General features: G+C 41.4%; 1 protein-coding gene and 3 long non-coding RNA genes across 6 annotated transcripts; 1 reads left to right on the forward strand and 3 right to left on the reverse strand.

Annotated features, from left to right (window-relative positions):
• The first annotated feature begins 1,594 nt into the window (after positions 1 to 1,594).
• ATP10B (ATPase phospholipid transporting 10B (putative)) lies at positions 1,595 to 236,765 on the forward strand. Of its 2 annotated transcripts, XM_045028481.1 has the most exons (23): positions 1,596 to 2,097; positions 164,297 to 164,590; positions 165,630 to 165,824; positions 182,967 to 183,171; positions 188,099 to 188,184; positions 191,623 to 191,729; positions 195,749 to 195,880; positions 197,788 to 197,915; positions 199,465 to 199,717; positions 203,264 to 203,499; positions 212,513 to 212,701; positions 214,335 to 214,956; positions 215,472 to 215,578; positions 216,804 to 216,930; positions 218,822 to 219,006; positions 223,484 to 223,799; positions 225,469 to 225,545; positions 226,078 to 226,203; positions 227,577 to 227,777; positions 229,516 to 229,596; positions 229,915 to 230,019; positions 230,569 to 230,756; positions 234,218 to 236,765. In XM_045028481.1, exons 2-23 carry the CDS (start codon positions 164,316 to 164,318, stop codon positions 234,717 to 234,719), a joined length of 4,443 nt encoding a protein of 1,480 aa, XP_044884416.1. In that variant the 5' UTR covers positions 1,596 to 2,097; positions 164,297 to 164,315; the 3' UTR covers positions 234,720 to 236,765. The 2 variants fall into 2 exon arrangements, with proteins under 2 accessions (XP_044884417.1, XP_044884416.1); XM_045028482.1 differs by lacking the exons at positions 212,513 to 212,701; positions 214,335 to 214,956; positions 215,472 to 215,578; ... (8 more) ...; positions 230,569 to 230,756; positions 234,218 to 236,765 and having other exon boundaries at positions 1,595 to 2,097; positions 203,264 to 204,517.
• LOC123376478 lies at positions 16,266 to 127,714 on the reverse strand. 2 transcript variants are annotated; one of them, XR_006581802.1, is made up of 3 exons: positions 127,597 to 127,714; positions 50,105 to 50,255; positions 16,266 to 17,042 (listed from the first exon to the last, which is right to left on the reverse strand). It is a non-coding gene; the product is annotated as an uncharacterized LOC123376478 (long non-coding RNA). The 2 variants fall into 2 exon arrangements; XR_006581803.1 differs by lacking the exon at positions 127,597 to 127,714 and adding an exon at positions 50,493 to 50,596.
• LOC123376477 lies at positions 168,382 to 193,294 on the reverse strand. The gene is made up of 4 exons (XR_006581801.1): positions 193,216 to 193,294; positions 190,933 to 191,044; positions 183,414 to 183,537; positions 168,382 to 168,923 (listed from the first exon to the last, which is right to left on the reverse strand). It is a non-coding gene; the product is annotated as an uncharacterized LOC123376477 (long non-coding RNA).
• On the reverse strand, positions 208,457 to 227,999 carry LOC123376476. Its single transcript, XR_006581800.1, has 4 exons — positions 227,487 to 227,999; positions 214,286 to 214,457; positions 212,494 to 212,684; positions 208,457 to 209,166 (listed from the first exon to the last, which is right to left on the reverse strand). It is a non-coding gene; the product is annotated as an uncharacterized LOC123376476 (long non-coding RNA).
• Positions 236,766 to 288,358: the final 51,593 nt, after the last annotated feature.

A 288,358-nucleotide genomic window follows, 5' to 3' on the forward strand; every position in this document is an offset into this window, starting at 1 on the left:
AAGAAAAGCGCTTTTCAAAATGGTCCTATGTTTTATTTCACGTACATCCACTACTAGCTAAAAACTGTGAGCTCCACTGAAGTATCATTGAAAGTTCCAGACACAGCTTAAGGAAAGTATGTGGCTCTTAATTTGGGGGGTGGGATAATAGATTTTGAAGTTCCCCAATTCTCTCCACCTGCACAAACCTTATTTTTTTTAGACCTAAGCCCTCCTTTACAGTTCCAAAATGTCCAGATAAATGTGGGAAGAAGTTGGATGGTCATGGGGGAGTTCCCTTAATTCCAGTCCCACTCCAGCTGGGTGAGGCTGGGACCAGAAATCTGTGGATCTTACGAAAAAGCCTGTTCTTTGTGAGGTTTTTAACCCAATTTTTACAAACTCCTAAAGCTTGCATACAAATTTTGGTTACTGAACCAAATTCCAAAATTGTTGAAGTTCTCTCAATCAGGAAATAGTATCTAGTATCCATTGACAGATAAATTCATGTCTTCAAGGATATTAGGACACTCTCTACCCAGGAAAAACATTATTAAATTTTCTATACTGAGTTCTGTTTAATTGTTTTACTTGAATATGAACTTTTCTAACTGTTCTCGTGAGTAGGAAATAAATTGTGCACAGGGCAACAGAAAATCTCATGTAGATCTCTTTAGGTACCTATCCTTCCTTAAACCATCTTTCTTTAAAGGGGTTCACAGTCCTGCCATCTCAAGGCTCTTTATAAAACAGTGAATACTATAACCCAGATTTTAAAGATGGAGAAACTGAGGCCCAAATCCTTAAAGCTATTTAGGTGCCTAACTCCCCTTGATTTTAATGGGAGTCAGGCATCTAAATACCTTTGAGGATCTGGGCCAGAAAGCCGAGCCAGAAAGAAAAGCCAAATCTGCTAGCCACTAGATTCCAACTGCATTGTGCCATGCACAGCTTCTAATGCTGGGGCTAGCACCATGGTGTAATTGAGAGTTCTGGCTGAAGAAGTGAAAAATGGCATGAACATCTGAAAGCTACACAGCAATGTAACTAACAGCTGGTGGCATGTTTAGCATATGCTCATGCAAACTACAGCAGTGGGGGGAAGAAAATACCTTCCCTGTCTCTTAAGTTATTGAACATTCATAGAAAATGATGGAGGGAAGGGGCTTTTCCCCATTACATATACATCTCAGGTATTTCTGCAGTATGTGGTTGCTCAGAACACACAGTGTAGATGAACATACACGGAGAAAAGATTTCCCTGCTAGTTCAAGTGATATGACATGGTAAATATTAGCCGAGATTAACTGGTTAAATGTTAATAATGTTGTACTACAAAGGATTGTTTCCACCTTGAGAGGACAAGAGCTTAATTTAATAATATAATAATACCTCAGTTCCTCAGAGCTCTGCACATACACTAGCCAGTTAATCCCCCCAGGCTAGCACTTGCTAAGCTGTTTGCTTCCTTCCAGCCACAAACTTTTGACTGCAAAATCTGCAGCCAGGTTCAAAATCCCACTTTAGTGCAACGCCAGCACATTAGCAGCGCCCTCTCCAGCTGCGTGGAGCTGCACCCTGGGTGCCTTGCTACTAGGCTTTCTGGAATAGCCACCCACCTTGCTACACCCTTCTGTAATCACAATGCCCCACGAGCCTTGGGAGGGAGGGGAACTGGCCCAGGGAAGTCTTGTCTGCCGGGCGTTGGGCTGTGGGGAGGTGAGCGGTTGTTTGCAAATAACAAACAGCGGTTTCAGTTCAGTGAGCAGGTTTTGACTTACTCGCTACCAAGTAAAGCGAGACAGGAGTTTAAAGCAATCCAGCAGCTGCCTCCAGCCTACAACCGGGGACCTTTTGCAGAGTGCCTACCTCTCCTCTGCACTTGGCAGCTCCTTATCCCGGCAGGGAAACAATAGGCAGCTGCCCCACTCCCACCTGGGGGCTGCCTGCGAGCCCTTCCAGAGGAATTAGGGAAAGTCGCCCCTCATCCAGCCAACAAGAGAAGAGCTAAGGAGACATTCTGCCCCCCGGCACCTGCCTCCCCCCGCTCGGAAAGCCGGGAGAATCCACTTCCCTCTCCTACACTAAGCCTCCCCCTGGATGAGTTGCTCCTAGGAGGTAAGCAAGTGCCCTTTGCTGAAGTTCTGTTCCTCCCTTTCCCACAGCTGAGTGGCCAGGTGGGTGTGAACGTTACCAGCGATCATCAGAACCAAGAGGGGGCGCAGGAGGTGGGGATGTGAAACGCTGGGGCAGGCTGCGACTAGAGCAGGGGAGAGGGGCAGGCTCCTTGTAATTGGAAAGGGGAGTGGGAGTCTTTCTCCCTTGTTGTTGTCTGCCCCTGCTGCGCCCACACCCTGAAGCCGGAAGGCTGAGAAGCCCTTGTTTGTATTTGTCAAACTGTGTCTTGGACATTATTTGTCTGTATCCCCTAGTTATTGCTTGCTGCAGCTTAATTATTTCCTACATCTGAGAAGCCACACATCATAAGCGCAGCAGGGATCGTGTTAACATTAATCCTTGCAGTGATGAAAGGCAGACAGGCAGCATTTAACTGCAAACCAGTTCTTCCAGTACAGAGGGATGTGCCTTGTTCTTACTGCTATTAGGAGAGCTGGCCTAACAGAGAGTTTGTGTTCTGGTGTTGGGGAGGTTTTTTTTGTTTGTTTGTGGGGGTTTTTTTTTCCAAAACCTTCACCAAAAGATTGATCCTTGTGGTGTTGGGGAAAAATTGAAAATTTTCAAGCAGCTCCAATTTACTACAGCAGCAAACTAGATGACATAGGCCCTGTCTCAAGGGGATTACAATGGGAGGCCCCAATCCAGCAATTGGCTCTTTGTGGTTGGCCCCCCTGGAGTTTCTGTGCTGGTGTGGGTGTGTAGCTGGGCTGTAAAGGCCCAATTCTGCAAACACTTAAGCATGGGCTCAACTCTATGACTTCAAAATCTATTTTACAATTTGGGGATGGGGGAAAGACACCCATATCAACAAGTCTCTAAATTAAGACTAAAAATACAAAATGGGGAATGGCGAGAGAACTGCACTTTTTTTTTTAATCCAAACAAAATACAGTACTAGTGGGCAACCTCAAGCACACCAGACAAAATTGTGAATGTTTCATTTTCTCTCTCATATCAGGTCTGCAAGGCTCTGTATATTTGTGGGAGGATTCAGGAAAATATATTTTTAAGATTCATTTCAAAGAGTTATATGTACAGGAGAAAGGAGTATGGTAGAGAGGATCAGGCCCTGTTCCCAGTAAATCTGTACTCTGGGGCAATCCCACCACTTGGGATTTTAAAATTGCCAGCTATTCAGTTATAGTGCTAACACAGAACTGTATCAGTGTTCCGCAATTTTAAAATATGTGATGTTCTAGCTAAGATCTGTGCAGTATTTGGTATTGCATGGGAAGATGATTTGTACCAATAGGTAGGGGGCTTGTCTTCACAACAGGGGTAAGTAGACCTAAGTTATGTTACTCCAGCTAACGTGAATAACGTAGCTGGAGTTGACGTAGCTTAGGTCGACTCTACCCTGGTGTCTTCACTGCGCTGTGTCCACGGAGGCTCTCTCCAGTCAATTTCTCTTACTCTTCTTGGGGAGCAGGAATACCAGGGTTGACTGGGGAGCTCTCTGCAGTTGATTTAGTGGGGCTTCACTAGACCCACTATATTGACCCCTGCTGCATCGATTGCAGCAGTGTCGATCTCCCTGTAGAGCCCAGAGTCACAAACTGTTGTCTTATTCCAAAACTTGTATTATTTTCTTCATTAGTATCATGTGTATCCCATAGATACTTTGATGTATGGAACTTGTTTTCTAAGTAAAATAAAATAATTTAACAGTCTACCACCATACAAAATTCTTCTAAAAAACAAGAGTTGAAAATGTGCTAACTAGTTTTTTGTGTACCAAGATGTCATTACTGCCAAAACAATGAACTTGTAAAATTCACATGTTCTGTGCAGAAGCTGATAGGTCTTTCCATGCCAGAGTAATACGACAGTGGGCCCAATCCTGGACTCCTTACTCAATAAAAATTTGGACTGAGTTCTGCTTGCATAAGGTAGACAGGATTGGGACATGAATGTGATACTGATTTCTCATTGATCCATAGATGAGCTGGGAAGGGTGGGCAAATGCTGCTCTTTGGAACTGTGAGGAAAAACTATATTCCTGGTAGGTAAATTTTGGAACCTAATAAGGTTGAAGCAATGTAGCATATGTTCCCATGGCATGTGTGGTAAAAAAACAAGTGTCTACTATAAAAATGTTGTTTATTAATTTATGGTTCCGTAAATGTATTTGGGACTATATGCCAGGTAGAGTGTGCCAAACAAAATACAGAGGTTTCTGCCTCCAAGGCATGAGGTGCAATATAAAAATGGCTTCCAGTTACTGAGCCAAACCCTTCTGCTTGGTCTGATGCCATTCCAATTTGCAACACAAAACTAGCCTGTCACAGAATATCCTCAAAAGGTCCTTTTAGAGCACTAATGCCTTGTAGAAATTTGGGAGGAATAAGCAAATATCCAAGCTGCCCCATTTGATACATCTTTTAAAGGGTAAATTATTTCTACTCAGAGTTTACCATTCTCAGACTTTCACATGTCATAGGATGATGAAATATTTTCCTGGATTTGCTCCTGAATATTCTCTGCAAATGACAAGGATGTGTGGTATGCTTCAACCCGCAACTGCAGAGAGCTAGATTCAAATTGTTTCTTGCTCAGTCCTGCAAAAGGGTCCCCCAAAAGCAGAGCTTTTCTTCCACCCAGAATTTAGTTGATTTCAGTCAAATGCTATTTGGGATTGAGAATATTTCTTTATGGTAGGGTGACCAGGCAGCAAATGTGAAAAATTGGGACGGGGTTGGGGGGTAATAGGAACCTATTTAAGAAAAAGACCCAAAAATCGGGACTGTCCCTATAAAATCAGGACATCTGGTCACCCTACTTTATGGGACTGATGAAACTGTGGCAGATAGTGTAAGTACTGCCCATGCCGGACAACTTCATCATTGGAGACTCTCACATGGCTGTGTACCTCAGTTCAAATCACTAGATACTACTGACTGAGAGTTATGGAAGTGATAGTTCCCTGTATGCTTGCATATGCTGTTAAATGTTCTGCAGTGTTCCATATCTTTCCCCCGCAGTGAGATCTGAGTCTGATAGCTTGTTTCAGCGGGTATTTGCAACCATGTGCATTGACAGCTAATACAAACATAGGTGCTAGAACTGGGGTGGCTTGAAGTGGTTTCCATCACATACAGGGTTTATAGTTTGGTTCAATGGCTCTCAGCAGCATCGTTATAAAAATTATTCCTGCACGACTGAATAAAAAGATCATGTAATCAGAAGAGGAACAAATCCTATCGCTAACTTGTGGAGGCCATTTTTGTAGTAGATTTTTGTAGCTCTTTCTACGTTGTAATAGAATAATAAGAAGGAATAATAAGGCCTATTGTCCCTTTAAGCAACACAAATCTGAATTTCATCACCCAGGGTGAATTTGCCTACATTCCACATTCCCTAACTCCTACCTTTTAGGTTCAATGGAAGCTGTGAGCGTGTATCAAGATAGTACATATCTTCTTCATTTGAGAAGATCAACAGTGCTGAGAAATAAAAATCAGGTGGCACAAGTTTTCTGGTTCCACTTTTTAGTACTGCCACACATACATATACCTTTAGTATTTCCACTACAAAAGATGGTAAATACGGGATTAGATGGTAACTCACCCACTATCCATAGATTAAAGGCTTGGTACTGAAAATGCACCCTGTTACAACCCAATCATGTAGCTGGACATCTATTCTTCATGGGAGATATACCTTTGAGATGGGCTTCCAGGCCTCCTAACTTTCAATAGTGTGTGTTTGAAGCAGCCTCTGAAAACAAATGTATGACTGATGGCATGCATGACATTTCACCATGGCGTGTTAGCATAAACTGTAGTTGCTAAGCAACTTTATAATAAATTCAGATTAATCAATGACAGGTTAACTTGAACGGCAGCTGGAGTGGCTCAGCACTGCTGAAAATCAGGACACTTCTGTTTAGGTGACTTGAAAACTTTGACCACTGTCTCCAGGTGAACTGGATGACTTATTACATGTTAATTATTTTCTTTAATAACTGTTTGGGGTTTTTTGTAGTAAAATAATAAATAAATTGCATTTGGCCATAGGGTACTTGGCTGCTATGATCTACTATTTGCCAACCTTTTTGCCTTAGACTTTGGTGATATTTTTGTGTTGTGTTTTTTTTCACACTTGCTTGCTTCAACCTGCATTGATGTGATACTTTGGATCATTTTATCCTATACCTTGCTGAGGACTGCTAGTTGTTCCATAGGTGTGATTACTTCTTAAGTGGTGCTTTTGATGCCTGATCAGGAACCATCCAACTCAAAACACTTGTTTGGAATATCTGCCTTTGCCCCTGCTTTGGGTTAAACACCATCACCTTGTTTTGTATCACTGTTCTCCTGTGGCAATTGGACGATAATCCTGGGAGTTCTTTGTTTCTTTGCTGTGAGACTCAGAGGAGTGTCATTTCAGTGCTGCTACACATTGGTCAGGGGAGCATGAACAGATCTTTGATTTGTACTTGATTGCCTCTAAGCCCAGTGTTGATATCACCTTTTCTGAACCCTTCTGGCCAGTTGTCTCAGTTCTCATTTACAGTTCTTTAAATTGCTGTTACTGGCACTATATTTATGCTCGTAACTTTTGAGTGTCACTCATCACAAATTGTTTCATCTTCCATTTTGCTCATGGCAAGAAATTACTTGGAAAATTGTAAGCCGTTTTTTACCAAATTGGGTAAAGAGGTTACAACTTCTGTGTGTCCACAACAATAGATACTATGGGCAAAGTTTTAAAAGCTGCCTAAATCACAAAATTGTTGAAAGTGGCTTAGGCACCTAGCTCTTATTCATTTCAAATCTGATCATAAGTCACTTGAAAATGGAACTTGGAGTCCTAGTAATTTAGGAACTTTTAGAAATGTTACCCCAGCTCTTGTAAATGTTTGGTTTTGTTTTTCACCCTGTGGGAAGCTGCATAAAGGCCTGATGCTGCATAACAAGACAAATTATGAGTGAGAATCTTTATAAGCAGGTGATGATGTGAACCACATAAAATATATCTGGGAGAGAGAAACAAAAAGATTCTTAGGCTGCTGAGTTACAGAGAATAAATGAAGGATAAAAGAGATGGAATATCTTTGGTTGCTTTTCTTCCTAAACACCATCTACAAATAAACCACTAATGGGAACTTTTATTCTAATATAAGTTGAGGCTATCTAAGTATTCCTATGGCATAAATGTTAAAACATTTGGAATGTTATAGTTCATGAAAGAACAACCCTATTTAAGATTTCCTCTTCTCTTACGACTTTTCTTCCTATGTCTGCCTTGTCCATCTGTCCTAGGGCCTGATCCAATTCCCAGGGAAGTCAATGGAAAGGTTGCTTTTTTCTTCAGTGTGGGATCAGGCCTCCACTTGGAAAAAAGTCGTTTTTTCTAGTGGTGAGAACACAAGTCTGTTTATATCTTGGTTTTATTCCTGACTCACCCTGTGGCCTTGGGCTAATGGTTTCCTCTCTCTGCCGCCCTTTACAGTCCATAAAATGGGAATATCTATAGCCACCATCCTGGGATGTTTTGATATCAGATTGCGACCCTGGGACCTGTTGGTACCAACTGGCAGAGAACACGAGGAGGATAGTGTTTTACAGGGATCCCCTGGGTCAGATATCTGCATAATAGTTCAATCAGTTCATAATAGTTGAAATGTATGTACGGATAATATTTAAGGACTTATATAGCTATACTAAAAATATGTTCTAAAGGTCTTGGAGCTATAGCAGGTCAACAGGAGATGACATAGCTCCTGCCTTAAAGGAACATTTCCAAGGTAACAGAGACTCTTCTCTGGTCATTTGTGAACTGTATGCCTCACAATGTAGACCTATTTGCATATGAAGTCAGGGGCCAAATGAAAGAGTTACGGGATGAAACAAACAGCGGGAGGATGTCCTGTTTCTGAATACAGACAAATAATTGTTGTATATTGGGGGTGCTAAGAAATATGTGGGATTCTTCACTGAGGATGCAAACTGACCATGTGTTTTATGAAAGAAGGGTCACAGAGTAAAGCGTTGAAAGGGTTTTGGGTGAGCAATACACTGTAAGACATGAGCGTATCTAGTTAATTAAGTCTAGGTCTAGAACGCATGTTATGATTTTATTTTATATGTGACCATTTGTTTCCAAGACCTTGACTTGCTATCGCTTGAATCGCTGTGCTTTGTTAAATGAAGTTACATTTATAGTATAAGTATATCTGTGTGCTAAGCAGAGACATGATCTGGGGTGTACTGTTTGTTTGTTTTTGGAAGCAGTGAATCAGTGAATATTGCAAGAGGCTGGGTCTGACGCTGCAGGGAGAAACTCAGAGGGCTCAAGGGTTGGGGTCCATGTGCCAATCACTAACCTGTAGAGCAGTGTTTCCCAAACTTGTTCCGCCGCTTGTTCAGGGAAAGGCCCTGGCGGGCCGGGCCGGTTTGTTTACCTGCCCCATCCGCAGGTTCCACCGATCACAGCTCCCACTGGCCACGGTTTGCTGCTCCAGGCCAATGGGAGATGCTGGAAGTGGAGGCTCGGCCCTACACAAGCGGCATCCCATGTTTGAGAAACACTGCTGTAGAGTAACAGCAAGGCCTCTGAGGCCTAGAAGGGAGGGCTTGTGTTGCCCATAGTCGGCAGAGTTGCGGAGCTGGCCCACGTTTTTTTCAGACAAGGCTTCCTCATGGTGAACCTCTATGAAAGTGCTATTGTATGATAGGAAAGAGTCAGTTCAATATAACTTGACACCAGTTAGACTGTCATCAGGCACAGCAGCATGCAGAAATCAGAAAACAGATTTAAAGACTGGGATAGTCTGTCTGTAGCAAAGATTAGCTAGTGGTTTATGCTGCATAATGCTTATGCGAGGCTAGTTATGAGTGTTAGAGCCTCCCTTGTGTCATGTAAGTATCCTCAGTACTTATGTCATAAGACCTAAACAGTGTGGGACAGTATCATTATCCCCATTTTACAGATGAGGAAACTGAAACACAGACATCAAAGTGACTTGCCCAGGAGATCTCTGGCAGAGCCCAGATTTGCTGAGTCCAATCCAGTGCCCAATTCCAATTACTCTAAAAACCTAGAGAGTTGAATAGACAATAACACCCTCTCAATAGGTTTCTTAAATCATCTGATAGAACTCTGAGTTTGGGAGAGGATATAACTGTCTATAAAATATTACAGGTTGGCTCATTAAATTGTGTGGCAAGGTTACAACTTTCTATTCATTTCCCTATGATTGTTTTCATCAGTGTTCAGTGGGGTGATTCCAGCTGTGTAATCATGCAAATGAGAGCAACATTTGGTTTAGCAGCTTTGCAGGGATAAGCTGAATCTGTTGGCTAAGAGTCATGTTTTTATTTTAACTTTTGTTGTTGTAATTACTTTTCTGGAGAACTTGCGGGAAAAAGCTGCTATATAATTGGGTTCAGGGTTGTGTTCCTGAGTACATACAATTTTAAACTTTTTATAGATTCAGTGCCCACTGAAGTCAATCTGGAAGACTTCTCTTTACTTCAATGGACCTAAAGGGCTAAATTCATTCCTGGGGTTACTCCACTGCAGTCAATGTAGTTACATCAAGGATGAATTTAGTCCTGACGCATTTGACCTTCACATGTGTTCAGGGAACAGAATAACCTGTTCACTACCCTCCTTTAAACATGTAAGATTTCTTGAGCTGTAAAATGATACCCCTGTAGGCAGTTATTTCATTCTCAGTCCCTTTCCTAGCCTGCTTCTCCCTGAGTAGTTCTTGCATATTTCATAAAGTGAATAATAACCACTCAAACTCAAACGATGATGTATTTATCTCACATTATGCCCTTAAAATACAGACAGCCCCTTTTAATATTTCTTTAAATTACTTGATGGTTGTGTACAGCTGACACATTATTACATGGATGAATGCTTTCTTCTAACTTATTTTGGTGCCTACATTTATATCAATGTTTGTTACAGAAATAGTCAGGACCCTTTCACCGTGAAGGCTTTGTGGAAAGCAACTCAGTATAGTGAGAGAGAACCTATTTGTTTGCATTTTAGACAATGGCACCAGCAAACTGGAACTTTTCTTTCCTTATGCACATGGCATATAGATACATGACTACTGAAGCAACATAGAAAATGTGTGGTGCCAGACTGAAGCACTGACAAGTGAAACGTTGTGCTTTTATCAAGTGACTGGGTGTGTGCTTCTAAGACACACCTATAGGTAAGCAGGAAATGAAGTTTTTGTATCCATTCAATCCTTGACCTCTGCTCAAGCTGCCAAAAGTTATGATAAAGGGTTTTAAGAGTCTGTACGGGGCTGAAGCACTCTTGTATCTTTAACCCAACAGAACTGTTTCCAGAGGGTTCTTCTGCTAGTGCAACTTCCAAATTAAAAGAGGAAAGGAAAATGAGAAGATAACTAGCAAAGTTTAAGGAGAGATATCCAAACATATTGCAGTGAACACTTAATCTTGTAAAAGCACTTCCTGCTTCTGAGAGATTAGACTGGAGATTTTGAGTCCTATAGATATGTAGCATGAAGTATTTTCCCCTTTTGTTCTCCTGAAACCTGTTTAGTGATAGTGAAAAAGGTTAAGATGAAAGAGGTGCATTTTACAATCAGTATTTGCTTTGAATATATAGATCAGTGTTTGAATATTTTCTTTTCCTGAAATGTAGCCAGAGCCTTCAAGGTGCTTAAACACAAGCATTATTAACAGCCAAGATTCAGGGTGCTGGATTCTAAATCTGTGTGATGTGCACCTCCTACAAACCAAGTACACTGGGCAAGTGACTTGCCTAAAATAATACTGGTCAGTTAAAAAGCCATGAATGGAACCCAGTGTGCTGAACTCTTTTGCAAAAAATATAATTTAACTATATTATGATCGTGCTTAGCTGCCCCTTTATGTTAGGCACTATACAGACACACAGTAAGACAGTCTGTGCCCCAAAGAGCTTACAGTCTAAGCAAACTGGATAGACAAAAGATAGGAGGGGAAATAGAGGTTCAGTATTTTGAAGTGATTTGCTGAATATTGCTCAGCAGCTCAGTGGCAGAAGTGGGAATGGAACCTTCCAAGTCTCAGTCCAGCCCCCTATTTGCCAGACTGCATTGTCTGTCATCAGAAAGATGTGTCAGATTGTGGGAGCTAAAATATATTGAAAAGTCTTCCAAAGAGGACTGTAGTTAGAAGAGGAGGCTGGGCATCTGGATTAGAGGGTTCTATCCAAAGCACTTTTCCCAAGTGAATTAACTTCTCTATTAACTCAGCTATCCTTCTATAAAATAATTTTTTCAACCCATAGCTGTTTTAGGAGAACTATTTTTAAGCATCATGAGCTCAGTGTGAATTTACACAGTTCCTTCTACACACAGCATTCAGATACTAAACAAAATACTTTATTCTCTCTATATAAAATGCCTTGTATCCAAAGTTTTCAACATGAAGCCTAGAATATTTTTTCCTATTTCATATTGGTGTGGAAATAATCCTTGCTTTTAGAAAGAAGAGGGCTGTATTTGGTGTTGTCAATTATGTGTTTTTAAGAGGATAGAATAAAGGTAAAGCTCATCAGTGTAGGAGACAACTTTCTTGGGGACTGATCTGAGACTGTGGACCTAAGGAACACAAACTTCACCACCTTCTACTCCCAGTGCACGCTACATTACTTGTATTTTCTAACATAAATACATAGCAACAGGTATATTTATACACCCATCTACCCCCAAAAGACCCCTACCAAAACAAGACACTCCATTGCACATGCTTCTCCCCTGAGCAAAAGATGAAAAGACCAAACAACATATGGCATGTTAGTCATGTTGCCGAATGTGCTGCAGGAAGGTGCTCAAACACTCGGGTGATGACCGCTGTACCAGAACCTCAATATAATTGAGAACTAATATGGAAGTGAGGTGAATACTGGAGACAGAAGCAGAAATGGAGCTGAATTTTATACAGTGTGGTCACGGTGCTTTTTGGTTTTCTCATAAAAAGTCAATGTGAAGTAGCATTCTCTGCTTTCTGCATCTGTTGTTGTAAAACCATTGGATGGGACATCTCATTTGCCCTCTGTATCTTCAGACAAAAATTAATTGTATGTCAAACCATATTTTGTGGTGGTGTTCAGACAAAATTATTCTTTGGATTTCTTTCTTTCTCTTCCTCCTACCCTTTGGCAGCATTGGCAAGCCTTCTGTGAAGGTGGTAAGCTCTAAAGACCTAATTCCTCCTCATCTACGCAAGTGTGAAAATCAGGAGTAATTTGCAGGGAGTCAGTGTAGTTACACAATTGCTACGTGGAGTGTAAGCAGGAACAGAATAAGGCCAGTGTTTTGTACAATATTTAGGTAATGACTTATACCAACTTACTGACAAACACCTGTATTTGTAGTGATCTCCATCTTTCTTATTAAAGCATATTTGCCTATATGGATTGGAGAACTGTACAAACAAAAAGTGAAACGTTGTTGTGAAGTTATTTAGCGAGTTTCAAAATTACTGGACCAAATGCAAAGAAAATCGAAGCTGCTATATTTACATCTTTTCTTGGGGCCCTTAGTTTATAAATTACATTGGTAAGTGAGCATGAATTTAAGTTCATGTGTATCTTCAGTCTCTCTACTAGAACACCAGATTGAGCGTTCAGAGACTTGACTTCTATTCCTTTCTGTCACTAGCTTGCTGTGTGGACCATGGGCAAGCCATTTCCACTCTGTGTGTCTGTTTTCCTTACTATCCTTTACCATTTTATCTGTTTAGACTGCAAACCCTTTAGGGCAGGGACTTTCTCTATGTGTTTGTACTGTGCCTTGCCTAGTGCAGCCCCAACTTCAATTTTGGCCTTTAGGCGACAAAGTAATACAAATAATCTCTGATTTTGGCTGCCTGAATCTGCGTCCCTAAACTGATACATTTTGCATGCCAAGGAACCTGAAGAAGCTGTAAACTAAAGAAAGGACTGGTCTGTTTTTATTTGCTTCCTGCTGTTGGTTACTTTTTGCCCTATGCTCTTCTACTACAGCCCTGGGCATACCAGTCACACCATTGTAGAGTGTATGGACTCAGGCCAAATTCAGATGAAAGAGGGAGATTGTTAGATGTTGGTAAACCGATGGTAATTTACATAAGAACATAAGAATGGCCGTACTGGGTCAGACCAAAGGTCCATCTAGCCTAGTATCTGTCTACCGACAGTGGCCAATGCCAGGTGCCCCAGAGGGAGTGAACCTAACAGGCAATGATCAAGTGATCTCTCTCCTGCCATCCATCTCCATCCTCTGACGAACAGAGGCTGGGGACACCATTCTTACCCATCCTGGCTAATAGCCATTTATGGACTTAGCCACCATGAATTTATCCAGTTCCCTTTTAAACATTTTAAACATTGTTATAGTCCTAAATACTGTAAGTCTGTTTAGAGGATTTTTTTTAAATTGGTGCAATACATTCACTGATGAGACGTGAAGGTGAAAATTACATCAGGGTAAACTTTCTAGACTGAATTATGTTCTCTTCTAAATTTGGCCCCTTAGCATCATTTTCGTTATCACAACTAATTCCATTAATCTTAAAATGGGTTTGTAGCATGTTGCTGAGCCTTTAAAATGGCAGTGTGTTCAACTGAAGAAAACAAACAAACAAATCCCCAAACTTGCTGCTAGAGCTGGTCAAAATTTGGTGGAAAAATGTGGACAAGTTTGAGATGAAATTTTCCCAACCATTTCCCCTTGTTTGTTAAAAATCTAGACCTGCTAGTCATATTAAAAAATCTCCAGAAAATATCTAAATCCGCCCAGTATTTCCAGTTGTGATTTTTGTTGTTTATTAATCTAATTGGGACACTAAAATGACCCACCCCATATTTTAAAAACACTGGGATGTGCTTCTTCTGTCACTTTGGCTTTTGGTGGGTGTATGTAAATAAAAGTGCATTGTTAGTTTGAAGTAATGGTTCGTTGGTTGGTTGTTTAATCCCTTCTTAGGCTAGAAATGATTTTCACCCTACTAATTTGGTTCTGTCCTATTAATAGACGTTCTTTCTCTGCCGTGTTTGGCAGACTGCTGAAATTAGCCTGGCTATTTTCTGTTGAACAACAGCCATATCTTCAAGTTGTCAAACGCCTGGTCTTGCCAAAATGTTTTTGTATCTGCCCTAGTTTCATCTCATTGATAATGTCAGCACAGCTCTGAGAAGTGTTTGTTACTTAACTGCAGCTTTCAGACCAGGAGGGTTAGGTACACAATGTGTCATTTGTAACAGCCTGTTAAAATACAGGCTATCGTTTCTTTTGATTTAAAAAAAAAATCTTGTTGATGGAGGCATAGATTAAAAAGATTGAAAGGCAGGAAAGAAGTGGAAGGCTTCCCTCATCAGATCAAATCAAATTGGAGGAGAATTATATTTAGTCTAGTGACTTTAGGATAGGATATGGTTTGAATCTAGAATATAATGTTGGTGTATACTCAGAATCTAAGCCCTGATTCAGCATTTAAGGAAGTCTGGAACTTGAAGCATGGGAGTAATGATCCCATCCTTATTCAGCAAATCATTGAAGTGAATATTTAGTCCTTTGAAAATCGATGTGTAAGCTTTTGCTTAAGTGCATTGCTGACCCAGGGTCCTAAGAGGGAGTGAAAAGTCATTACAGTCTTAGTTGTTCAGCAGGTTCTGTAAGAGATGGTGGTGGTCATAGTCTGGTTCCTAGTAGAGAGTTGTTGTCACCATCAGAACTGGTGCTAATTCATATTCTTGTTGACAGTCTCAGTAGATACTGCAGCACAGAGTGGAACACTTCCTTATGCACCGCAAGGCGGATGATTCAGGGTTGAGGCATGCTGGCAGGGTGTGATGTGGGGAAGCTTACTGAGCTGCTGTGCATGCTAGACCAGTTCTGTAGATCAGCAGAAAACTTCAGTCTCTCTTGTTGTAAATTTGAGACCTTTATTAAGTGCAAAGATATATTTCAGTATGAATGTATGGGATTAACACTAATGAATCATCAGTTAGCAGCCCACTTTCAGTATCTGTAATGGATGTCCTCAACTTCTCTATGGAGCTTGCTGACTACACTGGATGGAAAATTGCTTTCCATCCCCATGAGGATTTTGAAATTTTTTCCTAACCCCAAATTGGGACGAAGAAAATATTTTGCAAACTAAAAAGCCCCTTTCATTTGGGCAACTGAATTTTTTTTTCCAATTTTTACACCCTTCCTCTCCATCCAACCACCACCACTTTAATTTATATTTTAACAAAAAGTTAAAGTTAATTTTTGAAACAAAACGTAATTTTGATAAAAAAAAATCATTTTGAAAATGTCAAACTGTGACACTTCAAAACTTTTTCAAGTTGGGAAATTTGTCAAAAGTGACTCTTTCCCTCAAACAGTTTTAGTTTTGACAAATTGGCATTTTGAGGTGGGAGGGGGCGGGAAACAAAAGTTTAACTGAAAAATTCCTGACCAGTTGCACTAGCAAGAACCTTAAATCCTGTTCACTGTTATATCTATATGCATAAATTCATAACTTGTTTTGTTTGTTATAACTCTGCCATTGTTCCATGTATTTTATGTTTTGTTATAATATTGCTATCTATTAGTCTTCTTTTTAAATGTTATCATTCACTTAACTAACAAATTTTGGTTTGTAATGAGGGGAGAACTATTTCTTTGTGAATTACGGAATACAAAATTTCTCCTTCTGGACAGAAATGACTAGTTCTGAGACCCAGAGCACATGGAAATCTGCTCTAGGTTCTGGAGCTCATGGGGTCATTGTGCATCATACTGTTTCCAATCTAACACGAGAGTGGGAGACTCCTGTGCGTTACTGCAGGCATGTGTTAGACACAATGATAAAGTCTTCCTGCTGTGTAGTTTTTAATATGCTGATATGGCAGACAAGTTTTAATGAGTATTCTGGTAATTAATTCAGACTAATCTGTTGAACAATGAACAATCTGGTAATTAACTGAACTTGATATATGATAACTAATTAGTTGATATAACAAATAGCCAAAGTACAGCTAATTTTTTAAACAAATATTTTAATGGTATTACAGAACATCTTTCAAACATGTTATAAATAGTTTGTTCCACAGGGATCTTTTATTTTAGGACTCAATTTTTTTTAAGACTAGCCAGGCAGATAGAAAGGTAGTAAATTTAGCTTTTAGCACAACCCAATAACAGAGACCACCAATCCTTAATCACTGACTTGCTGTTAGACCTTGGGAAAGTCAGCTGACCTCTCTGTTTCAGTTTAGCCATTTACAAAGTGTGTAATAACAAAGTATTTGTTTACCCTGCAGAAGTCCTAGAAGAATTAATGTTTACAAACAGCTTTGCAATGCTTGCCTGACGCAAGCTTCCATAGTATCCACTAAGAAGCCCCAATATGTGCCTCACATTTATCACAGATTTCTTTAAATTTAGAAGGAAACCACATATCTGGAGTCTGAGATTAACACAGTAACTATTGCAAATGTGGTGTTGTTTTTTTTTTTAATTGCAGTCACTGTGTATAAGTAGAAAGTGTTGCTAGAACTGTTCAGGCCACTGGTTATAAATAATATTCACTGAAAATGTAGCCCACTCTTTTCATGAGTAACTAATTATAAAGCAACCTGATTTATGCAAATCCAGGCCAGTTTAGATATGTGTAAACTAGTCATGGTTCAAGCACTTCTTCAGCACCTGAGCCAATGGATGTTGGGAGTAGGTGGTGGATGGAAGGGAGAGGTGTAGTGAGCTGCTATTTTTCGTCTTGGTCAAGACTCCTGCTGGATCCTGATGACCTTGGGTTTTGCAGGTCTCAAGCTGCTTTGTGCAACTCAGCTGGTACTCTCTCACGACCTACTTTTGGGTCCTGTCCCACCATTTGAAAACTGCTTATCCAAGCCATCCATCCTTTTGCTGAACAGAGCTATGAAGTGGGGGAAAACATTAACTTATTTATTTATTTATTTCATTTGCTTTAATCCTCTGGGGATAGGTAGAGACCCTGGGGTGGGATTTTCAGAAGTGCCATGGGTTGGCTTAATTTTGTTCCCATTGAAGTCAAATCCCATTGACTTCATTAGGGATAGTGTTAGGCCACCACTGAGCACTTTTAAAAATCCCACTTTCCAAGCCCACGGTTTTGTCCAGATTTTCCCATGCTGAAGAGAAAAAATAGAAACTGTTTTCTCAGGACACTTAAACTGAGATACAAAGAGAAGTCTCAACTTCTTATCTTAAGAAGTCCTTCCTCCTGGAGTATTTCTTAACCCTTTTACCTCCTCCCCCACTACAACCTGACACACAAGTGTTTACAAGGTTGATGAGATATTTTATCTTGGGCTGCATGTCTGGCATGAAACTTGTATAAATTCACTGCCGATGCCCATTTGAATAACAAATGCATATTTAAAATCCCCATCCTTTAACACAGGAGACTTCATTTCAATTCTGAGGGAGCTTACCTAGATATTGAACCATGGTGAAATTTTCAACTCCTAATAATCAAGGTTGAACCTGGGATGACCCTTATGTGTATCCTGAATGGGTTAAATTATCCTGACATAAAGGACATTGGTAACTTCTGAGATCATAGACCTTTGAGGATTGCCTTTCCAAGAGCATATGGTGTATGTTTCAACTCCTAATTCTCTAGCAGGAGTTGCGTCCAACTGTTTGAACAGTTGCTCTTAGCAAATTATATAAGAGAAGAGGGTTTTGCCTGCCTTCCTTTTGAAGAGATAGAAATGATTTAGAAATAAAAGAGGAAGGGAGCCGAAGAAAAGCTTTTTAATTAACAGTCTTGGTTGTTATGTTGTTTCCTGGGGTGTGAACTACCCATTTCATCATTCCCTTTCTTTATTGCTCCAGTCACACGGGAACCCTCTGCACAGTGTTCTTCATTGTCTTGTTAGTTGATTAGATTAAGACAAGTTTTAGTGGAGTTAATGGTGTTAATTAAAAGGGTGATTCTGTTGAAATCTGGAAAATGGCCCTATTTATGAGAAGATAGGGGTTGGTGTAGCAGAACAGACCAATGATCCGACTAGTGAAATATCTTGTTTCGTGCTGTGACCAGTACTGCATGCAGTCGGGACCCAAAATCTACATGAAGCACCTCATTGTCTAATGCTATACAATAGGAGGACACTCTTTTTTTACTTCAACTACTGATCAACTTATGTTCTAAAGCATTTCCCACTTTAATTATTCAAATGTAATATAGCCAAATATCAGAAGCTTGTATTATAGATACATGGTCATAAAGTAGGGTTTTTTGGGGGGGGGAAGGGGGGGGTTGTGGGCAGGACAAACAAAACCGCAAGAAAATATTTCAGTGAACTTTGGGAGCAGTCCTGCCCTCACTGAAGTCGGTGTTGATGTCAGTGGTACGGGGTTGTCTTAGTAAGTAGAGGAGCCTCAAAAGCCATATTGAATATTTTTTCAAATTTACCTCTGTGAAGTTCTTCCCCTTAAAATTCCTGCTTCTCTTTAGATTTTTTTGCTGACTTGCTAACATGAATCATCTGGCTTGCATAGACTATCCTTTTTTTCCCATTTTGCTTCGTTTAATTTCTCTCTGATGTGACATAAATCCCCCACAGTCAATTCTGCATATTAAAAATGTGATAAGAGAAGCCTAGAGGAAAGTTAAAGGCAACAATCACTCTCTCTTTGTTCCTCTCTATCACTTTTCCAACGTGCATTCTGCATCTACGTTAGGAAAGCTGCTCTGTGGGTCAGGAAGGTTCAGTGGGCCAGTTCTGTAGACCAGCGGTTCTCAACTCGGGGATCTGGGGGCCATAAGTAGGTTTCGGGAGTCTGCCAAAATAAATTGGGCTTCAGCCCGGGTGGCAGGGCTAAGGGAGAGAGCTCTACCTCCACCTTCTGACTCACCTCAGCAGGTCACCCAGCAACAAGTTTCACACTGATTAAGTAAAACACAAATAATGTTCAGTTTTTTCATTCGTACCTATATTATCCTTTTCTTTTTTATATATTGTGTGTTTGTTTAACTGTATTGCTATCACTTTGCTATCTGCTGTAGACAGTCTCACGCTCTAGTCCTGCAGTGTGATGTCTGAGTTCTGGCACTGTTGTTGAGATTTAGTTACAGTCTTGAGCTCTACGATGAAGCAGCTGCCAGATTCCTCTTGTTGTCTGAGTGGCTCTTGGGCCCAGTGCAGTCCCCTCCAGATTCTTGCACTTGGAACAGCCCTTTCCACCAGTAGGTGTTACTACACTATAGTCCAGAGATTGGCTACCTTTGGCACGTAGCCCGACAGGGAAATCCGCTGGCGGGCTAGGACGGTGTGTTTACCTGCAGCGTCCACAGGTTCAGCCAATCGCAGCTCCAACTGGCCACAGTTCACCGTTCCAGGCCAATGGGGGCTGCGGGAAGCGGTGCGGGCCGAGGGAAGTGCTGGCCACCGCTTCCTGCAGTCCCCATTGGCCTGGAACGGTGAATTGCCACCAGTGGGAACTGTGATCGGCCGAACCTGTGGACATTGCAGGTAAACAAAACGTCCCGGCCCACAAGCGGTTTTCCCTGACAGGCAGCATGCCAAAGGTTGCTGGTCCCTACTATAGTCATTGCCAGATGTAATGTCAGAAATTAGAAAAGTTAATTATCTGGGGGAAAGGTCAGAGCATGGTATGAAAAGACATTTCACAGATGTGGTCTCTGTCTGAAAAAGAATTTCTTCTGAATAAGATTTATCACTAGAGAGAGAGGTTTAAGAAACATCTTGAAGAAGAAAGATGAATTTCTTAGAACCCCAAAAGAGTCTTTCCCTCTCATTACTGTATTTCTCTGTAATTAACAACCTCATTTTAAAATTTCATTGATTGCAGGTGGACAGAACGTGGTGGTCAGGAGGTGTTCAGGGAATGCAAGTTCAAACGTGAGGCCAGTGCCAAATGCAAATAGAGTATAATTACAGTGGTTAGATATTGTCTTGACAGTAGCTCAAGTTCTGCTTCACGTTGAGTCCCGCTGAAAGAGAACCCTACATGCTCTTATTCTCACTTTTCACTCTAGTTACTTGCAGTGTGATGTCAGTTCTGCAGTGAGCTTCATATAGGTATTGGGATCATTGCAGGATCTCATTGCAAATTCAGGGCCTTATGATCCCATCACAAACCCATTCAAGTCAATGGGCTGACTCCCATTGACTTTGACTCCTATTGACTTACCTGGGATTTTGATGATGCCTTTAATATCAAATAGTTTGTCTGTCATGTGTATATCTATATTTAAGTTAAGGAAAGGAAGCTCTTAAAAGCTGTCAGTCAAGCATTTAGCCGATAGAAAAAGGAAAAAGATGTACATGTTAATAGTTTAAAATACAGCATTTTAAGAGTGCCCTGTAACAGGAAAATCCAATTCTTTCCTTCACAGGTTCTTGCTGTATCAGATTTTTTAAAAAGTGGTAAATAAAGTTTTAATGTTCATTACATGTGGCATGCACACTGAATTTGATATCTACTGTGAAATGCAATTGGTTTTAGCTCTGTAGCTGAAAAGAAACATTTTTAGCTGTCTTAGTCAATTTCCGCCTTTCTATTATTTATGGGACTTTGTCAACTCCCTCTGGTGGCAAATGTCTGAAATTTACTTATGTATGCAGTGTAGTTGTAGCCCTGTCAGTCCCAGGATATTAGAGACAAGGTGAGTGAGGTAATATCTTTTTTGGGCCAACTTCTGTTGGTGAGAGAGAGAAGTTTTTGAGCCACACAGAACTCTTCTTCAGGTCTGGGAAAGGTACTCCCAGGGTCACAGCTAAATACAGGTTGGAAAAGACTGTTTAGCATAAGTAGTTAACACATATTCTAAGGGAGCATTCAAGGTAGAGTGGCCTATTAATACCTCTGCAGACATAAGACAAAAAGAGGGGGCTTGTGGGTTGCAGATTGTTGTAATAAGCCATAAATCCAGTACGTCTATTCAGCCCATGGTTTTTAGTGTCTGGCAGAGTTATGAATCAGCATTTTCTGATTCAGAAAGTTGAAGAAACAACTATTTTGGATCTGTTTTTGATCAACAGGGATTAATTAGTTGCAAAAGTGAAGGTGGTCGAGAATTTGGGAGGAAGTGATCATGAGCTCATAGAATTCAAGATCCTGTGGAAAGGAGAATATAAGAACAGCAAAACAAGGACACTGGACTTCAGAAAGGCAGACTTCAACCAGCTCAGAGAAACAGCAGGCAAGATTCCATGGAAAGACCAACTAGGAAGAAAAGTAGTCAAAGGGAGCTGGCAATTCCTAAAAGATGTATTACTAGAGGCTTAACATCAAACTATTCTGACACTGAGGGAAGATAAGAAGAGCCACAGGAGACTGATGGAGAAGAGCACAAGGAGCTTTTTAGCTATGTAAAAACCAAAAGGGAAACGTACAGGAAATGGAAGGAGGGGGTATGTCACCAAGAAAGTATACCTGTTAATAGTGTGAGCGTGCAGGGACAAAATCAGGAAAGCCAAGGCAAAGAATGAATTACATCTGGCAAGGAATGTTAAAGATAAAAAGACAGAGTTCTTCAAATACATCAGACAAAAAAGAAAGATCGACGATGCTGTGGGTCCACTTCTCAGTAGAGAAGGTGAGCTGGTAATGAAAAATATGATAGCAAGGCAGAGCTGCTCAATGCCTATTTTGCTTCAGTCTTCTCACCAAAAATAACATGTGACCGGACAACTAGCAAAGTTATCATGGACAATAAAGAGGATGGAACGCACATCAGGGTAAGTGAAGATCTTCTCACCAATTTGAATGAATTCAAATCAGAAGGGCCTATTTGCTCAAGGGTACTGAAGGAATTGGCTGAAGAAATCTTGGAGCCACTGGCAATAATATTTGCAAACTCATGCATCACAGGAGAGGTGCTGGAAGACTGGAGAAGGTCTAATGTATTACCCATTTTTAAAGGGGGCGGGAGGAGGAGCTGGGGAACTATAGACCAGTCAGCCTGACTTCGATACCTGGGAAGCTACCAGAGCAATGTATAAAACATTCAGTTTGTGAATATCTGGAGGATGAAGGGTTAATCACTAGCAGCCAGCATGGATTTACTAAGACCAAATCATGACAAACCAGCTTGATTTCCTTCTTTGACAGGGTAACTGGTTTGGTGGATAGGGGGAATGCAGTGGACATAATATACCTGGACTTCAGCAAGGCTTTTGACATAGTCCCACATGACATTCTGATAAGTAAGCTGGAGAAACACAGTCTCGGCAGAACTACCATTAAGTAGATACATAATTGGTTAAACAACCCCAAACAAAGAATAACTATTAATGGAATGATGTCAGATTGGAGGGAGGTCTCAAGTGTGGTTCCACAGGGATCTGTTCTGGGTCTGGTGTTGTTTAACATCTTTATTAATGATTTAGATGAAGGTATAGAGAGCGTACTGATCAAATTTTCTGATGACACAAAGCTTGGGGACAGGAGGTTATCAGTACTTTGGAGCAAAGAGCTAAAATTCAGAGGGATCTTGATAAATTGGAGAACTGGTCTGTAGACAACAACATGCAATTCAACAAAGACAAATGTAAGGTGCTACACCTAGGGAAGAAAAAACAAATGCACAAATACAGAATGAGGGATAACTGGCTTGGCAGCAGCTTTACTGAGAAAGATCTGGGAATTATGGTGGATCACAACCTCAACATGAGTCAGCAGTGTGGTGCAAAAAAAGCAAATGCAATTTTAGGTTGCATCAATAAAGGCATAGTATGCAAGTCATGGGAGGTGATAGTTCTGCTCTACTTGGTGCTGGTTAGACCTCAGCTGGAATACTCTTTGGTCACCAATGTATAGAAAGGATGTAGAGAAACTGGAAAGGATCCAGAAACAAGTGACAAAGATGATCAAGCGGGTGGAATGCAAACCATATGAGCAAAGGCTGAAGGAACTGGGTATGTTTAGTTTGGAAAAGAGGGGATTATGTGGGACATGATAGCAGTCTTCAAATATTTGAAAGGCTGTCATAAAAGAGATGGAGAAAAGTTGTTTCTCTTGCCACTGAAGGCAGGACAAGATTCAGTGGGTTCAAACTACAGCATAGCAGATTTAGATTAAATCTCAGGAAAAGCTTCCTAAGTGTAAGAATAGTAGGACAATGGACCAGACTGCCTAGGGAGGTTGTGGAAGCTTCTTCACTGGAAGTTTGAAAAGGAGGCTGGATAGTCCTTTGTCTTGGATGGTTTAGACATTAACAAATCCCGCATCTTGGCAGAGGGTTAGACTAGATGACCATTGTGGTCCCTTCCAAATCTATGATTCTATGAATTTAAGCTCTCAGGCTCATCCTTTGAAAGTGTTGTGCAGGTTTCTTTCGAGGATAGGGATGATTGATCAGATATAGAGTGATAGATATCAGATATAGAGTGTGAAAAGTGTTTGCCCACAGGTGACAGGGAGTTTTTTGTCTTATGTCATTTTCCTGTGTGAGTTCATTTGAGAGCATAGTGATGGTCTGGTTTCACCCACATAGTTGTTGTTGTTGGGGCATTTAGGGCACTATATGAAGTACACCCCATGTTGTGATAGGCATGTGTAGGATCCATGGATCTTGAAAAGGGTGTTGTGCGGGGTGTTGATCAATGCAAATATGGGTTTTGCATCTGTCGTTCTGGCTTGTCTCTCTGAAATTAACTTTTTTTTTTTAACAGTAGTGTAGTGCGATGGATAAAAAGTCCCAACTATCCTCCAAGGTGCATATGTAGAATCAATGTATCTTACACTTCATAATGGAAAGTAGAATTGAACTCCTTATTCTGTGGAGGAGGTACAACTTTAGTATGATGGAGAAAGAAGTTTACCTTCGCGTGAGATCTGGGATTTGTTCTATTTAGTCTGAAACTGTCTCTCCTCCCCTCTAAAAAAGCCTTGCTGGATGGAGTAACCTTTACCAAGTTTTGAAGGATGTGATTCCAAACTTCCAGATGGCATAAAGAATGGTACTGGGGAGCTGCATGCTTTTCAATTATTGCTACAAAATTAATGTCAGGCTTTCTTTTTCCATGTTATGATCTGAGGGCAAAGAAAGTAGATGCTTAAGAGAGTTTCAAAGCAGTAAGTTTTCTCTGTCTTGGGTTGAGCCCAAGTACTGGAATAGACTCAGAGAGTGGGGTTACAAATGTTGCAGACCCTAGGACTAGCATCTGCATTAATGTGCTGTGTAGGCTGCTGAAAATGTAAATACTGCCCACTCTGTGTGCTCACACTCTATGTGTTGACCATGTGGTCAGTTTTAATATCTGATGGCTAATCTTGCCCTATGTGGAATTTAAATAGACTTCCTACATAGAAAGTGTGTGAAGCCTCAGTGATTAGAAAGCTGCTGGAGATACAGAACTCTGTGCCTGCAAGTCCTGGTGCCGTGCTCAGTTTAGTTAGTGAGCTGCCCACAGACTATGGAAATGTTTTGCATGTAACGTTTGTCCTCTCTGCAAGTGAATTTTAGTGGGAGTTCATCCTGGTTTGAATTCAGTGATTTAAGGAACACTTTCCTAGCTTAACAGAAAAGCTTCAAAAACAGACTCCAGTGAGAAACTGCTGAGCTTGAATTAATATGCAAATTAGATATTATTAACTTGGGTTTGAATAGAGACTGGGAGTGGATTCTATTGAATCTATTTCCCCATGTTAAGTATCCTCACACCTTCTTGTCAACTGTCTAAAATGGGCCATCTTGATTATCACTACAAAAGTTTGTTTTCTGCTGATAACAGCTCATCTTAATTAATTAGCCTCTTACAGTTGGTATGGCTACTTCCACCTTTTCATGTTCTCTGTATGTGTGTGTGTGTGTGTGTGTGTGTGTATATATATATATATATATATATATATTCATATTCTTACTATATGTTCCAGTCTATGCATCTGATGAAGTGGGCTGTAGCCCACGAAAGCTTATGCTCAAATAAATTTGTTAGTCTCTAAGGTGGCACAAGTACTCCTGTTCTTTTTGCGGACTAACATGGCTGCTACTCTGAAACCTTTACTAGCATTGTTTTGTCTCTGGTCATTACTGACCATCAGTCACTCAAACAACCAGTGGATCTAATAATGGGTTAATTCTTTGCATCCATGCTATCTTTCCCCTTTCAAGTGACTGTACTGCAGGTAGACAAGTGCCAGGTTGATAGCCATAAAATCTGAAATCTTCTATTTGTAGGACAGAAATAGCATATGTAACGGAAGTGCAGACTCCAGCCTTTTTCTTTTCAGCACACTTCCCTTTCAGCATGCTTCAGCCTGGTGTGAAGGGACCATCTCTAGTGACAGAGTAAAGCAATTTAATCTCCGACCTTTCTGCAGATATGCTTAACTAAGGTCCCGGTTGCAATGGTGATCTAAGTCATGTGGCCATATCCACCAGGAACTGGATTGAGGACACTAATTCCTTTCACACAGGCTAGCACAGATCCATCAGATGGTAATGACTTTTGGTGACTATTGACCTAGTTGAAATTGGATCTTGTCCTCTAGAGACAAGTCTCAATGTGTTTAACAGCATTTTCTGGAGAATGGCATCTCCAGCCGATTGAATTCTGCAAACTGTGGACCTGATCACATGAGTCATGATTTGCAGGAAAATTCAATCCCACAAACTCTCATGAGTGAAGATTTTTTTCAGGCCCTAATTTAGCATAATTCCAAGCAAATAGTGAGTCATATTTATGTATGTTGAGAATCCTCTTAATCAATTGTGCTTTTGATTTACACTCCAGTTGGTCTTGAACTTGCTGTTTGTCTAGACAAGCCATAAATTATTCCAGATTATGTACTGGTGATGTGGTCGCAAATGACAAAAACCCACCAAACGGATCTTTTGTGATTTAAGCTAAGGCCGCATTCCAAGCCAAGTGCTGCTGAAATGCTGGCAGATAGTTACATGAATGGCATCATTTCACCACTTTATTGTCTTTGTTAATTGATTGACATTTTGTGCAATTTCTTCTGAACAAAATGTGAGTAATTTGCCATGCCAGAAAAACCAAAGCTACTTCCAAATTCACAATAACTTGCTCGCAGTGCACTGATTTCTCATTAGGAATTGTTGTTGTTTATTATATAATATGAACCAGCAAACTTTTGATAATATGCACACTTCCCCCGCACCACCACCACAGCCATTGAGGTGTATAACTTAATTCAAGGCTCTGCGTCTCCTCTCTGTGCTGAGAGACAATATAAGGCTATGCTGATCTCTTTACTTTGCAGAGATTATTGAACGCTTTTCTGCTTCTTGTGGGTTCACAAGCCATAAATTTCACATTAAATTATGGGTTTCCATGCACCTAAAGTCTTAAAGCAAAATTCACCCAGACTCAAGGGGCTTCTATTGAAAAGTAACACTGGGATTTTCAAAGAACCCTATGGGAAGTAGCTGCGCCAAATCTCTTTGAAATTCAATGGAGTTTGGACACACAACTCCTTTTAGGTACCTTTGAAAATCATATTTTAAATTGGCCTGTAAACATGACTTGGTTTCTCAGTTTATAACACAACTGGGTAGATTTCACTTTGGTCTGGTCTACACTAGGACTTTAAATCGAATTTAGCAGCGTTAATTCGAACTAACCGCTCAACCGTCCACACCAGGAAGCCATTTAATTCGAACTAGAGGGCTCTTTAGTTCGAATTCGGTACTCCACCCCGACAGGTGGAGTAACGTTAAATTCGACATGGCTAGCTCGAATTAGGCTAGGTGTGGATGCAAATCGAACTTACTAGCTCCGGGAGCTATCCCACAGTGCACCACTCTGTTGACGCTCTGGACAGCAGTCCGAGCTTGGATTCTCTGACCAGCCACACAGGAAATGACCTGGGAAAATTTGAATTCCTTTTCCTGTCTGGGCACTTTGAATCTGACGTCCTGGCTGGACATCGGGGCGAGCTCCGCAGCACCTGCAACGATGCAGAGCTCTCCAGCAGAGGAGTCCGGCCAATCCAAGAATAGAAAGAGGTCCCCAGCATGGACAGACCGGGAAGTTCTGGATCTGATCGGTGTGTGGGGCGAGGAGTCTGTGCTGTCGGAGCTGCGCTCCAACAAGCGGAATTCAAAGACCTTCGAGAAGGTCTCCAAAGCAATGATAGAGAAAGGATACAGCCGGGATGCAATGCAGTGCCGCGTGAAAATCAAGGACCTGAGACAAGGCTACCAAAAAGTCAGAGCGGCAAACGGACGCTCCGGAGCCCAGCCCCAGACATGCCGCTTCTACGAGGCACTGCATGCCATTCTAGGTGGGTCTGCCACCACTGCCCCACCAGTGACCGTGGACTCAGTGGACGGCATAGTGAACCTGGACAGTTCCTCCTCGATGTTCGCCGATGGGGAAGATGAGGAAGGGTCTGTGGAGGACGGCGCAGGCGACAGCGAACACAATACCGCTTTCCCTGACAGCCAGGATCTCTTCATCACCCTCACAGAGATCCCCTACCAACCCTCCCCGGCCGTTAACCCGGACTCTGAATCAGGGGAAGGATCAGGCGGTAAGTGCTATAAACATGTAAACATTTATTTTTTATAAAACACGTATAAAAAAATAGAAATACTATATATAAAATTTTCAATGAAAAACTATATGAAAAGTAGGTCCACACATATAGGGATTGAACAATAATCCTCCAGGGACAATTCAACAAAGGTCTCATAGAGGTCCTCGAAAAGCCTCCGCAGGAGGTTCCTGGGGAGAGGTGCCTTGTTGGGTGCTCCGTGGAAGCACACTCTTCCGCGCCAGGACATCCTTATGTAGATGGGAATCATCGCCTCCACAAGCATGGCCGCATATGGTTCTGGTCTCTGCAGGGCTTCCCTTAGCATCCGCTCTTTGTGACTCCGAGGGACCCGCCTCAGGGTGATCTCGTTCATGAAATGCTGCATCTAATTAGGGCAATTAGTGTATTGTTACTGTTGTGAATGGTTGACTTTTACTTTGCATAACAATGACCCTCGCTTAACAGCCACGTGTTGTAGGCCACATAGGAAAAGCATACATTGATCTTTCCCGTGCACTGGCGGGAGTGGCTGGAAAAGGGTCAGAGTATATGATTTCCAGATTGCCTTTAGCGGGAGGGCACAGCTATCCATTAACTGATAAGCAGAATGTACTGTAAGGCTTACCAGGACTGTCTGCTAGACGGATTCAGCTGTCTCTCCCCACTTGTCCGCTCTCCTGTGCAATGCCGCAGCCAATGAGAGCGTATTCCAAAATCTCGAACTTGTCCTGAGATCTCGTGAGACTTGTTGCCCTGTATGGTCTTGTTCAGAGAAACTGACTAGACTGTGTTCACTGTTCGCAAACATGTATCTGTTCAAGGAAATCAGTTACTTTTCCCATCACACAGCTTCGGCTCTTTCCCGGACTGCCCCGGCATCCCCCTCGCAGAGGCTGGCGCAGATTAGGCGGCGAAAGAAAAAGACTAGGGACGAGATGTTCGCGGAACTGATGGCCTGCTCCAGAGCCGAGGCGGCAGAGCAGAGACAGTGGAGGGAGACCCTATGTCAACAGCATCGCACACACATCGAACGGGAGGATAGGTGGCGGCAGGAAGACCAGCAGGCGACTCAAACGCTGCTTGGGCTAATGAGGGAGCAAACGGACACGCTCCGGCGCCTTGTTGATGTTCTGCAGGACCGCAGGCAGGAGGACAGAGCCCCCCTGCAGTGTATCTGCAACCGCCCTCCCCCGCCAAGAAGTCCTGCCCCCCCCCTCACCCAAAAGTACAAGACGGAGGGGCGGTAGGGGCCGTGAGAACTGTCACTGCACCACTGCATAGCGCTAATGTACCACACACCTCTCACGCTATAAATTTGTAGAAGTGCTTCCCTTACAGGCTCACCCAATCCCAAATCCAAGTTTCATCCCCCCACTGTGTATTAGATTATTAAAAGCTGTTTGCTGTTTGCTGTTATTCACTGTTTCGGTCACGTCTTTCGTGCCCTTACCATGCACTTCCACCGTAGCAACAAGCCTCTCCGCTGCCCTGAGCCCCAACAAGAGCCCTCATCCACGGACAGATACTCACCCTTCCCCCACACCCCTCACCCCTTCCTACGCCCAAACCCGCAGCCCACTGCCGTCATCCAAACCCCTATCCAAAGAAGGCACCACTCGCCCCTTCCTGCAAACCCACCCCTTCCTGCAAACCCTCCCCTTCATGCACAACCACTTGCAACCGTCCCCCACCCCAGAGACTTATGTAGGAGCAGGAGGATGTCATTCCTCTATGGAACAAGTGGTCTGTACATCAGTGCACACCGTGCCCAGCACAGTATGCGTCCATGTTTCAACACCTGAACAGAAATGCAAAGTAAAACAAAGATTTATTAATAATGAGTGTTACAATTAATTTGCTTTAAAATGTGCTTTGGAAGTGGGGGAAACTTGGAGAACGGGGTATGTAACCGCAGATCGAAATCGACACATACAGACACAGGCCCAGGGTCAGTTTCTCTTGAAAGCAAGTGGAGAGTCATAGGTTACCCTGCTCTCCGAGGAAACTTGCTTTCAAAGCCTCCCGGATACACAGCGCTTCCCGCTGGGATATTCTCTCGGCACGGGTGTCTGGCTGAGTGTAAACTGCAGCCAGGCGATTTGCCTCAACCTCCCATCCGGACAAAAAGGTCTCGCCCTTGCTCTCACAGAGATTGTGTAGCACACAGCAAGCAGCAATAACTACGGGGATATTCTTTTCGCTGATGTCCGAGCGAGTCAGTAAGCTCCGCCATCTCCCTTTGAGACGTCCGAAAGCACACTCCACCACCATTCTGCACTTGCTCAGCCGGTAGTTGAAGAGTTCCTTCTCTCTGTCCAAGGCGCCTGAATAGGGCTTCATGAGCCAGGGCATTAGCGGGTAGGCTGGGTCCCCGAGGATCACTGTAGGCATCTGCACATCCCCAACCGTTATTTTGTGGTCCGGGAAGAAAGTACCTGCCTGGAGGCGTTTAAACAGACCAGAGTTCATGAACCTTGCCCGCCCACCCAACGAAGATGTTGGTAAAACGTCCCCTATGGTCTACCAGTGCTTGCAGCACCATTGAAAAGTAGCCCTTTCGGTTAATGTACTCGCTGGCCTGGTGGGCTGGTGCCAGGATAGGGATGTGAGTCCCATCTATAGCCCCACCGCAGTTTGGGAATCCCATCGCGGCGAAGCCATCTATGATGTCCTGGACGTTTCCGAGAGTCACTACCTTTGAGAGAAGTTGCTCAACGATTGCGTGGGCTACTTCAATCACAGCAACCCCCACGGTAGATTTGCCCACGCCAAAGTGGTTCGCTACTGACCGGTAGCTGTCTGGCGTTTCAAGTTTCCAGAGGGCTATGGCCACTCGCTTCTGCACACTCAGGGCTGCTCGCATCCGGGTGTCCTGGCGCTTCAGGGCAGGGGACAGCAAGTCACAGAGTTCAAGGAAAGTGCCCTTACGCATCCTGAAGTTTCGCAGCCACTGTGATTCATCCCAGACCTGCAGCACTATGCGGTCCCACCAGTCCGTGCTTGTTTCCCGGGCCCAGAATCGCCGTTCCACACCATGAACTTGACCCATTGCCACCATGATCTCCACGGCGCGGCGTACGCTGCTTTGTGAGAGGTCTGCGCCACTCTGTGAATTCCTGTCCTCACCGCGCTGCCGGAGCCTCCTCGCCCGATTTCTCAGCAGCTGACTGTGGAAGAGGTGGACGATAAGGTGCGAGGAGTTGACAACGGCCATAAGTGCAGCGATGATCGCAGCGGGCTCTATGCTCGCAGTGCTGTGGCGTACGCGCTGTAACCGACCAGAGAAGGGCGCGAACAGATTTCCCGCCGGAGCTTTCAGGGAGGGAGGGCGTGATTGACGGTTCAATGACAACAGTTACCCAAAAGCACCCTCGACACATTTTTCCCCCAGGAGGCATTGGGAGCTCTACCCAGCATTCCAATGGGCAGCGGGGACTGCGGGAACTGTGGGATAGCTTCCCACAGTGCACCGCTTCCAAAGTCGACGCCAGCCCCGTTACTGTGGACTCAGAAATTCGAATTAGTGTATTTACTGTGGATACACAAATTCGACTTCATAAGGTCGAATCCACAAATTCGACTTAAGTAGATTCGAAATAGTCTTGTAGTGTAGACAAGGCCTTAGTGTTTGACTTCATGATTTAAGTACTCCATTCATAAGAGATCTTATTCTAGTAAGCAGCTCCTCCTGTTTCCTGGGCACCCTTACTAGATTTGAAATTGACAATCTAACATAATTATCTATTATAATCCATTTCATCACAGGTCAACAAACAGCTAATTTTTCAAACCATCCCTTCCCAAACATGGACCTTGTGACAAAAGATGAAAGTTGAAGTTTGACCAGAAGGTTTGAAACCTACAAGTTTCATTTACCTCTTAGTCATATATGAAAAACTTACTGTCTGGCCAACACAGAAATTTCTGTTTCTGATTCTTTTCACAAAATTTGTCCTCGTGTCACAGATAGTGTTAATTTAATTAAATTTCCTCTGCTTGGAAATTTATTGGGACACTGTAACAATTGATTATTTGAATGATTACCAATATTGTCAGTTACTGCTACTTATTCAGTAAACGTCAGTGTTTCCTTTACTTTTCAGAACTTGGTTGACCATAAGTAACCCACTGCTCTAAGGAAAGAGTGTAGTACTGCTCTAGGGGCTAGCATGGATATGATTAAACTTGCGTAAACCCATGCTGTTAATAAGGAGTAACATTTATTACATTATGTACTGAGTTCTCTATATGACTGTACTTAAGAGATGATTGCTGCAACAGGGTAAGAGTTTCCTACTGTTATATAAAAGCCTCGGCATTTATGGAAAATTTGGAGGCAAAGCTAAGATTTTAAAAGCAGAACCACACTGAATCCTTGACAAACTTCTGTTGTACCATTATTTTGGTTATACCAAATGGTTGAGGAACTGTCCTTCATTGATCTGATGGCAAGGACAGGTGAGTCCCTATTTTGCTGGCCGCCTAAAGCCAGCATGAGGTCTAGGAGCTAGAATGGGTGTCTGGAGAGAGAAGGCTCAGGTTCCCTCACTGTGCTACAGATGCAATGTGTGACTTTGGGCAAGTCAGTTAACATTTCTGTGCTTCCGTTTATCCATCTGTGAAATAAGGATAATGATACATACTCATCTATTAAAAGTGCAAATCAGAACCTACCTACTTTAGACAATCTGAAATAAATATGGGGAAAAGTGCACTGTGCCTCGAGGAATAAGCTAGTTGATGACTGCCTTAAGTATTGTCACCCTTTTTTTTTTTAGGCTTTTATTTGTGAATAATGGTCAGCCATCCACAACTGTGACTTAGTTGCCCTGCTTCCTTTTGGGGTCTTGTAATATTTATTCCACAGTGAGTCATAACTGAGAACTCGTTTTTAATTACAAGCAGAAATGCCTTAAAATAAATGCAAAAAGAACAGGAGTACTTGTGGCACCTTAGATACTAGGTGCCACAAGTACTCCTGTTCTTTTTGCAGATACAGACTAACACGGATGCTACTCTGAAACCTATCTTAAAATAAATGCTCTGTTTAGTGCACTAGTATTTCTTATATCCATTTATAGATATATTATTATATGCTATAAGTCATCATCTTACAACACATGATTATAGCTGGTTAATTTCATGTGTAATCGTCAAATGAGTGACATCAATGTAACAACTGGGCACCAGTTTGCAACTTCAAGGACTGGCAGACAGTCTAGGTTCCTGACAGGATGCAGGTACTAGTTGCAGAAAATCTGTTTGCTCCTCTTATTACATATAGTAGGTACCCGTCACCAGAATCCCAGTGTAAGCATCCCACACGCTTACTGTATCTGCATATATTTAAGGTGATTCCACTTACAAGTATAAAAAACACATGTTCCTGCTACATGGGTTAGGAGTTTATTTTGTAAGGCTTGTGTACTTGGATACTACATCACATTCAGTGATTCTTTCAGTGGTTAAGAACCTTTAAAAGGTAATGGGTCTGGTCCCTGTACTGCAACTGGCAGATCCAGAACCTAGCTTCACGTACTTTTTGTATTTGTGCTCAGTGTCTTAGTGTCTTTCTCTCTTGCTCTCCATGCTAGCGCAGGAGCCATCACATACTGTCTTTTTTCATTTATTTATGAATGGCACCTGCAAAGCAGTCTAATGCTGTGACACACTTGAAAGAGGTTTCTTTGAATTAGGAACTTGTTTTGCTATCACGATTAACATGGCACAAAACAAATTGTATCAAACACTTCTGTAATATTTCATTTCCAACAGACCATACAATATGTAGATATTTAGCAGAAAACATCAAATTAATATTATTGAATGGATCCATTTACATAATAAAAGTCCCATTGCTTTTTGTTACATCACAACTCTGTAAAATCTATCGCAAATGCACTCTGGTTGACTGAATCCAGATTTAATGCTGGCAATAGCTGTTTAAAAAAATCTGTTTGCTATGGTAAATAATGAGATAACATTTGAAAGTTCACAGGGGAGAATATACAGTTTAATCCACAGCAAAATGTTAAAAAGAAACTACCCCTGGAAAAATAAGCACTGTGTACAGTATGTGGATTTAAAATATTTTCCAAACATTTACAAGAGGCTAAATTTATTATGTTGGGTCAGGTGTAGTTTTGTTGTTAAGTTACACTTTGCAATATGGTGGCTGTCATTATCCCATGCAGTTACAGTGTTACATTTACTCTTCATATCTTTTAATTTTATTAATCCATATAACTGGAGGGCCTACATCGATGAATTACTTATTATTACTCATTTGGAAACATAATGAATGCATTTGAAGATTAAAAATGCATTTACTACATTGTGTCCATGATTGTGGATTTATTTTTAATGTAACTACTACAAAAAGTGTAACTTCAGCAAAGTCCCTGGGTGACATTCACTCTGGTGCAAAAGACCAGCAAAAGGTTCATGTACCACTTAAGACACATCGGCTTAAGCAGCACTTGAGTGGTTCATAGGCCTTGAACTGGTCCTCCATAGAGGAGTTCATCTGGTCATTTTTCTACGTCTGTACCTAGTGTGGGATGTATGCATGTCAGACACTAATTTCATTATTTTAACTACTGTGAATTTACTGTACCTGGAATCTAAAATATGTGAAGGAAGGAAGATCCAGTGGTTAAGGCACTGGACTGGGACATGTGTTGTTCTGCCACAGCCTTCCTTTTGACCTTGGACAAGTCACTCATTATCTCTGTTCACTAACTGTTCAGTGAAGATGCTTCCTTTCTCCCACTCTTTGTATTCTCTTTAGTTCATTTACTTCATTACTGTTCAGTAGTGCAAGGTACTCATGTCACATGGCTGAGTGCAACTTTCTGCATTGCTCCCAGCCCATGAATCAAGGACTGGAAAACTTAAGCCTGGGTTTTTGTATAGCGTTAATTTGCATTGCTAGCAGCCTGGACAACAAAATGCATACGATAATAGAGGTAAGAGTACGTGGGAAAGAAAATCAAGACTTGCTTGAGTCCATGGCAATATTTCAAATTGAAGCAAGCTCTGAGATATACTGTTTCATTTGGCTGTTTTAACTCTGAATACCTCTCTGCACTAGTTTAATCATGAAGAAAATTGTTAGTGCCAGCATACACTGGAAAAGCCTCTTGCAAGATTCCTATCCTAGCTTTGAAGGCCTCAAAGATTCAGATAAACAAAAGATTTTTGTGCTTCCAATCCAAGAAAAACTTGAGGTTTACCCATCAGAAATTTAAATTCAGCAATATCTGGCTCATTCATTCCAGCTGTCCCCATTATAACTTTGTGGCTAGTGTTAAACAAATTGCCTTTCTCACGTTCCGTTAGATGACCGAGTGATTTAGGAATACCTCAAGTAATAACATTTCAAAAATAAAGCCCTTTCCATGTGCCCTTCACCGAGCTGCCTATTATTTTGTTGAAGAAGACTCCTTCTAAAAGGTGCCTGTCTTTGCTTCTGCAAAGTAATAGAGTTATGCAGTAATTTCTTCACCAGCTAGTGTAGCAAAGCCTTCAGCCTTAATGAGAAGCAGTGAAAGGCATTCAGGGACTGAAACAATATTTTCCAATGCAGAGCTTTGATTTGAATGGGGGCAGTGAAGGTTATGGATACAGAATTAACCTAAGTGTATATGTAAGGAATGGCAAAATAGCTTGAACTTTTGAGAGGCCTTTTGTTTTTATTTTTTAAAGGATGGCTTAAAAATTCTATTAAAATCTTAAATTTAGATAGGCGTAAGACTGGAAATTGCAGTTGTCCCCTCTTGTAACCTTTGATATTTTCCCCCCAACCATTCTTCTTTGTCATTAATTTTTCTGTGCTAATACATTTTCCTTATCTTCTAATTAGTTGTTACTCCTAGCATATTTATGATGGTGTGTTAACATCTACTCAGATTTCTTGCTCTTCTTTCTCATGCTGGTCCCCAGCTGTAATCAACACAGTTGATGCTTTGACCCTGTTGAACCATTCTGAATCTCAGAGGAGTTCAGATTTAAATTTCTGGATCATAGCCTTTCCCCATTGTTTTGGTTCTGGGTACGATACAAAGTTAGGAGGGAGGCCTATTTTCTGGCTTAGCTATCCCTAAAATGTCACGTCTTCTACTATAATCTTGTGAACCCAGCTTCTTTTGAGATTTCTGCTATTTTGAATGAAAGTAATCTTGCAAGGTCTGGTTTCAGAGTAGCAGCCGTGTTAGTCTGTATCCGCAAAAAGAACAGGAATACTTGTGGCACCTTAGAGACTAACAAATTTATTTGAGCATAAGCTTTCATGGGCTACAGCCCACTTCTTTGGATGCATAGAATGGAACATATATTGAGGAAATATATATACACATACAGAGAGCATGAAAAGGTGGGAGTTGTCTTACCAACTCTGAGAGGCCAATTAAGTAAGAGAAAAAACTTTTGAAGTGATAATCAAGATAGCCCAGTACGGACAGTTTGATAAGAAGTGTGAGAATACTTACATGGGGAGATAGATTAATTGTTTGTAATGGCTCAGCCATTCCCAGTCTCTATTCAAGCCTAAGTTGATTGTACCTAGTTTGCATATCAATTCGAGTTCAGCAGTTTCTCGTTGGAGTCTGTTTTTGAAGCTTTTCTGTTGCAAAATTGCCACCCTCAGGTCTGTTACTGAGTGACCAGACAGGTTAAAGTGTTCTCCTACTGGTTTTTGAATGTTATGATTCCTGATGTCAGATTTGTGTCCATTTATTCCTTTGCTTAGAGACTGTCCAGTTTGGCCAATGTACATGGCAGAGGGGCATTGCTGGCACATGATGGCATATATCACATGGTAGATGTGCAGGTGAATGAGCCCCTGATGGCATGGCTGATGTGATTAGGTCCTATGATGGTGTCACTTGAATAGATATGTGGACAGAGTTGGCATCGGGCTTTGTTGCAAGGATAGGTTCCTGGGTCAGTGCTTTTGTTCAGTGGTGTGTGGTTGCTGGTGAGTATTTGCTTCAGGTTGGGAGGTTGTCTGTAAGCGAGGACAGGTCTGTCTCCCAAGATCTGAGAGAGTGAGGGATCATCTTTAAGGATAGGTTGTAGATCTTTGATGATGTGCTGGAGAGATTTTAGTTGGGGGCTGAAGGTGACAGCTAGTGGTGTTCTGTTATTTTCTTTGTTGGGCCTGTCTTGGAGTAGGTGACTTCTGGGTATTCGTCTGGCTCTGTCAATCTGTTTTTTCACTTCAGCAGGTGGGTATTGTAGTTTTAAGAATGATTGATAGAGATCTTGTAGGTGCTTGTCTCTGTCTGAGGGATGGTTCTCTTGATATTTCAGCTCAGAAGAACAGGCGCCTTGCAAGGAAAGATTTGCCAAATTTCAATACTGTCAAATCTTACTCTAACCCTGTGTCTTCATGTCACGGATAGTGTAATTTAAGTGTAAAAAATAATTTAATCTCATTTGACCAGTGCCACGTCCAACACTGCTCTAATAAATGGTTCCCTGTGCTAATAATCCACCTATGGTACCTTAGTGGTATCAATGGCACTCTTTGCATTACAATTTTCCTATATCTTTCAACTCTATTTAAAACTGTATTGTTAGAATTTTGATTCCTTTGGCCTGTTTTGTGTATCTTGTGTTGTGAAATTGCGTTGCTTGGCATGGTGCTCTGTGAAAAACTCAGAACTTGCAACTAAAATGGTAGGTGAGAATAAATAGTGTTTAATATAGGCAACTGACTAGATTAGAAAAATATCTGTTAAAATGACACCTTCGTTGTCTTGTGTTTCTAGGTAAATCTTCTACATGATTCATCAATAGTTTTTATTATCTTACAGTGCAAATGGCAGTAGTGATTTTACTCTCCTGTTTTTCCAGACTCTTCTAAATTAATATTCTTGCACAACTGAATAAGGTACAATACCTGGCCAGTTGTGCTGCGGTTCATGGCCTTGAATGCTTCATGGATTAGAGAGGTCTTCGGAAGTTTTTTAAAGGACGATGGTGTATATTGTGGAGAAAATGTGTATGGAATTTGGAAGCCATTCAAAGTCCTAGTAACACTGTTGCACATTCATTTCAAAACTCCAGTCCTCAGATCCTTTCCCCTTTTGGGGAAAAATAATTTAATGGGAAGCAGACAGTGCTGCAAAAGGAAAATATTAATAGGAAAGAATGATTTGGATGCAGTTTTCACTGTATTTAATCTGCTTTCATTTTCTGGAACAATTTGGCCTTTCAGATTTCCAGGCCTTGATGGCAGGCTTATGCTTTTCAGCTTCACACATTAGAAATAAAGAAATGTATTGCAGCTGTGAAAAGAGTGTTGCAAAAGATTTTTTTTGGCATATTTCACAGTAAAGGTGTAAATTAAATCAGGGATAAATGTTGAGGGTGGTGATGAAGTGTTAAGACCATAAGCAATACTGCATAGCGTATGTACATTTAATTATACAACATATATAGTTACGTAGGTTCAGCTGCCCTATTCCGTATATCAGTCTCCTATTCACACAAGTTACTAAGGGCTTGGCTACACTGGAGAGTTGCAGCGCTGGTGGAGGCTTTACAGCGCTGCAACTTAGTAACTGTCCACACCTGCAAGGCACATCCAGCGCTGCAACTCCCTGGCTGCAGCGCTGGCTGTATACCTGGTCTGCTTGGGGTATAACGAGTGCAGTGCTGGTGATGCAGCGCTGCTCGTCAAGTGTGGCCATACACCAGCACTGTTATTGGCCTCCAGGATATTAGGAGATATCCCAGAATGCTTTTAACTAAATTACTCTCTTTGTTTTGTTATGATGCCTCTCTTTGTTTTGTTGTGAACTCGGGGCTCCGGGAGCTGCTTATCTAAAAAACAAACACAGCTCTTGTTTGCTGTGATCAATCTGTAACTGACTGTGAACAATCAATTGAGATAACCCACTACCTTGCTGTGAATGAGGCAGGCAGGGGGATGAGTGTTTGCTTGAGGAGAGAAACAGCAGGGGGGGGGAAGCGGGAGAAAGGGAGTCCGTTGGAGCAGCTGCTTATCTTGCCTGCAGGCTATTTGCAGTTAAGAGTAAATGAGGGGTCGAGGAAATTTTCAGATTTTGCAAGGCAGGGAGCTGACACAGAATTTGCAAGGCAGGGAGCTGACACACAGTGTCGGCTCCAAAAATCCACTCTCTCTCTCTCCCCCGCTCCCTGTCACACTCCACTCCACCCCCCTCTTTTGAAAAGCACGTTGCTGCCACTTGAATGCTGGGATAGCTGCCCATAATGCACTGCTCCCAACAGCGCTGCAAATGCTGCAAATGTGGCCACACTGCAGCGCTGGTAGCTGTGAGTGTGGCCACACACCAGCGCTTTCCCTACACAGCTGTACAAACACAGCTGTAACTCCCAGCGCTGCACATCTGCAAGTGTAGCCAAGCCCTAAAACTGAAAATTATTTTGCTGCTGTTTATCTACTGGTACAAGGTAACTTCTTGGCAAAAGAAAATCTTATTAAAATCAGATTTTCAAGTTACCTGTCTGGGAAGCACATGTAACTTTAATACTGCCCATAAACGGCTATCTGTTAAATCACAGAATTCCTTATTTGCTTCAGGAAATGTAATTGACTACATCTCTGTGTGTAATTTGGTTTAGGAAGCTAATCTTTTTTTAGTGGTGGTGAAAGAAACATGGCTCTATCTCCAAATCCCAGATTAATTCTGGTTGGTAGGAAAATCTTGTTGTGATTACTAAAATGAGCAAATATAATACTGAATTTGCTGTCTGAGGAAGAAAAATAGAACTCCAAGATGCCACATTTGAACAGTTATTTTTCTAGCCATAATTATGGTCTAAAAGGAAACATTTGTAACTAATATTACGCAGAACAGGTAGTTTGACCAGCTCTGCACAGAAGTATCAGCTATTGCAGAATGTAGCTACCTGCCTTTTGAGTATGGTAGTCTTTCCAGATCATATTACAGTGTGTTCCCATCCTCTGCCAGGTAACTTCCAAAATGAAATGTAAAGTGTATATGTTAACATACTGGCTAGATGGGTGTGATCGTGTCTTGCCAACCTGTCCCAAGGATAAGAGTCCATTGCTACCATGAGCAGGGGAAGTTCTTTTCACTACCTGTTTCACAGTTTTCTGATGTTACAGCGCTGATGAGGTTTCCCCATTTCTAAAGCTAGCTAGCATACAGCCCAACACTCATGAGCATACAATTATGAACCAGGTTGTCAATGTTCAGTAAAAGCAACAAAAGCCAATAAAAAAGTTGATTCCATTGCAGTCTTTTTAAGGGGGTTATTAAATGGAGATAGAGTCCAAATGCAAAAGCCCAGGCTTTGACACCCTCAAGTCAGTTTATATGACTTAACTGTTTTTGGCTTTATGTAAAACTTTTTTCTCACATTCTCATAGAAATTGATACAGAACGCAGTGTCCTGCTCCAGGTATCTGTAAGGAATGTTAAGAACAACTTATAAAGTTTGTCATTCTTTCTTACATTCCGTAGAATATTTCTGTACAGATGGGGAAATCTGTAGTTTAGCTCTGTGACTTGACCCATTCGTATTTACAAACAGTAGCTCTTTTTAAAATGCTGAAGCCTATTTTGATATTGTCCTTTTAAATGTCCTTTCACACTTTGCTTCTTGAACAGATATTTCCCCCATTCACTAAAGAAATCTCCCATTGTAAAGGGTTAAAGGAACTTTCTGTTGTCAGCGTTTCAGTTTACGGACTCTATCAACTGAAGACTTTTTCTAAGTAAATCCACCTTTTGAGTTGCTGAAATATGATATAAATCTTGCAGTTTTAAACTATATTTTTGTTTATCTCTCATTAATTTAGACCATGTTTCGTTCCCTGAAAGCATTTTCAAGAACCTTTAGCTATGCTGGCAGGAATTTTATGTTAGTGTGATATAAATTAGGAATCAATATGTTTCTGTCTGGAGTTTATCTAAGGTGACTTTATACTACAAGAACCTATAATTGCTTGCAAAGTAATTTCTAGTACAATTGTTTACTTGAGGGTATCAGCTGGACCTCTGAATGCATACAAAAAGCTAAGCAAGCATTCAGACAACTCAAGACTCCAGTTTGAGCCACTTTTCCTCTAGTCTTCCTCAAAAATAAAATAATAATATGTGTTACAGTGTCTGTCAGTAATGAAGTTTGTAGTTTTATCTGAGGAGTGGAAGGACTCCACATGTGTTACTTGTGTAATTTCTTACCTCTCACCATTGTCTCCCTCACTGAGGCCAACTACCCTCCATGTGCACAGTTTGATCCAGGTTCTCACTAGACATGGCTCCATGCAATGATCTCCCACCCTCCTTCCCCGCAACACACACACTCTCCTCCTCCCTTGCGGAGTATTCCTCCCAGAAGGATAAGGATTCTCTGCTGGGGATATGCGTGCCGAATCGGTTGGGTTGGGTTCTGTGTGTCTTGAAATATGAACTACTTCCTCTTATGCCTAAGCCTGACCTGGAGTGCCCTTTCATTGCTATTGCCTGGAGGGTGTATGGAGTGGAGTATGTAGGTTTGGAGAGGGATGAATTAATTCCACAGTCAACTCTTTCATCTGCAGCTTTCCATTTTTTATATATTGTCCCTTCACCTTTGTAGAGAGATGTTTTTGGAAGATTATAATTTAGAGAGGCTCCCTCAAAAGTGGAAGTATAATATTGTGAATATAGGTATTTAGAGATGTGCCCTGGAAGCTGGGATTGAGAAAACAGTGTAGCTGTGTACAGAGAAGCATTATAGTTTGTTTCATTAAAAGTTTTATTCCTTTCTCATTCACTCGTTTGTTGTTTGATGAACCCCAAGACCATTACAACCTTCACCTGTTTAATGCTAATGTTAAAGTGTGTGTTACTTGGAGGTGGGTAGTATCTCAAATTGTCAGGATGGCACCTGGGCAACTCTGAAAGAGCACAAGTTTGAGCTCAGGGGCATGGTTGACCTTTTCTATGTCAAGGTAAATGGGTGGGGGAAGCTGCTGGCTCATGTCAGTACTTAACTTCATATTTCACTTAGTCAAATGTTTGAAGGAGGTAAATCACTTTCCTGTATCATCAGTACAATGCAAAAGCCACACTGTTAACATTGTCCAGTATTAGTACATGGCCTTATCTCTTTCAAAATCCCTGTACTCTTAATAAAAATATGCCAGTGATGAGTGAGGTTTGAGACCAGTTATCTTTCTAGAAATTCCAGTTTCACCTGTTGCTGCAGCAGATCCATTACAGCTGTTCAAACTTTTGCAAGTGAAATAAGATGAGGCTTCTTTACTCCAATATCCCTTTTTTTTTCAAAAGGGCTGAAGGACTGAGAGAGGATTGTTTCGTTTTCACCACCAACCCCTCATCCTATCAGAGCTAGTACTGTGTGACAGCATACATAAATTCATTGTTGGGAAGCTTCAGGCAAATGAGTTGGGAGGAGAGGCAAGGAATCTGTTCAGTAAGTAATACCCCCCCAAAGGGGTTGTAGGAAATATGCTTTATTACATTATTCCAGATAATCAATCATTGTTGTTCAGAGTACCTACTACATGTCAAACACATTGCAGAAAGGTTGTGAGAAATAGCCCCTTCTTCAAAGAATTTACAATTCTAGTCAGGCTGTCTTATTTGCTTGTACATGTTTGTATTCTGCATTTTTTATTTCCTTTTGTCATGGAGTGCATACTCCCAAAAGTTAATTTTCACATTTGAAATGGAGAGAAATAAGTGGATCTTTGAGAGAGGGAGAACTGCAATTGAGTAGAGAGTAATATTTTATTTGATTTTTTGAGGGGAAAGTTCAGATAATTATCTAGAATATGCAGTGCTTTTCTGTCAGCCTTGATACATAATGAGAAACTGCTGGTAGATATCCATAGGGAAAGTTACCTTGAATTATCACATTGAATTTTATGCTGTACAGTTTCTGTTTGAATGAATAAATAAAAATAGATAAAGATAGAATAGTTGAACATGTGCATATGGTGAGTCACAACCAAGACTGAGAAAAGATGAGAGAGACACTATCTTGGATACTGATCTCCAGAGAGAGATAAAGAGACTGACCCATTGCAATGGTAATGCAGCACCAGGCAGTCTCTTCAGTGTTGCTCTGAACACAAATGGATTGTTCTCGGAAAGCTATGATCAGGGAGTTTCCCGGTGGAGAAAAGGAGCTTCATTTGTCTTTCCAAAAGAATGGAAACATGTCGGGGAAGAAGGGCAAATAATGGATGACATCAAGAAAGCTGAGGTGTTTAATGCCTGTTTTGTTTGTTTTCTCTAAAAAGACGAATGGTGACAGGTACTCAACATAATTAATATTAACAACAAGAGGGAAGGAATGCAAGCCAAAATAGGGAAAGAGCAGGTTAAAGATTATTTAGATTAGTTAGATATAATCAAGTCAGCAGGGCCTGATGAAATTCATCCTTGGGTACTTAAGTAACTAACTTAAGTAATCTGGGAGCCATTAGCACTTATCTTTGAGAACTCCTGGAGTACAAGTGAGGGTCTAGAAGACAGGAGAAGGACAAACACAGAACTTATCTTTAAAAGGGGGAACAAAGAAGACCTGAGGAATTATAGACCAGTCAGCCTAACCTGAATACCTTGAAAGACACTGGAACAAATTATTAAACAATCAGTTTGTAAGCAGCTGGAGGGTAATAGGGTTATAAAGAATAGCCCGCAGGGATTTGCCAAACCAACCTAATTTCCTTCTTTGACAGGATACCTGGCCTAGTGGATATGGGGAAGCAATAAATGTGATATATCTTGATTTTTTAGTAAGGCTTTAGTAAGGTGATAGGTACACAACTGGTTGAAAGAGCATACTCAAAGAGTAGTTATAAATAGCTTGCTGTCAAACTGAGGGCTTGTCTACACTACAGGACTATTTCGAATCTACTTAAGTCGAATTTGTGGATTCGACCTTAATAAGTCGAATTTGTGTATCCATACTAAATACACAAATTCGAACTTCTTAGTCCACATTCACGGGGCCAGCTTCGACTTTGGAAGCGGTGCACTGTGGGAACCTATCCCACAGTTCCCGCACTCCCCGCTGCCCATTTGAATTGTGGGATTTCCCCCCAATGCATGCTGGGGGGAAAAATGTGTCGTCATTGAACCGTCAATCCCGCCCTCCCTGTCTTCCTTGAAAGCGCCGGCGGGAAATCTGTTCGCGCCCTTCTCTGGTCGGTTACAGCGTGGACGCCACTGGAGCCCGCTGCGATCATCGCTGCACTTATGGCCGTTGTCAACTCCTCGCACATTATCGTCCACCTCTTCCACAGTCAGATGCTGAGAAACCGGGCGAGGAGGCTCCGGCAGCACGGTGAGGAGAGTGGCGCAGACCTCTCACAAAGCAGGGTACGCCGGGCAGTGGAGATCATGGTGGCAATGGGTCAAGTTCATGGTGTGGAACGGCGATTCTGGGCCCGGGAAACAAGCACAGACTGGTGGGACCGCATAGTGCTGCAGGTCTGGGATGACACAGAGTGGCTGCGAAACTTCAGGATGCGTAAGGGCACTTTCCTTGAACTGTGTGACTTGCTGTCCCCTGCCCTGAAGCGCCAGGACACAAGGATGCGAGCAGCCCTGACTGTGCAGAAGCGAGTGGCCATAGCCCTCTGGAAACTTGCCACGCCAGACAGCTACCGGTCAGTAGCGAACCACTTTGGCGTGGGCAAATCTACCGTGGGGATTGCTGTCATTCAAGTAGCCCACGCAATCGTTGAGCAACTGCTCTCAAAGGTAGTGACTGTCGGAAATGTCCAGGCCATCATAGATGGCTTCGCCGCGATGGGATTCCCAAACTGCGGTGGGGCTATAGATGGGACTCACATCCCTATCCTGGCACCAGCCCACCAGGCCAGCGAGTACATTAACCGAAAGGGCTACTTTTCAATGGTGCTGCAAGCTGTGGTGGACCATAGGGGACGTTTTACAACATCAACGTCGGGTGGCGGGCAAGGTTCATGATGCGCGTGTGTTCAGGAACTCTGGTCTGTTTAGACGCCTCCAGGCAGGCACTTTCTTCCCGGACCACAAAATAACGGTTGGGGATGTGCAGATGCCTACAGTGATCCTCGGGGACCCGGCCTACCCGCTAATGCCCTGGCTCATGAAGCCCTATACAGGCGCCTTGGACACTGAAAAGGAACTCTTCAACTACCGGCTGAGCAAGTGCAGAATGGTGGTGGAGTGTGCTTTCGGACGTCTCAAGGGGAGATGGCGGACCTTACTGACTCGCTCGGACATCAGCGAAAAGAATATCCCCGTAGTTATTGCTGCTTGCTGTGTGCTCCACAATCTCTGTGAGAGCAAGGGCGAGACCTTTTTGGCCGCTTGGGAGGTTGAGGCAAATCGCCTGGCTGCTGTTTACGATCAGCCAGACACCCGTGCTGAGAGAATATCCCAGCGGGAAGCGATATGCATCAGGGAGGCTTTGAAAGCGAGTTTCCTCGCAGAGCAGGGTAACCTGTGACTGTCCACTTGATTTTAAGAGAGCCTGATCATAAACCAAGTTTTCCCCACTTCCCAAGGACGTTTTAAAACTAAGGACATGTTTTAGTAATTAATAATAAATCTTTCGTTGACTTTGCATTTCTGTTTATTCGTTGAAACATGGAAGCATTCTGTGCTGGTTAAGGTGTGCACTGATGGGTGGGTTTGCAGGAAGGGGCGAGGGGTGCTGTCCTTGGATAGGGGTTACCATGACGGCTGTGGGTTTGGGCGTTGGAAGGGGGAGGGGTGTGGGGGAAGGGTGAGTATCTGCCCCTGGATGAGGTCTCTTTTTGGGGCTCGTGGCACCGGGGAGGATCGTGACTACGGTCCAAATGCATGTGAAGGGAAGCCTGCCTTTACATTCGGGGATGTCAGGCACCAGGACCCTGCACAAGCATACACATCAAGGAAAGACCCGGGGCAGCATACACCACACAGACTGTCCCTGGTGCCTAGTGACTGCAGTCTGTGTGTGCCCTGCAGTTGACCCTGCAGCCAAGTCTGTAGCATGGCACTGTGGGCTATGCAGTGACATTACAATTCCCCCCCCCCCCCCACAGAACAACAGACAGTCTTCTGACACCAGAAACGTGACGGAAACAGTCAGTAACACCAAACCGCTTTTAATAATGTAATACACAGTGGGGGGTTTGAACTTGGAGTTGGGACTGGTTGATGCTGTAAAGAAAGAGCTTGTACAAATTTACAGCGCGACAGTTGTCTCTAACATTATCGGTGTGCTGCGGTGCAGGGACAGTTCTCACGGCCCCTACCGCCCCTCCGTCTTGTCACTTTGGGTGAGGGGGGACAGGACTTCTTGGCGTTGGAGGGCGGTTGCAGATGCACTGCAGGGGGGCTCTCTCCTCCTGACTGCGGTCTTGCAGAACATCTACAAGGCGCCGGAGCGTCTCCGTTTGCTCCCTCATTAGACCAAGCAGCGTTTGAGTCGCCTGCTGGTCTTCCTGCCGCCACCTATCCTCCCGTTCCAGGTGTGTGCGATGCTGCTGACACAGGCTCTCCCTCGACTGTCTCTGCTCTGCCGCCTCCGCTCTGGAGCTGGCCATCAGTTCCTGGAACATGTCGTCCCTTGTCTTTTTCTTTCGGCGTCTAATCCGAGCCAGCCTCTGCGAGGGGGATGGCGGGGCAGTCCGGGAAGGAGCCGAAGCTGTGTGATGTGAAAAAGTAGGTGATTTCCTTGAACACATACATGTTTGCCAACAGTAAACACAGTCTAGTCAGTTTCAGTTAACAAGACCAAAGAGGGAACCAAGTCTCAGGAGATCTCAGAACTAGTCCGAGATTTCGGAATACGCTCTCATTGGCGGCGCCATTGCACTGGAGAGCGCACAAGCGAGGAAAGATAGCTGCATCCCTCTTGCACAAAGTCCTGGTAAGCCTTACAGTACATACTGCTTATCAGTTACTGGTTAGCTGTGCTCTCCTGCTAAAGGCAATGTGCAAAGCAGAAAGGATAAGCCTTTAGCAGCCCCTCCCGCCAGCGCACGGGAACGATCAATGCATGCTTGTTCTCTGTGGACTCTCGCACGTGGCTGTTAGGCGAGGGTCATTGTTATGCAACCTAATTGTAAACCATTAACAATAGTAACACTACACTAATTGCCCTACTTAGATGCAGTATTTGCAGACCGAGATCACCCTGAGGCGGGTCACTCGTGCCCAGAAAGACCGCATGTTACGGGACGCACTGCACAGACCAGGACCATATGCAGCAATGCTAGTAGAGGCGATGGTTCCACTCTATATTCGGATGTCCTGGCGTGGAAGAGTCTGCTTCCACGGAGCGCCCAACAAGCGACCTCTTCCGACGAACCTCATGCGGAGGCTTTGCGAGGAACTGAATGACACCTTCGTAGAAATGTCGCTAGAGGACTATTTTTCTATCCCCATTTGTGTGGACCTTCTCTTTATATAGTTTAATATATATTATAGTTTAATATTTAGAATGTTTTAATTTGTAAATATTTAGAATTTCTTAAAGTCCATTTGTGTGGACCTTCTCTTCATATACTTTAATATACATTATAGTTTAATATTTAGAATTTTGTAAATACTGTTTCTATTTTTTCTATAACAATGTTATAAAAAATAAATGTTTATACGTGTGTTGCACTTACCGCCTGATCCTTCCCCTGATTCCGAGTCCTGGTTAACGGCGGGGAGGGTTGGTAGGGGATCTCTGTGAGGGTGATGAAGAGATCCTGGCTGTCAGGGAAAGCGGGAGTGGGTTCCATGTCGCCTGCGCCGTCCTCTAAAGACCCTTCCTCATCTTCCCCATCGGCGAACAGGGAGGGGGAACTGTCCCGGTACACTATTCCGTCCTCGGAGTCCACCGTCACTGGTGGGGCACTGGTGGCAGACCCACCTAGAATGGCATGCAGTGCCTCGTAGAAGCGGCATGTCTGGGGCTGGGCTCCGGAGCGTCCGTTTGCCGCTCTGACTTTTTGATACCCTTGTCTTAGGTCCTTCACTTTCACGCGGCACTGCATCGCATCCCGGCTGTATCCTTTGTCTTTCATGGCTTTAGAGACCTTCTCGAAGGTCTTCGCGTTCCGCTTGTTGGAGCGCAGCTCCGAGAGCACAGACTCCTCGCCCCACACAGCGATCAGATCCTGGACTTCCCGGTCAGTCCATGCTGGGGACCTCTTTCTAGTCTGGGATTGCCCGGACTCCTCTGCTGGAGAGCTCTGCATCGTTGCAGGTGCTGCGGAGCTCGCCCCGATGTGCAACCAGAACGTCAGATTCAAACCGCCCAGACAGGAAAATGAATTCAAATTTTCGCGGGTCATTTCCTGTGTGGCTGGCCAGAGAATCCAAGCTCGGACTGCTGTCCAGAGCGTCAACAGAGTGGTGCACTGTGGGATAGCTCCCGGAGCTGCTAAGTTCGATTAGCATCCACACCAAGCCTAATTCGAGCTAGCAAGTGCGAATTTAGCGTTACTCCACCTGCCGGGGTGGAGTACCAAATTCGAACTAAAGAGCCCTCTAGTTCGAATTAAATGGCTTCCTGGTGTGGACGGTTGAGCGGTTAGTTCGAATTAACGCTGATAAATTCGAATTAAAGTCCTAGTGTAGACCAGGCCTGAGAGGGCATATCTAATGGGGTCAGTCCTGGGTCTGGTACTAGTCAATATTTTCAATAATTACTTGGATAATAGAGTAGAGAGTATGCTTATTAAATTTGCAGGTGACATTAAAATGGGAGAGGTTACAAGCCCTTTAGAGGACAGGATTAGAATTCAAAACAATCTTGACAAATTGGAGAATTGGTGTGAAAGCAAGATAAATAAAGACAAGTACAAAGTATTTCACTTCAGAAGGAACAATCAAATGCAGAACTACAAAATGGACAGTAACTGGTCGGGGCAGTACAGCTGAAAAGGATCTGGAACTTATAGTGGATCATATATTGAATATGATGCAGCTGTGAAAAAAGCTAATATCAATCTCGGCTGTATTAACAGGAGTGTTGTCTGTAAGACAAGGGAGGCAATTGTCCCACTCTCCTCGGCACTGGTGAGGCCTCAGCTGGAGTACTGTGTCTAATTCTGGATGCCACACTTTATGGAAGATTTGGAGAAGTTGGAGAGAGTCCAGATGAGAGCCACAGAAATGATAAAAGGTTTAGAAAATCTGACTTACGAGGAAAGGTTAAAAAATGGGACACGTTTAGTCTTGAGAAAAGAAGACCCGAAGGGAACCTGACAACTATCTTCAAATATGTTAGGGGCTGTTCTAAAGAGAACAATCAATTGTTCTCCACATCCACTGAAGCTAGGACACGCAGCAGTGGGCTTTATCTGCAGCAAGGGAGAATTAGGTTAAATATTAGAAAAAAATCTTTCTAATTATAAGGGTAGTTAAGACCTGGGCTAGGCTTCCAAGGGTGCTTGTGGAATCCCCATCACTGGAAGATTTTTAAAAACAGGTTGGACAACAACTGTCAGGAGTGATCTCAGTTTCCTTGGTCCCGCTACAGTGCTGGGAGCTGAACTTGATGACTTCTTGATGTCCCTTCCAGAAATGTCCCTACTTTTCTATGATCCTATGATTCAGATGGAAATCTTGTCTGTGTCACCTTGAAACTAGTGTGTTCTATATGGGGCTACCTTAAATCTATTCAGAAACAGAGGCTTGTTAAGGGCATTTTTCTACAGGCACACTAGATCTGTGCTCTGGGATGTTCATTGGTTGCATATTGGCTTCTGAATTGAGTTTAAGGTGTTGGTATATTGACCTATAAAGCTCTGAATGGCTGGAGGACTCTCTCTCTCTCTCTCTCTCCTCCTTCCCCCCTCCCTTCCTCAGTGACACTACTGCAGCTGTGCTCTGTGGAACCACTCAAAGTTAAACAATGTTGGTTTAAAAAGAGGAGATGCTGCAAATGCTTTCTCCATGGGCCAGTTGACTTTGGAACATACTCCCTTGATTGGATCTGAAATTTTTATATATAATTTTTTTTAAAAATGTCTCATCTTGAGTTGCATCAGAGCCCATCTATTTTCACAGCCTTTGCAGAGGGTGGGGTATTATTTTTGTGTGATTGAGTTTTTGGTTGATTAATGCTGGTTATAAAGGATAGGGACAGATTTTTGATTTGTGTGTATTTCTTTGTGGATGGGATTTTCAAAAACACCAAAAGGAGTTAGAAACACAAATCCCATTGACTTTCAATGGGATTTGAGTTCCTAAGTCACTTAGGGCAGGATTTTCAAAAGTACATGTGTTTTTATTTTTGATAAAAAGCATGGGGAATAGGTTTTTTTTACATGGGGGAAAAAATCACGTACACATACTAATAAAATATCCTAATGCAGTAATTCTGCAAAGAGTACCACAAGTTTTGTCTTTGCCTCCCAGCTGTAGCAGTTGGACAAATGAATCATACATTCAAGCAGTTCTTAAGCTCTCATATCTTATTTCTGCAGTACTGGGGATCTCTAGAGTATATTCAAATGTTTACCTCTAATGTTGTTTTGCTACGGATTGTGTCTCAAATGTTCTTGTAAAGTTCTCCGGATGCAGACTTTAGAAATGGTAACCCCACCACGAAACTCTAGTCTTGTTCAGATGTTGTGTAACTCTTGCTAGAACTCATTAACTTTTTAAGGAGGCTGCAATGAAAACACACAGATTTCAGGAATCCACCATCTTAAGAGCCAAAAATACCAGTCAGATGTTTATTACAAATCACAGTAATTGCATTATCTTTTTTTGCCTGTATTCCTTACTGAAGGTTCTTTGGCACTATGTTAAAAAAGAAAATGGGCTACTTGGATCTGAATCTTAATTCTAGCCTTACTGATCACACAGCAGGACACAATTTGTTAAAAATATAAATTAGTTCTCACTGTGTAAATTTCACCACTTTCTAATCTTTCCCTCTAATTTCTATATTGATTTGAAGTAATTGTTATTCAAGGAGTCACAAGCTCTTCCCTATGACCTTCTCATGATTTGCACTGATGCTCTATCATACTTGATTTGCATTTTAACTGTCAACGGTTTTTCAGCATCAATTACTGGCTAGAAAGGAGATTTTTGTTTGAGTAGTTCAGCTCAGCACTCTTTAAAAGTCTCATATTTCAAAGATCTGGAGTAATCTATTTTTAAAGTATATTTAATGTTTTGATAGAGCTGAATTTAAAACAGTGTGACGCTGTAGTCTCTTGATTCTGGGATGGCCAGGTGCGGAAGGTTAGCCTTGTGCTTAAGGCACTAAACTAAGACTCAGGGTTCCATTCCAAGCACTGCCATAGACTTCCTATGGGATGCTGGCTAAATCTGTGAATTTGTCCATGCCTCAGTACCCAATTTTCTGTGGGTAGATTATTTCTCTGCCCCTCTTGATTATATAAATTGTAAAGCAGGGATCGGCAACCTTTGGCACGTGGCCCGCAGGCCAGGCTGGCTTGTTTACCTGCTGTGTCTGCAGGTCTGGTCAATCACGGCTCCCACTAGCCACCGTTCGCCGCTCCAGACCAATGCGGACTGCGGAAGCTGCTCAGGCCAAGGGATGGAGCGGCAAACTGCTGCCAGTAGGAGCCGCGATCGGCCGAACCTGCAGATGCGGCAGGTAAACAAACCTCTCGGGCCTTGTGCCAAAGGTTGCTGATCCCTGGTGTCAAGTCTTACAGAGCAGGGAATATTTTAGTATTGCTGTGTGTACATGGCTTTCCACAATGGGGCCCTGTAACTGGTTTAGGTCTCTAATATGTAATGTAATAAATCTCTTAATAGCAGAGACAAGCAGGCTAGGGATGGTCTTATTACTAGATTTCTAATAATTGACTAACTTTCAGTGATGTCACACAGTCTCATCTAGTGGGTAGAGCAGAAGACTAGCTGTGTAATAAGTCACTTAGCCCATCTGTGCCTAAGGGCTTATCTACGCAGAGACTTAGGCCTGGTCTACACTAGGACTTTAATTCGAATTTAGCAGCGTTAATTCGAAATAACCGTGCACCCGTCCACACCAGGAAGCCATTTAGTTCGACCTAGAGGGCTCTTTAGTTCGAATTCGGTACTCCACCCCGACGAGGGGAGTAGCGCTAAATTCGACATGGCTATGTCGAATTAGGCTAGGTGTGGATGCAAATCGAACTTACTAGCTCCGGGAGCTATCCCACACTGCACCACTCTGTTGACGCTCTGGACAGCAGTCCGAGCTCGGATGCTCTGACCAGCCACACAGGAAAAGTCCCGGGAAAATTTGAATTCCTTTTCCTGTCTGGACAGTTAGAATCTCATTTCGTGGTTGGACATCGGGGCGAGCTCAGCAGCACCGGCAGCGATGCAGAGCTCTCCAGCAGAGGAGTTCATGTAATCTCTGAATAGAAAGAGGGACCCAGCATGGACTGACCGGGAACTCTTGGATCTGATCGGAGTGAGGGGCGAGGAGTCTCTGCTTTCGGAGCTGCGCTCCAAATAACGGAATGCAAAGACCTACGAGAAGGTCTCCAAAGCCATGAGAGACAGAGGATACAGCCGGGATGCAACGCTGCGCCGCGTGAAAATCAAGGACCCCAGACAAGGCTACCAAAAAAACAAAGCGGCAAACGGACGCTACAGAGCCTGCCACCAGTGCCCCACCAGTGACCATGGACTCTGACAATGGGACAGTGTCGATGGACAGTTCCTCGGCGATGTTCGCGGACGGGGAAGATGAAGAAGAGTTTCTGGAGGACGAGGCAGGCGACAGCGCTTACAACGCTGGTTTCCCCGACAGCCAGGATCTCTTCATTACCGTCACGGAGATCCCCTGCCAACCGTCCCCGGCCATTAACCCGGATCCTGAATCAGGGGAAGGAGCAGTCGGTAAGTGCTTTAACCATGTAAACTTTTATTCTTAATATAACAGGAATCTGAAGTATGTGAAAAGGAGGTCTCTCTATATATGGGGATAGAACAGAAATCCTCCTGGGAGATCTCCACGAACCTCTCCTGGAGGTAATCGAAAAGCCTCCGCAGGAGGTTCCTGGGGAGAGCTGCCTTATTGGGTGCTCCGTGGTAGCACACTTTTCCGCGCCAGGCTTTCATGAGGTACTCAGGGAGCATTGCCTCCCCGAGCACGGCTGCGTAGGGCCCTGGTTTGTGCTGGCTTTCACGCAGCATGCGCTCTCTATCTCCTTCAGTGACCGTCCTCAGGGTGATCTTGCTCGGAGACTCCTGCATGTAATTAGGGGAATTAGTGTAATGTTACGCCTGGTCCAAAGTATTTGTAAAAAATCTCCGGACAGACGGCATAGCAGAGACTCAGCATGCTGCTGCGTGACGAGTGTAATGGAAAGCCAAAGAATCAAATGGACGCTCATGGAGGGAGGGGGGACTGAGGACGCAAGGTATCCCAAAGTTCCTGCTGTCTCCGAAAAGGATTTGCATTCTTGGCTGAGCTCCAAATGCTTCTAGGGTCAAAAACCGTGTCCGCGGTGGGTCAGGGCATAGCTCGGCAATTTATGCAGCCCCCCAACCACCCCCAGAAGTGAAAGGGAAAACTATCCTCTCTTGACTCTTTTACATGTCACCCTATCTTTACTGAATGTTGCAGATAGACGCGATGGTGCAGCACTCAACACCAACATCCTTGCTCCCCCCACGCTATGGATGGCTGATGGTGCAATACGACTGGTATCCGTCGTCGTCATCATCAGCCTATTGGCACATGGGGCAGTGCAAAAGGACTGGTAACCATGCAGACTACCATCCGTTAGGTCGATCAAGGGCGCCTGGCCCTAATTTTTCCTGGAAGATGGTACAATATGGCTGATAACCATCATCATCATCGCCACAGGGGGCTGAGCTCCTTCAGCCCCCACCCTTCATGTGTAAAGAACAGATTCAGTTGCCCCTGGACTAGCAGCAGGATGCTGGGCTCCTCTCCTCCACACTCCTTAATGTCCTATCTGGACTATCATAGCAGCTGGAGGCTGCCTTCCACTCATTTCTCACTAACAAGTCACTGTGTCTTATTCCTGCATTCTTTATTACTTCATCACACAAGTGGGGGGACAATGCTATGGTAGCCCAGGAAGGCTGGGGAAGAATGGAATGAACAGGTGGGGTTGTTGCAGGAGCACCCCCTGTGAATAGCATACAGCTCATAATCTATGCAGGATCTGACACAGAGCAGCTGTGCTCTCTGGTTCTCTGATACAGTGGTTCTCTAGTACACTTGCCCATATTCTAGGCAGGACTGATTCTATTGTTAGATACCAAAAAGGAGGGATTGACTCAGGGAGTCATTCCCAATTTTGGCTTTTGCGCCCCTGGCTAAGAGCAGCCAGGGGCACTTATGACAGCAGCAAATGGTGCAGTGCAAAAGGACTGCTAACCATGCCCATCTTATTACCAATTTATGGTGTGGTAGATGGTACAATATGGCTGGTAACCATCTCTGCTGTCATGCAAAAGCAGAAGCATGCTGCTGTGTAGCGCTGCTGGACCGTCTCTGTCAGCGGCATCTAGTACACATACGGTGACAGGCACAAAAGGCAAAACAGGCTCCATGGTTTACACGCTGTGGCGTCTGCCAGGGCAATCCAGGGAAAACGGGATTGAAATGATTGTCTGCTGTAGCTTTCCCGGAGGAAGGGATGACTGACGATTTTTACCCAGAACCACCCCGAAAATGGTTTTTGCCCCATCAGGCACTGGGATATCAACCCAGAATTCACAGAGACAGATTAGACTGTGTTCATTCTTCGCAAAAATTTATCTTGGCAAGGAATTCACTCCCTTTTTCCCATCACACAGCTTGGACTGTCTCCAGACCCGCCACAGCATCCCCCTCACAGAGGCTGGCAAAGATTAGGCGGCGAAATAAAAAGACACGGGACGAGATGTTCGCTGAACTTATGGGGTGCTCCCGAGACGACGCGGACCAGCAGAGCCAGTGGAGGGAGATCCTCTCTCTGTACCAGCGCTCACACAGCGAACGGGAGGAGAGGTGGCGTGAGGAAGACAAGCAGGCGACTCAAACGCTGCTTGGACTAATGAGAGAGCAAACGGACATGCTCCTGCGCCTTGTGCATGTTCTGCAGGACCTCCGGCAGGAGGACAGAGCCCCCCTGCAGTGTATCTGCAACCGCCCTCCCCCGCCACAAAGTCCCATACCCCCCTCACCCAAAATAACCAGAAGGAGGGGCGCCAGAGGCCGTGTAAACTGTCACTGCACCCCAGCAGAGTGCTCAAGTACCCAAAAGCTCTCATAGCCTACATTTTGAAAAGTCCTTTCCTTCCCGCCTCACCCAAGCCCCCATCCCAGTTTCATCCCCTAACTGTCTAGTTGATAATAAAAAATACTTTTCTGTTAAGTACTGTTTCCGTCATGTTCTTTTAGAGGAGACTGTGTTTGAAGGGGGGGAAGGGGGTTGGTAATTTGACAGGACAATCACCTTTACCAGGGTACAGACATGGGGGCAGGATCAGCAGCAGGTCACACACACACTGCAGTCAGTACGCACCCTGGTCGGTATGGGAGGTGGTTTGCAGGTTCTGTGTGGGTGGGGGGGTACGTGACTTTGTAGCGGGGGGAGGGGGGGTTACAGATCTCATGCAACGGTCCCTGTCCTGGACCACAGAGCCACGCAGCAGAGGAATCTGTATCCGTCCTCCCCCGCCAAAAGGCCACATAGCCCCTGCACACAGAGTCCCAAAAAGGAGGGATGGCAGGCTCCGCTGAAACATCCAGTCCGGCACTGCAGACCGCTCTGGGAGCAGGAGCCTGTCATTCCTCGAGTTTACAGGCGGTCTTTACATCACTGCACACCCTACCCAGCACAGTCCCTGTCCCAGTTTCAACCCTGTAACGCAAAGTCATCAATAAAGAAACCTTTGTAAAGTTACAGTGGAACATGTATTTTATTTTTAAACGTGTGTTGGAAGTTGGGGAAGCGGGGTGGGCGGGGTATGTAACTGCAGATGCTAGTCAACAGTCACTTGGTAAAGAAACAGGGGCAGGTTCAGCTTCTCTGTAAAGAAACTGAACAGTCACAGGTCACGCTGCTCACTGCTTGCTGGTACTTAAAGAGTTCCTTGTCGCTGTGCAAGGCGCCTGCACAGAGCTTCACGAGCCAGGGCATTAGCGGGTAGGCTGGGTCCCCGACGATCACTATAGGCATCTGCACATCCCCAAGACTTATTTTGTGGTCCGGGAAGAAACTACCTTCCTGCAGGCGTCTAAACAGACCAGAGTTCCTGAAAACAAGCACGTCATGAACTTTGCCTGGCCACCCGACGTTGATGTTGGTAAAACGTCCCCCATGGTCCACCAGTGCTCGCAGCACCATTGAAAAGTAGCCCTATTTCTCAGCAGCTGACTGTGGAAGAGGTGGACGATAAGGTGCGAGGAGTTGACAACGGCCATAACTGCAGCGGGATCCGTGCTCAAAGTGCTGTGGCGCCCGCGCTGTCACTGAGCAGAAAAGTGCATGAACAGATTTCCCGCAGGCGCTTTCAGGGAGGGAGGGAGGGAGGGCGTGATTGACGGTTCAATGATGACAGTTACCCAAAACCACCCTCGACACATTTTTTCCCCCAGCAGGCATTGGGGGCTCTACCCAGCATTCCAATGGGCAGCGGGGAGTGCGGGAACTGTGGGATAGCTTCCCACAGTGCACCGCTTCCAAAGTCGACGCTGGCCCCGTTACTGTGGACTCAGACAGTCGAATTAGTGTATTTAGTGTGGATACACAAATTCGACTTCATAAGGTCGATTCCACAAATTCGAATTAAGTAGATTCGAAATAGTCTTGTAGTGTAGACGTACCCTTAGTGTGCAACAAGCTGGGGTGTGAATATATAGCAATTAGCCTGCTGCTTGCTAAGTTGCTGTGTGGATCCTGCTACTGTGCACTAAAAGTTCTTCAGTGCACTTTGACGTGCACAACATAGTGTGAAGTTCCTAAATGGTTATAGATCTGTTTATAAGTATCTGAAAGAGTACTTGAGAGTATCGTGCCAGAGTGATTTTTCAAAGCTAGGGTATCCTAGAGACCATCTAGAACAGGCATATGGAAATTAGTTCTTTATATGGAGCTGCAAACACCTGATTGGTGGGTTAGAGTATCTAATTGAAATATAGTGAGACTGTCAATGAGACTTATTCATCTTTATCTACCCAGGTGGTACATTCAGATGCTTTAAGCTTGCTATTAACTGTGAAACAAATAAATAGGTGAACAAACCAGCATGCTCTAGTACCATTGCAATGTCAGAGTTCAGAGAGTTACCAAAAGGCAACTGTTGGGAGCCCACAAATTAACTTGACCATTGTCTGTTTTTCAGGTATGCAAACTTCCAGTTAGAATAACTTACTTCGCTGATTTTCTGCAGCCTGTTGATTAAGAGACAGTTTAACCCTATGATTTTAGGATCAGTACATAGGTGATCTGTATGTTTGTATCTCCAGAGACTACTGGACTGCCAGTTTGCTTGTGAGATGGATGACTGATCTTTTGACATGACTGTCTGAAAGTGTTTCTTTCAATTATCTGAGTGACTGACAACTCAAAAGATTACACATGGAAGCATCCTTGGTTATGTATAAATCAGTTTGATCAGCAAACATGGAAGTGCATCTGATTATCTGTATTTGCTAATGATGTACACACAGATAAGAATGATTGGTTATTTCGACTAGCCTTATCTCACATGATCAAACTATAATCAATAGCCAGTATGGCAGGCTATCTCAAACAGCAGATTTATGGACCTTGGGCATGGTATAATAGCCAGCATACAAATTAAAGGCACTTTGTACTGTTTTTACTTTTATTCTCAAGTGTCCTTGAGATGCATTAGCTGAACTGGATAACATAACATAACAAAATAGAGATAAACAGGTCTGTAATAAATCTAAATGAAACAAATTGGAAATAATTAATGGATAGGATAATCTAGACATTAGGTTGAAATGGAAGGCAATAGATTTCTCTTTCCCTCTGCAAAGTGAAGCTTTTTAGCAATGTAAATATAGCCAGTCTGTGTATTCATAATACTGAAAACAAAGTGCAGCTTTCTGTATTTCCTTACATAGAACCCTTTAGTGTTGTTACTTCTGTCGCTTCTAATTTGAGACTCTAAGATGGAAAGCAAGAATAGAGGTCGAATACAGTCTGTTTAGTACAAGCTGTAAAAGTGAAACATTGCATGCTTAATGTTTGTTTGCATTGTAGTGATATGTACAATATATAATACCAAATGGCAGTTCCACAGCTTCATTAGATAGTAGTTTAAAAAAAAACTTACATATTTCTTTAAAATATATTTGCAGCACATTTTTATTAACCTTTTGAAATTAGTACAAAACCTGTACATTCCAGAATTATGTTTTGTGCATTGCAAAGATGAGAAAATCACTGTAAGTTCAGAGAGCTTTTAGAACATTAGTTAAATTATCACAATACTTATGTATATTTATGTGCATACATTTCACTTTAACAGTTTTTAGTGTAACATACTTTTGACTCCATGTTCCTTTTCTTAAATAAATGGCAGTAGGGGAGTCCTGTATTTAGATTGTGCCTCTTCCCAGTATAATGAACAGGTTATTTTCCTTCCCTCCCTCCCCCCGATTTGGAAGCTACCATTTTGTGGTCCAGAATTTAGGCTTTTTTTAAATAAAAGAGTCACTAGCTCTTTCAATTGAGAATGTAAATTGAGACAGAATGAAGGGTAAATGGAGAGTCTGCAGACAGTTGAAACAATTGCTTTGAGAATTATGGACTTTCCTCATTCATCTCACAGTGGTGCTAACTCTGAAGTCAAATGACAGATTAAATATTTCACAGCTGACCAAAAGGAGAGGAAGGAAAAGACAGTCATACAGACCTGTTGCCTCTCTCATTATGGCTGGGAGGCTCCATTTTATAGCTACTTCCCAGACGGCTCTGACTAGGCACTTCATTCTCCTGGTCTGGAGAACTGAAGTGATATCCTGTGCTGTTTCTACATGAGTGGGGCCACTCTAGATGGACTCTAACAGTAGGAACTAGCTGCGAGGACTGTCTACACAGATATATAGGCTAGAGCACAGCCCACTACCCAGCCATAGCCATAGACTTGGAACTGGGACTAGAGCAATGCTGGATAGCGCTTTAGCCATCTCTCTTGGGCTGCAGAGGCTTACTATCAATTACCAGTAAACAGCAGGCAGAACACTCCAGCAGGGGAACAAAGCACAGCCAGAGCTGTGCATTTGTTTATGGCAGGAAGCATTTGACCCCTCACCCATGCTGGGACAAGAAATAACCAGCAACCCAGCTCCAGCCCTCTACTGCTCCAGGACAAGGAACAAATGGGGCAGAATCTCAAGGAGCTGCTGGAGTCACCCAGGGTGATTCCAGAGCCAGCTCGGAACAGAGCAATTCCTGTGTTCCTGCAGCCATATCACACTTAAGTTCTGGTAATTATTGTCATTTATGTAAATAAGGCAAGGTATAGTCTCCAAATATGCAAATGTGGGCTCAGGTAACTTAAATAGAATTGCCACATTTCCTAACCTTCAGCCTTAATAAGATATGTTGGTATTATGAAGGTGAAATGAGACTTAAGTCATAGTTTAACTCCGAGTTGGAGAACATTGCTTTTTGGGCTGAATTTAGGTGAATACTACTAATTTTTCCTTCTTTTTTTTTTTTTAACCCCTTCTGATTGACTGTTGACCAATGCTGTTACACTAATCCTTCAGGCTGCACTATGTATATTTCTGGTTATAGTTAAATCTTCATTGTGAGGAAGCAGATGCAGTCTATGCCATTTTAAACGTTCCAATTTTTAAGGACTTGATAAACTTGTTTCATGGCATTATGTGGTTGGGCAGCATGGAAACTTAAAGGTTTTAGTTGGATAATTGCTATGGCCTTAAAGTTAGGATTTCCCTCTGTAAAACAGTGGATGTGAACTTTTTTGATGTACAAAAATGAAATTTTTCTAAGATGAAAGCTTAATGATTAGTTCAGTGCCTAACCTTGTACCATTTTCAAGTTCTGAATTATTGCAGTCCGGATTACCAGGGAATTCCAGATCGTTAAAAAAATGAAGTCACTAATCAAGCAAATCAGATACGTTGTTTTCTTTTTAGATACTACTATAATTACCCTTAATAACATCTACTGAATGTTTCATTTCATTTCATTTGAACTTTTTTTTCTTACCATAAATATATGAAATTATTTCAGTTCTGTTTACCTCCTAAATTGCAAATATTTTTCTTATTTTGATACTTGTTACTATGTTAGAAGTGCAATTTTTAAATTCTTTAGTTTAAACTGATCAAATATACCTAAAATGTTTTTTTGACAGTGATTAAAATATACCGTATTTATCGGCGTATAACACGCACAGGCGTATAACACGCACCTTCATTTTAAGGGGGAAATTTCAGGAAAAAAACTTAAATTTCAAATAAAGGACTTTGAAGCAAAATAAGGGTAGCTCAGAACTTGTTTTATTAATATTATTACCACTTATAAGGTAAATAAGGTTCGCGGGGAGGGGGGCTCGGGCCGGGCCGCTCGGGAGGGATGGGCTCGGGTACCTAATTTAACTGCAAGATGTGACTAAGAACATATTAAGTGTCACAGTCAGGGACCCGTTGGGTTCAGATTAGGTATTACTTCACTTATACTAGGGTTAAAATGGGAAGGAAAAGAAGTGGTGACTTTTTTTTACATTCTGGGTCTTATTCACATGAGATGCCACTAAACAGACTGTGCAGATCTTCATAAATGAAAGTCTTTCTCTGCTTTTTCATGCTTGGATTATCTATAAAATACAGTAGTTATCAATGTTGACATCATCGGGCTTTGGCACCAATAACCTACTGAGATGAATAGGTGTCGATCACAGCTCTCAGGATTGCTGTTTTAAGTACTGTTTTAAGAGTCTGTGCACTCTGGCAGACATTACTGCACCTGTTTATAATGTGAATTTTTAAGACCTACAGATATAATACTGTGTAAATGAGAGATTAGATTCTAGAGCACAAAATGGATGACTTCAGAAAAGGCTTGCTGAGCTAAAGCAAACTAGTCTAATTCAACCTCTACTTGTGCTTCCTGATAATGAGTTTTAAATGATAACTCTTATGCACTAAGGTTTGCAGTCTCTCAAAAGTGTTTGTGTCTCCAGCTAATCCCCTCCATTATCCGAAAAAGAGAGATATCCATTCTCGTTGCTGACTTTATGGAGAATGTGCTAAAATTGACATGTTCTAATGACTGAGTTAGGCAACATCATGTCTGGGATGTCTGTCTGGGATGTTTATCTTCTAAAATGTTTGTGGGTTGTTTTTGAGAGTTAAATTTTGTGGTAATTTTTAGGTGTCAGAAATGCTCCTGAATGATAACATTTTATATTGGACGAAACACTGGCACAGGTTGGAGGTGATGACCGTGTTGGAGACTATCAGTTGCTTCCCAATGAATGGGCTGTAAGTTAGGTGGAAAGGTACCACTTCATACTGTGGCTGCAAATATAAAATGCACCAGGGAAGCAGGAAGGAAACTACAAGGTGGGCAAATGCCTCAGAAGATAAGAACTTTGCCACAACTACTTTGTTGTATAGTAACAGCCATTCCTAAAATGACTTCTCAGTTTGGCTATGCCTGTTCTAGTTCAGACTTGGCAGAGTTTGTCACACACCAAAGAGGAGTATGAAAAGAGCAGTTTTCAACTGAATGCCAAGAAATCCCATCAGACATGCGGGACTGTATCCGATGGACAAAGTTAATGTGTCTGATGGTCTTTCTGATAAGGAAGAGCACAATTCTGAAAGCAGGCCTGGAGATTAAACCCAGAGTGACAACTGCATTAATGGACAGGTCCCTGCAAAGATAATTCATATTTCCAATTGCTAGTGTATATTTTCCAAATGGTATGATACCCTAGTCTTGAAGGGTCTGCTATCCACTACAGATCCCAAAGGCTTGTTTCTATTAATTCTTCTGGCAATGTGTGTTATAACAAATTCTGTCATCTACTGTACTAAATCCTTTGGAGTATGGTAAAAGAGAAGATGTGTTTGGATTCTGTGAATACAGCTGATTTCTTGAGACACTCCAGGGGATGGGGGAAAGACATTTCACCTTAAGCATCTGTCTGTTGTTGTTGGCATCTGGCAGTCCACGTGCCCACTGCTGGTAAGAAATGAGATGAAAATATACAGTTTCATTTGTAATATTCTCTCCCTAGCTAGCTTCTAGTACCAGCTGTTACTGAATTAAGTAGTAATGATTTGTCCTAAATGGTCTGGTGATTGCTACCTGCCAGAGAAGCATCTGGAAGAAGCTGTACATATTCCTCATTGCCTTTGATTTGATTTGTTTATCTTTCTCTGCTCTCTGTGTGGTCAAATCTCTTGTTCTTTGGTGGGTTACATAGTGACTCTAACACAATCTTCATAAGGGCAGTTTGGCTCTACATCAACCCAGGTTGCATACTAGAGAGACCGTCTGCCTGAGACACTCTCTCCTGGCATTGCTCCTTGCACATGGGAAGTGCGCATCCACTAGGATGGAGCAGATTACTTCCTCTGGTGTGCAGGCTCTGCTTTGCAGGCTGGGACATGGCCGTGCCTCCTTACTACCCCTTTTTCAACATCCTGCTTACTGGGGGAGTAGAAGCGCATGGTGCCTGTGCTCCCCAGAGTGCAGGGATTTCAGGGCACTACTGTTGTGAGCAGCCTTCAAATATCCAATCAAGAGGTTGGCTTCTTGCTTTCACCCCTGCCCCTGCACAGCTGCAGAAGGGCAGCTTACTACGAGGCCATAGATTTTTTTGATACAGTGAGTTATCAAATGTGAATTCTCCACTCCCCTTCCCCTCTTAACCGATGAGTCAAGGTTTTGATGTCTTGGGAGGACATTCAATCTTAGTCAAATTTTATAATACTAGAGTAGATGTAAAGCAGGGCTTTCACAGACCTCTTGTGCTGGATAGTTATTTTTAGGGAGAAGATGAGGTGGTAGGCGCTCCCTATCAAAATGGCTATGGTTTTTTCAGTGCCAAAGAAAGAGGGTTTTCTCAACTTGCTTCCTAATTCCCCCCGCAAAAAAGGGCAGCTGGAAGCTCATCCACAGTCTCTGCCCTCACAGCCACTGTATTTACATTTGCCAGACTCCACTTTTGTTGCCTGCAAGTGTGGCTTGGAACAGTGTACTCACCATGCAAACCGCCCATGAATGCCATAGTAACTGTGCCCACCAAAGGAGCCTCATCTCTACTATGGTGGAAGAATCCCCATCATGTATAAATGGATATTCCCTTCCTTTCCCCTTCACCAGATAAGGTGATTATTACAGATGCTTCCTTTTCAGGCTGCGGGTGGGACTCACATGGATAACCACACAGTGCAGGGCACTTGGACTTTCAGAGAGACCAGCATGAACATCAACATTCTGGAATTGCAGGCAGTCCAGGAAGTTTGCAAAGCCTTTCTCCCATTCATTCAAGGTCACCATGTCCTCATCATGTCAGACACTATAATGACAGTTTTTTTATATCAACAAGGAAGGAAGGGCAAAATCCATTCCCCTGTGTGCAGAAGCAGTCACCCTATGGAACTGGTGCATCGGCAGTCAAATCACACTTTCAGCAACTCATCTTCCAGGGGATCATAATGTGCTGGTGGACTCCCTTGGCAGACGCTTTGCTATCGACCATGAGTCAGAGTTACTCCACTTTAGTAGATAGCATTTTTGCTCCATGGGGATCCCCAGCAAGAGACCTGTTTGCCTCTCAAATGATCAGAAATGTTCCAGAGGGGCCATGGAACTTCAATCTCAGAGCTACGCTCTCCTCCTTCTGTGATCAGGCCATCTGAGCTATGCCTTCCCTCCTTTACCACTCCTACCTTGGGTCCTGTGGAAAATTCATCAAGAAAAGGCGCAAGTCATCCTCATCACCCCCAACTGGCCCAGACAATTTTGGTGGCCATTGAACTATGTACAAACTACATATCAATAATTTTATGCAATAGGGGAGCATTGTTTAACTGTTTCTAATGCTGCCATATGCATGGGACAAAATACATCTCCTATGTTGCCCTATGCACTGTATTTGGCATGTCCTCATTGAAAAACAATATGTCAGTGGATCATTTGTACTTAAACGAATACTGTAGCTCAAGGCTAAAGTAATATCTTTCAGCTGTACATTTTCACTGTCAGTGGGAATCTGGGATGGTGACCCAGGTGCTGTCTCCTGTCTTCCTAAAATGTAAAACTCATGGCTGAGAAACACTATGCGTATATATGCTGTGTTGAAAAGGTCAATATGAATTTGGAAACTGATGTATGCTTTGGGGCTTTTTCATGTCATTACACTGAGCTCAGAGGTAAATTCATTGTATTTTAGTATAATCCTTCAAACTTAAGGCTATTCTGATTCTATTAAATAGTGTGTCACTGAAAGTTTCTTGAGGACAATGTTTTCTAATACTCAGTGTAAATAAATTCAACAGACCTGGTCTTGTTTAATCTTTCTTTTTCTCTTGAATTGCTGGCACATTACCTTATATCATGTGAAAGGCATTTTGTCCTCTACTGTCAAGCAAGCTTGATATAATAATGGAGCATTTTGAAAAAATCAATCAAATACTATGGCATCCTCGGGGAATATCTAGTTTAAGTGTGAGAATGTGAGTGTGAGAGATTTATGCAGCTTGAAAACCAGCCTGTTTTTTTAACAGCTTGTAATATACACCTCTACCCCAATATAACGCGACCTGATATAACACAAATTCGGATATAACACGGTAAAGCAGCACTCGGGGGGGGGGGGTGAGGTTTTGCGTGCTCCAGCGGATCAAAGCAAGTTCGATATAACACGGTTTTAGCTATAACGTGGTAAGATTTTTTGGCTCCTGAGGACAGCGTTATATCGGGGTAGAGGTGTAATAGGGTCTACCTTTCTGCATTGGGTAGTGTGCAAATATTTAACTTATTACACATTGATCATTGTGCGTTGAAAGATTTTAAACAGTAAACACTTCCACAATTATTTTACCAATTACTGTGGTACTTTTGAAAGTAATTCATTTGAGTTTTATATGTTTACATTTTTTTTCATGTTGTGTTAGTGGTTTGAAGTTTTTTATATTCAATTAATCAATGTCACTTACACTCTTGTAAAGAAGATTTATTTGGCTGTAGTGATGCAAACACCTGTGTAGTTGCTTCACTGCAACTTTCTAACAATAAATTGTAAGTTGATTTGTAATATTCCTATTGTTTGGAGGGATCACCTAAAGGTGAAATCAGAGCTACCTATGTGTGAACTCCTGTTTATCATACATTTGTCAGCCAGCTTCTCTTCTTCCTTTCTTTTCCCAAATATACACACACATTCATAACTATGATGTGTACTTATTTGGTGGCATCTTCACATAAACAAGATGATTTCTCATAACAACTTTTAGAATTGGTCTTGGAGATCCAGGGACTGGGTAAACTACATGACAGAGTATTTCAACTATTTAATAAATATTCCATGTGTTCTGCTAGAACACTTAATGTGAAGTGTATTAGAACTTTGGATTTGATCGTTATCCATGTAAGTAGTAGAAAAGAAATCCAGTCACAAACTTAACTTCTTAGCTTGTTATCCTGCAATATCCTGTCAGAGACTAGAATTGCAGCCGTTGCCCCTGTTGTGTGTTTGTGATGTCCAGTAAAGAAGTTCTTCTAGTGTAGTGGAGGATGTATGCTGATTCACTAATGATTTGTGACTATTTGCAATAACTGTTTCTAGACCTGCACTGGGAAGGAGAATGAATCGTATGAATCTGGGTTTAAGAACAGTGCTTGTAGGCCAAGGGATGGGTTTTGTGATGTCCAATTATAAGCAATATTTGCAGAGTTGATGCGACTCTGAATGAGCACTGAATGAAGGTCAATGGTTATATTGACCATAGAATGGTCTCTTTCAGAAACCATGATTGTTCCATATGCAGTATTATACAACGAGAATATTTTATGAGCTAACATAAAAAATAAGTTATTCAAATTGTTGCACAAAGGAGAATTGTTCTATTAAGCATTTTAAAGAGTTTTTTGTATTACAGTTTTTTAAAATGTAAAGTGTATTTTCATGCTGTACATCTGTTCTACCAAGACAAAGCAGGTTGGCATATCTCAAGAAACTTTCCTATAAGCCAGAACAGAAAAATATCTTTTTAAGAACTGTATATTTGGCGGGGGGAGAGTCCAGGCTCTGCTTGCTTCACACTGATGGGGCAGCTTGCATCAATTCTCTGGAAATAAGCTCCAACAGGTATTCCTCCTTGATGGTCCATAAATCACTGAGAGGAAAGCATGTTTGACTGATGGGAGTAGTACATGAAAGAGTAGGAATTACAGAGCTGGTTTTTGCTCAAAAACACTTACACTTCTCAAGGGTGAAGAGGATAGAAGCTATCATCACACTCTCTGGAACTGACTGGTTGGTTAAGCAGCAGTAGATTCATCTGGGAAAGGATACTGGACACTCTTAAATCTTTAGTCACAAAAGCCCATCATGTATGGATCTGTGTATCACTAAGGAAAACTGGAAAGTTAAGGTTTGCTCTCACAGGTAACCATAATAGGAAGCGGTAATGAGAGGCGACGTTCACATTTTTCCTGACTTTGCTGGTTCAAAAGGTGTAACAAGACTTAGGTCAGTTTAGGCCTTTGTGAGTCATGATGTTGTGCTGTGCAGCTCTAGTAAGTATAAAAATTGATTATGACTCTAATTCAGAGGGGGAGGGGGCTCTCGTGAAGTGATGCCTCCAATATGGTGGTTAACCACCACTTAGTCTTTAGCAGTCACCGTAGTTATAAGGTTTCCAATCCTTTGGATACCAGTCCATCTGACATAGCTGGCTCTCCTACCTTTTCCTAGTTTGCTTGTGATCATACCTGACAATATGCGATCGGCAAGCAATGTGTCTGCAGAAGATGTTATTCTGTTACCTATGGTCTCCAATTGTACTGTTTTTCAAAATTCATCCTTATTGCCACCTCATCGTTTGCAGTTTTGGTTATCCAGCCAATTTTTAACATTCTTCTGTGACACCAGAACTTGAACCTCTGAGTTGTCTCTATGTCCTTTGTAAGATTCCGGCTCTCACATCCGTGCAGGAAGGTTGATGTAGCGATGTGGTCACCCGCTCCTGCCCTGAAGGGCTTAAAACAGCCCTTGGAGAGGGCTATGGTAGGGGAAACCTGGGCTGATTGGGGAAGTAGCCACAGCTGGGCCATGCCCCAATCAGGCCACAGCTGGCCCTATAAAAAGGCTGTGATACTCTCTCTCTAGCCTTTGAGGAGGGGTGGCCTGGCTGCTGGGGAGCATACCTGAGGTGGAGCAGGGCTGGGGGAAGGCCAGAGGAGCTGGGGAGCTCCGGCCTGGAAACCCCCCAGGCTGCAGGCCTAGTATAAGGCCGAATAGGTATTGGGTTTGCAGGGGGCAGCCCAAGGGCAGAGGAAGGCAGCAGGCCCAAACCCTCCTTGCCAGTGATGAGTGGCTTATACTGCAGTCTGCCCCAGGGAACGGGGGCTAGTTGGTGACTGGCAGTAGCCTACGACTGAGGCGAGGTGGGGATAGGAGGTGGGGGTTCCCCGGGGAGGGGAGACCCTGAGACTGAGGAGTGTCCGGCCAGGGGGCAGCACCCCAGATAACAGGGCACTGGAGTCCAGGGAGGGACACGGGCCAAGCGACAGTGGGACACCGGCCTGCAGAGGGCGCTCCGGAGGCTGGAAAGCTAATTCCCTGAGACAACCAGCAGGAGGCTCCGCCGGGTGAGTCTACACACCTTACAGTTGACACTATGTAGCACTTCAGCAATCTAGTGTGGATGTGCAGTTTTAACTTTCAACAAAACAGAGGTCTTTGAAAGTCAGTGAAAATTTTTTTGCAAGCTTTATCCTTCTCCTGATTTTTGTCGCATCTCCTGTCTGATGATGTTATTCTTCTTAAGTAGGGGAAAGTAATTAATTCAAAAGATATTAAGCTAAAAATCAGTATATTACAACAATCCTGAAAGTGGGTGAGAAAGAAAATCCTTGAAATCTCTTCCCTGGAAGAATAGATGGATAGTTAACATGTATCTCAAGGGACCATTCCAAGTTAAATGACCCATTAACACCCTTCCAGTCATGAGAAGGAAGGGAAGTGGAGGAGCAATTGGCGGGATATGTTAGTCGATTGTCATAAGTCATGAACCCAATGTCTGTTGTTCAGTCCATGATTTAAAAAACAAAAAAAAGTGGGTTATGACAACTATCTGTAACCCACTAAACTCTCCCTGCCCTCTCCTGCTGCTTCCCTCCCCGTCCTTTCCTTCCTATCACTGGAAAGGTGTTAACAGGTCACTTCACCTTGAGTGGTCCCTTGAAATGTGTGTTAACTACTTATGCTAAACAGTCAGTTCCACTTTGTATTTAGCTGTGACTCTTTGAGTAAATTTCTCAGATCAGAAGAGTTCTGTGTAGGCTCGAAAGCTTGTCTCTCTCACCAACAGAAATTGGTTCAATAAAAGATATTACCTCACCCAATTTATCTCTCTCATATCATGGGATAGACATATTACAGCAACACTGCATGCAGTATTGGCTCAGAAAGACATTTTGAGGTTTGCTTTCTGAAAAAAATGCTCTGGTATGTAAAATTATTTTGGTGTGTACCTGTTTTCTTTGTTACTTGAGAACATGGAATGAGGCAAGTTACCTGGATATGAGCAAATGTGGGTAAAGGTGGCAGCTAAAACAGAAGACGATTGAATAGGAGTAGGGAAGGATGAATCACCTGTACATATGGCATTGGTGAGAACTGCTGAAATGCTGTGTACAGTTTTGGTGTTCACGCTTTGAATGTTGGCAAAGTAGGACAGCTGCCAGAATGATTTGAGGTCTGCAAAATGCATCACAATTGCTTAGTGTCTCAGAGAAGATTAAGTGGAGACTTGGTCAAAATGCAGAAGTACCTACTCAGGCAAAAGAGTATCTGATCCTAGAGGGTTCTTTAGTCTATCAGACAAAGTGATAACAAGATCCAATACTTGGAAACTGAAATTGGAAATAAGGTACAATTGTAACTTTAACCATTGGAACAGTCTATCATGGGATGTAGTATAATTTGTATCATTCACAGTATTTAAATCAAGCATCCAGTGACATGCTGTAGTCCCCCTTAAATTACTGGGCTTGATGAAGTAATTACTGGGTAACGTTCTATGATCTATGTTTTATGCAGGAGGTCAGACAAGATCACAGTGATCCGTTCTGGCATCAAATATAGGAGCTAATGAAAAAGGCAGCTATTAGCCCACTTGATGATTTGTGGTGCAAGTGAAATGATAGAAGAGAGATGTAGAAAAAGAGAAAGTGTGGCTTTGTGATTTAAGCAGGGCTTTGGAGCAGAGCCCGGAGCTGGAGCCCGGAGCAGTGGAGCTGCAGGTTTTTGCTTTGAGCTGGAGCGAAGCTGGAGCATAGCTCCAAAGCCCTGGATTTAAGGCAGTGGAATGGCACTTGGAAAACCTGTGTTCTTCTGTGTTCTTGGGCAAGTCACTTAATTTCTCTGCCTCAGTTCCCCATCTGTAGAATGGGGGTAATAGTTGTCTATTTTGATGGTAAGATCTTTGCAAAAAAGATTTTCTCTGTGTGTCTGTATGATGCTTTGCACAGCAGGGCCCTGATATTGGCTGGGGCCTTTATGCACTACTATGGTAAAAACACACAGAAATATTATGTATCAGTCAGACTAACATGAAACTTAGTAAAACATGAGCATGTCATATAATAGAGATGGCCAGAAACTAGAATTCCCTTCCTCTGGGAAATTCTGAAATCTCAGAAACAAAAAGTCATTCCAAAATGGAACAAAAATGAAATTTCCCACAGAATGGGAATTCTGAATTTGTGGGGGGAGTATTGAGGGGAGGCGGAGGGGAATCCGACATCTTTGTTTTGACCTTTCTGAAATGTCTCCAAGGCTACCCAAGCTCCTGAAGTTCCAGCGGCTTGCCAGGTGGGCTGCCTCTGAGTCCAGGATCTGAGGCATTCAGCCTGATGGCTCTCCCAGAGCTAGGAACCCTGGGAACTCCAGCGAACCCGGCTGCAAGGGGTTCCAGTGTTCCCCGTATCATGGCATCCTGTCAGGCAGACTCCCTGGGTATTAGAGCTCCTAGTGACTCCAGGGAAGTCTTTCAGCCCCAGGAGGGACATTTGTGTGTCATGACCCCCTGGGTCTTGAGTCTGGGTCCACTGGGTTCCTAGTTGACTGTTGTCTCTCTGCTCCCATCTAGTGGTTTGTTATTAACTAACTGAGCAGAAGAGACCATGAAACCTGAACTTACATCCTGGAGGGCTTCCCTGTGCCTGACTGGAGCAACACCGTGAATTCTGATGCATCAGGGCTTCCTGTTTAAACTCAAAGAGGCACAGGGAGTTGTTTGCACAACTGGATTCTCTCTGGCTGCTACTTTGGACCCTGCCTTCTTGCCTGAGTCCTGAATGCTGGTTCCCTCTTTGTTCCACCTTCCTGCCTTGTTCCTGATCCTTGCCCCTTGTTTCTGATTCCGACTCTGACCACTAGACCCAGCTGCCTACATCCTGACCCCCACACTGCATTGTCATTTCATATTAGCCAAAGGCGCGTCCTCACTGAGCTAGGGATTTAGGATAGGAGGCTGATCCAAGAGCCTTCTCCACTCTTTTCAGGGGCCTCCAATTTCCCCCTCTTTTTCCATTCTCCCTCCTCACTCCTTTTATCACAGCTATGGTGCAACATGCACCTTCAGCCTGTTCTGAAGGGGATTCCTCTTGTGAGGACTGTGCTCAGGAGGTTGGGGGCCGGGGGTATTCCTGACCATTAAGCAAATCCTGGAACTATAGTGCAGCAAGTCTGAACCTGACTTGCCTCTTCCCTTGCTAGGATCCTCTCCTGTGGTCGGAGTTGTCAGTATGACCTATCTTACAACCAGTTCTTGCCTTATCCCTCAGGTTGGGAACAAGTGAAGGAAGGTGTGAAGTACAGTAGGAGGCAGGGAAGAATTAGCATGGAATTGAGAGGAGGAGCGAGGAGAAAGTGGAGCCACAAGGAGTGATGGGGAGCGTAAGGCTACTACATCCCAGTGTATCTGCAGATGGATGTTGCAGGTCCCAGCTGAGAGGGAGATGGCTGGGGAGGGGCAGGAGATGGGATTTGGAGCACATGTGGTATCTTGTTCTCTTTATGGGGGCATGGAGAGAACACATGATAAGGAGAATGTCGAGGACACATTTACTAACATTTTGGCCCTTGGCGTGTTAAATATTAATGCCTCCCTAACTGTTGGTGTCCCTCTGGGATACTTGCAAGAAACTATCAATATTTGTTTGCAGCCCTGTTGTTAAGCTGCCCAAAATGAGGACTGAGCTAAGTCCTTTGTACTTTTCAGAACAATCTTCAGTATATTTGCAGGCACACTTAGGCTCTGTATTCACAGAGGATCAGGATGCGTACTGAGACTGTAGGAGAGAGATGTGCAACTGAACAAGAGGTGGCAGATGCTATGGTTACAAATCAGAAGCAAGTCCTTGTGGAGACTTTAAATAGGTATAAAGGTTAACTGGATGCAGACTTACTAAAAATCTAACTGTCCTATGCTTACATTGATGATAGCAGGAGCTGGATGCATGGATTAAAGGGCTGGCCCTTAAGGCAAATATCTCCTCTTCACCTTGAACTCTTATGTGCAGTACAGATCTGAGGCATATTCTGTCCTTGTTCCCTGTGCAGAACTTGCAAGGATTTCAGTGTCTACCTTTGGAGTCTCTCCAGTGCAGAATGCCAAAAAGGGTGGAGAGGAGAACTGTACTCTTGAAATACAAACACAATCAGATTAATGCATGAGGGGGGAGAAGCACTTTGATGTATATTAGTTGGTGACTGTACTAAATGCTAGGAATATGTTACACCAGATGTAGAGATTAGACATGTTTCCCTGAGAGAGAGGAAGGAAGAGAGAGACAAAACCTCTGAAGTCCGTGAAGTTAATCTGGTTTTGCACTGGTGTAACTGAGAACAGAATCTACCCCAGTGTTATAGCATGAGATGCACTTAAACATTTGCATTTTCTGTTCACCTAGTAAGAAATGGCCAGTATGGGTACAAAAGAGAAAATTCTTATTCATTCAAACTCTTGCCCAAGTCTTTTAAGGCTAGATTTCTGTTTTTCATAATGAAGTGCATGTGGCTGAATTTATGGATTTTGAGGAAGGTCTTTGCTAAAGTTCCACTTCACGGGCTCCTGCGTCAGCTGAAAGCTGCAGCTAGCCAACGGAGGATGTCAGAGTGGATGCAGAGGATAAAGACTGGCTATAAAATGGGAACAAGCAACTGCTTGTCAGAAAAGCTCTTCGAAATTGGAAAGTAGTACTAAATAGGGTCCCAAAGAGGGTAGTCCTTAGGCATCAACAGTGTCTAATCTATGTACATGACTGACAGGGAGAGTGAACTAGTTAGTTGCTGATAAAACTAAATTTGGAACAGCAGAGGCTGTGGAACAAACAATAAGGGAGACTTGAAAGGATTCCAACCTGAAGTATAACTTACCCACGGTGCATTAAAAGAGCTTTAACACAGACAGATGAGTACGCAGCTATCACAAAAGTAAAATAAAGTGTTCCAAAGAGGAAAAAGTCAACTTGAATGGTGAGGGGGTAAAGCGTGAGGCCTGTAACTTCCAAAATACATGGAGAAACAAAAACTATACCTAGGGCAGAAATCCACATAGTACACTTCCACTCTAATATTCTGCCCACCATAATAACACAAGGTTCCCACTGACATATTATGTCATGCATGAAGATTTTACATGGTGTGAAGTGTATAGAAAAAGAAGAGTTTTGTAATAAACATCCACTTCATAGATCCAAGATCTGAATTTTTCTCACAGAGGAACAGATTCACATGGGCTTTACACTGTTTTATGCAGTATCAATCTTGGTCGAGGTCTCTGGTGTAAATGATGTGCTGAGGATTCAGGTTGTCAGGGTGGTGATCTCAATCATATCACTCTTGGGCTCAGTGCAACCCAAGCAGCATTGACTGGAAAGTGGGCATGGCTAGAGTGGCCATGGAAAGAGTTGATTGGTGTGCCCCTCTGCAGGTCCCAATGGCTACCCAACCCCTGGAACAAGCCCCAGGTGAATCCGCCCTCTGTCTTGGAAGGCTTAATTGACACAGGCAGGATTACTCTCTAGCATTTTTCTCTGAAATTGGTTCAAAGTATCTACCATGAGTAGCAGAGTATTCTGAGAACAGAGAAAAAGGGGATTCTGCAGTTACTGGGTATTTAAAAACTGCCCTAAAATTTGTTTGCCCTTCCTGTTTTCTGTGTACCATAGGCCTATTAAAAGAAACCAGGCTACACTTAGGACTAATGGCTCTAAAACATCTCAGCAAGATTTTTTTCAAATTATGTTCCTGTAAATTTTTAGATATGCTAGGAAAATATGGTGAGCCAAAGCATTCCTCTAATAAACATTAATGCTTTTGAAAGGTGTCCAGCAGCCCTATTTGTTTAACACACACAGTGGGCAGAGGTGGGGTATGTTTCCTCGTGCAGTACTGTTGATGTGCCTCCATGCTATTCTGGAGCCGTCCTTTCTAGTTCACTTTTTCCTCACCCCATTTGAGCTATGTCTAGCCTGAGCTCTTCCTGTCTCCCCTTTGTACAGTAGCTCTGCCAAGGCTGGCAATGATGTTGACACTAGTGTCAATGGGATTGCAGGTGTTTTTACCACTGGGTTGTCTATCTCCATTCAGAGCAGATCTAGAAGATGCCAATGGCCAGATTGTTCAGAGTGCTACACTGGTGCTTGATATTAAAGAAAAGTTTGGTGTGCAGAAGTCTGATGTCCCCAGCTTTTGTATTTACAAGGTTATACTGTAAGTGACAGACAAGCATATGACCCATGAGTCCTGACTCCTAATCCTCTTTTTCTAACTACTAACCTATGAGCGTCTCTGAGCCATCGTAATTCAAACTCAATAATTGTAATACAGATGTTTTCCAGGTTACACAAGACCCGAGTTACACAAATTCCCACTTACGGAAAAAGTTCCATAAGCCAGAAATAGGATTTTCAAGTTGCAGAAATTTTTGCATAACGTATGGGTATACGTTTCAGACTTACGCAAAATTCGAATTACACAAGGCTTTCCGGAACAGAACGATTGCGTAAGTTGGGGGTGTGTCTGTATTTCACTCAGCATGCGACAGTCCAGAGGGGCCTCATGCACTTTGTCTTTACACACAACCCATAATTTTGTGTGGTCCTTTATTATTTTACATACACCTGTAACACTAGCAAGTCCAATGAGGATTCCAAGGAGATCATCACATGCTGAAGGGAAAACATTTTGTTTCTATTGTTAATGCAGTTATATTTTATTGTCCCCTTTGTCTTGGCAGTCAGGTTGGACAGTTTTCTGGCTTTGGCTGATGTGGGTTAATTATGGTTAGTAGGCGGGAGAGAGGCTTGTGCGTGTATTACTGTAGTCAGACTGGAGAAGAAAAAAATCAATAGTAACTTCAGATGATTTTATTTCTGAAATGAACTGGCAATAAGTGATTTCAGCAACAATTTAAACTGCATCTCGGATATGGATTTTAATTAAGATTTAGAAGACAGTTAAACTTAAAAAGATACAGTTAAATACCAGTTGATTATTAAGCATGGATTTGTTGCCAATTGCACAAGTACATTTTTAATATTCGTTAAACCTAAATTAATGGTTTGGATTGTCAATTGGCATTTAACATTTTAATAATTGAAAATAGGTATGTAACTTCCAATACTTCAATAATATTTCTGCCCTCCTGTGGTACAGCTTTGGGGCCCAGCTCTTTGTTCTGTTAGAGCTGCTCTGCGTCGTTCCATTGGAGCAAAGCTTCTGGAAATCTGGATGAACTGGCTCCATAAGGATTATTCTCCTGTAAGGGGAATCCCAGAGCATAGCTGGTCTGATAACCCATTGCGTAGGGGCATGGCCAGAAAAATGGGTCAGACTTAGGGTGTCCCCACAGCCCACTTATCTCTGGATGCCAGAATAGCCCTCTGGGGCTGTGGGCAGCAAAGCACCAGTTTGAGTAGTCTTCAGGCTCCTGTAATGCCAGAAACTAGACTAGGTTTTAGTCAGCCCCAGTACTGGAGGAGCATAAAGGTGGCTCAGAACCAACATTTTTCTACAACCCTCTTCCTGCTCCAAGTTTTATGCTGAGAATAGCTTAGCTAGAACAGATAATTTGGGTCATGGGCTCATTTCAGCACTAATCTGCTTACATCTGGATTCTGGACTCCTGTCATGAAACCCAGTGCCAGTTTTGCTTAAAACTGCAGTGGTCAAAAGGTAGCTCTGCATGAGGAATGTTAATTCTGTTTAGTTTTGAATTAGACTACACATGTATTTTGTTATTCTTGGAAGTATTTCTATGCAACACTGGGGAATGTGAGTGTTTGAAGTGTGTAAACTCAAGGCCACTTATATTCTTAATCAGCAGGGATAGCTCAGTGGTTTGAGCATTGGCCTGCTAAACCCAGGGTTGTGAGTTCAATCCTTGAGGGGGGCCACTTAGGGATTTGGGGCAAAAATTGGTCCTTCTAGTGAAGGCAGGGGGCTGGACTCGATGACCTTTCAAGGTCCCTTTCGCTTCTAGGAGATTGGTATATCTCTTATTATTATAGCATCTAAACCTATCTCTTTTTGGCAGGCTGGCTTTGGCTGTGTTTTCACGTAGGCCTTTAAAGTCTGTTAGAAATGTTCTAATCAATGTGCAAGGTTCTGGGATGGCATCTGTTACAATAAAATACTGTCTGCTATCGTCAATCAAGTTTTGGATGCTTGTACATTCTGGGGTGCTCTCCACAGGGTTGATAAGGAAAATGGTCCTTATATTTCCAGTAAGTTTTACATACAAGAGACATGATCTTAAGTCCTTGTGCAACTAAAACTCAACTCGATTAGTTGAGTGTCTGGGTTACATAAAGATTGCAGAAGTTAACCTAGGTCTGTACTGTTATCTGAATCATAGTAGTACGAATTATTATGAAGGGCTGAAGGAAGAAACATGCCTTCCATTATAATCTCAGTTTTTACACCCCAGCTACCTTGATTAATGTAAACCAATACACTAGAAATGTCATCGGTGTGACTTTATGCTATGGTGGGACTTATCTGGAAAATTTGATTTTGAAACCAAACCAGACGTTTCTGAACAATGAATGTTGTGAAAAATGAGGTCATTTCACTTGAGCACCTGTGGGTAGATATAACTCAAAAGCTCAGCTGGCCTAGAAACTCACATTTGCTGTAGTATGTTGGTCTTGGAGGTACTGATATTTTGGACTGGTTCTGTGCCATAGGATGTCTGGAATTGCTTAAGGCCCAGTTCTGCATTTCTTGTTTGTGTTTGACTAACTTACTCCTCAAATAGCCCTATTACTGCTTGATTGTAAGTAAGGGATGCAGAATCAGGCCCTTGATTATTGATGTGGCCTCTCCTTGCACTGATACTCTTACCACTGTGTACCTGCCAATGTGTGTGAGGCATGCCCGTTTGGTGGGGGGGGAGGGGTACTGTTGCCCTCTGTGAGAGACCAGGACAACTAGAGGATGATGAGCCTGCTACAGCCATGGCTAACAGCACAGTGTCTCTTAGCTCAGGCTGTAGCGGCTCACGTGTTAAGATCCAGAGATCCTTGGTTCGATCCCCACTGCTGCTGACCTACCGGGGGTGTCAGCATTACATGGGCACTTCAGGACACACTTTCTGACCACCGCATGTTTCCTAAACTAGAGGATTTGTGGTTCTCTCGTGGCAGCTTTTAGCTAATGAGTTGGACAAGCCTCACAACCCTGGGTGCCCCGGGAAGCATCAGAGTGACAGAGAGATAAGTATCAGTGCCCAGAGTAGACATAAACCTTTGGATAATCAGAGAAGGGAGATAGAGAATAAGTGGCTGTTGTCATTTAATAACCCTTTTGATAATCAGAAATAATATGGTCCAATTACATTTACACGACTCACTCTGCTATGCAACTAGAATTAATTAAGGAGTTTTACTGCCATTGCAAGTAGTAGATCTTCCCTTGTGGCAGATATTTCAGGGACGCACACGTCCATCGGCGTAACCAAGATTTTATCAACAGAACATCAGGTGCTACTCTAATCCATTCCCCCTCACACACACCTACACACACTCTAACAAAGCAGATTTGTGCCTCGGTTCTGAACTAAATGGAACAGTTTAAAACTCTGATCCTTTCTGTTTCTCTCCCCGCACCCCCACCCCCACCCCACCCCTTTGAACTGTTTTTAAATCAGTGATTTGAAGTATTATTGATGTCTGGTTTGAAGAGAAACTAAATGCAGCCTTTTTAACATGTCATGCTTAGAATAAAAATCCAAGATGAATGATTGTATTAGAAACTTGGGGACTTTACTTGTGCAGTTGAATTACAAATATGAAGCCAAACTGCCCCCTAATGTACACCCTTTGTAAGTGGCTTTGCACGCAGTACAACGCAGTCCATGTACTGCAGCCGGGGAAGGAGCAGAAGAGAATCCTTGGAAGCAAGACTCAGTTCTGCAGTTACACAGCAATGAAATATTTAATAGCTTTAGCATGCAGTCTTTGTTTGGGCAAAACTCTTTTTTGCATTAGATGGGTGCATTGCCTGAGAAAAGACTTCTGTAGCATCCTTGCAGGGAGATTACTAAATGGTAATAGGGGCATTAAAAAAAATACTACCACAAAATATACCCCAAACCTTCCAAGTATCAAATAAAGATTAGGAATTCTGTCCTGATATGTAAAAGCAGCAAAGAATCCTGTGGCACCTTATAGACTAACAGACGTTTTGGAGCATGAGCTTTCGTGGGTGAATACCCACTTCTTCGGATGCAAGTGGTGGAAATTTCCAGGAGCAGGTTTATATATGCAAGCAAGAAATAACGAGGTTAGTTCAATCAGGGAGGATGAGGCCCTGTTCTAGCAGTTGAGTGAAAACCAAGAACTGCTAGAACAGGGCCTCATCCTCCCTGATTGAACTAACCTCGTTATCTCTAGCTTGCTTCTTGCTTGCATATATAAACCTGCCCCTGGAAATTTCCACCACTTGCATCCGAAGAAGTGGGTATTCACCCACGAAAGCTCATGCTGCAAAACGTCTGTTAGTCTATAAGGTGCCAAGGATTCTTTTTTACAGATCCAGACTAACACAGCTACCCCTCTGATACTTGTCCTGATATGCTTGCAAAGAATCTAAATAATCTCCCCACAAGTTGCCTGTCAGAAGCCCCTTTCATTTGTATATTTGATATATTCCTTTAACTTTAAAACAGGTTTTCTCCTCTCTTTTTTTAAAAGCAAATCAAGTCTTGTTGAGAATGAACATTTAAGGCCAAATCTTCAGCATATGTAAATAAGCATCGCTGTGTTGATGTCAATTGCACTATGTGATTTTACCCCAGCAGGGTGCTGGCCCTGGCTTTGGGATTTTAGGGGTCTGAGTCAGCAGACATTCCTTGGCCTTCTCATTGAAGTCCATGAGAATCCTGGAGGCAGAACAGTTGCTGCAGCAGGTCTTAGGGGAATAAAAAAAGAATGCATGGAGCAAACTTAACCTTTGTGTTGGGCACTAGCCATCATTGCAAGAGTCATCTCTAGTGTGTGTGTTAGTATCACACTCCTCTAATCGTGAACACTGGGTCATGGAAAAGGTGGTTTCCTTATATGTGGAATGTGTTTTATTCATAGTCTTCTACCATGCCACACCCCAAAGTGGTTTTCTGATTTCTTAATTTTTATTTTATTGTGCTGAAATTCTGCTCCCAGAAATAAGCTTTTGGGCCTCGAGTCCTGACGTGAGTAAAACTTCCATTGTCTTTCATGAGAGTTCTGCTTTCATCGGGACTTCAGCATCAGACCCTTACGGAGGCCACTGTTGTTCACGATGAGCTGCCTTTGCGACAGTTATTGGGGGCTCCTCTGTGATCAGTCAGCTCCTTGCCCTGGCCTCACTCCCACATTGGCTATTTATGAAAACATCTAGAGCAAAAGAAAATGATGGTCTTTCCCATGAGCACTGGTGGCTTTTGTGAGCCTGAATAAGCCCTTAGACAGGCTGCATGGGCTAGAATACTGGACTGAGACTCCATAGACCTAGGTTCTATCCCAGGCTCAGCCACTGACTCACTGTACGATCTTGAGAGAGTCAATTCACCTCTCTTTCCCCTCCCCATCATTATCTGCCTTATTTAAGTTCTTTTGGCAGGACTCTCTCTCTCCTCTCCATTTGCACAGTGCCTAGAATAATGGAGTCCTGATCTTGCTGAAGCCTCAAAGCACAGCCATAGCAGAAATAAATAATAAGATGACAATAAGTTACGTTTCAATATCGCTTCCTCCCACTGGGAATCTCAAAGCCTTTGACAAAATGTGTATTTCAACTCCATTTAGCCACATTAACCACAGTCTGTTGAAATGGAAGTTATTAATCTGCAATTTTATTTAATTGTGTCTCCTCTGCCTTTCAGGGCCAGATCTATTTGAGTCGTTAGTGTCCATCTAATTCAATATGAAACTTAATTTAAAAATAACAAAAGATGTTAAAAATAAATTTTGTTTTCCTTTTGGCATCATGTTTATTTTACTGCTGCAGTTAGAAAGATGAGGCAAAATCTGAACCATAATAGAGCTGCTAGAAGAAAAGACTGCAGATGAATTTGGCTGTGACAGGTAGAAAAACATCTGCGATTGGTTTTAGTAGTGCAGTTGCATTGCCTTTCCTGCTGTTTTTCTCTCTTTAACCACGCTGCCTAAAGTGGTTCTGCAAGCTAATTAGATTAACATGCAGACATTTTTGTCCCTGTGGCTTTGCATAGCTTCCCATAAGAGAGATAAGATTTGGTTAGTACTCTTAGGTTAGAGAGCACTAGACGTATAATCAGAATGCTGGGGAGTTCATTATGAGGCTTCATTAATACTGCTGTCCTATAGCCAATATTGACTTAACCTTGAATTGAGCTTTGTATTTTCCCTGAGAAGGTGGAATGAGAAGGAGCTCTGGGGTCCATGCCACTAAAATTATATTGTCATTTGGATTCAGAAAGTTCTATTCATGCAGCAGCTTTTTACTGTATTCATTTGGTATAAACATTGTTTTTTATTAAAAGGTCATGAGTAGGAGGAGGAATGACTGGGACTGAAGGAAAATGGCTTTTGATGGTGTTTTTGTATGGATACTGTGACAGTGATGGGGTTCTCCCCAAACCATGCTATTAGAGTGCGTCTACACTGCAGCAGGGAGCGAGCCTCCTAGCATGGGTAGACAGGCTTGTGCTAGCTTCACTTGATCTAGAGCAGTGTGGAGACTGCGGCTCTAGTGGAGATTTGAGCTTGCCATTTGAGCTCAATAGGGAAAGTAGGATAATTGAGTTATTTTAGAATCCCTGCCCCCTACAAGGCTCACTTTCCCAATAGAGAATATATAGAGGGCATAAAATAGGATGGATGGATAGACCATTTAGCACAGAGAAGCGACCCACTTACTCTGCTTATATTACAAAATGAAATCAGTGTGTGCTGAGTGTTAGGTAATATAACAAAAGCATGTTGCTTTTATTTATAAATATATTGCTTGTTTGCATGTAGTGAGTAATTTATTTTATTTCATACGGCATGGTGATTACTAAGATAAAGAGAGAAAGCTAAAATGTTAGTACCTTATTCCAATCCTTTGACTTTCCATTTCCCTTTGTATGGTCAGAGGAATAAAGAGTGTTATATAGCAGAAGCAAATGAACAATTTGGAGGGAATTTTAAAGCAGGAAGGGAATAAACTGGTTTCTGTGTATTGAATAAGAGTTAAGAAAAGGAAAGACAAATAGTCATCAAGAGGAATACAATTACTGCTGCTATTAGATACGCAGAATAACTAAGACTACCTGCAATTTACTTTATTCTCTATTGTATTGAGTCAGTGAAATGGACCAAATCATGCATTAATTTTCTAGAACCGGGGTGGGGGAGGGAGGAGCAAGTGAGGCAATTTGTCCCAGGCCCTGGGCCCCACAGGGGCCCCCACGAGAATATAGGATTCTATAGTATTGCAACTTTTTTTTTTTAAATGGAAGGGGCCCACGAAATTGCTTTGCCGCAGGCCCCCTGAATTCTCTGGGTGGCCCTGTCTAGAACTGGAGCATCATCTGTCCATACAGATGGTCCAGTAACATTCACAAATAGCTTATCAGATTATATGTTTTCCATCCACAGTTGCATATCTTATTTGCAAATATTGGTTTTCTTGATTTGACTACATCCATTTGTCCAGGACAGAGACAGTGGTGGAATGCAAGTTGAAGTTAGTGACCAATACAGAAGTCTTGGTATTCCTCAGACATTTGAGGGAATTTGCAATATGCACATAGGAAGAATTTGGTAGAAGAATTCTTAAATTCATAGGTGCCAGTAAAAATGAGTTCACTTGTTTCTCATTTACTTTTAATTATTGGAAATATTTGACATAACTTTGTAACATACTCTGAAGACACTAAAAAAGAACCTTGCAATGTAGTGTATGGTGCATATGTGCTTCATTACTACTATTTGGTTATTATACTTGAATTATTCTGTCACCCCGTACGTTGCAAGAAAAGTCGTTTTAACTGATTCCTACAATTTCAGATAGATTATTCATTAGGGCTCAGTTCCTCCCTCCTTCCCTAACCAGATCAGACCAGATTTTTCCTTTGCTTTTGCCCCAAAGGAGGTTTTTCCTTCTCTTAAACCTATCCCATTAATTAATTACATCAATCACATGACCAAATAAGATCTAACACTGCCATCTAGTGTCCATATATTTTATTACATTGAGTATTTTTTAATTCAATGGCATATGGTAGCCTTCCCAATCTTGCTTCCACAGAATTCAACGGGCATTTTGTTAAATTGCGCAAACTTACTTTTGTTCTAAATTCCATTTTGTTTTTGTTTTTTGTTTTGTTTTTTAAAAAAGTAGAACCTTATGTGGCTAGTTCCTGTGTGTGATGATAATACTTACCTCTTACGTAGCGCTGGCCATCCATAGATTACAAAACACTTTACAAAAGGAAGGTAACTGTATTTAACCCCAATATGCCAATATGAAAAGTGTGATATGGAAAGATGAAGTAATCTAAGGTAACACAGCAGATAAGAGAGAGGCACAGAATGAATGTAGAATGCAAGTGTCCTGATTCTTAGTCCAGTGTTCTATAGTGATAAATAATAGAGAGTTCAATAGTGAGAGATTTCAGTATCCGTAAAAGTCATTTCCATTATTATTGTTTGTCTATTGGGGCAGAGCCCAGAGATCCCAGTTTGGTTCAGTGCTGTACAAAAACATAGGATGACATGGTCCCTGCCACAAAGAACTTACCATCTAATTCATAAAAGTATTTCAGATTCTAGATAATGCTGTGGATATAGCAGGTCACTGAAAGTAGTATGAGTCCCTGAATGCTATATTGTCCCAGATTCTGATCTCCAATTACACTGATGTAGAGCTAGTTTGCATCAGTATTACTGAGGTCAGAGTCTGGCCGATTTGTTTCCATCAGAAGGTCAAAAGGGACGTACAAAGCATTTCAAAGTGAAGTTTCAAAAAGAAGGGGGAAGGAGATCAAACTTCCTAAGATCTTGTTTCTGGAAATCACATGTTCCAGATGCTGAGAAGAATTCATGTGTCATATCCGCACAGCCACGCTAAGAAGATGATTCTAATTTCATTAGCCTGGTGATGCATATTCATAGAAATTCAAATGAGTTTTGTAAAAGTTGTGATTCGCAATGGGATAGTTGAAGATGCTCTAGCAATGTGAGCTGCTCACAAATTGGATTTGAAATTGTCTTTCATGAGCACAAAGAACCTAGAAGTGTTTTGGACGTGCAATTTTATTTCTTCGTGAAGATTGCAAATAGCTCTCTGAAGAGCTGTCTGTTCATGGCTCCCAACTTGCATAGCTAGTATCTTGTGTACTTGGATAAGCAAGATATGGATGGTTTAGTAACTATTCCTGATTTGTGTATTAATATTTAGGGAGAAAATATTACCCTGCAAATAGTGAGCACCTAGATGCACCTCTGTAACTGACAAATCCCACAATTTTAGGACATTGCAAAACTCCATTAAACCCTCTTACAAAGAAGTGACTTAGACTGTAAATTAAAAAAAAAAGGAAAAGAAAAGAAAAAGGGAAATTAACCATCAAACTGAAAACTTCATCTTCAGAGTTTAGTTACAACTTGATTAGTAAAGACACACTTCAGAGCATGTCCTTATCTTTCACTCTGTCCTGGAAGAGTCATTGCACCCAGGGGCGGCTCTAGGGATTTTGCCGCCCCAAGCACGGCAGGCAGGCTGCCTCCGGCGGTTTGCCTGCAGAGGGTCCGCTGGTCCCCCGGCTTCGGAGGACCTCCCGCAGGCACGCCTGCGGGAGGTCCTCCGAAGCTGCGGGACCAACGGACCCTCCGCAGGCACACCTGCGGGAGGTCCACCAAAGCCGCGGAACCAGCGGACCCTCCGCAGGCAAGCCGCCTGAGGCAGCCTGCCTGCCGCCCTCCCGGCGCTGACAGAGCGCCCCCCGTGGCTTGCCGCCCCAAGCACGCGCTTGGCGTGCTGGGGCCTGGAGCCGCCCTGATTGCACCCAACTCTGTGAACTCCCTTCCCTATTCTTTCTCTTTTCCCGCAAACACTATTACAGATAATTGGCCACTGGGGTGGGAAACCTAACCCTATCCCTGATTGGCTTTTGACTGGCTAGAATCAAGTGCCCTTTCTAAGAAGATGTTTGTCTAAAGGATTTTGTTTCAAGAAACCTACTGTGAAAGGTTTAAAAAAAATGTGATTGACTTGTGAGGCCGCACTTTCTCATGTGCATTTGTCAAGTTGCATGTTCAGTTATGGGTATGGATTTCCTGAAACTCGTGGTATTGACACAATTTGAAATGTTACCTTCCTGCGTGTAACTTTCTATGTCTTTAAAAATATGTGTGAGGTATGTGTTGCAGGGTGGAGTGGGGGAGGAAATGAGATGGTGGAAGGGTGGGTGTAGTATGTAAATGAAGAAAAAAGAGAGCATTTGGAGATCTTATTTACAAAATTAACTGTTTGGATTGGTCACCTATTTATCTGGCTATTTGCATGTACAACTATCAATTACACACTCAAATTTCACCAGAGGGTTCTAGAAAATGTTGAGGTCCAAAGTATAAGATTGCAATCAGTCCCTTTAGCCTTGTTTGTAGTATTCTGAGCTCCAAGCCAGGCAACATACAGTCAATTAATATAAATAGAGAAGAGGAATCAGATCAAAGCTCTAACTAGAAACCAAAAAGGACCATAAAAACTATCAGCAGGACATTCCCTGTGTAATACAAACAGTCTTCAGTGATGCTATGTTGACAGTTATGGTGTGATGAAAATATGGAGAATAATTTTGTCATTGCATCACCCAGGATGGGAGTTATGATTAATACTGTTGTTAATAGGAACTGCCATACTAACTATGTATCTAGTTGAGTATCCCAGCTCTGGTATTGGCCACTTCCAGATAGTTCAGATGTTTCAGAGGAATTGCAAAAAACCTCGTAATGGAAGCTAATCAGCTCTCATATTGGATGAGGCAGGGTGGATAAAAATCAATGCTTTAAAAAAAAGGTTTTTTTTATTTAAATTGGATTTTTTTGATAAAATGCTTTTTGAGGAAAAAACCTATCTAAAGATAGTTTTAATTAAGATACATTATAGCTCTAAGATATCCCATCATGGAACAGGGATTATAAATTCTAATTCTATAGTATGAGACAATATGTTCATGTAATGTTAAAGAAAAGTTTTATAAATGAGTTCCAATAGTTCATGGATTAGGGACCCAATTTTATGGGGTTCCAGGGGCTTCCATATAGATTATTTAGATTAGTCTTTCTTTCTACCTAATGGGACTCAGTGATCAGTCTAGAAGATACCATCAGGGATGCTTAGTTTTGCAGTTCTCAAACTGTGGATTTGTGTCTCCAGAGATAACATGCTTGTTAACAGCAAAAAAATTAACTAACTAACTAAATAATATATAGAGGTGAGAAATAACAGACCTCAACCCTATTGTCCCTCTGCAAATTTGTGTACACAGAGTCAATCCCTTACCTCTCTCTAAAAGTGCAAAGTTTCAAAAAGTTCAATGAATAGAAGATTGTTGGGGGCAGATCTGGACAAGGAGAAGAAGTCTGGAGATAAAGGTGAGAAGGGAGGGACAGGCAGTAGAAATAAAAGTGAAAGTGTTTAAGCAGCATATTCCAGAAATCTTGAGGTCTTTCTGAGTGTAGTCTTCATTGATTTGAGATCTACCATATCTACCATTCTCCCACTAGAAGGGAAAACCTATAATGGCAGCAGGCCATAAAACAGACCCAGTTTGGGAATATTTTAATGAAGTTCCTCTTCCTGTGGGTAAGACAGGCATGCGTGCAAAATGCAAACAGTGCAACAAAGAAATGCAAGGCCTGGGTTCCTAAGTGAAACAACATCATGAGAAGTGTTCCTTCTCAGGAGGAAGCTGCATTGAAGATGATGAAAGGAACATATCTGAACATGCAGAATCTTCAGGTTGGTAAACTTTTTTTATTTCATACTTCTTTCTTAAGGACTACCTGTCTTCCTTCTAGACTATTCTTGAATTCTCATGTTTGAGCAAAAAATTCAGTTGTTACTCTATGGTGCTATCATTTTAGATGCAGTTGTGATAAAAAAATAAATAGCTGAAATAGGCAGATCTTCCTTTGACAATTTCACCTTTAAAGTAGTATTGAGTGTCAGTGAATGCAGTGAGTAATACTAAATGAGCAATCTAGTAATAATAATTAAATAACTGCATTGACTTATTTTGTTTAGGAGAATCCATCCTCAACATACAGGATTCTGAAGACTATCCATCTTCAAGATCACCATCGTTTTCTATAGTTTCAGGATTATCTGCCAATGATAGTGTTTCAGTCACATCATGTGTGTCACATAGCCACAGTATATCACCTGTAGCAAAGGGGGGGGGGGAATCTCCATCAAGAAACAACTATAGATAAGTTTGTGATAAGAACCAGCAGATTACAAAAAGAGGCAATTGATGAAAAAATTGCTCGGTTTGTTTATGCAACAAACTCTCCTTTCCGTATGATTGAGAACCCACGCTTTATTAACATGGTTCAGTCATTAAAACCAGGAAACAGCCCACCCAACAGAGCAGATGTCTCAGGCAAATTTCTGAGTAAAGTGTATGAAGGAGAAATTGAGCAGTGTGCAAAAGGTCTAGAGGGTGAAATTGTTAACCTGAGTCTTGATGGGTGGAGCAATGTCCACAATGATCCTGTTGTATGTGCTTGCATGACAACAGAAGAAGGGAATGTCTTCTGTACAGAAACAATTGATACATCAGGAAATGCACACACAGCAGAATACTTACATGAAGTAGCAGTAAAAGCTATAATAAACTGTGAAGAAAAATTCAAATGTCTATTACACAGCCTGGTCACAGACAATGCTGCAAATGTATCCAAGATTAGAAGAAATTTAGAAGAGAGTGAAGAGAGTCCCAAGATGGTAACATATGGTTGCACTGCCTAGCCAAAGACTTCAGTGTTCCAGAAATAAAGGCTAATGTTGAAATTGCAAAATACTTCTGTAACAACCACTTTGCAGCAGCTGCTCTGAAAAAAGAGGGAGGAACCAAGCTAACTCTCCCACAAGACGTGCGATGGAACTCGGTAGTGGACTGTTTTGAGCACTATATCAAGAACTGGCCTAATCTGATGACAGTTTGAACAAAATCGTGAAAAAATAGATGGCACTGTCACAGCCAAAGTTCTCAACATTGAGCTAAAGAGAAATATTAAACACATGCTGAGTACCCTGAAGCCTATTTCTGTAGCCTTGAACAAAATGCAGGGAAATAGCTGCTTTATTGCTGATGCTATTGAAATTTGAAAGAAACCGAATGAGATCTTAAAAAGAGAAATATGCAGTGACAGAGTTAAATTAGAAGCATTAAGAAAACGAATGGGACAAACACTATCTCCAGCTCATTTTCTTGCAAATATTCTCAATAGTTGGTACCGGGGTCAAACTTGAAGAAGAGTTGGCTATGACATGGACATCCAGCAATCATCCCTCCATAATGCCAACTATAATAAACTTCAGAGCTAAGGGTGAACCATTCAAGCAATATATCTTTGCTGATGATGTTTTAAAGACCGTCATACCAGTGAACTGGTGGAAGTCACTTAAGCACTTGGATTCAGAGACTGTTGAAGTGATAATCTTACTTTTAGCAGCAGTAGCTTCTTCTGTCGGAAAGAATATTTTCTTTCTTTGGACTAATTCATTCCAAATGGAGAAATCGTTTGGGACCTGAAAAAGCAGGAAAGCTTGTTTTTCTTTTCCAGATTATGAACAAACAGGAAGATGAAGGTGAACATGACTGATATTTCTGAGTGAGAAGCCAATATTTTAAATTTCTCATGTTGACCTGGCTGACATGGTCGATTTAATTTTTGTTTCTTTAAAAAAAATTTCATTAACTATTTTAGTTAAAAACAATTTTAACAAAAACAAACCTGATTTTAAAAAACTTGACTGTTTTAAGTTCAAAAATTCATATGCTTGTTTTGTTAAAATATTATGTTTGCTGTTGAAGAAAAAAATCCAGAATACATAATATTGTTGTTTTAGTTAAATAAAACAATTTAAGTGTCTGTCTGGTGATGTTCTCCTCCTAATAAAGCATGGCAAGAAAATCCTCCAAATATTAATGATTAACCTGTTGAACTGGAGATAGTTCACCTCCCAATGACTTCATAAATATCTGCTTCAATTTCCTTTTGCAAATGAAATAACCAAACAATCATTCATTTTCTAATATAGCTGTAAAACTAATCTGAATTTTTTCCAAATAAATCACTTTAAAAATGTATAGTATGTACCTTCTAAAAATGAAACCTACATCTATGTCTGAGTTGTGAAGAATATTTTTAACAACCAACAAGAATGCACTATTATGTAGCAATCCATGATTAAATCGAGTCTTCCTGACTAGTGATTTAAATCATGATTTAAATCAATTTGATTTAAATTAAATCCACCTTGGGATGAGGTGACTTTTCTTGAGAACAGGAGGAAATTTCTTTTATCAGTTAGAGGTAAAAATACATATTTTTAAGGTAGGTTCAATCTGTGACCTCTTACTGGTGACATTGCCCGTTTTAAAATAACAGACCAGTAGATGCCGCAGTGAGTAGATAACCACGCAGAAACTGCAGGCATCCTGCTTAATAAAAAGGATTTTTTTAATGTGTCTTTGGAATTTTATTAAGAATGTTTGCTTGGGAAGAGGAGAATGTTTGTGTGTTTACCCTTACACGTCTGCAGTTGTTCAGTAAAGAGAAATTTTACCTCTTTTTGGTTTTATGAAGCTCTCTATGAATTGCTCCAATGAATATTTTATGTTTATTACTTTGTTTATATGGCACTTGTATGTTTTTGATATCTGTTTTATATTCCTGCTTACTGAGATGATCTAAGAATTAAAGGTCCCTGAAAACTGCTAAATCATATTGCAAACAAATTTCTTTACATATGTTAGTGAAAACACATTAGAATAACTATTTTTGCTCCATTTATGCTTTGAATTTTGCTGTGCGATGCATATCAATGAAATTGGTTTACCTTTTGTTTCATAGTCTCAAGTTCTCAATACAGCAATGTTTAGAACACAAACACTGCAGGTAAATATTTATTTGGCTTAAAGCAACTGTTCCTGTGGAGGTAGAGGAGAGAGAGTTTGTGTGCATGCATAGTCATGGGACACTTTATACACTCAAACCAAGGAAAAGGGATTTATTTGGGGACAAAAAGATTCTGGAATCAGATTTGAGTTGACAGTGACCCCTTTTTACCCTTCAATCACCCTTTTTGCCATTTAAGTAATTATTTGTTATAATAATGATCCTTATATTTTGATAGCTGGAATCTAGTGGGATTAAATGTTATTTTATAAATTTCCTAATTTGCCACATGATTTACTGGTCCAAGGAACGCCCCCCACTGCATCCCTTGCATCAGTTATAGGAATGTGGGATGGTGAAGGAGCTATGGCAGTTCTACATCACCAAAGGAACCACATAAACAGAGGAGATTCTTCCAGGGCTGGATCTACAAGATTAAGGGCAGTTTTGTGCCCTAATCACAAGGTAGGATATGGCCCTTTATGTATTGGTATGAATGAGCCTATATGTACGAGTCATTCCCATAAAGAACTGTGGTGTTTAGATGTTGCTAGTAATTATTAGAACTGGGAGCACTGGCTGTTGGGAGTCTGAAAGGACAGGAAATAGGAAGGCGTGGGGAGGAATTGAGGCGGCAGAGTGAGAATTACAGAGGATGCAGCAGCAGCTTGGTAAAGAGGTTTGCACTTTAAAAATAAAGTCCTATTGAAGTTTGTTAGTACCTTGTCTGGTTGATACAACAAGAATGTCCCAACAGCCAACATAGGTGTACCTGGTTGGCTAACTCTAGACTACTGAGAGACTCATTCTGCCAGTCTTTCACTGAATTGTTCCAAACTACTAATGTAGTCCCACTGACGTCAAATGAGATTACTTGTGTAATAGATACTACTAAATTTGATTTAATCTTGCAGAATTGGGCCCTAAAGCAAGAGTTAGGAATAAGATAACTGTGATGCTATCACCATCTCCTATTGTGTAATTTATACATGGCCATGTCTAGAGCAAGATTAGCTCTTCATTGTTTGATGCAGTCAAAGTCAAACAAGCAGATGTGCTTTAGCCCTCTGCCCCTTGAAATATCTGCAGATTTTCATCCTAAACAAAGTCATATTTGAATTGCAAATCCCTTTGAATATCATCAAGCAATCAAAGCCTAATGAAGAAACTCGTGCAGAGTTAAAGCAACTGTTGAGCTTTCTAGGTTTAATGAAAAATGTCACCCTGTAATCAGATGCTGCACATCTGATCTATCTTGGTTTGTTAGATGGTGAGAGAAGCTGACTATGTGCTTAGCAGAGTAGGATGTTTTTTTCATTTCCATATTCTGTAGAAATACTTTATTTAAAATAACTAGGTAAGAACTGCAAGAACTTTTTTCCATACAATTGTTCTGGGTGCAGCTTTTATAGTATGTTCCTCCCTTGAGATGTATTACTTTGTTGCATCATTTGCCTTGTAACAGGATCTGTAAACACTTCATTAAATGGCTTAATGTTGGTTTGGTTTCAATGTCTGTTTTATGTTTATAGCAATATTTCCTATGTCTCTCTGCAGACATCCCTATTTCTCGTACAGGAAAGCAACACTAGGGAATTTTTTCGTCCTTTTCCTGCAGTCGAAGAAACACCATTGGCACCACGCTGTTCTAGCACAGGCCTTTTACACTGATATTGATAAGCTCACTGATTTGAGGGAACTGGGGAAACACACAGTGGTTTCTTTGTTTGGGTTTTTTTTTATCATTATTTTTTTTTTGATTATACACAGGTTTCTAAGGTGCTATACTGTGAGGTTATGGAAGCTGGCAAACTCCACCCCAATCCCACGTGGCAGTTCCTTTCCAGTTTAATTAAATTAATTATTATTGAATTATTAATGAATTAATATATTTGTAACCAAAGATTTGAAACCTCTTTTTTTGTGTGTGATTATCATGTTCGGAAGCTGATCCAACCTTACGCTGGGTCTGATCCAGGTCTTTTATAGTGTGGAGATTTTTCTTGGTATCTGGGTGCATATTGATGCTTAAGAACTACAGAAGAGCTTTCATGGGGATTTTCAAGGGATTCCATGATGGAGGGTGATCTCTGTCAGCATCTGTTGGAAAGCAAGGGGAATTGACTGAATGGGCCAGGCCTCGTTTGCACTTCAATATTATGTGACCATTTGGGGCACGTTGCTTAAAATACAGTTTAGTTTTGAGTTTGCAGGCAGTAAAATGCAGTTGACACTTATGGGAGATTAGGGAGCAAGAGATCTATCTCAAACATGGCTGGGGTCACCCTGACTGAAAGAGCAGTCAGGCATGATTGGATAAGGGAGACTGGACAGGTGATGACTCTAAGGTACAAGATACTACTGATTCCTCCCTAAGAGTTGAGAGGAGATTTCTGCAAAACAGTGGACAGTGCATGGTGATTACAGGTTTGAGAAGGCAGAAGCAGCTTTGAGGTGATAGATGATGTAGAGTAGCAGTAGCAGCAGCTTAAAGGCAATGGATGTCATAAGCAGAGGTGGTTGGCTCAGAGCTAGGCAGCTTAGGCTGAAGCCACCAAAGGGACTCCCTGCCCAGCATTTAAAGCTGAAATCATTTCAGCTGAGACAGGTAGTAATGTCCCCAGAGCAGCCCAAGCAGCACTAACCTGCTAGAATCCTTGGACCTTTCCACCCAGGACAGCCAACTGTGAGTCAGGAGCTGGGGAGGAGGGAAGTAGTAGAACACATCAGCCACTCACAGCTGACAAAAGAGGACTGAGGTTGGGACTGTTGTTAAGACACCCTGAGATGGGGGTGTTTTACCTCACCGAATTTGTTAATTTTTTAACTGCTGGTTTTCCCAAATGTATCCTGTTGTCTCCCCATGTCCTTCCTTAATAAAGTTCTCTTTCTCTTAACCACTGGACTCAGTGCTTGGGAGTGGGGAAGTAATAGCCACCAAGAGATCCCAGAGTGGTGTAGAGAGTTGCCCAGGTTTCTGACTGGGTGCTTGAGCAGGTTAAGACTTTAGAAGGAACCTCTAGAAAAAATGAATCTGGTCCTTTTTTTGCTGCCAACACCACCGGGCAGAAGGATTACACTTAGATTTGAAAATAATAGCAAAGTATACTTCACTTCACTTCTAGACTTCTTTTCCCTTTTACCCCCCGTTTTTCTCCACTCCTGCCAATCCATGGCACTGGCACTTGGATTTCCAGTCCTTTTCTCTTCAAACATCCCTTTAGAGCCTTTCCATAATATCCTTGGTCTTACATCTCCTTTCTTGCTGTCCTCTTCCTTCCATACTTTTTTTTTGGTGTTTGTTCTTCTCCTATTCTTATCACATGGTCCAGCCCACTTCAAACATGCACTCTCCAGCATATCGATTTCCAAATCCATCTTCCCCTAACTTCTTCCATGTGCTCTCTGGCTACTCTCCACTTGTATGATGTTCTCTTCTGGATAGTATTTTCTGCAACCTTTATCTTCCTTTCTTCCATCTCCACAGGACCCATCATTTCCACACCACAGAGAAGGCAGGAACACACAGCACACAGTTTTCCTTTCAGTTTGGAAATAACAGCAAGTAATAAAAAGAAAATAGTGCATTAATGGTGGAGCAATTTAAAGATGGTATTTAAATAATTTATTTAAATCACTTAGTGGGTTTTTTTTAATCACTGATTTACAACAGCTTGAGGCTTTGTAAAACTATCTGAAATTCTACCAATAATTAGAAAACTGAAGACTGAGCAAAATTGAAATAAATTTGATTTAAATAAAAAAATGAAACATTAATTAATCTGTGGGATTATTATATTTGAAATCATTATTTCCATTCATGTTAGATTCATCCAAATCTGGTTTCATTACCTGAAATAATGTTGCTGCTTTTTCTTGTTTCCAGCAGTCTAGAATATGGACTGCAGCATTGCAGCTGCTCTGAAATTTGTAAATTTTTCTTTGTCTAGTTTTTATATACTAGCCTTGCCTGTTGCCTAAACTCACTGTTAGGGGAATGTAATCACTGTTTGCTTTGAGCAGACTGGTGGGAGCCCAATCATCTGGGTGACGTTTAAAGGGTATGAATGAATGGAATAGTTTTTTGCATGGGGAGGAATGTTCTTAGTTCCAGCAAGATGCTGCAGCCTTGGGGGTTTAATGGCCAGTAGCAATGGGAATAAGTATGCTGGATTACTGGCCGTGAGAAGCTGAGTCCAAGGATGTAACTTTAGTAATCTTTAAGACAGTCATTTCTTTCTTGTATTTTAGGAAATATATTTGGGTGGGAGCAAGCACCTTGGTGCAACACACAGTAAGGAGGATGATGTACGGTGAAAGTACTGGACTTGGACTCCAGAAACACAGGTTCTATTTCTAAGCTCATCAGGGCAGGAACGGTCACATACTGTGGCTTGGTAAAGGTCCTAGTACAATTATCACCTGATTGTAGTTAAGGCCTCTAGGCACTACTGTAATACAAATAATATTAAACAGGACATGTCAGACTTTTTGATTGAGTGATTTAATTAGAACCTAGCCTTGTTCTCACTGATGTCTATGGGGAAATAAATAGAACCCTAAGAGCCATCTTAACCAAAGGAGAAACGCCATAGTGGGGAATGTGTCAGCTAGTTATACAGCAACAGAAATAGCAATCAATAGGTCTTTGAGCCCTCCCAACTCTGACTTTTGCTGGGTTATTTATTTTTCCTTTTTGGCCTGCTTCACGCACGCAATGGGCGCCATACGTTTGTCAACTGTTTGAGGTTATGTGAACCCAACACTTGTCATTCATGGCTGTACAAGCACAAACTTATGCAGTTGTGGTGCGTTGCCACGTGATAGGCATGGGTGTTCAGTGTCAGACTTCTGCAAAAACATAGCCAAAGCATTATGGGATCAGACCTCCATGCTACACAGGCTGCTCTGTAAGTAGTCACAGGGTTAAAGATGAGTAAATGTAAAGTTTCACAGAATAATGTCAGGCCTGACAGCACGTACTAGCCTTCTCCTCAGCAGAGGAGTACACAGCAAAATTATACAGAACATTAAAGTAGCAGGAGACAGAATGGGCCATTGCTCCCTATTTAAAGATGATTCTTAAATATAAAGGAGCAATTGTGAAAGAAAACTAGCTAAAAGGAATTTTTAAAAAGAGGGAGAAAGAAGGCATTGATACCTGGCACTGTAGATGGTAATATGTCCTCTCAATGGAAGTGTTTCTGTGCAGTATGCTTCAGTCTGCTAGGAACATAGCAATTCTGATGTTGGTTCAAACCAGTGGTTAATCTAGTCCACTGTTTCTAGTAGTAACCAGTAGCAGAGGTATCAGAGGATGGTGTAAGAAACCCCATAATGGACAACTATCGAGTAACCTGTTCATGAAGGAATGTCTTCTGAACCCCCAGAATTAGAGGTTGACTTATCACCTGAAGCAAGAGCATTTATATTCATGTAATTACACGAGGGATCTTGGAAAACTGTGAAACAAATACTACTTCCTATTTTAAAAATGGGGGTTAGGGCAAACATAAAATGTAAAATCCATTTCCAAAAGAATTAAAGAAGGTAACAAAAGTAGAAGGCAGACACAGGGCAAAAAGACATTTTCCCTAGGTTCTCTCTGTTGATTAAGAGAAGGAAATTTAGTAATACAGTCCCTCTCAATCTGAGAAACTAGCTGAAAATGGGTTCTGCTTTGCTGGAACCTGTTAATCCCAGGCAATAGTCCAAGTCAGATACAGGAAAGGCCATGTGAATCCAGTCATGATTATTTTCCCTATGAGACCTACCCCAATGAACTAATCTTGAACTACAAATACATTAATACATGGTGAACAGTAGCCTAAAAAAGTCCACTGCAACCTAGATAACAAAACTTTTAAAATTCTTGCAGGAAGTGCTCAGATATTAACATAATCCAAGCAAGCACAGCTGCTTCACAGATACAGTTTAAAATGCTAACCAGAACTGAATTTAGTACTTTTGGGACTTGGGTTGAACAGTTTTCACAGCACGGTCCACACCCTGGGCTTGCACTGTGGTTAATAATTGGTCTAATTAAATCTCCTCCAAAAAATGTTCACCTAAGAGATGGGTGAATGGTTTGTGCCTCACATGTGCACAGTCTAAAGCAACCTTTGATCCTGAACCTGTGAGTGTTGAAACAAAGCTGCCAGCTTTGGTAGGTGGAGGGTCTTAACTTCAAATGAGAGGTGCAGGGGTTAATTTCAAGAAGTAAAATCTGCAATTAGCCAGTGATGGTGAAGAGAGAGCCCGGGGTGTCTGATCAGGGTAAGAATTTATAACCATTTATATCTTTTTTTTTAACAGTTCTGTTTTTTCCCAAGATTCATTTAAGAATCTTCACAAAAGATGTAGAAATAGTGCATGCTAAGTACATCAGGTCTGTCTAGTCAGAGAATCTGGGGAGTGAGAGTTTGGAGTGTTGAGCTAAACGCTTGTCTAGCACCAAAACAAGCTGATACAATACCAAAGACTTAAAAGGTTCAGGTGAATTCACCTATATAGCACTGAATGGGATACAGTATTGAGGAGTCCATGACAAAATGCCAATCAAACCTTCATAGTGGGAATTTCAAAGTAGGGGAGTTTTGTACTATCCTCATCTTTGCCTAGACTTATTGATAGGGGTTGTGATGGGTTCCCCACCCCCCTGAGGTCCACCTGGAATCAGGGTATCACTGAGCCCTCTGACTCACCAGCCTGGGCTCCCTCTCAGACTGTCCTGCTGTGACAAGTTGCAGAGCCCTCCAAGCTTGTACTTTCACCAGCATTCATGGAGGTAGGGACATACCCAGCTACAGTTACATACAGGCTCTCTAACCACCAGCCTCCCAGCCTAGGACCCCAGAGTAGTATCGTCCTGTCCTGGTCAAATCTGGCCAGTTTATGGGTTTAATACCTAGTCTGCCTCTCCCTCAACGTGAAGAGGACCATGCACACTTGTATAACCAAGCTGAGATTTTCCCCAGACACCTTAGTCAAACACACACTGGTTTGGATTAAGATATAAAATAAGTTTTACAAAATGATAGGTATATTGTAAGTGATTATAAGTGATAGCAAACAGATTAAAGCAGATTACCTAGTAAATAAACAAAACCGCAAACAGCTCAACATACTTGCTAGGTAGGATGTGAATTAGCAAATTCTCACCCTGAGTGATAAACAGGATGGCAGATTCTTAAGGAACAAGCTGCCTTTGCTTTACAGCTTGGGTTTCCCAGGTTTTCATACACAGGCTAGAAATCCGTTTACCCTGGGACCATCACTTCCCCCAGTTCAGTCTTCAGGGGGTTGGACTAGATGACCTCCTGAGGTCCCTTCCAACCCTGAGATTCTATGATTCGTTCCTCAGGTGTTTCGAGGTGTGTTTTTGTAGGGATGGTGAGGTACCATCATGATGTCATTTCCCCTTTTTATATTTTTCTCCCCACTTGCTTGAAAGCTCTTTTACTGTGACCGGGTCAAACCGTTCCCATTGTGTAGTGATATCTCTGAGAGGTTTCTGTTTTAAACAGTTCTTGGGATAATCCCTGTGCTTGTGTGCATTTCCTCAATAAGCCATTATTTGGCCTTTTTACTGTTGTACCTGAAAGGATTCTTGTGGGTGTTTTCAACCTCACAACATGTTTCAGTAACACATACGTAGCCAAATTTCATAACTTCACAGACAATGATAACACAGACAATCCAACAAGATATTAATGTCTAGCAGATCAAGACTTTTAGAATGATACCTCACAAGGCACACTTTGTACAAAGCATATCCTAATTATTTGACAGTGGTGAATAAGGGAGTGCCAGAGTGTCACAGGGGTATTTACCAGACTACAGGGAGCCAATCATCTGGGTGGTATTTAAGAATATAACTGAGTGGAATAGCCTTTTTTGCACGTGGAAGAATGTTCTTAATTCTAGCAGGGTGCTGCAGCCTTGAGAGTCTAATGGGCCAGGAGGGATGGGACTAAATCAGAAAATCAAATCCACTTCACCACCCTCCAAAAAATATCCTCAGATTATTCTGCAGCATCTGTTCTTGCCAAATTGGGAGTAGCATTGGTGGGTGCTCACTGTAGACCTGTCTAACCCTTTTTGCACAAGTTGGTATGATGTGGCTCTTTAGAGAAAAAAAGTTTACTTCGGACAAAAGCAAAAAGCTCTAAATTGAGAGGATTCATAGATTCTAGGGCTGGAAGAGACCTTGAGAGGTCATCGAGTCCAGTCCCCTGCCCTCATGGCAGGACCAAACACTGTCTAGACCATCCCTGATAACCATTTATCTAACCTACTCTTCAATATCTCCAGAGATGGAGATTCCACAACCTCCCTAGGCAGTTTATTCCAGTATGGAGAGGTGGTGTTGAAAGTGCTTTTTTTCTTTAAGACAAATTCAATTTTAAAAAAACCCTCTCAAAATATCGTGTCAGGTATTCAGCTTAAAGCAACTTTCACCACGTCTAAGTTATATTTTGCCCTGAAAAATAGAGATTATAGTGGAAATGGCGATAGACTTTTAACTACACTGTAAGCAACTCCAGTGCTATCAAAATGTTGCAATGCTTTGCAAAATGTTAAGTTGATGCACATAAATAATTTAAGTAATTTCCTAAAGCCAAATGTCTGCAAAGGTACGGAGGTAGCATATAAATGCTGAAAGGCTGTGGCTACTGTTGGAGACATAGGTACAGAGCAGCGGAGCATAAGAAATGCAAACTGAATCATACAGAAGACAAGCAGCATTAAAGAAACGCATCTCGACTTCTAGCCAGTGAACCCAAATATGTTGTAGATTATGCAGACTGCTTAGCAATTTGCATAATTATAAACTCCCCTCGAAACAGTAAACATAGCTGCAGACTTCAATAACATACAAAGCAACATTAATATGCATTGCTGATTTGACTTAATTTTTCCGGGGTCTATACACACGCACAGGTCCTGGAACAGAGAAAATAGAATTGTTTGAGGGTTTTAACAGCATAGCAAGTAATCCATATAGGAAAGAAATAGAACATAAAAATAGGAACATTCATTTTTAATTTGGAAAGCTTGTCTTGATGGATTTTGAAACTAACATTTACTGTTCAAGTTTTACACTTTGGGTAAAATCTTAAATTCCCCCAAACAGTAATCCATTAAAACTCAGGCTGTCATTCTATGCAGTGGGTTCAGAGAAGATAATCTTTATTGCTCCAAAAAGTCAAACAATCTGATTACTTTATGGTATTCTGCTGCATGGCTGTGGAGCACAATAGTGTATTAACAATGGAAAATAATATTGTTAATACTTAACAGGAGAGTATAAAAGAGCTGTTTTGAGGGGGGAAATGAAGGAATTCTCAAGGGAACGTGAGTTAAAAACAAATGTCTTTCCTTTTCTTTAAGAAAACACCAATCTGAATAGAAACTGCACAATGGGCTTCCTTGTGGGCCATGTCTTTCTTTTCTTTGCCATCTCAGACAAGAATTAAAAGGACGCTCATAAGGTCTACAGTGTTTTCACATTTAAAATGGACTGTTTGTCATCATAAGCAGTATTACATTTTAAAGCAGTAATACACCCCTCCTTTACCAATGTTTGTGTTCCATTATAGCCCTCACATTGGCATTACTGTAATATATTTGGTTTTGTTACTGTAGGGTTGCTTATTGTAACACTGGATTTCTGGCATTGGTAAAAACATTGTGTCATAACTATAAAGGGAAGGGAACAACCCTCTTGTGTACAATACTATAAAATCCCTCCTGGCCAGAGAGACGAAAATCCTTTTACCTGTAAAGGGTTAAGCTCAGGTAACCTGGCTAACACCTGACTCAAAGGACCAATAAGGGGACAAGATACTTTCAAATCTTGGTGTGGGGAAGGCTTTTGTTTGTGCTCTTTGTTTTGGGGTTGTTCGCTCTTGGACCTAAGAGGGACCAGACATCAATCCATGCTCTCCAAATCTTTCTGAACAAGTCTCTCATATTTCAAACTTGTAAGTAACAGCCAGGCAAGGCGTGTTAGTTTTATCTTTGTTTTCTCAACTTGTAAATGTTCCTTTTGGCTAATAGGATTTACCTCTGTTTGCTGTAACTTTGAACCTAAGGCTAGAGGCAGTTCCTCTGGGCTTTATGAATCTGATTACCCTGTAAAGTTATTTTCCATCCTGATTTTACAGAGATGATTTTTACCTTTCTTTCTTTCTTTAATTAAAAGCCTTCTTTTTAAGAATGTGATTGATTATTCCTTGTTTTAAGATCCAAGGGGATTCAATCTGGACTCACCAGGAATTGGTGAGGGAAAGGAGGGGGGATGGTTAAATTCTCCTTGAGTTAAAATCCAAGGGGTTGCATCAGTGTTTGCCAGGAACTTGGTGAAAAAGTCTCTCAAGACTATCCAGGGAAGGGAGTTAGTACTTGGGAGTGGTGGCAGCAAAACCAGAACTAAGCTGGTAATTCAGTTTAGGGGTTCACATGCAGGTCCTCATATCTGTACTCTAAAGTCCAGAGTGGGGAAGGAACATTGACACACTGAAATCTTAGCTTTGAGAAAAATCACTTCAAAGATTATATCGCCTTTATATTCAGCTCTTGCTTGTATCTGTAAAATATGTTATCTGCCAACCTGCAGAGTTAGTATTTGGTATAATATTTGCACGCCAGTACCCAGGATGCTCTTGAGCTAAGAATTATTTTATAATCGAACTAGTGTCTGAACACTGGGAAGAGGGCTGATGGGTTTATGGGTGCAGGGAGTTCTTGTCTGTATTTCTTTGCAGGTCAGAATGGTGGAAAATTTTCTGGCAAAATAAGTCTCCACTCCTTTTTACTAAGGAAAATATTCCCAAGACCTTAGTGCACAAAATGATTATTTTTCTTAGAATACAAATGACTTTTTTTAGATTTGAAAAAATGGTTCCTCTGAATGAAGAATATTTTGCTAACTTCAGTCTCTGAAAGCTTTTAGAAATAACCCCCCTCTGAGAAGAAATATATTTAAAATGCAAATACCAAATGTAAACACCTATGCAAAAGATAATCCACTGGGAGCTGCTGGTGGTCGTGCAAATGTAAACAAACGGTGTGTGGCCTGTGGGCCGCATGTTTCCCACCACTGAGCTAGAGCAATAAAATTGCTATGCATTATTATCGCCCTTTTCTATAATGAGCAGTAGAGTGACAAAATGGAGACACCAGCACTTTAGTGACATTGTCTCTATTTAATCAACAAGGAATCTTTCTAAGTGCTCTGCCTTAAGTCACTGTAATTTTTTGTTTTCAGATTGCTGATCTTGATCAACACAGCTGTTACTATCGCACTGTGTCAGTTTTTACATTACCCACATAAAAATGGGATACAATAGAACTCTTGTTTTCTTCAGCACACTTCTCTTTTCCCAAAGTGTATTGGTTGCATAAACAGAGACTGAAGGAAAGACCAAGAACCTTGAGTGTCTGAAGAAGACCCAGTGCAGACCAGGGAAGGGGTTTAACTGTGTTGTGCAAATCCCCTTTGCACTCTCCCAGCTCTGGGTTGGCTGTGCACTGGTTCAGTCCACAGGTCCAAGTTAGAACAGCCTGAAGTCTACTCTAGATCTGTCCATCTACCAGTGATCCCAACAAGTTAGTCAACTGGGCATAGAGGTAAGGTCAATCCATGCCTCCTTTGCAATGGCTGTCCCCCCTGTATAGGCTGCAGGCTGGGATATAGCATTGCAGCCAGAAACCTGCCCAGCAGTTCTTCCAGATGTCAATCCGTGCCCTGGATGAATGCCATAATCAACCTGCTTCCAAGCTAACAGATTTTACTTTGACTTCCCCCTGTCTGGTATCTCTCAGCATCATTCTCTGGCTACAAGCTTCTTTTAACCCTCACACATAAGCAAACAAGTTGTGTGCTCCCAGTCAGTCTATTCCGGATCCTTGGAGCACTTAGCTTCCCCATGTTGTTCTTCTGGAAACTGAATAGTGGGCTAAGGGTTAATTTTTAATAAGACCTTGTTACAGTGTCATACCCCATCGGTCATTTAGCTCTTTCAGCTGTTCTGTCACACCAATCCAAATGAAGTATGCAGCCCTCTGCATGTTCTTGAGCTTGTATGAAAAGCAGTTACCTCATTGCTATTCTAAAACAAAACTGAACGCAGCAGATTATTGCATTTATTACATTATCTAAAAGTGTGGGCTATACCACACTTGGGAGAGGTACTATATAGCAAACAGGCCCGTTGAAGGGTGTGTGTGTGTGGTTTCCAATCTTCAGTAATAAAGTCCTCTTCCTGTTTCATGAGGCAATGTTCTCTGCCATTTTACTTCCTTGAGGCTGTCCATTCATTAACAAGACAAAAATATTACTTTTCCAGTAGCATTTTCTACTAAACAATATTTGTTTTTCAAAGCTATTTGGATGTTTAGGTAACACTGTGCTGTGGAAGCATCCATTTCCAACTCCTTCTCAAGAATATATGCCAACTCTCCAATTGTTCTCCCTAGTAATTTGCAGATATGGATGCCTCGCTGCCCTTTTGATTGCTAGGCTTTTCCTGTGCCTTGCAGTGAAGGTTGTTCAGCAATCTGGTGAGACTTAGACCAAATACTGCTGCAGGTTCCTAACAGGCCAGTATCCCTACTTGGACTTATCTGAATCCTGAGGCTGGGTTTTCCTTCACTCTGAGAATGGGTTTGCAGCTCAACAATATGTAAATCCATCTTATCTGAATGTCACACATTTGTCAGCCTCAGAAAATGGAGTTAGAGAGAAAATCAAAGGTAAGCATTGCTAGATAGGAACGATAACATTTTACCTATAAGAGAAATACAAGTCTTAAATTCTCAGATTTGTTGGGTGTCTTGTCTCTGCCCTTTTACTGTCTCCTACCTATTTCTGTACCACCCTGAGTTCTGTGAAGGTTTTACTGCACTCTAATCATCTCCCATTGTCCTTCCCCTTCTTCCTCAGGCTTTCAGTAGACTTTTCAAAAGTGTATGGCAGATTAATGTTTAGAGATGGGCCAAAGCCATCTCTATATGGCTTTGCACTTTTGCAGAGACACAGCACAGAACATCTTGGCCTTTGTGATTATGCGTATAGCCCCAGAACTGAGAGCAGTCACTGCGGGTTCTGAACACCTAAATGGTGTGTGTGTATTAGGTGGGTGTTCTTGGAAAATTTGAGAGTCTTAGATAACTGTCATTTTTTAATTAAATGTTATGCAAAAAATAAACACGCAACACAAGAACTAGTGGTCACCCAGTGAAATGAATAGGCAGAAGGTTTAAAACAAACAAAAGGAAGTATTTCTTCACAGAATGCACAGTCAACCTGTGGAACTCTTTGCCAGAGGATGTTGCAAAGACCAAGACTATTACAGGATTCAAAAAAAGTTTGGGCAATACACAATGAAGCAAAAAAAAAAAAGTTTTCTGAAGCCTGTGGGCAAACCACCTCTTGTCTGTCTGTCTACCATTTGTGACATTTCACCCACAGCATTCTTTGTTTCCCTGATTATCTTGGTAGTCAATTTGAGGCAAATGTAATTCCCTTTAGTCATAATCTTAGTTATTATATTTCTTTCTTAGAGTATTATAATCAGCATGAGCTGATTCAGCCAACTACTCTCAACAACACCTTTTAGTAATACTTCATTTCCATGAAGCTGGAGGTAGGCCAGGGATGCAACATATATATTCTATGCAAGAATAATTAAATGTCTTTTAAGAATTGATGTTTATAAATCAGGGAATATTCCTATTGAACAGACTGGACAGTGTTACTGAACCTGTCATGCTAAGGCAGCTGAAGAAGAAACTTTCCAGCCTCTTATATAAACTAATTTGTGGACTGACTCTTCCAGCTGTTGGAGCAGCTTGTGAATACCCTGTTCTGGTTCGAATATCAAATCTTTAATACTTATCTAAGAGGCGGTTGGAGGCACCAGAATCTAAACACGTCCTCTTGTTTCTATCCCAGTACACTGGGCATCTGTTTGAAATGACTTATTATTTATTATTTGTATTACCATACCACCTAAGAGCCCTACTTATGGATCAGCAGTATAGAGCCCTACTTATGTGCTTGGAGCTATATAAACACAAGAAACTAGTTATACAGGGAGAGGGAAGAGTTCAAGAGAAACTGTGGCTAACAAAAAAGGGGAGGAGAGAGAGACAAGTGTAAAACATAAAATCCTTTAGTCAACTGAAGTAACTGCTGGACAGAATTGTTATTCCATTACTATTCAGTGGTCATTATGATTATATTTCTGTTATAAGGGTCAACCCTGACCATATAAAAGATTAACTCATCTCATAACTTATTATTCAGGAAGTAGCCTGTATGTGTTTCTGATGTTTTATTATTTCATTCCACCAACTCATTGCATTATTTTTATCAAAAGAGCTTCCAAGATATTGCTCCTCAGAGTTTCTTTAGGATCTTGACAGCAGAGAGAATAGATGGCTGATGGAACTGATATGAGCTTTTTCTCTTTGGAAATTTAACTGGCTGAATGAGTCTTTGATGACATGGGAAGTTCAGACTTTTTCTGAATTAGGGCCTCTTTGTATAACTTGTTCTCACCTTTCACCTTTTACCTAATCCAATTAGAATTTGTTGCTAGGTTGGTTTTTTTGTTTTAAGGGCCAAATAGTCAAATTTTTGATTAATAGTTGTGGCTGCAAAATATGCACACATCTGTTATATCCGAAACATATTTACTTGCCCCCTCTTGCAGTTCAGGTAACTGCTTTTACCAAAGCACTTGAGTGCATAATTACCTGACTCGTAAATGCATCTGTGGTTATTTTGGGTTCAATGCGAGCAAATGCATTTTATAGGCACAGCCACTCTACCTACATTTGGATTTCACTACATGATGGGGAAGGCAAGGTGTGTCTTCACAAAAGTCAGGCAGCACTTCCTCCTCAGGACTGGATATGGGCCTACCCAAGTTCTCTCCTGGTCCCTAGGCCGCTACTAACTGCTGACTTCAAACTTTGAATAGGGTGCACAGCCGGGGAGAAAGTGGCATGTAAAAAGAACATTTGTCCATTGGACTTCACTTCAACAGATGGGGAAAATGAGGCAAAATTCTACTGCTAAATGTATTCATTGAACATATTGTTGATTTATTATTACATTTTTTCCTAAATTAAATGCTGTATTCCTTTCTCCTTTAACGTTTTCTTTGTTTTATGCACACACTCAGAGTTTTTGAGAGTACTGTGGGAAGTATTCCCAGGTAAGGGTCCCCAGAGAAGATATTTAGTTTTTCCAGGTTTCAGGGTGCAGGCTTGAGATGAATTTAAATACCACCAAGAGACCCTTTTTGCTGCCAGTGACACTTGGCAAAAGGATTACATAGCTATTTATCAGAGAAGCAGTAAACTAAAGAAGAGAGATATTACAGTAGCACCCAATATCAACTTGGGAACTAGTCAAATATAGAAAGAGTTAGTTGTTTCAGATACTACATATGTTTGAAACCCTACTCATTTTGTGGGCTTTTACAGCCATTTATATATATGCTTCCCTTCTTTATTACTGTGAATAAGACCTGCACAAATGGGAAGTTGACCGACTAAGGCCTTGTCTATAATTGTCTTTCTCTCACTCTTCCACCCTTGTGCTTTCACCAGTGTGCAGCCTGGCCACTGGGATCTTAACCAACATGTCACCTCACCCTGCTCAGAGTAAGTCTAGGTAACAAGATGGTTAAAATGCTAATGGCTGGCTGCACTTGTGCTCCAAACCATTACTACCACCTGTGGTATTGCAATACTGGTAAATTCAAAATAAGTGGTACCCGCAGTCCAACAGACTCTACAGGAGATTGGCTAAACAGGAAGTGCTATCAAAGTAAAGGAACTGGGGGGCAGAGAAGATTTTTTCTCTCTCTAATTTTTTGGTTATAATAATCTTAGGAGTTAAAGGCTAGGTAACAGTCGTAGTCAGTATACCTTCAATGGCTTCCCCAAGTTTACACAACAAAGCAGTAACAGAGCTAGGACTAAAATGCAACAGTCAGGATGGTTTAACTCCTATTATCATCATTTTTTTAAGGGCAATCAAAACATCATAAAGCAGCAGTTAAGAGGACTGATGGTACTTTTTTTGACTGTCTGATAAAATATGTATTTAAGAAATGTTTGGTAATGCAGTGAACTCTTCCAACATTTAATTCAGCCCTGGAGTTACTGTGTGCATTGACTTGACTGGAATTTCACTCGTTTGCCTCATGGCTGTTTTGGCTGTATATAAATGGTGTGGTGAGGGCAAAGGGGGACTAAAATGGCAAATGGCTAAGTCTTGTACAATGTATTTTATTATCTCTTACACGGTCGTGTTTTTTATAAACAACTTGTATTTGTTCTCCCCTGGTAATCGAGAACATTGTTTGTTTTTACTTTGGCATTGCATTGCAGTATGAGAACATGAGCATGTAATGAAGTTGCTATGCCCTGTGCCTTAAGGGCGGCACATGCAATGGGTAGAAATAGCAGCTGCGCTGCCCTGAACGCTCTTTTGCTGTTCATATTTCAGGACCCTATGAAGTTCTTATTGAGAGGCAAGACTGAAGAACGTATATAGTTTATACTGGGAATATTTTGTGGTATTGTTCAATAAGCCCCCCTTGGTGGTTCTTTCTGGCTTGACAGTAAGGGTGGAACTGTCAAGTTGTGCAAGTTGTGTTAAGACTTGAAACTCTAGTAAAAGTCAGAACAGTGTATGTTATTTCTTGCAAAAGTAGTTTTAAGGCAATCTCCCAACAGTTTTTTTTTTCCCTTACCACTTCACTTTTTGGAGATTAAATCACATTAACTCAAGGATATTTGGAAGATTTTTCTTTCTATTTAATATTGCAGTGCTGAAAGTAGGAATAAAACTCTAGGAAAAGATTCAGATTGGGTACTACTGCTCTTGAATTAATGTGTAGCTTTTCTATATAGCATTCCCTACCAATCAGTAGATAAGCTTTTTTGTGGCATGAAGGTGACTCATTCTCAGGTGGTGTTGCTTCCTTTGGTGATAGACTGACTCTAGAATTTTCTCACTGTGAATGCAAAACTTACTTACACATAACTTGAACATTTCAATTTATAGGAAGAAGTATCTTGCGTATATGACAGACTGCAGTTCCAAATGGAATATTTTATAACTATCAAACAGCTGGCCTAGCTGATGAAAGAAAAACCTGTCCAGAACTTGTGAATTATCAATACAGGGTGCTGGAGATTATTGTACAACATGTCACCAACTTCCATGTTAGAGAGGGAGTAAATGCTTGATCCCCTGCGATTAGCTGTCAAGCCTCTCTTTCACATAGTTGAAACTCTCTGCATTTAGGCCTTGATCGGAAAGCATGTTCCAGTTGTCAGTCCAGTCTATTTAGTGTGTTGAGTACTGGCTTTCGCCTTTTTCATTTGACAGAACATCCAAGAAAGGAGAGTTTTCCAGAGGTCTTGTTCCTGATTCCAGTTGGCTTCCCAATGCTCAGTTTCTTACTCATATATCAAAAATGGAGCATAGTTATGTGATTTAAATGCCAGCCTTTGCTCATCACAGCCTACAGTCTCTGAGCTCAGGTCCTTGGCATGCTGGTGTGAGCCATGGCCCCAGGTAGGCAGTAGGAATAACTAAGGCTAAGATTTAGTCAGAGGCAGCCTCAGCACCTGCTACAAGTATGTGGACCTGCATATGTATTTGGGGGGGTGGGGCACTTTAGAGATGGCATCCTCTCCACTGATGTCTTGTCCTGTAGTGACATCTAGTTGCTGCACGAAGAGTGACTCGTCCTGGCTTTTGGAGAGGGCTCTTGTTGAGGTTTGCTGCAGTTTGGAAGGTGGCGAGGGTTAGGTGGTGGGCATCCTCAGACTCCTGTCTAATTAGATCAGACTGGGCCATTCCATGGACTTTACTAGTCAGTGCAAACTGTTTTGTTTTCAATATAAATCTAATTCCATCTCCACTTCTCTTTCTTTCCCCACTCCCATTTTTATGTTTTCAAGACTTTAGAAAAGAGAGACGCCAAATATAGTTAGACAGAGTGAACGTATGTTGTGGTGTATAAATATGTAACAACACACGCACAGAATTATCGCCACTAGCTGCTTTTCCCTTATGGAGCTTCTGAGAAAAGAAAGCAAGTCTCTGTGGCCTCATGTGTTCAGAATGATTAATAGGTCATACTACATTAATTAATTAATTAATTTTAAAATGAAAAAAAAATCAAAACCCTCAAAGCAACCAAAAGTCACACTTTCATTCACCCTTTTTGTTAGTTTACTCTGTCCTGTTTCCCAGGCAGTCTGGACTGGGACCTACATGGTTGTGTGAGTTACTATTGAGTTCAAAGTAGCTGCTTTGTTGACCCACATAGTTCCTCTGCTACCTATATCTAAAATTCAGTGATTCTCAAACTTTTTTTTTTCATGGACCACTTGAAAATTGCTGAGGGTCTTGGCGGACCACTTAATGATCTTTCCAGATGTTGTTTGTACAGTTAGCTAACTATTGTAAAGCACTTTTGATAAAAATGCTATATTAAAAAAAAACCTTAATAACTAATGTTTTTTGTTCTACAAATAAAAGCACACAATTCATATTTTAATATCAGTAGTCTTACCTTTCTGATGCGATGGATGTGCCCTCTTTCCACCACCATGGCAGCCCCCAGGCTGTAGCTGGGAAGAAGGGAGGTCTCTCCCTCTCTCCCCCGCTGCAGCAGCCCCTGAGCTGGGGCTGGGAAGGAGGGGGTCTCTTCCTCTCTCCCCCACTGTGGCAGCCCCCGAGCTGGGGCTGGGAAGGAGGAGGGTATCTGCCCCACCACAGAGCTGAGGCTGGGAAGGAGCGCTGTCTCTCTCCATCAGCTACAGCCCTGGAGCTGGGGAAAGTCACCTCTTTCTCTGGCCGCCGCAGCCCTGCCCATCCCAAATTCACCTCACCCCCTCTTCTCACCCCACTGTCCCCCTACTCCCTATTCACCCCAAGGCCACCACCTCACCTTACACGTGTGTCTGCTCCAGTTTGCTAACTGTGTGCACTTTGGGGGGGAATCTGTTTTATTTTTCAACATCATTTGATGCAAGATAAAAAGAATAGATAGGCCTGTAGTTTATATCTTTGTGAGAGCATGTCTACACTTGAAAAAATGTAGTTGGTCACAACTCAGAAGATTATACTTCAGTGAGCCTGAAACCTTGTCTGGCATACTGATCTTAAAGTATTATAAAACCTTTCTTAAAACCATTACAGATGGGTATACAGCTGCAGATAAGTGTGAAACAATGATGCAGGCTATTTAAGAAGAGGCAAACAGATGGGCAAAACAGAGAGAGATTAAAAATCTATTCTTAAAATCCTTTTTTGAGGAGTTGAGGTGAGTTGCTTATACCATCCCCTTTTTCAGATTAATAAAGATGGTTATGGGTAACATGGTTCAGGAAAAATAACACTTTGCTCTTTCACCTGTCTCCAAAACTTTATTCAGGTGTGGATCAGCTCACATCAGAGTATAATAAGGCAGGGAATTGTCTAAGGCAGTGAGGCATATACCCTATGGTTAGTATCTGTTAAAGCTAGAAAGGAGTACTGGGTAGAAGTGGGGTTGCAATGATCAGATTGGGACAATCATGAAACAAGAGATAACCAGAGGAATCATTGAAAGATTGTAGGCAGGGTTTGTTTATCAAAGGGTTTTGTGGGAAAGGAGCCCAGGATTGTTGGGGTCAAAACTAGGGAGCTGTTAGAACATCTTTGAATAAAGGAAGAGACGAAGTGTGTGAATGTTCAGATAACACAGCACACTCTTTCCTGTCATCACAAAATCCTGTTTCTCAAGATGTTTTACAGCGCTTCAACCATTCAGGGTTATACAGCCAAGTAATGATTGATGTAAATGCTGTGAAGAAGTGAAGACGTGGTAGAACAGATGCAAAGCCTACGTGGCAGAAAATGTGGAGGTTATGCTCTCTAAATAAATACATTCTTTGGCAATCGTAGCTTGGATTTCATATTTGGCTTTCATGACTGCTGATCACTTCACAGCAAAGTAGTATGCAGTCGGCAAGCTTTGTCTTCTATTTCCCAAATTGAAATTAGCAAAATATATATTCTAAAATGCAGTTTGTCCTTCACAGATCAAAGCCTCAGCTCACAAGTTGTATGGTGTTAGCTTCAGCAAGGAAAGCTCAGTGACCTGTGGTGCTAATTTGTAGGCAGAAAGTTTGTAAAATGTCAGTACAGCACGCTCTAGATCAAGCTGCATTGACCTCCTGCCAACCTGCCTCATGGTGGTATGTTCTGATGCCACTTGTCATTATTTATTTGCCTGCTGTGACAAGAATTATTACCCTGATAATGAGAACACATTTTTTGTATTTTTGTTTAAGTTATGTCCACTATGAAGCCTATTTTATTTTGTGAATGCATGCGTGGTTTTTTCCCAAAGGAAAAAAATAACTCCTTCCAAATGCTGATTGACCTAAGGCCCGATGTGTAAATAGGGGAGGGAAAGTTCTGCACCACTGAAAAAAAAAATCTGTATAATCATTATTATTATTTCAGTGGACTTCCTTATTCCTCATTGCGGCAAGTGGCCAAGTTTCATTCTGTGCCACCATTTTGTCTTCTGATTAATTGCTTTTAGTCTTAGTAAAATAAATATTATGAATTCTTCCTGATACCCTAACTACGTTTACTGCGCAATGGAGCAGCTGGTATAGAAAGTTTATCACCATAACTACCTTTTGTATAGTATCTGTTCTCTGCTGTTTTATTCTGGAACCAAGTTCTGAATTGCACAATATTTCTTAGCAGTTATCGGTGCTCTTTGTGAGACAATGCCTCCTGTCCTAAAGGACATATTTAATAGGGTGGTCAAGGCTGCTTTCTCTTCTCCTTTTGGAACTATGTAGAGATGGAGCGTTTTCAGGTTCAGAGCACCCAGTTAAAATCTTGTCTTTCAAGACACATGCCTGAGATGACACTGGGGTTGCTCAGTGTCTTCTCCTCTAATGTAAAATACAAGAAACCGTGGATCAAAAGGTAGATGCTGGTACAGTTAGATGAGCTGTTTGGATCGAAATGCCTCCTCCCACCAGGACATGGCAATAGAGGACTAGCTTTAGCTCACGAAAGCTCATGCTACAATAAATTTGTTAGTCTTTAAGGTGCCACAAGTACTCCTGTTTTTTTTTGAGAATTAAAGTTACTCTTTATTAGAGTTAGACCAAAAATAATTTGAAATTTAAAGGGGCTGTGGAACAATTTTCATTATATTTCACCCCAGTGTTTTGACCAAATAGAGAGCTGGCAAAAAAAGAAATTAAAAATAGAAATTTCTATTTTCAGAATTGGAAAAAATTAAAATTGTGGTTCTCCCTCCCCTCCTCTTCTTTTGTGAACAGCCCTACTCCATACCTTGCAGCACTGTCCCATATTGTGTGTGTATATATATATATATAGTAAAGGCAATATAGCACCCAAAGGCTGTACTTTTATTGAAAGGAGGGATATTTCTAATTCTTTGAAGATACTCCAATCTGTGTTTCCTGGAAGCTATATATGTTTGAATCCTCATTCATCAATCGCATGACTTGTTTCTTCCAAGCTATTTATAATGAAGAAATAATGACCAGTCTCTGATTTGCTGCAATGAGCAGTGAGTAAAATTGATAAATATTTTTACACCGTCATCACAGTGGTAAGGATGAACAAGTGGGTTGTCTTCCTAGGCTGGAAGATCTTCAGTGTGATTTTTGCAAGGATGATTTATACCTACCAATCCAAAAAGACATATGGATTTGCGCTTCTGATCATGGTTATCTAACATGGTACTGATAGAAGCTGTCAAAGAAACATCTGCCTTAGGGTTCCCAACATTGCAAGCACTACTGCACAACAGTGGGAAACTTTCATAAAAAAATTCCACAACTCTGGGTGGACCGGAGGGGTTTGTGGATTTATAAATTCCAAGGTGACTGGCAACCTCTTTTTTCTTTAATACGTTCTTAGAAAGATTTTCAGATTATTCTTAAATGTAGACAGTGAAGATTTATTTAATCTTGGATTTTCATAACATGGAAAACAGGGAGAGCTATTTCCAGCTGTTTTCAGTTTTAAGGTATGTTTGCTTTGCAGTTGGAGGTGTGATTGCAGCACAAGTGGACATACCTGTGTCATATTTAATCTAGGTAGCACACTAAAAACAGCAGTGAAGACATGGCAACATAGGTAGAACATTCTGGGGAACCTTTGTGTGTGTCTGTATTGGTAGCACATGCTGCTGTGTCTTTACTGCTACTGTTATCACACTAGCTAAATTAAAGATAGTGGAGATATGCCTACCTGTGCTATAAGCAAATCTCCACCTTCAGTGTAGACATACTGGTAGAGTGAGGAATTGCAGAGACCCAGTGGACTATTTCAGCAGTTGAATTCAACTTTCTTTTTGATCTTAGTTTATTCGTAATTAAACGGGGGTTTTCAAGACCATGTGTAAATACATATTTGTGTTTAAAAATATCACTGCTCCCTCAGTACCAAAATATTGTGTCGGAAGCCACTGTCCTATGTCAAAATGCTGTTGAAATCAATGGTTCCTCTTTTTAATTCTATATTTTAATTAGACATTGACATCTGGTATAGACTGTGAATGCTTATTTGCACACCTGCATGTTATTTGATATGAAGAGACCTAAGATATCTGGAGAATACAACCACAGATGGAATTGAGTCATTTAATTTAATGTAGTAATTGTGTAGAATTTGTTGAATGTATAGTTGTTATACAATTTGTACGCCATGTATATTCCAGGTACTTCAAGCTTTTCATTCTATAAATCACACTTTACCCTTCTGTTGATTTTCATAATTGACTGAATAGCGAGAGGATAAATTGGCAATGTTATTAGAGAGTCCTTGAAGGGGGAAAAAAGTTGCATTTGGAACTCAATTGAATTTATAATAACAATTAGGATTTACAGAGGACTTATATAGTTATCTGCTCTGTTAAGCAAATGTACTGTGCAGTACTTAAGTCTTGCCTCATGTACACGTACGTGGAGTCTTCTTTCAGCAGACTGAAGAGGGGGAAGTTAGTTGGGTATACATAAGCATTATAGTGATCTTGTTTGTTCTGCAGTTCAAATAGTATTCTACACTTCCTGTCTGTGAATTTAGTGTTAGCTCCAACTCAGAGGTAGTTACATTTCAGTGGTAGATGAAGTGATTGTGGTAAAACTTGTAAAATGCTCTGGAATCTTTGGGGATGAAATTAAGGATGATACCATCAAACTCCTTAGGTCCCAAAGTGTGTTTCCCAGGAAGTCTTTCCACTGTTAGCCTTATAAACCATGGTCTGTAATGTTGTTAAAATCCCAACTTCTAGGATGACTCTCTCACCATCACTACATGCTGCCCTCAATTCTCAGCAAAACTCCCACTTATCTTTGGGAGTTAATGGCATTGATCAAGGCCAGCATTTGGCCTTCAGGACCCAATTCTGTCTTCAGTTACATGGGGACAATTTCCATTTAAGATTATAGGAATTGCACATGAGGCAGAGTTGAGCCAATACTTTGCTGCTCTTTGGGTTTCACAATTCTCTTTTCTTTTAGAAAATGAATTGGCTGCATTTTGGATTTGCCAACCTTGAAACTATTTTGTGGGGCTAGAATAGTTAAAATACAATTCATCTGAAATGGAAAGGAAGGAATAAAATAAGACGACACACAGAAGATTTTCCCTTTAGCATGGGTTTGCATTGTTCACTCAAGCTTATTGTTAACAATTATTTATATGGCACCAAATGCCGGTGAACTGGAGGAGCCTTTACACCTGCTATAGGGAATCTAGGCTCTTACTAAAAAACCATGCCATACCTCTGTTTCCTAAGATTGAAAGGAATATGCTGCTGGTCTCCACAACATGATGCTGTGGAGACCTGAAGTTCTCTGCTTGTCTTTTATTTAAATGAGTCAGTTAAAGGGTAAGTGTATTCCAAAGAGTCATCTCACTATCACTTTGGTTAGCCATGTGTATAGACAGAGGAGTAATATTCATGGATAGACGGTACCTATGTTGGGGAGAAGGTGGCAAAGATGTGTTTTGCAGTCTACCCAATATGCTAAGTCTTGCTCTGCTTGTTAAAATGTTCAGATTCCTGAGACCACTAGCTATTGCTGCATCACTTATTGCAAGGGGAGTTCCCTCCTTTCATCTCCCACCATGAAGAATGCACCACATAGTCCTGGAATCCTCAGCACCAGCCACTAAATCAGTGCATGAAGAAGAGACCAGCCCAAGCTGAGGCTGTTGTGTGTGGAAATTCTATTGCTTCTACAAAACTCTCTCCACACTGGTACCTGTATGGGCAATGCAAAGTTTGAAGCACTGGCCCTGGGAGGGAACCTGAAACAGTGTTCCTTCAGTATCTTAATTAGATCTTGACAATTGGTGGGGACAGGCATTTGATATAAAGAGACAAAGGGTGCCTGGTTAGTACAACAGTAGATGGAAATCAGAGTCACTTAATTTCCCTATGTATGCAGTTGAAATGGAGGGGGTTGGTGGAGAGAGACCCCTGCACTATCTAGAAGAAAAATCTTACCTCAAAAACCAAAGGGGACTTATTCTTCAAATGACATCCCCTGAGTCCATCACCAGAGAGGACCCACCCCACCTAACCAACTACCCCTAACCACAGATCACATAATCTCTCTCCTCCTGCTGCTGCTGAAATACACAACTGTCCGGTAGGAGGGGCCACCTAGAGGAAACTCACTAAAGTATTATGGATGGACAAGCACCGTGTATCAAAAGGTAATGGGGTCTGGGATAGGCACTGAAGGATTGATGGATGTAGGAGTGGGGAGACTGCGGAATTGATTTTTGAGGGAGAGGGGAGGTAGAGGGAGATTTGACTGATGGGTTTATTTTGTCTCAGAAATGTCATATATATATGACATTATATATATATGATATATATATAATATCATATATATATCATATATATATGATATATATATCACTGAATGGGAATTGTTTTGGGGAAGCCTCTTGTTAAAATGTTGGCAGTGCATCTGTATCTAAAATGCCTAGTAATGACCCTGTCTCAAAGACCTTACTGTGATAGTTCTGCATCTATTTTAAAGAATTTTTTCGTTCTACTTTGCATCTGGTTAAAAGCAATATGCCACTTCAGGATGTATGACACTGTAATGGGAACATGCTTTAAACCCAATGTCTAACAGTTCACTCAGCTACACTATCATTGCAGGATATCCTGTTTTTATTTTATTTTTTAAAAAGTAAATGGCATGTGTTTATACTAAATCATTAGTACACAGCTAATAGGTGGGAGCTACTTCAGCAAGGCATTGTAAGGTACCAAGGTTGCAGGGCAGAGGTAACATAGCCTCCCTCCAGTCTGGATTGTGCCCTGGTATGTCACACCCTCCCTTTGTGTTAGTTTTAGAACTTTATTAAGGAGTCCCCCACCCTCCACATGCCACGTCACCATTCTCCAGTTTCTTGCTTTCTGTCGTTCATTGAGCTAGTTGAGCATCTTTTACTATGTCAAGACATCCTCTGGATCTGTCTGTCTAAAAAGATCCTCAAGAGATTTATGCAAGAGCTCAGAGTGAAATGTGTTTGAAACTATTGGTGTCAACTTTTGCTTTTTTTTATTTCTCTTCTGTTTTTAAATTCTTGTAAAACAAAGGCTGTAAGACAAAGCCTGTCTTGCACGTCTGGTTAATGGTCACATAACACACATTAGGTTAGATTGATTAAATAATTAGTTAACCAAGGGGAAAAGTCAGTCCTGAAGGCTAGATACGAAGTACTGTGCTACTGAACAAAGGAACAGCTCTACTATCTCAGCCCTGTGCAACCTCTGGCTAACCATCTATTGTAATAAGTGGACATTAATTAATGATAAACTGCAGTGAATTCAAGGAGCACAGATACTCAATGGCCATATTTCAATCAATGCAGAAAGAATTCAGAATTATTTGCTACCTACAGCAAACCTCTAGCACACTAAATCTCAAACACCCTTAAGAAGGTGTAATATGTACTGTAAATATGGGTACAGTTGGTTTTTTTCCCCCCTGTGCATCATGCAGGGCACTTCTTGGGTCACACAAGCAGCCATGTGACAGTATCTTTAGCGTGGATTCACTGCATGTCCATCTAATTACACTTTTCCTCATTTATAAGTACAAAAATACAAATAATTAGTCACTTCTGCACAGAGTGGAAGTCTGTTATGACTCATTAATGATTTTAAAGGTACTTAGTAATAGATACTGAGGTATTTTTAGGAAGGTACATTTGAGGGGTCTAAAGGAAATTAAATGCTATTTGATCAAATAGTAACTGTGTTTTTTGTTTTTGTTTTTTCCATATGCCAGCTTCTTCTCACACTGGTTCTTTATTTTGGAATTCTGCTCTCACTAAGTGGGTAGACTGCTCATTGATCGTAGTAATGGGAAATCTGTGCATGCACACTGAGCACAAATTAATGAATCCTGCATAGATCTTAGAGGAGAACTTTGTCCTTCATTAGCAGAACTGAAATGCTATTTTTAGATAGTCACGTGAAATAATATTAAGTCACGTTAATGTATTGCCTCTCCAGGGATCTGAGTTGGTAACTTCACTTCATTGATATAAGCAAGGATTAAACTAGTTTAAATGCTTTTAAATTAGACACTGCAATCTGAGGTATGATTGCAGTGCAGGTATCCATATCTGCTCTTGTATGGCTAAACACAGCAATCAGGATGTGGCAGTACTGGCTTCAGTGTGGACTAAGAACATGAGTTTGTACGTAGCGCCCCAGCATGCTTATAAAGCCCATGTTGAAGCCTATGCCACTGCATCTATATTGCTACTTTCACCCATGCGATCTCTGGTAAAGCTAGCGAGATCTCTGGTAAAGCTAGCATGGATATGTCTACTGCAATCACACCTCAGATTGCAGTGTAGACGTATCCTTTGGGGCTTGCACCAGTTTAACTAAATACTTTTTTTAACTGATGTCTACACTAGTAAATTATACTGATTTAACAAGGCCTTCTGACACACAAAGCAGGCAGATGTAAACAATTATTAAGCCCAGTTCAGAATTTGCTTTGAATTACACCCCATGTATCTTCAATAGGGAGATGTAAATCCAAAAAGAATTGGCCTGCTAATACACCAGAAATATTGTAAGAAGTAATTAATAATCATTGTAATCCTGAAACAATGCTCAGCTTGATGATGTAGCTGAGGGGGTTCCTGTGTTTGGGGAATATGGAGAGAAGTGGTAGATGAAAAAGGAAAAGAGAAATCATTTACCAAGCCAATAACACTGTACAGATCAGTACTTGATTAGATTTTTATCTGTTACTCTAGAGATTTTAATAACATTTTAAATGAAGGACGGCTATTTATTAATTATTATTATTTGTATTGCTGTTCTGCCTAGTGGTGCCAATTGTGCTACGTGCTGTACATACCCAGAGTAAGAGACAGTTCTGCCTCTAAGAGCTACTTATCTAGACAGACAACCCAGAGAAAACAGTGTCACAGAGAGGTGGAGTGACTTGCCCACAGTCATGCAGCTGAGCAGTGGTAGAACTGGGAATAGAGCCCAGGTCTGCTGATTCCCAGCCCAGTGTCTTATCCACAGGATTATAATGGCATTTAGACTTTAGGTCACAGTCCTCAAAGCAAAAATCATCACAAATCCTACCAAATACAAAATTTAGAAGGATATGAACATTTCTCCAGGGATACCCAGGAGTAAGGAAGATCACTTTGGGGGAGCAAAAAAAGAAAAAAAGTGAATGTGCTATTGTGCAACTTTGAGGATGGACAGTAGAAAACAGTTTCCCTTCCTTAAAAAAGTCCCCTTTAGATAAAACATACACTGTTTCTCCTTTACAGCAAACTTAGATCATTTGAGGGAATGGGGTGGGGGTGGGGGTGGGGGCAGATGGAACGGAAGTCTATACTTAAACTAATTATAACATTCATGGCTAATCAAAGAACAAGTGAGTAAATTTCTTGTGAGCATTTCACATCGTTTCAAATGGCCTTTGTTTTTGAAGCTCCCTGATTTCCAACAATCAATTCTGCTTGGAAACTTTATTAGTATGTGTGTGGTATTTGATTTCCAATGCTAAAGCTTTTTTTCATTTTTTAAAGTATCTTCTCACTGTTTGTGCTTTGTGTGTGTCATTGTTCCTCCCTCAAGGGGAAGACTGCACTTCCCAGTCTAAACACAGGGCTGGGCCTGATGTCAATTTCATCAACCCTAGCACCTTTGCTGACCTCTGGTTTCCTTCAACTCCTTTAAGGCTGCACTTATCTCACCCCCCAGGAGTAATGGTGGTTGTAAAGGGTCATCACTGATTTGGCCAGCTGGATATCTGGCGGGGAATTTAAGAGGAGTTTTAATCAGTCCTGTACACTAAAATGAGAATGTGCTAAGTACCTAGATACCAATAATGGAAAGATCATTTATATAATTGGCCAGCCTATCATACTTCACGTAGCTGTAAATTTGAATTTTACATGGAATGCATGGACGGTCCTTAGAGAAATAAGAATTTAGCTTGCCCAACTCAACAAGAGTAATTTTAAGCTCCTGATCATATCTACTGTAGTGCTGTGCAGAAAAGATGCTTGAGGGGTAGATGGAACAGCAGGTTAACAGATTAGCCTTTTCACCCCTGAAGGCCTGAGTTAAAAATCTCGGTTTGGGGGATGGCTGAAAAATGGTTTGGTGGTTTTACCTTATCTGTCTTCATGCACCTCTCCAAACTACCATACCATGCCAATCTCTCTTCACATGAGCACTCTGACTGGCATTCCTCAGCTGTTAGGACTGAAGTTGTTGGGAGAATTCGGAGGTGGGGGGTTTGCACAGTTTCTGCATGACTGAAGCCAGTGCTTTTATAGTGCTCTCTGTTTGTTTAATGTCTGCATAACTTGTTCTTCCATTTAATTGGATTAAGACTTCAGGAACTAAATAATTTGTATTAAAAATAATACATCCTCCACCCTTTTAAAATCAATTTTGATTACTTGAGGTGGTTACTGGTTCACATAGTCATTTTTTATAGAGAGATGTAATTTTAAATAAAAAGGCAAGCCAGGACTCTGAACAAGACTGAGCCTGTATGATACGATGTTAACAACTGAAGGTTGTAGTGTCATCACTGCTAACACTATAAGTATTGTCCTGCACTGTGCAAACTGCCCTATGCCTGGGTGATTTATATAGTTAAACAAGATCAATTACATAAATCAGTCAAAATGATAGGCATGGATTAGATCGAAATAAGTGAAAGGTTCAGTAATCTCATTCTCATTCCTCTAAAATGATTTAGAGATTTTTAACAAGGGAACTAAGAGTCTTAAAAGGCTGTAATGCAATTTCTCCACTAATGACAGGTAACATCAGCACTGAACGGAAACAGACTGATAAAGAACCAGTTCCAAGCTTTAATGTTTTAGCATGCTATGTATATAAAATGTGGGGATTCTGAATGTAAATACAGTTCGGTGAGGACTTCTAGATTGCGTTACTGTTGAAGGTCATGTTGTATCTTATTCAAAGGATAAGTTTCCTTGCATTTGCAGTTTGACTGAAGATCTTGCTGTCATGACAACTTGTCCATTCTTAACATAGTAGAGTTATTAGATGTGTCCCTCCACTCTGGTTTTTTGAGCATCATTTTTAATTGGAACAACCCCCATTCTTAATGTTAAAGCTGCAAGGAGTGTCAACTTTCATTATTTTATTTATTTGTCCTCCATTTTTGTGAAATGTGAAAATTTCTGAAAGAAATTTGGAAGTAACTGCCATGAAAGAAACAAATGACAAGATTTACCTGCCTGAAATAAACTAGCGCACAGGGCTCCAGATGGCGGAAAGCCATCTCTTGCCAAACTCCACAAAGCAACTGCAATTTCCCCTTTATGACAAGGAGAGGACCATGATGGGCTTTTCACCTGAAAGCTGGGTGACACCGGCCTGGGAGAGCATGTAGCCGTGGCAGGCTGGGAAATTAAAAAGCTGCTTCTGCTAGTGGTTGTGCTTGCTAGTTCTTGTTTGCTTCTTGTTGTTGTAATTTTAGTACATGACATGTTCATTATTTAGGTAGTACCTAAATGTCACTTAGACCAGGGCGGTTATGTTGCTGAGGAAACTACACCTCTGACCCCTTCATGGCCTCCTTGAGAACACCTCACTCAGGTGCTGGGCCTCTAGCCATCACCTCTTTGGGTGGAAATGTGTACATCTCTCTGTAGACCAGCCATTCAAACTTCAATTTCCTCCTGAAACTCACTTTGATCACCTTAGTAAGTCTGAGTTTAGTTCAGCACCTGCTGTCCAGTTCTTTCCAAGGGGTTATGACAGGATTAGCCAGTTATCATCCAGCCTTCATAAAGCAAAAGTATTATAGACAAAACGCCTCTTGAAAACAATAAGCAACTTGCATGGATGCCTGTCGTACCAGGTGCCACCCATCTTCCTCCTGAAGACCTTGGTAGGTTTCAAAGTCCTTCAAATCCTTTCTGCTGGGTCTGTCCCTCCTGTCATAGCCTTACAGCTGTTCTTGGATTGGGTGAGAATGACTCCTCTTCTATATCAGGCTGGTTACTTCATACAATTCTGTTTTCTGGGTTGTTTTAACTTAGTCAAACCAGTATGCAGTTTCCCTCAGTGGGTGGTACTTATGCAGACTTGTCTATCTGTTTCATAGAAAGGTAAAGCTGGAAGGGACCTCGACAGATCATCTTGTCCAGCCCCCTGAACTGAGTCAGAACCCAGACCATCCCAGACAGGTCTTTGTTTAACCTGTTCTTAAAAACCATAAATTCTCTTGGTAACGTGTTCCAGTGATTAACTATCCTTACAGTTAGAAAAACTGTCCTTAATATATGACTGAAATCTCCCTTGCTGCAGATTAAGCTGATGGGTTACATTGAACCATTCTTTTCCAGGATCATAAGCATGGACTTATGTTTACAAACTTCTGGTTTCTTTGTGTATTAGAACAGCTTTTGGTGCTTTTCCTGAGCATCTATTGATGAGGCATTTTTTGACCTGCCTTTGTATTTTTACATTTTATTTATTTATTTATTTATCTCCACCCCTCCCCCGAGCATTTGTTATTTGAAAGGGCAAAAAAATTAAATTGCAAAATGATTGAACTGAGTCAGAACCCAGACCATCCCAGACAAGTCTTTGTTTAACCTGTTCTTAAAAACCACAAATTCTCTTGGTAACGTGTTCCAGTGATTAACTATCCTTATAGTTAGAAAAACTGTCCTTAATATATGACTGAAATCTCCCTTGCTGCAGATTAAGCTGATGGGTTACGTTGAGCCATTCTTTTCCAGGATCATAAGCATGGACTTATGTTTACAAACTTCTGGTTTCTTTGTGTATTAGAACAGCTTTTGGTGCTTTTCCTGAGCATCTATTGATGAGGCATTTTTTGACCTGCCTTTGTATTTTTACATTTTATTTATTTATTTATTTATTTATCTCCACCCCTCCCCCGAGCATTTGTTATTTGAAAGGCAAAAAAATTAAATTGCAAAATGATAAAATTTGACAAAAAAGGCTGATTTTTTTCTACCAAACAATGTAATTTTATACATTTTCTGATTTTGACAGTTAAATGTTACATTAAAGATTTTGCGACTACTGTGGGTCATGTCAATGAGCATTGTCAGGCACTTCTAAAGACCTTGTCAAATTATCATCCATTTAAGAAAAATACTAACTTTGCTTTTACATTTCTGAAGACATCTAATAAAAATGTCCACTTCAATAAATCTCTTGAGTGGGGAGAGTATATCGGGGATGATGGTTATCATCTGCTTTTGTGAGAATAATTCGCAACAATGATAGACAAGAAGCAGAGTAATGGTTGGTATTGCTTTGATTAAGGATCTCTTATAGCTGCCATTCAACTTCATTCTATAGGGGTTCCCATATTAGCTCTTTTGAATTGCATAAGCTGAATTTTGGTGTAAATGTTGGCTCACTTGAAATTATTTTTTTACCTCAAATCATCAAAATTCTTAAAGTTGTTTTCATTTATGGGCAGCCCTAAAAAACAGTATCGATAATTTTAGTTGATGCTTTGAATAAAGTACCGTCCAACAAATGAGTGCTTTGATGTCTATTGCTCTCTCCTATGCTTTCTTTACCTAGAAAGAAGTTACTGTTAAAAACAAAAAAATTATTTTGGAATCATAACCAAAGATTCTACTAGAGGAGTGATGCACAAGTTTAGGGACCAAACTGATTATTTCAAAAAGATCAAAGGCTACAATCAGTTCTTCATGTGATTGTCAAACTGGATTCCACTTCTGATTCACATGCACCCCATGCACATGAGATTGGATTATTTTGGTCAGCAGTGTCTGTTGAGGCTCATGCCTGCACCCTGGATGGATGTATGGATACACATACGATGGCTTAAAGATCAAAGTAAGCCCAATTGTCCCTCAGTTCCTTCTTGGAAGCAAGGCAGAAACCCTGTACTGTACATTTTCTCTAGGTACGGTACACTTTTTTCCTTAGCCTTGTCTATAATATTAGATAGTACCGTTTCTTTTTCTGTAGCATTGGCATTTTTCAAAAAACAAAAGATTTTCTGTTCAAGATAGGGACTTCCCTGGTACTGGGATTTAGCCTTTATGGCAATGGCTGAGTCCAGCAAAGCAGTTAAGACTTCGTGTACCCAGTCATCAGAAAGGGGTATAGGGAATTCCGTTCCCACACTGAGTACAAACATAGGTCACCCTACCCGCGGCCTGATAAAATGAGGGAAAAATCTCAAGCTGCTTAGCCAAAACGCAGTTTGCAGCCCAAATCTGGTGCCTTGGATACCTTGACACAGTCCCGTTACAGAATACACGATGCCATCTGAGACAACAGTTGCAATTCACCCAGTATCAACCTCTCAGTACAGATATCAACTCAGGGCTTCCTGGCTCCAATCTTTGGGCATACCAAGGGAGATTCAAACAGTTAAAGACCTCCCATTTTACAGCTATTGCCTGTAACATGTACTGATAAAGTCTTACATTTTCTGAAAGATTCAAGAACCACTCTCAGCTTATTGGGAGTCTACTCACTAGTACCTAGGAGAATGCTAGGTCCCAAAGTTTCACTAGACAGAGGCCCTCTACTTATTACTGTAAACCAGAGGTCATCAAAGCTGACTAAGAAGAAAATGTTCCAGTGCAAGAGGCCTCTTCCTCTACTGCACACTTTGCATCTACCTTGCAGCAGCAAGTTTAGCAACATCACCAAAAGCCAATCAAAACCACTGGAGGATTTATATCCCTCTTCCTCTTCCCACCCCCCTTTTGTCAACTGCCTTTTTTCAAGTTCAAGAGACTTGGAATCTGATTACCTCAGATCAGGGGAATTTCGATATTTTATATATATATATATATAAAAAATATTGAAATCCCATATATATACCATTCCCATAATAATATCAAAATCCCATATATATATATCATTCAATTTTAGTCACTTCCTTCCCCCACCCACCCACTGCTCCTCAGAGACACCTCTCATGAGATCCGTTTAATGCAGGAAGTGTATTTCCTCCTGAATCTTGGAGCAGTGGAATCAGTGACCCTGGAATTCAAGGGAACGGGGTGGTTATTTCCATAACTTTCTAAACCTGAGGATAAAAGGGGCTGATGCCCAGTTCTAGGTTTGAGACTTCCCCACAGATTCAGCCACCATTTCAAATTCAGAATGGTAACTCTGACCTCCATAATCCCTTCTATAGATCCCCCGGACTGGTTCATGGCATTCAACTTGCAAGATGCGTACTTTTATATCAAACTTGGCACACAGGAGATATCCTCAGTTTCCACACTGTGAGGACCTGTTATCGATTGGAAATTTCTAACTTGTGATATTCTTCCTGGTCCTCTTCTCTCTGGTGGTCACAGCCTGCTCATCCTCATCTGCTGCTAGCTGTGTAGAATGTGACCTTGTCCTCTTGCTTCCAGTGGTTACAAAGAGCTGAGCCTCCTCTCTGATTTCTTCCTTAATTTCTGATTCCTTAGTGGCCAGTTCCTTTCTTCCTTGAAGCTGGAATAGCGATGCTACCCAAATCTGGTTGTCCAGGAACTCATCAGCTTCTCTGAGGCTTTAGCATCTGTACCTGCCCTTCCAGTCCAAGAAACTTGTCTTCCTACACAGTCACCCAATTGCACTTTATACACAGTAAGTCCCTTTTGACTTCAGACAGGAAAGAAAACATTGCAGGTCATAATCACTGTTCCAACTCTGGCGGTCCTGTGGTTGAGTGTAGAACTGTACCTAGAAGAAAAGAAGCCCCTCTCACTCCATCTCCAAACTCCCTCTGAAACTCTCATGTTTGCTGCCCTGTTTGTGGCTCATAAGCTCCCTAAACCTCCCTTCTAAGCTCAGGTGGTTCAGAATAAATGGAAACCACCCACCAACTCTAGTGGGGATTACCCTGAGGTGACAAGAGTCCCTAGCAGGCTTAGAGTCAAGGTAGGTGGGATCTATGCTTATATCCCTCACAGGTCCTGGTGCAAAGGACATCTCAGGAGTGAAGAAGGACATGCTGGGAGAGGGGAAGGGGTTTGGTTGGTAAGCATGGTGTGCCAGCCATCCTCAGCTTGTCTGTAGTTCATTAAGGACACACACTCAGCTGTCACAAGTTAGAGCTATTCTCCAATTGTTCTAAACTGCTCTGGAGCTGGGGCAGGAAATTGGGGAGCTGAGCTGGTGCTAAGCTTTCCCTACCTCTCCCCCACCATGCTCCTGGCGTGTGTGGAAGGTGAGTCATCCTTTACTAGGTGCTCCCTTGGGCTAAGGCAGAGTCACTTGAGCAGCTACTCTACTGTCCCTGGATTTCCTATAGCCTGGCAAGGAAGCAGGCAGTGGAGCACCTATAGTTACACTCCTTCCCCTGCAAAGTAATGGGCAGTCATTGAGGGTGCTACTGAGCTGCTGGTGCAGGAAAGGGTTGGCAGCTCCTCAGAGTATTCATGGCTCCTGTCAGCTGTACATAGGGCTTCCGGCAAAGTGGTGCAAGGCGGCTGGGGCAGCAGTGCTTGCTACCTCTTCCCCCTGATTAAAGGGCTCTTTCAAACTCTTCAGTTTTAAATCTCAGGGTGTAGCTCAGCAAGCACATTTTCTATACATAATCAAATCCAGATTCTTTAACATGATTGATTTTGGAGCTGCAGTTTAGAGTAATAGGAGCCATAAACTGGACAATCTTGCATTACCGATTTCCTTCCTTAAAATATAATGTGTCCTATGTTTTCTAGATCATTTGACTAATTGTTTCAGCCCTAGTTGGCGGTATATATACTATCCCTCCCTGTGATGGAGAAATGATCCTTCTGTCAGGTACTGCCTCCTGGTAGTCGGCCTAGCAGTTGGAGTGGAGGTCAAAGCCAGAGGTAGGGTCGGGACTGGGCTCAGGGCAGCGCTGGAACTGAAATCCGAGAACAGGCCAGGATCAGAACTGAGATCAGCGTCCATAGCCATGCCAGAATTAATACCGTAGCCAGAGTCTAGATACAGGCCAAAGAGCAAAGCTGAGTACTTGGAGCCTGAGGATCCAGGGAGAGTCAGGAGGTAGAAGCAGGGCTGGAGTGAGGTCAGAGAAGTGTAAGGACAAGACTAGAACAGAGCTCAGGCAGGAATAGGATCAAGAGTAGTCTGGAGGATCTGTTACACTTCAAGGCAGTAAGGCAGTTCCTGGCCAGGTAATGTTGTTGCACAGTCTGATCTGCTATTTTTGTGGGGTTGGGGAAATACCTGAGCCTTGCGGGGTCAACAGACCCAGGCTGTGCTAGGGGACAGGCTGCTGTTGCATGCTTTGAAGGCTGAGTCACCGCAGGCTCTGTCAGAAGGGTAAGTCAGTGCAGCTGAGATGCTGCATGTCTGAGTGAAGACTCACTGCAGCTCTCTTGGAGGGATGGCTGAGCGAGCAACACTGGTTTGGCTCTGGGTTTGCCTCACATCCTCCCTCATCCTAATAGGCAAAAAATGCTGCGGAGCTTTTGCTGAAGATTTGAAACTGTAGCTCAACAAAGACTAAGCTAAAAGAGAGGCATCTCTCCCCGCTTCTGCGCTATCAGGTTTGTGCTCCTGAGATTCTTAGATTTCCTCTTCTAAAGCCTCAGACTACTGAACCCCCAGAAGACCCCGGTCATGGTACCAATGACCAAGTGCTTTGCCAAGTTATTTTGCAAATTAATTTACTAATTACATTTCTGAAACTGATCACTTTTCATGGTTAATTTAACCAGTGGAAAACTGTACTTTAAACATTGTGCTGCTACAGAATACATATGTCTTATGAATATAATTACTTGGAGCACAGCAGAAACCAGAACTTTGAAGAAAATAGATATTTTTTATCATATATAATGAGAGTGAACAGGCTGTACTCTTCACAGTTGCCTGGGTAACAAGGATCAGCAGCTTACCTGGTTCATTCTGTTACGAGTGGACGAACATATACTAATTTCCCTGTCTGGGTCCAGTCCAGTTGTAAGGCATCTTATGGGGGAGGCAAGAGCCAAAAGCAGATTAAAATCTGTCTGCTGCATGGGCACGGAGACAAGAGGAATCAAGAAACTGAGAGCTTACATGAGGAGATGCTAGGTATACATGCGATTTAAAGAGCTTTGCCCACCATTTTGTTACTTAAAATTGCAAATTCCCTCATAAGGTTTACTACCACTGCCCATCACTGTATGTGAACTGAGGCTCTGATTGGATTTCCAGCTGCTTCTGGCTGTCCATGTGATAAGTGACAGTGTAGTTTTTCCATCTGCGCTAGTCAAGATTGTAAACATTTATTTTGGGTGCAGACCCCACTACAGAGATATATGCTTTTGTTGTCTCCAGACTAGATTACTATGTGGGGCTATACCTGAAGAGCATTCTGAAATTTGAGCTGGTAGGGACTATGTGTATCTGCTTTCTTAATGTTACTTCCTGCAGGGAACACATCAGAGCTTCCAGCATCTGGCTATGTGCATTTCAAGGTGTTAAAGTCCTAAAGGGCTTGCAAGGTCCTGGCCTTGGGAACCATATCTCTCTCTTTGCATGATACTGCAGCAACTGAGATCAGCTGAGCCCAAGTTTGCCTGATCTTCAGGGCATATTGCAAGGCCCATTTCACTGGGCTTTTGTGAAGAGGGATGGGTTAAAGGTGAAAAATGCAAGATTGATCAGTTCTTTTGGGCTGGGTTAGATGGGGAAAATGTTTTTCTTGATATACTGATCCAGTTTGCAACATTGAAATTTGCTTTATTGAAAATAGTTTTTATGTGTGACTAAAGCCTTAAGGAGAGCAATTTATGAATGTAAATAAACTCTGTACCTCAGGGGATCTTTGCAGCTCAGTGTTTCCAGGGGTCTGAGAAAACAGAGAGCCATTGTAAGGAATGCAAAGGTAAACCTTTACTTAGGCCTTGTTTGCATGGAGAAATTGACAGGAATGGTGGCCACAAGGAGGAGTTATTCCAGAATAGTTTATCCTGCTCTGTCTATCCTGGTCAACTTCCCTGTGTGGACAAGCCCATTGGCTGTTGTACAGAGGTAGATACCTTTCCGTTCTTTCTGGCCTTTTATCTTTCAGACTGACTAGCCAAAGGATCTCCATAAAACAAAGACTACAAAATCATGGAATGGATTGAAAAGCCTGAAATTTGCCTCTTGGCTTAATGTTCCAGATTTCTCTCTGTCATTTGACTTTTCAAAATTAAATAAATAAAAAATAAAATGATATTCCATTTTCCAAGCAAGTCTAGACAATTGTGGATCTCTGCCTTCTTTGCAGCCTGCCTGGGCAGGACAATCTTGGTCCTATTCCTGTCTTCTATTCAGCACCGCTTTGTAACTGTATCTCCAAAACCCGGAAACTTTTTGGAGGAAGTTTTAAGGGTCTGAGTTTCAAGCTGAAAGCTTGAGGCTTGGTGACATTGACAGAGGAAACACCAACACCAGGAATGTGACCAGTCTGTCCACACATGATGCAGATCAACATAGTCACAAACCTGCAAAAATAAAGAGCAGCAGACCTCTTTTCCTTGCCTTCCTCCCAATCCCCACCCTCGCAGTTTCTAATGCAATCCTTGTTTCCAGGTTGGGAGTGAGGATTTCTCACTTTCTGCTCACTTAGTTAGTAAATCCCTCTTCCTTAACATTGCTTGAGGACTGCATCAGCCTGCCCACTTGTTATTTTCCCTGGTAGCTTCAATTGTTTCCTCAATTTCTCCTCATCTAGACGGAAAACTCAGGGGAGACATTGTATTGGAAGCTTAAGCTGCTACAGGAACAGAGCAGGGTCATGAAAACTGCTGCCCTTGCCTTTGTATTCAGAATTCACTGTTTGACAGCATTCGGACTTTCTGTGCAATCCTAGCTAAATATATTCCAGAGAGTTTACCTCCTTCAATTTCCGCTAGACATGTTTGTGCTGCCCCAGGGAAAGCCGTAGTGAGTAAGGATTGAATTTCAGAAGATCTTGCCCCCCATTTTAGGGGCCAAAGTAAGTGGCCAGATTTTCAGAAGCACTCGGCATGTGTTGTGCTGAGCAAGAGCTAGGAGCATCACAAAGGAAGCCAATGGGTGCGGTGCACATTTGAAAATCTGGCCTCAATTGTGAGTACCTGAGCATTTGTAAACTCTTGAATATTTAATCCCCACGTGATTTAACACAGTAATTAGAGACGGGAGCTGTGTCCCCAGGCATACTGCAAGCTCCCCCAGACAGCTCTACTACTGAGCCTGTGACACAGGGAGACGCCCGGTGGGAGTTTGTCCCCAGCAAAGACTGCCAGTCATGCCAAATAGTGCTGCCATTTTATGACCAGAACAAGCACTCCCGAGACACTGCCCAGCTTCCATTTTCCTTTGTGACCTAAACAGGATCTGACTCCTGGACCTCCAGAGATGAAAACTCAGTATGGTATTGTTTTTTCCAGGAGCTTTAACAGAACACCATTTGCAAGGGTCAGTTCTTTATTCTAAACAACCTGTCCTTGGCCCTGCCATTGGATACTCAGTTTAAATCCACGGCTTACCTGTTACTTCCCTCTTCAGGAAGTCCACAGAGAATCTAGAAGGACTGTAACATCTTATTTGTTATGACAGTCTTGGCTGCTATGGTAGCAAACTGAGCTGTTTTGCAAGTCGTGCTCCTGCGAGTGAAAATATAAGTGTCACAGTGCTCCACTTCCCTGTTGTTCAGGCTGTTCAAAGCCTGCATCCAAACCCCATAAACAAAATCTGATAATAAATAGCAGCTGACATGACTGAAATGGAAAACTCTGCAGTGGAGTGTTTAGAGGTTTACTGGTTCACGCAGTGCCATGGCCTCTTTAGCAGACTCACTTGCAGTGCCAGACAATTGCATTATGGGCTCTTGCTCTCTGCTCCTAACCTGACTTTGCTTTCAGAGTTCTAACAATACCTTTTTAAACATGGGTTCTCTCTTAAAATGATGTGTTTCAAGTGAAGATGCCATGAGCATAGGAAGTAGAGTGCAGAAGACATGGAAACGGTGGTGCCTGGCAGGTAAATTACTAGGTGGGGATTTACCAAGGACTAGGGGGGAAAGGTTTCTGCGAGCAAACTGACAGTGTGCTGCTGCAGTTTGAATAATTCATTCAGACAGGTCTGGTCCCTGCTCAATGTCAGCCAAGCAATAGCTATCCAGAAAACATGCTGCTGTACTTACTTTTGGATTCTCCCCTTACCCTTCTGTCCTCTTTAGCACTTTGTAAGAACAGCTCATCTCTAGTACAAAATTTGTGTCCAACCTGCACTTGAATCAGCACAAACTTCTCTGTTGCAATGTTTAACTTGCTCTTAGCCAAAGGCAAAGTGGAAATAATCTCTGTAAACTGAACTCTTGTAACATTACACATCAGACCTAGGGTAACCCATCGTTCCTAGAATGATGCTCCACACAGCATTCTAGGGATGTATTGTAATAGAAATGAATTCAGCCTCTAAAGCGTCGGTAAAATGGAAAAGTTGAGTCCGATTTTACTGATAGTCTTTTGTTAGTAAGACCATTAGTTTAAAATAATATTGATTTTTTATTCTGAGCATCATAGTCAATTTCAGACCAAGATTGGATGTATCCATTGGCTGGACTAACCATTAAGTCCAGTATTAAAAAGTTAGCGGTCTGTTTTAAAAATAATAACACAGGCAGTCCCTAGTTAAGTGTGATGGAAATTTAATTGACAGACTACCTTAATTTAAGTGATTGTTGCAGCTCGTTTCTGGATGAAAGCAAATTTCATATATTGAGAAGTATGTTTTTTTTCTTTTTGGATGAATGAATCCCTGACCTCAAATGAAATTGCATAGAATGGTTTCTGCTGTCATTTAAACTATTCTATGTTAGAAATAAAGTACATGTCCCTGTTCTGATATAGTAGCTAATTAAAGGAAAGCTGTCAAGGTAGACAAGCCCAAAATGTGTGTCCCCGTGATAAAAGAAGTAGTCAGTCTTTCCATAATAAAGGCTACAGTCATGTTAAATTCTTTGATTGCTAAAATGTTTGACCCATCAGTGATGCCTATCCAGGGCATCTTAGAATCCTATAAATTACAGAAGTAAAGACATATTAAGTCAGCTAGCTTATCCCCTGCTACTGCAGGATTTTTTCCCCTACAGTCTGTTTTCTATTATTTTGTTCAGTGTTGGAGTTTCCAGTAATTTCCCTTGATGTTTTTCCAACTTCTAATAAATGTTGCACACTTTGTTGCACTATCCTACTTTTAAGCCTGCTTGCTGCTTTGTTGTAACTGGTGTTGGGCCATATGATATTGACAAGAGTTCTACTCACCGGCACTGAAAGGAACAGCTGGAATTTGGCAGGTATTTCTATTCTAATTAGATTCTTGTACTGCCCTCCTTGCTGTAGTATTTGAGCACCTGCTAGTAGCGCAGAATAGCAATGCTGGGTTTCCCTGAGCTTTTTTCTGCCAGTGACAATACTACTATAGCTAGTACTAATAGAAATAGGAATTGTCATACTATGTCAGGCCAGTGGTTCATCTATCTCACACTGCTTTAGAGGAAGGAGCAAGAGTCCTTGCAACAGACAGTTTGTTATGGAATAACCTGATCATAGGGAAAGTTTCCTCCTGGATTATGCCCTGAAGCATGAGCATTTATTATATATTTTAAAACTACCCCAATCGGGACCTTTGGACACTATTGTAATAAAAGTATTAATTTGCACCTTTCTGCTAAACATCTCAGTAATTTACTAGAGCTGGATGAACTTGATCAGCTGAAACTTTTTTCACTGAAAAATGCAGATTAGGGTCAGCTGAAACATTTCATAAATTCATGTCTATTTTGACGAATTGGTTCAGTCAAAAAAAAATCAGAAGTGTTGAAATGGTTCATTACAAGCTTTCCAAACTAAGCATTTTGATTTTTTAGGCTAGATTTACAAGAAAATTTAGGCTCCATTCACAAATCTGAGAAGGAAGAGGTGCCTTCTCTCTCCCCCCAAATAGTCAAAGGGTTAGGGCACCCATCTAAGAGGTGGGAAATCCAGATTCAAATCCCGCTCTGGAGAGGGACCTGAACCCAGGTCTCCTCCTTCCCAGATAAGTGTTCTAACCTAGTGGCTCTCAACCTTTCAAGACTGATGTATCGCTTTCAGGAGTCTGATTTGTCTTGCATACCCCAAGTTTCACCTCATTTAAAAAATACTTGCCTACAAAATCAGACATAAAAATGCAAAAGTGTCACAGCACACTATTACTGAACAATGGCTTACTTTCTCATTTTTACCATATAATTTATAAAATAAATGAATTGGAATATAAATATTGTACTTACATTTCAGTGTATAGTCTATAGAGCTGTATAAACAAGTCATTGTCTGTATGAAATTTTAATATGTACTGACTTCACTGATGCTTTTTATGTAGCCTGTTGTAAAACTAGGCAAATATCTAGATGAGTTGATGTACACCCTGGAAGATCTCTATGTACCCCCAGGGGCACACGTTCCACTGGCTGAGAACCACGGTCTAACTGGAGGGAGGGGAGTCTCTGTCTCCTGTTGAAGCCGTTCCACTTTGTGTAAGTAATTAAATATTCCTTGAGTCAGAAGGAGAGCGTGAGAATAACTCGACACACTGGTGGTGAGTGCCCTCACCTGGGGAGGGCACCCTCTTGGATCTTGCCCTTTGTTCCCAAATTTCCTTTGTGTTTATTTTTAAAAAGCTAAAATGCCAACAATTTAAATGATTTTTTTTCAGAATTTTAATTTCACTGAATTTTTTTTTTAATGGTTTCAGGCTCACCTGAAACTATTTTGTTTTTGATTGTTCAGAACTGCTGGCCAACTGAAAAATGAGGTATTTGCACAATTCTGTCTTAACACTGCTGACACATTGGCTTAGAACTGAGAGGTCAGCAGAGTTGACCAAGATCATTATCATGAATCAGTGGGAGAGCTGGCTATAGAAATCAAGAATCAGGTACCAATTTTCTATTATGCTATGCTGTTCAAAAAGGAGTAAACCAGGCACTTGTACCTCACGATGTTTCTTCCATCCAATGCTAACTAGGTGGAGTGATCTGGATGGGCTGAATTTCCTTCCCAGACTGTTTCCATGTTGTTAGTTGCTAATATGCTTGTCCCCTGAAATGGATAGCATGATAGGGAAAATCTGATAGCTGCAGGAAAATATTGAACATGTGCCTAGAGGATTTTAGATGGCCTGTTAAATGCATAGAATGTAGCTTCTTGGCACACATTTCCAGCTTCACCAATGTATCTGGATGCAGAAATCCAACTGTTAGCCAAAACACTAATATGTCGGTTTATAAGAAGTTTGAGAGGAAAGTACCCTGTCAGCCTGCTGGAGTTGTCAGAAATGTGTGAAGTTCCCAAGGGCCATTTAAATAAAGGAGGTTGTGTAGGAGGGAAGCCAGATGGCAGTAGCTGCTTGTGTGGAGGTTGATATGCCAAATAACTTTTTACATCTTTAAATGTGAAAGTTTTGCCTTTGACTTTTAAGTAAGAGACGTTGAGAATTATCATTCTGAATGATTTTCAATTCTTTTTTTCGTAATTCAGACAGCAGGATTCACTGTAGCCGAGGGTCCAGACTGCTCGTCAGATGCCCAGTACTTAATCTGTGATCTGGGCTAGCTAAAGTACCATTGAAAGTTGTGGAATGAGGAGTTAATTCAGATTGGCAGCGTCTGCAGAATTTAGTGAGTTGTGTGTGTCCTGGCCAAATTCCAAATGGGTAATTAGATTCTACCTGCCTAAATTTCCCCTTGTACTTCCTTGAAATCCCTCACTAAAAGCTGTTTTATAATGTTGCTATATGCTGTTAATTGGCTACTGCATTCCACCCTAAAGGCAATTGCATCTCAGTGGCAAGTGAAATGACCTGGTGTTTGTGTTGTGGTGATGTCCATGTAATAAACTGTAAAGCCATGTGATCTATTGTTTTCAAAATGCATGTCTCGCCTCCTGCCCTCTGCCTACTGATTTATTTGTGCTAGCCGTTCTTCTAAAGTTCTACTGCCAGTTTTTTTGGAAAATCAAATTCTGTTTACAAGAGTATTTACTTTTTACCTGACATTTAATTACTTCTGGCTAATTTATCAGTAGTTCTCCATCAGCTTCTCTTTTCAGTGTTTCTTTCTCTTTATTGAATGTGTAGGGCTTCATTAATAACACATTAACCATCAGTGTCCATGATGGGTAATGTGTCCTGAAGGTTAAAAAAAAATCAAGTCTTGTTTGACCAGCATAGAAAGCAGGTTCCAGACCTGAGGGCCCTCTGTGGAAAATGCCCTGCCTCTGAACTTGAAATCTAGGGTCTATGAGGGAGTGTAACCAGATAATCAAAACTGGCAAAGTAGTGCACAGGGATGTATGCCGTCTTGAAGGTAGCTAGGATGCAAACCGTATGCCATAGGACTTTGAAGAAGAAGACCTGAAGAAGAGCTCTGTGTAAGCCTGAAAGCTAGTCTCTCTCGCCAATGGAAGGTCCAATAAAAAAGATATTATGGCACCCACTTTGTCTCTCTAATGGGACTTTATAGTTGAATATCAATGCCTTCAATTACAAGGTGAGAGTTTGTCTGTTTAGTGGGTACACTTGGGCACATATTGTGGATCTCTTCTGATCACATGGATGTTTGAAAAGTTGGCCCCAAAAGCTCTCTCACTGTGTTTTATCATTCAGCTCTCTAAAATGAATACTGCAGGATGCTTATACTGAAGGAAGAAATTATACAAATTCTCCTACACTTAACTGCATTTAGTAGACAATTCTGTATCTGTTTGTTTTTGTGCTTATGAGGCTTGTGAACATTCAGTAAATTCGATGTAACTTTACCTCTCTCCCTCTCCTGGTATACATATGCATGAAGCTATTTAAAAAAACCCTTTCAACTATGTACTATAGATTAAGTACTTCTTTTCCAGAAAATTGTAAACTAACTTACCGTAATTATTTGGGAGACCTGAAAAAAAAGTCTCGACTTTGGAGACATCCTCCTGTTCTATTCACAAGTGGCAAGAAAGAGCAAGAAAGGCTACAGAGTACAGTGGAGAGTTGCAAACTTGTTTTCAGAAGCTAAAAACAACACATTCATGACCATCCCACTAAAAGATCTGTAGATTTGAATATGTAACATTGCTGCTATTCAAGAAAACTTGGTAACATCCTTATGGAGTCTATGGTCTGTGAACTTTGTAATAATTAATAGAATTCACTGCAACATAATCTGTGAGTGTTTGAACTGGATCACCATTTTTGTTCACTCCTTTTTATTGGGGACCCCTTGAACTGTCTCTCTGCTCTATTAGAATGCAAGTTGGTCCTAGGAGAGAAATCTAAAAATAAAACATGTCATGGCTTTGTTAACAAATAATGAATAATGAAAAATTGGAAAGATATATGGCATTCGATATGTACAGTTATGTTGCTGAATCCACTCTTATTTCTAAGTATGAAAGAGCATCTGTGGTATAAACCTAAACTTTTTATAAATTCTGAAAGACTTTAACTCCTCCTTCAAGCATGTTGCAACATCAAGTTGAATCCGGTCCACTCTCCATTACTTGTGTCATTCTTCAAAAATGACACAGAATGGCTGTAGGCTGAAACACAGACCTAAGGTTTATTGCTGACTCTAGACAGATTTCCGGAGTAATCTTGTGCAGCATTCTTCACTTGGATATCTGTATCTCCAAAATATGTATATTAATAACTCACAACCTCACGTTAACTGCGGAGTCTTAATTCATTAATATTTTGTACAACCCTGTGAGATCCATAGTTAGAAGGTGCAGGAAAAGTGTTGAGTAATTTATTATTAAATAAATACAGTAGACTAAATCAATTAACCTTAATGAGGAAGTAGGTAGTTCCATTGAACTTAATTGGACCACTGCTGTGAAGAAGAAGAAAAGCAAGAATTGGCTTCATGTGGCTCTAATAATACCTAGAATGTTTTTCATTTGTAGATGTAAAATCACTTTACCAAGTGGTATCATCCCCATTTTACAGATGGGGAAACTGGGGCACAGAAGAGCAATGACTTATCCAAGGTCACCCAACTGGCCAGTGGCAGAGATGGGAATAGAATCAAGTATGCTGAGTCCCAGGCCAGTTCGCTATCCACTAGGTCACACTGCTTCCTTCCAATTATAATCTGTTAGTTTATTTCATAGAGACTTCAGGTTAGGTATGCCCATTGGCTTTCCTGTTCAGACACTTGAGCTGTCCTCGTCAGGGCTATTGGTCTTGAATTCTGATTCCTGACTGGGCTCTCTGCTCAGCCTTCTGTGATTATTTGTATTGTACTGTAATTATTAGTTCTGTAACAGTATACTGCTGTGAGTAGGGCAGTCCCATAAGCCAAACCCAGGGAATTAGTAGTTTGCAGGCACTGTAATAGTTAGGGTAGCAAAAGGGGATGAAATGATGCATCTTAAAATTTTGGCTACTAGGTGAAACTAAGAAGATTTAAACAAAGCCTTGGTGTCGTTAATAAAACTAAGGTTATGGGTAGTATGCAGTTATTTGTCTGTCTGAATTTATGAGGACTTTCCATAAGAGACATTTTTCTTCACCCTGTTTCCTTTTCCTCAGAGTGAATGATTGTTCAGCTGCTGACAGCTGGCAATGCGAACAGCACGCAAAGAGTTCATAAATGTAACTGCTTTCAGGAGAGCTGTTTGTATAGGAAAATGCTCAACAGTGGGAACTGGCAGGCAGGATATTTAGGTTGTAAAATAAATATAGTTGCTTAAGGAGTTGTCTTCGTGCTGTTTAGACCTTCTTACTCACTGTCTGATAGAGGCTGAAACTTTAGTGGAAAATCATTTGTGAGCTTTCTCCTCAGTTACTTCATCTTCTGCTCTGAAGTTTGTAGCTGGATGTAGATGTGGACCCGCTGCACACTATATGCTCTGTTACCTCTTTATAGTGTTGTACATCACTGTATAACATATGGCTCTTCTAGACTGATCAGCTGATGAACTGATAAAGGAAAAGTCTGTGGTATCTAAGAATTCCTTGATAGGGAATTCAATAATTCTCTGTACATTTCTATGAACTGGCACCATGTTGAACTATCCTAACGTCATTAAAGTGAATTAAAGACTCCTATTGACTTCCATGGCTTGGGATCAGAACCCAAGCTGACAGAGAGAGATGGATATTTCTCCACTCAAGGCTATAAGACTTCCCCATAAGGTCAATAAAGGAGAAAAATCTCTTTGTTGAAATACATTAGTCTGCTTTCAATAAACAACCACCTTATACAATTAGGGTAAAAATGTGTTGTTAATATTTTTAAAGTGTGGGAATGATTTACAAACTTAAAAAACACAACTAAGGAAAAAAATAGGGGAATTTAACTAGTCCACATTTCTCCTGTTGTTATAGATTTGACTTCTTATTTACATTCTGTTTCATTTTAAAATAATGATCTTACTTTTAATAGGCATAAACTTGGACTTACACAGCATTGTGATTTATTTACTGTTCATTATTTGGATATAATTATTACAATATACACCATAGATCACAATATAAGCACTAGAAAAGTATGTGTGTCCATCGTATCACGTGACTCATGTCAGAGACCAAGATGTGGGCAGTTGGGTCTAGGGGTTGGAGCAGGAGTTTGTAGCCAGGAATAGGAGCCCAAGGTGGGAGCCAGAGTCATATGCCAGAGTCAAGGGTCAGAGCTGGATTACCTCAAATAAGGCAAAGCTGGATTCAAGCCTAGAGCAGCACTGAGTCCAATGCAGGGGCAAGGCTGGGAACAAGCAGGCAGGAACTATCACCGCTATGGGCGAATGCTTTGAGCAGGTGCTGAACTGCTGCTACTTGGGGGTTAAGAGCTGGTCAGCTGACGCCAGTCAGGGAGCCTACTGCAGACCAGCTGTGCTCTTTAGGTTGCCCAGAGACTGGCTGTGCTGCAGTGCCTGATTCCTGACATTAGCCCATCTTGCGTGTGTCTCCTAGAGACCTCGGGGACCAGTTTCTCAGGTTGATAGAACTCTTGCAATAGGTCTGGAGCATGGATGTTCTCTACTCGTTCCCAAGACTGTTTGTCTAGACCGTAGCCTTCCCAGTCCACCAGGTACCGGATTTGAGCAACTGTAACCTGAAGGCCACTGGTTTATCCATTCTGTAATCTTGAAAGGCCCCAGCTTTTGGTAGTATAGTTTGGCAGAAGGGTAGCTCAATTTAAAGTTTTGGATAGAGAGATATACCTTGTCACCTGTGGCCAGATTGAGGGCAGCCCGATGCTCTTGTTCCATGTGGTATTTATAGTGTCTTTGGCCGACTGCAGGTGTTCCTAGAGTCCTGGTGTGCTCGGTGTAGATGGGAGGTTAAATCTGCAGCAGCTGGTACTGGGGAACTTGCAGGTAAGTCTGGGTGGAAGCAGGGGTGGAAGCCATAGTTTGCAAAGAATGGGCTATATTGAGTCAAGGCATGAGTTGCATTGTTTATATGCAAATTCAGCATAGCACAGCAGGCGCAGCCAGTCATCCTGGTGCTAACTCAGAAAGCAGCACCGATACTGCTCCAAGATTTGATTGACTCATTCTGTTTGCCCATTAGTCTGTGACTGATAGGTGGATGAGGCGAAGGACTCGATGACAAGTAGTCTGATATATTCCCACCTGAATTGGGAGATGAATTGGAATCCCGGTCTAATACGATGCCTGTGGGTAACCTGTGTTAGCGAAAGACATTTTCCAGGAATAGCTGTGCCATCTCCCATATGGTAGGAACAATACAGGATGAAGTGCTCCACCTTTGTTAGGAGGCTGATGACAACCAGGATTATTAAGTGTCCCTGAGAGCAGAGCAATTCCACAATGAAGTCCATTGATAAAATAGACCAAGGCTGCAGAGGTGTGGGCAGAGGCTGGAGGAGGCCTATGGGTTTTGACCATGGGTTCTTGGTATAGATGCTCATTGGCCTGGATACCAGAAGCTGCTCAAGACCAGATTCCAGGTCTTCAATTGGCCAAAATGACCTGCAAGCAGCAAATCCTGGCATAGTTTCAATATTTGAAGCCTAGGTTGTCCCTCCAGAACATAAATTACAACCCTTGACATAGAGAAGGCCATTCTGAAATCAGAATTCAGAGTCAGGTTGGGTACCTGCATTGTTCAGGGTCTGACGGACGTGGGTTGTGCATGGGACATTGAGGAACAGGGAATGGATGGAGGACATCAGACTGCTGTTGATCATCCCATTGACAAAATTGGACATCTTGAGCACTGTGGCAGGAGAGCTCTTTGCCAGGTTCGAGATATTCAATTTTCTGGGATAGGGTTCTCATCCTTGGGTGATAGGTTACCAGAATGTCGAATTGAGTGAAGAAGGGGGACCAGCAGATCTAGCATTGTTTAAGGTGTCTGGCAGTCCATAGGTTCTTGTGGTCTGTCAGGATTTGGACTAAGAATTGAACTCCTTTTAGGAGGTGACACCTCTCCTTCAAAGCGACTTTGGTAGCTGGTAGCTTCTTGTCCCAAATATTGTATTTTTTTCCACTGGGGTTAGCATCCAAGAATAAAAGGCACAGGGGTGGAATTGGTTGCAGGAGTCCACATGAGACTGCATCTATGGCAAAATTCTAGGCATTGGTCTTGATTGTAAATGGTTTAGTGGGATCTGGGTGAATCAGGAAGCATGCTGCAGTGAATACCCTATTCAGTCAAATAAAGGCCAACTGAGCCTTCATGGACCAGGTGAACTGGGCTCCTTTTGCAGAAGCGCCATTATGGTTGCAGCCTGGCTAAGGAATCCTTTAATAAATCACCTGTTGAAATTGGTGAACCCAAGGAATCGCTGCACCCTGTATACATCCTTGGATGCAGCTCACACAGATATTGCTGCCATCTTGTGCGGAACCCTGGTTAGTCCCTTGGGCAAGACAATTTATTCCAAGAGTTCCACTCTCATGTATCAGTGTTCTTGTAGAAGTGGTTTTGGCAGAGTCTTTCAAAGACAGTGCCTGACTTTTAGAGAAAGAGAGGATGTTGGCCAGATAAATTATGACAAATTGGTCCAGCAGGTACCTAAAGACTGATGGGTGACCTCCAGTAAGGTTTTTGCATTGAATTTTTATTTTTCTGTTTTGTTTTGGGGGTTTTTGGTCATTGTTTCACCTTAAGAATACATGTGCTTGCCTATAATGGGCTGAGGGGTATCTCATAACTGGTGGCAATTACAGCTCTTCATAAGCTTCAAAGAGAAAGCAAAGTGCAGACACTGGGCTGTTTAGACAGTCTGGGAATATCATAGTGTAGGTAGGGAAATGTGTAGCCTGGAAAATATCCAGGTCAGGAGGGAGAGAGATGTGGGTCTATGCCCAAGAAAGACTACTGAGGAACCTGGAGCTTAGAGTGAGTGCCCTGGAGGGACCATTGAAGGGAAATACAGGTGCAGATGCCCTGAATTGTAACAATATCTATTTTCCTATCTGCAAAATAGGTAGAATGCTTACCAACCTTACAATAATTTTTTATGGTAACTAACTAGTTAATGAATTGTAAAATGAACTGAAGATGTTAAAATAGTAGCTAGTGAAGAATTTCCCATCCACATCTTGAACAGAGTTGGAATCCATTCTGGATGACAATAATTAAAATTTAAACTCTCTGCCTGTTGACTAGAGCTTCCATTTCTTAACAGTACAGATTGTAGACTCTGAGTTCACATCTAGCAACAGGGTCACAATGTTCCTGGATGATTAACTGTGGTTGCTAAGTAACCTCATGGAAGTTTCTCCATTGCAAAATCATTAAATCACGCATCCTTTTTAATCTCAGCAACAGTGCAGCAATTCTTTCCGTAATTACCAGTGTGAAGATTAGGATGCTGCTGGCCCATTTAAGAGAATCATTTAATTATTTGTTGCTAATTTCAAGCATCCACCACCATGTTACAGTGCCGTGCAATCTCTGGCAGCAAAAGGTGCTCTCAGACATGACTATTTTTCTTCAAAGAAGTTTTATTCCTCGGAAATCATATTGAGATGATGATTTTGGCATTTTTTCACTTTGTGTATTTCAAACGTGTTAGTCACTATTACACCTGGGTACCACATTACAAGATTAAAATATGTCCATGAAGATGCCTAAGCTTCACTACTTCATTTCTCCACCTCTTGATGTCTCCAGGAATAGATATCTTTCTGGAAGAGATGCTTTAGTCAAACACGAGCTATTGGGGTGAAGATAGGGATAAATAGATTAACATGTATGGCCTGTGTTATATGGGAGGTCAGACTTGACCAAATGGTCCCTTCTGGCCTGCAAACCTATAAATCTCTGTAGTTAATACTTGAATCATAGAAGTCTAGGACTGGAAGGGACCTCAAGAGGTCTTATAGTCCAGTCCCCTTTACTCAAGGCAGGACTAAGTATTATCTAGGCTATCCCTGACAGATGTTTGTCTAACCTGCTCTTTAAAACCTCCAGTGAAGGAGATTCCACAGTCTCTCTAGGTAATTTGTTCCATTGTTTAACTAACCTGACAATTAGGAAGTTTTTCCTGATGTCCAACCTAAACCTCCCTTGCTGCAATTTAAGCCCATTGCTTCTTGTCTTATCCTCGGAGGTTAATGAAAACATTTTTTTCCTTCCTCTTTGTAACTTTTAACTTTTTTATGTACTTAAAAAGTGTTATGTCCCTCCTCAACCTTCTCTTCTCCAGACTAAACAAACCCAATTCTTTCAACCTTTCTAATAGGTCATGTTTTCTAGACATTTAATAATTTTTGTTGCTCTTCTCAACTTTCTCCAATTTGTCCACATCTTTACTAAAGTCTTTTTATAGATAGGCACTATATTTGTCCTTTTCCAGTCCTCTGGAATCTCCCTCATCAGCTAAGACTTTTGGAAGGCAATTGCTAATGGCTCAGATATCTCCTCAGTCAACTTCGTGAGTATTCTAGGATGTATTTCATCAGGCCCTGGCGACCTGAAGACATCCAACTAATCTAAAAAAACAGGAGTACTTGTGGCACTTTTAGAGACTAACAAATTTATTTGAGCATAAGCTTTCATGGGCTACAGCCCACTTCATCGGACGCATAGAATGGAACATATAGTAAGGAGATATATATACACATACTGAGAACATGAAAAGGTGGGAGTTGCCCAACCAACTGTAAGAGGCTAATTAATTAAGAGAAAAAATGTTTGTAGTGATAATCAAGATGGCCCATTTCAGACCGTTTGACAAGAAGGTGTGAGGATACTTAACATCGGGAAATAGATTCAATGTGTGTAATGGCTCAGCCATTCCTAGTCTCTAGTCAAGCCTAAATTGATGGTATCTAGTTTGCATATTAATTCAAGTTCAACCATTTCTGGTTGGAGTCTGTTTTTGAAGCTTTTCTGTTGCAAAATTGCCACCTTTAAATCTGTTACTGAATGGCCACAGATGTTGAAGTGTTCTCCTACTGGTTTTTGAATGTTATGATTCCTGATGTCATATTTGTGTCCATTTAGACTTTTGCGTAGAGACTGTCCAGTTTGGCCAATGTACATGGCAGAGGGACATTTCTGGCACATGATGGCATATATCACATTGGTAGATGTTCAGGTGAACGAGCCCCTGATGGCATGGCTGTGATTAGGTCCTATTATGGTGTCACTTGAATAGATATGTGGACAGAGTTGGCATTGGGCTTTGTTGCAAGGATAGGTTCCTGGGTTAGTGTTTTTGTTGTGTGGTGCTTCAGATTGTTGTGGTATTTGCTTCAGATTGGGGGGCTGTATTTCCCCATGTTAAGTATCCTCACACCTTCTTGTCAAACTGTCTGAAATGGACTATCTTGATTATCACTACAAACATTTTTTCTCTTAATTAATTAATCTCTTACAGTTGGTAGGGCAGCTCCCACCTTTTCATGTTCTCTGTATGTGTATATATATCTCCTTACTATATGTTCCATTCTATGCATTCGATGAAGTGGGCTGTAGCCCACGAAAGCTTATGCTCAAATAAATTTGTTAGTCTCTAAGGTGCCACAAGTACTCCTGTTCTTTTTGCATATACAGACTAACATGGCTGCTACTCTGAAACCTGTAGCTAATCTAAGTATTTTTTTAACTTAGATCTAGAGGTGAGGTGTGGGGGTGCATGCAGGAGCACGGCCCTCCCCCGCAACTTTTCAAGCCACCTCTCACTAGGATGCCCAGCAGCAACGAGGCAGCAGCTCCCCCTGGTGGCAGCACTCACTGTATGTACATGCTGAGCTGAGATGGAGGAAGCAGCAGGGCACCTGGCTGATGGCTGAGCTCCCTCTCTCCCCCATCCTTCGCTACATGGGTCTGCTTCTCCTTCCCTGCTGCCAGAGTCCCAGAGCTTCCCGCTGCCTGCTTTGCAGACTGCCCACTGAGGTGAGTCGGGGTCATCTTCGAGATCGGGAAGAGGAGCTGCGGCGTGGTGCTTAGTACCAGGCAGCTCAGATGGAGCCTCCAATGTGCCTATCAAGAAGAACACAATTTGGGTGTGTCATGTTTCCCTCCCCTCAAACAAAAAGTTCCAACTTCTTGTTAACTGAGACAATCCAGCCCAAAGCACCATTCCACCCTGGTGCCACCCACCCTGATGGTGCATGGGGGCTCTGCATCCCTACTGTGTTGCCCCTCTCCAAGGGCCTGGGCAGCCACAGGACAGAGAACATCAGGAAGAGGAGGAGGTAGTTGCTAATGTATATTGTGAAGACCAAGACTATAACAGGGTTCAAAAAAGAACTAGATGAATTCATGGAGGATAGGTCCATCAATGGCTATTAGCCTCTGTTTGCTAGAAGCTGGGAATGGGCAACAGGGGATAGATCACTTGATGATTGCCTGTTCTGTTTATTCGCTCTGGGGCACCTGGCACTGGCCACTGTCAGAATACAGGATACTGGGCTAGTTGGATCTTTGGTCTATATACATATCAAGTTTCAGGGGATGAAGGCAGAGGCAACATATGGGGAGGCCAGAACCTTTCAATTGCCCCCCCCACCACCACCCGCCATTATGTGTCACCTCTCCTCAGATCTTACCTCATTTTTACATTGTAATGTATTTATATAATAGAACAAAACGTATTGTTTTAGAAAGTCCTTGATATGATGACAAAATATCTAACAAAAAGAAGGTAAAACAAGGAGAATCTGCTTTATGGAGATAGGTCCAGTAACGTCAGAAAGGCAAACTACCAAACTTCTGGCAATCTTAAACTGGCAAGGAATTGCAATCTAACTGCCTTGCAAGCATGGCTGCTTTTGTCTCTATCGAAAGTGGGCCAGTGTAACACTATCTTCTTCCTGCAGTGGTGAATTCTCCAACCTGGACCCATGTAAAGTGATTGGGGCCAGGATATAAAATCCAGCCTCTTACAAACACTCCTTTGTTAGTCCTACCTTTATTACAGGAAACATGACACACATCAGTTTTTTATGTTTGTAATCATTGTATTCCTTGGTGTAGCAAGAAGGGGCGTGTAGCAAATCTGGGACTCCAGTTAGAGGGGATATTTAAGGAATAGCAGAGAAAAGGGTATACAAATTAGTGGCTTGATCCTGTCCCTTTGAATTCAGTGCGGAAATTCCCATTGACTTCAGTGAGAACTCAGCTGGAACCTACAAAAAATAACCAGTAAATTAGCAGAATACAGGCAAGTTAAAGTGTGATACTTACATTTGGCAAGCAGTATTCCCTGTTCACAACAAAGCTGTTTAACAGCCATAATTTCTGTGATCCACAAAAGGCTCGTAGCTAAATGTGGCTCATTTAATAATTAGCTAAGAAGACTGAATCAGGCACTGAATTTATGGGCAAGCTGTAATCAGCTGCTGTACAGAGGTGAAAATCTCAGCCATATGCTTTTAAAAGCTGTAGAAGTTGCAATAAAATCATCACTGTAAAATGCAAGTTGTCTGCTTTGATGAAACAGCAGCAAAGAATCCTGTGGCACCTTATAGACTAACAGACGTAAAAGGTGCCACAGGATTCTTTGCTGCTTTTACAGGACCAGACTAACACGGCTACCCCTCTGATGCTTTGATGAAAACATTGCATTTGAGAATTTGATGTTTGAGAAGCATGTTTCATAGAGTCTGTAGGTGTTTTGCAAGGAAGTTTATCAAGTCCCAGCGCTTGGAAAGTTTAGGAAATCCAAGATCAGAAACTGTAGTTCAAGGGGTAAGTAAAAGGGGGTGAGTAACTTGTATTTTCCATCTTTTGATTCAGGAGCAGGCATGCATATTGGTACAAATTTAACATTGCATTGTCTTCCTTTAAAAAGGAAGCCTAGCAATGAAACTATATATTAATTCCACACAGAACTCATCTTTAGGTAATGACCTTGTTTTGTGGTATTTGTCCTTGAAAGTTGGCCATTTTGGATTATAATGGAGTGTAGCACTGTGTAAATTGAAGCAGCCAGTCATGGATTAGCCACTGGGCCGACAGGGCTCTGGCCAACTGGAGAGCCCCTGGAAAAAATCCGCCTCTGGGTGGCAGAACCTTCGAGCCCCAGCCACCGTGTGGGCGGAGCAGAAAAAGCCCCCACTCCTCAACCTTGCTCCCTGACAGCAGCACCGGGCAGGGCGGAGCCACAGCACTCCCTGACCCCATCTCCATCAGAAGCCGCTGGACATCACGGGAAGCGCCCAGCACCTGACCCCGTCCCCAGCAGAAGATGCAGGATGTCAGGGGAAGCCCCAGCACCCTGACCCTGGTCTCCTGAAGTAGTGTGGGAGGTGGCAGGGGAAGCCCCAGCACCCAGACCCTGCTACGGCCCTGGGACTGGAGGAGCTTTCACTGCCTGCCATGGCCTCAGGGCTGGGCTGGGCTGGGGGAGCTCTTGCTCTCTACTGCGGCCCTGGGGCTTTTCCGGTCTTGGGGTTGCAGTAGCGGGGCAGAAAGGAACAAATAGGTTGCAGGGCTGCAGTGGGAGGAGGGGACCCTGGGTTGAACAGGGGCGGGGCCCCAGGGAAGGAGCAGAAATGGGTGGAGCCATGAGTGGGGCCACAGGCAGAAGGAGTTGGGAGGGCCCCCCATTTGCTCTGGCCCAGGGCCCCAGGAAACCTTAATCTGCCTCTGGAAGCAGCCATGCTATACGGGCAATGAAAAATGTATTTCCATCTTCTGTTGAAAACCACATTAGTTACTGATTATATGAGTGGCCATAGATTTACTATTTATTTTATAGCTGCATGGTTTATGTTTTGTCATCTCACATTATACTCCTATGCCTTTGTTACTGTAATATTGTTAACAATGTATGCCAAAGGCATATAGATTGTGCATTGAATCTATCCTAAAAACTCTTTCATTATCATTAAAATTTGGGATCTAAAATAATTTTAATTAAAAAAAACTTTTTAAATTCACCTTTTAATGCTGTCCTTTCTGAAATATCTTTTGTAGCATCACGTTTGCCTCCAGGGAACTTTACAGTCTGCAAACCTCTAAGGGTGGTGGAGGTGAATTTACTTTTTTTTCCCCCTCAGCTAATATCTCCTCTCCTCTCCCCTTTTCTTTCTTTTTCTTTCTTTCTTTCTTTCTTTGGAGAGAGGTCTTCTTAATAGTTGATTTCGAGCGCCTCTGACTTGACAATGTCCTAGAGTTCAAGGTTCCTTATCTCTGTTGGCTAGGTAATTAACCAGACAAGTTATGTTAATGTGGTTTCAGAGGCCTGTAACCAGTTGCAAGCTGATAATTTTATTAAGAGCCTAGCTCTGCTTTGGAATTAGTTTTCTTAAATCCCCTCTAGGTTTTCCTCTGCACTCTTGTTCTTCTTAAACTATTTATAGTGAGATTTGCCTCTTGTGCTGCTGGAATCATTAATTGATTTCTAGTTACCTTGAACATTTTGCACCAGTGTAAATGACTACACAAGGTGCAAGGCAACAGAGAATCAGGCCCAAGAAGTTGCCAGCATAAATGCTGTGTATGCTGTCACAGTTCAGGGCAAATGGACCAGTATTGTCTCTCAGGCTTCTAGCTCCAAAGCCATTGTGTTTCTGGGTGGAGACCTGTGTGTCTCTACCTTCTGACCAGAGTAATTCTAGGTTGCACAGTTCCCTCTCTTCCCAGCACAGATAGGCAGCCCAAGGATACTTGCTTGCTTGCTCTTCAGAGGTGGTTAACAGGTATAATTGCGACAGCTTTAAGATACCACACAGCACTTCCCATGCAAACTGTTGATAAATTGAATAGCCAACTGCTTGACCAGAATTTGGTTTGTTATGACATATGTTTGAGACCAAATAATCAATAGCACTTAAAGTCTATAATACAGGAAGAAATGCTCAATATAACAGCTTCTGGGAAGCCATCTTGGGCAGTATTGTTAAATTGTGCTTACACACAAAGTGTTCCCAAAGTTACAAGTTTCAGCTAGGAGTATTTATAGCATGATTTTACAGATTACAAAACTCTGTGTGTGTCACTAAAGTCCAGCCCACCAGTTCATCCTAATTCCTTAACTTGTTCTGCTCCTTTCCTTATCTTTGTTTTGAATACTAGTATTCCAGGTCTGTGAAGGTATCTCCTCAGCTTGTATTGGACAGAACATTGATGTATTTTGTCTTTGACAAGTTTCTTATTTTCTTGTGCCAATGCTTACTTCGGCATGGCGTAAATTTTAGCATAAATGAACAGGATTATAAAAAGACAGGCCCATTCAGGCCAAGTAACTGCTAGAAATATATGTATACAATATAATGTTATATTGATATAGTGTGCTAAATGCATATTAATATATGTGGTGTCAATAGTACATAGTGATAATGTGATCTATTTGTAGATAATTAGCCTAGCATATATTGGGCAACAAAGCCTACTTTATTATTCAGATAAAAAAGCATTACAGAGAAAACCAATTAAAAACCATAAAAGAGCCTACACATATGCTAATATGCTTACCAGAGTTCACCCCAACCCTAAAGTGGAATTCCCCACACTCGGGGATTCCTTGTGGCTACAAGTTCATCACAGACTCAGCTCAGAACTAGCCCTCAGTCTTGTGAGGTCTCAGTAGGCCCAATCCTTCTCAAAGAATTGGAGCCCTCCATGGACCAAGGGCCCTGTCTTTTTGCTGGATCAGGAAGGCCAACCCCCTCCCCCAGCCCTGAGCCCCCTCCTGCACTCCAAACCTCTCATCCCTGGCCCCACCCCAGAGCCCACACACCCCCAGCCAAAGCTCTCACCCGCTCCTACACCCCAACCCCTTGCCTCAGCCCAGTGAAAATGAGTGAGGTTGGGGAGAGTGAGCGATGGAGGGAGGGAGGATGGAGTTAGCGGGGGATGGGGCCTCAGAGAAGTGGCGAGGTGAGGGCAAGGGTGTTTGGGTTTGTGCAATTAGAAAGTTGGCAATCCTAGCTCCTCCCTACCAGAGAAGATACATACAATGCCATGCGTACACAATTTAATACAATGTACCCCAAAGGTATTAACCCTAATTCAGTTAGGTTTATTTTAATTCAGTGAAGTTTATCTTAATTCCATAAGGTTAGTTCAGGACAGTGTCGGGGGGCACAAAAGTATCTTTTTTTTTTAATGTAAAACCTTTACAATTTAAAATTAGCACATTTTTATTTTTGCAGTTTATTTCTAGTTCCCTGGGGCCAAATTCCTGTGCTGTGCCCTGCAGGAAGACACAGCTTGGGGGAAGAAGGGCAAATGAGGTGGCTTTATATCATCTGTGTGTTTTCCAAATTTTGAGTGAATGCGGCTAGGGCCTGTGGCACTATTTAGAGACGCTCATGGGGATGCTCTCTGTCAGGGCCGGCTTTAGGAACTGCGGGGCCCGATTTGAATACCCGGTGGCAGTCTGGGTCTTTGGCGGCACTTCGGCAGCGGCGGGTCCTTCACTCGCTCTGCCCTCCCCCCCACTGAAATGCCACCAAAGACCCGGAGCGAGTGAAGGACCCCCCCGCCACCGAAGTGCCATCCAAGACCCGGAGCAAGTGAAGGACCCCCCGCCACCGAAGTGCCACCCAAGACCCAGACCGCTGCCAGATATGTAAAAAAAAAAATTAAAAAATTAATTTTTAGACACGGGGCCCGATTCCAGAGAATCGGAGGAATCGGCCTAAAGCTGGCCCTGCTCTGTTACCTCAGCCTTGCAGGGCTGCCTGTATATCACTGTGTGTGCCCCAGAATAGCCCGAGCACAGTGCACTTCAGCCATACTCTGTCCTTCTCATGAACAACTTCCTCCTGGACAAGCCTTCCCCAGGCCTCTACATCAGAGCTGCACTGTGGAGTAATCTAGAATTACTCCACCAGCTCTATATCAGCAGATACACCCATTAACAAAAATGGTTTTCCCACAGTGCCAACCTGTCCCCAACCTGGCCTCTTCCTACCATGAGAGTGGTATAAAGGGGAGGGGAATAGGACAGAATTTGCCCCTTTGGTTTTAAATTTATATTTAACATTTCCATCATGCTTAAATGTTTTTCTATCTTTGTACTCCCTAAATATACATATAAAACCAATTATTCTATATCTCTTAATCTCTGCTCACACTAGCTCACAGTATAACTCACTCGACTTGCCCTAGCTTGTGTCATTTCACAACCTGGTTTTTTCCCACCTTCTTCTCTGTGGAACGTTGCCTGAAAAGCCATCACGTCATGAATTCCTGCTTTTAAAAGAGAGTCCAATATGTTTGTAATTAATTTCAGGCACCTGCAGCAATTTAAAAATAATATAAGTGCTGCAGTGTAAACACCCTTCCTACTGTCACGACAATACAGGGCAAAACTGCCTGCCTGTAAGAGGTTTTTGGTTTTTGTGTTGGTTTTTGTTGTTGTTTTTTGATGGGTAATGGTGTAATTTCCAAGATTGATGCTTTGTCACTGTGCACTGGCAGAAGCAGGGAAGGGAAAGGACACGGAGGATGTGAAATTTAAATGGAATATGGTATTAGAAACCTCTTACACAGCTGGTCTTGATTGACAATAAATGTTGGTCCTTCTAAAGATGTTATTAATGCAGGGATGTTAAGAAACAGTGTACAGCAAATGAACTTCTGTGCAAATGCTTTTCTTGTGGTCTTTTAACATGGGTTTCTCTTCATTATGAAGTTCTGATCCCTCCTACTCCACACGATTATCTTAAATAAATATAATATGCATTAAAATATCCTGAATATCCTTATCCCTAAATATCTCCTCCCTAAAGCAGATTGAAAACCTTAAGCAGTGTATAGAACTTCTGTGGTAAGTAAAACATGGGACTTTTCAGTGGTATTTGGGTCACTATGTATTTTGTTTTTAGATTGTTAAATCTTTTGTCATTACAATGTTGTCTGAATTAGCTGGGGGTTCGTTCAAGCTTGGTATTGAGTGAGGAAAAGACAGGCAGGACCAGGGTAACACTGAAAAGCCAAGTGGCTGCGTTTATTTAAGGGATAATTACAACTTGGGCTGGGGGAAGAGGCAATTCCCAACTGGGACTCAGATAAACAATGCAAGCAAATTCAAACCAATAACAATGTACTGTATACTGCTCGCCACACCACCAAATAGACAGGCACACCAATCTCTCAAGGTAGGAATCGGGTTAGTCAGGGCGGTGCCCGGTGCAAACACAGAAAAGAGACCCACGGGCCACTGCCTCAGCCACCCTTGCTTTCACACAGAGGGTAAACCCAGAGTGTGGTGCGGCTGCAGCTGGGCAGATTCCAGTTACTCAGACCGCGGGGACTGGAGCCCCTTGGTCAGCTACTCTCTAAGTAGAGACAGCTCCCAGATTCATTCACTCCGGACAAAGACAGAGCAGTGATTCAAACACATAAACAGTTTGCAATTAACAATTTAATAACAACTAGAACTATTATACAAGCTAGCTAAACAATTGTGCAATTCTGAGCTCACTAATACAATCCTGATATCCTGAGTAGATATTTGGTACCAAGTTAGGGAGGGGAAAAGTAAGAGGCTAAATAAGCTAACTGTCAGATATTAAAAAGCAAATACCGCACTCCAGGCGCAGCTGACCAGCAGAACAGACACCAGAAGCATGACGAGCTGACAGGGATCGGGTCCAAACGACAACGGATCCAAACGATACGACACGAGCGCGCTTTACCGGGAGGAGACCCTGGCCGAAAGAGTGATCAGGTCCTTCAGCTAACACGCAGATGCTCCACACAAATTTTGGGGGGAAATCTAATTTTATAGAAAGGTCTCACTCCCTCGTGTCAGTATCTGATTGGCTCCCTGGTCCCTCCTCCCTTCAGGTTTCGAGCTGTTGCCACCCCACGTCGGAAGGCTTTGCACACGGCACACTGGAGTTGACGAGTAAACAAACCTGACCCTTAGATGACTGGGTCCAAAAAGAGCAGGAAAGTGAGTCTCTGGGCAGAATTAACCTGACCTCCAGATGACCGACCCAAAAAAAACAGGTTGCTGGGCAGAATCAGGCCTTCACACACAGAACTAGCCTGACCTTTAGATGGCCCAGCAGGAGAGAGAAAAAAAACAAAAACACAGGAGAGCATACACAGCCAGTGTTGCTGGGCAGGATTGAGTCTCTGCCCTCTCCTATACAACAAGAACCTGGTCCAAGATGGAGGCTGCCTTGCCCTTTTAGCAGGACAAGATGGCCGTGGACCGACAATTGGCCATACAGAGCCATAATTATGAATCAGATTGCGACAAATGTTAGCAAGTGGACAAAGTGAAAACCTTTTACAAATGTGCGTTAAATCATATGCAATGAAAAACAAGCAGTTTCATTTAAAAGTAACAGACAATAGAAATCAGCAATTGGACTCCAGAAAGAGCAGACTTGCGATTTTTAATGTAGAGCTCTATAGCATTCTTTTCTCACCAACTCTGCTTCTGGTGGTAGGACTTTAGTTCTTAAATGGGAACACCCAGTACTCTTGGTTTCGCCTCCTTCTCCTGTAGTTGTCTTGCACCAGTTAGTGTGGGTATATGTGAACCTCACATATTGTGCTCTGTGCAGACTCAAAGGACAAGGTATCCCAAATTAGCCAGAGCGAAATTAAGAAATAAGACAAAGTACGGTAGGAAAGGTAGCTAGAAGAATTTTCAACACTTTCACAGGACCCTAGGTACTTACAGTTATAATGGTATCTGCTGGTGCAATTTCATGAGTGGAAAATGACAAACAGCATAGAACCAATAAATTACCTGCTCCTTTTTACCCTTTCTGATAATACCAGAACCAGATGTCATTCAACTAAATTGAATGGCAACAAATATAAAGCAATACACTTACTATATAATAATTTTTAAATGTTGCATAATTAATCTATAAAATTCATTGCCACAAGATATTGAGGCTTAGAGTTTAAGTAGGATTATATGCAATGGAGACAATTACTGTATTCCCTCTCACAAGAAAACCCTAAAGCTGTCTTTTCCTCTACTTTGGACTTTTGTTCCAGCAGAGGGAGAAACACAGCTGTATTACTGAACAGTTAATTGAGTGAATGGACTTCATTAGCCATACACAAATGACCCTAGTTTTTAAACCTTTTTCAATTTATTTTCCATCACTTCAGACAGTTGGCACTGGAACATGTTAAGCAGTTTTGGACTCTTACCACAGTCCCTGGAGGCTGGTTTTATTTGCAAAGGCCCCCATTTAAATTAGCTATTGCCAAAACCGCTAATTTAAATGGGGCTTTTGTTGAGTTGATTGAGGAGCTGTTAGTAGATTTTTGACTGCATTTAAACTTGTGTGTGTGTGTATTTTCCTTCTTTAAAAAAAATCCCAATTTGAATAAATGAGTTCTGTGACAGGAAAAATTGTAAGGGATTGCAGGTCTCAAACCAAGGTCTGTGGGTCTATAGGAAAACATCAGACTTCAGCCACCACCCAGCAGCTTGCTGGTACCAGCATGTAATGTGGGCTGGTGTATCCTAGCTCACCATAGGTACTGCCCATAAAGCTCCTAACTGAAGGAGATGTCCAGCCTCTCCAGTTGGCTCAGACTAATTATTTAAGCCAGAAGAAGAAACAGGGAGTTGTTAAAGTAACTAGGTGAATCCCTGTCTGGCTACTACATTGGACCCTCCCTTCTCACTTCCTCCTGAGCTCTGCCTTATTCCTGATTCCTGCCTTCCTGTCCTGTTCCTGGTTTCTGCCTTGTTCCAGATCTCTTCTCCTCGTATACCACATCTGACACTTTTGACTTGATTCCTGACTCTGAATCTGGTTTGATACCTGACTCAGTCTCTGACCCCTGACTCCTGCTCTGACTGCTCTGATCATCTATATCCTGGTCTATGACAAAAATGTAAAATGGAGTCTGACTAGTTTCCAAATCAGCAGATACACCTTTAGCGAATACCATTGATAGCTTCCTAGTGAGAAGTAGTAATCTCCATGTCAAGTACTTACATGGCACTCATTACCATAGTATTTGAGGGCCTCACAGTCTTTAGTATAGTTATCTTCACAACATCCCTATGAGGTAGGGCAATGGTATTGTTCACATTTTACAAATGGGGAACTGAGCCGCAGAGAGGTTATAGGACTTGCCTGAGGTCACATATGGCTGAACAGGGAATTGAACATAGGTTTCCCAAGTCCCTGGCTATTGCTCTTCATCATATTCTTCATCTTTATTATGGCTTAAAACCAGCAATGTTAGATGTCCATGTCTAGGTTTGTACTCCAGTTAATTGCTTTGGGTATCGTAGAGTGGATGGCTGGGATACCACTTGGATGTAATAGTTTGGGACATTGGTTGATGAGGCATTTCATAGTTTGAAGTCCTTTTCCACAGTAACAAATAGGATTGTGTCTCAGTCCCCATTTATGGAAAAAGTAGGCACATCTGTCACATGATCTGTGGTTGCAGTTCAGAATGGGACATATTTTCTTTTTGCGGATACAGACTAACACGGCTGCTACTCTGTAAAAAGCCATTGGGTTCTTCAATTGGGTCTTTGATGAAGTGTTTGTTAAGGACACTGGGGTCTTTCCACTTTGCTCGCTATTGATTTTCAGGGAAGAACCCTAAGTCTTCGAGCTCTTGCACTACAAGCCAAAAAAAGAATTTCTGGGTTTTAGGCAAAATCTTGGTGTGTTGTTTTGGTCTTCATAAAACGATGGGACTCTCCAAGGATTCTCATGTCATGGCAAATTTGAGGTGGATGTGTGCCAGCATGGGAAGCCATGGTTGTGGCATTGATTTTACTGTCCTTGTAATGATTCACATGGCAGTGTTAAATTGAGAGTTGGCAAGTGATGTGTGGGAGCTATGTGTCCAGATGAGTGAGCAGTATTCTGTAGTAGAGTAGACAGGCTCCAGTGTAGAGATCTGAAGAGTTTTTGCATCAGCTCTGCAGGTTGTTCCTCCCAGTTTCTGGACAAGATTTATATGCCTCTTGTTCTCATGTATTTTTTCAAGGTATATATATGCTTCTTGCTTGCATATATATACCTGCCCCTGGAAATTTCCACTACTTGCATCCGACGAAGTGGGTATTAGGAATGGCAATTAGGAATGTATATTTTTCATGGAAGATTACTAGGAGTTCAGTCCCAGCAAGGATTATCAACAGTTAATGCTAACTGTATGAAAAGATACCAAGAATGGTTCTGGAGGCATTCTGAGGGATTCCGAAGTGGACTTTGGTCCTGCTGTCTATCATGTCTTCCTTAATGCCCTGCTTGATAGATGTGGGAAGACCTTGTTTCAGGTGATAGATTGTAGCCAACAATCCAACAGTGTGATTCTTGAGAATCTTCAATATGGGTTTCATGCAGGGGATGTTAGATTAGGGTCTTTTAGATGGGCATGTTTGTTGCTATTGGTTATCACTGCGCCGACCTTCCTCTCTGCCTGGCATAATCAACAGTGATACATCAAATAAGCAGTGTATTCACCACTGTTGGGCTGGATTTTTTTGATCACATACATTTTCAGGTAATCCTTATTACAAAGAATTTTAATAAGGTCAAGGATTTAAATATGTTTATTAAATACAAGCAGTCAGTTCACTGTCTCAGGTGTCTCATGGACATTCCTTTCACATGATTATGTGATTAAATTCTCATTGAGATTATTCCAAGCTGATCAAGTGACGTGGAACTGTGCCTTATATAATTTGGCAGTGTTTTTAGACTCTGTTGTCTCTTTCGGTTTAACATAAAGAAATAATTGTTCTTTCTGGGGCATTTTAGTTTACTATACAGATATGGGGAATTGAGATCAAAACAAATCAACACGTTCTCACAAAAATCCTCACATAAAAGGTTTTTACACACAGAGGATCTTCTGGTCAGTTCCCAATTTATTTTCAAGTTTTCAGCTTCCTTCTGGACTTGTTCATATGGGAACTAAGCAGTGTTGTACATCTGCAACATCATAATCTTGATCACAAGAGCTTTATAATCGTACATGCTATAAATATTAGATTGTCTTTTAAAGGCCACTCTACTTTGATTTTGAAAATTAAGTGGAACAAAGAAGTTTATTATTCAAAGGATTGCTTTGATTCCAGTGTCCTCTTTTCTCAGTTAAGAAGTAAGTAGATTCCACAATGGCATGATGAGATATATCGTCTTCTAAGTAAGTACTGCTTAGGAAAACTGGCACTATATACATGCAGGGACTGTATAATAGAAAAAAGATGCAAGGACATGAATGAGACAGTAGAATTCCATACCACACTTAACTGAGCACCCATGAAACACAGATAGCAGATCAATCAACATACCCTTAGAGCCCCGACCAGGGTTATTCTATCTACTACCCAAGATCCACAAACCCGGAAATCCTGGACGCCCCATCATCTCGGGCATTGGCACTCTCACTGAAGGACTGTCTGGATATGTGGATTCTCTACTCAGACCCTATGCCACCAGCACTCCCAGCTATCTCCGTGATACCACTGATTTCCTGAGGAAACTACAATGCATTGGTGACCTTCCAGAAAACACCATCCTAGCCACCATGGATGTAGAGGCTCTCTACACAAACATCCCACACACACAGATGGAATACAAGCTGTCAAGAACAGTATCCCTGATGATGCCACAGCACAACTGGTTGCTGAGCTCTGTGCCTTTATCCTCACACACAACTATTTCAAATTTGATGACAATATATATCTCCAGATCAGAGGCACCACTATGGGCACCCACATGGCCCCACAATATGCCAATATTTTTATGGCCGATCTGGAACAACGCTTCCTCAGCTCTCGTCCACTCACGCCCCTTCTCTACCTACGCTACATTGATGACATCTTCATCATCTGGACCCATGGGAAGGAGACTCTGGAAAAATTCCACCACGATTTCAACAGCTTCCATCCCACCATCAACCTCAGCCTGGACCAATCTACACGGGAGGTCCACTTCCTAGACACCATGGTGCAAATAAGTGATGGTCAGATTACCACCACCCTATACTGAAAACCTACCGACCGCTATGCCTACCTTCATGCCTCCAGCTTCCATCCCGGGCACACCACATGATCCATTGTCTACAGTCAAGCACTGAGGTACAACTGCATCTGCTCTAACCCCTCAGACAGAGACCAACACCTACAAAATCTCCACCAAGCATTCTCAAAACTACAGTACCCGCACGAAGAAATAAGGAAACAGATCAACAGAACCAGATGTGTACCCAGAAGCCTTTTACTGCAAGACAAACCCAAGAAAGAAACCAACAGGACTCCACTGGCCATCACATACAGTCCCCAGCTAAAACCCCTCCAACGCATCATCAGGGATCTACAACCCATCCTGGACAATGATCCCATACTTTCACAGGCCTTGGGTGGCAGGCCAGTCCTCGCCCACAGACAACCTGCCAACCTGAAGCATATTCTCACCAGTAACTGCACACCGCACCATAGTAACTCTAGCTCAGGAACCAATCCATGCAACAAACCTCGATGCCAACTCTGCCCACATATCTACACCAGCGACACCATCACAGGACCTAACCAGATCAGCCACACCATCACCGGTTCATTCACCTGCATGTCCACCAATGTAATATATGCCATCATATGCCAGCAATGCCCCTCTGCTATGTACATCGGCCAAACTGGACAGTCTCTACGGAAAAGACACAAATCAGATATTAGGAATGGCAATATACAAAAACCTGTAGGAGAACACTTCAACCTCCCTGGCCACACAATAGCAGATCTTAAGGTGGCCATCCTGCAGCAAAAAAACTTCAGGACCAGACTTCAGAGAGAAACTGCTGAGCTTCAGTTCATCTGCAAATTTGACACCATCAGCTCAGGATTAAACAAAGACTGTGAATGGCTTGCCAACTACAAAACCAGTTTCTCCTCCCTTGGTTTTCACACCTCAACTGCTAGAACAGGGCCTCATCCTCCCTGATTGAACTAACCTCGTTATCTCTAGCTTGCTTCTTGCTTGCATATATATACCTGCCCCTGGAAATTTCCACTACTTGCATCCGACGAAGTGGGTATTCACCCACGAAAGCTCATGCTCCAAAACGTCTGTTAGTCTATAAGGTGCCACAGGATTCTTTGCTGCTTTTACAGATCCAGACTAACACGGCTACCCCTCTGATACAGATAGCAGAGCAGCAAGATGCCCAATTTGGCTAGAACATGAAATAGATTGAGAACACCCAGATAAGGAAACAGGAGAAAACGCACCAGTGCAGATGCTCTTCATGTACAGAAGAATAATTAGCTGATGATCAAAGGGGCACACACAGATACTAATGAAATAAGTCTAGGGTGGACCTGCAGACCAGCATGCTATTTCCAATCAAATAGGCTGCCAGTACAATAAATTTACATTTGACCTTACGTTGACTTGTCCTTATAAGTTGGGATGTGTATGTGTCTGGTTACTTATTCACAAACATATCTATATCTCTGACTGGTACTCATCTCTTGCCCCCAATACATGGGTGAAGATAGTTAATAATTGGCTAACCTGAGACTTAAACCTGCCTTGTGTACACATGTATACAGTGAAATGTAAGTCAGTTATGGTTGCTACAGCCAGCTTTAATTTATGCTTTTGGTATGTGCTTTTGGAGGACAACCTAAGAACACTCATGTTTTCCATAGTAATTAATTCAATGTCTACACCAGTCTGCACCCAGAGATCTCTTTCCCATGAAGTTTAGACTGCGGACTCATTCCAAGAGATTCGTGTACCTAATAATCTTCTAGCATAGCCTGTTAGAGATCACTGCCCAACTGTGGGATCAAGACACTAATGCATTAATGAGATACTAAAACAACCTGTAGTCTGCAATCATTGAAAACTCTGGTCGTAGCCACCTTTAGGCTCAGGTTAGTAACCAGTTGCCTCTGTAATTGCTGTGAAGAACCACTGTTATATTCTCTCTTCCTGTTTACTACTCAGCTGAAATTACAGGAAAAATGTAAGTAGGACAGATATAATTACAGAATTGGAGTTAAGTTAGGATGCCAAGGTTAACACACCCTGTGCTTGTGAAAAAAGCCATGGGAGCTTTCCTGAGCATGAGTGTAGTGGAGCTGGATCACTCTGTTGGCTATCAGGTTGACCATTCATTTTAGAGAAACACTGTATGTTTAAATAGCACATAAATCTTTAAAGTTAGGCAATGCTCAGAATTTTCTTACACCAACAAATGTATGGCTAGGATTTATTTACTTATCCTTTGCTCTATCTGAGAAGGGCAGATTGAGGGTCACAGTGCAAGAAAGTCTACAAGAGGATAGTTAATTTCTGTATAATTCTGCATATGGACAGGCAGATAATATTGGCAGCAAGGCAGAATTCTTTCCTTGTGCAGTATCTGACTTCTTCCATAAAAATGAGCTAAACCAAGCATCCAGTATTACTACATTCAGACTGACAGCATCCTACTTGAGAAAAAGCCCTTTGATAATCATAGTTGTCTTTATGACCTGTGTGTTGGCATCTGCTGAGAGCACATCTGTTTGGAGCAAGTCTTAATAATGCAGCTGTAGCCCTTTGCAAAATCAGGTTCTCTGAACATGCTGCTGTGCTGCTGAAGCTGAAGGAAAATTCTGTCAGGCACTAAAATCTTTTGTCTGCCTTGGGAAAAGTGTTATAATTAACCCATTGTTGTGAGATTTCAGGACAGATTTCTCCCACAAGGAAACACAATCTAGTCACTGCATGAAAAGCCTGTGATAATCTAATAGAATAATAATAGAATAGCAATACACTGTAGTCTAATGACGCACTCGATTTATGTAAAGCTCCTTTCTATTTATCCTGCAGAAAGAAACATTATATAAATTTTAATCCATAATGCATTTCTGTTCAATGAATGACAGGGCAGCCTGCAATGGCTAGCATTTTTGGATAATCATTTCTTTAGGACCTGTTTTTAACTCTTGTTGATGCCCTGCCCCATGCATTATTTCTTCAGTGCAGTGTAACATAATTCCAGACAGCCTTTTATATGCTGCTAATGAACGACAATAGCCTCCTTCTCTTGCTCCATTCAATGTATTCATCAGCCTTCACCTGCCAAATATTTTTTTCAGGATTGGTTTGACTGGATCCTGATTACAAGAGGCTTTATATAACATAGCAAAAAAAAAAAAACCAGGCTGCTTCCTAGCAGATAATTGCAATGCAGATTAAAAACAGTGTAGTTCAGCCTTCTGTAGTGCTCTGCTCACTCAGTGGTGTTTATTTCCCTAACCAAACCGTCCTGGAAATGATTCACTTGAATGGGTGCCACATCTTTCATATAAGGCAACACAAAGAATAATTGCTGCTGTTTTCAGTTACGAACTGCGAGAGAAAACTTGAAAAAAATGGAATTAAGTGTTTCAGGGAGAGTGTGTGTGTGTGTGTTCTCATAGTTTATGGGTTCTTTCAATATGGAAATATAAGGTAATACTTTGGAGAGAAAAAATAGCTTTTTCTTAGTAACATTTGATCAATGCACACATCCCAGTGAAAGGTCCTCACCGAAATTGCTCCTGTTAATATGCTATATTTAAAACTTCCATTCTGTCTAAGCTTTTGCCCTGGAGTAAAATTTTCAAAAGCACCTGCATCCCATTGTAGCAGGTGTAGGCTCCTAAGTAACTTAGGAACTTTTGAAAATATTACCCCTGTTTTTTTACCTTTGTATTGCAGGGACAGGCAGGCAGGGACAGGATGTTTATACAGCATCTAGCACAACAAGGCCTTGTTCCTTCATAAGGGCTTGTAGGCTTTAGGGTTGCAAATCCTCCAGGATTGGCCTGGAATCAGCATCCATCTCCCAGTAACTATTGAAAGCAATCCAGGAGATTTTAATAGGATATTTTAAGAAAATGACGTCATGTTGGGGGGGAAATCTCCATGTATAGCTTCAGTCAGAGTTGGCAACCCTAGTATGCGTGAGTCTCTTAATGCTAACTGACCATGTAATATAAAGAAGAGTGGGAAGAGGATTCTCATTAGTGGCAAGTAGGGAGAAAACTGCAAGATCATAGGCTAGGGGTCGGCATCCTGCAGCACGCGTGCCAAAGGCGGCACACGGGCTGATTTTTAGTGGCACACTTCTAACAGCCAGGGTCCCAGCCACTGGCCCCACTCAGCCTGCTGCCAGCCAGGATTATGGAACCCTAGACCAGCAGCGGGATGAGCCGCTCAGCCCGCTGCCAGTCTGGGGTTCCGGCCGCCAGCCCCTTGCCAGCCAGGGTCCTGGCTCTTGGCCCCACTCAGCCGGGGTCCTGGCCCCCGGCCCCACTCAGCCCGCTGCCAGCCAGGATTATGGAACCCCAGCTCAGCTCGCTGCAGGTCTGGGGTTCCGTCTGCCACCTGCACTGCCGGTCTAGCATGCAAAACTTTTTACTGGCAGGCGAAACCTTAAATTAATGAAGACTTGGCACACCACTTCCCAAAGGTTGCCGACCCCGTCATAGGTGGTCTAGTAGTCACACTGACCATGTATGAGGAAGTGTAAATTCCTGTAGAAGTGAAGAACCAAGAGAGAATCTCCCCATTATTTTGGGGGTGGTGAGGGAGGAAACGGGAGAGAATTTGGCATCAGTGAGTTGCAGCATGCCTTTCACAAAAAAGGGCAGAATTGTACAAATGGACCGTGTTTGGTACTGACAAGCACCCAGTGATTCGTGAATTGATGTGATATATTGAACCATTTGAGCCAAACCTCTACTTAGGGAATTTGAACAGCATCCCTTCCACCCCATGACTAGCCAACACACCAGCAAGCCTCTGTTCCATCATGGCAACTGACTTGTTCCCTCCACTAAAATGATTAAATCTTAATCTTGGGCTCTTTAGTTTCTGAAGGTGTTCAGAACCCTCCTCAGACTGGGGAACTTGAATCTCAAGGATCGTGTGTTAATTCTACTTCAGTTTTTGGGAGCACATGCCTTAAAACACAGTGAGAATTATCTAGGAGATGCTAATAAGGCGTAGGGCGTGAGCACATTCCATTTCTGGATGAGATGTGCAAAGCAAATACAGTGAATCTGTAGCGTTAGTCTTAACAGTGCTGACAGTTCGCCTCACACATAAAATGAGGGGAAAATAAATGAGTCTTTTAAAATAATGGGTTCAGGAATGGCAGCCTTGGGCTTTATGAGTTGTAATTCGTGGCAGTTTATTGCAGTAAATACATTACTGTTGTTTTTGAGCCATATATAAAATCCCTGACTGTGACAGTATAGTCAATAGTATTTCACAACCAATGTCTTTTCTATAGTAGTATTATGAAACCTTTAGGCAAAAAATTGTATTCCTTTCCAATAATAGCATGGGACACACTTTTGAAGTTAATAAGATGTTGGTAGTTTAATCTATGTGAAAATGGCAAGGAGAAATCTGTTTAATGTGATTCTCTTTGAATAGTTTGTTGTGCATTGACATGCTTGAGGTAAACTTGAAGCCACTCTGAAATGCCTGGAAATAAATGCTAGCAAATTGCACCCCAAAGCTTATTGCCAATCTCTGAAGAAATGGCACGATGTTAGTTCTCCTTATATTGCAAAGAAGTTCAGATTTTTCAAAACCTTTCCTGTTGATTGAGAATTTTATCACTTTTGTTTGTAGACTGGCTTCTTATTCCATTGTCTTGTCAGGTAAAGTATCTCTTGTAAATTTTCTCATATGTAAATCTTTCCATAGCTGTCTGAAGAAGGTGAAACATCTTACAGACATCTGTGGAGAGTTTTTTTGTGTGTGTGCATGTACCTGGCCATAAAGCACACTGGTAAGGCCTGCTGATGGCTTTTTAACAGCAATCAAATATTTTAAATTTCTGATAGCTGAGGTGAGCATTGAGAAAACACAATTGTTTTCTTGTATTGGGATAGGAATCGACACATGCTGTAACCCTAACACTGGAGTAATGTAGCAGGCAAATCCCAAGTGACATCACAGCATCTGGAAAAATAATTCACCACTCTCTTTGCATCTTCCCTTCTTTTTCTTTAGGGGTGCCTCTGATGGTACAAAAGCATCATCTTCAAGGTGGGAGATGCTCAGTTGTTTTGGTAACCATATGCTGAAAAGATCTGCTCTTTACTTTCATCAAATATAGCCCCCCACCAATATATGCATAATATAGAGCTATAAATAATGTGTTCACTATATTTGTGGGTTTGCAGAGATGGCATTCTCTGCTTCTTTTTAGCTTTATACCTCACCCTTTTAAAGGAGAGAGAGAAATCCTGTGGGAACTACTAGTATGCTTTTACTAAGAAGTAAATGTTTGAAATGGATTCCGCGCCCTTCAGAAAGTGACCCATATTATCTGCCTGTCCATATGCAGTGACACTGAAATGCAATTAGTATACTTGGGAGATTTTGGATACCAGTTGGCTGATGTAAGGTGATGCTGAATTTACAGAATAATGTCTCTGTGAGATCTTCCGTCCTTTCCCCTAGTCATCTCCTAACTGAGGTGCCAAGTCAGGTTCATCTTTATTCTTAATGATCCCAAAATATATTGGCTGCTTTCTGCAGCTTTGTTTTTTCCAACAATTTCATTCCTGTGACAAGGAAATCATTAACTTCTGCTTTGATTATATATCCATCAATATAATTTTTTTATTGCATAGCCATTGTCCTTTTGCATAATTTGTATTATGACATTTTGACATCTCGTGTGACCTAATTAATTGTATGTTGACATTAGTAACAGGTAATAATTGGAGGTATACCAATCTCCTAGAACGGACCTCGAAAGGTCATCGAGTCCAGCTGCCTGCCTTCACTAGCAGGACCAATTTTTGCCCCACATCCCTAAGTGGCCTCCTCAAGGATTGAACTCACAACCCTGGGTTTAGCAGGCCAATGCTCAAACTACTGAGCTATCCCTCCCTTCTCCATAGATACAGCACTATTTACGGTCTCAGTACAAAGGAAGCCATGATGAGAACGTTGCTTCCTAAACTGAATCAAGCTAAGTAGGGTGAGTTTATTCTTTGATTAATTTGTTTTAATGAAATAGAAAGATAGTAAGAAAAGAAATCAGCCTGAATGTCAAGAAAAACTTCATAGTTGTGAGATCTGTAAGGCTGTGAAATAGTCTCCCAAAAGAAGTGGTGGATGACATTATTTTAAAAATTTAAAGCTAGACTGACCAGACAACTGGCAAACAAACTTGCATTGGTGGGAAGAGAGGCTCTGATTTAATATATATTTTCTACTTTAAATACCTATGATTCTGTGGATGAAGATTAGATTAGAAGATTAAGATTAGGGTTGGAAAAGACCTCAGGAGGTCATCTAGTCCAATCCCGTGCTCAAAGCAGGACCAACTCTGCTTCATTTTTATCTGTAAGCGTAGAGGACTTTTATTTTACCTACTTTTATTTTAACTAGCTGAAGAACTAGGAGTATTAATAATTTGAGGTTCTGATAAGTTAGTCTAAGTGTATATGTAATTTTGTTGGAGCCAAAATATAAAAAAATCAGTGAACAACTAAGAGCACTTATGTTGAACAGTATCTCACTCCATGATCAGCCACATTGAAATAAATAGGTTTTCAGAGATTCAAGTTAGCCACTCCACATTCCGCAAAGGCGCAAGACACCACTGGGCAATCTTAACTCTTCATTAACTACATTTTTAAGTATTTAATAAATAGTAGCACATAGGTATAACTTGCATTATGTTACTGTAACTGCATGCCTATGAGCACTATATAAGCATAGCACATCGCATAAACTGTCACAGTGTATTATTTTTCCTCCTTATGACTCAGTTATATACATCTTTGAAAATAATTTTAAAAATATAAATATTTTGTATATGGCTCTTCCTAAGGAGAATGTGTGGCTATTCACAATTTTTAAAAGGAAAGGGCATTTGGAAGGGGGCAACATAGGCAGTAGCTTCGCAAGTGTAGGGAAACTGAGAACTTGTCTATATTAAATGTGGATTGGTCAAATTTTAAATTGGTATAAAAAGTAACGTACTTGAACTGGTGCAAAACATAATGTGGGTACTCTTAATCCTATTTAAACGAGATTGGTATCAAATTTGCTTAAGCAGATTCTTTACTGAATTAAACTAAATCAATATTGACATAATTTAAATAAGATTAGATTGTCCATATTGTGTGTTCTGCTAGTTTAAGTAAATTGGTTTCAAATCACAACTAAGTTAAACCAGTACAGCTTTGAATATAGACAAGGCTTTATCCTTTTTCTTATTTGTGCCATACCATTCGTTTTGTATCTCCCTCCAGCCCCTACACTCATGTAGTTTGAATTGGGCATAATGGTATAGAGCCCAGTGCTGTACCTTTAAAGTCAGTGAGAGTTGTGCTATTTGTCGGCAATCCCTTGAGGTCGAAGATGATCTCTTTCACAGGTTTTATTTTTCATGGGTCCTTTGGTGACTGAGGAGTCCAATTCTTGAGCCACAGGCTCATTGGTAGACATTGCAGGTGGTTTTGGAAGACAGGGTTGGGCCGTAATTGCTGCGTGACAGTTGTCTTTCCGTTCTTTTCTGGCATTTTTCTGAGATCTGGGCAAAACGATTTTCCTCAAAAGTGGAAGTTCCCTCTCTGACAAGTCTTCACCAGTTATCCCTATCCTGAGCTGCTATCTCCCAGTGTGTGGGGGATTCTCCCATTGCCACAGGACTTCTATGCGTAGGAAAAAATTCTCCTATGAAAGAAGCCTGCACATGAGTAGTTTAGTGTAGGGGAGCTGATGTCACCAGCAGCCACACAAATCTTGGCAAAAGAGGCACCGGTGTCCGGTGGCAAGCAGGTCCGAGACAACTGGCGGTTTCTCTTCTATTGCAGCCTTTGTCCACCTTCACAGCCATTGAGAGGTGATCCAGCTTCATCTACCTGTTCTGTCATTGAGGTCTTATACTGGATTGTGTTGTGCTGGGCTGCACTTTGTCTGGTACCTCACCTTCGACCTTACCGCCATGGGTGACCCTACCAGGAGTACAGGACTCCTGACAGCATAATTCTTAAGGTCTTAAATATATGCAAGCTTCTCCACCACGTCAAGTTGGCAGCCCAAGGAGAAGGTTGTGCTATTATCTTCAATGGGAACAGGATCAGGGTCTTTCTGTATGACTGTGTTTCAAGCTGTACTATTACATTATATAAGGGCACTAGTATTTACTAATCAAGTTGCTAGATCTATTCAACCAGTAAAATACCCATTGTTCCTTGTTGAGTTCTGCATTTGAATCAGATTTCTATGGAGACTGAAGAATGTTTTTCCTTTTGTGAATGTAAATGAGTTTAAAATGACCATGCAGTTCATTCTCATCATAGCCTTTGTGCGTGGTTTAAGATTCAGCACCTGAGCCAATTACCTTTGTAAAAGAACATGAACAGAAGAACCATCGCGCACAAGTCTGAGGCAGTCAAAGAAAAACTACCAAACAGCTTTGGTTGTGGCAGTTTGATTAAAGAAAATTATATAGACTTGGATAAAGATAAAATAATATAGATAAAGAAATGATATAGACTTGGAAGTTCAATTGTGAACAATCAGCTTGAATCTGCCTTATTTGCATTAACTCACATTTAGAACACACAGATCATAAAGCATTTTTCTCATAGAGTTAGAAATAGATTTTTTCCATATTAAATATTTTTGTTGTACCAGTTAACTTCTGTATAGAAAGCACTGAGCGTGAAGCTGAACAGGTAATATGCTGAATTGTATTGTTTGCTGCTTTAAAACCATCACTGGCAAGACACAAAGTGAATTTGTTACCATAATGGAATTGGTTTTCAGTCCTTGTAATGCATTTCTCTTTCAGCATTACCTTGCTTCTGTGGATGGCTTTGTCAGTGGACTCAGCTTTGTATCGTTGTCAGCGGCTGGCTGCGAAAGGATCCACATGGACTCAGTCGGAATCAACACCTCTGCTGTCTTCTGTCAGAAAGAGGCTGAGATACAACTTGAACAAATGGAGGATTGTGTTTCCCAACAACAAGAGACTTCAAAAAGATTGGGAGAAGGTTTCTAGGTTTTATTCTGGAAATGGGATACAGACCAAGAAATACACTTTGCTCTCCTTTTTGCCCAGAAATCTCTTTGAACAGTTTCACAGGTATACACTTGCCAAAACTAAGGAAATGATTGATCAGCTTTAAGATCTGTCCCATCATAAGTGATCTTTGATAGAAATGTATAAAGTTTCTATAGGTTTTTGAATAATCCTCTAAGAGAATTAATATCCCTGATTTAGAATTATACAAAACAACATGCTGAAAGCAAATTATTCTCTTAGATTCTATAGGATTTTAGAGTAATTTTATAAAATTATGTAATTTTTACCTAAGCGCATTGATGTCATCGATATTAAGTTATATAGAACTTGTCCATAAAGGGTGGTCAAAGCTGAGTTATTTGTGTGGCTCAGTCTTTCCCATTAACTACTGGTTGTAGGACTAGTGACCTGGCCATGAAGAATCCTGCCAAGAGCAGCCAGTGGGAAATGCCATTCTGATCAAGATAGATTAAATTTACCCATCCATCTTTCACTTTGAAATAAACATTCTGTACTATGGTGCCAGGTTCTGTCATCCCATGGTTTGGCCTATCTTTTTCTTTACCTTATGTCTGTAAATTCATAGAGAACCTAGTCTGCTTCTTGTAAAAACAATCCCATAAATTTCTGAATATGAGTTTTAAATACTTAGTTGCTTTTTAAAGTTGGCAATCCTTGAATCAAAAATAAATGCAAATATGGGAACCTGAATGTGAGGGAAGTCATGAGGTAAACAGTTTTTAGGTTTCTGGATTTAAACAGTGGTATAATACACAAATTAAATGAAATTCTTTTTAATGTTATGAAAATATATCTCCTATAGAATCCTCATAAGGAATGGAGACATCACAATGCAGTCAGGAAATATTCTGTCCTTTACTGAGGAGGGAAGGGAGCAGGAGGGGAAGGAGAAGTGTGTGTGTGTGTGTGTGTGTGTGTGTGTGTGTGTGTGTGTGTGTGTGTGTGTGTGTGTGTGTGTGTGTGTGTGTGTGAGAGAGAGAGAGAGAGAGAGAGCTGTTTTGACCTACAAACAGTGTTGTGAATCAGGAAAGGACACATTTAATTTCTGGCTATTGTCATTTGTTTTTGACCTTCTCAGGTTGGCTAATCTCTATTTCTTCTTCCTGGTCATCCTAAACTGGTTCCCACAAGTGGAAGTTTTCCATAGGGAGATCACGATGCTACCTTTGGGTGTGGTGCTGCTAGTAATCATGGTTAAGGATGGCACTGAAGACTGCAGGAGATACAGATTTGATAAGGCAATAAACTCCTCTAAAACCAAAGCATATGATGAGTAAGTGGAATGAAACAATGACAATGTTTTTACATTACATTATTTTGTGCGGTTTAACCACATTATTTTGCAATATTTTCCCCATTTAATCACAATAAGTGAAATTAATACATTTGGAAAGGTTTTTATATAGGGACTGGTTCCTAATGATATTAATGGTAAAAAGCTAGGGAAATAATTTTAGCCCAGACTGATGTCAGTAACCTTTATTCCACCACACAGGGTGTCTGTATTGCTATAGCATTTTCTCTTAAAGTTTTCCAACCACTTTACTAAAACCAGATAATTAAGCCTCAACACCCCTTCTCAGTAGGTAAAGGATCTTAGGGATGGCGATCCTTCACCCACTATTGAAATGCAGCCAACTTTGGAATAGAACATTGCAGCTACTTAACAGCATGGCATAACACTGCTCATTGGCATCAGAAAGGGAAGAATATTGTATCCAACTGAAACCAGAGCGGGAAATTTCATCGGTAGACTAGAATGTGACCAGGACATAAGTGTTAACACTTCATCTCTGCCATCAGATCTCCAATAACCAAAGGTGGCCAGTCCCTCCAAGTTTCATGTGAATGACTGCACCTCTGGAAATATAATATCCTTTACATTTCTGCTGGGGCATTTGCCAGTACTGACTCAGAGGGAAGAGAATGGCTTCTACTGTCTTCTTAATTACCAGCAACACTTCTCACAGCATCAGAGGTCTTTTCTCCAAGCACTGCCCTGACTAGACCCTTCTTAGCTTGCCATAACTGATGGGACTACATGACAAGGTGGTAAACTTTCATTAAAAGAGGGTGATTACATTGTGCGGTCCTTTGGTCAAGAGGGTTTGTTTTTTTTTTCTCTTAAACTTGGTTCTGTAGAGACAAAAGCAAATGGCAGATAGGGATAGTTTTAGGAGATGAAGTCCTGGCACTATTGAAATCAATAGCAGCCTTCCATTGACTTCATTGAGATCAGGGCTTCCCCTTTGAACTAACTTACTGGCAATAATTTTAGCTTCTAACAACTTTAAAGAGAGTGTTTCAGAAAAGCCTCAAGAGGAAGACTGGGCATATGTCTTCAAATTTATCCACCCACTATAATAATATGCAGAAAGAAGATTGCCTGGCACAAGCTTCAGGAAGTACAGTAACACAAATAATAGCACATTTCAGGAGTGCTTTTGTCATCAATGACTTGCAACAGGGCAGACTTTAGGACCCAGAATCAGCCTGACTGACAGTGGCAGAACTGGTTTCGAGGAGGAGGATACTACCTATTCCTGTGACGTCTGTATTCCACCAGGTGTAGCTTTCCATCAGGTGAAAGACAGCAGTCGTTTCAGGGAAACTCAAATCCTCATTCCACGGCTTTGCATTCTTCTGGATTATTTAAACCACTGTGCTTTATTTTTATTATTATTTGACACGACATTTTTAAGGGGAAGTAAGATGTCAAGGAAATATGCTCTAGGCTGCTGTTCTATGAATATCATAAGGGAAAAACTTTTTTTCAAGAAAGTTTGCTGCCATCATGCTGCTTCAGATTCTGAGACACAAAATGAGGAGTCAGAGAACAGAGGAAAAGGAAAGAAAAGAAAGAAGAAAAATGAAAATAAATGGGTGGTCGTATCCAACTTGCCCTTTGAAAGCTGCAAGTGGAAAGAGAACCCAAACAGACATTATGACTGTAATAAAATCAAGACCACCAAATACACTTTCCTATCCTTCATCCCAAAGAATATCTTTGAGCAGTTTCACCGCTTTGCCAATTTATATTTTGTGGCCATTGCAGCATTGAACTTTGTGCCAGTGGTAAATGCTTTTCAGCCAGCAGTTTCTCTGATCCCAATTTGTGTTATTATGGCTATTACAGCAGTTAAAGATGCCTGGGAGGACTTTCGGAGATACCAATTGGACAAAGAGATCAATAATATGGGCTGCCTCGTTTACAGCAGGTAAATAAATCATACGGTTTTTCTACATAAACCAAAAATCACTTCAATTTTTTTTTAAGCATCTTAAAAAATGAAGGAGTCTCTGGGGGAAAAAAAACTACTGGGGAATGAACTCTTCCACAGAGGAAACCAATGAATTTGTGTGTTTGATATCTAAAATTAAAGGGGTACCACAAAACAAACTTCACAAATAATGCCTCGTAAGGAGCAAATTAGGATGATCATCCTGCTAGATTGACTAAGAAAATAAGACTAATTTCAGAAGCTTATAAAAATGTGTGACTTTATCTAAAAAGTTTCTCTCTCCCACCACCAAAAGTGTCCAGGATCCCAGTTTCCTGGATTGCTTGCAGAACTGCTGCTTTCCATTTTCCTTCAAACTGTAGCATTGATAGTATTTTCACTCTTAAGAAAATGACACATTGTAACAGAGGTAATGAAAAAATATTGACAACTTTATAGGTAAGACAATGATTAAAAGGTGGGTTTTTATTTGTTTAATTTTACATTTGCTCAGACAAAGAAGAAAGAAAGAAAGAAAGAAAGAGAGAAATAACAAATACGCTAGACATTAGCTGAGTGAGTCTGTGCCGGAAATCTTAATTATCTCCCTTCTGCACAAAAGAGGCATGATAAATTGCTTCTGAAAACCATTTACCAGAGATGGCTAATCCTAAGTGCTAAACGGGGAATGAACTGAAGTTGTTTTCTGCTCTTCACCCTTCCTCTTGTGCCATTTTGTATTGCTCTATGTTCTTTCTGAACCTAGCAACCTTAGTACAGCAATGAACTGTCTTTGTGTTCCTGGAAAATTCTGTGTCTGTGGTTTTCCCAAATATCCAGTATATGTGTTTAACTTTTTTGTGTATGAAAAACATCTACCAACTTACAGATAGACCTATGAATGCTTTGCGGAAGTGAACATCATGCCTCTGGCTCACCTTTTTCTCCAGCCATGGGATACGCAATCAGTCAAACATTAAAAATAGTCATTGGGCTATCCCAATATGTTGTGTTGTTTTGGCTTGCAGTGATGTCAGAAGGCTCTGAAAAGAGCCCTTTCCAGTTGTCTTTCACCAGATATTTGTGGCCTTAAAGGAAGTGTAAAGCCAAAGGACGTGGGGTGTCTTCAGGACAATAGAGGTTCCCTTCTCCTGGAAAAAATGGTAGATAATACAACTGCCATCAGACTTGTTATGTGCTGTAACTAATATAAATAATTTTAATTCTATGGGAAGCTGACATTTCTTGTTCTTCTTGTTAGCTGCATTTTCACGGAGGAGCTTGGTGTCTCCTCGTGTTCGCTTCCTTCCTATGAATCATCTGGCATAGGTTATTTTGTACCTGAAACTCTTCTTCTAGACACTGGAAGCCTCGTAAAACTGAATTATAATCTTGTTGCAGTAGAGCATTCTCTTTTAATACAGTAACTGATCTCCCATCTAAAGGTGAACGATTCATCAGATTTACAGTATTACCTTAGGAGAAACTGAATTGGAGACTGTGTTATCGCTGTTGTTTCAGACTTCAATATAATGAATTCTGGTTCCCAGTTTTAATGGAAATATGAGGGCAGAACTCTATTTTTTTCATCTCTGATAGAAAGATGCTTTTCCAAAAAACTTGCTAGGAGATTGGTGGGGGAATCTCCCATCTTGCCTTTATCCAGATCACGGGGGGGGGGGTAGTGAATTTAATTAGGGCATCTTGTAACACAGCCCTTTTCATTTTGCCTTTTTTAACTGAGATAAACTGACATGTAAAGTCATTACTGGTAAGAGAACCTTTCTTAGTAGCATATTTAAATAAGACTCAGCTGCAAACAGGAGAGAGGGCAGTAGTCACTGAAGAGAGTTGTAGGCTCTATTGGCTGGTTTATGGAGACTTGCACCTATAGGCTGCAGGTTCACAGAATCATAGTAATGGTGGTTTATAAACTGTAGCATCTTAATTTGCCAGATAAATTAAAAAGTTAATACTCTAATTGCAGATTGATCAGACTTATCTGTAGTTACCTCCATTCCCTGTGCCAGTACAGGATTGTCCCTGCATATACATTTTCTGCCTAGTTCTAAATTTCATTATCAGGAAGTCATCTATGATACTCAGCTTATATTTTCTCTTTCTTAATTGCATTCACTTTCTTCTAGCTATACTCCTTTGTATAAGCCTGATTAATTCTTCTTTATCCTTAGTATTTAATTATATCCTTTAAATATTCGTGATCAAAGTCCCTTCCCCACACTCCCAGCTATCTCCTGGCAAAGATATGCTGCATTCATTCGTTTCATCTTTTTTCATAGGTCAGTTCCTCCAGCCCCCCTCATTGTTTTAGTTGCTTTTCTCTGAACTCCTTCCAATTTGTCATAATCTTTATGAGAATAGGGGCCTAGAACTGAATGTGGCATTCCAAACTATTAAATGGTATGGTTCAATCCTGTTCCGACCCCCCCACACACACACACACACAAAAGAGGCAGGAGGAGATGAGCCATTAATTTCAAATACCAAAAGTCCTAGGCAAAAGGTGGTGGTATCCTTTCACCCAGTAAGAGCAATAATAATCCAGGAAAACATAGTTATACACTCTGCATAGAGTACATATGTGAGCTTGCTATATACACAAAGAGACTGAAACTGGAGCACTTTTGTGTCATTTTCAATCCCTAGGGATTTCTGGCTAGGTTCCACAATCATTCCCCGGCTGTTTCTCTGCTGATTCACTGAATGTCTGCATTATGATAAACACAGAGTAGCTGTCTATGTGACTGTCAAATTTACTTAGCATCAGCTTTAAAAGCAAGTTTCAAAATTCCTACATCTGCAACAAACATTGGACATACAACCATGATAGCAAACCTTGAAGTGTTTTAGAGTTCATTTCTTCATCAAGTCAAGTAACGGGACACTGCAGGCTACTGGAGAACTTTGCTGTAATGTGAATTTTGGTATATTTGCTGCTTTGAAAGAAAATCAGTATTTCATTTGCTTTAAACGTTACATTGTAGGGAACAGATCCTGGAGTCCTGATGTGATTTTTTTACTCAGTCCTTAGGCAAAATTCTCAGCTGGCTTTCTGCACCCCAGTGAGGCCTTCTGCTTGTGGCATATACACAGATTGCTCTCCTGCAGGATCTCCTACCCTTTCATCCCAGTCAACACATGTGCATGCCACACTGATGATGGGATTTGCCTAGTATCATTAGGCATGAGCACATGAAATGTCATTTAAGCTGAATCATCTTAAAATTTGAAGTTTATTAAATAAAAGCATATACATCAATTTGAAATTTTACATTAATTGCAAAAAGATAATTCTGACATCATATTTTCGTGCTCATTTCACGAAGATGCCCCATTGCAACTTAATGTCATCAAATATTGGTGCAATGTCAGAACATTGCTCCATGATTATCTCATGAATCTGTAATTCCATTTGACATAATATCTACTCTCTCTTCCCTCCTTGTATCTTTTTTTCCTGAATACTGAGAGCATCAGGGAGGGATGCTGACAAATCCTGTCTATTTGCTAAGAACTAACCACTTTGCCTGATGTGCCAGTGTGGTGAGCACTCCTGTGATTGGTGCTCTGCTCATATGCCTGCAAAGCACAAAAGAAATCCATAATTCTACAAGAGCTGCATACTGCTCTAAAATCTCAGGTTGAGTATTACTGATCTAGCATCTTTCATACTGAAAGGGCACACCGAAAACAAAGAGATACTGGTTAGCTAATATAGGTCCATTCTACTATTCTTTAAAAACTGTCTAGGTGAAACTTAGATTCTCTGGAATTTTCAGACCTGTATGGTCTGGATAGGTGCATACAACATGTCCCTATTATGTAAGCTAGATGTACTTTTTAGGCTTCTAGCAAGTTGTGAATGTGGCTCTAGAATCATAATAAATGAGCTCTGTGTTGCATGCTGCCAAGCAACTTATTTAAACCAGTGGTATCAAAGTTGTGAAGGAAAAATTTAAAAATTGAATTCATACCATGGAGAATCTATGTGGTAAAAGAATGTCTAACCTGCTCAGCTGACTAAATTGAAAAGAAGATCAGATTCTCAACATTTACTTTGGTTAGGCCCAAGCTACAGCACTGCAAATCAAGGAGCAGTGAATTAGCAATTCTCGTTGCCAGTCAATGCACATCACTGTAGTCATGATTCTTGGCTTCTTTCAATTAACACCTGCCATAACATTGCTAACGCCATCACCTGTTTGTGCACTGCTTTAATAACGACATCTTCAAGGTCTATTGCATTATTGTGCCAAGACCTCTCAAGCTTGCTTCACCCCTCCCCCCACCCCCCAAAAAAGTGTGCAGTAGTTTAACAGACTGCAACACCAAACTAATGACTAAAAGCAAAGGGCAAATGGGAGCCTATGTTTCTGGTTTAATGAACAGCAGAATCCCTGACATCGTGGCAACGAGTGCCACAGAGAAGGTGCTAAGAGGCTGAAACAATGGGTGAACAGCTTATTGAGATGCTGCAAGGAGGCAAGCAGCAGGCCACAGTCCGGTGCCCTCCGAATTGTGCTTGGGGGTGTCAGGAGGTGACAGAGGTGGCTTGGACTGAGCTTCCCAAAGGCTTGACAGGTCAGTGGGAGCAACTGGAAGCTAATGCAGAATCTGATTAGCAATCATTAAGTAGCCGAGCTTTCAGTGGCGTTGTGCTCACTCCATCTGCTGTCAGACAGTATCCTAACAGCAGCATTCTGCTCTCGATGCTAATACAAAAAACACCTGGCGTCGGAAACACTGAGGTGTGAAATCAGAAAACTGTCAAATGAACGCACCGTTTAGAAAATGAACCTCAAAGTTACTAGACAGTGGAGTTTGAACAACAGTCAAAAAATGCTTTTTGTAAAATAAATAAATTTTCAGTTGATCTGGCTCATGTTTTCAAAATGGATTCTGACCAAATCAGATAAATCAAAAAATACATTTATATGATGATAAAGTGTTCCTGACTACTACCAGTTCTAAGTCAGTACAGACTTGGTATTGTTAGTCTATAAGTTAAGAATATAGGCATCTTTCAGCATTGAGAGAATAGTGGCCATGGTAGAAGGCAATAGATTATTTTATCAAGTAGAAATGTAGGGTCCTTTTGTGGCATTAAGGATCATTCAGTCCTCAGACAATAGGATTATTTTAACTGCATACTTTGTTACCTTTTAGAAAACTGCATGTCATTGCAATATCAAGGGTGTTCATTGCTCCCTTGCTATCTTATTATTCAAGGCCAGTCCTAAGAGTTTCCAATTACGAGGAACATACATATCTCTTCGCAAATTAGGACTTGTCTGGCTGCACAAACTGCAAATGATGTACAGAACTTTCACCTCTAGGTCACAGGTTTGAATCCAGTCTAAAATGTAGTGAATGAAAGATTGATACAGAATTGACCTCTGGGAAACAAGTAGGTCTCTTCATTCCAAACAGACATGTGTCAGCTTCACAAAAATCACTTACATGCAACTCTAATTGACACCCTGGTGACAATGTTGTGAGAGTAGCCAATGAATGGAGCATCATGGTGACCTAGCTACTTTCTTGCTGAACTGTTCTTTTGCTGAATTTTTTTTTCTAGCCTCTCTGGTTGCAAAGATAACCTACGAAGAATAAATAACTGCAGTAATTCTGTTTACTGAATATATAGCATTGACGAATGTAGACTTGATTAAAATTTCAATCAGAAGCTCTAGATGATGCTTCTTGATATAGTTTTAAAATGTGGAATGTTATCAAATGTATGTGTGATAAATAAAAATGTCTGCTTTGGTCCAAATGTGGCACAGTAAATGTTTAAAAAGATGTAACGTGCAGCGTTTTGCTGGAGGACTGGGAAAAGATTTTTTTTAAACACTGCAAAAGATTCTGGGGTGGAGGAATGAAGGATTCAAGGGTGACGCGGTCACAGGAGGAAAAAAAGCAGCTGACTTTGGGAAGCAAAATATACATGGTTTGGAAGTTGTGAATGATGAATAGTTGAGGACTCTTCCTTTCAGGGAATTGACTAGATGCCAATTTCAGAAGGAGTCACAGATAAATCCTCTTGTTTGTGCCTGTGGCTGGCCGGATGGCAAGCCAGGCTCAGCTAGTGACCAGACAGCTATCCCCGAGCTGAAGGTGATGGAGTCTTAATTATGACTGTCTCCAGTTGCAGGGGATCAGGGAGAAGAGTACTTAAACACAGCTGTGAACTTCTGCTAAGGAAGAGACCCAGGAGAGTAGAGCAAGAGAAGTTACCTTGTCAGGGAATGACCTGGGGAAGTCAGGTTGGAGAGACCCACAGAAAGCAGGTCAGGTTCCGTTGGAAAGGACTCTGAAATAGGGCTTGTAAGGAACAGGGAGACCTCTAATGCAATTGGCCAGAGTCCCCAGGGAATGGAGTCAGTGGGGGAAACTTCTGATTGGAAGAAGCACAGAGAAAAAGCTCTGCAGGGCTCAGGAATAGGGGGCAAAAGCAGAGAACTTCTGAGTAGCCCAAGACAGGCATGAGAATTACTAGTGTGGTTGTTTATGTCAACTTAAAGTTGGACCTTAGTTACCCTGAAAGGGGAATGAATGTAAATTTGACCTGGCCAGCGGGCGGAGGTGATCAAGAGGGGCGAATAGAGGCGATGACCCTTACAACGCCCCTTTGAGGCACACAGAGGCACCCCTCGAGATAAGGTCTTGCTATTACAGTGCTCCAGTGTGGCTAGCTTTGATTTGTCTCCACTTGGACAGATTAATGTTATTTTTTCTCAATACCCATTTGCACCCCTTCACCTTCCTCCCTATCCTAGTCTTGGTTTGGAAATCCCAATCTTGTTTGAATCCAAGAAATAAACTGTGAGAACATTGTTGACACAATGCAAATCATTTATTCACATCCCCATATCCAACAATTTGCAGCCACTCCATTGTTTTATGAGCCTTTCTTCTCAGAAACAGATTCAGAAAGGACCTTTGATCCACGCCAATAGATATGTCAGAGGGAAAGATGTCAGAGCAGTAGACAGTAACAGTGGCCCAGGGCACAACTGATTGCTGTTGGCTGACTGTTGGGTGGGCCTTGGGACAACTTGGGAGGAAGAGAAAATGATTATCCTAAGCATGAGATATGCAGGCCCACCAGCGGGAGGTGGGAGCAAGAATGACTCTATTGAAAATCCCTAATTTTGAAAGATCCAGGCCCTGTTTTTTATTTGTTCAACCTTTTTTTGCCTACAGACTCCTATTCTTCCTGTACCCCACCCCTCAACTCTCTCTCTGAGCAGAGACTCCACACTAACATCTCTCATCTTTTCTTATTTATTTAATCGGGTGCTGCTTTTCCTGATTCCAATGTCCTGACACTGCTTACTGGAATCAGTAGCTCAGGTTTCAAGTTTCCCACCTATCAGAAATCACCTCACGTTGTTGTTTTTTTTAAGTTGCATAATTGCTCGCTTTGTATTTGTTCGTTGCCAGAACTGCCTAGATTTGCAACATCACTTTGTTTATTTAGCAAGGGGAGCTTGGGTTTGTGCTATGCACTTAAATCCATGAATAGCAAATGGACATTGCTCCCCGTCTACGTGAATCTCTAAGAGGAAACTGCTTCATTTGAAAGGTCTTATGTGGTTTCAAAGCTGATAGCTGGGGCGGTGGTGGTGGTTGGGGCGGGAGGGGTTGCTTGTAAAGAGCTCCTTCCTGCCTTGTATCCATAGAGAAGGCACTACAACGTGTTAAAACATACCTGATTCTTTGTACTGAAGAAACTTGTTAATTTCACTGCAACAACTGTATAACAGGTTTTTTTGGGAAACATCGTATTTTGATACAAAGCAAATATGTTAATTTAACAGCTCTAATTCTCTATGAAGGGAGGAAGAGTCTAGTGGTGAGAAAACTGACCTGGAAGCTGGGAACTCCTGAATTCTAATCCCAGCTCTGAAAATGACTCTCCTTGGGGCCTTGAGCAGATTACTTGGCATTCCTGCCTCAGTTTCCCCTCTGTAAAATGAGTTAAATAATACTCTGTATAGTAAAATTAAAGTTTTGAAGCTCCTTGAAGGTGAAAGGCATTAAGCATCATAAATGCTTTAATCAGGCTATAATCCTCAGCTCTTTCTGACAGTTTATTCTCTCAACAATTTTATTATTCAGACAACTTTCTTGTAATTTTGTGTATGTTTCATTGAAATTCATAATCGAATTCATTCTTTCAATAGGCTATTTTTGTTTACATGTGCTCTTTGGTCCCGTCTACATGTCAGGTAATTGGGCCAGGCTTTTCTAAAGAGCTTTGTGAGCAAGATGAATGGAACGAAAGAGTTTGGTAGCTATTGGAATTAAACAAGAGGTGGGGAGAGAGAACAACAGGACTGCATTGCAGCGGTTTCTAGCACTGTGCGCAAGTATGTCTCGTAAAGGTTATGGCACGTCATCTGCTTACTGTCGGCTGCCTCTGTCCTTTTGTTTTTATGATCTGTACAAACAGTTTCTAAAGTTTTACCAGGAAGGTGTTAAACGCTGTTAGTGTTAAAGGTCACTCAGCATTTGTGTCTTATTAATACCCATCCCCACTTTTGTGAAGCATTTAATGCACAGCTGCTTAAATATTTTTAAGCGGCAATTTATCAAAGTTGCTGAGATGGAACCTTTTTATTTTTTTAATATATAAATAACATTGAACATCAGCTTAACTTAAAATAGAATTGACTTCTTAGGGTGTGGGCTTTCAGCTCATTGTTGCAGAGCTCTGTAAACAAGGAAATATTTCTTAGCAACCAGCTTCACAGATGGGACGGATTTCTGAGTACAGCTGTGCTAACAGAATTAACATGTAGGGCCAGATTCTGTCAGGCCCCTATGTGGATGTGCATAGGGGTGCAGAAGATGAGGGTGTAAGGAGTTGCTCCCTGTGCATGATCTAGCCACGGTTGCATGTCTCTGGCTTGCATGGGCGCAACGACTGTTCCCTGACTAGTGCTGCTAGTTCCATTACCCACCCCAAAGGGAGTGTGGGGGAGAAAGTGTACTCATAGCCCCATTCCCCCTCTACCCTGACTAGCCGACTGTGGATGGGGCACATGCTAGGAAGGCAGCAGTGGGCATGATCCCCAGGTGCTCCTGGAAACACAATGCCTCCAGGTCTTGCTGGGGCAGTGCAGCTCTGCATACCTACATTGTCAGCACAAGCCTTACAGGCACAAGCCTTTAAGAAGTGAGTCAGCTGTTTATAAAGGCAGTTTATAGTCCTCCTGACTGCCATGATATTCTCCCCATGTGATCTCCAGGCCCACTCATTTGGCCAGGAATATGTAGCCTGGACCTTGGCTTTACACTCAGGATACTGGCAGAGCACTGTCCGTCTGTGGGACCAGTGGATTGCTGAACTGGTATCACACTAAATAACTTGTCCACAATCAACAACATGTTTCATAAATGTCCTTTACATCACCCCATTAAATCACCTCTGTTCACCAGTGTGCTGTACCAGATAAAGCATAAGAGCAGAAAACTACAGTGTTGGTGGCTTGAGACTTGTTCAGGGTTCAAGTGCAAACTTATGCCTTAGCTATGCAGGACGGTGAGAGCTCTTCTTTGCCATAGGGCATCTGCAAAATCTTGATTTATGTAACAGTTCTAGAACCCTCCAATCAACTCATACTACTTTCAGTCGGAGCTCATTAAGTGTGACTAATATTTGGGTCTATGTAGTTAGATTAGCCAAATTTGAGATAGACTTTCCAACTCTGAAGAGATGGAGCCAGGGGAGAAGTGAGTGATCACAACAGAGTTGGTCACAAGCAAAGGTTCTAAACATGCCAGGAAAATCTGTACTGCCACATGCAAAATGGATCCCTTCCCCTGTAGTGAATGGGGAATCCCTGACACAACGGCTGACCAGACTGTCAGTGCCTCATAATCCTTGAAAAATAAATGTTGCTCAAGAAAACAGCACTTCATGCAGCATTGAAGTCAGCACAGCAGCTTCAGAAAGCAGTTTAAGATGGTACTGATGCACAGGGAGTGGGGGAGCAAAATAGGGCCTGAGCAGAGCACCCAACCCCTCTTTCCTCCCTCCCCTCCCCAAAGACCCCTTGGATCCAGAACTAAGCAAAAGAGACAACTGAAAGACACTAGGGGACACTAGGACCTATGCTGCATCCCCCCTCCCCAAGCCATGTGGCCTTTGGCTGACTCTTCCCTGCAGTTTCTAGCCCAGTGACTGAATCCAGAAAAGCATCAGCAGAAAGCAGTTTGAGCAAGGACCCGTGGACACCGATGATATCATCGGACTGATACCTGCAGTTTTCACTCTGAACATCCTCTCCCCTGTGCTGTTCGGCTTCTTGTACCAAACTTTTCCCACCTCCTCTCTTCCTTTGTCTTTCCAGCTAACTAATCTCCTTCTCACACACCCCAACGAAACCCCACTGGAATGATTTTAAATAGCAAAACAAAATTACAGAACTGACATGACATTTGCCACCATTGCATTGTTTGCTTTCCTTATATGTTCTATCCCTTTCCTCCTCCTTTTGTCTGTCTTGTCTCTTTAGAGTGTAAGCTCATGGGAGCATGAGAGATATCTCTTCTTCTATATCTGTGCAATGCCTAGCACAGTGGGGCCCTGTTTTCAGCTGGCCTCAAGGCACGGGTGTAGTAAACATGATAAAGAATAATAAAAATGACCTAAACAACTACCACATCCTCTCTAATGTTTCCTTCCTATTCAAAGGTATTGGGAAGGTGGTGGGTGAATTGGAAGTTTTCTGAGAAGTTGAAAGTATTTTTTTTTCTTTGAGGGTAGGAAAAGAGCTTGGCATCTATTAGTTGAGAAGTTTTTCTGGGCATGCAGCATGGCATGAAAGAAGGCACAAAGTCAGAAATGGATGACGGATACAAAAAGCAGAAGTGTGTGGGTGGAGCATAGGAGTAGAAGGGGACAAAAGAAGAAATGAGGGAAGATTTAAGAATTAACTATTATTGCTATAAATATTTAGCAATATTTAAACACATTTCACACCCCGTATATTCCCTGAGAGGGGTTTGTGAAGATTCTTACAAGGTGGGTTTTTAAGTAATAATGTAGAGTGGATGCAATGAGGAAATGATTCACAGTTGTGTTGCATTAAAAAATGTTACCAGAAAATGGTATGTGTTGGCATCAAGAGGTTCCTGGGTAGCAGTATGTTATCTTCTTCCTTTTTAGATACAAGTATTTAAACACCTAGAGGTAGATGATATAAATTGTTATCTGTCAATACGTAAGCAGGTTTATTGGGCTGCAGAGTTATTTATCTTTTCAGACAATAAATCTTCATAATCACGAAAATCAGTAGTAATTATATGTGTTGTAGGTGGAGCAAACTTTATATTGGTTCAACATCCGGGACATGCTTTTTTTTATTATGCCCTGAGAGTTCGTGACTGCTCAGAGCTACAAATTAATGCTTATCGCTAGTCAGATGTAGGATTCACTATTAGCCCTGATAGCTTGAGAGATATTAGACATTACAATCACGTATTTCCGATTGTTATTGCATTTTCCCCCTCCCACTTCAATTCTGACCTAATGTTGAGTAGGTCAAGAGTATTAAAGCCTGTACTTTACCCTGTCTGAACTCTTGAGTCAGATTTTTTCAGATTATGTAAAACATTTATTTCTAGCTCTTGGGGTTCGTGAAACATGCTGGCTGTTAAAATCATGGTTGAACTGAGGAGAGTGTTACAGGGAATAAGCAAAAGTTATGGGAATAGGTTGATTTTTAAAACTTGGGTATCATAGAAGCCAAGAAATATAGGGCTAGAAGGGAACTTGAGAGATCATCTAATTAGAAGTAAGACCTAGTAAACCTATAGAATAGAATCCTAGGAGTCCTGACTCCAAGTCTGGTGTAGACACCAATTCTTCTCTTAATGAAAATGAAATTTAAATTCTGGAAAAGCCTTGAGTGGAGTACTACTCAGATATTTATGTGAAGATGAAAGGGGGTGGGAAGGAACCTCAGAATGAAATATCTGGCACGGCTCTGTGGCCTTTTTTACAGACCTTTAAAAATAAATCAAGCTGCAGAAACTGTTAGGTTCATGCCTGACAGGCTGTGTTTGTTGGTTCAAGGCCAGCATTAGTGGGTAGCAAGCAGGGCATTTGCCGAGGGCCACATGCCACAGGGGACGCTGTGCAGTGGGGCTCAGGCTTTGACTTCAGAAACGTTGCAGAAATCCAGTGAGTGAGCAGGTAAGGGAGGCAGGGTGCGGGCCCACTCCGTAGTTTCTGCCCTGGGCCCCAGCGAGTCTAACGCAGGGTTTTTCAAAGGCACTCACCATTGGCCTAACCCTACTCCCACTATAGTCAAATGTAAAAATCCCTTTGATTTCAATAGGAGTAGAGGTAAGCCAATGCTGAGTGCTTTTGATCTCTCCCTATATGATGCATAATCAAGTTACAGTGTTCTGGAATGCTTCAGTCATGTGCTGCTGCATTATTAGTTTAGCATTGATCATTCAGAGCTGTTAATATTCCTCTGGGGTAACTGGGGTGGTAAATGAAGCCCATATCCCAAGACGGGAGAGAACCCAGCAGAAAAGCGCATGACCATATTTTGTATGCCAGGGTGCAGAGCTGGATAATCAGAAAGTGTGGAAGAGAATTCAGTGAGCACATCAGATCACGTTGAAAAGAGAGTCACCTGCACAAATAAAAGATCTGTTCCAAACTTCCTAATGAGACATAGTTATTAATTAAGGGCTAACGCTCCAGGTGGAGAAGTATACAAGGCAATGAATAGCCTTTCTGGTAATTAAACACTGAAGAGAAACTGGGGTGTTGAATCGCCACTTAAATCATTTAGCAAGCATCTATTCTAGTATCTTTCCCTATTGTAGGTTCAGAAATAAGATACTTCAACAAACCACATTACAAAAATAACCTTTCTCTGCAAGATTCTTTAGTTTGGATAAGTTTTTCCCACTAACACTAGCTGACGGAGAACTGAGCAGCATGGAGTAGGAAAGGGAGGGGGGGGGGGAATCCCATTACTAACTTATGGCTAAATGAAGAAATTATGCAGAGAAATGAATGTGACTTGTATTTATTGCCTGGATATGCAGATGATGAGCATTTCAGAAGTGTGAAACAGCTAATCTCAGGGTCAAGGCTTTGATGAATAAACTGTTCAAATGAAGGGTTAAATAGGATATAATTGTTAAATGAAAATTGAGTGATGTGTTAGGATACACATACTACTCCAGAGCAAGAAAATCGTTTACACCTGGGGAGCAAGCAAAGAACACAAACTTGGTGGTAAACTAACAAAGCAGGAGGAGATTCAGATGGGGGATGAGTCTGGTAAAAGAGAGGACAGACTGGGTAATGCAGAGTGCAGTGGAAATATAGCAAATATATCACAGCTGTGAAGAAGATTCCTCTATTGTGCAGAAAGATAACTACTTAATACGTTTCTGCAATGGAAGATTCTCTGGCTTTTCTGTTTTGACTAGGGCAAAGGTTGCAGGATCACTTCAATCATCTGGGAGCTGGGGACAATCCATGGATTCTGGTATCCAGGAGGCAGACATGAGGATGGGGGACTGATTTGCATCTGTGTAGTTGAGTGGGAGGATCCCTCTTAGAGTGACCAGATGTCCCAATTTCATAGGGACAGTCCCGATATTGGGGAATTTTTCTTATATAGGCACCTATTACCCCCCCCCATCTCCTGTCCTGATTTTTCACACTTTCTATCTGGTCACCCTAATCCCTCTTTCAAGCCCACTGCTGAGGAGGGTCCAGTCCAAGCACTCCTTATTGGGGAGAGCTGACCCCTGGACTTACAGCCAATGAATCACACTGTTTTAAATGGCTTTGTCACATCTCTTCAGTCAGACCATACCCCACACATGCTATATATAAAACATGCCCTAGATTTCTTTATTTTAGTCGCAAACATAATAAGCAGAGTTTTAGCTAATTCCTGCCCTGTGTGCTCTGTTTTTATGAGGGGACTAAAAAGTTTCCAGTGTCAGAGCACACTAATGAAATATTTGCATATGCCATAGATACTTTGCTCTATGACACAGCTTGGCCAAAGTGCAGCAGCCAAATCAGCCATCTCCTGCTTCCTTTTATTTCCTGTGACACATGACTGGCCTGGGGATAGGTCTGGTAAAATTGCCTGGAGACGGGCCTCAGGGAAAAATCTGATATAATGGAGAGTTTCACACATCCAAAGGGAATCTGTGTGGAATAAGACCTAAAGCAGGCGGCTGAGTATCAGAGCCAGAGAAGCCTGAGGCAGCAGACAGTGTTCCAGCGACCCCAGATCTTCTAAAGCCCAAAGCTGCAGTCTGCAGTCACTCTCAAAAAAGCTTGCCCTTCCTTGAACCATGGAGGGAAAGTCTGTTCTCTAGTTCTTATTTTGTTTATTATGCTTTGAAACAAACCATATTCCTTTTCCTTAAGTCCTGAGGCTATAATTCTTTTCTGTTTTCACTAATTCAAAACCTGTAAATGTTCTTCACCTTAAGATTTTCATTGCCCTTTAAAAAAAAAATCACAGTATGTTACTTATTTTTAAGGTGGTACCTTTCAGTTGTTGCATGTGTTGAAATCATGCATATGGGCTAAGCCTGAGGATTGTCGTAACCTTTCAAGATTTACGAACCAGGGAGAGCTGAAATAACTGCAACTGAGAAGTTAGTCTGACTTGTTCAAGTGTCTCTATTTTGGTGTTGGGAAACCCCAAATAAGTAGCCTTCCAGCCTCAAGTAATGTAGCATTTTCTGTGGAATGTTTGAAACTCACTACAGAAGTTCTATTCAGTGCATTTTTCGGGCTTCAGTCTTAAAATGCGATATTTTTTAAAGTGCCCACCATTGTGAGGCTTAAAGACTTAATATTTTCTCGTAAGAGACTAAACATAACCTGGGGTGATGCTAGTGTCATAGACAGTTATCACAATGGTATCGTTTTACTTTGAATGGGATTCGGTTAAAGATCTTATTGTGTACATTTCACAACTTGCTTTCCAACGTTAGGTGTGTAGAAGTGATGCTATGAGACTATAGATTGGTGCTCTCTGTTTTCCTATGCACCAAAACCTAAATTATGGAATAACCCAGTTTTCTTTTCTTAAAGAACCAGGAGCTATAGACTTTTCCTCCTAATGTGGCTATTCAAATGTGGCACTTCTTTAACACAACAGGAAAGAAAACGACTATGTTGAGAAGTGCTGGAAAGATGTGCGAGTGGGAGACTTTGTGCAGCTGCAATGTAACGAGATCATCCCAGCTGATATCCTGTTACTGTACTCCTCCGATCAGAATGGGATCTGTCACTTGGAGACTGCAAACCTCGATGGGGAGACCAATCTTAAACAAAGACAAGTTGTGAAAGGGTTCTCTAATCAGGTAGGCCTGCTGGAAATGTGACAATATTCAGGCTATTCTGCCTCTGTTTCCATGACAACTAGTGCCATGAAATGCAATATAAGCTTGTTCTGAAGGGCTGAATAATACTTACTCAGTCTCATACAGCCACAGATGCATGCCATGAATGTATAGTACAGTAAGCAACAGATTTGTGTAGGTGTGCTACAGACATGCACAATTATAAATGAATATTATCTGGCACAAATAAGTACTTATATTACCGTGTTTCCTGCTTGTAGGACCAGATGACAGTACTTTCTGGGTTGCAAGTGGTATTCTGCTTCCCATTGGGCAGAATCTGCAGTGGCCATTTCCCAGTGTCCAAGGAATTCCATCTCCTTTAGACTGTGATGGGATACAAGACAAAAACAAGAGAGTTGGGTGAGGGGTGACCTGCCTTCTGCGTAGAACTAGCAATGCAATTCACTATACCCTTTCTAATTCAGTCTTTGTGCATAGATTTGAGGTGTAGCTTTCACCACATTCCCAGCCACTCTTATGCCCCATGAGTTTTTATGGTTAGGTTCCTAAGCAACACTTTGGCATATATTAACTAGTGGATAAATAGTTCCAGTGCACAGTAAGCTGAAAATAACTTTGTGAATGGTCCTTCTTGAAAGTACAATATATTATTCTGTAGGCTATTAGGACAAATTTGAATTAAAATTGAACAGTTTGTATGTTGGGCAGTGAGAAATTAAATATCTGATGTTGATATTATTGCATAATTCATATTATGCATATTCATATTATGTTCCTTTCTCCAAAGCAACTGATTGAATTATTCATTTGTTGCCACCTTTTGAGAAATCCTAAAATTGAGACAGTTTGACATTAGAAGAGTTGTATTCATCACACTCTTGAATGACTTTTCAAACATACTAGTGACAGGTGTCAGATAAGACAAAACAAGTTTAATCAGCTACGTCAGGAGGAATGGAATAATTTGTACCATTGGAACCATAGTTGCAAATAGGGCAAAAATAAAGAACATGTAGCTAATTCCTGGAATTAAACATCAATGTTTTAGTTAGCAGGAAGTGAGAATACACATAAGGCACAAAAATAGGAACAACTATTGCAGAACTCTCCAAATAGATATTTGTACCACAAAAAATGTTTCCTTTTTTTTAAATCCCATTTTTAATTCACTTCAGCAGTTCAGTAGTCAGGTAGATCTGGCAGCAAGTTCATCCCCCACTCCACCCACCTCATTTAATTCAGTGGAGACTCCTATGGCTGTCATACAAGGCATTTCTCAGAGATCTTTAGGGTCTAAGTAAGTTAATACTCATAAGATCACATGATTATTGGGGAGAGAACAAAGAAATTTTACTCAGTAGGTTTTATGTTTTGTGCTTTTCAGGTTCAGAGCCCATACTATTATTTTGAACAACAATAAAATTCCATTTTTTCAGATGACTGGTCTTTAAAATGTATGGACTCAATCCTGCAAGGCTCTTTCTCCTCCAAGGCTCTGGGCACCTTTACCTCCCAATGAAGATAAATGAAAGTTGAGGGCAATAAGCACCTCCCAGCATCCAGCCCTAAATCAGTATGGCCCATTGCACTGATCTGTTGTGTCTTTCAAATAACTTGTCTTCCCATTAGCTTTTGTTCTAGCTATCAAGGTACAGGATAATAAACTGCATTGTTCTGTAACTATTATCTAGCTGCTGCACATTCTGAATTCTCCACTTTGTTTACAATGTGACTGGATCTGTGGTTTCAGTTCATCTCCTAATGCTTCAATTAATGTAATCTTCTATTAATCTAATAGTTTTATTCATCTGTTTATTTCACTGTTTAAAATTTGTCCTAATTAAAATTCCTATTGAATAGATTTGCAGCCCACAGTTAGTTTGCATTCTTAAGACTATTTACTTAATTGATTACAGCAGTCCAAAATTGTAGCTAGTCCTCTTTTCCAATGAAAGAATATATTTACTTTATTACATTAAACATGAGGTTACTTGCAGCACAACTGATCCTCTGATGAAACAACAGATCATCATCATCATTAGTGTCACAGTTCAGGGCAACTGCACCTGTATTTCCACCTCGTGGTCCCTCAAGGGGACCCACTCTAAGCTCCCTGCTCCTCAGCCATCACCTTTCTTGGGCAGAGACCCAGGTCTATGTCCCTTCTGACTGGGGTTTTTTCAAGCTGCGGAGTCCCCTGCCTAGATTTTGTGACATCCCCAGCAAGCCAGACTGCCTAAACAGGCCAGTGTCTGTACTTTGTGTTCTCTCTGAAGGCTATGAACAGCTGTAATGGACAACAGTCATAAGTTACTACACCACGTTTTCTAAGCAAGGACATTTATTCTTAAGATGAAAACACTACACAGAAAACACTAACAACTATAAAAGAACTTATACACATGCTAATAAGCCTATCAGAGGTCACCCTAAATCCAAACTCAGATGCTGGTAGGTGTCAGCCTTCGAAAACCCACAATGGTCTCAGATTTAGTTCATAACTGTCTCAGATTTTAGAACAAGAGAAAGCAGTCGGGCAGTTCATCCCTTTCTTTATACAGCTGTGGCTTTGATGTCTAGTATCCAGGAACAGGTAATCAGCAAACAAAGAACCTCTCCTCAGAGAGTAGCTTCAAAAGGCAGGGATTTTGCATAACTGGAGGTGGGGAACTTGCATTTACCTCCCCTTAGGCATTTCCCAGGAAATCCACTTTGCAAGTGTTGTCCCAAAAGTCCGTTCTCATCTGGTATGTCACTCAGTATAGTCCTTTGATCAGCCAGGCCTTAAATCACATCTCTCTTCCTCCTGACCCTGAGAGGTTTCATAAAGTCTCAGCCCACAATAGTACCTAAACTTTGCATTGAGTACAGTGGACCCCAAAGATACTTAAACTTAATTCAACATGTTTTTTTCAAGCATATTGCAGGAAATTGCCATATCTGTCACCACTAGTTCATAAAGTGGGTTAGGAAATTTTGAACACTTCAAATTTTTGATGGGAAAAAGGGAGAAAATGTCTGCATTTTCCTCTCCATTTTCCCAAACAACATTATTAGTTCATTGCATGTGGTTTATTTTTTTTATATTTTTTTAAATATGAATATCAATACCACCCATTCACAGTTCAGATTTCACTCCTCTGAATGTAGGTGCAGACAGGGAAGAAGCAGGAAGAACCTGTTGTATCCTTTAAATGAGGGTAAACTACCACCACCACTGGTTGCAGTCAGGTGCCATAATTCTACACATTCTTCACCCATAGCATGGAATTTATCTCGTGCACGTGCTTAAGTGCTTTGCTAGATCAAGTCTATAGTTCCATAAACCTCAAACTATCTCTAATCTTTGTAACAATAAGTAGGAGAGGCTCTTCTTAGTGAGAAGAGTTGAAACTAGAGCTGACTGAAAAATGGTGGTTGAAACTTTTTTCTGTTGAAAGATGCTATCTCATCAAAACTGAAATGCTTCACAGAATCTTATTGATTTCTACAAAAATTTTGCTGGGAAGTTGTCTTGACTAGAGGCTGGAAGGTAAGAGGTGTAGGAGGGAAATCAGCCCATCCCAGAATAGCCAATAGCCCAGTGGTTAAGGCACTCACTTAGGCTATGGGGGACTTGGGTTTGAGTCCCTGCTCTGTATCAGGGTTATTGGCTATTTGAGGTTTATTTTTCTCTGCTTTTCACAACAAAATTTCAAAGTCTCATTTTCATTCACATCAAAATGAAAACAAATTTTCAAAATGTTTCATGAAACTAAGTTTTCTGCCCAGCATAATTGAAATCTGTATGTTTTATTTTATAGATTTAACAACATAAACCAAAATGTATTGAACTAAATACCGGTATTTAACAAGGAAAAAGAGGAATAGAAAATATTACATATGTGTGATGTTACCATGTTACTGATACCTTATGAACTACATCTTTTGTATTTCCTACCTTTTTATATTATAACTGAGCAACCTGAATGTTAAACAAAACACAAAATTCTGCACTAATAGGAGGCCATCCTCAATTCATCAGATATTAACTCAGTACCAGTTGTGTTCTGAGTTAAATGTGCTTTGGGCTCAGATTATTTAGCTTGGTTATTACCTTGTTACCTTCAAGTTACCTAAACAAACCACATGCCCTAATGTGTGCTTTTTGCATGTATAAAATGTTGACCTCAGTAAGCTTGGTGGAAAGCAGTTTGGATTGTGGTGGTATCTAATAGTGTTAGAGGTTAGAGTTTAATGAACTAATCAGTTTGTTCCCTTGACTTCCTGCTGTTTGTATGTTTGTTGTCAGCACCACATCATGTTGTGAGCATATGTCACTGGGTATTTGTGTACTGTATAAATGTTGGAACAATAGAACTGGAGTTAGTGCTCCCAGAAAAGCCAAAGATTGAATGAAATGTCTACTATGCTGAATGGGATGAAAATGCTCAGTTAAATCTAAGTATGGTCAGTTTTACTTTTTGTTAATTTGCATAAAGAAAAGTCCTGGATTTATTGGTTATCTTGTAAATACCTCATCAAAACAAGATTATTGGAGAAGATAGCAGCAAATTTGGCCAACTTCTGCCTTTGAATGCATCCAGAGCTCACTGAATTCAATAAAAGCTCTGGATGCAAATCCAAGGTCAGAATTCATATTTTATACAATAATGGGAGACAAAAGACTGGATGTGTCTGTATGTTGCAAGCCATGAATTTGCCCTCAGCAGCTCTTGCCCATTGTTCTTTATTTTGCAGTAGTGAGGTGGATCTGCTGGGATTGTTGCATTCAATCTAATGGTATATGACCCTTCCAACAGAAGACTTCCTATGCTAGCAACCATAGACATGTTTGCCAATCACAACTGCTGTGAGATGTTCTGATTGTTACATTTTTTAAAGTACATGTTGGACTTAATCCCCAATGTATTTTCTTTTGTAGAACACTCCATTTGATCCAGAACTTTTCCAAAATACCATAGTCTGTGAAAAGCCAAATAATGATCTCAATAAATTCAACGGTTTTGTGTAAGTACTTGCTATCTGTTTCTATAAATGTGTCAAATCACCTCTGAGCTTAGAACTAAATATTTTACAGAAAGTAATAGGTTTAAAAGCTCCACCACTGCCTAAATGTGGGCTGTGGAAGCTGTGTTGTAGGTCCAACGTAGATGGGATTTGGAGTTTGTGGCTAAGTCAATGCCAATACTTGTGTTTGGATTCAGTGTTGCCAGAATCACATGAGCCCTTCTCATGAGACTTCAGCTATGTCTGAATCCAGGTATAGGTCCCTTTCAATTTTAAATCTGACCTGAAACCAACACCAGAAGGACTTGTCTGGGTCAGGGTCTAAATCTAAATCTCTCCTAATGTTCAAAGGGGTTCAGGTTCAAAGATCTAGATTCTCTATAGGTATGTTCACAGGAAATAAAAGGCATCCAGGGATGAGCTACTGTGGCTTGATTTTCTTGTACTAGCAGAAATCAAGAGTAATTCCACTGAAGTCAATGGGATTATACTAATGTAAAATATGTGCAAGTGAGGAAAGAATCTGCCTCTTATTTTCAGTTACCTTTTGTAAAATGGTTATAAGAGGCAAACATAATGCCTCTTCAGAGGAGCAATGAGAATATTAAAACTTCTGGAAGATACAGTATAGGCCAGGTTTTGTTGTGGTGTATTCACTTTGTGCTTCTCCATTGGTGTAAACCCATATGAATCTGGCCTGGAAGATTTACCCAGTGTAAGGTGATCCTCCACTTACTCTCCCATCTGACATCTTAGAAGAGTCAAGAGGTGCTGCTAGGAAACCCCTATTTAATATTGATCCAGTTTTGGCCTCCTGGGACTAGTTGCTTGGAGCATAAACTAAGACAGCCCTCTCAATTAGGCTGTCGTGGCACAGGGCAACTGGCCCTACCTAGAGGCTGCACCAGGATACGGGGTGTGCAAAGATGGACTGTATATCACCTATGCACGCACACAGACTGCACTGTGTGCCATCAGATGGAACCAAGGATCTGACGCCAAATTTTGGAACTCTGACAGGAGTTTTGTATGAGAAATCCATTCCAGAAATATTTACTATCTCCCAAGCTTAGTGGGTGCAGAATCCATTCAATGTTTCTCATCACGTTGGTCCAAGGACAGCAGAAAGAATCTTCAGCAAAAAATATTCATTGTAGTTTAATGCATTTAATGATCAATGAGGCTTGAGTTCTTCCCTCTAGTTTTACTATTAGGACAATTTAGAAGCCTAGTCATAGGAAACCAGCATTATTTTAAGTAATTTTCCAACAAAAATTGATATTCCAACAAATGAGTGTGACCCAGCATACACTGAACACGATGTCTTCAGCAAAGAATTTGCTCTAGAACAGTGGTTCTCAACCAGGGGTACATGTATGCCTAGGGGTATGCAGAGATCTTCCAAGGTGTACATCAATTCATCTAGATATGTTCCTAGTTTTACAACAGGCTACATAAAAAGCACTAGCAAAGTCAGTACAAACTAAAATTTCGTACAGACAATGACTTGTTTATACTGCTCTATATACTATACACTGAAATGTAAGTACAATATTTATATTCCAATTGATTTATTTTATAATTATATGAGAAAAATGAGAAATTAAGCATTTTTTTCAGGGACACTTTTGAATTTTTATATCTGATTTTGTAAGCAAGTAGTTTTGAATTGAAGTGAAACTTAGGGGTACGCAAGAGAAATCAGACTCCTGAAAGGAGTACAGTAGTCTGGAAAGGCTGAGAGTCACTGAGATTCCTCCAAGAATTGTTTCTAAGTTGTACAGTTATTTTCTGTAGCTTCACTGTAAAACTATAGTAATTCCTAAGAACTGGCTCTATTGAAATCACAATGCCTGTCTGACATGCTTGAAAAAGTGTTCCTTACTAGATTGAAATTTGAGCAAAGGGACACATAGAGGCTTTTAGGAAATGATCATACCAATGCCTTATCTAGCCGAGGGAAAAAAGAGGTTGCTGGCGTTTTTTGTGTGTTAGTGAAGACACTTTAATTAATGCAGTTTAACTAACACATCAGCAGTGCAATACAATACAATACTGCTGTGTCACTAGTTTTGGGACACTTAATCTTTATTGCTCCATAAACTGATTTTCATGTACAAATAGCATTTAATGTCTGACTGCCTGATATTCATGTGCAAATTGCTTTTTTGTGAGCAAATGAGAAACTTTGGGCACCTATTACAGGCTACTTTTGAAAATCTGTCGCATTCATTCCCATGACTTATTCGTGGGTTTACATTGCAAGCTGGAGCGTATGCTACTTTGCCTAGCTCATGAAACTTAAGAGCAAAGTGGTTTCCAACCGTCATGGAGTTTGTTTGTAAACATTCTGACCTCATTCTTCATTGTCTTGCACCTTGTGTTGTCATTTACAAATGGGCAAACTGGCTTGAAAACACTGTGAGTGCACTCGTTTACCTGGCACTCATTTACACAGGTATAAGTGATTATGCAAGGTGAGAGGTAGTGTATAATCAGGTCTGAATAATACCATAGTTAACCAACAGAAGTTAAAAAATTAAATGGAAGCCATGAACACTTGGGAACCTCCTGTTCAATGCTGATGTTTAAAGTAGCAATATCAGTTCCGCCATGTTAGGACTTACCCACATCATAAATCCCAGCTTGAATGACCTCAGTAGGAACCTAGCTTGGTGTGTAATAGAGTCTTTGAAAACATCAGACTTTCGCTGTTGTGTCGCTGGAGGCAGATAATGACTTGTTTACCTGAAGGAACAGCTTCATAGTGATTTGCTCAGCATGGAAATCGAACCTCCGCTTCTGCCCATCTTACTAGCAATGAGGTCTGTCTTGTGAATGTGCGTCCTAAACTGGGACTCTGTAAAGGAGGAAGAATGCTGGGATCAATAATACAGTGAAGGGGAAGACTCACAAGCTTCTTTGAAAAATCTCTCCTCCCAGCTGGTGCCTCACAGAGATGAGCCCCTGAATGATAACCACAGCAGACAAAGGATATTCTTCATATACACATGTGGTATCTGTACAATTGTGCTTCTACAATTTTACAAAATCTATTAATCTTAACCATTAACCTCAGAGAGAGAACCCCTATAAGATTTCTTTAATAATTCCATCTGAATCGTGAGTTAAATTGCACAGTCTGTCTTATCTTCATTTATTAAATACTAAATCTGCCAGGCAAAGAACAGAATCAGAGGCTTCAACCACATAGATCATCTTAAGATTTAAATTTTGATGCTTTAGTCCATACAGACAGGTTCTGTATCATAAGATACAAAGACTTCTAGACACCTCCAGTGTGGATCCCTGACTGAAGCCAGATATAGTGAAACATTTCTCAGTCCTCACAATTTGCTGATTCAAACTCAAAGGGGAAAAAAATACATAGAACAGAACAAAAAGGCAAATCTTATCATTTTATTTTCTTCTTTGTAGGGAGCAGCCTGATCACAAACGGATTGGATTTGGCAGTGAAAGCCTTTTGCTTCGTGGCTGTACAATCAGAAATACTGAGATTGCAATAGGAATTGTCATTTATGCAGGTAACAACTCACTTTTTACCTTTTCATTTAGCTAAGCATGGAGTTGCTCTTGAAATATCTTACAATGAATATGCCTAGTCTGATACTGAGCCATAATACTTTACTTTAAGAAGTGGTAGTTTATGGGAATGAAATAGGTTGATAAAGTGAAAGTACTGCCCGTTTATCTCTAAAGGTTTGGTTCCAATCTGAAACTAAGGTGTCTGCCCATTGGTGCCTGGTGGCTAATAGTGATGGCAGATGATCCTGCTTGTTAGTTGATTTCAGATGTCCTGCGGCAGCTACTCAAAAATTGCTGGAGTGAAGAAGGCATAAAGTGATCTGCTCCACATCCCAGGACTGAGTCCAGTACAGGTGATGGGGAACGGAGCTTAGAGACACCTCGTATAACTATACAAGCCATGAAGACATCAGTGCCCAGATCTGTAGCAGCATCACAAGGTTCACAGTTGTAGTCAGGCCTTCTATTTCCAGTCTGCTTGAGCTCAAATGTTTTCACGGGTGATTGTTGGGCTATAGAGGAAGAACAATGGCCATTCCTCCCAGAACACTTGTAGCTGACATTTGAAGTGACAGTCACCGTGAGTGTCATTCATTTGCACCCCTGGCTAGATGCCAAATGCTATGACAATGTCCATCTAACAGAAATACCTGTTTCTATTATGGCAACCTTTGTACCACTCCAGCACAGACTGCCAAGCCCCATCACTCACCTCCTTGAAATAGCTACTATAAAAAAAATTGGAGCAACTGTTCACTGTGAAGTTGGGATCATTTCTCTTCACTTCTCCTTTTAGGAATCCTGCTTCTCTCATTGTATGTCTATGGCAGTCATTTCTGGTATGTTCTTTTGATCACAGACCCTAATATGGTTTGCATCTCTGCTCTTTACTTGAATGTCTGTTTACTGCTTCCTCTGCTCATTTTGAAGGTTAGAGTCTCGCAGTCATTCTTGTGCCATGGTGACTGTGACCTTAGCATGTCTTCAGTATGATTTTTTTCAGCTGAAACCCACTTGTTAATGTCAATGTAAGAGTTTATTCTCACTTTTTTGTTTCTAAAATTAGATTCACCTACAGCATCTTCCCTGAGCCAGCACTAGCTTCATTTCTGGGACTCATTGACATTGATTATACTGTGACTTTTAATCAAGATCTGTTACCTCTTTTTCTGAATCACCATTATCACTTATGTTATATTTATATGATGACGTTCTCCATTTGTATAACTCTGTTACCTCTTAAACTTACCTTTAATGGAGACATCTGTGAACTGTGGAGCAATTGCTGAATGTGATTGCCTAGCCTGTGTGGCTCACATCTCACTGGTGTGTGACTACTTTTCCATGTCTATGCAGATGGCTAAATGTGAGGCAGTTGTGCTAAGGGAAAAGTGCATACAGGACTCATAGCTGAAGCTTCAGCCAACACAGAGTGATGCACTCTTCCAACCATGATAGAGGAGGAGCTACATGAATTGCACTCACCCCAGACATGAAGGTGGTAGAAGGCAAGAGAGAAACTTCAATTCTGCAGCCAAGAGAAGTTCTTCCCTCCATTCAGCAACTAGAAAGTGAAAGAGACATTAGTGTTCATAGGGTGACCAGATGTCCCAATTTTATAGGGACAGTCCCGAATTTGGGGTCTTTTTCTTATATAGACTCCTATTACCCCCCACACTCTATCCCGATTTTTCAGACTTGCTGTCTGGTCACCCTAAGTATTCATCTGCCACCCCCTGCAGCTAAGCAAGGGGGTGAGTTAAACAGCATGTTCAGAGTTATGGGGAGGGCCTAGAAATGCAGTGTAATTCATACCGCTAATTCCTAGTCTTAGCCTGTCACAAGATGATGTCAAGGTCAAATTTTCATTCTGCGCTTGCTGAGATTTTTTTTTAGATTTTAGTATATTTGGGATCAGGGAGGTGTGTCTATATACATGTCAAACACCTAGCACATTGGGGCCGTCATCTTGATCGGGCCCTCTAGGCACTACTGAAATAGGAACAAAGAGTAATAATAGATGCTGTGCAATATGAATTTGGGCTACAATGTGGAACAGCAACAGCATTAGTGGCACTACTGGACCACTTGCTGATCACTTCCTCTTCATGTTCAAGGCATGCTTCTTTGACCTTGTCTTCCCAAATAAAAGCATCTAGCATATCATAAAACAAAGGAAATAAACAACCCCATCATTCCCATATACCATGCAGTTGCAAACAAAAATCTATACATAGTTTATCCTTTGGAAAGATAAATGGAGAAAGAATCACATATGACATCTTTTAAAGCACCACTGGAAGTTATTTAGCTATCACAATGAGAGGTGCAGTCTGAAAAATTAATAGGATAGAAAAAGCAGGCTCTTACATGCAGGTTTTATGTTAGCACTTCTTACACTAGTCTCGTATTGCCATTACAAACGTCGTAACTTGATTCGGATTTAATACGTTTAATATTTTTCTATCCTACTGTGTTGTTCATACTTTACAATCATATAATGAAGAGCTAAATAACATTAAAATCATTCACTTCGGGATCTGACATATTGGGTTTTCTGTAAGTTTGTACGTGGCAAATGTGACTAACAGCTTCTAATTAAGCCAATTTAGCTGCTGAGATATTCAAAAGTAGTTAGAAATCAGTAGACCACCTAATCAAGGTTTTTATTTCTATATATAAAAGGAAGTAAAATAAGATGTATATTATCTTATTGTATAAGATTTTTATATTTTCCAAATCTTACTTTACGTCCTTTTCACATCAAGCAGATTTAGCTGTTAAGTAGAAGCACGTACATGTTTCCCTGGATCTTCAAATGTTGGTATAAGCCTTGTGGTCCCGCTGACTCTGCTGCCCTTGTGAGAGTGAAATGTGTGTGACAGCTGAAATCTGTAATGTAATTGTTTTTTTGGAATCCTTCCAGACCTAATTGGAAGCTTTACTTCCTTCTAGTGCTTGTAAAGCTGGACTCTAATGTGAAACACGCTCCCCCTAACGTCTGTTTCATAGAAATTCTTCATCTTAAAAGTTTCTCTGTGTCTTCTGTTTGTAGTTAAACAGATACATTTTACAGTGTGTGTGTATTTATTTGTGTGTATATCATGAAGGTGTCAGAAGCAACTCCATAGTTAAGGTTGTATTCAGATTTGCACTTTAAAGCAGGATTCAAATTCTTGGCCTCAATTCTCAGTTAGGGGAATGAAGTGTTTTAGGCAGGAAGTGAGGCTGGGAAAGAAAAGTAGCTTTTTAAGCCACCCTTGTGTTCTGGGGAAGGCGGGACCTGCCTGGCACTGATGTAAGTTAAGTCCACTCAGTTTTGCTCTAATGTATGCTCTGCTGCCTTTGGTCTCCGGAAAGCAGACATTAGCCATTGTACATTATACTCCAGCCACAACCTCAGTCAGCCCTTGACATGCCCTGTATTGCAGGGACTGGGACCAGAGCTGGCATATGCCTTATGCTGGCCAGGGAGACCTCTTGCAAACGGCTATTCTTACGGGGCCTTGGTGTAAGTGAGAATTTGGGGTCCTTGTATTTACCACCTAAATGCATCAATTTAGTATAAATAGGAATGCCTGGGACAGTGGCATGAATGGTGTGTGATAGGCTTGGGCCCCACTAGGCTGTACAGGTAAAATGCCCTGCTGCAATGCATTTGCTGTGACTTAGGGCACAGGAACGCTCCTTCCTGGTAAATGATACCAGGTGGAGAAGGCAGGGAAACACTCCTGTGATCCTCCAGCCCTGACACCACTCCCATCTGAAACCCCCCTCCGGTGCGTGCCCCTCCACCCCTCTCCCCCCGAGTAAAATGCTTGGAGTCAAGTGAAGATTGTGGGCACCAACCCCCCTCCCCATCTCCCCCCCACCCTGAGTAAAATGCTTGGAGTCAAGTGAAGATTGTGAGCACCAGCATGTTGGGTATAGATATGTATTAAGTCTGTCTCTGTTCCCTCTCCCCTCCCCCAGGTAAGAAACTAAATAAACAAATCTCTCTACATTTGTGTTTTTGAAGGTCATGAAACCAAGGCCATGCTGAATAACAGTGGGCCTCGTTACAAACGCAGCAAGATAGAACGGCGCATGAACATTGATATTTTCTTTTGTGTGGGACTTCTGTTCATCATGTGTCTTATTGGAGCACTAGGTATGGAGCAACGGTGAAAATCTCCTCTTCCATTTGAAATGTTTGGTTTTCTTTGAGGTGATTTAAGATTTGTTCTTATTAGGCGTGTGTCTATTCCAAAACCTAGATCTGAAAAACCTTTACTCTGGGGAACTTAACTGAAAGTTCAGGGTTGACACGTATCTTTATAATGGGTTTGAATCAAAATCTCAAATCTGAATAATCCCAAATATGGGAAGAAATTCAGTTGTGGGTATGAATTTTCATCTCCAATTCTAGTAGGATTTGCTAGATGCTAATCGTGGAAGAGGTCATCTCCATTGCATTGCAGAAAGCTTCAGCACAGGCTTGCATTCCAGTAGTGACTGTGGTCCTATCCTAGTCAGAGCAGGATCAATACATTTTCTTAACTCTAATGAAGAAAGGGCCAAAGTTGCAGCCCAGTGAGTTTTCCATGGGCCATGACTTTATAGAGGTTACAAAGGCTCCTGTAGGTTTCTTGTGGTTTTGAAGCATTTTCACTAAATTGCAGCACTGCCATGAAGTTGCCTAGTGCTACAGCTTTGATGGAGTTCACTCACAGAGAGTTGTATCGTACCATACTAAAGCCCTAACAAGTTTCCAGGTAGTTTCCCATGAGAGCTGTAATGTGACATATCAGCAAGCCATTAGATTAGTACTTCTAGAAGTAAGGGAGCATCAGAAAAGAGGAATCTGTTTAAGATGAACAGTAGAACTGAGTTAATCCCTTTTTAATTTTGCTACTTCATGTTGGAATGAGCTTGCTTTTTTTTTCTTTTTTTTTGGCTTAGAAATGGGATTTCAGTTTGCATACAACTCAGCTGTCATATGAGAGAGAGAGAGAGAGAGATTTAATTTTCATTGTTCCAGGGCTGCTGTCATTTAGATTTAGACTCTCTTGTATTTGCCATGCTCATGTATCCCTGAGTAGCAAAATCCTTTACGTTAAGATGTGATGTTTGGACACAGATACAAAAAGTAAACATTTAAAACCCAATTTATCTGCTTATCTTTAAAAAAATGAAGAATTAAACATGAAATGTTCATACAGTGAAACATGTAAAATAGTAATAAATCCACTAGATTTCATCTTTTTAAAATGACCTTTGGTGCCAACAGTGGTTTAGTAGTTTGGTTTACGTGATAAAATTGTTTTAATATAGGATTTCAGAACAAAAAATATTACTGATGACTTAGTGATCAGTATCTTGCTTGCAGATAATGGAATATTAGCAAAACTTGGGGGAGTAGGTAACTCATGAGTGTGATAGTGGGATAATCATCCTTGTTCAAATATAATAAGGTCTTTAGCAGCCAAAAGCTGTTGCCATCTGACAGGTGTTTTCAGGGCCAGCATGAAATAATTTGGGAGTCTCTATCCAGTTCTTAGTAGGACAGATGTCCACATCACAAAAACTGCTTCCACAACTGGCATTTAATAGCATCTTCTTTAAGAGTGTCAGGAAAGAGGCCAGGACAGTGCAAGGGAAGCTTGTGTTCCTGCTGACTGCCTGTACAGTATCAAACTACACTAGTTCTGTATGGAAATTCAGTTTCCAGTGCTGTTAAGCTAACAGCATTCTTGAGCAACATGCATATCTGGGAGGTCAGAAATAACGATGTTGCAGTAGTAATGGCAGGAAGCAATGAAACCTTGAGGAGATTTGTCTTCAGGGATGGAAAGAAAAGGAAAGAGATCTTGGAGAAATTGAGGGGGAAGAATCATCCATTTCTGGATGTGGCCTAAGACCGGGGTGAAAGTAGTTTAAAGGACTTACTGGTACGCCGGAGTCCTGAGTGGGGCGTGGCCTCAACCAGAAGAGGCGTGGCCTCAATGGGAAGAGGTGGGGCCTTTCAAGACTGTTTTGCTCAGCTTAGTCCACTAAAATAGTGTTGTTTCTATATAGGTCATGGCATTTGGAATGGGAGTTTTTCAGAACGCCCACCATACGAAGTCCCAGACGCGAATGGCAACCACCTTTCCTCGGCTCTTGCTGGTTTCTACATGTTCTTGACAATGATAATCCTGTTACAGGTAAAACAGAAATTTTAAAAAATCTGTAGCTTTGATATAATGGCTGGCAAGCAGATGTCAAGTTACAGCCTCTTGATAGTAGAATTTATTTTTAAACTTTTGTAAAAATACTGTGGTATTTTACAGAAATGGTCCAAAATACTAGTGTACAGCAGTTAGTGCAATATTTTGGACATTATTCTAGAATGCTTAAGTGATAACAGCCTTTTTTGTATTTGTAAATAAAGATCACATGGTAGAGAACCAGTTGCTATACATCAGGTGGAAGCACCTTTTTATCTTGAAAGCTTCTTAAGTTTTAGGGTTCTACAGCATCTGAAAACCCATACATTGTTATAGTTAATTCATGATAGTCACTATAGTATGGACATGGGTATATGTATGTACACACACACAATTATATATATTTAAGATACAGATTTTTTTTTCTGACCCTTCCCCAGTGTATTGATATGAAGGAGATGGTAATATCATTAAACTAGTTCCAGAATTGATCGCATTCACACAAAGGAAGACAATTCCATCAGTGTGTTAGAACGTTCAGTGTTTTCTCACCTGATTCAGAATGAGAATTCTACTTAGTAGCTCAAAGAAACAGTGAAACAAAAATTATTGTACACTTTACCAACAGGGAATAATAACTAGATAAGGCTGTGTTGGCGTAGAAAAAGAAGATAAATTAGAACTGGGAGACCATATATCTGAATCTGATTAAGCCTAACTGAGAACATTTTATGGAATGGGGATTTATTTTTCATATTTATTATTATAACCACTGAGATTTAAAGAGACAGAATTTGTTTAATATGAATAAAATATGAGGACAATTTTCTGAGCTGTTGGTAGAATCCCTAGGGAAGCTATGCACTATTTCTGAAACAGAATACTTGTACATTTTGGGAATTTAGAGGTTTTTGGGGGGATAACAGGAGAGGGAGAAGTGGTAAAAAAAAAAAAGCAGTTACTTATTAAATGTATTTATATTAAGAGTTGAAAAATATGCTAGTCCATCCTATTTTAGGAGCAATATGAGCAAGATGCACATTGGCCTAGAAACACATTTTGGATAGTGTTGTGAATCCCATCTGAGCACTTCCAAATATAGCACCTCTTGACCCACATCCACTGCTATATCCATAGGGTGCTATTGTGCGTACAGCATCATTCCACTTCTGGATGGCTGTTTCTGGCACCATAGCCTCAGTCCTAGAATATGAATTTCCTGGTAATATATCATTCCCATAGATACATGTTTAGTGAGAGTCAGGAGATGCATGTGCTTATGGTCAAGATGTTACATCATGGAGGTCACAGAGCTTCTGTGAGGGTGACCATGGCCTATACATTCCCTGTGAATTACAGAGACAGTGAAAAATCTCCCTGCCACTGAATTAATAAGACTTAGACTCCAGAAAGAACTGGTTCTTTTTCTCCTCCATAAAGTGTCATGACTGCAGCTGACGTGGAACTTGTCTGACAGTGAAAAGTACAGAGAGAGAAAAGACTCACCACTGAGGTTCTAACATCTTGTGGAACATTCTTCTTTCAGATTTTAATCCCCATTTCTCTATACGTGTCCATCGAGTTCGTCAAGCTGGGCCAAGTTTTCTTAATTCACAATGACATCGACCTGTATGATGAAGATGTAGATTTGCCCATACAGTGCCGAGCCCTAAATATCACTGAAGATCTGGGGCAAATCCAGTACATCTTCTCAGATAAAACTGGGACACTAACAGAGAACAAAATGGTGTTTCGGCGCTGTACTGTCGATGGAAATGAGTTTTCACATCAGGAAAATGGTAAAACTCAAAGAAATATTATTGTATTATGATCCTACTATACCTTCTCCTGGCTAGCTAAATGTGGCTTAGTATTCCATTTTGTGGTTTGTTTGGGGTTTTTTTTTTGTTTTGTTTTCTTTGGTGACTGTTTTATTATAAAGGTTCACCAGAGAGGGAAGTTTTTAAAATTATTCTGAAGCCACATAACTAATCTTCATATTCCTACATCAAACATCTCAGCCTCTGCTCTATTGTGATCAACAATTCAGGACTGCAAGGAAGAAATATCCTCTTAAATTCACTGCACTGTAGTAACTGCCAGCCCTACCTTTCCCTGATTCTTACTAAGTGAGATAAGTGGTAATTAAACTCAGTGGGTCCAAAAGTAATTACCATACAACCATCTGAGTAATGCGGAAGGTAGGAACAATTATGAGTTTGCTAGAAACAGGCCTAAACTACAAAGTCCATATCTGAAGTTCCCCAAAGTTTGCGGGTATTTGAATCTGGGTTTTTTTGGCTAGGTCCATTGCTGATAGTTACTTTTTCATTAATAAATACTGTTATAGATTTTGTTAAAACCTCATTGAAACTGATGGGTGTGAATGCTGTCTTCATTTAAGATAGCTGTAAGAGATAGTTAAGGATCCCCACCTAAAAATAGGCATAAGCTCACACCCAGGGGCAGCTCTCCCTTTTTGGCCACCCCAAGCAGTCATGCGTGGGAGGCGCCCCGGAGCCGCGGGAGCAGCGGACCTCCCGCGGGCATGACTGCGGGGGGTCCGCTGGTCGCGCGGCTCGGCTGGACCTCCCGCAGCTGCGGACGGTTCGCAGGTCCGGCGGCTCTGCTTGAGCTGCCGCAGGCATGCCTGCGGGAAGTCCAGCCGAGCCGCGGGACCAGTGAACCATCCGCAGTCATGCCTGCGGGAGGTCCACTGGAGCCGCGGGATGAGCGCCCCCTCCACAGTCATGCCTGCGGCAGGTCCGGTCGTCCCGGGGCTCCGGTGGACCTCCCGCAGGCATGACTGCGGCAGGTCCACCAGTCCAGCCTGCCGCCCCCCCGGGAAAGGGCCGCCCCACGCGCGTGCTTGCCGCGCTGGGGTCTGGAGCCGGCCCTGCTCACACCATATAGGTGGAAGGCACAATGTGTGTGTGAGTGAGAGAAAGAGAGAGAGAAGCTGAAGTACAGACAAACTGACCACACACAGGGACAGACAAACTGAAGCAAGACATACTGAGAGAGCCTGGACAAGCACAGTCTATGGCCATGAAAGAAGCTAGAGAATGGGCTTCTGGGTCCCGTGCTGACTAAAGATGCTTGAGACTGTAAGCAAAAAATCTGTCTTGTTTTGATTCCTTCTGCATTCAGAGATGCAGGATTCCCTATGTTCCTTTTAAATAAATAAGTTTGTCTCAAAGAAAACACCAGACTTCATTGTCAATTTTTATACCCAACTGCAGTCCCCACAGGGCGGCAAACTTTCACAAGCCACTTGGATCAAAAAGGGATAACAATATTATTGGTCTAATCTCGCAGTCCTAGCTAAGGCAAAATTCCCATTTGACCGCAACTCCCTTTCATGTTGTATTCTTCAGTGGGAGTTTTTCCTGTAGGTAATGCAAGATTAGGCCCAAAGTTCTTTACTATGCATATAACTACTCCACCTCTACATTATATTTAGAATGTCATTAAGCTGGCCAGCAGCTGCCAAATAGATTTTCATGCTCTGTGAGTGAAAACATTACCAAATTTGTGAATTACAATAGTTCATTCTTCTGTTCCACTGAACTGCAAAAAGTGCAGCTAAAGAGACTTTAGTTAACAGAAGTCCATAAAAGTAATCAGTTTTTTGTTGTTTTGGTTTGTAATGATAAACATTTCAGTGAGAGGCTTGCCAAGAAACTGAACTGCATGGAAGTTTTTTTTCTGGTGATGGTTTAGAGATTGTGTGATGGGTCCTCAGTGTACAACCTGGAACTGTGGCACTGCTGTGTCCTCTTAACTCTCCAGCCTGGGCTGTTTCTCATGATGTTTTGCTAGATAAGTTGCATAAATGCTCTCTAAGACAGTGGTTCTCAACCAGGGGTATGTGTACCCCTGGGTGTATGCAGAAGTCTTCCAGGGGATACCTCAACTCATTTAGATATGTTCCTAGTTTTAGAACAGGCTACATAAAAAGCACTAGCAAAGTCAGTACAAACTAAAATTTCATACAGACAATTACTTGTTGATACTGCTCTATATACTATACGCTGAAATGTAAGTACAATATTTATATTCCAATTAATTTATTTTATAATTATATGGTAAAAATGAGAAATTAAGCATTTTTTCAGTGACACTTCTGTATTTTTATATCTGATTTTGTAAGCAAGTAGTTTTTAAGTGAGATGAAACTTGGGGTACACAAGACAAATCAGACTCCTGAAAAGGGTACAGTAGTCTGGAAAGGTTGAGAGACACTGCTCTTAGCCACTCATGAACCTACACAGGGAAACACCAGCAAATCCCCCCAGCCCTGCACCCCAGAAATGTACCTGCTCAAGATCTTCTCTTGAACAATGCAAGCTCATTAATTAGTTCAACACTTCATCAAAGGATAGTGGACATGCACCAGCCCTTGTAATCTGAGCAGATTCCCCAAGCACTCTAGACAGACTCACTGGTAAGGATAAAACATTAAAACAAGGGTTTTTTAGCTACAGAAAGATTTTAAGTGATAAGAGTTAGGCATAGAGATCAAAGTTGGTTACATAAGAAATAAAAATAAAATCACAGTCTAAATTCTAAACTTTATCAAACTAAGCAAGATTTGAATCAGTTTTTCTTACTCCACTGGATGTTGCAGGCAGGTTACAGTTCTTAATACGCAGGCTAAATTCTCTTCTCAGCCTGAGACCAATCTCCCCAGTTCAAAGTCTTTGTCTTCCCAGTGCTCTTGTTGCCTTCAGAGTAGGTGGAAGAGGAGAGAGGCCATGGACTGATGTCACCATCCCAAAATTAGATACCTCCCCCTTCCCCCTCCAATCCATGTGCATGGAAAGAGAGTGTCTCAAACATGGAGTCCGAGGTCACATGTTCTAAATGCCCTGGGAGACACTGGGCTTCCATCTATGTGCTTCAGGAGGGGCCCTCTGGGAGAGTGGATTCTCCTTAATGGGCCATCAACATCTGGCTGACTATCCCTAATGTAAATTTGGCTTGGAGGTGTTAGTTGCTCCTTTGTTGCTACTGAAAGGCTGTGGGTGTCTCCCAGACTCACAACATATTTCAGTAACAAACATATAGCAAACTCCATAACTTCACATACAGTGGTTATGCATACAATTCAACAGGATAATAATGTTCCACAGATCATGACTTCTCAAATGATACCTCACAAGGAATACTTTGTGCAAAACATACAATCATATAACAGTGGTGAATATGTGAGTACAGGGTGTCATTTTGAGGTACAGAGTGTCACAGATTATCAGAGTTAGTAATAATAATAATAAAATCTTCTCAGTAATACTGCTAATAACAAGAAAAGACTAGGCAAGATCTTGATTTCTCTCTTCCAGCCAAACGCCTGGAGACCCATAAAGAACTGGACTCAGATGATGAAGACTGGGCAAGACATCAGCATTTCGCTCTTCCTGTTATCAAGATCGAGAAACCAGACACTTTAAAACAGAAAAACTCTAAGCCTTTGAGGAGGTGCCAAAGTGCCCGGGCTCGTTTTCAGGGACATGCAAGGAAGAAATCATTGGGGCGTTGTGACAGCCTTCAGTCTCAAGTGGCGTTCAGCAGTACCATAGTGAGTAGCTTCAGATTCAGTCAATACGTTTTGAGGATCTCTGCTTCATGCAACTTTTTGAGGGGAGGAGGGAGCCGAAGGAGAAAATAGTCAATGATACAGCACTCATTTACTAGATTGGGAGCAAGGAAACGATAACCTGCTACTTGCCGGAGAATGCTACATGGTCACCCCAGATGAATCTCAATCTATTACACTATATCATGGAAAAGTGACAAATTGAGCCACCAGGAGAGTTACCAGTATCTTGTTATTGTCAGAAGACAGGTCTCACTTCACTACAGATAAAATACAGTGAACCTAGTATGGTTTTTAGTACAAAGTTAAAAATATAAAATTTGAGTTTTATATAAAATATAGTTCCAAAATAAGACTGTAATCCTACAAAATGCTGAGCACTCTGGCCTCAATCCAGCAAAATACTTAGGCACAGCCTTAATTTCAAGTACACATGCTTAAAACTAAACACCAGTGCTGATCAAAAACTTGCAGAATTTCATTACAAGTTTGTCAGAACTTCAGCAGAAAAAATGGGTCAAAGTTTTCAGTTCTAATTTTTGTAAAAATTTTGTCCCATTTTTGTTACCAGCTGTACAGCAGGTTGAAAATTTTTGAAATTCAGAATTTTGATTATTTTTTTTGAAATTTGAAAACAGGAACAAAATTTTCCCAAATATTATTACTTTTGCACTCTGCTCTGTTACACACATACTCAAGTGCTTTACTGGATTTCAGCCAGAGTGCTCAGCACGTTAGGGGGTCAAACCTTAAGCCCTTATTCTGCAAAGAAGCTCCGGATGGAAATCTCTTATGCCCACTGATTCTCAGTGACTTTTGTTTGTGGGATTTAGGCTTATGAATGCATTTATTTCAAGCTTCTGCCTTGCTAACTCAGTATCTCTGTTATGAAGAAGTGAACATCAGTTAGAACTCTGTTAACTTCTGGAATCTATTTATTTCATGATAATCTTATTGCTTGCTGGTCTGTTGTCTTGCATCCCATTTTCCCACATAGTACATTGAGAACGTCTCTGTATCTATTTGCTTTATGGATCATGACATTTCAGGTGTGTAAAACATCTCCTTCAAGAGAATTTTTCCCCAACTACTTTTCCTATTATCATAAAATCATTGAATCAGAATCTATAGCTTCTTGCCTCTCTCTAGTTTTTTTTTGCATTTTTTTAAGGGTGGGAGTTAGAAATTTTCTCACTTCACACTGCAAATTCAGTTAGAAATAGGGTTTCCTGTTCTACTTGCTGTAGAGGAGGTTTTGGAACAAATTGAATAATTAAGCAGTAATAAGCCACCAGGACCAGATGATAATCACCCAAGAGCTCTGAAGAAATTCAAATATGAAATTGCAGAACTACTAACTGTAGTATGTAACCTATCACTTAAATCAGCCTCCATGCCAAATGACTGGGGGATAACTAATATAACAACAATTTTTTAAAAGACTCAATAGGCGATCCTGGCACTTACAGGCCAGTAAGCCTAACTTCAATACCAAGTCAGTTGGTTGAAACTGTAGTAAAGAACAAAATTATCAGACACATAGATCAGGGGTGTCCAACCAGCGACTGAGAAAGAGACACAATTTACTAATGTGCATTGCCAAAGAGCCACAGTAATTCATCAGCAGCCCCACCATCAGCACCCGACTCCTCTCCTAGAGCCTCTTGACCACCAGCAGCCAAGCCAATCAGCACCTCCCCCTCCCTCCCCACACCTTTCAATCAGCTGTTTCGTGGCATGCGGGAGGCTCAGTGGGTAGGAGAGAGGAGCGAGGGCATGGCAGGCTCAGGGGAGGGGCACAAAGGGGTTGAGTGTGGGCAGGGCCTGTGGCAGAGCCAGGGGTTGGGCAGTGAGCACCCCCAGCACACTGGAAAGTTGGCGCCTGTAGCTCCAGCCCCAGAGTCGATGCCTATACAAGGAGTTTCATATTAACTTCTGAAGAGCAGCCTGTGGCTCCGGAGCCACAGGTTGGCCACCCTTGACATAGATGAACATGATATTTTGAGAAAGAGTCAAGCCGGCTTTTGAAATGGAAATCATGCCTCATCAACCTATTAGAATTCTTTGAGAGAGTCAACAGGTATGAGGACCAGGGTGATCCAGTGGATATAGCGGACTTTCAGAAAGCCTTTGACAAGGTCCCACGCTTATGACTGCTTAGTTTATTTAAGAGCCTGAGATAACAGGCAAGGTCCTCTCCTGGGTCAGTAACTGGTTAAAAGATAGAAAACAAAGGGTAGGATAAATGGTTTTCAGAATGTAGAGAGGTGAATAATGGGGTCGCCCATGGATTTGTACTGAGAGTAGTGCTGTTCAACATATTCATAAATGATCTGGAAAAAGGGGTAAAATGTACAGATGATATAAAATTACTCAAAATAGTTAAATCCAAAGCTGAGTGCAAAGAGTTACAAAGGGATCTCACAAAACTGGGTGACTGGGCTACAAAATGGCAGATAAAATTCAATGTGAATAAATGCAAAGTAATGCGCACTGGAAAACAAAATCCCAACTACGTATACAAAATGATGAGGTCTAATTTAGCTGTTACTATGCAAGAAAGTGATCATGGAGTCATTGTGAATAGTTCTCTGAAAACATCTGCTCAATGTGCAGTAGCAGTCAAAAAAGCTACCAATGTTAAGAACCATTAGGAAAGAGACAGAAAAAGACAGAAAATATCATAATGCACTATATAAATCCATAGTACGCCCACACCTTGAATACTGCATGCAGTTCTGGTCACCCCATCTCAAAAAAGATATATTAGAATTGGAAATGGAACAGAGAAGGCAACTAAAATGATTAAGGGTATTGAACAGCTTCCATATGAGAAAGATTAAAAAGACTGGGAATTTTCAACTTAGAAAGGGGATGACTAAGAGGGGATATGATAGAGGTTTATAAAATCATGACAGGTGTGGAGAAAGAGAATTAAAAAATGTTATTTATTCCTTCACATAACACAAGAACCGGTCACCCAGTGAAATTAATAGGCAGCAGGTCTAAAACAACCATAAGGAAGTACTTCGTCACACAATGCACAGTCAACCTATTGATTTCATTGCCCGATGATGTTGTGAAGGCCAAAACTATAACGTGGTTCAAACAAGAACTAGATACATTCAAGGAGGATAGGTCCATCAATGGCTATACACAGAAATGGTAGAGATGCAACCCCATGCTCTGCGTGTCCCTAGCCTCTGACTGCCAGAAGCTGGGAGTGGATGACAAGACAGATCACTCAGTGATTGCCTGTTCTGTTCATTCCCTCTGAAGCATCTGACATTGACCACTGTCAGAAGTCAGAATACTGGGTTAGATGAACCACTGGCCATTCTTATGTTTTTAGAATTTGGATTCTCCACGTACATTTTCCTGAATCTTTGTATCAAACAGACAAAGGGAAAGAAAAAAATTCTTCTCTATATAGTAGACAGGAGTGTCCAAAGGGCCAAAGGATTCTACTTTTTTTTTTTTTGGCTTCTAAATGCCGAATTTCCAAGTGTTGTACCAGCTATGAAAACTGGTAGCCCATGATAAAAGGAAAATTTAAGATCTTTGCAATGCTGAGAAGAGTGATTTTTGGATACAGGTTAGTACTGCATCTGCTGTGAGCACCTGCCTGGTGGGGCTGTTGCCAAGAGAAGTGTTAAAGTAGGAGAGCTGCTAATATAATAGTATGCTATGGAATTTGCTGAGCTTTAATGGAAAGTAATAGTGCTGAACAAGAGCGAATCTTCTGTAAATGCCAAATAGATGTGGGACCAAAAGGAAGTATAAAGAGTTCCTTTTTTTTTGTTTTTTTTTGTTTAAGCAATGTTCTGTGTGTGGTAGGGCTGGCTGGAAAACACCAATTCAATTTTGCAGAAAATGTCAAGGTTTTAACATTGTTTTCATTTTGATGCAGGACAAAGCAAAGACCTTTCAAATTGTTTCATGAGGAAAACAGCCCACTGGTTAGGGGTACTCACCTGGGAAGCAGGAGACCCAGGTTCAAATTCCTCATCTGCCTTGAATTGTACCATTGACTTGAACCTGGGTCTTCCACATTGCAAGTGAGTGCTCTCACCATCTGGCTGTAAAGCTAGTCTCCCTCAAGCTCAATTAAATATTTGTTGGCTCAGGGAGAGAGAGAGACTGTTTCTGTCGGCACTCTCCAACAGACTATAGGCCAGGGGTTGCCAACCTGTGACTCCGGAGCCACATGCGGCTCTTCAGAAGTTAATATGTGGCTCCTTGTATAGGCACCGACTCTGGGGCTGGAGCTACAGGCACCAACTTTCCAATGTGCCAGGGAGTGCTCACTGCTGAACCCCTGGCTCTGCCACAGGCCCTGCCCCCACTCCACCCCTTCCCACCCCCTCCCCGAGCCTGCCATGTCCTCGCTCCTTCCCCCCCCCCGAGCCTCCTGCATGCCACGAAACAGCTGATCAGGAGGTGCAGGGAGGGAGGGGGATGTGCTGATTGGCAGGGTTGCTGGTGGTCAGGAGGCTCTGGGAGTGGAGCGGGGTGCTGGTGGGGAGGCTGCTGATGTATAACTGTGGCTCTTTGGTAATGTACATTGGTAAATTCTGGCTCCTTCTCAGCCTCAAGTTGACCACCCCTGCTATAGGCTATTCTGGGGCAAATGGGTCTCTTTCACACATCAGCAGTTCTTTCTGGACCTAAAAAATCTTCCTGATAAAAGTTTAATTAAAACCAACACATTTCTGTAATGAATCCGCATTTTCCAACAAAAAGTATTTTTGTCAAAAAGTTCCCAACCACTTCTATTATACTGTGATTGCAAAGCCAACTGGAAAGTGGTCTTACATGAATTGGTGGTAAGCAGTCTGCATTAGTTACTTTTAAGTGTTTTTGTACTGTTAGTAATCTATTGTCTGGCTATCCCGAAAGAAAGACAGCAGATATTTGACATGGGTTTAAGCAGGCCACAACTTTATTATTAGATGTCTGGGACTACCTGGCAGATAAAAGTGTGCAGTGCAGGTAAACCCATGTTTATATCATAATTACCAAGGGGGCTTTTTACCAGCTCCCCCTCTTTTTCCATCCAGGTCATTCAAGCAAATCCCATTGACAGGACCTTACCATCCTCCACTACCACCCCCACCTCATAGGAGGGTTAAGGTGGACTATAATAATGGGGTTAGCTCCTAGGGGTCCCAAACCATCCCCCGTTCACACCTTTACTGACACCTCTTTTTAAGTCCTTTTCCAAGCCATTTATCCGGTCACTGTATATCTTCCCTATGGAGTACCTGCACTGAACATCTGCCACAAGGAGGTGCCAACCATTAGCTTGGGTGCCTCCTCCCCAAACCCAGTTGGGTTCCCAGACATCTCCTAATGCCCTGTTATATGGGTTTTACACTTTATCGCTATATCTTGAGAGGTTTTAGGATTATGGAGCTAGGTGGTTACAAGAATTATCCAAGCTTGAATGTTTTGTGAGTGCATCTATGCTTCACGGGTTTTGCTGTTTTGTTGAAATATGAGATGGTTTCATCAGTTCATATGTTGCTGTCAGTGTAATTCTGAGAAGGAAGCAGATGATGATGTTTCTTTCGTGGCATTTGATGGAGTTAATGAAAATGGAGTCTGCTGATCCTGGAGAAGAATATAAGCAGCACTGTGTGGTCCATTCTGGAATAGAAATTACAAAAATATGATGCAAGAGGCAGCATAGTCTAACTTTTCAGTAGGGTCCTCTATTTGTGCTCCTGCAAATACTTGTGCCCATGTTTTCCACCTCATAGTAAGTTTTAGCATAAATGACAGCAATTGGATACCAAGCTACCTGTGTCTGGTGCCATTAACAATTACCCCTGCAAAATTAGAGGTTGAGTTAAAGCCAGGTTGAAAATCAGTCTACCTCAGGGGTCAGCAGCCTTTCAGAAGTGGTGTGCCGAGTCTTCATTTATTCACTCTAATTTAAGGTTTCGCGTTTTTAGAAGGTCTCTTTTTATGTCTGTAATATACAACTAAACTATTGTTGTATGTAAAGTAAATAAGGTTTTTAAAATGTTTAAGAAGCTTCATTTAAAATTAAATTAAAATGCAGAGCCCCCCGAACCGGTGGCCAGAACCCGGGCAACGTGAGTGCCACTGACAATCAGCTCGTGTGCCACCTTCGGCACGTGTGCCATAGGTTGCCTACCCCTGGTCTACCTAATCAATTCCCATGAAGAAAGAGAGAGATTATTTAAAGTTCAGAATACCTGTCAAGTTTGTAGTATTTATACCAGTGCCAGGGAATTTGTATTAACTCTGCATAACTTAAGATCATATGGGTGGGAAAGGAATAAAAAATGGTAAAAAAGCTGTATTTCAGAAAGCCCAAAAGAGAGAATGTTTTCTGTATCATTAATTTCTCCCTGATTCAGTGAGGAAATGGAGAGGCGGGGTGGGGAAGGTGAAAGATCAATCTTATTGAGACGTTTATAGGTGAGAAATCAGATTTCTCTTTCCTTCAAGCCACAGATGAAAATGAAAACTAATTCTTTTTGTATCCATCAAAACCCAGCTTCACTGAGAAACAGCCTGCAGCCCAATCAGAATTACCCATTTCATGCTGGGACCTACAAATGTTCCCTTATGTTGGCCAGCTTCATGGTTTCTATTTGTGTCTCAAGTGGCGAGATAGCCAATTTATTTTATTAATTTTGTCTCCTGCTGCTGCTGCTGCAACTTCTCTGTGCGAAAAAGGCTGCATCAAATCATGTGCTACAAAATAAAAAATAGACCCTGGGATGGGGAGAGGACTTCCTTGTACTATAAAAGAATGGAAAGAAAAACCTTACAATATGAAAAGGAATAAATTATGGAACAAGATAGAAAGAGGATTATCACTGTCCATATTCCCTTTGCTTTGCCTTTTAAATGAAGGTTCTTACAGCACTCTTGATCTAGATTTTATAAGTCTGCTATTGCATGTCTTATAAATATCACTATAATTAGAAACATTTTTTGAAGACTGGCAGTTTTCATAGTTAACGTCTTTTAAAGTCAATAACTTATTTTTAGTTTAGTTTTAAAGGGACACTCAAATGAAAACTATTAAGAAATTACCCTTTAAAACTTAAATAGCCTTACACATTTTATAAATAACAAACTAGCTTACTAACAATGGAGGGGTTTTTAAATTTTAATTGATTTTTCATTCTTAATGCTGATTGTTTAATTTCTGCATTTCACTCAGCTTGGTCAGTGAAAATAGATGTGTCAGTTTCACCATCTGTCTCTTATACATTACCATCCAGCTACATGGAAACATATAAAACCAAGCCAACATCTGTTGTTATTTTTTAAGATAATGAAAATTTTCTTCTAAGCTTCAGTTGTGCACTGTCTAGTTTTTCAAACCTGACAGTGTCCCCTCAACATTCAATAATTGTAATATGCAGAGAAATATAGTACAGAAAGTTTCTGCACAAGTAGCATACCTGAGGTTAAATAATTCTTCATCTGCTGCATGGTGCTGCAGTACTGGATACTAATGATATAGATGCAGTAGAAACTGGATGGATGGATGATGGACAGGAGCAAGAGAGAAATATATGTTATTGTGCTTTGCTGCTTGCAAGAGTGTACCTTGGTGGATTTGATAAAAAGAGCACAGATACGGAATAAATAGCTAGATGTTCAGTAATCAGTAATTAATAGTTACTATATTAGAATGTGTATGGATCCTGGAAAAATTTGCTTTGGCTTTTGGGAATTTGTGCTTTTTCATTGAAATTATGCAAGTAATAGGGAACCTCAGGTTGTATTTTTTTTCCATTGTGTGATGCTGTAGCAGCCAGTTAACACAAATGCACTTTCTTTGCTGCTGACTGTACTTGGTGTTTCTAAATCTTTCACTTATTTCAAAGGAATGTTAGTTTAAATCAGCAACCCCAGAGGCACAGGAGGGTCTTCTGTAGCTGAGAGCTGAATGCATATATCCGATATAATTAGCAATAGATTTTATTTTTCAATTTTCAATTATTAGATCATTTAAGAATCTCTATTCACTATAGCAAGCGGGAGTTAAAATGTAGCACATTCAGCTCAGCACAACACAGCCCTGAAGGTTATTGATTTATTGTTGTTGCATACTAGGGAACTTCATAATAATTGTGCCAGATTGAAGGAGGAGACGGCAATGGCAGAGATGAACTGAGAAGAAAGCTAAATTGTTTTGGCAGTAGTTTAAAGAAGAAATCTAAAAGCCTTGGCTCCTACAGAGGCTCGTATTTTAAAACTGAAAGATCTTATTAAATATGGCCTGAACTAAATTCAAATGTATTAAAAATCAAGTGGGGGCTAGGGATTACAATACCATATAACAGGAATTAATGATCTCTTTAAAAAAATTCAGTGAAAACACTTCGAGGGGTGTGATTGATTTCTTTCCTTTTTTTTTTTTGAAATGACATTATGGTATGAGAACAAGATGTGAAATTGGCCATACAGAGTGAAGAGCAAAAATTAAACATAGGCCCTGAATTCATTGGGTGGTCACTTGTCCCTATTAAGCATTCCATTTAACTCAGTGATCAGTGGTTTCAAGGATCTGCCCATTTAGGTCTGGGTATGGGTTTAGTGCCATAGTGCAGATTGTATAACATAATTTTAATGATCTAGGTTCAGATTCTGGCCTGACTTGCACTTTTTGCAAGCCCAGCGAAGTGACCACTTTCCTATTTTGTTCTATGTAGGTTCTTATTCTACCTTCCATCGTCATCATATCTGAGCACCTCATTTGCATAATCTCCGAGATGGAGAATCTTTTCTTCTTCAGGAAGATCTCTGAACATTTCATTAGTGATGATGTGTGACCTTGACCATCTATTTATGCAACAGTGGGAATTCTATCTTTTTTTCTATCTGCTGAGTTCATTTGAGTATATAATACTGTACAAGCATTTCCTTGAAGACTCTAGAAAACCTAAGGTGCAGGTCGTACACAATCCCAAATGTGGTCCTTACTGAATAACTTCTCTTCCAGGAAAAGGATGTGACCCCTGATAGCAGGCTGTTGATGAAAGTGAGAGATGCTGCACTCCAGATAGAGTCTTTGACATCATTTCCATCTGCAAAGGACACCTGCTCCACCACGTCCGTTACTGACTTTTTTCTTGCACTGGCTATCTGTAATACTGTTGTGGTCTCCACAGCAACTGAGCCAAGACAAAGGGTAATCTCACTTTAAATACATAAGGAGAATTGATTTGCTTAAAATCTGTATACTAAAATTGAAAGCTATCTGCTGTAGTAAAAAAGCACTGTTTTGGAATTGCCATATGGTTTTCTATCTTCTGTCTGCAATAACTCCAGTGACTGCTATTCAACTATTAAGGTCAGAAGGGCTCATAATGAACACCTAGTCTGACCTCCTGCACATTGCAAGCCACAGAATCTCACCCACCCACTCCTGTAATAGACTCCTAACCCCTGGCTGAGTTATTGGAGTCCAAAAATCATGGTTTAAAGCAGGGATTCTCAAACTGGGGGTCGGGACCCCTCAGGGGGTTGCGAGGTTATCACATGGTGGGGGGGTCACAAGCTAGCAGCCTCCACCCCAAACCCCGCTTTGCAGCCAGCATTTATAATGGTGTTAAATGTATTAAAAAAGTGTTTTTAATGTATAAGGGGGGGGTCGCACTCAAAGGCTTGCTACGTGAAAGGGGTCACCAGTACAAAAGTCTGAGAACCCCTGGTTTAAAGACTTCAAGTTACAGAGAATCCACCATTTACACTAGTTTAAACCTGAAACTGATCTGTGCCCCATGCTGCAGAGGAAGGTGAAAATTCCTTCCCACCCCAAATATGGTCATCAGCAACCTTCGGCACGTGGCCCATTAGGGTAATCCGCTGGTGGGCCACGACACATTTTGTTTACATTGATCATCCACAGGCACAGCCCCCCACAGCTCCCAGTGGCCATGGTTTGCCGTTCCCAGCCAATGGCAGCTGTGGGAACTGGCATGGGTGGATTACCCTGATGGGCTGTGTACCAAAGGTTGCTGACCCCTGAGCTAGACTCTCAGCATGTGGTTAGACCTCCAGCCAGACACCTGGGAAAGAATTCTCTGTAGTAACGCAGAGCCCTCCCCATCTAGTGTCCCATCACCAGCCACTGGATATGTTTGCTGCTAGCTGTCGCAGATCAGCTACATGCCATTCTAGGCAGTCTCATCATGCCATCATCCCCTCCATAAACATATCAAGCTCAGTCTTGAAGCCTGTTAGCTTTTTTGCCAGCACTGCTCACCTTAGAAGGCTGTTTTAGAACTTCACTCCTCTGATTGTTAGAAACCTTTGCCTTATTTCAAGCCTAAACTTGTTGATGGCTAGTTATATCTCTTTGGTCTTGTGTCCACACTGGCTCTTAAATTAAATAACTCCTCTCTACCCCTACCTACATATCTCCCTGTCTACCACGGTGGCCCTTAAGAACTTGCCAATCTTAAGTAAGATAAATCAATATGGCTACCTCAGTGTCTGCAGCATCCTCTTATACTTTAGGAAATATTTTGAATGCTACGTGGTTCTCACTGTAAAACCTTGCTTAATTATCTCAGATAGTTGGTGAGGTTTTTAAGGCACCACTCTGTCTCTGCCATAGATCACCATTGAATCTAGAAGCCAACTTAACTGTTGTCCTGAAAATCCCTTGACATAATTAGTTAGAAAAAGGACAGGCACATATTTAAAAAAAAAATCATTACTTTGATGCACAGCACTGCACTGGGAATTTGCAAACGCTCTTGTGGCTCACCTTGTTTAATTTCAGGTGTAATGTTCCCAATGTCTTCTCATGTCTCAAGGTTACAGCACCACCACTGATGAAACCATCGGGGATCTCCTTGGAGAGGATTCACCAGCTGCTCCAACGGCTAAAATTAGCAAACCTTGGTCAATCTTTCTCATTGACTCAGTCCAGTTCAGACCTAGGAGCAAGTGTTAATGCAAAGAACAGTAAAGAGAATCCAGCTGCCACAGACTCCTATAACAAAGATGACATTTCCACCCACACTTGCTCCAACTCAACAGATGGTGACTACGATGGTGATGATAGAGCAGATGCAATGCCCAGGAGAGTCAGCACAGAGATGGGGGGTGCTTCCCTGGATGAGGTGTTTGGGTCTGTTAGTCAAGGCCATTTGCAGCCAGAATTTTGTTACGAGGCTGAGAGCCCAGATGAGGCAGCCCTTGTCCATGCTGCCCGGGCTTATAGTTTCACTTTAATGTCCAGGACCCCTGAGCAGGTAACTGTGAGGTTGCCACAAGGTACCCTCCTGACCTTTGACATACTCTGCACCTTGGGTTTTGACTCAGTCAGGAGAAGGATGTCTGTGGTGGTGAGGCACCCCTTTACCAATGAGATAATTGTCTACACCAAGGGAGCTGACTCTGTCATAATGGATTTACTGGAAGACCCTGCCAAAGGTAATTAGTGCACCAGCGAGTGAACTATTATCGTTATGTTGTCTGTTAATAAGTACGGGAAGTTTACAGTACTTCTTCCTGCATACAATATTATATCCAAGCTTTAGGTTTATATAGGAATAAGTCCCTTAGTATAGTAGTATTGCTGCAGATCAAAATAGAGGTATTTATTTAACCCGAAGAGTGCCTGAAATATGGAAAAGGCTAATTAGGATTCCCAGCCTAAACTAACTGGATGGTGTACTCCGCAATAATATTGTCATACAACCCCGACCAGTGTATTTTAACTTGGCAGCAATGGAGCAGTAACATAAAGAAGACCAAGAAATGCCATCCTTGAGCATATGCTTGTGGGGTTATGGAACACAAATTAATATTTATGGGCTTTGCAAGGGATTGCTGTTCTGTTAGTACACCAGCTCCTGTGTTGCCTGTTTATTATTATTATTATTTTGGCTGTTGGGTATGGAATGCTCTGTGCTAGAAATAAGTAGCTGACTGATTATTTTTCACAGCTGACATTAATATGGGGAGGAAGCTGAGAAGAATACATGCTAAAACACAGAAACACCTGGACTGGTATGCACGATATGGCCTGCGAACCCTGTGCATAGCTAAGAAGGTAAGAAGTATTTGGACTAATGCTATTTGTTAACAATGTCCTGTACATGTGAACAGATTTATGACTTGTGAAATGTGAGAATTATAAACCCTTATGCATGAAGTCACAAGCCAAATCTGAACTGCCTAGGATTAGAAGGGAACTTTTCCTACAGACAAATTGATCTTACACTTTTTTCTGAAGTATTTGGTCACTGTCAGAAACAAGATCTTTTATCTAGATGAGTCACTGGTCAGCAATATCTGTCTCCTGTGACTACCCTATCTATTCTTAGTTAGTGATTCCCAGGCAAGATCAAACAGAATCACAGTTTATTAGCTGTTCTTTTAAAATTTTATTTGGCATTCAGCTTTCAAACATCTTGTACTCAATTTGGAGGAGTTGTGCTTTATCCTGAGGGTTTTAATGCAGTGGTGATGAAAGTTCAGCCTACAGGTAAAATCCACCCATGGAGGTCTGGAGTCCAGCCTTCAGAAACAACATGTCCCAGCATGCAATTCTCTATCTTAATCCTTGTTGAGCAGCACTGAGATCAGTTGTCTTTCCAGGCCATGCCTCTCTTAAAGATGCGACAGCAGCTGTCTATACCATTTTATGCAAATTGAGAAGGCAGGTCTGTTTTTCCTCATTGCTACTTGTCCATGCAGCTTTCAGCTGGGCAAGGTTAAAGGTGATGTGATATGTTGCAAATGGACTCTGGGGTAGTAATTACTACTCTGGGATCCAAAATATTGCTGCCCTATTTCCCCAGTTTAGATCAAGGTGAGCTCTTCTTAGGTTCAGTGGGGAAGACATAATGCAGAAACTGTTGCATCAAAATATTTTATACCAATAGACAGAAGTAATAGATGCAAGATTGTGATTTACAGGATAAGACTCAAATGCAAAGAAAGAAGTTATTTTTAAAACATAAACATCTTCAATTGTAGCCAAGGATTCTCTAAAAAATCTATTACTCGGTATTCTACCTCAACAATACTCTGCCCATGCCAACTTTCCATTATGCATCCATACTACTTTGCTGAGAGAGTGCTCCTCTCATGGACACCTTTCCTCACACAACTCCCCAATTCTTCCTCACTGCTTGATTCTTGGTTCTGTTTCGTTCTGTGAACCACCAGGAAAGGGTTGTGTTGCGCCACAGTGGGCCACAGACTACACATAGTTCGAGCAACTGCTCTACCTAAATCTGAATATGTGGCATACCTGTATCCCTGTTGCACAGGTTTTGAATGAAGATGACTTTCGGAAATGGGCCAATTTTCGTCGTGAGGCAGAGGCAGCGATTGACAACAGAGATGAGCTGCTAATGGACACAGCACAGCATCTGGAGACCAAACTCACCTTGCTAGGTAGCTAAAAATAAAGACTTGTTACTGGGTGAAATATTGCTTGCTTTCAAGTGATGTTCTTGGTAACCAAAGAAACAATGACTTAGACAAATTTATATGAAAAGGTCTTGCTGTGGCCCTTTGCAATTCTTTGGTACAAATATCAAACTCTTTAGTGCTGGATGCAGCTTCCAAGGGCAAATATTTTTATATGTATAAGCTGTGTCCAGAGCACTAACATTGGTGCACAGTGTTTTATATTGGTACCAGGGGCGGCTCTGCATGCCGCCCTTCCCTGGTCCCGCGGCCGGGGCAGAAGTGTCTGCGGACGGTCCCGTGGTCCCGCGGCTCTGGTGGAGCATCCGCAGGCATGCCTGCGGGAGCTCCGTCCGAGCCGCGGGACCAGCGCACCCGCCACAGTCATGCCTGCGGGAGCTCAAGCGGAGCCACAGGAAGAGGAGACCCTCCGCAGTCATGCCTGCGGCAGGTCCGCTCATCCCGGGGCTCCGGTGGACCTCCCGAAGGCATGACTGCGGAAGGTCCACCGGAGCCAAATGCCGCCCTGCCGGGACAATGCCGCCCCAAGCGCCTGCTTGGCGCGCTGGGGTCTGGAGCTGGCCCTGATTGGTACTTAAGGTTTGTGGGCCTTTTCTGCATACACACGCGCTTACCAATGAGTTTATGATTTATCTGTGTTCTACTGTTAGTTTTCTCCACTTTGAAAAAACTACAGTACATCATGCAAAAAGTTATCTATCTAGGTACTTATACAGCACCCATCCCTATAGGATCGAAGCATCATGATTTCATAAACATGAGAGTAGTTTAATGTTCTCTATCCTGAGTCCAAATGTTTTGCTATTTTAGGCTTGGCTTTTCAAAGGAGCCCAGGTTTAACCTATTTACCTATGTTCAGTACTTTGTCATCCTGATCTATATAATTGCAGCCTGTTGTTGTTATGGCTCTTCATAATCTCTGCAATGACGTTTGTAAAAATTAGCATAATAACAGTAAATACTCTAAACGGAGCTGTAGGTGAGCTGTCAGAATCTTTCACCTTTGCCGACTACAAACCCTCTGTATGCACTCCTACCTAATTTTCCTCAGAGAAAAATATCCTTTTCTGCTTTAAGTAATACTGATCTTTAATGTACAGTATCACTGTTACAGCAACTTCAAAGTGGCCTCTAGTGGAAAAGATAAGAGATGACTGTTTATCACTCTTTCATATGGTGATTTACCTTCAGTATAAGTATTGGTGTCTTCACCTAAGTTTTCACATTTCCAAAGATGAAATTTGTTGTATCCTATCTCATTCCTTTGATGGAAGAAGCATCTGACTTGCCGGTAGAGTGTCTTTCAATTAAACAGCCAAGATTCAGTGTAGAATTGCATCCTTTCTAGTTCCTGTGATGGGAACTGATACCATACTTTTTAAAAAATGCACGTAGTATATTCCTTGGCTAGTACATTGTCATTTTGGAGTATTCAAAAGAAATGAAATGAGTCACTACAGTGCCAAGTAAAATGAATGGTCACTAGTCATTGATTGCTGTTTTATGTTTCTTTTTTTAAATCTCAATCTAAATGCAGATTTTTGTATATGTTAATCACTTAGAACTGTTCAGTATTCATCCATATATTTCCTACAGGACTGATGTGAGGCTTGAGATAATGCAAAAATATAGGGAATCTACATAAAGATTTTCCCCTCAATGCAAGCTTAATTTTATGCCTTTTGAAGTCTATATCAACCACTGGATGGTAACATTGGCTTAGCTGTTGAAAAATGCTGGATCTTTATTTATTTATTTAGAATTAAAGATTCCTGATATTTTTTTTTTAAACCATCTCACCACAGCTTTCAAAGGGAAATAAATTGGCTCACTTCTCATCTTCCCCTTTTACTAGGAGCAACAGGGATTGAAGATCGGCTGCAAGACGGAGTGCCCGATACTATTGCAGCTCTCCGGGAGGCTGGGATACAAATCTGGGTGCTGACTGGAGACAAGCAGGAAACAGCAGTTAATATTGCATATTCTTGTAAACTTCTGGACCAAAAAGACACTGTGTTTACCATTAATACTGAAAATAAGGTACGTCCAGAAAAGGGTGAAAAGCCTGCTGGGAAGTGCATTCCATTTCCTTCAATGATTTGGGGTTTGGAAATGCTTCATTTTGTATTAATGCTTCATGAAAAGCCAAAAAAAAAAATCCCTCAAGGCCTATTGGAAAAAGACCTTTGACTCTTTAGATCACACATCATGTGGTATGATTCAGAGTCCAAGCAGGTTTTGTAGATTATTTTTATGAGATTAAAATATAATGAACTTTCCACATGAAAATAATCTTTTTTTTTTCAAGAAAAAGAGGGCATTGAATATTATGCTTTTGAGAAAAGGTAATCTGCAGTTCAAGTGCCTGATCACATAATAGTGTTGATGTTTGGCTTTGCTCCTTGCAATGGAATTTTCACTTGCAATGATAATTTAGCTCCTGGTGACTTCTGTAGGAGGACAGTTTTAAAGTACTGCATGAGTCAGCTTGGGAAAAATGTGCAGATGTAGATTCCATTCCCTTCAAAACCTTATAGCAAGGTGTAGTTAGGGTGACCAGACAGCAATCGAGATGGGGGTGGGGGATAATAGGAGCCTATATAAGAAAAAGACCCAAAAATCGGGACTGTCCGTATAGTATCGGGACATCTGGTCACCCTAGGTGTAGTGCATGCTCCTTAATGGAGTTAGGGTAGTTAGGCTTCAAAAGAAATTAATTATTTAGTAGGGAACATTTAGCACCGCCTCTTTGTCTGGGTCAGCAGTGCATATTCCATTTAACCTTCTCATAATAGTTCTCATGGTACTGTAAAAATAATGAGATCATTTCCTAAGTACTCCCTGTGGTGTGTCTAGCATTGATTTTTGCACAAATATTACCTGCAAATTCACTGGTAATAAGAGGTTCATACAGTGAGTAGCACAGGCATACTCCGCAAAATTGTGGGTAAAGTAACTTTTCTGGGTTATCATTCTCAGCCACTGCTACTCAGAGATGTTATGTTTCACAGCATACACACAAAGAAGGTAGATAAAAACATAAAATACTCTTTCTGGAAGGTTGCAAGATAATACTACTTTATTTCTTAAAGTCCAGAACCCTAAAGCACACTAACCAAAAACCAGAGACAAAGCAGGCTGCTCCTTAAAACAGGGGGTCACAATTGAACCCACCTTGCTCTACACTGGCTTGGCTGCACAAGACCCAGATTGCATGCTTCCTTCTAGAGGCCGTTAGTTTGCAAACAGGACCAGGAAACCTCTTACTCTGACAATGTTAGCTTTTAATTTCAACAGTTTTCAGTACACCACAAGGGAAGCCACAGCAAGGAATTGATGGAGCGAGCTATAACTTCTGAAACAACCAGAGCAGAGTGAGGTGAACTCTTGCAAATGGAAGATGCCAATGAGGATAGACGCAAGTTTGGCCAAGTGACCACAACTTTTTCGTAACTTCAGATGACAAAATAAGATGTCATGAGATGCCATCTTGCCCTGGTAGCCCTAAAAGGGGGGAGAGGCAGCTGGCACCCACCTCCTTGCTTTTCATTACTCACATCCTGAGCATTCTAACCATCCACTAAAACCCAAGACCCATCCAATAGGCCTGCTCATTTCCAAGACCTAGCCCAGCTAGCCAAACCCAAGCAAAAGAGAGCCTGAACATTACCCCTCCTCCCTGACCAGAATTGTTGACCAGCTCATAAGTGGGCTAGAACAAGTCATCTTTAGCCTTTGCTTGGGATCAAGAGTGATGCTTGTGATGGCATATGGCAGGATCATGTGATTTATCTGCCCAAGTGACTGCCAAGTTAGTTTCACACCTACTTCCATGCAGCTGTTGTGCAGATTAACTAAATGGTTTGTAAAATGCTTTGAATGTGAAAAGCAATGAATAAGTGTTGAATATTTTATTGTGATGGACACTTTTATAGAGCAGTTAGATGGCCTACTTTGTAGCTTCTTTTGTCTGTGGCTAGCAGCTCCCTAGGCAGGAACAGAATTCTGTACAAATGTCTTTTTTTTTAAATATATTCTTTTTGGAAATAGAAAGCATGCAAAGCTGATACAGAATCTGGCATGGAATATGTTCTCTGCTTCAATGTGTAAATTTGATTTGATACACGTCTGCTTTAAAGAAAAGAGGCATATATTTTACTAAGTGCAGCACCCTGGTTGACCTGATGGGATATACACTTAGTGCATGCAAACTTTTCATTTGTATATAAAGTTGAAGTTTTTTATTTCAGATGGGTGTATTGGGGCCTTTTGGCATTCAGTGTAATACTGAAAATCACCAGTGATTCTGTGACCCCCAATACTGGGAGTGATAAAACTTGCACCCTGCTTTAATTACATTTAGCAGTCTGAAAATAACTTTTTAATGTTAAAAAAAAATTACTGGTGAAATTGTAAATATAACAAATCTTTGATCTTGAACTTCATAGTTGTCACAATGACTACCAAGAATTACATGTCAGCAGTTGGGATATGACTCAGATCCTCTTGTTCCAAAAGCACAATTCCCAACCAGTTAAACTAAAGGAAAATCTCCTTTAACTGTTACCAGTATATGACTCATGACACAGCTGAGCATTCTGATCCCATCCAGCAGAGGGCAGTGGCGCACATATGCTATAGTAAAGTTTTGGTTGTTAAAATGGAAATTCCTTTACTGTATTTGTGATGTCACTTTTCCTTAAAGACAAAAACACACATACTCAGTGATGTGCACAAGGATGCTAAAGATAGATATGTCCATTTTAGGCATCTTGGGGTGCACTGTTTTCCACCCCACTCCTGAGCCCAAAATCGCATGACCCATTTCTGTACAGGTGGAAAACTTCCCCCAAATCTCTAGTCCCACCATATTCACTGATACTTCCACTCTTCAAGTGGGCAGGGAACTTTATTGTTCTTACCTACTCTACTTGCTGCCCAGCTTGGGCTACAACATCAAACCTTTCTTGGCTCCATACCAGGACATCTGTACCCTCAGTCACTGTTCTGCACCACTCAGCTTCCTCCTGAGCTGAGGAAGAGGTGAGGCCCAGCTGCAGGGGTAGGCAGCTGTCAGTAAGGGCTATGGTTCCCTGACAGGAATAGTGGGGAATGAAACCAGATGGACATACTGCAAGAAGGGGCCCCAACCCATCATTCTTCCCGCTGGTCTCAGATGTTTCTTCTCCTGGGTACAGTTACCCCCCAAGACTCACCAAAACCCTAGAAATTAGATGTATTCCTAGTGACCAGCACTAGGCAATTAGCCAGTTTCTTTAGGGTTAATTAAAAAATACCTTAAATTTTCAGTATATATTTCCTGGTTTACACATAGAAAGGTGCTGTCCCCCAGGAACATTTTTAGAACATTTTAGTGGTGCAGCGTCCTCTTAGATATCAGAGGTACATTTGATTTCAGAACCTCCCACTTAAGTGTAATTTAAATCTTACAGCATCCTACGGGTGCACCTTATGCAACATAACATGAAAATAATATTTTAGAGCCGAATCATCACTCAGTTAGGTTGACAGAAGGCGAAAGAGGGGAGTGATTAGCTCTTCAGGTATTCTATGCCATGCCATAGAAAAAGACTTTTAGCACTAACAGCAAAACGAACTTTGGGTGACACCGTATGTCACACTGTCACTGTACCCTTATGAAATCTTAGGGGAAGGAAGGCAATTTGGAACAAGTTATCCATCCTTGGATATGTTTGTATCCAGCTCCTGCTTAAGCCACTCTAGGGACTATGTGCCTCTGAAAGAAGAATTCGGTCCAAAATGGGGAAATGCATTAATGAGGGAAGTATCGTTTTGTGGCTAAAGCACAGAAGCAGGTGCTGTTGGAACCTGGGTTAAGTTCCTAGCTATGCCATGCACTTGATGTGTCACAACACATTTATTTAATTTTCAAAACCAATGGCTACTTTTAAAAATCTGGACCTTGATTTTTCTGTCAGGTTTTTTGTGTGTGTGTGTGTGTGTGATGACTCATGCGTTCACCGTCCCTCACATGGGAGTTGTCAGATTCCATGTGTGCATGCCTGGAAGAGAAATATGAATCATGACTTCGCTGTCCCTCACAGGGATGTTTGTTGTTATTACTAACATTATTGTTAGGAATGAATGTTAAGACCCTTGCATGGAAAAGGCTACAACAATGCAATTTATTATTAAAAACAATTATTCCATGTTGCTTTCCCCAAATTCTTAGCATTGCATACGCAAATATAGGCTCTCTTTGTAAAGCTAGACTTTCTTTTAAAATGAAAGGTCATATTGGAAACAAATAGCTGTTAAAATGGTCAGTGTTTTCAACATATTTTTTATGGGTGGAGAAGCTGAGAATATCACTGATGTCATCTCCTCTGTGGTAAACTATTGCTGTCCTTTGTTAATTGTTCCTAATGCTTCTGTGACATCCTCTAATGCACCTGGCCTGGGTAGACATACCAATGGGTGATATTGTAATGGGAGATATGTATAAGCATTATATAATGATCTCATCTCCCTCCAGGAAACTTGTGAATCCCTCTTGAATTTAACATTGGAAGAAGTAAGGAAGAATTCTAATGTTGAAAGAACAAAATGGAATTTTTTTGGCATTAGCCTGTCATCATCTTTACCAGCTTCTGTGGCCTCCAGTCCTGACATTGGGCTGGTAGTTGATGGAAAAACATTGAACGTCATTTTCCAAGGAAAGCTGGAAGAGAAGTTTCTGGAGCTGACCAAGTACTGTCGCTCAGTTTTGTGCTGCCGTGCCACTCCTTTGCAGAAGAGCATGGTGGTCAAACTAGTGCGGAGACAACTAAAAGTCATGACACTGTCCATAGGTACTTAACTTTCTTCGTCTCTTGCAATTCTAGATGATTTTGGTTTTATGCTTTTTATATTCATCATGAGTTATTAGCATGTGGGGAAAAGATGGTGCTAAGTATTCTCTCCTTAGCAATAGCCATACGCTTGCAGGTGAAATTTCCTCTTGAAGAGCCTGCTACCATTGAACAACCTCATCTCCCATTAAAGTCAAAGATCAGATGAGGGCACCCAGCAACTTTGAATATCAGCAATTCTTCCTACCTGCCTCCCTCCAAAACTCTTCAGTTCAGGAATACCAATCATAATAATAATTACTCTGCTTGTTGTGTTAACATCTCCCTTTTATTCTTTGATTTTTCCCAATTTGTTAAAACAGGGCATATCCCCAGAGCAGCATTAGACACTGACACGCTTGCTCTTAACCTGCAAGTAAACTAGTTGATGTGAAATTGGCAAGTTTCAGTGTGTGCGATTCTACTAAAATCCTTGCAGAACTGACTTAAAAACTTACAACATAACCAAGGCCTGCAGGGACCAAACAAAATATTAACAGGAAGGGAAGGGTCTGATAATTTTTGACATTTCTAGATTTGCATCATTTTTTAAAGGAAAATGTAAAAGCAAGCTATATATTGCCACACTTCCATTTTGTTTATGCCACTTCACTAGTTTATCTTGCTCACAGACTACATGTTTACATACAAACCTGAATATTCTTGCCACAGGGATATTCTTTGTAGTCAACGATCTTGAAAATGCCACCAAAATTATGGTGGGTAGAATTGCGATTTTAAAGTGGCTTGTTATACTGTATAATTTGCATTATCTTTTGTGATTTAAGTCAAAGAAATCTACAAAATGGATTAACTACAAAAGCATGCTTTTGATCATTTGGGTTCCACCAAGAAAAAACGTAACAGTGATTGTTAATATGCTTTATATTTGGTATCAGGTGATGCAGAGAGTATGTGAGAAGGAAGTCATTGTAAAACTATTATAACTGCTGTTTCTTTCACTCAGAACTTTTGAAAACGTACACCTTTGGGCTGAATTTTTCCATGCATGGTACCTGCCTGAATCTGAATGTTTTAGGCCATTTTTGAGTTATGAAAAGATGGAAAAATTGCTTTTTTTGCCATAGGAGGAAGGGGGAACTACTTGTTCTCGAAGGCTTTTTTGTTTGGCTTGTTGGTTTTGGTGATGGTTGGAGTAAATCAGCTGAACCTCATGAAGTAAATTTATTTTTGTAGAAAGTCCATAAAAAATAGCATGTACTTTGGAAAATTTGAACAAATGTGATCATTAAAATACATGAGTTCATGTATTACCACCTTGGTCACTGACTCTGCTTAATACTTTATGCTTGCAAGTATTGTAGAGGAAGTTTTGTCATTGATTTCAATGGGACCAGAATTTCATCCCAAGAGTTTGTGACTCAAAGGCTCACAGCAAGGAGGTATCAGACCCAAGGTTCCTGATGCTTGACCTAATCCTAATCCACCTGACCACAAGGCAAGGCACCAGCAACCCTAAATGTGTTATTTATGAAGATACTTGTCTATCAGCAATACTTTGAGATGTTGCTCTCAGATACAGGCATATAACACTGAACAAACCAAACTTTAGCATTATTTTATCCTGTATTTTCATATTTCTGGAAATCGGTTCTTTTTTCTCTTCAAGGTGATGGTGCAAATGATGTGAGTATGATTCAAGCAGCTGATGTTGGGATTGGAATTTCTGGCCAAGAAGGCATGCAGGTATCCCTTCAGTTTATCCCCCTTTCTATTTTTGTGAAGTAGATTTGAGTATCTTGAAGGGCTTATAGAAGGACATTTATTCTGAGTAAAAACTTGAAATTAAGATACAAGTTGGCATTATTGCTATCCTGACATTACCCTTTCCATCATTGTGAGGCTGTCTATCCTAAGCTTGAAAAATCAGCAGATGAATATCCATCAGTGTATTAACACCTGCTTTCTGGATCACCTCTTCTGTAGAATTTCCCCAAGATTCTGGTTCAGGGCTGCTTTTTGCACTAATTTCTTTCCAGATGTTCCCCCTCCCTCATCATTCTGGGCTCATTAATACATTTTTATGATGCATTCTGGGAAGGCAGAAGGGTGCAGGTTCATATTGGGAAGACTGAGAGCAGGTTTTTTGGTTAGTTAACCAGCCTCAAAGTGTCAACACAATAGCAGCTGGTTGCCTCATTGTTCATTCTTGAATCAGATCATGTTGGATAGAGAAATAAAATTTTTAATAAATAATCTCAATACTTTTTTGTTTAAGGCTGTGATGGCCAGTGACTTTGCAATATCTCGATTTAAACATCTCAAGAAGCTGCTTCTGGTCCATGGACATTGGTGCTACTCTCGTTTGGCAAAGATGGTGATTTACTTCTTCTACAAAAATGTGGTAAGATGCAAAGGATCCTGGATGCCTTGGTTTACTTTATTCAAGCTGGCTTAAAGTACCAGTTCTTGTAAGCCATATTTCTTTAATGTTCATTGAATTGAAATTCCTTTTTCTTCACTTGGACAGTTCATGGTTACTCACAAGTTCACTCTTACTACTCTACTGACCTAAAGCCTTCAGAAACAGTAACATCTAGATCTTTCACTGTACAAGTTGAAAATAGTACTGTCCCAGAAGAGGAAATACCTCAGTTTAGTGACTTTTATTAGTTCAGAAACTTTTCCAGTAACACTCATGAGCCTCAAAATAAAATTTGCTACCTATTTGCATAAGGAATGGTAGATTAGTGCTAGAAGATGGCTTTACATTAGGCATGAATTGCCTGTGAAACTTGTGAATTTTTATTATTAATTTTATAGGAATTGCTTGCAAGCACTGGTGCGGTCATATCTAGCATTTTTATTAAAAGTTTAATGTATATGCAAATAAGCTGTGCGTTGAAGAATAATGTAAAGTGGATAAACTTGAGAGTAATACACTTTCAGCAAGCCTATGCAAACAAGTCTATTTGACTTGAAATACATTCTGGGCATGAAAGACTATTTACTTAGAATTCAAAGTGTTCACATTTAAAAAAATTTTTAAAGTCATCATTTTAAATAAAGATCATGTCTTATCAATATTAAAATTTGTAATGGAAAACTTTTTTGGTCTGGGCATGCTTTCAAAGCTTAAATGATATTTATTTGTGACATGGGATAGTTTTCTCAACTGGAATGCTGTTGTTCATTATCTCCCCGCTACCATTTGGGAGTGGGGAGAGACCTTTTGATTCCACAGTCAGAACCAATTTTGTAAAAAGATTTAAAACTTGGTGTTCAGAACTGAATAATTGAATTGCTCTGCTGTGTTTTCTTAAAGGAAATCCACTGTGATGCATTGATTTAAAACCAAAATATTCCTTAAAGGTACACTGCATTGATTAAGTGAAGGAATGCAAAGCTATCAGTTTAAGATCTCAGTGAAATGGATGTGTGGTGTGGAATATCAAGTAGCTAAAGGTGGAATGGATATGTGGTGTGGAAGGATATTTCAGAGCTCTACATGCTATTTAAACCCCATTGGTGGACCTATTGGCTGGAATTAACTATGCACTGCAAATTGAGGAACTCACACCAGCCCCAAATAGACCATCACAATTGGTGAAGGTCCAAAGAAGAGCCACAGGAGAACTGTGACTTTGTGGCTTCAGGAGCCCAAAGTAAAATGAAATTTATACTTACCAAAAGCAATTTTTCTTGCAAGTTCGAAATGTTGGGACTGTGTCTACTCATAATGCATCGCTTGGTGGTTTTTGTTCACTTCTCTCACAGAGCTACGTCAGCCTGCTCTTCTGGTACCAGTTCTTCTGTGGCTTCTCAGGGACCACTATGATAGATTACTGGCAGATGATCTTCTTCAACCTCTTTTTCACCTCGATGCCCCCCATCCTTTTTGGAATCCTGGATAAAGATGTATCTGCAGAAACACTCCTAAGTTTGCCTGAACTATACAAGACCGGGCAAAATTCAGAGGTGGGTCTTGGCTGCTGGCGTAACTGTATGAGCTCTGCTGTTTTGTTTGATAAGGCAGCGGTTCTCAACTCTTTTCGTGCTTCCCCCTTCCTGGTATCCACTATCCACCTATTCTTTCTCCTCTACTGACAGCCACCCAAAGGATTGTGTAACTAGGGTCATGACAAGTACCTGTGAGAGGACTTAGAGTGGAGGTGATTGTGGAAGCTGGGCTGGGTGCTGGTGCTGGGTTGGAAGGTGTAAACTGGAGGATTTGTGAGGTCACAAATCTCCTGGGCCTGATTGGCCACTGAGTCACTCCAGTTTCACTCCTGTGTAAGTCCACTGAAGACATAAGGTGGGTGAGGTAATACCTTTTATTGGATCAATGTCTGCTGATGAAAGAGACAAGCTCTGGAGCTTCCATAAAGCTCTTCTTCGACAGAAGTTGGTCCAATAAAAGATATTACTTCACCCACCCCAGGTCTCCAACATCCTGGGGCCAACACATTTACAACAACACTGCAAACAACGTAAGTCCATTGAAGTCAGTGGAGAACAGCTTTGGGGAATCAAGCCCTATACATTGAAACCCCAAAGACTCTCTTAACATCAGAAAGGTGTAATGTCTCTGACCTGAAGAAAGATGAAGTGGAAGAATTTGTAAAGACTTTTGTTTTTCATTATTGGGGGGATGTAGGAAGAAATAAATGAGTGGAGTTGAAAGGTAACAGCTGAGTGTAAAAACAGCATGGCTCCTGATTTAAATTCTGATGGGGTCTGAGTGTTTGTAACCTAAGCAGGAGTTCTAAAGGAAAAGCTTTTAAAGTGAAGATGGCAGTAGAAAGTGACATGTAAACTTAAGACTTTAGATCAACAAAAGGCTGGCAGAATGCGTGTATGCGCTCCTGCTGTTATGTTTAGAAATAGTCCTTTTAATATACAAAGTACTTCTTTTGTCACCATAAGAGTTTGGTGTCCCTGCTTCTCCAGGCCTGGATGCTTTCATTTTTCCTTTGAATACTCAGAAATTGATAATAATCAGGGAATATGTATAAGAGATTATATTAAGCTTTTTCTCAAACCTCCCTGTCAAGTTCAGAGAACCAGGCTGATCTTTTATTTATTTATTACAAATGCACACATTTTTTTTCTGTCATTTTAAAATGCTTAGCCTAGCTTGGGCTCAACTGTTCTTTTCTAATCTGTTCTAATCAAAACCTTTTTTGAGGGCAGATCTTGACCTGCCCTTTTCAGGTCCCCGAACAGTGGAATACACAAAGAGCCAGGGCTCCTCTGTTTTATGCAGCAGCCACATTTTTAGTTTGGGGTGTGATTTTCAGTGGTACTGAGCACCCATGACTCAAACTAATTTCACTTTGATGTTCTGACAGTCCAGCTCTTGGAATACAAAGTGTGGAAGGTAGTCCTGCTGCCAACAGACTCTCTGAAGAGGTCCTACCCTGTTCCAACACCATCAACCTGCCACTCCCAAGTGACCCTATCTGTTACTGCAGCTCTTGCGTTAAAAGTCATGATAAAGGCGTAAATGTCAACATGTGCAATCACATTACATTTCCCTAAACTTACTGTTCCATGGAAAGGAGTTTTAAAGAACAACATTTGGCCCAATCATACAGCCCTTATGGGATTTTTGCCTGAATAAGAACTGCAGGATCAGGCTCTTAAAGATGAGTTAATGGATGCAGTACAAACTAGCAGAAACAGTGTGATAATGGTTATCCCTCACTTCCTACAGACCTACAAGCTGTCAACTTTTAGTATTGCCGTGTTGGATGCCTTCTACCAGAGTCTCATCTGCTTCTTTGTCCCTTATTTGGTAAGTACGTAGAGGATTTAAACACTACACCTCTACCCCGATATAATGCGACCCGATATAACACAAATTTGGATATAACACAGTAAAGCAGTGCTCCCGGGGTGGGGGGGAGACTGCGCACTCTGGTGGATCAAAGCAAGTTCAATATAACGCAGTTTCATCTATAATGCGGTAAGATTTTTTGGCTCCCGAGGACAGCGTTATATTGACGTAGAGGTGTACTTCTTTAAAGAAGTAAAAAAAACAAACCCAAAACACCAGTGTTTTCTTAAACCTTGACTAGTCAGAATGCATATCTGATTTTTGTCTATTTTCTAGACGTACAAAGACTCTGACATTGATGTCTTCACATTTGGAACCCCCATCAATACCATCTCTCTCTTCACAATTCTCTTGCACCAAGCTCTAGAAATGAAAACTTGGGTATGTCTGTAAATGTGATGTGTACAGATGACAATTTTAGGTTTTGTGTGTTTAAATATGATTATATGATAGTGTAGATAGGGCCTATAGAAAGCCATGGAATTGTCTTTGAGTCATTTTTTAACTCTGGATCACACAAAGGAAATAAGTTTCTTTATATGCAGCAAGGTATCATCAGTGAGCCAACAAAAATGGATGATTTGCCTAGATTAATTGCCTCCCTGGAATACCTTTGATTATTCATACAAGGTCTTTGGGACAGAACAACGCAGAATTCTTGCAGAATAAGAATAGGAGGCTTTATTCCATGCTCTTAGAGATAGTCTTTGTTACTTGCAAATTATTGTCCTTTGAATGAGTTATGTGGAGAAGGGCATGTTTTATTCTGTAATATATATGTATTGCATTATGTAATAGTTCTCAATAACATGATCTGTACAGGTATGTTCCTTTTAATATCCTTATATGTTCCCCTGTCCTAAAACTAAAGTTATGGGATCTAGCATCAGTGTTTGGTGCCATTAATGTGTTCTCTGCTTCTGTTCGTAGACATGCTTCCATTGGATCACAATGATTGGAAGTGTTCTGCTTTACTTCACCTTCTCAACTATCTACAATGCTGTCTGCGTTGTTTGCAATGAACCCACAAGCCCCTACTGGCTTATGGAGGATCAGCTGTCAGATCCTAGCTTTTATTTAGTGTGCTTCATTACACCACTCATAGCACTTTTACCAAGGTGTGAACATTTGATTTTTTTTTCCTTCCTAATGTTGGGATTTGAGGGCATTAGGGTAAAATAATAATAATGATGATGAAAATGATGCCTTGTATAGATAAAAACAATATTGTCCTTAGATGTCTCAGAGTCATGTTTGGTCCAACGTGGAGACCTGGCTTCTATTCTCAGTTCAGCCGTTGGCTCATACAGTGATTTAATCTTTGACAAGTCACTTGTGCCTCCTTTTGCTCATCTATAAAATGGACATGGTCATGCTTCTGTGAAGTGCTTTGCGATTTTACAAGTGAAAAGCTGCTATAAAAGTGTTCAGTATTATGGGTACAGCAATATTCATTGTACCACTGTTCAGTAAAGGGTAGGTATAAGTTTTGAATTGTCCCCAAATGCAGTAAAATCTTGAAAAATATCTACTTCTATCATGTCACTATATTATACTACATCTTTAAATAATTAACATCTTAAAATTTGGCAATGCGTTACTGCGGATCATTAATAATATCTTCTTTATATATAAACATCTCCGTACAGCCAAAATCTTAGTTTACTATTGTAATGCTTTGGGGGTTCACTCAGACCAAAAAGGGCTTCTCTCACCACCTGCCTTGGAACCCTGATTGCCTCTGTGCTGTGCAGCTTTGACTCAGAGCCCTGACACCAGCAGCATGCTCACAGCACAATGGTCTCACCCTGGTTTCTTACTCACACTAAGTTATCAGCGTTCTCCAACTAGTTTAGTAGGAGGACCCATCTTTTGTAGATACAGTGAATTGGCTTCTTTGTTCTCCCAGGAGATGGATGACTCAAATATCTCTTTGCTCCCACATGTATTACCCCAAAGTCCATTGTCTCTGTTTCAAGAGCCAAGAAGGCTTCCTGAGGGGTACAGACTTCATCTGTGGTTGTGATCATTAAGTGGTCTTTTCCCCTGCTTGATGACTTTGTTTACCTTATATGTAAATGTACCTGCATTGTCCTCTGCCTGTGATCAAACTGGTCAGACAAGGAAAAAAAGGGGGGAAACGGTTTTGCCTCCTATGTCTGTTTACAGATTACAAAACAATATCAGAAGGCATGCATAATTTCACATACAACTCTGTTACATACATTTCATGGTGATATTAATGACCAGCATGGTGGTTGTTTTCAAATGACTTATTACATGACACTTGTTAAATGAATATCACGTCAATGATGTGTTGAGGGCACTGAGTGTGTCAGACCTATTGTGAGTTACAGTATAGTGTGCCCTCTGCCAGCAGGTATGGAGGGGCTCGCAGGGTCACAACTATATGCCAAATAATGGATGTATTGGAAAATATTCAGTGATAATGCAATTGTTTTAATAGGTGACAGGCTAAAAATATATACTTTCATTTCCTTATGTGTGTTGTTGTTAACACCTTAGGTTATTAGAACTAAAATAGTTTATAAAAACAAATCTCCTATTCCCAAATTATGCTGCTAATTTATTTTTTGCACTACATTCAATTTGGACAATGAAATAAGACTAGTTTGTTTCACTTTTTGTTTCTAGTCAGTTTCACGTTTATGGTTGTCGTGAACTGTAAATACTAGTTATGAAAACAGTTCCTTTAATGTTGTATTCTGTAAGATCGCTTTTCAAGCACATTATAAAATATGGGCCTAAATGATCAGAAAGGTGACCATTTAAGACTAGATAACATTTTTTCCTCAAATAATACCTGTCCAATGAGTACTATTTTTCCATGTGTTTTTAGATTTACTTCTGTTTATGTGCTGTGCTATATAAGGTAAAGATGAAGTGCCTCATATTTCAATGCAGGCCCACATCTTTGGGGTGCAGCATCTTTTAATGTCTGTTTTGTTCCTATATGATGGTTGGGGTCCTATCAGCCCATATTCCTGTTGTCATTTTTGACCCTGAGCTTTCTGACCCTGAGCTAGATCAAACACATTGTTAAGAATTCATGTCTCTATCTTGGGGATTCAGCAAGGTTGAGATCATTGCTGCCTCAGCAGGATACTGAGCTTAAGGATTTGTGTTCTTGTGTCATTGCTGTTCCCTCTTGCAGGCACCCCAGAATATTGTCTTTAGGAGTCTCTGTTCACACAAAATTCAGCTTGAAGTTCCCCCCCAGAACTCCATTATATCAAAAACACTGCTTCCTGTGATGTACAACCTCACACTCAAATTAAGTTTTCTGTGACTTTCTTCCTCTTGGCATGCTGATTGATCCTTATCTCCCCTGTTTCCCACCTGGATTTTACAACTTTCAGAGTCCTGACTATCTCTAGGAGGTAGGATTAAAATCCTAGAGCCTCAATTCCTCCTCGTGGCCACAACTTCTTGTATTTATTGATTCTATAAGTTGGAGTTGCTAAGACGTTTAGTGTTCGGTGAAGGACGTGCCCATTTGCCCTTGCTTGTGTGCAGGGTTTTTGTAGTAGCTCTGCATGGTAGTTCTACCCATGCACACGACCAAAAAAAACTGACTATGCTTTCCTGTTATGTATAGAATACGAATCTCGCTGCTTGTGAGCTCCCAGTTTCATGCAACTTTGCTCAACTTTCAGGCACTGCCAGGGAGCTGGAAGAAGAATGGGTGCAGTAGAGGCAGCATAAAAGCAAGGAATCTCTGCCTGACTGGCCCTAGCCTCTTCAATTTTCCAACAGTCCACAAATTCTTGGGACAGAATCCCCTGATCATTGTACTGGGAGGGTGAAAATCCCTGTGCCCTTCACCTTTTCCTATCTCCCTGTCCCACTTCTGCCTCCACACACCACCTGATCTCAGTGTGAGGGGAACTTCAGAGTTAAGATCCCTTCCTGCGTGGGAGAGAGGGGAACTGGGTCCTTTCTTAACACAGTTTCAAACAGCACTCCCTCTTAATTGGTTTAGGATATATATTGGCCAGCCGTGTGGACAAAGGCCAAATCATGCTCCAAACCCTTCTCAGAAACTGTCCTTACGGTGAGGCTTTGGTTTTCAAATATGTCCTGGTAGTGTAGAGACAGGCACTATCTCTCTAGGGAGGCCAACTGTTTTGCTGGTTCCTGAGCTACCCACAAGCTGGGATTGTTTTTACTTCCAAGACTCTCATGAGATGTTAAACTAAGATCCTTTCTGCCCAACCCCTCTCTGAATATGGGAAAATATAACCCCAGTGTCCTGACTGATAGTGCTTCTTTCAGTGAAACCAGATCTGTGTCTGACCTTCCTTGCCCTATGCAGTGACTACACAACCTGTAATATCGTAATTTATATAGCATCATAAGTGTAAACGACTCTGTACAATAGGATGACTGTGTGTATTTAAGTGCCTCCATTAGAAACATTACACCTCTCTGCCAGAAGAACAGTGGAAGCTGAAAGAACAGTGGAAGCTGAAAGAACAGAGTTAGATTTTTGTCATGTTGTGGTAAATTACTGGTGAAGCCCATTATTAATGCAGTACTCTTCTGTAACTTTCACCAGGTATCTTGTGTTGGCTGTGCGAGGAACCTTCAGAGCATCTCCGATTCTGAAAGCTCAGCAGCTGGATAAGCTTCCTAAAGAGCAACGAGACCTGGAAATCCAGAGGTGGAGGTCAGGAAAACAAGCCACCCCAAGCACACCTATGGCATCACCCAGCGATGAGGTTGACCAAACCAACAGCAATTTACATGTGTCACAGTTTCAGGGCCAAGCAGCATTTACACCCCACGGGAATAACGATACCCAGGGACTCTCCACTCCTGAAATGAATCACCTAAGGGACTGGATACTAAATGGAGAAGGTAATTCTTCCACCAGGAGGTGGGCAGGGGAAGAAACTACTGCTGCCAACTCCTTAGCAAGACCCTGCCCTGGGCGAGATCTACTTGAACCCACTAGAATAGCATCTCCTGGGCCGTTCACTAGCCATCTGACAAGTGATAATGCTGAAGAGCTTACCCCTGGAAGCCATCGGAGGTCTGTGAGCGCAGTGACACTGTAAAAGATTGGGGGGGAGGAGGGAGTGTTTGAACTTGTCATGTGACTGCTTTTCTGGACATATTGTGCTGCTGCTGTGCGGCCCACATGCAGAGGGAATACAGAACGGGGAGATAATGTTTGTATTTATATTCAACTGTGAAGCTTTCTAGACAGACAGAGACACGAATTTACAAACCTGCTGGAACAGTGCAATATAATCACGAATACTTACATAGCCCATGTTCATGTGTCTTTTTGGGGAGGTGGGAGTCACTAGCTGGTTGGTTTTGATTAACTAGGGCAATATGACATGAGCATCGGTTAGTCACTGTGAAATGCACAATATGGATGAAAACCAAAGATGTTGCTCACCAAGGAACATTTTCACTTCACAATAATGGTGGTTGAATCCTTGTGTGTTGATTAAATGGTAACTACAGTAAGAGGGAACCGTCCTCTAGGCCTTGCCTTAAAGCGGAAAATCCTATTCCAGCTCCTTTCAAGTTTGGTTGCTTTTTCAAGGGGCACCTGCAACTTAAAAATCACACACTGTGTAATCTCCTACTGTTACAAGTGATACCTAAGGTAACTGTAACAGAAAGAAATTAGAAAAATGGTATTTTTTCAGTTTGTATGCTTTATGCATGTAACAATACTGTATGTATAATCAGTTTCACTGTTTCCCTTCGATAGTCACTTTCACCCTTTTTGTCTGGGTTGATCTTCTACACAGCAGTTGAGGGCAGTGAAGAAAAGATTTTAATAAACAGAAAAATGTGCATATAAAATCACAAAAAAACCAAACAAAAACACCTTGCTGGAGAACTTCAGGGAAGGTATAGGACTTGTACTTTTGAAAACTACCTAATTTAAACCAAAAAGTGAAATAGAAATATATTAACCCTGGCCGAATTTCAATTCAACCTAACTAGAATTCTCCTAGCTTTTTCATTTGCCCTATACTATTATAAAGTGTTGCTGTGTTCTGTCAGACACATATCATGTTCTACCCCAGAGCTGGATGCATTCAATAATAGATGTGGACATCCCTACATGTTTATCAATATTCTTGGGATCGTTTTGTGATGAAAGGTGCTGAAGAGATGGAAAATATTTTAATAGTGAACTATACAAATCTATACCAGATCTGAGAGTCAGGCAAGTAAATTACTTTGAATGTCAGATATACAACATATAAAGGCTGCTAATCACATTATAATTGCAGTAGCAAATGGTGACTAAAATGAAGTGTGTGTCTTCAAGACTTTTAAAAAATACATCTCTAGATCTTTTTCAATACCTCAAAGTAATAAGAAATAAGAATAAGCATAAATGACTCCAACATTACTAGCTGTTGCAATGCAGTGAATGATGTGTCTATTGTTTCTCATAGAAATACTGACTTATTAGCGCTGTCAGGTTGCAAGATGTCACAGGAAAAACTTCACAACATGGGGCTTAAACTGAACCCAATCATGCACTAAACCTATCTTGCCTGGCACTTGTGACTCAGCCACTGACTCTCTATTTTAGAAATATGTTTAGCCTTTATATATATATAAAATATTATTTTAGCTAATTTATTATGACACATCACAATGTGTGACCCCTTTTTAATAACCCATTTAGCAAACACTCATTTGGCTTTCAGTGTATTCTGAGGACTACTGTAATTAATATCTTCAAGTTGTGGTTATTTTAAAACAAGTCAGGCATGACTGAATATCATACCTAGCACTTAGATTTGTACTAGAACTGTAGTTCATTTATAACTGTAACCAATACAGTATTGTCTGCTCTGATGGAAGTAGAAGGCCATTTAGAAAGAGATTTTTTGTATGTAATGTATGAATGAAGGGAATTAGGTATAGCTGAGGTTATTGTTAATGGGATGTGAAATTGCTCAGTGGCCTGCTCACTGGGTAAGAATGAATCCTTCGGTGACTATATTTGATATCAAGTCTTTTCCACTCCCAGCAGTGGTTTCATGTGATCTAGACCATTTTCTCTGAACTTGGGGAAATGAGGTGCCATTCACCAGTTTTTTTTCCTCATGTATTTTATGATGACAAAATGTGGAATATTTCCACTGTAATAAAATTAATACATTTATGACTCAGAGTGTTATTCATGATGAGCCTTACCTGACAGCGGGAAAAGGGTAATAATATCAAGCTCTTTTATATAACATTTTTAATCAGCAGATTTCAAAGTGTTTTAGTAAGGAGGTTGGCATCATTATCCCCATTTTATAGATGGGGAAACTGAGGAACGGAGAGGCAGTGACTTGCCCAAGGTCACCCAGCAGCCAGTGGCCAAGACGAGGTCTCCTGAGTCCTAGTCTAGTGCTTTATCCACCAGGTCACACTGGCAACTTGTTAAGGGCAAAATAATGGATACCTTGTAGGTCTGTGTGGGTGTATGGAGAGGGTGCAGAGGGCAGCCAAGTCCAGTTGAAGCAAACCTGGGGACAGCTGTGGAGTCTCTTAATTGAGTCCCCTGTCTACAAGCCTCAAGAATCAATATGTGATTTTTCTTCTCACCACACCACCTGAAAAATTGCTGTGCCATACAGGCTGCCCTCCCAGCTGGGAAGCCAAGAGAATTAGGAGGGAATGTCTCCAGAACTGGTTTGAGGATGCAGTGCAGGGAATAGCAACTCTCTGTTAAACAGGAAGAGGGAGGATTCCCTGCCATGTGCTCACCTGTCTGAATGTATCCAGAAGTTCCATGATGCTTAGGACCACCTATTATACAGAGTGAGAGAGACACTGTGCCTGCCCAAGGAACTTAAAAGCAGAAGAATTTACTCCACGAATGCGTAGACAGGTGTAAGTGTGCCTTTTAATCTGCTTGTCAACAAGCTACCTGCTAGCGCCATCAAGTGGTAGTTGATTACAATAAATGGCCCAATTTACATCTCTATCTGTGGAATCGACTGTGGTCTTCAGTACCAGAAAGCTCTGCAGCATCAGAACAGTGTAAACCACCCACCCATTTGGGGGTGGAGGCAGAGTGAACTGATGTAGCCCACAAAATGCTAGGGACCAGGCAAGAGCAGGCCTCAGAAGCCTAGCAGGATACTAGCTGGAGAGTAAAGCAGTGCTTTGGCAGCTCTCAACTTGGGGCGAGAATGATGGCAATACTGTTACCTATCCTGCCTTAGGCTCAGAGCCGAATCAAGCCCAAAGTGGATTTATTTCCCCTGGGGCTGTATTGTTTGCTTGACAGAGGTTGCTCATTTTCATGAATCTAAATGCACCGTGGCTTATTTAAATGAGTCCTTTTCAGGACACACTCCATCAGTTATAGTGTGAACGGTCGAAAAGCAGAGTGGGTCTCTAGCATTTTCATTTGCCTGCTGCTGCTATCAACTTCATTGTTTCATTTAGTTCGGCCACAAAATATTAAAAATGAATGAGTCTCATTAAAATTGCCACATAATCTTCTTTTGGTCTGTGACACTTTATGATAACGTAATTGCACAAACAACAATGCTTGAAGCCACATAGAGGAGGAACTGTTACCTATGGGGCAAACTGAAGGTGACTTCTCTTATGTAAGTGACCAGCTCGCTCTTATATAAGTGAGCAGGTGTTCACTTACACAAGGCTATTCACAAAGTAATGCAAGCTACCCCTGAACTGCTTGCAATGATCAGAGAAGAGCCATCCATCCTGTTAGAGGAGGGGACTTTTTAAGTGCATGGGGATGGAGGTGTGCACACCCCCTGTTATACTTTAACTGAATTTGTGCTTGTACCTCTTAGTGCAACACTTTGGAAATGTGCCCTTTGGCCTACTAGATATTGGCTGTAATTGTTTGGATTAAAAGCCCAAAAGAAGAAGCGGTGGGGGGAGGACACAGTTTGCTCTTTTGTTCAGCACAACACTGACAGTAATATTCTATACAGAGAGGTGGGTGTAACACCGCAGCAAAGAATGTCTGTTTTGCCTAAAGGATAGATTGCCATATATTTTGCAACTTGTGTGCTACCTCTGTAATGTTTAATTCATTTGTTTGATTGCAGTACCAGGCACTGTAGAAGTACGAAGCTGTTTGCTTTGGAAGGCGGGTGGGGGGGGGGAAGATGACTGAAGACAGGATGCGGTGTGAATTAGATACTTGCAAGCGGTGCTGATGACTAAAAATATAAATGCTAAGATAAGATAAGAGACTCTTGAAGATAATGATCTCAGAGGGTGGGAGATAGAGGGCTGACCAAATAACAAGATCTGTAAAGTACTTTTGACGTTGCTGGTGATTGGAACTCACAGCAATTATCAGTACATGAGCCAAATGTGAATAGGACTTGCTGTCTAACTATTATAATCTAACACCTGATTATTCTCAGTTACGTAGACAAGCCAGGGATGGAAAACAGAGGTTGAATTTATTATGCTTTCAAAATGAAAATGACTTGGAGCTGATTCTCTGTTGCCTTAAAGCCCCAGGAACTAGCTCCTGTATAAGGCAGCTCCCCTCCCCCCAAGCATAGAGCTGCTAGAGCAGCCTTTGCCACCCCACTCCAAGCTCCTGCACTGGGAGGGAGGTGTCAGGGTGCGGTAAGATAGGAGTGTGGCCCCTAGCACAATGCTCTAAGGCCCACAGGTTGCCTGAGCCTGCACCCGCCCCCAAATATGGGAGGCACGTGGCTGAGCACAGAGATGGTCTAACTGAGAATTAGGACCTAAATGCTTCTCTTGATATCAACAATGGCCCCTTCACTGGACACCGTCTAATGTGTTTTAATCTCATAGTGTTACAAAGAAGAATCCACCTTCTACACTTGCCAGCCTAATTCACACCCCTCCTATATACCCTTCCATGCTTCTATTCCCCTGCTGCTACCCCGACTTCTGCTCCATCAACCAAGACACTCAGCTTGATACACAACCCCTTGATCCCCACCTAACTCAGCCTCTTTGTGCTGGCTGAACCTGGCTCTCCCTGCTGACTCAGCACCGTTTTGCTCTCTGTTCTATTAATTTAGATGGAATACATGGGCTAAAACTGTTTACATAACCCGGTCACTGGCCAACATTACACAGTGTTAAACAAGGTCCAGGGTTTAGAATAGAGACCTCAATCTGCATAGTAGAATGGCAAATATGCTATAAAATTCATGCCTACGGTTAGAAATTTATTGATTGATGCAAATAAAAGGAAAGAATCAAATTGAATGAAAGAGCACTGAAACTGAAATAACTTATACAAAACAATCAAAACCTAGCAAAGTCCCTTTCTAGAGACAGTGAATATTGGTTACAGTCTCTTATTCAGTCAAACAGTCCTTCCTGGTGTGAAAGAAAGAGTTAATGTTGAGCAATTCTGAATCAGGAATGATAGTCACTTTCCTGCTTTAGGTAAAACCGACAGACACAGAAGGCAAAGGAAAAATAGGATAGTAAAGGGGGAAATACAGTTTTTGTTGATGTTCTCAGACTGCAGTGTGGCTGGTCAGTCACGGTTAGATACTTTGAGCCAGCAAATTGGCCACAACGGGTGTGGCTCTGGACCCTGGTTTACTTCCCAGTCAAAGGACATCAGCTGGTTGGTCTGGTCAGGTCCTTCACTGGTCCTCCTCAGGCCAGGCAGAGCTGAATGAGCCATCTCATCTCACCATGCTGGTGCCATGTAGTACAGTTTATTTCAGGATCAGATGAAAAGCAGAAAGGACAAGAAAATTGGAGAGGAAGAGAGAGGAGAGCACAAGGGAAGATCTCACATGTATCAGGTTGGGGTCCTCGCTGCTGTCATGATAAGAGTCAGATGTCCCCATTGGAGTATCAAGGACTGCTGTCATGGCAACAATTCTTCCGCCACAGCTGCAATGTTGGCAAGGGTTTTTTTCTCTTCCTCTCCCGCCCCCCTCCCCCCAATCTCTTTCTTAAGGGCACCAAAAAGGCAATGGCTGGGATAACATATCCTCTTGTTATTTTGTTCACCAATTAAGCCTAATATCCGACGCACCAGTTTTGGTTCATTGATTTCCGATTCTCTGCTCCTCTTGTTTGCCAGTCTTAACACAGTCTTTGAGTGGTTTTCTGTTTAAATATATTCAGTCTTTCTGTCTCCTCACCTCTTCTCTTAAACAGTTTTATATAACTGATCATTGTGATGATTCATAAACCTTTACCTCCTTTTCACTAGTTATGCTAACAATTCATGTAGGCCTGCGAGGCCTCAATTATTACATCATCTCTCCCTAGGTGGGTCTTCTTTCGCTCTCACTCCCAGATCTGAAAGCCTTGGCATTGACACATGGTTTCTCCCCGCCCTCTCCTGCCACTTTGAGTCCCCTCCTGGTCCTTCCCATCCCATTCCATCTGCTTTAACATCCATTCTGCCTAACAACTAACTTCAGTTTATCCCAGGCCATGCTCTCCATCCTCCTTACTCCCTACCTGTAATGCCTGCCTTGATTTTTCCCTCCATCCTCAATCCCCTCCCTTTATTCCAGACAGCTTCGTTTTCCACATCAACTTGTCTGAATCTGCTACCTCTCCAGCCCTCCTATTCACCACCTCATTTAATCTCCCTCATGCACTGTCTTGATCACTCCTAATCTGGTCTCGAATAAGCATAAATTCTTGCTCTGATCTCTGAATTTCTTTTCTGCAGACAGGGTTGTGCCATTTCCCCCCAAGAAACAGAATTAACACTTTGAGAACTCTCTTTGCCTCGCCATCCTCCCCCTTTCCCATCCCTAGTTCAAGCCAGTTGCCCTTCATGCCAACATTATTCTGAGGTCTTCCTCCTCTTGTTTTCCTAATCCTTTGGCCTGTTCCTTTTGACACCATCGCCTCCCAATTAGCATCTTCTTTCTTTCCTCTCCTTCCTTCCTCCACTGGGTCCTTTCACCTTTAAATAAATAGGTGACTTTATGGCTCGATCAGCGGTAGTGTAGCCAGTGCTTCACATAAGAACATAAGAAAGGCCGTACCGGTTCAGACCAAAGGTCCATCTAGCCCAGTATCTGTCTACCGACAGTGGCCAATGCCAGGTGCCCCAGAGGGAGTGAACCTAACAGGCAAGGATCAAGTGATCTCTCTCCTGCCATCCATCTCCATCCTCTGACGAACAGAGGCTAGGGACACCATTCTTACTTACATCTTTTGTGCTGCTTTTCTTACCAGTAGAACTAATTCAATTCTACTTAGCTCTAAAGAAATCAGGTACAAACTCCTCTACGTGAACTGGTTTTATTTAAAACAAATAAGCACACATGTAAATCAATAAGGCTGAGGTCAAGTGAATAGGGCTCAATTAAAAGCAGTTAAATTCAGTGTAACTCTATTAGAGCCCATCTTGTTCCTCTAATCTGTTAATTCTACAGGAGCTTGCCGGTACGGTTTCCCAGCATGAACATGCCCTGCCATCTGAGCAGCCACACCCTTGCTGTGTCCAACCACCCAGGGGCCACAAATCTCATTTTCTTGAGTCTAAATTTTGGATTTCTTGGTGACCCAAAAGGAGTAGATCTTTAGTCCTGTCCTTTGTGCCCCTGATGCAAAGCAGGAGGGGATGAGTAAAGGTGGGTGGCACCTTGATCAAGCCTGCAGAATATCACAAGAGGTGACGGGCACTTTGTTAGGTAGCCAGGGCCATTTAGAGGTTTATAGATCAAATCCCTAAACTCCACCCAGAGGCCACTGCACATCATGGAGTACCCATGTAATGTGCTCTGTGTGACATCATTCTTAAGCAAGTATCCACATTCCATACCAGCTTAAGTCTGAAGGACCATAAGGGGCATCCCCATGCACTTAGGAGATGGCAATAACTTGGTTTGACATCTTAACTTTGGGGAGAGGAGATGAAGAGGGTCAAGGGTGATTCCCTCTCTCTCTCTCTCTCTCTCTCTCTCCAAAATTGTTGGATGCCCAAAAAAACATGGGGGCCTGGTGCTCAGCCCAACCTTAACCAGGCCTCCTCCTTCATAACCTACAATTTTACAGGCACAAACAAGTACATGGACATCAAAATGACTTAAATTTCACCTGCAACTTAGGGTCAGGCTTAAATTCAGTCCCCCCGCTCCAGATATTCAGCTAAACTTCCTATCTTCATAGCATGTTCCTTTGGAGGTTCTCAAAGAATAAAGACAAATACTATTTTCTGGGAGAAGAAAGAAATATTTAGGATCCAATTGCAAATTTGGAAGGGAATATATTTTAAAGGGAGGTGAGGTTTTAACCTATATGGTTGTCATTTACTGTCTCTCTAGTCTTTACTCTGATTTTTCCTCTCCCCGGTGCCTGTGCGTTTAATTGATTGCTTGCATGTAGAAGCAAATGAAAAAACAAACATCATGTATTTAAATATTAGGTATGAATATTCATGAGCATATAGAAACATGTACTATGTTATACATAGTGTGTACTACATTATATGTTAGTGAATCTGACACATTATGAAATTAGTCAGAGCTGTAATCTTCTCATTTACACTAGTTTCTATGCCCATCTCCTGGACCACATGTATAGGAAAATATCCGTATATACAGAAGTCTTTGTAAAGCACCATACACACTCAGTGCAATATTGGTAAAAGTGTTCCTCTTGTGAGCAGTGAGAGATGATCATATAAGGAGAACCACTGCTGTCCATGTTTTGACTTAAGAATGGTTTGGTCTATATTAACATTTCCCTGGCTTGCAGTACACAGGCACTATATTAGGGGAGTTTCAGAATTCAGATGTGAGTGGTTGGTGAAGTGCCGGGAGTTAATTTTATATGCGGTAGTGTTTGCCTGATTTTCACAATATGGATACCGAAGACAGAAACAAAGTAAGAAATGTACAGGCATAAATCAACACCATACAACTGACAAACACTTATGAGATGTGAATTAAAAGAAAAATGTCAGTTTTACTGTTTGCTCCTCATTCTATCCAACTGGAGGAAGTGTGTAGAGCAGTCAATCATCTCAAACTTGCTTTTAGCTCATTGAGGTCCTGAGGCTGCAGCCACTTAGATTATGGCCACAGTTACCATGGGATATAGCATACATACACTGCACACACCCCCAGCAAAGGTATAAATAGCATTGCTTACGCGAGCAGAGTAAAGATATGCCAGACCCTACACAACTCTCTACGCACCCAAGCAGTGCCTGCTGCCTCTACAGTGTCCCACTGGCTCCCGCTCCCACCTCAGCCTGCCAGAGCTTTTCATTCCCACGTGTAGCTACACAACACAGTGTGGGTGCAGCCTGCTTTTCACTGTGAATGTAGCTACACATACCCCACATGCCGCTGCCAGTATAGACAAGTCCCTACACATGTGGCACATGTAGGCACTCATTGACCTCAATGGGACTACCAACATGTCTGAAGTTGCACAGCAGTAACTTTGCAGGATTGAGCCCTAATTCCTTCAAATGACATAGAAATAGTGTGTGAGGTGTATATAGATAGATATATGCCCACACAAAGACAGAAAATTGCCTGTGTACCGACAGATACAAATATTTTAAAAGAGAGCCAAAACTGGAACCCTGAATACGGACCCGTTGATTTTCAGACAGGTTTGGAATCAAGGCCCTGGTGCCAAAGCATTCCTTATGGTTTTTGGTTCCCCAGCATATTCAAGATCAGAATGGGGGGTGGTCTGTTTTTCCACCAGACCTCTAACCTTAGCATTGATTTTGTCTCTGGACCTTGCCTAAACCACGGTTTGTCTCTCAAATATAGTTCATTTATCAGTGCCAAAAGTTTCATTTTGGCTTCATGCATCCCTGGAGCCCTAATAACTAGTGTTAACAGATCTATTACACTAGGATGAAGGAAGGAAGATGGTGGGGTGCACCCCCTTATTGCTTTATATTCTTCACTAGTCTTCAGAAAAAAGTTAATTCAAACAACAATTTCCTAATTTTCTTCACCCTCACCCCACACCCTGTGTCTTTTCTGAAACAGTCAGAGTGTAAAATTGTGTGTTTGCTAATTAACAAGGGATTTCTGCCTCCATGGAACTGGGGTGATACATGTCCTAGAAATCTTCCAGCAGGTCAAAATCTATGGACTTGGGAAATCCCCTAATGGGACCTGTCCGATGCTAATGAGGAAATAAGACACCCCAAAGAGATTGTGGCGGGGCTATTGGTTTTCAAGACTTTGTTCTGGATGTCTAGCAAAATTTTCAGGAGCAAAATAGCCAATGATTTGAGATATGTTACTGTGTATGGTAAACAATAGCTTCAAGCAGCTGTTAATTAGCTTGGGCACCATTCTCCTCCTGTCTTTCATGTCTGGATACCTTCTTCAGACTAAAGAAGCAGAAGGAAAACATCCAAGCATAAGAATCAGAAGGCAAAGAAAGAGCGGTAGCTAAGGATAACAACTGAAAAATAAATTAGATGAGACCTCCCCACACACAGACTAGGCACCCAGCAAAAAGAACTTTCTAAGGAATTAGGAACTAGATGTACAAACAGCAGAGAAGTTTAGTAGTCACTCTCTGTCACACCTATACATGTATCAGCACACACAACATTCTATAGAACCCATCTTTTTTCACTTTCAACCTGCTATTTTTTTCCTCTGAAGCTTAGTGTTTCAGGGAATAAGGCTCTCAGCACCGTGCAAAGTTTAAAAGGCTCTTTGCCACCTACTGTGCTGAATCTGAGCTCAGAGAAAATGTTCAGTTCCATTAGAATGGCCTGTGTAGTCTATTTCAGGGCATCAGACCTATCCATCCATCCATTTATAACATCAACCTTTCTCTGGCAATGAAGAAAGCCGCTGGAGCACTTTTCTTGTCTATCATGGTAGTTGACAACGGGTTTGCCTGGAACTCTTGAATTCTTTGCCTATCCAGGATGTTAGGTACGTTCATATTTGTGCATCTGGGGGCAGCAGGTCTCTGAAAATCCAGTGTCTTGTTAAAAATGAAGCAATCAGTTTAATAATAAAAAGAATGGAGACCATTCTTCCTGGTAATTTACCATTCAAGCTCTCAAGTGTTAGCCAAAGCCATCTGCCATCATAGTGGGTCGTGGAAGAGAAAAAGACCTATCATATAGCATACTAAATTTAAGTTATTGCTCACTGTTTAGTCCCTGAAAAATGGGCTATTCACAGGTTTTCCCTGAAAAAAAGGAAAGAAACATCTCTACTAGCACAGGCCCACTAAATTAACTTGAATATTCTCACGTCTCTGTTTATCCCCGCAAGAGAAGACTTGAGAAAATAATTTCAAAAGAGGATGTTGTTACATCTTCCACACAAGAACATCACTGTTAATACTGAACTGTTCTTCAAGTAATAACACAGACTTTTACCTCTGCTGCTAATTACTCATGCCAATCTTTTCCTTCCACTTCAGAAAACGAAAAAGGTCATCAAGGCATCATTTGTTATCTCATATTAGAGGCTCATCCTTTGAGTAGCGTTTTCCATTAGCATTCAGTCTAATGTGATTGTTTCCAAACCAGAGAGGACAGCTGTCAGCTTCCTCTCATAACTCACTCAAAGGCTATAATCAAGAAATCTTCTCTGAGCAGTTGTTTAAGGATGCGCTTATCACTCTTCAAAAGACTGTTAAAACAATAAACTAGTCAATTTAGTCTAATAGACAGGTGTAATCTGAGACTTTAGTGGCTCATAAGTATTGATTTGCAAATCTTAAAAGAATCTGAATGGCATGGATGTCATCCACTAGCCTGACAGTAATTGAAACATTATTGGTAAATATTTACATTTACAAGCAGCTAATTCTAGGGGATTTCTCCAAGTGTTGAGATAACTATTAATGTGAATATTATTCTGCTTCTCACTTGCACATCACTAAACTTGCATCTGACATCCACATCAGAATTCCCTGGTAGTTCTAGTTAAGAAGGTATGATTGTGAACCAGGATAAGATTGTAGACGGGAACTCCCCTGCTCTAAGCCCAGAAGGGATCTATCAGAGGTACTTATAAAGCCAACCTCACTGTAGTCTGAGTGCCTCACAATCTGTAATGTGTGTATTCTCACAACACCCCTGTGAGGTAGGGCAGTGCTATTATTACTATTTTACAGATGGGGAACTGAGGGACTGAGAGGTTAAATAACTGGCCCAAGGTGTCACAGGATAGCTGTGGCAGAGCAAGGACTTTAAATCTAGGTATTCTAAATACTAGTAGTCCAGTGCCCTAACCACTGCACCACACTTCCTCAATAGAAAATAGCTTAGCACCTTTCCATTCTGAGACTAACAAGGGGCCAGCTGCTATTATATCATTTTTAGTAATTTTTAACTCTATTTTTTTTTCAGAACTTTGTTTTGAAACAAGAAATAGTACAAGTGCAGTAACAAATCAATTTCAAGAAATAAAAGAATTCAACTTTAACACATAGAGGATAAAAAAGGTCAAATATATGAGCACAGAATAACTATTTAGAGCAGACTGAAATTGTTCAGATTTCAAAATTTAGATTAAACATTTCCATAAAATTGCTGAAGTTTGCAAAAATGTAGTCCCAGGTTTCAACCGGCTCTAATAAAGATCATGAATATACTAAATAAGATAATTACATATCTCAGTACTTCCTTTGTCTGTCTGTGTCTAGTACCAGGGGCACCAGAACAGGAGGGGCCAGGGGCCACGGCTCCATCGCTTTTAAAAGTGGGAGGACTATGCCTTCCCACTTTTTCCTGCCTTAAGGGCAAGCGATGGGAGAAGGGGGCGGAGAGGAGCAAGTGGGGGCAGGGCCCTGGGGGAAGGGGCAGAGCAGTGGGGGGGCCATGATTTGGGTGCCAGTGGCCCCCCACACACTCTTCTAGGGAGCTTCTGGTGCTCCTGTCTAGTGCTATAGTATCTAAGCCTTAATTTCAACAACTGGATGAAGTTCTGCCTAAGTATGAGCATCTTCTCCACTCCTTTCTTTTTCACTTAGCTCATAGTCTTGTGGATCTTTCTAAGGTGCCTAAGGGAAGAAAAGTCTTCCACCAATTGTGAGTCGTCCCTTATTTCAGTCCGGCACAAAGAGCTGTGTCTCATATCGTGCTCTAGAGCAAGAGTCAAGAGGACCACTACTGCTTTAAATTTAAGCATATATGTAAGTACCATGCTTGACTGGTGTCCTATCTGTCTACTTATCAGTCCTGCACCAATGTAACCTCTGAGTGCCTCACAATTTTTAACGTGTTTAGCCTCACAACACCTTTGTGAGGTAGGGCGTAGAAAGATTAAGTGACTTGCACAAGGTCACACAGGAAGTCAGCTGAGATGCAGGGATTTGCATGTGGGTCTCCTAGTTCCCAGCCTAGCACCCAGCCAAAAAGAGAAAAGACAATATCTGCTAATAGGAAGGCCCATAATCCAGAACCTCCACAGGAAAGGCCTCTGTTTCCTGAGAGTTTTAGCGTGGCCGCTAGCAGCAGTAATGACCTTGTTGCTCATAGCTCGACTAGAAGTTAGGCTCTCATGTTGATAGGCACCATGATTGAATAATATTCTGAAACAAAGAGAAATAAGCCCTAGGTAGCCAAGCACTAGCACATTGAAAGCAAGGAAGATGAGAACTGGAGCCAAGATTTTCAGTTGTGACTAACTGTCTGAGGTGTTTCCATTTGTGGATACCCAGCTTGACACTCCTTAAAGGGGCCTGCTATCCAGAAAGTGCTATACATCCCTCTCTGAAAAAATCAGGCCCCTTTAGGGTGTCTTAAATTGGGCACCTAAAAATCAATGCATGTCAAATCACTAGCTACTTCTGAAAATCTTGCCAGGACCATCAAGCAGATGTGGAATTTAAACAAGTGGATAGATACTTATGAGGATGATATCCAGTCATGACAACTCCTGGGATAGGGTGGGTATTTTCAACATACCATCTTTTTTCAAGTAATTCATCTTTTCTCTATGCAGAGTACCTAAAGCACCGATTAAACGGGCCAAGCAAACTAAAGATTAAATCAATTACAAATTTAAAACAGCCTTAAAAGGCTGTCCATTATGAGAACTTTACCCTGGGCTGTCAGTGGTGCCACAGTCATAGCTAGCACGCTCAGTGTGGGCACAGGAGTGGCTGTGTTATGCATGTTTTATTTGGAAATTCCATTTGATAATCGCAGTAAGGAGCACCACAGGCAGCACATTTCAAGGTGATTAGAGCCCTTCCCGACTGGTTAAAATGACTGGAGCCTCGGTTGTGTGCCTTACAACAGGGGTCCCCAACCCCCGGTCCGCGGCCCGGTACCGGTCCGCGGCCTCTTACAAACCGGGCCGCGAACTGACCCAGTGGACCTCCCGCAGGCGTGCCTGCGGGAGGTCTACCCGAGCCGCGGGACGAGCGCTCCCTCCGCAGTCATGCCTGCGGGAGGTCCGCTGCTCCCGGGGCTCCGGTGGACCTCCCGCAGGCGGACGGTTCGCTGGTCGCACGGCTCAGCTGGACCGCCCGCAGGCACGCCTGCGGGAGGTCCACCGGCTCCGGTTGAGCTACCGCAGGCATGCCTGCGGGCGGTCCAGCTGAGCCGCGCGACCAGCGAACCGTCCGCAGTCATGCCTGTGGCAGCTCAACCGGAGCCGGTGGACCTCCCGCAGGCACGCCTGCGGGCGGTCCAGCTGAGCCGCGGGACGAGCGCTCCCTCCGCAGGCATGACCGGTCCCTGGTCCTGAAAAGGTTGGGGACCCCTGCCTTACAAGACCTCCTGAAGCCTGCCATAATTACCTATGAATGTAGTGCTTGCCACGTCTCCAGCCTGAAGCAGAAAGAAGCAATTATTCACATAATCTATTGCATAGTTAAAATCTCTAGGAAATTATACCCTACACATTTTCTCAAACTTTGATTCGGTCTGTGTTTAGCAGCATATTATCCATTTAGAACAATGGCTGATTTAAGGAGCGCTGCTCCAACTGAAGCACATTCCTCTAGATTGGTTCAGGATCTATCTGTTAACTAGAAACTGCCTTTTTAACCTCAAGATGCTAATTAAAATATGCCCTTGAGTCACCTCCCAGTCAAGTAATACAACAGCCCTGAAAGTGCCTGGAGTGGGGTGTTTAGTAAATAATGAGACCTTTAGACCTCACTGTGCATGATAATAAAAGAGCTTCATATGCACAGCCTGAGGCTTATTGGGTCATAATGTGCAATTTAGGTTCAGAAGCATGTGTGTGTCACACTCCTGAGTTACCCCACATTTAACACATATGGATGAACTATGCAGAAGCCAATATTGAACTGGAATTTCCATTATAAACCCTTTGTTTGCTTTTTTTGTGAGCTGGAAGAGCCTTTTAGGTATTGGAGCACAACTTCTTAGAGCAGGTGGAATAGTATTAGTTGAACAAAATGTGATGAATTTAAGCATCTAGGGAGTTTGTGAATAAATTTGCAAACCCTTTCTGATTTCTGCAAGAGTTTTCATTATTCATAAGTATACACTGAACAGGCCAGATGAATAATTTTCAAACGGTTGTGCACAAATGACTCTCACTGACTATTTGCTGTTCATGTTATGTGACTGATCGTGTTGGTATATTTCCTGCTTTCTCATTGGGTTCCTGAAAATCTTTAATAGGAGAATTTAAAAAAAAAGAAACAAACAGAATGATTAGTGCATAGCAAATAATGCACTGCTGCCTATAACAAGTTGTAAAACTTTCAGAATCTGTGATCATTGCCATGAATACCAGTGGTGCTCTGAATATTCATGAATACCAAATAGTATGGTCCCAAAAAGAAAAGCAAATTGATTCTGAAACATTAATGTGAATCTATTATTTTATTATTTTTCCAGCTTTCCAAATCCAATTTTGCTTCAAAATTCCTGTATCTAGCAGGACTATTGGGCCCAACAGTGCCTCAAGAAGTAGCTTATAAACTGAAAGAGAGAGTTATAGAACAATTTTGAAGGAAATCAACAGATTCTAAGCTTGCCTTCTTGAATACATCTTCATAATACACGTACTGAAAAAAAACCCTGAAATAATTATCAATTAATTTGTTCTAATTTTGCTGATTTAGGGGGAAAAAGTCAGTAACATTTAATTTTCAGTAAGTGCCATTTACCACAATTATATTGACTGCGCTATGTAAAATTGTGAAACAAGTTTGAAGTATACCACATAAAAGGTTTTCAGATCTGACAGTAAATAGGTCCTCAACTACCCCACTGAAGTCAATGAAGATTTTGTCATTAAGTTCAACGGGAACAAGATCAGGGCCACTGTGCTTTTCATCCACCATGATACTTATTTGGTAAGAATATAGCTAGCCCTGGTTTTGCTGCATTATTCTATTCTATCTCTGATGTTCCCAAATTCAGTCTGATATGTGTCAGCAGAATTGCTCCAACATGTTGATGAATGCAAAGATGGCCTCACCTATCAGTCAATGAGCGGAAACAATGACCCATACAAAAAAACACCCCCTGGCATGCAATACCCATAGCTAAAACATCAATACCAAAAACATGTAAGAAATATTAAACAAAAAGATGAGCCAAGAATAGTTGATTTCCCTGTGTAGTTTCTCTGTTACTCTCCTTGGTTGCTAAGATACTAGCAGGAATATCTTGTAATATGTCTCCATGGCTTACAGTAAATTATGCTTCCTTACCATTCTTATCTCTAGCCTGTGAACAGAAAAAAGTCTCCCCAATGTGCAGGAGGATACACTTGTGTCTTTTACTCCCTGGGAAGAAGCTAAGCAATTTTGGCCCAGACCTTCAGCTGGTGTAAATCCACATTGTTCCATTGACATCAGCAGAGCTATACCTTCTTACAACAGCTGAGGAGCAGTCCTGCGCTCTATGCGTAATAGCTTTATTGAGTAACTACTAGAAGCTGTTGTGCTTGCACACCTGGTCATGAGACTTCTTATATAAATGCAAATAACTTTACCCATAAAAATCAAACTTCTCTTGAGCATTTCAGTATGATCTTGCATGAGGTATTTGAGGGCTGATTTTTAAAAACAGCCTTCTATTTTGAGTATGAAAATATCTACACCCCTCAACTCAAGGCATTTTGATCGCAAAGTGCCATTGTATTTCAAGTAGGGCTGTCAAGTGATTAAAAAAATTAATCAAAATTAATCGCTTGATTAAAAAAATTAATTGTGTGATTAATCGCCTCGTTAAACAGTAATAGAATACCATATATTTAAATATTTTGGATGTTTTCTACATTTTTAAATATATTGATTTCAATTACAACACAGATTACAAAGTGTACAGTGCTCACTTTATATTTATTTTTATTACAAATATTTCCACTTAAAAATACTATTTCTTTTGTTTTTTAAATTCACCTAATACAAGTACTGTAGTGCAATCTCTTTATCATGAACGTTGAACTTACAAATGTAGAATTATGTACAAAAATAACTGCATTCAAAAATAAAACAATGTAAAACTTTAGAGCCTACAAGTCCTCTCAGTCCTACTTCAGCCAATCACTCCGACAAGTTTTTTTTTACATTTGCAAGAGATAATGCTGCCCGCTTCTTGTTTACAATGTCACCTGAAAGTGAGAACAGGTGTTCGCATGGCACCGTTGTAGCTGGCGTCGCAAGATATTTACATGCCAGATGTGCTAAAGATTCTTATGTCCCTTCATGCTTCAACCGACATTCAAGAGTACATGCATCCATGCTGATGACAGGTTCTGCTCAATAACAATCCAAAGCAGTGTAGACTGATGCATGTTCATTTTCATCATCAGAGTCAGATGCCACCAACAGAAGGTTGATTTTCTTTTTTGGTGGTTCAGGTTCTGTAGTTTCCGCATTGGAGTGTTGCTCTTTTAAGACTTCTGAAAGCATGCTCCACCCCTTCTCCCTCTCAGATTTTGGAAGGCACTTCAGATTCTTAAACCTTGGGTCGAGTGCTGCAGCTATCTTTAGAAATCTCACATTGGTAACTTCCTTTGCGTTTTGTCAAATCTGCAGTGAAAGCGTTCTTAAAATGAACAACATGTTCTGGGTCATCATCTGAGACTGCTATAACAGGAAATATATGGCAGAATGCGGGTAAAACAGAGCAGAGGACATACAATTCTTCCCCAAGGAGTTCAATCAGAAATTTAATTAACGTATTTTTTTAATAAGCGTCATCAGCATGGAAGCATGTCCTCTGGAATGGGAGCTGAAGCATGAAGGGGCATATGAATATTTAGCATATCTGGCACATAAATACCTTGCAATGCCAGCTACAAAAGTGCCATGCAAATGCCTGTTTTCATTTTCTGATGACATCGTAAATAAGAAGAGGGCAGCATTATCTCCCTTAAATGTAAAAATAATTGTTTGTCTTAGCGATTGGCTGAACAAGGAGTAGGACTGAGTGGATTTGTAGGCTCTGAAAATTTACATTGTGCAGTCATGTAACAAAAAAAAATCTACATTTGTAAGTTGCCCTTTCACGACACAGAGATACAGTACTTGTATGAGGTGAACTGAAAAATACTATTTCTTTTGTTTATCATTTTTAAGTGCAAATATTTGTAAGCAAAAATAATATACACTTTGATGTCAATTACAACACAGAATACAAAATGTGAAAATGTAGAACAACATCCAAAATATTTAATAAATTTCAATTGGTATTCTATTATTTAACAGTGCAATTAAAACTGCAATTAATCATGATTACATTTTTTTAATTGTGATTACTTTTTTTGGTTAATCGCATGAGTTAACTGCTATTAATCGACGGCCATAATTTCAAGTACTCTATAACCAACATCAACCTGTTAAAAAGTCTCAATTTTTACAAGTAAACTTTAATGTTTTATCAATGATATACATGATGTCCATAAATTACTCCTCTTCCAGGAGACGCTGTGTATGGAATGAATCAAATGTAAATAATTCTTTAAAATTCATTATTCTCACCAAGATATGATTAAACACTATATAATTTCATATCTCTTGCTAATAGGAAGTCAGAGCATTTGCCCCTTGTTTGTTGACATGTTATAGCAGTGGGGAACTTTTGCACATCCTATGCTCATAATAACAGACGAGGTATGAAATGGATCCGACAGTAGATTGAGCACCTCAGAGATCCTGCCATTTATCATAGTATGCAAGGTTGTTCTGTGACCTGGTACTAATCTCTAGCTTGTTGCTACCAACCAGAAACCAAAGAGAGTTCTGTTATAATGAATACTGATGGATGAAACTCAGAAGGGTCAGAGATTAGGTTCCTTTCAGCTCAGACACCATAGTTTGAATGGTTTCCCAATGCTTATACAAGCCTTTGATGTTGATCCAGCTCCCCTGGAAGTAAATGGTAACACTCACATTGACTTTATGGGAATTAGATTGGACCCTAAACCACACATGCTGAACATTATCATTTGGTCTTGTTTGGAGTAAAAGTAGCAAGAGGCCAGTTGGAAAAAATAGTAAATGCTTTTATTAAAAGCTAAATTCAGCTGCACACGAGGGAGAGAATGAATCTCTCCAGTGTGGAAAATTCCACTTCTGACTAGTTCCAGAGAGATTCCATCAAAGTTCTGAAGCCAGATACCAAATTACAGGTAATACATCAACAATACAAGTTCCCATTACTTCATCATAGCCTGAGATATGACAGTGTTACCTAGCAATCTTTGACAGTTGTTCAGACAGTATGGTGCTGAGCACTATAGAAATGTCTATAAAGAAAGCATTTTACTAGGGCTGTCAAGTGATTAAAAAAAATAATCATGATTAATCTCACGATTAATTGCACTGTTAAACCATAATAGAATACCATTTATTTAAATATTTTGGATGCTTTCTGCATTTTCAAATATATTGGTTTTAATCACAGCACAGAATAAAAAGTGTACCATGCTCACTTTATATTTATTTTTATTACAAATATTTGCACTGTAAAAAACAAAAGAAATAGTATTTTTAATTCACCTAATACAAGTACTGTAATGCAATCTCTTTATCATGAAAGTTGAACTTACAAATGTAGAATTATGTACAAAAATAACTGCATTCAAAAATAAAACAATGTAAAACTTTAGAGCCTACAAGTCTACTCAGTCCTACTTCAGCCAATCGCTCAGACAAACAAGTTTTTTTACATATGCAAGAGATAATGCTGCCCGCTTCTTGTTTACAATGTCACCTGAAAGTGAGAACAGGCGTTTGCGTGGCATTGTAGCCAGCATCACAAGATATTTAAGTGACAGTTGTGCTAAAGATTCTTATGTCCCTTCATGCTTCAACCACCATTCAAGAGGACATGTGTCCATGCTGATGACAGGTTCTGCTCAATAACAATCCAAAGCAGTGCAGAACGATGCATGTTTATTTTCATCATCAGAGTCAGATGCCACCAACAGAACATTGATTTTCTTTTTTGGTGGTTCAGGTTCTGTAGTTTCCGCATTGGAGTGTTGCTCTTTTAAGACTTCTGAAAGCATGCTCCACACTTCATCCCTCTCAGATTTTGGAAGGCACTTCAGATTCTTAAACCTTGGGTCAAGTGCTGTAGCTATCTTTAGAAATCTGATATTGGAACCTTTTGTTTTGTTTTGTCAAATCTGCAGTGAAAGTGTTCTTAAATCAAACAACATATGCTGGGTCGTCATCCTAGACTACCATAACACAAAATATATGGCAGAATGCAGGTAAAAACCATGGAGCAGGAGACATATAATTCTCTTCCAAGGAGTTCAGTAACAAATTTAATTAACACATTTTTTAGACAGGTTTCAGAGTAGCAGCCGTGTTAGTTACAGTTGGTATGCATACTTCCACCTTTTCATGTTCTCTGTATGTATAAATATCTTCCGTCTGTGTGTTCCATTCTATGCATCCGAAGAAGTGAGCTGTAGCCCACAAAAGCTTATGATGAAATAAATTTGTTAGTCTCTAAGGTGCCACAAGTACTCCTGTTCATTTTTTAGACAAGCATCGTCAGCATGGAAGCATATCCTCTGGAATGGTGGTCGAAGCATGAAGACGCATGTGAATGTTTAGCATATCTGGCATGTAAATACCTTGCAATGCCGGCTACAAAAGTGCCATGTGAATGCCTTTTCTCACTTTCAGGTGACACGGTAAATAAGAAGCAGATAGCATCATCTCCCGTAAATGTAAACAAACTTTTTTCTCTTAGCAATTGGCTGAAGAAGAAGTAGGACTGAGTGGACTTGTAGGTTTTACATTGTTTTGTTGTTGCATGCAGTTATATAACAAAAAAATCTACATTTGGAAATTTCACTTTCACGAAAAAGAGATTGCACTACAATACTTGTGAGGTGAATTGAAAAATACTATTTCTTTTGTTTATCATTTTTACAGTGCAAATATTTGTAATCAAAAGTAATGTAAAGTGAGCACTGTACACTTCGTATTCTGTGTTATAAGTGAAATCAATATATTTGAAAATGTAGAAAAACATACAAAAATATTTAGTGTCAGTATTCTATTGTTTAACAGTGCGATTAAAACTGTGATTAATCGTGATTCATTTTTTTAATTGAAATTAATTTTTGAGTTAATCGCTTGAGTTAACTTTGATTAATTGACCACCCTACATTTTATATATTAAGCCCTTTTATGGGCATCACATTTGACATTAAGAAACCACCAACTTTGTGCAGGAGAAAAGGAACCAAAAATTAATTCTCACCCATAACCTAGGTGATGGAAAGAATTAAATTAAATAACCCTGAAATATCCAAACCCTATGGAAGCAGAAATTTGCATTTCCAGCATCTCTGCTTATAAATATTCCCTATTTTTTCCAGCTACAAAAGTCAGAAGTCTTCAGCTAAGAGAGGGATACTGAGTTTTGCTTTTATTACCTCTCTGTATATAAAATTATTTACATTTAAAAACAGGTATAGCTTCCTCTGTTTTACAGGCCATTGGCAGAATAATGTCTGATGGAATAATTACATTTCAATTAATAGCATTGTGATTTGTAGGCTAGATGATTGATGTCTCCTTTGTCCACCTCCATAGATGTGTCATTTACCTACGGATGGTCACTCATAGATTCATAGACTTTAAGGTCAGAAGGGACCATCATGATCATCTAGTACATCAAACTGTGGTCCGCAAGCTCCATTCAGGTGGTCCGCGGATAGTTCCCTCTCAGGTGCTCACCTGGGCGGCTGCACACAAGAGAATGAAGGGCCACCTACCTAATTAGTGGACCCTGGAGAAGACGCACATTTAAGGTAAGGTGGTGGCCTTGGGGGGAATAGGAGGTAAGTGGGAGGGGGCAGTGGGGTGAGAAGAAGGGGATGGAGGGGCTGCAGGGCTGCAGTGCCCAGAGAAAGAGGTGACTTTCCCCAGCTCCAGGGCTGCGGCTGCCAGGGAGAGATGACCCTCATTCCCAGCCCCAGCTCGGGAGCTGCTGAGATGGGGGAAAGACCCCCCTCATTCCCAGGCCCAGCTCAGGGCGTGCCACGGCAGGGGAGAGAGGGCACATCCATTGCATTAAAAAGGTAAGACTAGTTATATTAAAATATGAGTTGTATGCTTTTATTTGTAGAACAAAAAGTTTATTATTATTAAAGGTTTTTTATATAGCACTTTTATCCAAAGCTCTTTATAATAGCTAACGGTACAAACAACATTTGGAAAGATCATTCAGTGGTCCGCTGAGACCCTCAGCAATTTTCAAGTGGTCCGTGAAAAAAAGTTTCAGAACCACTGATCTAGTGTGACCTCCTGCATATTGCATCACAAATCAGATGTAAAAAAATGTGGTTCTAATTCATCTCCTTTACTGTGAAGTCTCCATCTAGATATAATAGAATTGGATTCTGCCTTTATTTCCCTTCTTCAACTGTCTTTCAAACACTCCAAGAATTGTTATCCTGTACATGTAAGCCAATGTCCATTCTTAGAATGGTGGTATATTTACTGTGGTCAGAGGCAGTGCTAGGATTAACCTATACCTTTTTATAAACAATTCTAGTTCTGGAATGTATTGCGGTGACTTCCTCTTGGGATATATTTTCCAAACGTACATAAATTTAGCATAATTCACTAGCACAAATCCATATACACCAGGGTTTAACCACAATTGACTGGCACAATGCTCAATACAATTTAAAAGATATTACCTAATCCACCTTGTCTAGCTAATATCCTGGGGCTAACATGGCTACAACTACACTGCATACTACAATAATCAATCAGTTGTGGTCAGCAACATGCTATCTAACTCATCTCTTCATAATCATGTCTGAACAGAATAATATTTTGTAATATAAACAAGTCCATGGTGATTAAATCCATAGATAATCTGGATAATACCAATCAGGCCTTCAAAATTGTCAGATTTAGTCTAGAGTGTTGGAGAGCGATTAAAGATAAATCTGAAAGTTGAAACAAACTTGGGAAGAATTGTCTGCCAGCAGACAAGTAATGAATATAATCTAACAACAGACCCAGGTCACAATCACTTGCTGAAGTGTGCTGGAGAACCGTCGTGGAACCAGAAGACAGCCTAGAGAGCGAAACAATGGGCTGGATCACGGTAAAGGTCGGATTCCAATACTAGCACAGTTGTTAACATAGTAAAAGGAGCTGTCCAAAGTTTGAGAAGTGAGAGATACCTGTCAAGATTTTGTGAACTTCTCAGGGATTCAGTTAACTGAAATTAGTTTTGTAGTCATCTTTGTGCTATAGCCACAGATGCAGTCCGTGTAAATGACCATGAAAACTGATTCATAAAGACAGTCTTAGAACACTTACAGTAAATCATGAAAGTGGCTGTATAAAAATGATGTAGAGTTTCTTACTGATTCTCTTCATTTCATCTGCTCCAAGTCACAAGATTTTTTTCCTGTCTGCCAATACTGCAAATTCCATCTGGGTGCTGAAAATCAAGCTAAGCTATTCTGAGAGTAACACCTGTTCTACAAAAGGGTGAGCGGGACTTCTACTATTATACATGAAAACCATTTATTTTGGTTGAGAGGAGGATACTCAATATCTACGAATTAAATTATCTACAAACAAGAAGGATTCCAGTTTCCCAGCACTGGGTGTATGACTTCATCATACCTCCCAACAGTATTGGGATGTTTTGGTGCAGATTCAGGAATTCCCCTCTCTTGCTGCTCAGTCTCCACATCCACATGGAAGATCACAAGTAACAGATGTTACCAAAGTAGTCTGACCTCATCAAGCAGCAAATCTAAACTTTAAGCCATTGCTCCATGAGTATTCAATGCTGTGGGACAATTCAACCCTGCAAACTGGAGACAACCCAATGATGTGGAAGCAATAGGTATTTTCTCTCTCACACACATAAAACCCACAGGAACACTCCTAAGGCACTGCAGCAATTGCCACTCACAAAAATTATGGCACTGCTTACATATGAGATATTTATTAATTAATCCGATTTGGCCCCAGAGCAAAACTAGAACCAGTCCAGTGAGAGTGGTGGCTGAATCCCAGAAAGGGTTAGCAGTAGCAAGCACACTCCTGGTGAGTACAGGGAGGCATTCCACTTAGTCTAGCCCAGTGATCCTCAACCTGCAGCCTGTGGGCCATTTGCGGCCCAGAGCTGCAGCCCAGGTGACATCCTCAGAGCCATAGAGGTAGTATTGGATGCAGCCCATAACACAGTGTGGGCCACATATGCGGCCCACAGTGGTAAATAGGTTGAGAACCACTCTAGCCCTTGCACAGCAGACTTGGTCTCAGATTTTATCAGATTTGTATTGTTAACAGGAGTGAATACTTGTTTTCTCTCAGTAAAATGAGCAGATATCACTTAGACACACCAGGGTGAATAGTCCATTGAAAGTGTCACTTATCTGACTAGGGACAACATTCAGCTAAGGTGTAAGCAACGCAGTTCCAACTGAAGTCAACGGCAATTGCACCAAAGCTGAATTTGACCCCATATTAAAAGATGGTTCCCTCTCTAAACATTTTGTGAGGAAGTGCTTTAATTTTGAGTAGACGTAAGGCTTAGCTGATATTTTTTAGCCTATTTTATCAATCTATCATCTATCCACTTGCCTATCATTTATCTATTTTACCTAATGTATTTATCTTTCAAATACAGTTAGCCAATGTCTAGTCACCAGGCTGAACAGCTGCAAAAGGGCCATGTTGCCTGTGGTGATTTTCCAGTTTGGGTTTGAATTATCAAACAAGCCACAAAAGCCAAAATGTTAGGAAATGAGCAAGGAATTTCCAGGGACTCCTTGAGAATCAGCAAAGATGCTCACCCAGCTCTCTGATAAAAATAAGGGGAATAAGTATGCTCTGTAATACGTTTCCTCTATATACTCATTCCCTATGTACAAACCAGTTGGTCTCTGAATGTATGTTCACAGTTGTGACGTCTGTTGCTGCCTGTGCTAGTCAGTTCCAAACATTAATTATCTTCCTGGTTATAGAACTCATAAGAAGGTATTTTGCAAATGTAGGGGAAAGTATGCATGCTAATGGGATCTGCCTACAGGCATGTCTAAACAGGCAAACCATAACCACTCTAAGCAGCCCAACACATTTTATATCAAATATAAATCTGAAAAAGATGAACCAACATGAGTGTAAAAGGAAAAAAACTTACTTTATCGGCAGAGAGGGTGAAAAAATATTTCACCGAAACTCAATAATGGCTCTAACCCTAACCCTCCCTTTCTCCTTTTCTATTTTCTTTGCTACTCCGGCTTATTTTACTATGTTTCAGACTTACACGCAATGGGCCAGATTCTCAACAGCTGTAAATTGGCATAGCTCTGGTTCTAGAATCCTGCAAATGTCCCTCGAAGCAGAGCCTAGGCTGCTCCAAGCCCTCGGTCTCACAGCGTCACAAACTTCTTCAGATGTTAATTGGGAAATTAATCGAACTAATTTACTTTACTTAGCATTTATACCTTTTGTTCTCAAAGGAGTCACATGTCCCAGAAATACGCCTTGTGGGCATTTATTACTGGTATACTCTGATTAATATTTTGGAAGGGGGCAGCAAAGCAGACACAGACCAAAGCTCAATCATTTAACTTCTCATCAATCATTCCCTTAAGCTCTTAGCATGATGCCATCCAAACTGGTCACTTTGACCCAGGTCAGCTTGCACCAATCCCACTGATCGCATAATATTAAATTTCCTTTACTTTGTGAGCTGGTTCCCTGCTGACATTGAAACATACACTCAGATTGAGCCATTATTAACCATTTCAGTGCAGTTCCAGCACCTCCAGTGATTCTCCACATCATTTATCTAATGCTAAGAGAATCCTGCTCCCAGAATCCTCTAGCAAATTCAGACATACCAAGTCATGCTTGCCACATTTATTCATATCAATCATAGCAATTCATAATAATTTGGCATCATCTCAATATCTGTTTGATCTAGGGATCCAGAGATTTCATTTCTGCCTTCTGATTGTAATAGAAAATATTCCTGTCACCTTTGAATGGACTTCCATTTTTTTCACCCATGTAATAAAATATAATTTTCCACTGTGTCCCTTTTTAACATTAGGTTTCTCTGCAGTCACTGGACCCCTGATGTTGATAATGTAACTATCGGCCAACTGGATGTGTTGGTTTTATAATCAAATTGGCTTTTCAGTATGGGGAGCAAAGGTGTTTCATTTTGGAGGGAAGGAATTTGATTAGCTCCATAAATATGTGGTTATAAGTTTTTAGGCCCATGACAGGATGATCTGCATTTTAATGTTTTCCACAGCAGGTCTGTCATATTGTTAGATACTTGTGTTGTATTTTATTTATAAAATACAATAAAAGAAGGTAAGAGTGGAGAGAAACTCTGTAAATATATTTAAACTGTGGCTAATATTTTGGAAACAAAAGAGAATATATCACCATTTCTCCAAAGGATTACACAGTCATGTGTCTTTACTTGATCTAACGAACTGCACTGACATGCCAGGTGCAGTAAGAAAGTTCTCTGAAGCTAAAGTCATATTAAATTATTACATTATATAGTGTTAATACTTTGTATAGGCAAAAAAATGCATTTTCTACCCAAGTGGACAAAAGCCTTTATATTTATCAAGGCAATGCAGAATATAGGGTGCAGGTCATTGAGTCAGCAGTTATATGGGGTATAAAGCTGCTCTGCCAGTTTTGCAGCAGAACATTTTCTCTGTGATGTACAGGTTTATGCAGAATTGGGCAAATGTAATTCCCAAAGCTGAAGGAGCAGCCCACAGCTCTTCACAACTGAAGGAATAAAAGCTCAGTAAAGTGTGGTAAAATTCGCATCTAGCATCCTTGTACTGACACTGATGATAAGGGTTGATTGTTCTTTCCCAAAGAGACCTATTGCTGATATGTCTGCAGTTTCAGAGGGCTATTTGTTTAATTAACATTGGAACCTTGCATCTAGAAACCTAAAACCTATGTGCAAGGGACTGAGGCTTTCCAGTTTGCCTTGTATGTAACTAAACATGTAAATAACTGTGACACGTCTGAAAAAATGAAGGTACAAATAATGAATTTCAGACGAAGGCATATTTCTACTATTTCTCATTCATCGAGGTAGCGCTAGGCAAATACCACAAAACCTTGACCTTGTGTATTCACGAACGTTTAAGCAGAAATTTACTTCACGTGGGCTTGAATCCCTTTTATGTTTACTTTCCAGAGTCATTTGAGTGAACGAGATTTGCTAATAAAAAGCACATTTCATAGCCACGTACACAAGTGTTGGTGGCACCAGGAATAGCCCAGTATTAACAGAACGGTGGAAAACAACAGTGCCAATGAAGGCTCCCTGTATCAGGCCTCTGCTTGTCCGAACCGCTTCCATGTTTAGACTTTAATTAACCCCACAGGCCAGATGGAAAGAATGAAATGTGTGGCAACTAGTTATCAGTGCAACACTGATACCAGGAGGCAATTATAAAGCCTGCTTGCACCTGGCTGAAGGGAGTAAAACAAAATAACCGGTCGGGAAAAAGTTACTAACGAGCTAAAGTGGTTTTTGCCAAGTATGATTTAACCTGCGTAATGTACTTGCTATATGGGAACTAGAAGGGAGGGAAGAAGAGGGGGGGAAGGGGGGGCTGGGCAGTGGGGGTAATAGAAATGCTTAGTTGAAATCGTGTATAAAGAAAGAGAGCTGCTTGTATGAAGTGTGCTTGATTTGAGACGTGTGTGTCTCTGAGCATCCTGCTATTTGAGATCTCAAATAAACCTTTGTTTGCTTCTCCACCTTGGTGTGTCTATTGGAGCAAGGCACACCGGGCAATGAACCACTGTTGCTGTCGCCTCAGGCCTTTGTGCCAGCAACACAAGCACTGTTCCAGGAAGTGTGAATTTTAAAATCACAGGTACCAATATTCACAACTACTTGTGATCTCCTTTTGGTCCAATACCATCTTTTTTCCCTCGGCTCCAGGATGCTGGTGAAGTAAGATGTTAGCCACTATAAGCACTTGCTAGCATCATCCATATAATTTCCCTCATCAGTAACCTCTGACTTACCTTTTAAAAAATGTTCCCTCTAAACTTTCTAGTTTGGGCCAAAGCAGAAATACTAAATAATTGGCAGATGACCATGTTATGTTCCATCCCAACAAGATCTGGAGTAACTGGCTTATGGCTGCTTATCCATAGCAAATCATCAACCTCTTGCCATTCCCTCCGCCCCCCCTCTTCTCTAATCAGAAGGGCAAAGTTAGACAACTAGGAAAGCAGCTTCCTGTTCTGATTCCCATTTATGGTATTAGGCCTTAAGCAGGCACATTGGATCTTGCTATTCTAAGATGCTCACACCACCTGGGTACACCCAACCTGTTGGACAAAGTACGAACATCCACTTCCCTATCAGCGGCATCATCTGACACTAGTGTCAACAGACCTGTGGGAGACAGTGAATCACCCTTGGTTCACCGCTTAGAAATTTGGACTTTGGTTCCATGTCCCAGTTCATGTAAAGGATTCAATAAAAGATACAAAATGTGTTACTTCCCATAGAATCTTGCAAACCTAGACATAGGTTTATCCTTTCCTGTTTATAGACTCCAGATTTCCAGTGCAATTCAAGACGTTGTTTTGGGTTCCTGCAATTTTGTTTTGACTAGGTCCTGGCTACTCTGGACTCTCAGTCATATTCTGGGATATAGGTCTGGCCTCTCAGTCATATTCTGGGATACAGTTCAAACCAGTGAGAGGTTGTGTCACCCCTTGAATTATAATCTCGAGTTCCCCAAAATGCTTCTGCTAGTTGTGATTCCTTGCCTGGGACACACAGCCAGAAGCCAGCATTCACTTTATGTTCCGTGTGCTGAACAGCTTTGATTCAACCACTTTGAATCCAACAGACTGCCAGTAGTTATCATAGACACATTCCTGTCTGTCTCAGACTTGGTTGATGTTGCAGGGACCCCCGATACATCATCAGTCCTGTCGGAGAAAAACTTATCTAGATTGAAGGTACCTTCTAATGGGCATGGTTTAAATGAATTTTCACGCGTGTGAAGATTCCAATTTGCTAAATACCTGCAGGTTTTAGGACCATAACGTACGTACATGTAATATGCTGGGGTACCCTTAGGGGGTAAGGTGGAATATTTAGACTGTCCCTTACCCATTTTCCACTTACACACACAGAGAGGGTGCCCTGTCCGCGCTAGCGGCTCAGAAACTAAGGATCTCTCCCTACAGGGTACTCACACAGGAGAGACTCACAAGGAAGACTACGACTCTCCTACACCTCCCTTCAGCAAAGAGCGTCGGCTAGTCTCTGGGAGACGGCGCCGCTTACTCTAATTGCATCCAGTGAGATGATCAGATTGTCAGTAGCCCACACAGAAGGGAAAGGGGAGGGAAGATGGGTTCACACTCTCCTAGACCCAGGCAGCTTCCTCGCTGGACTATGCCAGGCTGAGTCAGCCCACCGTGGGTCGGATCTCCTAAAGATCCACTAGTTACCGGGCTTGCGTTAGAGCAGTCCTGATCATTAGCTTCCGCTTCACAGGGTACGCTGGGCGTCTTCCGATAACGATCACTCACACTGGTGTACACACACACACACACCAAGGCCTCTTTTCTTCCTTTTTTTTGTTAACCCTTTTTTAACCTTTTTATCTCTTTTTAAATTTTTTTTTTTTTAACCACGATGCATCTTTACCTGGTCCGGACCAATACCATGAGCCGGTATAACAACCCCTCTTGAGGCAGTAAAAACCCCTCAGCACTGGTGCATTCTAATGCATTTACCTATGCATTACCTTATGCATTTACCTATGCATTTACCTTGGCCAACTCAGCAGTTCCCAGTACTGCTATAAACCAACCTTATTGGGGCCTCTCCCCAATACCACTTTGCATTTGATCCTGCTGCACAGTCAATAAGTTCAGATGGCGTGAGCCCAACAGAGACAGACGTCCTCACGGACAGTCCTCCTCCGATACCCCAATAGAGATTTCAAAAGGTCTCATACCTCTCATGTGGCGCCATGGGGTTCGAAGGGGAATGATCCGTAGTAGCCGTCTGTGGGTCCGTGGGCATTGCCATCCCGGACGAGCCCCCAAATTGTCGGAGAAAAACTTAGTTCTCGCTTTTTGTTTGGGTGCAGCAAAATCAAATACTTTATTATTTCTCCAGTAATTACAATGGAGGGAGAGAGTGCCATAGGACACAGGGTCACCCCAGTCCCGGACAGGTCTCTCAACTGGTAAACAATTACATCAAGCCTTTATACCTTTGTTACAGACAATTTCTAGCAATCATGGAGACAGTAAAGAGAAAACAATTGCATTTGTTTATACATAAATCTTTCTGCTATCTTATTTATCTCACTACTAAGAAAAGCAAGCCTGCATTTTTGGTTAGACTGTTGCAAGGTCGTAATAACTTTTCACACAGTTCACTCTGTCTCACATTATCTTGCTTCTACAAATCTCACGTCATTAGGGTCACAGCTAGCCTAACTCATGCTAAGTAACTAACATGCATTAAGATCCCTTCAAATCCTTATTAATTATTTACTGGCTTCCACAGTCCCAAACTTTCCCAAAGCCAAGCACTCTGCAATGTTCAGCCCTCTTTTGCGACATTCAGAGGACTAATAAGAGCCATTCGCTCATTTAAAGAGACAAAACCCAACAGCTTGCCATGTTAACTGGAGCTAACATTCACTGTAATTCAAACACAACATGGTTGGTTTAAATTAATAGTAGAACAAGTTTATTAACATAAGAAGATAGGATGTTCAGTCAGTTCAAGTGCAAGAAACAAAGTTAGAAATGGTTACAAGCAAATAAAAGTGGAAGCACACATCTAAAAGTCTAAAATGTAATCTAGCAAGGTACAGGATTTGTTCAAGATGACTTTTCTCACCCACGGTCTTCTGGCAAGATGGTGGCTGTGACACCCATTACCCCCCTCAGAATCTCCTCCAGAAACCCAGAGTGCTGGATCCTTTAGCTGAAAGAGATAACTTGGAGTTCTCTGCCCCTTTCTTTTATAGTCCTGGGACTCTTTGAAATTGATTCTTCTAAAAGGTACCCTCAAAATAAAGTTTATTCAAGCTGTGAGGAAGGTGACATGCAGTCAGATGGTGAAGGAAGCCCTGTGTTCTTTTTTTCCCCGGTAGTGTTTGATAAAATGCAAATTGTTCTGTTTCCTTCAATCTCCACCCCTTGTTAGTTTGATTCCCCTGTTTACTGCTTATGTGTAAATTGAGATTAAACCCACCAGCCTTTGTTTAGGATAGACCTGTTTATCAATCCCCCCGCTCCCGACATGCCTGGTCTAAATACACTTCAGTCATAATTCCTCCATGTATGCATAACTCTTAATACACACCGTGTACATACATCATCCAAGAGCATTAATGATCCGTGAGTTAATAGTTTTCAAATGATACCTCACAATGCATATTTTGTACAACGATTAATACAATAGTTGTAGGGTGTGAATACAGAAGTCCTTCAGGTCACACCTGCCTCTCCTTCTTATGTCCCAGCATGTGTGATCAGCTGAAGTCTGAGGCCCTACCCCACAGATTTAAATAACAGGTGATGAGCCCCACTGGTCTGACAGGGCTTGAGTCTATTGACTTGAGGAGCACACTATACTGTTTCCCTGTTTGCACAGGTTTTTGCTGGGGTAGACTAGGAAGAACCCTTTTGGTGGAAGAATTATACTGAGTTCTTTAATTAGGTTTGTGGTTGAGACCCTTAATTGAAGTGGGATCATTTTTGAATGTTATTTAATTAAAGTGTTTTATTTTTGTACATCTACTTGGTGATGGTAGAGAAGTGCATTTTAAAAGTCTACAAATAAACATATAAATTAAATAATAAATTATATAGCACAGATGTTGTCATTGATTGTATTTTTTAGGTCGCCGGAAAGCACTTTGCCTAGTGTTTAATTAGTTTTAGTTCTAGTGCAGACAAAAATAGGAATTTACTTGTCTTTTAAGTAAATGCCATCTGCAGTGTAGTTCCGTACCACAATCCACTGTAAATTACATCTTCAGCCTAGCAGGTCAGTTTATGGAAACACATTGGTTCAGAAAGCACATTGGTAGAGTTAAGGTAAAATTAGTGCAATATTTGATTTAAAAGTTGACATGACAGCATGACTCTACCATATAGAATGTCCTGTGCTTGGTTTAATTGACCTCATCCATGTTTATTATTTATTTGACTTCATCCTGATATTGATGAGGGCACAATCAAAGACTGGTGTGTGTGGCGGGGGGGGGGCAAGATGGTTTGGGGTTGAGGAAAACACAGGAAACTAGACTTCAAGAAGAGGGATTTACACAGTGAGACCTTAAAACCCCTATGAAAGCAGGACTATCAGCTGAAATATATGTCAGCAGACATCATCTACAGGAAACAAATCAAAAACACCCATTGAAGGCTAGCATCCTTGAAGGCTAACATCACATAATGTGAGAAAAATATCTTGTCACTGCAAAATTTTCAAGTTTCTTCATTTTGTAAAGCCCCTTTGGTGGAAAAAACCTAATACTGAATAACTTTCCAGCTCTTTTACTCTGCAGGATTATTCTTGTTCTCTTATCCTGCCAGAGGAAAAAAATATATAGATACAAATGTAGTGCTCTGGAAGGATGAAGCAACGTTTTCACTATTAGTGTTTATTTATGTACAGTCCAGTATCTCCTAGAAGCATGTTTATCACAATGTTTGTGTGGGTGTTTTGTCTGAGGGGAAATTTAAAATGTGGCGTGTAGTTCGAGACTGGGCCTTGCATGAGATACTCATTATGGCTCCTCTCTGGTAGACCAGCAGTACCCCTCTGAGAAGTGTGAACCAGAGCCAAAGCTATTTAAGACAGCTGGAATCCTTCCATTGACTACAAAGGCCTTTAGATTAGGCCTTAAAAGAGGGAATCAGATGCATGAGTGAAAGCATAGGTAGGAGACGAATGAGCCTTTCGATATGACTGAAGGAACTTTTCTCCTTTACTGGGAAAACTGATGGGACATTAAGGGTTCATCTACACTGGAATAAAAGACCCGCAGAATGGCTGTGGCTGGCCCAGGTTAGCTGATTTGGGCTTGCAAGGCTTAAGCTGCAGGGATAAAAACGTTGTATAAATGTTCAGGCTCTGGCTGGAGCCTGGGCTCTGGGACCATCCCCAACATGGGGTCCCCTGAATGTTTACACAGCAATTTTACAACCCTGTCGCCCAAACCCCATGAGCCCAAGTCAGCTGACCCCAACCAGCCTCAGGTGTTTAATTGCTGTGTAGACATACCCTCAGAAAAGCCAATTCTGAAGGCTGATTAGGGCAAGTAATGGGTTGGATGAGCTCTGTACAGAGGAGTGCTCTGCCCAGGGGAGTTATGAATGCACCAGTAGACGTTACTGGAAGTGACTCTTTCCATCTCATTGCAGTAAAAGTCCGGTCAGCTTCCCAAGCAAGTGTTTCTGTGCATGTATATTCCTCCTAGCCCTCCCTCCCCTTCAGAATGCAATACAACCTCCCCATCCCCCCATGTTTAATGACTTTCTTTATTCTTGCCAAATAAAACTGCAATCCCTTTTTCTTTTTCTTTTCTTTTTCTTTTTCTTTTTTTTAAGTGATATCACTAGTCAGGGAGCAGTGAAGCTGCAGAGGAATCTTCATTTCATTTCTCCATGTAAGCAACCCTTTCTTAAGGGAGAACAGGAAGAACAAATTACCTATATTGCTTTTTGCAGAGTTTTTGCATTTAAACCCCATTCCTTGTGGTTCCCTCCAGGCTCCTCTGTTGAAATATATTCAGACATGAAATGATAAAGATTTGCATTAACACTGTTAGTGGGAGATAACACTGTTTATGAGATCTCCTGGCTCCTGCCTTTCTGCTTGAAAAATTCATTCTTGTGAGTGGCATTGTCTTCACATATGGCTGGATTATTTCATTCTGTTCTAAAACAATCAGAACTAAAGTCTGGAAACAAACTGAACGATTTAATCGCATCTTTTCTTTCTTGTAAAAAAAAAGTAACTAAAGGGCTCATTGTGATACTAAGTAAATGAAATCAGTCTAGTGCATTTTGATCAATTGTCTTTGAAATCTTAGATATTTTCACATTGTACTGCACCTGTTCAGCATGTAAACACAGAAGCAACCTTGCTAAATATTGTCAGTCATAATCTTCCTGTATAGTTGACAGAAAGATTTGCAGCTGCACACTGGCATGCTTCACCAAATGGACTATTTTCTCTAAGTGCTATTCAGCTGTCATGCCCTTTTCTAGGAATTTATCCCTCTCCATCGCAGACTGCTGAAGTATTTGTGTGTGAACGGAAGAAATGTCTCTTTCCTATTTAACTGGCTCCCAAAGCTTCAAATGGTCTCGCAGCAGCAATGCTCCATTTCTCTCTGACTGATTCACAGTACGGTGCCATTCACAATCCAATATCTGAGAGGCCATAATCTCATTCATAGGGAAATTTTCAGGATTTGTGACCCCCAGCAATGGAATCTGGCAAGAGGAGGCCTCTGATTAATGAGAAAAATGGCAGGTTCTGTTGAGCCATGGAATGCATGATGGCAGACTGGGGATTTTTTAAAGTTAATTAGAGGCTAGTATTGATTTTATAAAGCATGAATAAGGGGGGAATCGCACCATGGGTGCTATACTCCTCATTGGTGCAAAGCTTGGAATCTTACCCAGTGGAACTACAAACCCACTCCAGTCCCCACTAGTAGAGCCTCACTAGCTATGATTCTGCTCTGTCCCACCTTCTACCCATGCTGATGTGGAGCGAGCCAACATGGTGCACTGATCCAAAGCATGCAAGTGTGCACCTGTGCTCCCTCCCTGCAGGCTGCTCCCACATAGCAGAGCTGTGGTGATCCTGCTGTGGTTTGAGCTTTGAACACTCCCATAAGGTGAAGAGTGTCAGACGGGATTCCCCACAGCATGCAGGCTCTGTGAGACTGACAGAGTGGCCTGATTTCCCAGTGCATGCACAACTCCCCCCGCAATGTCAGTGGTATCACTCAGCACTGTGGGAAAGCTCGCCATGAGTGTGCAGTGCTGCTCGCTCTCAAGTGAGATTAGAATTTTCAAGGGCCAGATTCTCAGCTGGTGCAAAGCAGCATTGGCCCTTTGTCTTCAGTGGCACTACAACAATTTACTGGGGCTCTGGCCCTCAAAAAGCACAAAGGAAAATTAAACAGAAAATAATTAGCTTCAACCACTGTTTGTTTTTATTATTTTTTTTAAGAAATCTTGTCAAAGTCCAGATAGCCCCTGTTTTCTCCTATTGTTAAATTCAATGTGATTAAAAGAAAGTGAGTAAATAGAGACTGCTCCAGAAAGCAGAGAATATTAGGTTATGTAACCTTTTTTTTTTTTAAAGCATGATATCAAAGTTTTTTCTTATCAGCCTTCAGGTACATTGTGCTCTGGAATAAATTAAAACGTCTACTCAACAAAGAGGAGCCAATTTTTCTACTGCTAATTTTCGATCACTCTAGTCTCTATTGTTAGGGGAAATAACAAGCTTAGCAGAAGCAGGAGGAGGAGAACTTTCAGCTCTGTGCATTTCACATCACTGTTATTAGGTTGCACAGTCCAAGTGGTCCATCTATTGGTGTCTTAATGACATGGCAAGGGACAAAGTCAAATGTACAATGATGTTTTCTTTACATAATTACTTGCTGATGTTGGCAAATGGAGCGACAGCTGTGCCCTTTTAGGGCTAGATTTGTGCAGAAATCAAAGTCATGTAAATAATTCCCCTAGGTCTTTTTTTCCTGCGTCTCCTCTGTGCCATACCCAGGCTGGCAAGTCTGCTGACTAGAAGGCAGCCCTCGGCCTGCATGATAATGAGAACATTCCGGGACTGGCAGGTAAGCAGCACTTGAGATTACAGCTGCAGATGCTCTCCGTTTGCTAACTTCTTCTCCTGCATATTTGCCTATTCTTCTATCATCACGCCCCCTGCAGATTTTTTTTCCATTTTGGTAAATGTAAATGTTGATTAGTATCACATCACTCCCAACCCTCCAAAATTGGGCATGGGGGGAGGGTTTATGTGGGGGTGGAGGAGGACAGAAATTAACTATTTATGAAATTCAGTGAGAAAACACTGGGCTAAATTCAGGCTCTGTTAGCTTTTGCCCTCCCAAATTGCCCCTTTGAGGCTATATTCTGTTCGGCCTTGGAGTGCTGGGATAAATGCCATACAGGCCTTTCTACACAGGATTTGTAGCAAAGACTGCCATGAAGCATGGAGCTAGGGTGACCAGACAGCAAATGTGAAAAATCGGGATGGGGTGGGGGGTGCCTATATAAGAAAAAGACCCCAAAATCAGGACTGTCCCTATAAAATCGGGACATCTGGTCACCCTACATGGAGCGCCTGTGCAGTGTGAGCTATGTTGATCTGTGAGAGCCAGGTACAGCGTACAGTACATCAACCAGGCAGCACAGTTCCCTTCCTTATCCACATCATCAAATGGCCCCCATCACCAGAGGTTTGGATGCACCGATGATTTGAAAGGGGATTATTTTCATTCCCATTTTAGAGAGGGGGAGAGTCAAGCACAACAAAAAGATCCAGGATCCGCTTTTTGATAGAGCCCATGGGCAGATTTTCAAATGTTCAATGCTCACAATTGGGGCCAGATTTTCAAAAGTGCTCCCCCCATTGTGGGGTAGATTTGAAAATCTGACCCCCCCAGTGACTTGCCCAGGGTCACACAGGCAGTATGTGGCAGAGCCAGAAATTGAACCCTGATGTATTAACAATTACCATCACTACCATAATAATAATTAAATACCTAGCTATTATATAGCAGTCATATACTGATCACGAGCACTTTGAAATGGGATAATATTATCCCTATGTTACTGATGGGGAAACTGAGATCAACTGACTTGTCCAAGGTCCCCCAGCAGGCCAGGAATAAAACATAGGACCACTGAGCAGCAGTTCACTGTGCTAGCCACTGGGCCATACTGCTTCAAAACTACTGCTTCTGTGTCTGTGTAATGGCCACCACCTTGGCCAACATCAAAGTAGGATTGAATCAGAGACCTCCAAAGCTGAAAGTGTGAGCCTAAATACAGAGCCAGATGCTGCACCTAGGGTCTGGAACACAATTACATCCTCTGTGGATCAGGAACAGAGGGGAAAACGTAACCCACCCTGACTAACGGGTTATATGTGCTTCAGTGAGGGTCATACCTGAGCCCAAAGCATTTATATTTCATTACACTACAATGCATATTTTTAGATATACAAAAATAAATAAAAGCCTGATCCTGAAAAGTGCTGAGCAGCTACTGAGAGGCATCTGAAGATCAAGCCCTATTAATATTCGTTGATTATATACACTAAACCTCAACCCACTAGACCAGTGGTTCCCAAACTTGTTCCACTGCTTGTGCAGGGAAAGCCACTGGCGGGCCAGGCCGGTTTGTGTACCTGCCGCATCTGCAGGTTCGGCCGATCGCGGCTCCCAGTGGCCGCGGTTCGCTGCTCCAGACCAATGGGAGCTGCTGGAAGGAGCACGGGCCGAGGGACGTACTGGCCGCCGCTTCCAGCAGCTCCCATTGGCCTGGAGCAGTGAACCGCGGCCACTGGGAGCCGCGATCGGCCAAACCTGCGGACGCGGCAGGTACACAAACCGGCCTGGCCCGCCAGGAGCTTTCCCTGCACAAGCGGCGGAACAAGTTTGGGAACCACTGCACTAGACAAAAATTATATTTTCTTCTGTGTTTTCAATACCAGCAAAAAAAGACAAATAGAACATTGGGATCACAATGATGAAAAAGCAAGAACATGGAAAAACATTATGCAGAATGGACTCTTTTTTTAACCCAAGGAGAAATTAGGATTCATGGCACTGAAGGGAGTGTTTCTTTCCAGTCTATTAGCAACCATGTTTAAACTCCGAGTTATTTACTAAATTTTTTAAAAACTGCATGGATCTTGGATTCTCAAGACATTTCTCACTGACCTCTTATCTCCAGGGTTTCAGTTCTAGCTTTAAACCATGGAGACGATTGCGTGGCTTGCATGGTCACTGAAAGGGAGGCAGACATTATAGATATTTGTGTATGACGCTGATTCTGCAAACACTGCTGGAAGGAGCATTTGCATCAGTGATACAATGCACAGCAGTAAACGCTCCAGTTGGTGGTAAAGTCCCAATCCAGCAAAGCACTTAAGCACATGCCTAACTTTAAACATGGGAGTATTCCCATTGAAGGCAATGCACCCATGGATCAGGCCCTCGGATACCAACATTTTTTCCCCAGTAGTGGGTAACTATGTAATAAAGGAAAGCGCCAGTGTTTTCCTATTGAAAAAATATGTTGTGCATGTTTATACATTTAAAAAAAACTACGTTGTTTAAGAAATACTTCTTAAAGTACCATCTCCTTTATGGCTGAAGTTTTCCCTGAACCAAGTCCTGGCAGTTATTTTCTTGGTAACAGCTAGAGAGCAAGATAAAAAATGATGGGAGGCAACTCATCTCATGTAGCCAAGGATAAAAGCTATCAGGTACATTTATGAAACAGAGGTGAAATGTAAGTATTAATTAATATTGTAAGACAGGGCCTACCGGCTTCAAGCCTGTAAGATATTCAGCTTAGCCAAAGGAGGCCTCAGGCCAAAAGCAAGACTTGACGTGAGAAACTAACAAAGCAACTAACTAAGTGACCCTAAATCATAAGTTGTTACAAGATAGCAATGACCCTATATCACAAGCTGTCATAAGATAGGATGCTGCATTAAGTGTGTTAAACTGTTGGTTTTTAGGCAATATATACTGCAAAAATGCCAGTTAGAGTATTTTGGAGATTTATTGCAGACACAGAGTATCAGCAATGTACTAACAACCAGTTGTTAGGGTGATTGAGTAACATAAATGTTAATGAGTATAAGAGGAACTAACAAGTTAGCCTATGAAAAACAGGGCACCAAAAAAGTAGTGGGGTGTGGAAGTTCAAATTAGAAAAAGAGGCTGAAACCTTCATAAATATGTATAAACCCAGTTGGTGTCAATGCAACATCATAAAAGTTGTAGCCCAGCCTGCATGCCTTGGGAGACAGCAGGATGACAACCACTGCTGACGAGGAGGAGGATGATAATTAGGAAAATAATGACTGGCACTCAGGGTTCCACAGCAGGAGACATGAGTGATGCTAGTCATAAACTCTTTGTACTGTCACTCTATCTGCTCTGTTATTTCAGTGTTTGTGAGACTGTGCATCTGCCGAGTGGATTTGGTTAATAAAGGGACTTATGATAAGTTACAATTGTTTCTCATGTGGTCCTTGGGTCTCTCACTCTAATAACATTGGTAATAATCTTCCTGATGCTATAGCTGTTTAGGAGACTGAACCCTTATTAACCACTGCAGTCTAAGAATCTTTAGTTAGTTTACTGTAGAATTGGCTGCCAGCATTGTTTTTGGTGAAATATGTGGCGTGCCAGTTGATCTGGGATAAGTGTCTGGTTTCTTGGGACTGGGAGAAACCTGATGTGGTGTGATTTTTGGTTTAAGTGACCATTATCACAAAGTTCAGTTTGTCTGGGTGGCAAGATAGGCTGGAGAGTCTAAGGGGACTGTCTGTGACTCCATGATAACACTGGTATAGTGATCCAGGAGTTCACATTTGTTACTGGCTGGGTGAAATCTAATTATAGAACATACCACCACCTTGGGGTGTCTGCCCTGTTTCTGACCGTCTGCCCTGAGGTAGGCACTCACAGTTGTGAATCACTCCAGACAGTGTGACACTAACAATAAAAGAAAAGTTCTAGTAAGTAAGTTAAAGGAAATTAAATCCCCATATCAATCTATATAGAAAGTACTAAAGTTGGCTTTCAAAATCTAATACTCTTCACATTATTTTCATTGCAGAATGAGTTTCTTTTTCTCCTAACAGCCAGAAATGGCAAGTTCCAGCTATTAGGCACATTTTCTCTTTTTTTTTTCTTTCTGTTAACAATAATGATAATGATTTTCTATAAAGGCAGTTTCTATTATTCTAGTAAAGGCCTTGTTAATTCTTAAATTAAACCAACAACAAAAGTCTGTTTTCCCTCCCAAATGATTACAAAGCTGTGAAATCAGGTAGAAAAATAGTTGTGCTGTATTTAAGAACTGGCAGGTGTGAATAATGCTGTAGATGGTACAATCCTTTTTAATACTATAAGACAGTGTTAGGCAGGAGACTGAGATGGAAGGGCCAGCACAGCAGAAGATTTGTACAACAAATAATGTAAGATGCGATACAGCTGGGCAAATACCACACTTTTTCTTCCCAAAAGCATTGTGATACCGTCTTTTGGATGAGAGATAAAACCGAGGTCATCCTGACCGCTTGGCCCTCAGAGTTTGGCACCAAGGCACTCTTGGAAATCTTAGTAGATATCTATCTGCACCTCTAGACTCCTTTTAAAATCTGTCTGTTAGGCACTTTTGAAAATTATACCCAAAGGCCTAATGATCCCAGGTGACTTTTCACAAGAGTAGGGGTATTAAACTTGAGGTCCAGAAAAATGCCAATTTAGGAACTCACTTTCTACCTTCCTAAACCCCCCTTTTGTTCACTATTTTAAACTTCTCCACTTCCTGTCTTAATCATGTATGTAGTTTATATGCTTCCTCTTGTGCAGACATCAGAGCTCAATGTCCAGGTTCCATAGCCAGAGACGTTGCAAACCACCTTCCAGAGTTTGAGCTTGGCACTCTTCTACCACATAAGTTATTGTCTGCAACCTGCCCCACAGTCCCAGCCTGGAGAGGAAACTAGGCAAAGCCAGTGCACAGTTGTGGTAACCTTGGACAAGCCAGAGAGTCGCCTGTTGTGCCTGGTCCAGGATCTACAATCAAGTGGACAAGTAGACAGGTGCAGCGATGGACTCCTGAATTTATTTAGCATGTTAAAGTCTTTTTCCCACCAATGCTGCCACTCTATAAGATTCTAGTTTGTAGCTTTCTGGCAGTGCTGATTGTCTATGCATGGTAAAGGACTCTTGTCCAGGAATGTGTGAGCTGCCATAGGAAACGGGTGTTGAGAGATCAGCTGTGGAGCACAGGAGTAGGAATCCTTCCCTGAATACAAGTACACCTTCTTGTTAGTGCTGTATGTTGTTTCCTGTCTGTGAATGTGGCATCAGTCAACTGATAATGTAATAGGTTGGTTTCATCTGTCACAGCTTTCCAGGCAGACTTAATAGTAATGGCATCTCGTCAAAGGTCTGGCAGAGCTATGCACGCCGGCACATAGAAACTGAAGCTATAATTCAAGCAGCTACTAATAATACGAGTGGCCAGATTCAGCTCTATGTCAACAAGCTGAGTGCTGCAGATGCAACCCCAGACCACAGAGCAGTATTCAGCTGGAGCGAACACCAAGGCCAGTACAGATGTATGAATGCCCAACAAGGTGCTATGGGAAGAGATCTTCATTTTCAGGTGTTCCAGATGAGATCAGCATGTCAGGCTATAGTTGAGTTTAACTCCAAGTATGGAACAACTGGTTGGAATGACAATAACCATCCTTTATACTAGCAAACAGCTACTGTGCTCCACCACAGGCGTGTCTGCAATGTGCATTTCAGTGTGGGTAAAATGATTGAAGTCTATAAAGTTTGTACACTAGATGAAAATTACCGTAGAAATGCACACTGGTCAATAATAGGATTTTTTTGTGAAATTGTTCATGAAAAAATTGTCACTTTTTTTATTGGAATTGGATTTTTCTGGTTAGTCTTACTGTATATCTTAAGCATCTATATATTGCCAGCATTCTTGGGGTTTAAATATAATAATTTCATATTCATGAATGTACTCTTTTGATTAGAATATTCTTGTTGAAAACTGTAATAGAAAGATTAGAATTGTCCTCACTATTCTTCATAAAATAAAATACATGTTATTTCTCTTCCTTTCACTTACTGTCAACTATTACAAGTGTTTTCTTCATCCCAGAATTTAACTAAGAAAGCTACAAAGCTCTGTCACTGAAAAATAACTTACAACAGATAATGACTATATAGTTCATCTTTTTTGTGTTTATTAGTTTTTCTGTAAATAGAACACAAGATCCTTGTGTTGTTTACACTTATGGAGAGATCAAAGCAGCTTATATTGTTAGTACTTATCATTTATGCCTTTTGGGGAGGATAATAACAGGCATTTCAAAAGCATTTACAAATTAAAATGATAAAGCACACTGGAGAAGACTATACAGTCTTTTAGAATTCCTTGTGTGTAAAAGATTATCCCAGGAAGAGGCTGATTTTCAGTTAGGAGTTGTCATGGTTACAGATCTAGCTGCACCTGGGTCCCCCTCTCTGAGGGCACCCACTCAAGTGTTGGGCCTCTGCCATTACCTGTCTCAGGTGGAATCTTGTGATTCTTCCACTCTCAGACCAGGACCGAGTACATCTCCCCTTCTATACCAATCACCATTCCAACACAATTTTCAAATACACCGGAACAAGATCCCCTGTGAGTCTCTCAGTATGGTTCCCCCTACCCGTCTCACCCTATTCACAGAGGTTTTGGTGCTCTGCACAAAAGAGCAAGCAAGAGTCATTAAAGGGATGTCTATACTGCATAGTAAACTCAAGTTCAGCCTCAGGTTTAAGCATCAAATCTCCTACTAGCCACACAAAGACTTCTGACTTGCACTGGAAACCACTCAGGCCTGCAGAATCACCCAAGTCCCACTGTGGCCTGGGTCCAATCCCACTCATTTTGCAGTGTGGAAGCCCCGGTCACCAGGCTCATATTTCAGAGAATCCTACTGCCAATGATACTCATTCTGGCATGGTGTCTTAATAACTTTTACGAGCTTTAAATGACTGTTAGAAAGGGTGTCCTCCATCTGCTACCAAGTCAAACTCCTAGGGGGAAATATCCACTCCCAATTATGGGAGAGACACACCACATTAGTGACAGATCCAGACACTGCATTAACAATCACTAAAGAGTACCCCCACATTTGTCACTGGAGCATATATTTACATTCACTTTGCTTTGGCTGACAATACCCTATCTGCACATGCAAACCAAATAATTGTCTTCCTATATATATATATAAATATTTTTCCTCCTGGGTGAGTCTCTTTCTCCATGATAAAACACAACTCCATTGCCCAAGTCCCACCTTTCCAGACTTATCCCTCCTCCGTGGCTAACTCCAGTGTCTCTGTCCTTACCCTCTTTCCTGTTGCATCATCTGTGTCTCTCTCTCTTATCCCCTGGTTGCCCTGTTTATGTTCATCACTACCCATTTCCCACTCCACATCTTCCCTTGCTCCATCCATTGTGTCTCGCTTCAGTGACATCAGTGGAATTCTAACACCAAATGACGACTTGGGCCTTAATTTAGAACAGCAGCTATTGAGAGTGAGAGATTTTCTTAAAGGTTTCCTCTCTATTACCACACTGACTGCATGTCAGTGCCCTATGTAAGCTCAGCCCCTTCCACTTGTCTGATGTCATGCTCCTCCTGACCCTCTCAGCTTGTGCGTCCCTTTGTCTTTTTTAACAGTCTCACCAGTAATACTTACATTGTTGTAAGTATTGTGGACACAGCATCACCACGGCTAGAGGCACTGTGGAGTAACACCACCAAATGATGGCATCAAATCCAATTGCTAATTAATAGAGCTCCCAACTTCTTCCCTCCCCCTGAGAAATATGCAGCATTTGGCCAACCAAAACATTTTACAAATTCATCTCAATTGTTTTGATCAAAAAATGTCAGCAGTGCTGGGCTACATTCAGGACTTGAGGGGAAGGCAGAGAAGGATATATTGGTGCTCTAGAGTAGGGATTTGAACATGAAGTTCTCACATTCCCAGTAAATGCTTTGGCCACTGGGGGGAAAGTACCACCCCACGGGTTTTTGTGAATCTAGCTGTTTCCAAATCTGATTTGATTTATTTTTAAAAAATTGGTTAAACCCCCCTGCAATATAAATAAACACTTCATTTCATTTTGTTCAACCCAAAACATTTTTCCCAAAGTTTTGATTTGCCAAAAATTCTGAAAAATTTTGGTTTCGGGGCGAGCTGAAACTATTCTTTAAAATTCTTTTTCAGATCTGCCAGTGAACCAAAAAAATCAATTATTTTCACAGTTCTACAAGCCAGGTCACCATTACCTCAGAAACCAAGCGTCACAAACGTACTAACTAGTTTTGCCTAGTGGAGGGATTACTATAAAAATAAATGTTCTGATCCCTTCATAGTAACATCATTCAGGTAGTTTTACAATAGTCCCATTGTATTTCAGTGGCCTTAACATCAGCGGAACTAATTCAAAGGAGTCGGGGAAGAGACGAGGTTGTGCTAAGGAGACTGCATAAACCCAAAATGCCAGCATGATTTAATGTCTTTTATGAGGCCGTTGACCCTTTAGTATTTCTTTTGACATAGTTTTTTCCCATTTGAATGGCTAATTGGATAAGCATGTCTCTAGCTTGCATCCCTTTCTCCTCATGATCCACTGCTTAACATTAGCAAACCAGTGGATTGTGTAGTGTTCCAAATTAAGACATCACCCCTGGAGGCACAGGTGGATGTTTCTACCAGCTGAAAGGTGACAGTACATCATTAGCGTGCCATCTGGTCTGCCATATCAACTGCTGAGCAGCAGTTTCGGTGCTGTCCCTTGTTGATGTGCTGTTGACATCCTTTAATTGATGTAGTTCACCTATGATAGCTAAGATTATGTTGAGTCCCACCATCAGCCTGTTGAACTTAACCTCCTGACTTTGTCCAGGTACACACGCAGTTTGCTCCAAAAGGTGAGCAGACAAATGCTGCAACTTGCAGAAAAACTTCATTTACATAGTACAATCAGCCTAAGCGCAACTGTGATGAGGGCCCATGGATGCATTGCTAGAGAACTGGTTCTTATCTGGAAGTGTCACTGGAATTTAACAAAAACTGACACAATTTTTTTGTTTGTTTATGGTTAGCTTATAGTGTTTTGGTATATCATCTAGGGTATCATCTTTTTGGCATTAACCATGCACACAACACAGACTTCTCATGTCCCTTTAGGATGGGCCTTAAGGGTAGAGCAGGGGTCGGCAACCTTTGACACGCAGCTCGCCAGGCCGGGCCAGTTTGTTTACCTGCCACAGCCGCAGGTTTGGCCGATCGCGGCTCCTACTGGCCGCGGTTCACCGCTCCAGGCCAATGGGGGTGGTGGGAAGCGGCACAGGCTGAGGGTTGTGCTGGCCACCCTTCCTGCAGCCCCCATTGGCCTGTGACGGTGAACCACGGCCAGTAGGAGCCACGATTGGCTGAACCTGCGGACGCGGCAGGTAAACAAACTGGCCCGTCCATCCAGGTGCTTACCCTGGCGAGCCGTGTGCCAAAGGTTGCCAACCCCTGGGGAAGAGTGTTTTATATATAAACACTGTCATACCATGAAGTGATTTCTGCTCAATGCTATGTATGCTCCATTGAAATGAAAATGTTATCACATCAACCACACAAGACCTGCAGAGTTCATCCTCCAGGCATGTGGCACAGAGGGCACAAAAGGAGTTTGGACAACTGCTATCAGAGCTTAAGGGTCTTCTGAGTTCTTGTCACAATGCTGGACCGAGCAGGGCAAATGCCATGCTGTTCACTCAGCGAAGCCTCTTTTGCTGTTGGCTACATTTCTGTAAGTAAGATTTCTTGTATTTTGTTGTTTGATACTCTTCACTAAATAACTTCTGTGGCTAATCATTGGTTGGCACGTCATTCCGGAATATTTGCAAGTATCTGATGGTTGAAACTCAAGTTGTGCTGACTAGTTTTGATTGGGTATGTAGAGAACTTCTTTTTATTCATGGCAAATCTACTGAGCTATTTAGTAGGCTGAGCCTGGCAATCTAAAGTCTGAATCCAGTCTGTCAAGCTAGCAGGTGGAAAGCTAGATGTTCACTGCCTCAAATCTATTAGTTTAGAAAGACTTATGTATTTTTTTAAAACATTTGCTTAGCCCTATTGCTAACATCAATAGACTGTTTCCTTCAGAAGGCCCTGTTTTCGTTGTTCATAAAGATTCAACATCCAAATCCAGAAACTGCCCAAACATGGCCAACTTCTTTCAGAGCAAAGCAAATGTCTGCCTGGTGGGTGGTCCTCCCATCCCATTCAGTAGGGCTAAAAGTGGTTGCCAACAACTCACTGCCAGACCCCGTCCCACAGCTCCTGCTGGCAATGGGACTGGAATGTCCTATTCTGGTTGCTTGTGGCCCTTCAAATAATAAGACCGCTTTGTGTCCAAGACGAGATATAATTTGCTAGCTTTGATTTCCATATTTGAGCATACATCATACTTTTCAGCCCTTCCGCACTGAAAAAAGGATGGGAGGGTGAAGTAAAGGGTGGGTAAAGGAGAAAATGGTTCTGTCCCTCTTTTAAAAAATTTAATTTATGAATTTTATCAAAAAATGAAACCTCATTTATTTACAGAAAATTTCAACTGGCTTTAGTGGTGGCAGCTAGTACCAACTTAAAGTCCCAGAAAGCTTCAGTGGTGGGGAATTTATTTATGGCAGAAATCCAATCACATGCATAATAAATTCACTACAAATTTCAGTGCAGTTTTAATGGTGCATTTCTGTGGGGGAAATGTACAGGTTACTTTCCTGTAGCAAGAAAACTAACAGACTATTTAGCTTGAGCTTTAAAGTGAGCTTACCACAAGCCATGTTTGAGTGGGTTATCCTTACAGTATTAGATGTGGGGATGTCCCACTTTATGTTGAGTGAGCTAGGTTCTAAAGATTACTTTTAGGACCTACTCCTGTTAAAATTCATAAGAATTTTGCAATTAATGGATGAGGATCAGGCTCTTCATAACCCCTTCATAATGGGGTGTTTTTATGCCTCAGGATGAGCTCTGCAGCAAAGCAGATATCTGGGCAACTCTTCTTTCAGGTTGCTCAAATAAAGACTTCAGAGTGACTACTATCTCCTGTTCATTATTGTCATAGTAATCTGCGTCAAACATTATCTGGATGGAATTTGGGTGCTGAATCTTTGTAGCCTACATAGCTTCTGGGAGGTTCCCTTCACCTAATGCTGTACAAATCCAAGAGAAGATGTTCCCCTGTGCACCTGGCATAATAACCCCTTTTCTAAATACGTCACTGGATTGCTTGTTTGTATTAATTTTCATAAATACCCAGTGATAGTAGTCTGCAGTTTCCAAAATTTCATTGTGAACATTATGCAGATACTCTTATATAAACAAGGAGCATTTGCAACTAACTTCTCACGCCAGTCAGTTTAAAGTCACCAGAACTGACTTCTGTTTTTAATTTGATGAAACCAACTTCATTTCCTGGGCTAAGACCTTGTAAGGTTACATTCTGGCCTGCAACTTTTCATGGGTGGCTTATAAAATTCCTGAAAATTTGAATTTCTAATAGAAGTGCCGACTCGAGCTGAACTTCAGCATAACAGCATGGAGAGCACAGCAAGGATTAAAATGAAAGCCCTTTAAAAACTTCAGTTATGTGCAGTGATGGATTTAGAGTTAGTCAGGCTCTGTGCACAGCTTCATTTCTCCCCCCCACCTCCGTAGTGACCCAGCCCAGAAAAAAAAATTCTCTCCTATCTCCCCTGTTTTTCATTCTTTTTTTCTTCATCCTTCTCCTATATTATAAGTAATAAGAAGTAAATGAAAATAAAGTGAGGTACCTTGATTGGGGCAGGAGGTTGGGGTGTGGCGGGGGGGTGAGGCGAGCAGGCTCTGGGAGAAAGTTTAGGTGCGGGGTAAGGGGTCTGGGCTGGGGTAGGGGGGTTATGGTGTAGGGGAGGGCTTACCCTGGGCGGGGCGGCGCCCAAAACTACTGGTATACCCCTCTGGCAGCGGCTCCTAGGCACGGGGGCAAGGAGGTCTCCATGCGCTGCTTCCCGCAGGCACCACTCACACAGCTCCCATTGGCCGCAGACATCCTCCACCAGGGGCTGCAGGGACATGCCAGCTGCTTCCAGGAATGGCGCAGCATGGAGGGACGGAGGCAGAGTGGGCAGGGACCCGCCTTAGCCCTGCTGCTGGCACATCTCTGTGCTCCACTTGGGGGGAGGCGGGTAGCGGGTCTCTGTGCGCTGCCCAGGCTGGGGGCAGCGCAGAGACATGCCAACAGCCGGCCGCTTCTGGGAGCGGTGCAGGGCCACCAGCCACGGCACGCAGGCGCCCTGCCTGCCTGAGTCCTGCTGCGCTGCCGTATTTTGGGGGCCTGCCTGTCACTGGGGGCTCCGCGTATCTGATCAGTCTCTGTAGGGACTAATGTGACAACTTATCTGACCATACCCTCCTAGAGAAGCGCTCCGTTTTCTAGCGTGCTATGCATATCAATGAATTCAGGAGTAAACAATCCATGCAGCAGTGGCAAATTGTTTATGCATCATCACATCAATCTGTACAGAAATGGGCCCTGAATTACAAACCAAGTATCAGTATTTCCTGTATTTTTGCTCCTGGGGTGGAGAAATTTGGGGGGAGGTCAAATTTCTAGTCAGAAGGGCTTTCTTTCTTCCATCAATATAAGCAAACAACTGGTGCAGCTAGAGCAGTGTTTGTTAGCAAATACCCGGAGGTACTTCACAGAAATCAATCTTTGACGAAAAATTGCATAAAATATAAAGACTACCAAACCCAAAGACAAGCCTTACTACTCTGGGGGAGAGGGGAGGGGAGGAGAAGGTCCTGAATTTTGCAGAGTATTTCTCATACAAATGTATTTTCCAAGCCCTAAGAACTATACCAGTTACAACTCTGTTCAGTCAAATTCAAGGACAGGCGAGATTGCAAAAAGGAAAACAAGTGGAATTGGCTACAAGCTACAGCAATACATGTCTAACAAGAATGTCCATATTGGGGCAAACTGGGAGAAGACTATTTCTACAAAAAGCAAATGACTTGGCTGGTAATTTTCCATGCTCCTTTTGGATACATCTGCACTGCAGCTGGGTGCATGCTTCCCAGCATGTGTAGACAGACACACTACCTCTGCTTGAGGTAGTGCTCTAAAAATAGCAACATAGCCAGGGATAGCATGCATGGTGGTTCAGGATAGCTGCCCAAGTATGTACCCAAGAATCTGGGCCAGTTTGTACTCAGGCAGTTAGCCCAAGCTGCTGCCAGTGCTACCTCCAGCTACACTGTGATTTGTGGAGTGCTAGCTTGAGCAAAGCTAGGACACGTCTGTTTACCCACAGTAGGAAGCATGCGCCCTGCTGCAATGTAGATGTACCATTTGCAACTGTGATAGCCATCTGTGTGCATCTCAGCTGCTCACTCCCATTGCCACCCAGCTAAGCCACTCTTCCTGAGCAAGTGGTGAAATCATAATGCTGGTTCTGTGATGTCACACAGCGTTTTGCCATGGAAGTGACTGTGACAATATAGTTTTGCCTAATGCCTTCATTGTGGGACAGGGCAGAGGACAACAGAGGCTGTGAATAATGTACTGTATTCATTAATGTTGTATTTGATTATGATAATTTGAATATCTATTTTGCATAATGTTATCTTTGGCAGTGAATTTTTTTTAGAAAGCATGTTAAGGGCTAAGTGGGTTTAAGTTTAATATGTAAATAACACTGATGTTTCTATGTCGCATCTTTAGGACTGCACAACTCCAGCCTTTACCACCTCTCTCTTCCCACCTTCACCTTCTCCTAATCCCCAACACTGCTCCCCAGCTGCTCTGCACAATCTGTCGCCTTCTTCCACTCTTAGTTTCACCCCTGCTGAGGAAGCATGGTCTACAGGTCAGAGCACAGGACTGGGAATCTGGAAGCCTGTCTTCTGTTCTTGGCTGTTTGGCAGACTTGGCGGTGGGACTTGCTCAAGATCACACAGTAACTCTGTGGCAAAGCCTGGAACAGAATCCAGGTCTCCTTACTCCCTGTGCTTTAAACACAAAACCATTCTTCGTGTCCTCAAAAATGGTTATAAAGATACATGTTTACTGAACTGAAGTGGTTGGAGGGTTAATGTTTGAAAAAAGCTTTGAGATCTCTGGATGGAAGGCACTGTAGAAATGTAAATGACCATTTCATGCCACCTGTTGTGCTACTGGCTGTGTGTCCTACACCACCTTCAAATCGTTCCTTAAAACCCACTTCTATCACAAAGCCTTGACACTTTGATCCCATTGCCAAGGATATCGATGAGCCTTTATGAGCTTGAATTCTTTTCTCTTATAGCTTATTTGAGTTAGATTATATATTACTTGGGGTCTGATGTAACTAAGTTCTTTTCCACTCTGAGTGGAATCAAGTCGAATTTGAAGTGAGCAGGAGAATAAAAAGTCTTAAAGTGAGAAGGAAATTCCATTTAGACTGAGAGATGGTTGAACGTCAGAAGATCTAAAGGTTCAGTTCAGAGGAATGAGCTGATGGTTGATTGTTCACCCAAATCTTCAAGTCTGCAAAACTGGGATGGAACTTATGACTATCTAATGAGATTTCAGGTACTTCCTCTTCCTGGCTATTCCAAAAATAGCACAAGGAGCAGACTTTCTCAAGATATCTTATTTGAGTCATTCCTGCTTCTGGTCCTGGCCAGAATCCAAATGCACAAAGATTAAAAAAGAAGGACCAAAAAAAAGATAATCTAACAGAACTCTCTCCTTTCAAACTTAAAAAATGTTTCAATTCCAATTATGGATGAAGGTTTGAGTTGTTTTATTGATTAAAAATCGAGTGCTGGGTGGAATTCATAGTAGAAAGGACGTGAGATTTTTGCAGAGGCTTTTGGTAACGATTGATTCATATCATTAAGCTTTAGAAGGCTAAAGGAAATCCATACAAAGGATGTGGAAGGGTTTCCAGGTCTCAGAGACCATCAAGGCCATAAATGCCCCCATTCCTTTTAGGAAGTGATAAACAGGATGTTTTAAGGCAACTTGATGTTCCAGCATGTTGTTTTATTGTTAAGTAAACTGTAGATTTCAGTGTAGATTTTAACTTTCCTGCCTAATATGAATTTCACATTTGGTCTTTCTTTTCATCATTGTTTGGAGGTAGTAGGAAGTTGGAACAGAAGAACCTCAGAAGCTACAGTCCTGCAGTTGTGTCATGTTTGTGGCATGAGAGCAATGAATGGGAGAGTGTGTGCATGGTGTGTTTGTGTACACACGCACACACACATAAAATTCAAAGAAATCTTTCATATAGAGGAAACAACTAGAAAACAAAGTTTTCTCACCCATCCATTCCCATTGCCTACATCGGATTTGTACCAGTAAATGACACAGTGGAATTCTTTGTATTCTATTATGAATCTCCTGAGCAATCCACTCTCCTAATCTGGGCCAGTTTTAAACCAATTAAAATATCCAACAGTTCATGTTTCCTTCATTTTTTTCAGGGTTTTTTTTCTTCTGGGTGTTAAAAAGGAACAGGAGAGAATGCTTCAATGTGCCAGTTGTGTATGCAGCACCTCATTTTTCTCCCACACTCATACATAACAGGAGTAACTACAGCATGGAACTACAGCAGAGTAAGCTGCTACAAGCGAGAAGAGACTGAAGCCCCCATTGTTTATTAAAAGGACACAATGGAGCTGTGTCTTAGATTTATTTTCCTCTGACAAATTTTATAGATATACCGGTGCAATTAAATTTTCTGCAAGCATGCTATTTGGCCCATCTAATGTGTATGCTGAAGCCACTTATCACGAGATAGCAAAAAATGTTATACTGATCATGAGAAAATGTTTCTTAGTGGCACTTCATGGAACTAGTTTCATGGCTCAGTTACGTGGTTCCTTAGCAGTTCAAGTTCTCTAAAATGTAATTAAACCAAGATGAAAATACAGTTTATAGAGTGGAACAATTCCTGGGAGAAGAGGGGCTATCCAGATGGGTCTGGTTCCCGCTAGTTTGGACAGTAATCTGCAAAATAATTTCAGATCTAGGCAGATGGCATTTGTGTAGTCTGTCACTTGTGGCATGTGGGACCAATTTCTAATTGCAAGCATTGAGTTTGGCTTGGCTGAGAGTTGTACCATTAGGGTTCCAGAAGAGGGTGTGCCAGCAAGGACAGTTTTATTAACTTGCTTTTATAATGATAATTTCTGGTATCTCTAAGGATCCCAAACCAGTTCACAAGCCTTGCCAAATGATTGGACAACATGTCTCCACTACCCTGCTGCCCTTTCACTTTCACAAACAATGATTCAAGCAACAAAAAAAGACAGATGATGGTGATCTCCATTTGAAAACAGGTGACACCATGTAGCATTTGCTGTGCAACTTTGACCCACCTCACTACTTCTGACACTCCACCAACTCAAACCACTGCAGTTTTTTAAACACCATTTATCAGGAAAAAAAAAGGTTGACAAAACACAAATGGGTCTCTTAAATACGGGTTATGAATAAGAATTTGTTGATACTTGTATGGAATGTTAATAATGAACAAGTAAAACATTTTTAAAAGTTTCCTCTCTTCCAATAATTGTGGCATTTCCACCTCTACAATGGAACTGACGTGGTCTGAGGTGCATGGCAGGCAATATAGGGCCAAGATGCAAGACTCTGAGTCTCATCAGGGCTAGAACTATGCCTCCGAAAAGCTGGAATCCTTCTACTCTCCACACTGTTCCAGTGGTGTGGGGAGTTAGTGATATCTTGGATCTTAAATTCGTCACATTTGGGTTGAGAAGAAAGCTATTTGGGATTATGCACCTTTAAATAAGTATTAGTTATCATTTTCCCCTCCCACTGAGGCCTGTACATGGGGTCATGGTATTAAGGCAGCCTGGCTTTACAGGCTAAGAGAAATAAAAAAATTGTACCAATAAAAATATTAATTCTCTCTCACACATTTCTAAAAAAAATTGATAGTTTTTCCTGGTACTGTGTCCACGGAAATATGGATTAAAGGCATTCTGGGCTTGATAGGGCTGAGACTGATGGAGCATGGGGTTGGAGAAAGCAAAAGTGGCCTCCGGGGTTGGAAGAGGTAAGGGAGAACTGTGGTTGGAATGGAAAGGAGATGTGGGGGACTTAAACAACACTCAGGAAAGATGCAGAGTGAGGGAGAGACCAGTGTTATGGGGGAGACAATCTACACAGAAATAAATAGTTAATTACTTTAAGTAGAACACTATATAATGAAAAAAGATGGGAGAGGTGTGTTTGGACAATCTCCATTGTTCCGCCTTCCTTTCTAGCCACATGTTCTTTTTATTATTTTCTTCTGTTTCCCACTGCATCTTTTTCTTTTGTTCTCCATCCTTCCTCCTGTTTGTGGGAGTGATTGAGA

This window comes from Mauremys mutica, chromosome 8 (genome assembly GCF_020497125.1).
Source record: "Mauremys mutica isolate MM-2020 ecotype Southern chromosome 8, ASM2049712v1, whole genome shotgun sequence".
NCBI lineage: Eukaryota > Metazoa > Chordata > Testudines > Geoemydidae > Mauremys > Mauremys mutica.

Coding starts and splice junctions, on each gene's coding strand:
- ATP10B (XM_045028481.1), top strand. CDS start 164,316: ATGGCTTTGTCAGTGGACTCAGCTTTGTATCGTTGTCAGCGGCTGGCT. Junction 183,172..188,098: donor TGAAAGGGTTCTCTAATCAG/GTAGGCCTGCTG, acceptor TTTCTTTTGTAG/AACACTCCATTTGATCCAGA. Junction 226,204..227,576: donor ACTTCTTCTACAAAAATGTG/GTAAGATGCAAA, acceptor CTTCTCTCACAG/AGCTACGTCAGCCTGCTCTT.